General features: G+C 38.7%; 3 protein-coding genes and 1 pseudogene across 6 annotated transcripts; 2 read left to right on the forward strand and 2 right to left on the reverse strand.

The window, feature by feature from the left end:
* Positions 1–7,111: 7,111 nt before the first annotated feature.
* On the forward strand, positions 7,112–123,064 carry FAM184A (family with sequence similarity 184 member A). 3 transcript variants are annotated; one of them, XM_068551410.1, is made up of 18 exons: positions 7,113–7,358; positions 59,699–60,553; positions 61,262–61,397; positions 62,824–63,005; positions 67,032–67,229; positions 70,860–70,982; positions 79,126–79,287; positions 81,496–81,617; positions 82,082–82,232; positions 101,068–101,280; positions 103,317–103,470; positions 107,007–107,134; positions 108,908–109,092; positions 109,531–109,677; positions 116,288–116,405; positions 118,386–118,490; positions 120,963–121,165; positions 122,767–123,064. In XM_068551410.1, the coding sequence occupies exons 1-18, from the start codon at positions 7,191–7,193 to the stop codon at positions 122,846–122,848; spliced, it is 3,432 nt and encodes a 1,143-aa protein (XP_068407511.1). In that variant the 5' UTR covers positions 7,113–7,190; the 3' UTR covers positions 122,849–123,064. The 3 variants fall into 3 exon arrangements, with proteins under 3 accessions (XP_068407513.1, XP_068407514.1, XP_068407511.1); XM_068551412.1 differs by lacking the exon at positions 109,531–109,677 and having other exon boundaries at positions 7,112–7,358; XM_068551413.1 differs by lacking the exons at positions 120,963–121,165; positions 122,767–123,064 and adding an exon at positions 120,522–120,937 and having other exon boundaries at positions 7,112–7,358.
* LOC137769291 (spindlin-1 pseudogene) lies at positions 47,176–48,245 on the reverse strand (annotated as a pseudogene).
* A 56,436-nt stretch (positions 123,065–179,500) lies between the features above and the next one.
* On the forward strand, positions 179,501–264,467 carry MCM9 (minichromosome maintenance 9 homologous recombination repair factor). Of its 2 annotated transcripts, none has more exons than XM_068551143.1 (13): positions 179,501–179,632; positions 181,971–182,289; positions 191,430–191,746; positions 192,215–192,296; positions 195,780–195,980; positions 202,257–202,382; positions 203,825–203,944; positions 233,016–233,190; positions 254,233–254,435; positions 255,061–255,264; positions 256,369–256,451; positions 256,942–257,087; positions 262,709–264,467. In XM_068551143.1, exons 2-13 carry the CDS (start codon positions 181,986–181,988, stop codon positions 264,180–264,182), a joined length of 3,435 nt encoding a protein of 1,144 aa, XP_068407244.1. In that variant the 5' UTR covers positions 179,501–179,632; positions 181,971–181,985; the 3' UTR covers positions 264,183–264,467. The 2 variants fall into 2 exon arrangements, with proteins under 2 accessions (XP_068407244.1, XP_068407245.1); XM_068551144.1 differs by having other exon boundaries at positions 255,061–255,156.
* ASF1A (anti-silencing function 1A histone chaperone) lies at positions 207,834–220,037 on the reverse strand. Its single transcript, XM_068551145.1, has 4 exons — positions 219,649–220,037; positions 213,699–213,814; positions 209,497–209,673; positions 207,834–208,213 (listed from the first exon to the last, which is right to left on the reverse strand). The coding sequence occupies exons 1-4, from the start codon at positions 219,755–219,757 to the stop codon at positions 208,001–208,003; spliced, it is 615 nt and encodes a 204-aa protein (XP_068407246.1). The 5' UTR covers positions 219,758–220,037; the 3' UTR covers positions 207,834–208,000.
* Positions 264,468–288,358: the final 23,891 nt, after the last annotated feature.

Here is a 288,358-nt window from a genome sequence, read left to right on the forward strand (position 1 = left end):
TATTCAATACTATTTTCAATTGATTGATGTTACAGAGATGAGTTTTCTGAGCTCATGGGGAAGGAACAAAAAAATAACAAAGAGGTTAAAAAGAGAAGGAAGCACATAGCAAGACACCAATGAAAGACAAACTCATTTATGGTGATGTCTACCAGCTTGTAGCCATCTGGATTTATCTGGACAGATTTGAAACCTGACTTAGGATTATACTGTGTACCATGCTTTGGGTGTGTTAAAAGGTGAAAGTGAAGGTTGGGACATGATTGATTTGTGGTATATCCAAATAAATGTAACAAAATTATATTCTAAAAATACGAGATAATTCACCATGTAATATGTGAGAAATATAAGAAACCCTCAAGATCATTTGGGCAATGTCTTTGCTTTAAAGATGAAAAAAAACAGGTAGCTTAGTGGCACAATCAGGCCTGGACTATCAGGATTCTGATACTCTTTCCAATTATACTTGGAGCCTTGCATTAAGAAAATAGTGGTCATTTGAAAAATGTTTAACGCAAAATATTTTCTGTATTTGTGTGAAGTCTTACACAGATCCACTGTGTTTATTGATTCCACTGGAGTTCAGTTGATGGTAGACAGTCTCTATTGATTCTGAGTCCATTATGCAACTAAGCCTTGTTGCATGACCTTAGATTAAGTCCCATTCAAGTACTGAATGTTCCTAAGAGGCTTAACAATGTGATGCAGATGAGAACAAAAGGTTCCTTGGAGATCACCTGGCCATCCCCACTTGTCATGCATTTTTGTAGATATTTAATACCATTCTTAATTGACTGGCTGACTTGATCTCTATGACTCTTCTGGCACAAGTGGGATGGAGGAGAAAAGAAAAAAGAAGAACATTTCCTCACTTCTTCCTTCTTTCAAACCTCAAATCCAGATGTTCCCTATAGTTAACGACGACGACCTGGGGTAGAAAATGACGGTTTCACCTCCACAAAGGAAGCATTCAAAAAATGCTTGTTGGTTGATGGAACAGCATTCTCTCCTTGTTCTCTAAAATGGATTTCCCATAGGTAGCAAGGATGTCTTTCACTGAAGAAATCAGTGTCCACTTTTTTTTCTATTGTGGTAAAACATGCATAACATAAAATTCACCATTTTAATCATTCTTAAGAGTACAATTCAGTGCATTAAGTTATTTACATTGCTGTGCAATCATCACCACCATCCACCTCTGGAACTTTTTCAACTTCCCAACCTGAAACTCCATGCCCATGAAATAATAACTCCTCATTCTAACCTCCTCCCAGTCCTGGCAACCACCATCCTACTTTCTTTTTTTAAAATTGAGATATAATTGATATATAACTTTTTTATAGGAATATAAAAAAGTAGGAGATATCCTACTTCCTGTATCTATGAATTTGACTACTCTAGGTACCTCATATAAATGGAATCATACAGTATTTGTCATTTTGTGACTGGTTTATTTCACTTAGTATACCGTCTTCAAGGTTCATCCATATTGTAGCATGTAGAATTTTCTTCCTTTTTAAGGCTGAATAATATGCCTTTGTATATATATACCACATTTTATTTATTCATTCATCTGTTGATGGACACTTGGGTGGCTTCCACGTTTTGGCTACTGTTAATAATGCTCCTGTGAATATTGGTGTACAAATATTTACAAATATGTCTTTGAGTCTTTGCTTTCAATTATTTTTGATACATACTCAGAAGTGGAATTGCTGGATCATATGTTAATTCTAAGTTTAATTTCTTGAGGAGCTGCTATACTGTTTTCCACAGTAGCTGCACCATTTTACATTCATACCAGTGACGTACAAGGGTCCCAAATTTCTTCATATAACACTTGTTACTTTGTTTTGTTTGTTTTTATAATAACCATTCTAATGAGTGTAAAGCAGTATCTCACTGTGGTTTTGATTTGCATTTCCCTAGCGGTAAGTAGTCTTGAGCATCTTTTCATGTGCTTAGTGACCATTTGTATATATTCTTTGGAGAAATGTCTATTCAAGTCCTCTGCCTATTTTGCAGTTGCGTTGTTTTGTTATTGTTACTGTTGAGTTATAGGAGTTCTTCATAAGTTCTGGATATTAATCCCTTACCAGATATATAATTTGCAAATATTTTCTCTATGGGTTGCCTTTTCACCCTGTTGGTAAAGTCCTTTCATGCACAAAAGTTTTTAATTTTGATGAAGTCCAATTTACCTGTTCTTTCTTTTGTTGCCTGGGCTTTTGGTCCACTAGCTTTTGAGTACGCATCTTGATCCTCATTTTTAAAAAAATTTTGTTTACCATTTTAAAAATTTGAAGTATATCTAATTTACAATGTTGTGTTAGTTTCAGGTATACAGCAAAGTGATTCAGTTATACATATATATAAAATACATATGAAATTCTTCTGAAAAATAATATATATATATTTAGATTCTTTTCCATTTTGTAATTCCATAGGTTATTACAAAATATTGAAGATAGTTCCTTGCACTATACAGTAGGTCCTTGTTGTTTACCTATTTTATATATAGTAGTGTGCATATGTTAATCCGAAACTCCTAATTTATCCCTCCCCCCCACTATCCCCTTTGGGAACCATAAATTTGTTTTCTATGTCTGTGAGTATGTTTCTGTTTCATAAATAAGTTCATTTGTATCATTGTTTTAGATTCCACATACAAGTGATATCATATGATATTTGTCTTTCTCTGTCTTACTTCACATAATGTGATAATTTCTAGGTCCGTCCATGCTGCTGCAAATGGCATTATTTCATTCTTTTTTATGGTTGAGTAATAGTCCATTGTATGAAATATTCCATTCCAGTCCTCATTTTAATTCTTAACTTTAGGTACTGCTGCCTGGGGTTAATCTAGGTTTTCTGGAGCCTGAAGTATACACAATTTGGGAAGTTTAATGGAGAAATACAAAAAATGTTATCTTTATAAACTTTTACTAAATTTTATAATCATGTTATCACTCGTGAGGACATCTCCTGGAAGGAATCACATGAGCCTCATTAGCTTCATCATTAATTCATCTTTACAGTGACCACTACCACTTTCTTCTTCCCTCCTCCCACCATTTCTAACAATTCAGAAAGTGTGTAGGGGATTTGCAAGCCTGTGCGACATCATTGCAAATATAAATCATAATTGAAAGATCAGTGTATGGAAATATTAGCATAAGAAATGTCTAGTTAAAGAATACCAGAGCAGAGATTCTCTGATAAACAGCTTTAAACTATTGTTTGGTAAACCAGAGAGAACTGGGGTTTAAAATATCTAGGTCATAATTCTAGCCCTAACTGGTTTTTAAAATCTGTGCAACTCAACCTTTCTAATCTTTAATATGTGTAAAATAAGAGACTTGAAGTTCTGTTCTAGCTCTAATCCTCACAATTATTTTTACTTCCAGCTCATTCCTCTACTTGCTTTCAGTGACTATACCCCTGCATCAGCCTCTACTCCTGCTGTGCCCAAATTCTGCATTAAAAGCCCACTTCTCAGGTATCATGCCCTTGGGCCTGATGCTTCCATCTATGGATTACAACTACTTCTCAAGGATAAGTTCTATCATGTCATAGATGACAACCCACCTAGACAGATGCTTCTTTTCACATACCGATGGCTTCTGGTCTTCTCATGTAAGCAATACTTACCTTCTCTTGTTGTATTCAAATTTGATTACTCTTTTTTTTCTTTTTTTTTTAACATCTTTATTGGAGTATAATTGCTTTACACTGGTGTGTTAGTTTCTGCTTTATAACAAAGTGAATCAGCTATACATATACATATATCCCCATATCTCCTCCCTCTTGCGGCTCCCTCCCACCCTCCCTATCCCACTCCTCTAGGTGGTCACAAAGCACCGAGCTGATCTCCCTGTGCTAAATTTGATTACTCTTATTACCTCTCCTATTCTATATTCATTTGCAACTGAATATCTCCACTTAGGTGTCCCACAGGAATCTCAAAGATAACACATTCTACCTTGAATTTATCACCTTCCCCCACCTCTTCCTCCTTCTCCAGTCCCTGTCTCAGGGGGAGCCCCTGACTACTCTCTCCTCCTCAGCCCCAGTGTCCTTTCTATTTTAACTTATGGTTGTTTCAGATCCATCCATTTCTTTTGTTCTCACTGCCATATTTTAGGTCACTGGTCCATCCTCTCTTACCTGAGTAAGTGCAATAGCCTCCCAACTAACTAGTCTCCATGTCTACAAAGTTGTCCATGTAACCCATTTTCCACAGTCACAAGAGTTACGTTACTAAACTGCGAATGTGATTATTTCAGTCACCTGCTTAGAGCCCTTCAGTGGCTCTTTATTGCCTTTAGAATAAAGTCCCAACCTCTTTATCAAGGCAAATAAGTTCACCCTCCCGAATAATCTTGCTACATACTCTGCCTCGTATTTTGACACCCCATCAAACCCTTTGCTTCAGCCATATCACACCACTTGCTGTTCCCTAAATGGGTTGTTATGCTCTCTCTCATCCCCAGGGCTTTGCCCTTGCTGTCCTCAGAGCCAGCAGTCCACATCTACTATCTCTCTTAATCCAAAGAACTCATCCTTCAGGAGTCCATTCAGACATGACCTTTTCACATGTGTGAAGCCTTCTCAACACTCCAAGGCTGGGTTAAGGGCCCCTCTTGTGAGTTCCTTTAATTAACACCACATTGTATTGCGCCTTATTACTTGTCTGTCTTTCCCACTAGGCTGCTAACAGAGACTGATTCTTAGTCATCACTGCAGCCTCAGCACCTGGCACACAATAGGCTTTTGAGAAATATTTCTGCATAAACCATCTCACGGGAGATACAGGTGCTAAACAAAGATTTCTTACCTAACTAGCTTTTCCTCTTTTCTCTTATTGCACAACTTCTTCACTGAATCTTTTAAAAGTGTGGTTCTGAGTGATGGGATTATGAGTGTATTATATTAGACTTTATATTTCTATGTATCATTCATAATTAAATAGAATTCTGTATCAGATGACCTGTTTTATCCCACTGTGGTCAGGTAAAACTATTTAATTCATGGAATGACACTGGGTGTCTATTGAGCATTTAGGAAAAGGCTCCTCCTGGGCTATGCTGTATAGCGATGGCAGGAACTCTTGTGATGGGGTTCAGAGTGAACTACTAGTGGACCAGAGTTGCAACCTTTAACTCCCAAGTTAGACCGGGAAGGGGCTGATAACAGTCTTCAGAGGACGCACTTGAGGGATGAACAAGATTGGTGACTCAGTTGAGGCTACACGTTGGTCTTATTTCCAGTCCTATATTCTTTCCACTATATCATAGAGACAAAAACAAAAAACACCTTCTTTGCCCTAGCAAAAGTTAGCTATAAAAATTTAGGGAAACTTAGGAGCATTTGGAGCACACACTCCTGCATAGAATATAAAGGACATGAGGGTTCTAAAATGATTGTGAATCTTCCATGCCTAGAATTTGATGAAATAACCCACCTTCTAATTCTCTTTAATTTCATTTAATCATTAGAGCTTAAGAAGGGAGCAAAATTTGCATGATATTTGTTTCTGGCCATCTGCTCCATTCAGGACCTTGGAACTAGACAACTTATTTTCTGAAAGTTCTGTTAGAGGGAAGGCTGAGTACTTAGCATCCGGGAAAAGAGGTAGCCAATTTCAAAATTCCTTTCTGGAATTCCAACAGTTCCAGAAGTATTTCAAGATCCTATTCGACCTTCACCTTGTAGGTTTAGATTTTGTCACAAATACCTTAATATGGCCCCCAGTCGGATTTGTTAATAATATCAGATTTATATGGTGGTTAGTTGCATGCTAAAGAGAAATTACATATTATAACAGGAGAGGATTCAGTCCTGCAAAACTGCATGAGAACATATTTTTTTTAAATAGACACGATTCTATATTTTTAAAGTTTGTGTTAAGAATGCTCTAAAATGACTGATTTACTTCAACACAGGACACTACGTTGAAAAAAAAAATTATTTGACCTGCAGGAGTAGAGATGTTAGGAGAAAATTAGTAGGAAATAACACATTTAGTAAGGTGAAAATGCACAAGTAATGACACATTTTAGCCCAGCTCCAAATCCTTAAGGACATCTTGTTCAGCTTCTGTTTTCCCCTTTACTTGCAGCTAAGTAGATTTCATATATAATTGTCTGGGGCTCCATTAGACTGGGAAGAAGTAGTGGTGCAATGCTATACCAATTGACTGATGAAGTGTGTCCTCTCCACATAGACACTTGGTGTTGAATGAGGGACAGTGCCTGGCACGTAGTCCGTCAGCCTAAGACAGTAACAATCATGTTTGTGTGAGTTTGGAAGGAAGGGTCTGGGTAGGGGGTATCGGATTCCCCGCGACTTCATTACGCACGTCTCCGGTGCTGAGGCCATCGTTGGGAGGGAGCGGGATGTGAGTTTGCCGCTTTTCTTGGGGAAGAGCCACTTGGGCCCAGCGCACGCGATGATGCACGTGCAAAGGCTCGGTAAATCGGCATGCGCTCTACACACCGAAGGTGACCACGGGCCCGTCTTTTCTGGCACGCGCGGCACACGGGGCTTACCACCGGCCGGCCGGAGCTCGGGGCTCCCCGCCGCAAGGGTAGGCACTGGCGGCGAGCCCCGCAAGAGGCGCCCGCGCTGGCCGCGGGGCTGCGGGGAAGGCGGCGGCGCGGGGCGGAGCTTGGCTGCGGGGAAATGACGTCGCCACCCCGCGCGCTCCGCGGGCCGCGCACCCTGGTAACGGCGGCTCAGCGGCTCCCGCGCCCTCCTCCAGGTCCCCGCCTCCCCCCGCAGCAGCCCGCCCAGTCTCCTCCTCCCTCCGCAACCCCCTAGGCGGCTGTCCCGCTGGGTGTCGGGTGGGAGCGGGACCTGCGGGGCCACGCCGCCCACGTCTTCCCCGCCAGGCGCGAGCCGAAGAGCGGGCGAGAGCGGATCGGGCCCCGGGCCGCCGCCGCCGCCGCCCCCCGGGCATCTGCCCCGCGCCGGTGTCGCCCGTGGCTTCGGGCCGGCGGGGCCGCCCCGTCCCTGGACGGCGGTGACTCGGGGTTTGCGGGCGGGGGGGCGCGGGCGGCCGCAACTGGCAGGCGCCGGGTGTCGGGTCCGGAAGCGGCCGCCCCGGCTCCTGCGTCCCCGTCGCCGTTGCTCGGCGGGCCGCCCCCCGAGCGCGGGCACCGGTGCCCCGGCCGGGGTCTGCCGGGAAGATGGCGACCCCGGGCATGAGCTGGCAGCAGCACTATTACGGCGGCTCGGCGGCCGGGGCGGCCAAATTCACGCCCTCGCCGGCCGCGGCGCAGCAGGCGGGGCACTGCATGGACTACAGCCAGGACTTGCACCTGAAAATGAGCAAGAAAATCGCCCAGCTCACCAAGGTAAGGGAGCGGCTGCGGGGTGGGCACTGCGGAGACGAGAGACCCCGTGCGGGCCGCGCGGGGCCCACCTGCCCGGTTGGGAGGCTGCGCGCCCTGCGCCCGGGGCGAGTTGAAAGGGGGCTGTTTTGGGAAAGCAACAGCCAGAGACTTACCTCCTGGAACCGTTCAAACTTCGGTGCAACGCCGGTGACGTTAATTTAAACTAAATTAAACCCGACAGCAAAGCTGGGTTTATGGGACTTGCCCCCCGCTACCCTTTTGGGGTAAGCCAGCACAGAACAAATTAGGATCTACTTCTTTTACGGCACAATAATAAATCACTTTAGTTTTGCTCTCGTGCATCTGCCAAGGCTCCACGAGGCTTTACTGTAACTGTATAAAGTACAGTACCGTATTTACCCAACATGATCCGGAGTCTTCGAATTCATCAGTATCTTTCATTGGTTACGTAGTTAAGGGGAGAATAAATCCTGCTGAGCGATGTAGGAGGATAAAACATACCTAGCGTGCCATTTTCAGGATTTAATGAGTCATTCCTTATACTGACAAAATGTCAAACAAGGCTTTTTAGATGAATCATGTGTCTGCATTTAGTTAAATGCTTCAATGTATCAGAAGATAATTTTCAAGGGGCAAATACGCCCGCAGATTTGGCCAATTGTAGTTTAGAATCGTCTGTGGATGGTGAGCTTTTTTTTCTGCTTAAGGAAATGTTGGTAATGAGAAACAGTTGGTATCTGTGGATCAGGAGCAACTTAGATCAATTACATTGCTCTCTTTAGAGCTCAGGCGCAATCTTTCAATACCCATTACGTGAGAAGAAGTGATTGGTGGTTTCTGAAAGCTAGTAGAAGTGATAGACCTTAGTTTAGCGTTTAAGTGGAGTCGGCTAACCACTTGTTAGGGGTGTTGGTATGTGAAGAGAGGCTGGCATTGTGGGGTTTGCTACTAGATAACCTCTGAAGTCTGACTCTTTAAACTCCAGGCAATTTTGCTTGTTGGTGTTTGGTTTTTGTTTTATGTCAGCACCATCTCAGAGGTTGCTACGTGTCCAGTTTTTACTGTTTTCTCTTTTGACTTGAGGGTCCCCAAATTCAGAGAAGGGAAGGCCCAAGAAGGAACAGTAGTATACCATCAGAGCATTTACACATTTGGGAGCATTTACACATTTTGGGAGCCAGGCTTTCTGAAATCATGTTTGGTCTTTAGAATACTGATGTCCAGAATGAAGCACATGTATATTTATTTATTCTGATTTTCTCTTATAGTGTGTCCAAAACATTCATTATTTTTGTTTTACGTTGTAACCCTTTAGGGCCCTGCTGTAAGTCATAGAAACACTCAGTAAGCTGGTAGTGGAACTGTCTACAGTTTAACAAATGAAGTTTCTTTTCTCTCCAGCAAACTACTCTTCTTTTTACTTATACTTTTTCAATTTCCTGTTCTTTTATCAAAAAAAAAAAAAAAAAAATCAGCACAATTGTGAAATGTTGGAGTACTACTAGAAGTTGCGATCACTTTCTTTACACTACCCGCCTCAAACCTAACAAAGCAGGAGGCTGCCCTCTTGCCAGTGCTCTCATCACGGCTTGAGTGCTATGTCTAATCTTTCCTGAGTGTTACTGGACTCTGATTTAGTGTTTATAGTTACAGTCTCTAAACACTCACGCCACCCTCTCTGCTAAGTACCTCAGATATTTAATCTCACACTAGAGTTTCTCAGCCTCGACACTGCTGACATTTTAGACTGAATAATTCCTTGTTGGGAGTGGGCAGGGCTGCCCTGTGCACTGTAGGATGTTTAGCACCATCTACTTGTAGTCCCCACATGCACACACAGTAGTGACAATACACATGTCTCCAGGCCAATTCATGTTGCCAGATGTTCCCCGGGGAGGGATGGGCAGGTGGAGAACCACTGATTAACACTGAAATATCCCACCCCATCTCTTACCTCTGTTACTAAGATAATGCAGGAGAATGGAACAATCTGATAATAGGGCTCTGTTTCAGCCAACACCCTTCAGTTTCTGAAACATACAATAAGACCTGCTTGCTTTAGGTACCAACTTGGAAACTGTCAGTTTTATAGTCACATATACTTATTGTAAATACCATAAGAATGATATCATGAGTAATATATTGACTGATAGAAATTTTACTGCTATCTGCTTTATAGAGTTTTCACTCATGAAGAGTTTATTAATAAATTCACACCAGTAGAGGTTTGTTAATAGAACTATGTTTGGAACTTGGCAATAGCTTGTATTTCAAAATTAGACATTATAGAGGTAACCATTAAAATAAGATTTTATTTCTTTTGGAAATGAGTCAACAGAACTCACCTCTTCAGTGTTATTGTTAGCATGGCTTGGGAAGCTGACACACTGTCTTGAGTTAAAACTCCTGCTCTACCATTTACTAGTAGTATGACCTTGGGCAAGTCATTAACCTCTGAGCCTCAATTTCCTAATCTTTTTTTTTATATAAATTTATTTATTTTAATTATTTTTGGCTGCGTTGGGTCTTCATTGCTGTGCGCAGGCTTCCTCCAGTTGTGGCGAGCAGGGGCTACTACCTTCGTTGTGGTGCACGGGCTTCTCATTGAGGTGGCTTCTCTTGTTGCAGAGCACGGGCTCTAGGCTGCGGGCTTCAGTAGTTGTGGCTCGCGGGCTCTAGAGCACAGGCTCAGTAGTTGTGACTCACGGGCTTAGTTGCGCCGCGGCATGTGGGATCTTCCCGGACCAGGGCTGGAATCCATGTCCCCTGCATCTGCAGGCGGATTCTTAACCACTGTGCCACCAGAGGAGCCCTCCTAATCTTTTAAAGAAAGATGATGATACTATAACTCTCTAAGATAGTAGGCTTTTAATTCAGGCTGTCACTGAAAAGACATATATGCCAACAAAGTATTAGTAAAATACTGGATAATATACTTTTAAAATGCTACTTTCTTTTTAAAATAAACCATCCTGCATTAATAACATTATGTGATACTGTATTTCTTGTGGGTTTTCTGCTAAATCTTTAAAAATGTGTATACTGATAGTAATTTCTCTTGTATTTGAATATCAGGGTTTAAAATTTTCACAGTTGCTCTCTGTTTTTATAGTACAGTATTAAAAATACAATATGCACATTTCCGAGATTTGGCTGACAATGAAAGGAGAAGGATGAAAGTAATCTACATTATAACTTTACACATACTGACATATTTTTAACTAACTAAAAAGCAGTCTCAGCTGCAGGCATATTTGTTCAGGTTCTGTTTTCTAAGAACCTAACCTAGCAGCCATCGCATGGAAAGGACGCAGCTGTTCTTTAAGCATCTTTTATGTAAGGGGTGCTTTGTTAAGTGTTAGAGATACAGCAGGGAGCAAGACAGTCTTTGCCTTTTAAAGTGAATTTGTTAGGGACTTCCCTGATGGCGCAGTGGATAAGACTCTGCCTTTCCAATACAGGGGGCCCAGGTTCGATCCCTGGTCAGGGAACTAGAGACCACATGCATGCCACAACTAAGACCCGGCACAACCAAAGAAGTAAAGTGAGTCTATCATACTTTGTTGCTCATGTCAAATTTTAAGAATTACTATTAGATTCCTGAGTTATGTTGTGGCAGATTTCTGGAATTGTTAATGACTGAGCCATCTCAAGATAGAGAAGCTGGATGGGTAGTTATGTTTTTTTTGGTTTGTTTTTTGTTTTTATACATTTATTTATTTATTTATTTTTGGCTGTGTTGGGTCTTCGTTTCTGTGCGAGGGCTTTCTCTAGTTGCGGCAAGCGGGGTCCACTCTTCACTGCGGTGCGCGGGCCTCTCACTATCGTGGCCTCTCTTGTTGCGGAGCACAGGCTCCAGACGCGCAGGCTCAGTAGTTGTGGCTCACGGGCCCAGTTGCTCCGCGGCATGTGGGATCTTCCCAGACCAGGGCTCGAACCCATGTCCCCTGCATTAGCAGGCAGATTCTCAACCACTGTGCCACCAGGGAAGCCCGGTAGTTATGTTTTATAAGATCATATTTGTGTACTTCTCTGCTCTCCACTGTGTTGACTTTTTAGTGCATTCGATTGAGAAGCAGGACTTATGGGATGAAATTATAAAACAGCTTTATTTTTGTCATTCACTGTTCCTTTCAATTTACGCTGTGAGGCTGGCACATTCCCTGCCCATGGATAAACTTGACTTTCCTGGTTGCTTTTAGATACTGCAAATTGTCCTTCAGTAATTAAGTCACAAAAGTCTCAATTTGATTATTAAAATGTCTAGTACTAACAAATAAAAACCCCAAACCAAACCTGAGTTAAAGATGAAGCTTCTCCCCCATGCCCAGTTCCTAGCTCTGCCCATTGCAAGGGGGAAGCCAGTAATCGGGGACTGTTTTTGTTTCTTCTGACTGGGCTTTTCTACTGCTCCTTCTTTGTCTTGTCAGTGCGAGTTTCTGACTTCTCCCAAGTTGGACAAGGAAGAAGGGAAGAGAGGAAAGAAGAGTGGCAACTAGCTAACTAACACTCGATTAGTGCCTGGTGATCTAGCTTCGGTGCTGCTGTAGACTTGGCAGATGTTTCAAGTTCTTTCTTTCACCTGTGGATCCTGCACCTCCCACCTCAATTGCCCACCTCACATTGCTTGACAGTGAGAATGCATCTGTAATTCTGGCTGGGTTTTTATGTCTTCCTCAGCTTCTTGGATCTGGCAGGACCTCATGTTCATTTTGCTGAGGTCTGTTCAAGCTTCAGGTGACCCTCTTGGCTGGACCCAGATGCCATCACCCCAGCTCTCTCTGTCTCTCTCATTGGACCCACATTGGTCCATATAGAGCACTCATTCTTTGTCCAGACAAACTCTGGAAGTGGTCCCAATGAAGCTGTCTCTCTTCTGCTCTCACATGCCTCTTCATCTAGCTTCTTATCCTTTGGAATTTCCAGGGGTGAATCAGGTGCCAGTTCAGTGTGTTCTTCAGAGTGCTCGAGACACATATCAAGCTCTTCAAGTGGTCCCATCAAAGCCTTCTCCTCTAGGCTTTAGGTTAGAGGCAGGCATCCATCCCCTCCCTCCCCGCTGGAAGGCAAGAGCACTTGTTCCTGTAGCTCTCCCCGAGGAACTCTTCTCCAGAACCCTGCTCTGTGTTCTCCTTGAAGCTTCTCTCACTAGTGTTGAGGGTAGGAGGTAACACATGTCAACACTTTAGACTGCCTCCTTTGGAAATTTTGAGAATGTTCTGGCACCTGCTTTGGAATGTCAGTTGTCTTTGGTTCTCAGTAGAAACTTCCCTTTTAACATCCTGTCATGTTAGCTGCCCATCCAACACTGTTTTAGTTGATTGCACTTTTGATATAGTTTAGTCCAGTTATCACTTACGGACGTAACTAGTATAAGGTTGGGTATAAGGTTGCAAAGAGCAGGAACAGTTGCTTTGCGTTCTCTGTGTTTAGCATCAAACCCTTCTTGAAAGTCTTCCTTTAATACCCAACTTATGCGTCTCCTCCCAAGAACTGCCCTGACCAACCTGGGCCTTTTTGGGTTTACCTTACTCTGAATTACTGTAACATTTATTGTCTGTACTTCTTATTTGATACTTAATAATACACATTTGCACACCGTTTATTGTGTTTATAAATATACTTTGTTTCTCTAATTTGGCTGTAAGTTCCTCAGCTGTAGGGACTATATATTTCATGTAACCTTAATATGAATGTTTTGCACATAGTGTTATAAAAGCTTAATAAATATTTATTGAAGATAATGATGTACCACGTAATTTTGTTATATAGTAGACAAAGTCAGTAAATATTTTTGAGGGATTGTGTCTGCTGCTCTTCTGGATTAATGCTAGATCATTTCAGCTGAGTTAAATTACTCGTAAGTATTTAAATATTTGGCTTCCCCTTAAACTGCTTCAAAAAGCTATATATTATTTTATTATTTTTGATGCAAAAAAAAACATAAAGCACTTTGTCTAAAATATAAGTATTATTTATCATTTCAAAAGGAAGGTAATTGATATACCAGATTCTTAGCAAATATGGAAAAATAGTCTTTTGATCAGTCATTTAATACTAACTCTGCTTTTACTCTGTTCAAAACCTGAATGTGTTTATATAATACCAAAACCAGTGAAATTTTCAAACAATTCTGTTTTCTCTCTGTTAACTTCAACTGATTTCTCACTAGTTGGTTTGTTTGAATTACCTAAATACTGTTTCATAATAATATTTCGTTTTGGTTATGACTTGGATTGTTTCAGCTTGGCACATGCCAAACGTAGCATCTTTTTTTCCCCTCCTTTGTTACATTGCAGCTTTGACATTCTATTATGCAGCAGCTTAGGTGTAATCTTTTAGTCATAGCTGAGAGGTTTGAATTAATTTCCTGTATTTTACTAATGGGCACAAAAGCATGATATGCTATTAATCAATTGTCTAAAAACTTATAAATCGACTGCCTTTAGAGTTAAAAGGTTTAGAGCTGGAAGAAACCATAGATTCTTACCGGCCTAACCCTCTCATTTTACAGGTATGGAAGTTGAGGGTGTAAAGTCATTTGAAGACTATATAGCTTGTCACTGGCAGATCTTGGATTCGAACCCAGGTCTCTGGAATGGTCTAGGAGAGGGGTAGCCATACTAGCAGGTCTCTTTTTGCTGTGTATGCCTTCCTTCTAACTAATATTACCCACTCAGCTCCTAAGAGGCCACGGAGTTGTTTTTCCCCATGTTGGAACTATGTTTTGCTTACCATTTGAATCACAGACCTGATGAGAGTGAAACCCACCTGCCTCTCCCGTACACTGCACAATTTCTGGATATGTGGGTTGTACAGTTTGTGACTGTGGCTTTGGTAGATTTGTAAAAGCTATTTTTTTATATTCTCAGATAAATGTCATAATATTTTCATGTTTTTATTAACAGCTTTAGTCATTCCAGACTTTAAAAATGCTTTAATTAGGTTGATTTAGATACTGTTATACTTGGCGTCAAAGTTACTACTATGTGGTTATTTTAATTATTTTTCTTTTGACTGCTGGCTTTCTTAATTGGATTGTTGCTTAGGTCCCATTTCTGAGGGCAGTACATTGGAAGTTTTCCAATTTTTCTCCCCCCGACCCCTCTCTCTCTTTTTTGTTTATGAAAATCTTGTGCTGTCTTCTAATTGTCAACCTCTTAAAAAGTAGTGTGAAGGATAAGGGTTCATCAAAATTTGATTGAAACAATTTGTTTATTTTAATTAATAAGTAAATTTCTATGCTTTCTTAAAATTATGAGTATTTCTGAAATTTTCATATCTTAAATTTGAGATGAGAATGGAGTAACATGGGTCTGTAAAGCCAGTTAACTTCCAAATGACAATAGGAGGCAATGGGGGTGGGGTGAGGAGTGGTAAAGTACTGTTATTCTGCCCTTTCAATTTATGTTATGAGATTGAAAACCTCTTTTATCTGTGAGCAAATAAACTTGAATATTATGCCATGAAAATGGGATTGATGTGAATAATAGAAATTCTTAATTCCATACTTGTTTTTCATCGGAGAAAGTTTCTATCCTTCAGGCTACTTTTGAATGAAAACAACAGTGAGTCTATTGGAATTGGTGTCCCCCAGCCCTTTTGGGAGACAAACACCTGAGGAGAGATGGGAGAAAATTGCTAACTGAATTCAGGGTTGTTTGTTTTGTTTTTTTTTTAAAATAAAAACAGTTTTATAAATATGTGGGGAAAATACTACTTTCAGGTGTGCTCTGAGCCATAAAGATTTTTTTTTTTTTTTTTACTTTAACTTCATAACTTAATGGTCCTTTAAAATATTTTGGAAAATAGTCTCTGACTGTCAATCAATTAATATATAGAAATGAATTTTGGAAACACCAATCTTTGCAGGTTGAGGATCACCAGTTACAGTCAGTTAAGTTTGGTATACTTAACATTTGAGACCAGAGCAAATATTTTAGAAAATAAACCTTCTATTTTTAGCTTTCTATTAAACTACAGCAGTGAGTACTGTCATTTGTAGGCCTCAAACTTATTTCATTAATAAGTACATCTTTCTTTCCTACCAAAATTTTAACAAGAATGTATAAAAAGTAGTGAAGTTGAATATGTGAAAGATTTTTGTCCTATATCTCTTATTACTGTCATTTTGAGATATAAAGGGAGGCTGAGACTACCAAAGGACCTATAGTGGATGGAAAAACAAGACGATTAACCATAATACTTGGTATTTGGATAATAGACTCAGCTACGCGGTAACACCTTATTTATTATAAGGGAGATAGTATTTTAATGACTTTTAAAAATTATTAATCTGTATTTCTTTATATGTACATCTCTGTTTTGAGGTTTAAGAAGGTTTGAAAATAAAATGTTGGTTCATAAAGTACATTACTAATATTTAAATTATCAATAAAATTGCTAATTTTAGTAAAATATAAAGATAAATCCCTATTCAAAATTGTTGGAGAATGAATTAGTTAACTAGAAGTTAACCATAGGGATTAATGATTTTCTACCTTCCAAAATAATATACTTACATTCAAGTCATACCATTCATAAATTATGTAGAGTCCTTTATCACTTCCAGATCCTTGTTGATAATCAGTATATTTACAGATTAGGCCAGACCTATACTAATCCTTTGCCAAATGCTGAAACTTTATTTCTGAATAAATTGTTACTTTCATTTTTTATTTGCCGTGTCTCTCTTCCTTATAAAATGAAGTGCGGAGTTTGGATAGTTACATACTCTAGGTATTGGGCTTTCTGGTTGGAAAGATTTTGTTTATTCTGCTAAATGTGTGTCTGAGTCTTCACAGGTATTTGCATTTTTCATCCTGTTTCTCCTTAAGCACAGTCTTAACAGAATCTCATTTCTTTCAGAAAACATTTCATAACCAAAACACTAAATAGTATTCTATTCATTTTTTTTTTCTTTTTTAAATTTTTATTGGAGTATAGTTGATTTACAATGTTGCGTTAGTTTCAGGTGTGGTGTACAGCAAAGTGAATCTGTTATACATATATATATATCTCCACTCTTTTTTAGATTCTTTTCCTTTATAGGCCATTACAGAGTATCAAGTAGAGTTCCCTGTGCTATTCAGTAGGTTCTTATTAGTTATCAATTTTATATATAGTACTATGTATATGTCAATCCCAGTCTCCCAGTTTATCCCTACTCCCCCCTTGCCCCGTCTATTCTTAAATCTTTTGCCTAGTGACGCACTATGCAAACAAAGTACAAGTAATTTTGAGAGGAAGTTGTGTATTCGTGTGTGTTTAATATAATGGTCTACTCAGAGCAACAAGAGAAGATATACTTAAATATGACTGAAATAGAGCATGTAGATCTAAAAGGTTGGTAAACTTTTGTTGACTGTCTAGTCCTTGAAAGATACTGTGCTGGGCACTATTAATTAATACTATCAATTTATAGTACCGTTTTTAGCCTATATATTTTTCTCATTTTTTTCTATAGATTTTTTTTTTTTAACAGCAGGTTCTTATTAGTCATCAACTTTATACACATCAGTGTATACATGTCAGTCCCAATCGCCCAATTCATCACACCACCATCCCCACCCCACCGCGGCTTTCCCCCCTTGGTGTACATACGTATTTTCTCTACTTCTGTGTCTCAATTTCTGCTCTGCAAACTGGTTCATCTGTACCATTTGTCTAGGTTCCACATATGTGAGTTAATATACGATATTTGTTTTTCTCTTTCTGATTTATGTCACTCTGTATGACAGTCTCTAGATCCATCCACGTCTCAACAATTGACCCAATTTCGTTCCTTTTTATGGCTGAGTAATATTCCATTGTATGTATGTACCACATCTTCTTTATCCATTCGTCTGTCAGTGGGCATTTAGGTTGCTTCCATGACCTGGCTATTGTAAATAGTGCTGCAATGAACATTGGGATGCATGTGTCTTTTTGAATTATGGTTTTCTCTGGTTATATGCCCAGTAGTGGGATTGCTGGATCATATGGTAATTCTATTTTTAGTTTTTTAAGGAACCTCCATACTGTTCTGCATAGTGGCTGTATCAATTTACATTCCCACCAACAGTGCAAGAGGGTTCCCTTTTCTCCACACCCTCTCCAGCATTTGTTGTCTGTAGATTTTCTGATGATGCCCATTCTAACTGGTGTGAGGTGATACCTCATTGTAGTTTTGATTTGCATTTCTCTAATAATTTGTGATGTTGAGCAGCTTTTCTTGTGCTTCTTGGCCATCTGTATGTCTTCTTTGGAGAAATGTCTATTTAGGTCTTCTGCCCATTTTTGGATTGGGTTGTTTGTTTTTTTAATATTGAGCTGCATGGGCTGTTTATATATTTTGGAGATTAATCCTTTGTCCATTGATTCGTTTGCAAATATTTTCTCCCATTCTGAGGGTTGCCTTTTCGTCTTGTTTATGGTTTCCTTTGCTGTGCAAAAGCTTTGAAGTTTCATTAGGTCCCATTTGTTTATTTTTGTTTTTATTTCCATTACTCTAGGAGGTGGATCAAAAAAGATCTTGCTGTGATTTATGTCAAAGAGTGTTCTTCCTATGTTTTCCTCTAAGAGTTTTATAGTGTCCAGTCTTACATTTAGGTCTCAAATCCATTTTGAGTTTATTTTTGTGTATGGTGTTAGGGAGTGTTCTAATTTCATTCTTTTACATGTAGCTGTCCAGTTTTCCCAGTACCACATATTGAAGAGACTGTCTTTTCTCCACTGTATATCCTTGCCTCCTTTGTCATAGATTAGTTGACCATATGTGCATGGGTTTATCTCTGGGCTTTCTGTCTTGTTCCATTGATCTATATGTCTGTTTTTGTGCCAGTACCATATTGTCTTGATGACTGTAGCTTTGTAGTATAGTCTGAAGTCAGGGAGTCTGATTCCTCCAGCTCCGTTTTTTCCCCTCAAGACTGCTTTGGCTATTCGGGGTCTTTTGTGTCTCCATACAAATTTTAAGATTTTTTGTTCTAGTTCTGTAAAAACTGCCATTGGTAAGTTGATAGGGATTGCACTGAACCTGTAGATCGCTTTGGGTAGTATAGTCATTTTCACAATATTGATTCTTCCAATCCAGGAACATGGTATATCTCTCCATCTGTTGGTATCATCTTTAATTTCTTTCATCAGTATCTTATAGTTTTCTGCATACAGGTCTTTTGTCTCCCTAGGTAGGTTTATTCCTAGGTATTTTATTCTTTTTGTTGCAGTGGTAAATGAGAGTGTTTCCTTAATTTCTCTTTCAGATTTTTCACCATTAGTATATAGGAATGCAAGAGATTTCTGTGCATTAATTTTGTATCCTGCAGCTTTACCAAATTCATTGATTAGCTCTAGTAGTTTTCTGGTGGCATTTTTAGGACTCTATGTATAGTATCATGTCATCTGCAAACAGTGACAGTTTTACTTCTTCTTTTCCAATTTGTATTCCTTTTATTTCTTTTTCTTCTCTGATTGCTGTGACTAGGACTTCCAAAACTATGTTGAATAATAGTGGAGAGAGTGGACATCCTTGTCTTGTTCCTGATCTTAGAGGAAATGCTTTCAGGTTTTCACCATTGACAGTGATGTTTGCTGTGGATTTGTCATATATGGCCTTTATTATGTTGAGATAGGTTCCCTCTATGCCCACTTTCTGGAGAGTTTTTATCATAAATGGGTGTTGAATTTTCTCAAAAGCTTTTTCTGCATCGATTGAGATGATCGTGTGGCTTTTATTCTTCAATTTGTTAATATGGTTTATCACATTGATTAATTTGCGTATATTGAGGAATCCTTGCATCCCTGGGAGAAATCCCACTTGATCATGGTGTACGATCCTTTTAATGTGTTGTTGGATTCTGTTTGCTAGTATTTTGTTGAGGATTTCTGCATTTATATTCATCAGTGAAATTGGTCTGTCATTTTCTTTTTTTGTAGTGTCTTTGTCTGGTTTTGGTATCAGGGTGGTGGTGGCCTTATAGAATGAGTTTGGAGTGTTCCTTCCTCTGCAATTTTTTGGAAGAGTTTGAGAAAGATGGGTGTTAGCTCTTCTCTAAATGTTTGATAGAATTCACCTGTGAAGCCATCTGGTCCTGGACTTCTGTTTGTTGGAAGATTTTTAATCACAGTTTCAATTTCATTACTTGTGATTGGTCTGTTCATATTTTCTGTTTTTTCCTGGTTCAGTATTGGAAGGTTATACCTTTCTAAGAATTTGTCCATTTCTTCCAGGTTGTCCATTTTATTGGCATAGAGTTGCTTGTAGTAGTCTCTTAGGATGCTTTGTATTTCTGTGGTGTCTGTTGTAACTTCTCCTTTTTCATTTCTAATTTTATTGATTTGAGTCCTCTTCCTCTTTTTTTTTTTAAAGGAATTCCTTTATTTTTATTATTTATTTATTTTTAGCTGTGTTGGGTCCTCGTCTCTGTGCAAGGGCTTTCTCCAGTTGCGGCAAGCGGGGGCCACTCTTCATCGCGGTGCGCGGACCTCTCACTATTGCAGCCTCTCTTGTTGCAGAGCACAGACTCCAGACGCGCAGGCTCAGTAGTTGTGGCTCACGGGCCCAGTTGCTCCGCGGCATGTGGGATCTTCCCAGACCAGGGCTCGAACCCGCGTCCCCTGCATCGGCAGGCAGACTCTCAACCACTGCACCACCAGGGAAGCACCCTCTTTTTCTTGATGAGTCTGGCTAATGGTTTATCAATTTTGTTTATCTTCTCAAAGAAGCAGCTTTTAGTTTTATTGATCTTTGCTATTGTTTTCTGTTTCTATTTCATTTATTTCTGCTCTGATCTTTATGATTTCTTTCCTTCTGCTAACTTTGGGTTTTGTTTGTTCTTCTTTCTCTAGTTCCTTTAGGTGTAAGTTTAGATTGTTTTTTGAGATTTTTCTTGTTTCTTGAGGTAGGCTTGTAGAGCTATAAACTTCCCTCTTAGAACTGCTTTTGCTGCATCCCATAGGTTTTGGATGGTCGTGTTTTCATTGTCATTTGTCTCTAGGTATTTTTTGATTTCCTCTTTGACTTCTTCAGTGATCTCTTGGTTATTTAGTAACGTATTGTTTAGCCTCCATGTGTTTGTGTTTTTTACGTTTTTTCCCAGTAATTCATTTCTAATTTCATAGTGTTGTAGTCAGAAAAGATGCTTGATATGATTTCAATTTTCTTAAATTTACTGAGGCTTAATTTGTGACCCAAGATGTGATCTATCCTGGAGAATGTTCCATGCGCACTTGAGAAGAAAGTATAATCTGCTGTTTTTTGGATGGAATGTCCTATAAATATCAATTAAATCTATCTGGTCTATTGTGTCATTTAAAGCTTCTGTTTCCTTATTTATTTTCATTTTGGATGATCTGTCCACTGGTGTAAGTGAGGTGTTAAAAGTCCCCCACTAGTATTGCGTTTCTGTTGACTTCCTCTTTTATAGCTGTTAGCCTCTTTTATAGCTGTTGCCTTATGTATTGAGGTGCTCCTGTGTTGGGTGCATATATATTTATAATTGCTATGTCTTCTTGGATTGATGCCTTGATCATTATGTAGTGTCCTTCCTTGTCTCTTGTAACATTCTTTATTTTAAAGTCTATTTTATCTGATATGAGTCTAGCTACTCCAGCTTTCTTTTGATTTCCATTTGCATGGAATATCTTTTTCCATCCCCTCACTTTCAGTCTGTATGTGTCCCTAGGTCTGAAATGGGTCTCTTGTAGACAGCATATATATGGGTCTTGTTTTTGTATCCATTCAGCAAGCCTGTGTCTTTTGGTTGGAGCATTTAATCCATTCACGTTTAAGGTAATTATCGATATGTATGTTCCTATGACCATTTTCTTAATTGTTTTGGGTTTGTTTTTGTAAGTCCTTTTCTTCTCTTGTGTTTTCTCCCACTTAGAGAAGTTCCTTTAGCATTTGTTTTAGAGCTGGTTTGGTGGTGCTGAATTCTCTTAGCTTTTGCTTGTCTATAAAGCTTTTGATTTCTCCATTGAATCTGAATGAGATCCTTGCTGGGTAGAGTAATCTTGGTTGTAGGTTCTTCCCTTTCATCACTTTAAGTATATCCTGCCACTCCCTTCTGGCTTGTAGAGTTTCTGCTGAGAAATCAGCTGTTAACCTTATGGGAGTTCCCTTGTATGTTACTTGTCATTTTTCCCTTGGTGCTTTCAGTAATTTTTCTTTGTCTTTAGTTTTTGCCAATTTGATTACTATCTGTCTCGGCATGTTTCTCCTTGGATGTATCCTGTATGGGACTCTCTGCACTTCCTGGACTTGGGTGGCTATTTCCTTTCCCATGTTAGGGAAGTTTTCGACTATAATCTCTTCAGATATTTTCTCGGGTCCTTCCTCTCTCTCTTCTCCTTCTGGGACCCCTATAATGCAAATGTTGTTGCGTTTAATGTTGTCCCAGAGGTCTCTTAGGCTGTCTTCATTTCTTTTCATTCTTTTTTCTTTAGTCTGTTCCGCAGCAGTGAATTCCACCATTCTGTCTTCCAGGTCACTTATCCGTTCTTCTGCCTCAGTTATTCTGCTATTGATTCCTTCTAGTGTAATTTTCATTTCAATTATTATATTGTTTATCTCTGTTTGTTTGTTCTTTAATTCTTCTAGGTCTTTGTTAAACATTTCTTGCATCTTCTCGATCTTTGCCCTCATTCTTTTTCCGAGATCCTGGATCATCTTCACTATCATTATTCTGAATTCTTTTTCTGGAAGGTTGCCTATCTCCACTTCATTTAGTTATTTTTCTGGGGTTTTATCTTCTTCCTTCATCTGGTACATAGGCTTCTGCCTTTTCCTCTTGTCTATCTTTCTGTGAATGTGGTTTTTGTTCCACAGGCTGCAGGATTGTAGTTCTTCTTGCTTCTGCTGTCTGCCCTCTGGTGGATGAGGCTATCTAACTTCTATAGACTTTTGAGAAAATGTGACCAGAATAAAGTAGGTGAACATTTTAATCAAGAGATTAATATGACAAATTTTAAATGTTTAATTATTGGCACATTTTTCTGTTTGGTTGGTTTGTTTTGGGTAGAATGTATATATCTAGTTTTCTTAGATAAAGAAACTATGCTAGTACCTTCCAACTTCTTCTTTAATACAGCTTTTAAGAATAATTTAAAGAATAAGGTTGACACATTCTCTGGTTACAAATCTCTGTAATGACCCAGGGGTAAAGGGGATGAGGGAAATTTCGGTTTTTTTGAGTCCCAGGAGTTAACGGGTATGTTTTGAGTTTTGGTGTCTCGGTTGTGGGCCAGAGAGTGACGTTCCCAGAGCCACTGGCCCAGTAAGGCAGCAGTGCCTGCCATACGGGTCAGAGGTGTGGTTCAGTGGGTTAGACAGACCCCAGTTTGAATTTCTGTTTCACCACTTACTAGGCTGTGACCTTTAGTAAGTGTTTTAACTTCTCAGAGCCTCAGCCTCCTCATCTGTAAAATAAGAATAACAAAGCCTGTCTCATAGAATTACTGTAAAGATGAAACAAGGTAATTTGTGTAGGAGAGGAGGTCAATAAATGTCAATTTGTACCCACTCTCCAGGCCTCTCCCACTTGGTTCAGCCTGTGCTGACATTGTCTCTAACGTATTTGTTTTTGTATATATTTTCTCCTCTGATGGAGATATAGTCTACATTATTAGGGACCACAGCTATCAAAAGTAAAGGTTGAACGGATAATAAAATACATTTGATTCTCATTATTTGAGGTAGTTATGTTCTATGAAGTTATATAGGGGAAATACGGGGTTATGGTCCTGACACCCTCTGGTCACATTTTCATCAAGCCATCAATACATAACCTTGTTTTAGGTGTATTTCTGTTTAATGACACTTTATTTAATACATACTGTTGATTCATTAACAGAGTACTCACAGCAAACAGCACTATAATTCATGCCTGAATGAAGCTTGTCTAACATACTGTGTTAGATTTTGAGGTTACATGTAAATTTTAGCAAGTAGACGAATTTGGAAATATGGAATCCATGAATAATGAGGATCTAGTGTATCTAAAAATGGATGTAGAACTTTGCATCTGCTGTTTACTTAGTCCTGCTCTGGTTTGTCAGATGTTGTCATGGGCCTGTATGACTATGACTCTTATTACACCCTAAACACCCTCATGTGAGTGTGAATTTGACGTATTATTTCCCTAAATACCCTCAGATGAGAGGGCTGGAAGGGATGGTGGGGACGGCAATACTCATCTTTTGTGTGAGTTGCCAATCACCTAGCAGCCACCCTGCAATCATAAGCATGGGATAAAATTACAATCAGATTCTCTCCTTGTATGTAAATTATAATCTACATAATCTGAACTTGGATCTACCATATTGCCCTAGGTCAGAAAAAGGAAATGTATAAATTATTTCATGGCATGGAGTGAACCCGTTAAAAATATAATGTTGACTTATTTTAATTTAAGTAAAACAGAGTCTTATTTTTTATAGTCATCATTTGCTTAAAATGTTTGCAGTTGCAGTTACTTTCTTCCCAGCACAAACTGTCAGTGTGGGAGTTGGTTTTGTTAAAAGCCTTTGTCTAGGCACCGAAAGATAACTAGAAATCTTTTACTCACTGAGACTACAGCACAATTGGTTGGATGTTTCTGGGTTGACTTCATGCAACATACAGAAAACTCTTAAAAACTATTTATTCAAATATAGAATGTCTTTGGCAGATAATCAGTCTTACTGGTTTTTAGTCTGACATATATCTTCCTTAAATGACCTAGAAGAATGTGCACTTTCAATGTTGTTAATTGTAAGGTATGTTCAGATCGGTACAGGCTTTCTTGTCCCAACCTCCTGGTGATAATCAGAAAATACTGGTGAAAAAAGGAGCCCAGATAAGACTACTCTGTGGTCATGAAGGAATTAGCAAAGTTAACTGCTGTAGAAAAAAATAAGAATTTGATCTGAAGCCAAGCCTGTCACTTTAATATAGGTCTTTAGGACTCTGCATATTTTTAACCTTCAATCCTGCGTCACACTTGCTATTTGTTTTCTCTGTTTCTATTTCTGGATTGTGGAACATCGCTAGAGCAAATTCTGGGACTAGACCATGGCAGAATACTGCCACCCTCCCCCCACCTCCAAGATGTCCCCGTCCTAATCCCTGGAACCTGTGAATATGTTACATTACATTTACAGGTATCGTTAAGTTGAGGATCTTGAAATGGAGATTATCCTTGGTTATTTGGATGGGGCAGTGTAATCACAAGTATTCTCCTGAGCAAAAGAGGGAGGCAGGAGAGTCAGTGTGAGAGTGATGGGGTGTGAGAAAGACTTGACAGCCATTGCTGGCACTGAAGATGGAAGGGGACCACGAGCCAAGGAATGCATGACCTCTAGAAGTTGGAAACAGCAGGGAAACAGATACTCCCCAAGAGCCTCTTTTCAGACTTCTGACCTTCATAGTTATAAGATTAATAAATTTGTGTTGCTTGAAGTCACTAACTTTGTCATAAATTGTTACAGTGACAACAGGGAACCAGTGCATGGACTTATATTGCTTTACAACATCATGTAACCCAGTGTTATCTAATCAACATCATGTAACTCAGTATGGCTGCGCTGTGTCATGTTGCTGTCTCTGAATTGTCCACAGTTGTATCCTTTCCTCTTTCTGTATACACATTGAGTAGGTAAGCTACTTTCTATTTTACTAAAACTATGAAGACTATCAAGCCTAAGTTACTTGTGTACAAAGACTACAGAGTCATCTGTTCCTTGAGAGAACTTTCTCCTTGTCCTGCCACCTTAACTCTTGTGTATGTGCTGTTTCTCTGTGTCTTAAATAGATCACACTTGACAGGGACAGATGAGAATCAAGGAAACTAATTTGGAGTCTATTGTAATATAGTATTGGTGAGAATTGTGAGGGCCTGAATTCGGACTATGGTGAGAGAGGGAAAGAGGTGATTTGGGAAATCTCAAATATGAGGGGCAGATTGGAGAAACGTTTTGGAGATAAACTTGTAAAGATTTTATGACAATTTATTGTAGGGAAGATTGAGGATAACAGGTCTCTGTCACATAGTAAGTACTCAAATAATGGTTAAATGAATGAATGAGCGACTAGATAGATGTTGATTGATGTCACCTGAGATAAGAATATAGGAAGGACATCTATTGTTGTGTAACATATTACCTCCACATTTAGCGTCTTAAGACAACAAACGTTTATTATCTCCCAGTTTCTGAGGTCCAGGAATCCAGGTGTCACTTAGCTGGGTGGCTCTGGCTCGGGGCTTCTCATGTGGTTGCAGTCACGCTGAAGACTTGACTGGGTCTGGAGGCTCCAGCTTCAAGTTGACTCGTGGCTGTTAGTGTGGGACTTTAGTGCTTCACCAAGTGAGATTCTCTGTAGCAGGTGTTGCGAGGGAGTTGAGGAGAGATTACTAAATATGAGGGGAGGTGTAGTAATCTCCCCTCATATAGGTGATTGTTAAAATCATGAGTGATTGGGGCCTTAAGCAGAATAGAAAACATTTAGAATAGCTGCGGTGGGAAGAAGGAGAAAATAGCCAATCAGATTCAAGTGAAAGGATCAGTGAGATGTGTGGTTGTCCCAGGAGGAATTTAGACGTGATATTTGGTATCAGTTTGAATGCTGCGCAGTTTTCTGCAAAGTCCTGCCGTACTGTGGAGAGGACCATTGTTCACCAAATGTAGGAGAAAAGGCATGTTATTAAAGGATTAATCCAGAGTCTGAGTTTTGCCTGAGAGGTGTAGCAGAACTGGGATTTAAGAGACTTAAAGAGCTTTGATAGAGAATAGTTCAGTTAATCTACCCTGGTGTGCTGCACAGGGAAGGAAGTGAGGTTTAGGATGGAGCTAATAGATAAAGGAAAATTTAGGAATTGAGAGGACCATCGCTATGTAATGTAGATAATGGCCAGTGGTTGAGGGATAACACAAGGAGTTGTAGCATGAGAGGGAGCTATATGAAGATTTCTAAGATGAAATAAGTTATAACAAGATCCAGGGCACAGTCTTGAGAATGTTTATAGGTGAGTGAGGTTCTTAGAGTTAGGAATCCCAAAGAACTTTAAGTCTGGTCTTTTGGATTCTACATGCATTTTTGAAATCTCCAAAGATAATGGCAGAGTTGGGATAGGAGGAAGATTTGCGAGTCCCATGGCTGAATTTATTCTGAATGTGGCAGTGACTGGGAGCCTGGTTTGTTACTCTGATGAGGCAGGTGGAGTGATAAAGCTAAGTAATAGGATGAGTCTTAAAGCAAGAGACAGTTTTCATCATGGGGGAAGAATAATGATTTGGAATGGTTAACAGTAAGTACCATTTTTAAGCAACCATTTCGTGTTATTTTCTTATGATATTTAATTCAATTCTTACCATACCCTGTGAGGTTATTAGACTTTATGAGGAAGTTGAGCATTAGAGAGTTTAAGTGACTTGCCCTGGGCCCTGCTGCTAGAAGAGGTAGGAGTTGAACCTCGGTTGTCTGACTTTTTAGAAAGCAGCATTAAGCAGCTAGGTGAATGCCTGCATCAATTCCAGACCCCGTGATGTACTAGGTACAACGTAAAGTCCAGCTTCTGTTGGAAGAGAATCTGTGTCTTTGGCTGAGAGAGACAGAGATGGATGAAGGAACCAGGGAATGAGGATGGATACTGGAATTTAATTTGCAGCCGTTCTGCATTCACATGTCTAACTAAGCTGGAATATATGGTCTTAAAATGCAGAATCTTATTTTGCTTAAGCGTTTTTTTTTAGTATCAACGAGAAAATTATAGGTATTCAACAAATGTAAAACAAGAGGCTAGATTTTTTGAGAAAAATGTGATGCTTTTAAGTGAATTATTTGCTCAAATTGTCTTTTCAACTTGATTATTAACTTGTTTATACAACATTTCTGGATAGTTTGTCCTCCTAAAAATAGTGAATAACGTAAATAAAAATGCCTATTTACTAAATATCTGGGATTGTTTTTAGATTGTCATCTTTTTGTTGATTGATACTTAATCTTTTTTTTTTTAAACGAACATTTATTTATTTATTTATTTTAAACACTTTTATTATTTATTTATTTATTTATTTTTTGGCTGTGTTGGGTCTTCGTTTCTGTGCAAGGGCTTTCTCTAGTTGTGGCAAGCGGGGGCCACTCTTCATCGCGACGCGCGGGCCTCTCACCATCGCGGCCTCTCTTGTTGCGGAGCACAGGCTCCAGTCGCGCAGGCTCAGTAGTTGTGGCCCACGGGCCTAGTTGCTCCGCGGCCTGTGGGATCTTCCCAGACCAGGGCTCGAACCCGTGTCCCCTGCATTGGCAGGCAGACTCTGAACCACTGTGTCACCAGGGAAGCCCGATACTTAATCTTAAATCTGAAAATGACAGTTTATAAAATCTAAGCATCTTTTAGAAAACTAGCATAGAAGTTATTTAACAAAAGAAGAGATTTTGTGCAAAATATAGCCTCTGGAGTGAACATCTCTGAGGTGTGGGACTTTGCCTGTTTTACTTTATCCCTGTATGGATAGTCATTCAGCAGCCATTCAGAGTGTCTGACAAATACTAGACCCTGTGGGGGACACGAGTAAGTCAGGAGCACGTCCTCCAAGAGCCTGCAGTCTAGCAGAGGTACGAGACAGAAGTTACCTGAGGCAAAGCGGTATTTGTATTCAGTAAACCGCTTAATAGTCAGTGTTATCTGAGTGGAACTCTGGTCAGATCAGCAAGAACGTTCTGGGTGCTTTCATTCTCTACTGAGCACAGCTGCCTTCACCACAGATGGGAGGCAGTGGGACTGACCAGTCTTGCCCCCCACATACCTGGTTACACTTTCTTGGGAGGACCACATCAAGAACAAAAGCCATTAAACCAAAAAGCGTATTGCGCACTAAAGTGTATCAGGCCCTGTATTAAGCAGTTTACTTGTGTTGTTTCGTCATCATATGTTTATGAAGTTGGCAGTATTCTCTTCACTTTAAAGAAAAAAACTCGAGGCTTGGAGACGTTTAAAGTAACTTTCTCACAGTTGTACAGTGGAAGTAAGAAGGCTGGCCTTGGTCACTTTTCTCTGACATATCTGGGATACTGTGTAAAACCCACAGACTGCTGTGTTCAAAATGGTAAGACCAGAGCCCATCTTGGAAGCTTCAAGCCAGTTCTTTCTATCTTATGTCATGTCTCTGTCCCTGGACCCGGCTCCACATATAGCCCCCTGGGTCATCTGGCTTACCCTCAGGCATTTGTGCTTTCTTCTCCCGGACACTTCTTGGATTTTTATATTTGCTCTCTGGGACTGTTATTCCATGCTCAGCAAACTTCTCTGCAGCCACATCTCTTCAGAAAATATGCCGTCTTCTTACTTTAATTGAAAACCTGGCTCCCTCCCCAGGATACTGCCTTTCCCTGCTGCTTTTGCAGGTGACTACTACTCATTTTCACACATTTCATCAACCAAATACTCATAAAGAAAATGAAGTTCCATTAGGAAAATGAAGAATTTGATTTTTTTTATGCTGTGATTTGTGAGTGACCAATTTATACTTATTAAATATAGTAGCAAGTTATAAAATAGGCTATACTTACAAAGATGCAATGGTTTGAAGACTTTATATTAAGATTATATCTCAAATAAGAAGTCTTTTTGTTGAAAATAGTAAAATGTGCTTTTCTGCCAAGATAATTCTTATGGGTAAGAGTAGATAAAATTCAGTATAGCCACTTCTTATTAACACAGCATTTATAATGATAAATGCCTGAAGTACTGCTATAGTGTATTGTTATGATAAGTACTGAATAATTCTTATGCCTGACAGAATATTTACTTATCATGGTATAGTTGGGTGCACAGCATTTGCTTCAAGTAACTATGCCTTTAGTCATGACCTAATTCAAACACAGATTGGAATAAAAGGGTGAAAAAAACTGAAATAATTCCAATAAGTAAAGAGGGATGTTAGAAAGAAGCTTTTAAAACAAATAAGCTGGGAATTCCCTGGTGGCGCAGTGGTTAAGAATCCTCCTGCCAATGCAGGGGACACAGGTTCAATCCCTGGCCCGGGAAGATCCCACATGCCACGGAGCAACTAAGCCCATGTGCCACAATTACTGAGCCTGCGCTCTAGAGCCCGCGAGCCACAACTACTGAGCCCGTGTGCCACAACTACTGAAGCCCATGCACTTAGAGCCCGTGCTCCACAGCAAGAGAAGCCACTGCAATGAGAAGCCTGTGCACTGCAACAAAGAGTAGCCCCCGCTCGCCGCAACTAGAGAAAGCCCATGCACAGCAACGAAGACCCAATGCAGCTAAAAATAAGTAAATAGATAAATTTATAAAACAAATAAGCTGAAGACCAAACCCTAGGAAATAGTTTTATTGGATATGTTGGTTTCTGAAGTTGAACTGTCAAAATAAATTGCAGAAATTGACAGGGACATCTAAAAAAAAATATTGGAAATGAAAGTTTCAGTAACGTAAATGGGAAGAAAAATGTGGACTCTGGTCATTAAAGTGAGGAGATGGCCATGTTACCTAACATGCCTTCCAGTTACCTATTGCTGCCTTTCACACTACCCAAAAACTTGTATAAAACAACCACCATTTTATTCTCATACATTGTTGGGTTGGGAATTCAGAGAAGAAACAGTGGGGATGGTTTGCTCCACAATGTCTGGATTTTCAGATGGGAAGACTAGAATAGCTGGGTGTGACTTGATCAGGGGGAGTTGAAACAACTGGGGCTGGAGAATCCACTTCAAGGATGACTTCTTTACTCATGTGGTGCCTGGACTGAGACGACTTGAAGGCTGGGCTCAGCTGGAGCAGTTGACTAGAGGAACTACATGTCCTCTCCAGGTAGCTGGAGCTTTTCGCAGTTTGCCGGCTTCTGGAGACTGGGTCCTCCAGAGACGAAAGAAAGCTGCAAGGCTTCTACTGATGTAGGCTTGGACATCTCAGTATCACTTTTGCCACATTCTGTTGCTTACAAGTGAATCATTAAAGCCAGTGTAGATTTGAGAGGAGGAGAGTCAGACTCTACTTCTTGATGGGGGAGTGGCAAGGTCCCACTGCGGAAGAGCATGTGGGATGGGAAATGTTGTGATCGTTTTTGGAAAATACAGTCTGCCAAAACATACACTTTCTGGGAAGAGAGGAAAAAATTTAACTCACATTAACAGCTTTTTCAGTGATTAGCCACAAACTTTTAAGGGATTACAAAAAAGAGAGATGGTAACCTAATATACATTATTAGGAAATAGCTCTTACTGCCATTTTAAACACAAATATAGAATCTCCAGATTAGCAGAGACGCTTTCCCTCAACATTTAATGAAGGCATTATTAGATATATGGTAATATATGGTAAGAAGAAAACTTTTTATTATAAGTGTAGCAGAAAGTTAGAAAATATACTGGTGTGCATTTTGGATATTGTCACTGCTTAGCCACTTGCCAGTCTTACTTACCTATTGGGACAATAAGCAAGAAGACAATAATTTCAAGGCTTTTGGAGATTGCTTCCAAGATTTTGGATCTTTGGTAATGGTGTATGTGTGTATTTGGGCAACAACCTTTATTGGCTTCAAGTTACAGTACATTAATTTTTAACCATATTGTGGAAGAAAATTTTCAATCTGATTAAGCTCTTATTTCTATCCTCTTTGAGAAGGGGGCAGATGGTAGTATTTACATAAGTAGTGTGTCAGGAAGGAAGAGAACCAAATCTTTAGCACACTGGTGAGTTCCCACCAAGCCAGGATTATCTAGGACATAGTTCCATCTAAGGGGATTTAAGGAGGTTAGTGATATTGTGGTTCGAATACTGAATATTTATGACAGCTCTTTCCTTTGTATTTGTCCTTGGCTTCATTTTATCACAGTGTAAATGCTCAGCATGTGTGAGTGCCCAAATTTACATCACTTTGGAAAGCGATAAAATACTTGGTATATTATATGAATAATTTTAGTTTGGGAGGTATTTGAAGATTTTAGTGACAGAGCTGAAACTAAGTGCGTGCTGGAACTGTGATTCAGTAGCCAGTTACTTTGATGCCCAATGCCAAGTGATGCCCTTGAATAAGACGAGAGAGATATTCTGGTGAGCATAGAATGTTGCTGTGGGATGGTAGAACCCTAAATTAATTTTAGGAAGCTTCTGTCCATTTAATTTTTAAGACTGTTGTCTGTACCTGGATGTGTGCCATCACCTCAAATACCACATGTCCAAAATTGAATTAATCATCTTCTCCATCAGACATCTCCCACATGCCAAAGAATAAAGAAATAGGCCAAAAAAAAATCTAGTTTCCTTTCTCTACTCTAGCATTTCTGTCTGACCCTACCTTCCTTTGAGAGTGGAATTTTGGGATTAAATTTTTCTTTTTAAGTATTTTTGGTTTTTTCTTTGGTATTTCTATTAGATTTTCCTTTTCATTTGCATTCCTCCAGGTAGGAATCAGCGTAGACCTTGTTTTTGTAGTCTCCTGACTTTCGTGCTCTCCCTATTTCAATTTATCTTGCTTCTTAGTGCTATGGTACTATTAATAAATGTAATCCCCTGCATGAGTATTCATTTTCTCTTCTTTGTTCACTAGACCAAATCTAAACTCCTCTGCATGTTTTTTGCTTATTTACCCATTCGTGGGACAAGGGGCTTCCAGGGCTTAAGTATTAGTCAGATTTCTCCAGAGAAACAGAGCCAGTAGGATATTGTTAAATTAATTAAACAAGGTGGCTCTTAGAGTAAGGGGGCTGTAATGCCATGGTGGCCTAGGTAAGCCAACCAAAATCTAAACCTGTAAATGCCTCAAGATTATGAAATCTAAACCTAAGGAGAACCCATCACAAAGAGCCAACTAGGCTTTAAGCTGTAGCCAATCAAATAACTTCCTTGCTTTGCTTCCACCTCTTCTCTATTAAAGCCCTTCCCTGAGTTCCTGTTGGTGGAGTGTTCCTAATCACTTCCGGTTTGGTACTGCCCAATGCGACTCAATTTTTTCTCAAATAAACTCTTAAAATTTTAAATATCCCTCAGTTTATCTTTTAGCAATATATAATAGGATATATAAATATGATTCATTATTAGGTATTGGCTCACATGATTATGGAGGCTGAAATGTCCCAACATCTATAGTCGGCGAGCTGGAGACTCAGGTGAGCCCAGTCCAAGGGCAGGAGAGGACAAATGTGCCAACTCAAATGGGACAAAGAAGTTCCCTCTTACTCGGCCTTTTTTATTCTATTTAGGTCTTCACTTGATTGGGTGAGGCCACCCACGTTAGGGAGGGCACTCTGCTTTACTCAGTCTACCAATTCAAATGTTAATCTCATGCAGAAACACCTCACAGACACACTCAGAATAATGTTTGACCAGATGTCTGGGTACCCCATGGCCTAGTCAGGTTGACACAAAATTAACCATCACACCACTTCGATTGGAAAAGGTTTTCTTCCATTATTGCTTTTAGTCACTTACAACTCAAATGGCAGACAGACTCCAGGCTATAGTGAGAAGTGGGGAGTAGAGAACAAGAGTGGGATAACATTTCATAGTGCCTAGGAGAGAGGGTCAGTGAAGGGCTAGGTGTAGCGCTTGTGGTGTGAGGCGTATCAGGAGGGGGAGACATGGAGAGGACCAGAGGGGCACAGAGGAGGCTGGAGTCAAAGGGAGAGGTGGTTTGGAATGTGGAGAAATTAGGAAGGACTTTGGAAATGTGGAATGTCAGACTGGGAAATGGAAGAGGGAGTTGAAAGAATGGGAAGAACTGAAGTCTGCAGAGTTAGGACTGACAGAGGCTACTGGTGTGAGGGCAGGGCTCTCTGAGGTAAAGCTGAGTATGTGTCGTTGGGTGGGAGCAGGAAAATGATAAAGACCAGGCTTCTCTTCAGAGAAGAAGTGGGCACTGCAGGCCTTGTAGGAGGGAGAAGAGAGCAGGTGTGTTAGACAAAGGGCATGGCTTTTCGGGAGGCAGTCAGGACAAGGGCTGAAAGAGTGGAAGAAGCCCGCAATAAACCACATCCACCGCAGAGAGTAGTAGAGGCTAAAAGAGCTTGTTGTAATGCCGAAAGAAACGTAGACTATGAGATTGGACACCAGAGAGATGTATTATCTGTACCACGTGTACTTTCAAGGAGTTAGGTTGCCATCACTAGTCATTAGGGAACTGCAAGTCAAAACCACAGTGAGATACCACTTCACACCCACTGGGGAGGCCATAATTTTAAAAGTGGCCAGTAAGTTGTTGGCAAAGGTATGGAGAAATTGGAGCCTCATGCCTTGCTGGTGGGATTGTAAAATGATATTGTCACCTTGGAAAATAGCTTTTCAGTTTCTCAGTAGGTTAACATACGTGAAGTTATCACGTGACCCCTCAATTCTAGTCTTAGGTATATACTCAAGAAAATTGAAAAGACGTCCCCACAAAAACTTGTACACGAATGTTCAGAGCAGCATTACTTGTAATAGCTAAAAAGTGGGAACAACCCAAATGTCCGTCAACTGATGAATGGGTAACAAAATGTGGTATGTAGTAGAATTTTACTTGGCCGTAAGAAAAAAAAGGAATGAAGTACTGATACATGCTAAAACACAGATGAACCTTGAAAACATCAAAAGTGAAAGAAACCTGACACAAAAAGGCACATATTATATGACTCCATTCTCTGAAATGTTCAGAATAGGCCAGTCCGTTGAGACAAAGGGTGGATAGCTGTCACCAGGGGCTGTGGGGGAGCGGGAAGTGGGAGTAACTACTAATGGTCATGGGTTTCTTTTTAGGCAAAGATACTCTGGAATTAGGTAGCAGTAACGGTTATACAACCTTGTGAATATACTCAGAACCACTGAGTTGTACACTTTAAAAGGGTGAATCTTATGGTATGTGAGTTATATCTCGTCGTTATCTCTTTTTAAAAGGGATTGTCACACTGTTCAGTTACTCAGGCTCAGAGCAAGAGCATTCCTGAGTATAGGACCTGTAAGACAAGATGTCTGTGTGAATTCCTCTGCCTGCTTTAATCTTATCTTAAGCAATAATATATGACTTCACAGATTTGATGCACTACTACTGTGTTATTTCTAGGGACCATTAACATAAATATATTGAATACTTAAAGTCATCTCCTGTGCCACACTTTGGAAAAATCTAGATTATTGTATCTAATTACTAAGCCAACCTGCTTTATTTTATTGTAATTCACTCATTTATCTTAGCTTTCCTTTCAGGGTTACATACAGTATTTTCTTTAAAATTTGCTGATAAAAAAAGCAGAGACAGGATGGTAAAAGAGGAATATGTGGGTTTTTTTGTTTTGGTCATTAATATGAATTTTTTCTCTAAAGAATTTGAATATTGACAACTTTCAAGCTCTTTTCTAGAATTTCATTAGCTTTCTTCAGATCCTTTCAGAGTGGCACTGAGGTTTTCTCAGGAGGCAGAGCATCATAATGTTCGTTTCATTAAACTCTATGTAGTTCCTGCTGAGAAATAAATTGAGACCTGAAAATGTTTGTCATCGTAAAAAACAACAGAAAAAAATATTTCAAAAACACAGAGTAACTTCTCTTGGAACTCAGTGTAGGATACTATTGTTATGTTTCATAATTCTTATTCTTATAGAATAGGTTGGCATAGTGTTTCTTCTTTTTAATTACTGAATTAATTTTATAGGCCCTTATCTTTGCATTTAGGAAAGCAGCAGGTAGTTCTCAATCTTTCCAATCAGGGACTTCCCTGGTGGCGTGGTGGTTAAGAATCCGCCTGCCAATGCAGGGGACACGGGTTCGAGCCCTGGTCCGGGAAGATCCCACATGCCGCGGAGCAACTAAGCCCGTGTGCCACAACTGCTGAGCCTGCGTGCCACAACTACTGAAGCCTGTGCGCCTAGAGGCCGTGCTCCGCAACAAGAGAAGCCACCGCAATGAGAAGCCCGCACACCACAACGAAGAGTAGCCCCCGCTCACCGCAACTAGAGAAAGCCCGCGCGCAGCGACCAAGACCCAATGCAGCCAAAACTAAATAAATAAATATTTTAAAAATTAAAAAAAAAAATCTTTCCAATCAGTCACTCCCCTTGGTGGGTGTGTGGATAGCCATCTGAAAGGGGAGGGGAATGAGTGTGTAGTTTTTTAAAAGGGCACTTGCTGATTCTTATACTGTGTCCTACCCCTACATCAGGTTGAGAATGACCACCGTAGTGATCAAAAGTTATTAATGGGAGTGTAACAGCCCTCTGGTTGTTGGGTAGAAAATAGTTCAGCACAGCGAGCCGTAGCGAAGGCTAGAGAAATTTGGGTGGTGTGTTTTTAGAAGTGCCCACTCTGCTGGGAAGACAGACGCTCAGAATGGAACAGTGGACCTGGAGTCAGAGGCTCCTGCGTTACATCCCAGCCCAGCCCAGAGATCGCCAATGGGGCGGGGAGCATGTGAGTAGTCTCAGTTAGGGGTGCCATACAAGTCCCTGTAACTTGTCAGATGTGAGCCCTGCTTGAAGCTAGAATAAAATTTGTAGAGGTCCATAACCTCCTTGACAGACTGAACAACTCGGAGAGGGTATCTCTCCTTCCACCTTGAATCAACCACCAGATTCTCTTGCTATGTATGACCTCCTAAATAGCTCTTCAGTCAGGTCTCATCCCTCCCCATCAAGATTTGTGTAGGAACCTCAGGCTGTTTCCTGAGTTATTTTGATGCATTTTGACTATTCTTTAGTCTCCTCCCATTGCATGTATCCTCCACAAGGCAACCAGAATTTCAGTTTCTAAAATGCAAGTCAGATCAAGTTATTTCTCTGCTTAAAATCCTTCACTGGTTCTCCATTACGTACAAAGAAAGGCATGTTTATTGAATTCTGTAAAGTGTTGGTACCTTGACTTTTGATTGATTCATTATATTGGGGTACTTCCTTTAAGAAAACTCAGTATATAGAAATTCAGATGCCCCATGAGTTTTACACAAAACCTCTCAACACAGCTGCACAGTTGGTCTCTCTCAGCTACTGCTGCTTCCTGACCTGTCTCTGGTGGTATGTTTGTTGATTCCTTTGGTGAAAGTGGCTTTAGGCTTAGGTCAGGAGTGGGGACCAGATCAAGTACAACTTTGAAGGCCACAGAAAAGGATTTTGGCTTTTTTCCCCCTGTATGTGTGTGATGGAAAACTCTTAGAGGGTTGAAAGCAAGGGTTAGTTATGATTTGTATTTTGAGAGGACCACTTTGGCTGTTGAGTGAGGAATGCATTGCAGCACAGCGTAAATGGGAGCCGGGAGGTCATTGAAGAGACCACTGCAGTGGTCCTTGCTCTGGAGCCAGAGGTGATGGTGGCTTGCACTAGGGTGGTTGCAGTGGAGATGGAGAACGCTGCAGAGATTCATGATATGTTTTGGAAGTATAACTGATAGGACTTAACAACGACTTCATGTGGGAGGTGAGGAAAAGAGAAGGAAGAACTCTTAGGTGACACATTTGTATATTTTCATTCTAAATAGCATATTGAGGTGTAAAACGAGGAAATGAGAAAAATATAATATAGCTGTCTACATCCAAAACAGATAATGAATATTATTTTAAGTCCTTGAATTATGCTTGAGCAAGGGAATACGTGACTTAGAGGACATAAGGGCTAGTCAAGGGCTGATATAGTGGAGGGCCCAGTCTGAGAGACTGATTGTACCTCAGGAGCTATTCAGGAGCCCACACCCCAGCTCAGGACCTGAGTCTTCAACACTGGTGTCTGGGGACCTGGGCCTCTGTATAGGGCCACTGGCTCTGAAGGCTCTGACTTTTCAAGGAGGGTATCTCCCCAAATTCAACCAGGTTCTAAAGAGCTTAGTGTATGTTGTATGGAATAATATTATTCCAGTCTTACATGACTCACCTTATTGAATTTTGCTGACATCCAAGCCCTTATTCAAAAGCCTATTTATTTGAGTCCTGTGACCAGACAAGATAACACACTATAGCCCTCCCATTCTAACTCCACCTCTCCATCCAGTGGCAGAATGTTCTTACCAATAAAGATTCTACAGTCTTGTGGATCCTGTGATGTACCAGGTAATTGTTGTAGTGACATTCGCTCTTCTTAATATCTTAATATCTTTTCTGCATTCCTGGCCATTCAGAGGCACATTATTGGAGTATGTAAGAGTAGGGCTGGGGCAAAAAAAAAGTAGGGTTGGGGTCCGACATGGCTTCTCCCAAATACTGGAGACATGCCAGTCATAACGGCTTCACTCTCTTGATATGTGGCACAGGGAATTCATACTTTTGATGTACTGCTTCTTGAAGTAATAAGCAGGAAAATTGTAGAAGAATCAGCTTTCTGCCTGGGCCTCCTGAAAAGAAGGTACTTGTCAGCTGCTGGAATGTTACATTGGCTTCATCTTCCTTCTTCCTGGCTGATGACACTTTACTCTTCATCCTGTTTCCACAGCACAGGATCTTTGGAATATTATTATTATCCTGTTTTGTATATCTGATACAAAACCTTCTAGAACATGAGTTAAAATGTTGGTTAACAATTCACTAATACTGCCCAATACACATTTACATATGATACCTTATATATCCAGTTATTGCAAAGGCTCTAAATATAGGAAAAAAAATAGATTTTTATGGGGATGGGATATATTATATCATGTTAAATAAGTACCATGGTAGAGGTATGTTCAAAATATTATAGGAACCTACATATTGTAGGTCTCCCTAGGATTCATACGCTGGTTGGAATAGAGGTGATATTATGGTAGATTTAAAAGTACTTTTACATAGACTTACCAATTCAGTTTTGACAATATTGATTAGTGTATTATATATAATGCATGTCTCTGACTGAAATTCCTTTGAGAAGAAAAGTAGAAATGGAGAAGAGCAATAATACAGGAAATTGGATGGGTATCATAAAAACTATGGTGCATAGTTATGGTGTATTTCGGTAATTTTTTATTTGGTGGGCATAACAATTACTACAAAATTGTCTGTTCATCTGAGGATCAACTTGGTACAATTAACTTTACAAAGTATACCTTTTCCATCATAGACACAACTCTTTTTCTGACTCCTCAGGTTACAAATATTGGTGTGATTTTTATTCTTCTTTGTACTTTGTTCCCTATATCCAATCTCTTATAAAATTCTGTTATAAGGAGAGAGGTGCAAAAAAAAAAAAAAGTAACAATTGTAATAGGATAAAGGGTGACAAATATTTTTTCCTTTTTTTTTTGTTGTTGTTGTTGTTTTTATCTATTCTATTGGGTTGGCTTAAATGTTCGTTTGGGTTCAGTCAGGTTTTTCCATGACATCTTATGGAAAAGCCCGAACAAACTTTTTGGCCAATCCAATACTTTTCAAGTTTTCTACATGGCACAAAGATTACTTTAGTAATCAGGAAATAAATAGAACATACAACTTTTTAAAAAGATAGTTTTTGATAATTGGACATAACAAGAGGAAGACATTCCAGGGAGAACACGAGTATTGGCAAAGGTTCAGAGAAACACATAATTAGTTATGAAATACTTATCTACTTCCCTAATCCAGCTTTTTGCAGTATAAATGTTTTTTTAAAAAAACAATTGTTCTTCATTGTATTTGAGAAGATAGTTTGAGTTGAACTTGAAAATATAGGAAATCTTTTTTGTTGCAGCTTTGTTATTTGCCATTCTCATTACTAAATTCATTGTGGTGCCTTACGCATCGTCTGTCTGTGAATGAGGATGGCAGGCACTCTGGTCTCCTTTGCCGTTTTTGTAGCCTACTCCACATTCCCTCTCCACTACTATTCTGACTCCTCCAAGTCCAAGCTGCAGAATGCAGTGTGTGGGCTTCTCATTGTGATGGCTTCTCTTGTTGCGGAGCTTCTCTAGGCGCACGGGCTTCAGTAGTTGTGGCACAAGGGCTCAGTAGTTGTGGCTCATGGGCTTAGTTGCTCCGCGGCATGTGGGATCTTCCCGGACCAGGGCTCGAACCCGTGTCCCCTGCATTGGGAGGCGGATTCTTAACCACTGCGCCACCAGGGAAATCCCTTTGGGTGATTTTTCTACTGGAGAAATAGGATTTGGTAGGGAAGGGAGTAATGCCAGAGTGGCTTTTTGAGGAGACCTGAGCAAGAGCCAGCCCTATGAGATGATCATGTAAGCTGCTCAGCAGCTAGGAGGAGGAGAAACAACTAGAAGCCAGTAAGTGGTTTAAAAAAAAGGCTAGTTTCCATTAGGGTCTCTCTTCTTGATCTAATTAGAAGAATAAAACAAAAAAAGCAGAGGTTTTGAGAGACTCATGGACAGTAATAGCATTTTGTGTTGGTGAGTGAAAGAGAGGAACAAGCCTTCCTTTACTCTTGATTTATTTTTATCAATATAGCAAGGGTTTCCTAGCTTCTTTGTAATTAGGAGCTAATTTTCTTTTCCATGGGTCTTTGAGATGGTTCTTTGACCACAGAGCCATGGAAGATGAGTAGATGAAGGAAAGAATGTCACTTATGGTTTCACTTCCCTTAAGCCCGTGCACTGCAACGAAAGAGTAGCCCCCGCTCGCCGCAACTAGAGAAAGCCCACGCACAGCAACGGAAGGCCCAACGCAGCCAAAAATAAATAAATACATAAATAAATTTATAAAAAACAAGCTGCAGTTTGCCAATCCATTTCAGCTGCATCTCAGAAGTTTTGATATGTTTTGTTTTCATTTTCACCCTTGCCCAAAAGGTTTTACTCTTTTTCCCCAGACTCAGTTGGTTATCACCTGTGCCCTGGGGGGAGGGGGGAGGTAGGGCCAATGGGGAAACAAGGTTTGTTGCTCTTACCCGGGTAGCTTATGGCTCTTGTTCCTTAGATGATAAGGATCTGGGTGGGGTTCTGTGCTTTTTCAGCTGAGGCTGGCTGGCCTGTTGCATGGAGGGAGGCTTTCTCTTGTCTTCTGCCCTGTCTCCAGTCTTTCTTGTGGTCACCCACTGAAGTCATGGCTAAGAGCTTGTGAGTGTGCGCAATCCCGTGTGCCTGTGGCATTCATGGGTTCTATGTTCTCACACTTGCCCATTGTAACTTTGTTAAACTAACATTTGTAACTTTGTTAAATTAACATTTGTTAACATTTGTGATGGATGGTTCAATAAAAGACCACAAGAGAATTGAAATCGAGTTTATTACTTTACAGGTCCTGGAGGAGGTACACGGCACACCTTAAGGGGCCATGAGGGAGGTTAAGGCAGGGTGTAGGCAGCGTTCGGGGTGGATCCTGGGGGAGTACTTTGGGGGGGTCCCAGGCTAAGGCCAGATTGGTCAATTCAAACCAAAAAGGAGGGGGAGGTGGTTGGTAAGCTTCTCAGGGGCCTGTTTTTATCTAAGGGGCACAAGAGGAAAACCATGGGAGGTGGGGGAGACTGATGATCACCAGGGCAGCTGGGGGAGTCACATCAGGAACTTACATTTACTTATGAGCCTGTGGGCTGTTTTCTAGGGCATGCATGCTAGATGGAGAGGATAGTATCAGTTCAAGGCCCTGCAGGCCGATTGGCCACACAGAATGGGTGCTGAGGCAGCAATGTTGTGGAGTAGTTTAGCTAAACCCATGCTCTGCCTTTAACAGCTTGTTATAAATTTTAGCTGAATTCTTCTTACTCACTTGTATGAGATCCTCATCTTACGTCTGTGCTCTGCCGCAAGTTTGTGTCCTGTGTGTCCTGGGAGGCTTGTCTTAGATTTAAAGCCAGGAGGTTGTGTTGTGATTTCAGCTGTTTGGTAGGTTCAAGAAAACTTATGATTTTGCAGGTTGTTTGGTATTTTTAGTTGTTACTGGGAAGCATTGCTCTTTACATCTTTCTACATCCTGCATAGAAACTGGAAGCCCCTCAGATGATTTTTTTTTTAATTGAGCACACACACCCAAATGTCATTATGATTAGGTTTTTTTCTTTGAGTGGTTCACTTCCTCCAGAGGGTTCTTCAGTCTGCTGCCAGGGACCTGTTATAAGCCTGACTCCTGGCATTTGGAATCTAGGGAGGGGAGGGGAATGGGGACTCACTGTTCAGGATGCAGTTTTTATTAATAGACTTTATATTTTAGAGCAATTATAGAGTCACAGAAAAATTGAGCAGAAAGTACAGAATTTCCACATACCCTTCTCCCCTAATGGACACAGCCTTCCCCACTATCAACATCCTGCGCTAGATGGCTATATTTGTTAACTGATGAACCTACACTGACACATAATCACCCCAAATACATAGTTTACATTAAGGTTCACTCTTAGTGCTGTATATTCTATAGATTTTGACAACTGTGTAGTGACATGTATCTACTATTCTAGTATCATACAGAACACTTTCACTGACTTAAAGATCCTCTGTGCCCTGCCTTTTCATCCCTCCCTCCTCTTTGGCAACCACTGATCTTTTTACTGTCTCCATAGCTTTGTCTTTTCCGGAATGTCATATACATACAGTATGTATCCTTTTCAATTGGCTTCTTTTACTTAATAATATGCATTTAAATTTCTTCCATGTCTTTTCATCGTTTGATAGCTCATTTCCTTTTAGTGCTGAATAATATCCCATTGTCTGGAGAGACCACAGTTTATTTATCCATTCATCTACTGAAGAATAACTTGGTTGTTTCCAAGTTTTGGCAATTATGAATAAAGCTCCTATAAAACATACATGTGCTAGTTTTTATGTGGACATAAGTTTTCAACTTATTTGGGTAAATACCAAATAGGAAGGTTGCTAGATCATATGGTAAGAGAGCATTTAGTTTTGTCAGAAACTGCTAAACTGCAAAATGGTGCAGCCACTTTAAAAGGCATTCCTACCAGCAATGAATGAGCATTCCTGTTGCTCCACTTCCTCACCAGCATTTGATGTTGCCAGTGTTCTGGATTGTGGCCATTCTAACAGGTGTATAGTGGTAACTCATTGTTTAATTTCCAATTCCCTCATGACACGTGATGTTGAGCATCTTTTCATATGCTTATTTACTACTGCATATCTTCTTTGGTGAGGTGTCTGTTCAGATCTTTTGCCCATTTTTTAATGAGGTTATTCATTTTCTTATTGTTGAGTTTTAAGAGTTCTTTGTATATTTTGGATAGCAATTCTTTATCAGATGTCTTTTGCAAATATCATCTCCCAGTCCGTGGCTCATTAGATTTTCACTGAATTCTCTGCTCTTAGTTTCATGCCTTATCACCTGCCCTCCTCTGGTTCCCCAGGCTGGAACTGCTCCAGCTCATTTTCCCAGTTCACTTCTCTTCTGTTTTTTTACCAGCATAGAGGAGGGTTAACTGTCTGCTTGGTACAAGTGATGACCTGAGGGCTTAACTGCTCTTGACAAACTTGGAAACAACCTCTTTATCATCAGCCCCTGGTTTTACCCCGTGTTTTCTAGCACTCTGCTGGACAATTCAGCTTGCTTTTCAATGGCATTTCTCTCTCTCAGCTCTTAGGTTTTACAGCTTGTACTCTGACGAATAATTTACTGTTTCTGCATTTGCTTTATATCCTCTGGTCTTTCTGGCTTGGACTCAATCTTCACTTTCTGTAAGGACTCAATTTAGACTTGTTCCTGCGCCTTCCTACTGTAGACCCTCAGGTTTCTTCTGTTCCTTGTGAGCAAGAGGTTCAGACAATTTTTCGTAGAATTGAGAATTGATTATGTTCTACTTTAAACATAAAAGACTTTACTCATTCGTTTTTCCTAATGGCTTCATAGCACTCTTGATTCGTGGTGGTGTTTGATTTTTAAGATGCATCATTATTTTATGTACCACTTAGAGGGAAAAAATGCTGTCCATCTGTGATACACAATTGATTATAAGATTCTTCTCAACTTATGAGATGTTTAAATGTGGGGGAAAAGAAATGTATGTCTTAGAATCATTGTCCAGCACCACTGTGAGCAAACAGACAGAAAAATATGTATAGATTCTAAATCTCCTAAAATTCTTAGAGAGACTCATTTCCCAGTTAAACTGCAGGGACAAAACTCATCACCAGGAACTCTTTGACTCTATCTGGCTTTCCCTGGCACTCATGCGTCTCTCTCTTCAGGATTATCTGACCACACCAGCCACCCACCAAAACCATTCCTGTCTTGTGCCTTAACTCAGGTTGCTTTCTTCACAGTTCTCTCCACCGGCCTTTGTCCTTTCAAGCCTTTCTGTTTACTGCAGTCTTCATCCAGTTCCTCTACTGAAAACCTCTCATGCTATGTATACAGTATTCTGTACTCAACAGCTTGGCACTTTACGTGTATTATCTAAAATTGTCTGCCGTTAGTTTGTGTGTGTGTTAAGCAGTTCTATTTAAGTAAGATTAAGTACGAACATTTATACTTTTCTTTATCATAATGCATATAAAAAAGTGCTGAGAACATAGTAAGGCATTCACTCAAAATTTGTTGATTGATTTTTTTTGTTGTTGTTGTTGTTTTTTTGGTTAAGATTTGGTAGCACAGATCCCATTGCATAGACCTTAAATAATAAGCCTTATAATAAGACTTCTGTTTGCTATTTCAAAAGTCAAGTTAAATTTTTCTTGGAGAAACAGATGTATTCTCTATTACCATCAAGGAAAATACCTCCAAATGTTATTAGACTTTATACTTTTAAAAAGACTTTTCTAACAATCAATATAGAAATGCATAGAGCAAACATATCTTTAAAGGTAATTCTTTCCCAAAGCAATTGGATTTCAAAGGTCTTTTTATTTTATTTTTTTAATTTTTATTTATTTATTTTTGCACATAAAGGGTTTGTTTTAAATGTTTTAAGGATAGGATAGAGTTACATCATAATTATAAAAATTACAGAATTAACAGATTTATATTGTTTATACTTCTAAATGCAGAGAACAGGGAACTGTCTACGCATTGTATAAAATAAAATTAAAATTAAAAATGAATTCAAGCTTGAAAGATGAGGTCATTTACCTAATTTTAAAATGCGAACACGAAGACCTCTGAACTATACACATTTGTTAAAACTGCACTAATGATGGAAAATAGAAAAAGCGCAGCATTTCCAAGGAACCACAGACATTTCGACCATAGTTATTTTGTTACAGTAATTTCTGTTTTGTCTTTGGAGAACTTTCTTTTTTTTTTTTTTTTTTTTAAGACAATCAGCTTCAAGAATGTTTTCAGGCACTGCAATTTGTGACAATCAAAACAGTCTTCTAATGGGTCCACAGCGTTCAGAGATTCAAGACCAATGCACTTCGGGGTTTGGCACGTAAAACAATAATAGAAAGGAAATCTGGTTTAGAAGCAACCGTGATTGTTTTAAGAATGCACAGTCCCTTCAAATGCTGCCTGACATACACAACTGGAAAATCACCTTCTGTTGGCACTGCATTTGCTTCACCGGTGCATCTTTATCCTACAGCCAGTAAAACAGCAGAATTAAGCAAATATACAGAAACTGAAAACAAATAAAAACAGATAGAAAAGAAAAAAACCGAAATATATTTAACATGCAATTTTAGTTAGTTACATTGAACATTCTACTTAGAATAGAGCATGCAAAAAAAGGATGGTCTGCTTTTAAGGTTTTCCTTTGAAGCTTTACATGGCATCCAGACATCACGCACGCACACACACACAATGATACTGTAGCAGGTCAGTGAGAAAGGCCAATACATTTTATACAGAGTTTCATGTCTTGTGTTGTCACAAGTCCCATTATAATTTTAGAAATTAATGTTGTATTCCTAGAACAAGGAACCAACATTCCGATACCAGGAAAATGCAAGCAGTGCATGCAGATCTGAAACATGAGCCTAGACGAAGGCTGAAATACTCAGCTGGGGAGCAGAGTTAGTCACGGCGTCAGGAAGTGTGGTTTAAGCCACCAAAAGAAAAAAGGATGGGAAAAAAAAAGGAAAAACAACAACCAAAAAACCCTTCCCCTTCCTTCAACCCTAAAGGCGATAAATGGAACAATGATTAAAATAATGATGATAGTAAATCACACGTCACATTCATCTAGAGAGATCACATGGTATTAAAAGTTGCTAAAGGTACTTGCAGAAAAACTACAATGCAAGTCATTAAGTAATGCCAGAAATGTTTCAACTGACCCAACCCTCAGGATACCTCCAAAGGACTTTGTTTTTCAGTCTGAAGTCACTGTGTCCTGTTCATGCAGTGCACACTGGACAACTCCCTCTCTGGGCCACACGTGTCCACTTGGGCACGGGGAGCTCAGCTCAGCCTTGAGATTCACATGCAGGAACTCTTACAAGAGCCACCGGGAGAACAGATGACAGATCTGTAGCATGACACTTGTTTCAAGCACAGGAGGAACATCTAAGACCTGGGTACCCACTGCATGGAGAAGCTCACCCCTGGCTGCCCTCAGTGAGGCACTGGGCACGCTGGAGAGAACTGGGGTGCTGTGTTTACATGGTGCGCGAGGTTACCACCCACCAGCACAACAAGGCACAGCCTTCCTGAAGGCGAAAATGGGCATCACACAAACCTCGCATAGCGCGGCCTTGAAACTACAGGATCTCTTAACATCAAGAACAGCCATGACAGACGTCACACAGACCTGGTGTTTGGCTGAGATTCATATGCATTTAAGCTTTCTGCCCAAATCTTAGGTAAGATTTTCAATCTCCACAAGACTGGTTTCACAAACCATCTTTCTCCTAGCTTTCAAACTGCCAGGGATCATCCAAAACAAAGTGATAAACTGACGTTTTGCTTCTAAACGAACCACTTTTGCAGTTCTATTTTAGTTAAGGACAACTTGCAGGAAAGGATTCAATGGCTAAGGGCTGCTATCAGTCACACACACAAGCCAGTGCAGGTGACTGACCCTGATGTGGCAAGATCCACCAAATGGAATGAATCTACATCAACAGCACACCATGAGCAAGAACATACAGCACCACAAAACATGTCAGGAATTTAAGCTGTTATTTGTCTAGGCATTCTTTGAGGGGAAAAGCCGAGGGGGAAAAAGCCTTCTGACCATAATCATATATCAGTAATAATAGTAATAAAAACAAAGGTATCCCAGAGAACTTGTTAAAAGGCAACACCGCCATTCTTAAACTTACATTTCTAATATAAAAGCACTGTGTTCTTCCAGGAACTTACCAAATACACAGAAACCACTGATATACTGTTGCCTTTTAAATCCATGTACTAAAATCCAGATTACTAATTTGTGCAAATAATGGACCAAATGTGCCATCCAAAATAGACCTGCATTACACTATGTGGACCAAGTACCTGGGCTTTGCTTAAAAAACAGTATTTATGATAAAAAATGTAAACAAATAATGTACAAAGCTTAGAATTAAAGGCAGCCTTTTACCCAGATTTCTGTTTCGTAAAATTCTAATGTGTGTCATTAAATGTTCACAGGTGATTCATATTTGAATTTACCGTTTAAAGCCTCCAGACTGAAATGGTGCTCTGAACTTGACTTTCAAAACAAGCTGAATGTCCCGATGCGCTTCCTGTGCCCGAATTTAATTTTGAATAAACAGCAGTAATACACTAAATACACTGAATACAAATGGCTTGGATCAGCACTCCTGTTAAACTGGAGAAAATTATGTAAGCCCCACTCCAACCCACAAAGAAAGGACTGCCCATGAAGTGTGTGTGTGTATATATACAGATCTGTGTGTATGTATATATACATTATGTATGTATACACACAGATATAGATAGGTAGGTAGATATAGATACGTATATATTTCAAAAAAAGGAATAACAAAAATATCAAACTATGCTTGCACTGTGGCAGCAGAATAAGAGTGTTAAGAATGAAGGGGAAAGTGGATAAGATCTACTGCAGTTTTAAATGACTGTGATACTAGCTTAACTTTTACCAGACTTGCCTGTAACTCCCTTCCAAACAGACAGACTTCTTTTAAGAGGAAGGAGTTCCTTACGCAAAATGCTTTGTGTTCACATAAATCTGTACTATTCAGAACAAAAACAGTTCTGCTGGCAGAGATTGTGGGTTCACAGGGACATTTAAGCTTTCATTAAACTGGAAAGCAATCAAGTCTTTATGTCTACAAATTATACATTTAATAGTTCCACAAATTTGGCAAAGTTCGTGATGACATCTAGGATGTTTTCACCAAATTGTAGACATAAATATGGAAATCATCATCAAACTTGCTGCAATAGATGGTTTGGCTTCTACTTGATGAATGACCATGCCAGTCCTTTTAGCATCATCATCTTTGGCATATTCCACTTGTTTGCCTACCAGGCTGTCCACAACTTCTCCCGGTTCCCTTTCTGCTGGAGGTGAATCATTAGAATCGGGCATAATGCGAAGGTCACCTTCTTTATAATCATCTAAGAGCTGGTACATGTACAAGACAGGATCTTTTTCATAGGTGATGTAAAACCATGTGTTCATTATAGGGGCGCGTGCTAAGACCATTCCCCTCCACTTGTCTTTAGAGCCATCCTCCGTCTCAAACATGTGCTCCACTGCTTTGCCAATCATCGTGTCGGCTAGGTGTGCATCACTGATTCGAGATGTTGCAACTCTATTAGGGAGGACTTCAAGTGCAGAAACTCACCTTTATTAAGTTCTAGTCCATAAATACAGTCAAATCCATCGTATTTTATAAGATACAAAGGATTTACAGGCACCTGGTCCAGAATGGTTCCTTTCCACTGGGTGATGGGGCCATTCCCCTCTTTCCACCCATGCTGAATCCTGCAGCCTACGATGTTCCTCCGGGGCTGGGAAACAGGTTCGCTCGGCCGCACACTGGTCCGGTGATTTTTGTGGGATGTTCGTTTCTTCATCATGCTTGCAGATACACCAGCATGGCCTGCATCAGCTCTGGACCGCTGGCCACGTGTCTTCCCGAATGGGGTCTTCATTCATCTGTATTTAAGTGAGCAGCAGAGCTGCTGGACTAGGATGAAAATTCAGTGTGCTCCAATTTGAAACTTTTCACAGGATTTCAATGTTCTTGTTAATCCATCATCCCAGCGCCCTTTTTTTTTTTTTTTTTAATAAGTTCAGCAAAAATACGTGAAATCCTAAGTACTCTGCCGGCCACCTAGGCCACCGTCGGCAGCCCGCTGGCCCTGCGGTCCCGCGCCGAGCTCCCGCCCGCCCCTGCCCGACCGAGCCAGACGGCGCTGCCCTGCCCCGCCCCCGGCCGCACGGCGCATGCGCCCTGCGCCCTCCGACTGCACCGGCCCAGCCTCCCGGGCCGGCCCTGGGCCGGCCCCAGCCGGACGGGCCGTACTACCCAAAGGTCTTTTTAATCTAGGGTTTTATAGTGCCTTTGGCTTAAATAAATCCAGATGAGCTTTTTATTTTGTTAACTGCTTCGTAAATGTTTTATTTGGACATAAGTCTGTTGTTGGGATTAATTTGATTACATAATGAATGAAGAACAGCCTTTGTTTTTAAATTTTTTTTTTCTGACTTATAACAAAAGAAACTGGACCAAGAATATAAAAACGTGGAAGTAATTCATTGCCAGGAGTAAACTACTGTATATGGGTAGCAACTGTTCCCCTTCCACTCACCTTGAACTACAGATACTCTGTGAATCTTCCTGGTAGATCCAGTTCCATACTTATTAATGGCAAATGAATATGTGGCTTAATATTTTGTGAGAATATGGGTTAAAAGGACTGTTAAAATTCTCTCTAAATACCTAGTCTGCCAGTTGCCTTGTTTCTTCACCGTTCTCTCAGCCTCTTTAAAAAATCCCCTCAAAGTTATGAGCAGTTCAAGCTTGGCCTTTGGACAGGTAGCCCACAGGGGGAGCTCTTACTCTTCAGGCAGCCCCTTTGGAGGGCTTGTCACATATAGGTAGGATGGGTTTTCATAGGGACTAAACCTTTTTAAACAAAATTAAATTCGTTTTGTCATTTTTTTCTCTTTTCTTTAAACTGAGTAGGACATCATGAAAAAGGAACAGTGGGTTGGAAGAAGGTTGGGGAAGTAATATTTGAAAAGAAGACTGATAAATGTGCCCTCATAATGTGGTATTAAGTACTCTAATCACCAATAGGATGGATTGAGAAAGCACAACATAAAATTTCCACAAAGAGGAACTTGACATAATTCTATGAGTCTGTATCATACGTATTCTACAAGACAGCCAGCCCGGTCTCTTAAAAAATGTCAGTGTTCAGATTAAAGGAGACTGAAGACTCAGTACAATGTGGGATCCTTGATTGGATCTGCATTGATAGAGAAAAGCTGCTATAAATTTTATTATTGGAATAATTTGGTAAACTTGAATGTAGGCTGTATATTAGTTAATATTCCATTAGGCTGAACTTCTTGGGTGTAATAGTGCTATTGTCTTTGATCTTAGGAAATATATACTGAAGTATTTAGGGGTGACAAGTACCTGGAACTTATGTTCAGATGGTTCAGAAAAAAGAAAGTGAGTGTGTGTGTGTGCACGCATGCACGTGTGTGCACGCACGTGTGCGCACGCATGCACATGCTTAGTGCTGTATGATTTTGGGATTTTTTTCTTTCAGACACTTATTTTACACTAAATGATGTTCTGTGGGTTTTGCTTCTTGTTTTTTTTTCTTCAGGATGAATGGTCATTTGTGACCTTCTCATTTTATTTTTTTCCTTTTGTCCACCTCATTTGGCTAGCATGGAGCTGCTTGGGGCTAGTTCTTGAATTCAGTTCTATAAACTTTTCTTACATTGCAATGATTAATCCTATAACCTAGGTAGCATAAATACATGCTATTATTGATCATCAGTAGAATAGGAAGAAAATATGAATGGATTTGTGCAATTTCATCACCTCTAAAACACATTTTAAATGCATTTCATTAACATGCCCTTAAGGATGCTAATAATTATCAGGTTCCAAAAAGTGAACCATTTTATAGAAACGTTAGATTCTCTGAGTTAGCTACTTAGAGCTCATCAGTTACATTTAATAATTTGTGAAACATTTACTTGTAAGGCTGGTCTGGGAGTGCCATTGAATGTAAGTTGAGGTGCAGAGTTCTCTGGTCTGTGCTATTGCTCTAGAACAGATAGAACAGACCCTATATGGCAGAGGTCAATAACCCACTGTTGTTGAGAAGTTTGAGAGACTCTTTTCAATATTCTTTAACTTTGGTGGCTTAAGGACCAAGTAACCTTTTGCTAATTGTATCTGAGGGTTTAATAATAAAAACAGAATTATAGAAACATATTCTTCCTGTGTTTAGGGCTGCTTTTTTTTTTAATATTTATTTATTTGGTCACGCTGGGTCTTAGTTGCGGCTCATGGTCTCCTTAGTTGTGGCTCATGGTCTCCTTAGTTGTGGCATGTGAACTGTTAGTTGTGGCATGTGTGATCTAGTTCCCTGACTAGGGATTGAACCCCGGGCCCCTTGCATTGGGAGCGCAGAGTCTTAACCACTGCGCCACCAGGGAAGTTCTTCCTTTGTTTTAAATGTATGAGATCTGTTTTTTTAATCGAAGTATAACTGACCTACAACACTACATTAGTTCCAGGTGCACAACATAGTGATTTGGTATTTCTGTATGTTACAAAATGATGTCTGTTACCATCTGACATAATACAAAGTTATTACAATATTTTCTATATTCCCCATGATGTACATTTCATGCCCACGACTTGTTTATTTTGTAACTGGGAGTTTGTACCTCTTAACCTCCCTCACCTATTTCACTCACCCCCCCCACCCCACCCCGCCCCGCCCTGCCCTGCAACCACTTGCTTGTTCTCTGTATCTGTGAGTCTGTTTCTGTTTTGTTATTTGTTCTTTGTTTTGTTTTTTTAGATGCTACATATATGAAATGATATGGTATTTGTCTTTCTCTGTCTGGTTTATTTCATTTAGTATGATACTCTTTAGGTCCATCCATGTTGTCTCAAATGGCAAGGTTTCATTTTGTAAATAAGTTTCAAATGAACTTATTTACAAAACAGAAACACAGACTTAGAGAACGAACTTATGGTTACCAGAGGGAAAATGCAGGAGGGGAGGGATAGATTGGGGGTTTTGGATTGACATGTACACACTACTATATTTAAAATAGATAACCAACAAGGCGCTACTGTATAGCACAAGGAACTTGGCTCAATATTCTGTAATAACATAAATGGGAAAAGAATTTGAAAAGGAATGGATACTTGTATGGGTATAACTGAATCACTTTGCTGTACACCTGTAACTAACACATCATTGTTAATCAACTATACTCCAATATAAAATAAAATTGTTTTTAATTTCATTTTTTAGGGCTGAGTGACATTCCATTGTGTATGTGTGGGTGGGTGGGTATGTGGGTGTACCACATCTTCTTTATCCAGTCACATATTGATGGGCGCTTAGGTGGCTTCCATATCTTGGCTGCTGTAAACAATGCTGCAGTGAACATAGGGGTGCATATATCTTTTTGAATTAGTGTTTTTGTTTTCTTTGGAAAAATACCCAGGAATAGAATTGCTGCATTGCATGGTAGTTCAATTTTTAATTCTTTGAGGAACCTTCTTACTGCTTTCACTGTGCGTCGGTACATAGTGGCTGCACCAATTTGCATTTCCACCAACAGTGCACAAGGGTTCCTTTTTCTTCACATTCTCATCAGCACTTGTTATTTGTTGTCTTTTTGATAATAGCCATTCTGACAGGTGTTAGGTAATATCTCATTGCGGTTTTGATTTGCCTTTTCCTGATGATTAGTGATGTTGAGTATCTTCTCATATGTCTCTTGGCCATCTGTATGTCTTCTTTGGAAAAATGTCCATTCAAGTCTTCTTTCCATTTTTTAATCGGGTTGTTTGTTTGATGTTGAGTTGTATGAGTTATTTGTACATTTTGAATATTAACCCCTTATCAGATAGATTGTTTGCAAATATCTTCTCCCATTCAGTAGTCTGCCTTTTTGTTTGGTTGAGTTTCCTTCACTGTGCAAAAAGCTTTTTAGTTTGATGTAGTCCCATTTGTTTGTTTTCGTTTTTATTTCCTTTGGCTGAGGAGACATATCCAAAAAAATATTGTTAAAACTGATCTCAAAAAGCATACTACCTACATTTTATTCTAGGAGTTTTGTGGTTTCACATCTTACATTTTAGTCTTAAATCCACTTGGAGTTTATTTTTGTATACGGTGTGAGAAAGTAGTCCAGTTTGATTATTTTTTTTTGCATGTAGCTGTCCAGTTTTCCCAACACCATTTCTTGAAGAGGCTATTTTCCATTATATATTGTTTATCATAGATTAATTGTACTAGAACTTTAAAAAAAATTGTCGAATCTGAGATTGCTCCTTTTTTCTTTGTTAAGTAGTCTTGTGACTCATGTAGTGCTTATATACTCTGAGGGTGAGTTTCTCTCTCTCTCTCTCTCTCTCTCTCTCTCTTCTGTTGGTCTGTCTGACTGTCTCTGGCATTGATCAGAAAAGGAAAGTGAACAATATCCAGAATTTTCGAATAAGCAAGAGATAAGGAAAAACATCACCCTGAGGAGCAGTGATGACAGGGTCTGCTCATGGTTGCTGAGTGGCTGAGCCTGTCGTGAGACAGACACACTGGGAAGACTGCCTGATGCTGGCCTCACCACAGTGAAGAGCATCATCTGTGGCCAGTGGAGAGAAGCTGCTGATGGCCTCTGCGCTCTAAGAACCTGATCTCATCCCCCTGTTACGGAGGAGCATGCAGCAATCAGACAGGAGTTGCCCATCTTCCCTCTCCACCTCAAATCCCAGTCTTTTTTTTTTTTTTTAATTTATTTATTTATGGCTGTCTTGGGTCTTCGTTTCTGTGTGAGGGCTTTCTCTAGCTGTGGTGAGTGGGGGCCACTCTTCATCGCAGTGCGCAGGCCTCTCACTATCGCGGCCTCTCTTGTTGCGGAGCACAGGCTCCAAAGGCGCAGGCTCAGTAATTGTGGCTCACGGGCCCAGCTGCTCTGCAGCATGTGGGATCTTCCCAGACCAGGGCTCGAACCTGTGTCCCCTGCATTGGCAGGCAGATTCTCAACCGCTGCGCCACCAGGGAAGCCCTCAAATCCCGCTCTTTAACCTTGCTCTCTTGGGAGGAGTTCTTCCCTACTGTCAGTCAGTGCCAGTCTCTCCACCTGTGTCAGGCAATCCTAGCCTCAAACTTTCTCCATGACCTTGGTGCAACAATTAGCCCTTCCCTAGGATACATTTTCAATTCCTCTTTAAAAAAAAAAAACAAACAAAAAACTCTCCCTGGACTGGACGCTGCTGCCCCCTAAGCCATCATCCTAGTTGTCCCTAGTTATTTCCTTCCTTTGACCAACTATTTCTTGGAGTTTTTTTCTCTGCTAGCTAAGTGCCTCCATTTACTCAGTATCCACGTGTCCACTCGCTCTGCCCTCACCACTCTACTGAATGTGCTCTCTCAAAGATTGTTTCTGAGATTCTGAATGCAGGGGCTTCAGGTGTTCATTTTTCTGGATTTTTGTGCAGCTTTTGACAAGACGCCCTGCCCGTCCCTCGCACCTTGGACTGTGGCGCCCTGCTTCCACTCTTGCTCATCCCTCTCAGCACGTTGCCTCTGTCAGTGGGCCCTCATCCTCCTCCCGCTGAACCCCGCCCAAGGCCTGGTCCTCAGTCTTCTTCATTCTTCCTCAGTAGTCTCTCCTTCTTGATCTTGTCCAGCTCAGCCGCTATCAGTATCTCTGCAGTGTGGACCATGTCCACTCTTCTAGCTGCAGAGCCCATCTTTCCCTTCACAGAGTCCTGTGCTTACCCATCGATGTGTCTTTTGCTCATACTGTTCCTTCAGCCTGTAATTCCATCTCTATAGCTTTCCCCTTAACATTTTGACTAAAAGAGATTCTGGTTAAAATATCCTGTGATAAACCATAATGGAAAAGAATATGAAAAAGAATATATATATATATGTATAACTGAATCACTTTGCTATACAGCAGAAATTAACACAACATTGTAAATCAACTATACATCAGTAAAATTTTTTTTAAAAAGAGATTCTGGTTAAGATAAAGTAAGCATTTTACTCAGAATAAGGGAAAACTCATACATTACCACCCTCACTCCCACCCCAGCAAAGACTCATTTTGTATTTCTCCTCGTAAGACTTATCAATATTTCACTTTGACAAATTGAGTAAATATTTCTTTAAGGATAGTCTCCTCTAAGCTGCAAGAGAATAGACACCACACATACGCATCCAGTTCACCGTTGTGCCGATTATAGGTCTTGGCACGTAGCAGGTGTGCAGTAAATTTTTGTTGAAGGGAAGAATGAATGAAGTAGGAATTGACCGTTAAAGATTTGCTAGTAAGCTATCAAACTTTATCTAGGTAATTAGATTTTTTTTACATTTCCAAAATGCATGTTCTTTTTTTATAAGTGAAATGATTAAAGTTCAGTATTCTTGAAAAAGTTTAAGGATGATTTCTATAAATCAGTTTTATTTCAGTCAATGATTTTTAAGGAAACTTGAAGGGTATCTGTTGGAATTAATGTTCCTTTAACTTTCTGTTTTCATTTTCATTGTCATGTTTTTCTACAGCTAAGGCCTTTCGAGTATTGATTCATTCTTTTAGCACTGTTGATGTTAATCTTTTAAAATGGTTTATTGTTTTCTGATTATAGTAGTAACATGCATTCATTACAGAAGGCTTAGAAATACTGAATATCCTCAGTTAAAATTTGGTTAACTTCTTAATACACCTTTAAATATGCATCTGCACACACATGCGCACTCATTGTTTTCTCTGTGTGCGATTGGATCTTATTGTATATAGTAGCATGTGTATTTGCCTTATACTACAAGCTTTCTCTTTGAAATATCCTCCTAAATGAGATGTGCTTTTTAATGGTTTCATGGTTTTACATTGTGGGAATGTACCATCATTTATTGAACGATTCCCTTACCTTAGCAGGGTTAAACCTGTTGGTATAATATGCAACAATTGAGGTCCGCTTAAAATATTTTAAACTAATATAACATACTTTTCAATGAACATGCTTTATTACTAATGAGTTAGCTTTTAGTGGGAACATTTATATTGCCAATGTATTTGCTCCGTCGACCATAGCAGAATACTGTAGAACTTCTTGCTGTGTCCTCACATGGCGGAGAAAGAGAGAGGAAGCAAGAGCTCCGGTGTCTCTTCTTATAAAGGCACTAAGTCCTATCATGGGGACCCCATTCTCATGACCTGTCTAAACTTAATTACCTCCTGTTGTCTCCATATAACATCATGTTGGGGGTTAGGGCTTCAACATATGAATTTTCTGGGGTTGGGGGGAGACACAATTCAGTTCATAGCAGTCAACAGTGACTATTTCAGAACTATTTCAGACACTTTTTACCTAAGTAGCATTTTTAAAATTAGGATCTAGACTTGTTCTCATTTTATCTGTGGGTAAGAGTATCTGAAAATCTTCATAGAAAAAATAAAAATTACTCACAATTGCTTACTCATCATGGGTCATATAGTTAAATTATACATCATTGGCATAAAATGGAACTGTGAAATTGCATGAAATTGCTGAAATGATTGTACTGTCCCATTCCATGAATGTTCATAGTTCCAGAAAAATTGCGAATGGCTCTTAATGTCTTTTAAAATAGTTTATGAAAAGAGACGTTAGAGAATTTCCTTTTCCTATGTGGAAAATCATAGCCAATTTTATGGATGATTATGATTACTTACTGAAGTTTCTTTTAAAATTAGTCTCGTTCTCTCCATAAATAAATGATACAACTAACAAGGAAGGCTTAGTATCTTATAGTGCTTTATATTTTAAAAAATCTTTATATAACATCATTTTAAAATGTCAATGATAAGTTGATCTTATAACAACAATGTCACTAGGGTAGAATAAATACGATCTCCATTTAATATTGAGAAACTTGAAGCTTGGAGAAATTATTTTACCTAGGGTCAAAAATTCAGTTTGGGTCCATTCTGTTACTTCAAGTCATATATCTTCTGTGTGTTCAGAGAACATAGAACCATCTGTATTACCTTTGTCTGAGAAATAATAATTAATCAGAGAAAGATACTAATAAATGGTTGCCTTTGTAGTTATGTAGAAAAGTGAATAGCTAGAAGATACTATGTATAGTTAAGGTACTTGAAAATTCATATATAGCATTGTCATTTAAAAATAGTATAATTAAATAGTGGTATATTTTAAATGGTCATTTCTAAGAGCACTGCTAATTTGTTATTGTACTTGCCATCTTTTTATTGTTCTTTTTTAAGGTTTTAGAAATTTATTTTAACATTGCTGTCCTGGAAGATACAAATTATGGTCAGTATGATACTGTATTTATTTTATGTAATATACTTTCAGAATCACATAATTGGTGTTCTCAGTGTATGAGTTGTAGTGGTACAAAGCCTAGACTGTTTAGTAGAGAGTTAACAAAGCTAGTGCAAAATCACACTTTTTTATTTTTGGCTGCCAGTTTTGGCTGGTAAGATAGCTATGTATAGATTAGGACAGGAGTTGGTAATAAGGTCTTTTCCACAACTCAACTCTGCTGGTGTAGTGGGAAAGCATCCGTAGGCAATACGTAAAGGAATGGACCTAGCTGTGCTCCAATAAAACTTTATTTACAAAGACAAGCAGCAGCCATATTTGGCCTGTAGGCTCTAGTTTGCTGATCCCTGGGTTAGAATATAAAATGAAATAGTACTTCTCACCATAATATTTCCCTATTATTTATCAGATGTTTTGTTTACTTTTCTTAAATTCTGTTTTAACTTCTCACCATAATATTTCCCTATTATTTATCAGATGTTTACTTTTCTTAAATTCTGTTTTAATTTAATGCTTTAATTCATAACCTCGATCCCCTTTAATTTCACCTTTTTATTCACATTTTTGTGTGCTCCTGAGCTTCTGTACCTTCAGCTACTTTTCTAGGCTAACATCATCACACAGCTTTCCAGCCTTGTTGTCAGGACACCCCAAATTAAACCAATCTAACATCAGGAATGAGTGGTGGTAAGGAAATGGTGATGTTGGATATAAAGAAAAGATAGAATCCCATGGATGTGGGTAGCTTCGGAAAGCTTATTAAAAGAGGCAGAACTTGAGCTGACTCTTGAAGACTGAGGGAAATTAAATTAGAAAAAAGAAGAGTATTTCAATAAATAGTTGATAAGGGGTGGCTCACATGTTGCTTCCCTCTCCCTTTTCATCACCAGTTATATAGAATCCCACCATGGACTGGTCCTTTTCATGATCATTTCCTGGAGCAAAGTGCTAACAGTGTGACTTATTTTCTTTGGAGATCCCATCTCTTTGGATTATCTCTTTTCCTTCCACGTGCTTAGTAAGATGAAGAGGGAATGCATGCAGACATGCTCTGGGAAGGTCTGCAACCTGTGGGCTAGACCAGCTCTGTTCCAGGCACTCTGGCAAATGGACTTCTCTCCAGCTGGTTGGTGTCTTTTTCCATAGTGCCCCTTCCAGTCTTTTCTGGCATCAGTGTGGTAGACAGGTATGACCCTGAGGGAAAGGAATAGGAAGCCACCCAACTTTCTTGGTTTATAGGCTACCTTTAAGATTAAATGTGTAAATAAAAGGAGTCCTCCATGGGGATGTGTGTTAGCCCATTTAGGGACATAACGTGGAATTTGGAATTAGGTTTATTAAAAAAGAGAGAGACACCGTGAATAAGTATTTATTTTCCTCTGTGCACATGTTTTCCTGTGGCCCTTGTAGGAGAAGGGTAGTTGTGGCAAGACAGGTGGAATCTTGCCATCTCTCAACCTTTTTTCTTTTGGTATGACCACATCTCAGTCATGCTGAAGAAAATAGATACAGCAGACCTAGCCGAGTGTATGGACAGGGGACTGGGTGTGGAAGACAAAGCCCTGTATGGAGGGAGTGAAGCCCCTGCAGTGGGGTAGCTCCAGTGTGTATTCTGCCTTCTGCCAGTGTAGCTGCAGGCTTGGCAGGCGACAGCCTAGATTTAGCAGCAGGATTTGGAGTTACCAGGATCTGTGGAGAGCCAGGTAGTTTGTCTCAGTTGCCTCAGTCTGCATAAAGAAGTTCTCTACAAAAAGGGCAACACTTCTGCATCTTAATTGCAAAAGTATTTGGTGCTGGGACTTCCCTGGTGGCGCGGTGGTTGGGAATCCGCCTGCCAATGCAGGGGACGCGGGTTCGAGCCCTGGTCCGGGAAGATCCCACATGCCGCGGAGCAGCTAAGCCCGTGCACCACAACTACTGAGCCTGCGCTCTAGAGCCCGCAAGCCACAACTACTGAGCCCGTGCTCCGCAACAAGAGAAGCCCCCGCCCTCCGCAACTAGAGAAAGCCCGCACGCAGCAATGAAGACCCAACGCAACCATAAATAGGTAGATAGATAGATAGATAGATAGATAGATAGATAGATAGATAGATAGATAGATAGATAGATAGATGATAGATAGGTAGTATTTGGTGCTGGACTTCATTTCTGAAGCCAAAGTAAGATCATATTAAAATAAGCGAAGTTCCAGGACACTGATTTTTAGCCTCTGGATTTTTGCTGGAGTGTATAGTATTTACTTTTTTTTAACTTCAGAAGAAAGTAGGCACATCTCTAAGCCTTAAGTAACAGTTGTGAATATTACTGTTGGACCGCAGGGCTATGTGGAGGACATCAAGGAACATACGGGAGTGGGAGTGTTACTATAAAAGGAGTATGTTGTCATTGGAATTAAGGTGGGGAAATCTCAATGGAATCATTAAAACCCAAGGACGAAAATGAAAATAAAGAGCTGTACTCAGAACACTCTGGCTCTAGGAATCTGGCTTGCTTGGAGGCAGAGGGAAAATTAGGCAATGAGTAAAACTACAACATATGATAGGTGAGCACAAAAGTACTAACTGGATTTTGTAAGGAGACCACTTGGGAGTGAAAAGGATCAGCTTTAAAAACAGACCATAATGGAATTAGAAAAGGAAATTTCTAAATTTAAAATACACCAGACTTTAGGCAGTTGAAAGAGGCCTTTGGGAAGACGTAGGGCCTAGAACTTCCACTCATGCAAAGCCTCCTTCATCTCTAGGCCTCCAGTGTAGGGCAGAGACTTACCATGAGGCTTTTCTCCTGATCCCACCACAGTCCCCAGGAAGCTAGACTGGGCCGTAGGAAAACTCCATTCTCATAGACCAGGTAGCCTCCTTTGTCTCTTTCCTCCTCACTGTTTATTTCTAGGAAAACATTCTTAATTTTGAATGCTTTAAAATCCTAATCAAAAAGTCTTCAAGTGCAGATTTTAAGACTGGGCTACGTAAATTTGCTAAATAAATCTGTGAGTACAAAAACAATGCATGAAGTTTTAGTATTTAATATTTACCATAGCCAATATTATCTGCATAGAAAATAATGTCAATCCAAGTGAAAGAATTAACTTCAATTAGAAAATAATATGGTTTACTGAATTCTTCTCCCTTTTTCTTTAAAACCATGCAGGTAATATATGCTTTGAACACTAAAAATGATGAGCACGAATCTGCAATTCAAGCCCTCAAAGATGCTCATGAAGAAGAAGTCCAACAAATTCTTGCAGAAACAAGAGAAAAAATATTGCAGTATAAAAGCAGAGTATCAGAGGAGTTAGACCTTAAGAGAAAGATTCAAGTTTTAGAAGCATCATTAGAAGATCACATAAAAATGAAGCAGCAGGCTTTGACAGAATTTGAGGCTTATAAGCACAGAGTTGAGGACATGCAACTTTGTGCAGAAGCCCAGCATGTCCAACGCATAGTAACCATGTCTAGAGAGGTTGAAGAGATTAGAAGGAAATTTGAGGAAAGATTACGGAGTTTTGGACAAGTCCAAGTACAGTTTGAAAAAGACAAACGGTTGGCATTGGAAGATTTGCGAACTGCTCACAGACGGGAGATCCAAGAGCTGCTGAAGTCACAGCAGGATCACAGTGCCTCAGTTAGTAAAGGACAGGAGAAAGCGGAGGAGCTGCACAGAATGGAGGTGGAGGCCTTAAACAAGACACTGGAAGAGCTAAGGCTTGAGCGGAAAAAGCTAATTGAGGATTATGAAGGCAAGTTGCGTAAAGCTCAGTCCTTTTATGAACATGAGCTAGATACTTTGAAAAGGTCACAGCTTTTTACAGCAGAAAGCCTCCAGGCTAGCAAAGAAAAGGAAGCAGATCTTAGAAAAGAATTTCAGGGACAAGAAGCAATTTTACGAAAAACCATAGGAAAATTAAAGACAGAGTTACAGATGGTACAGGATGAAGCTGGAAGTCTCCATGACAAATGCCAGAAGCTTCAGGTAGCACTTGTTACAGCAGAGAACAGTGTTCAGGTGAGTAAAGAATATTACATTCAACACATGGATTTTTTTCCCCACTTTTCTCTTTTTCTTTTCGATTAGACCACTTCAACTTTTTTTTTCCATTTTGCTTTTTTTCTACTTTTGTGAGAAAATCAGTGAAAAGATAACCTTTATTACCCTGTAGCTGTTATTTCCTACAACAATTTCAGATATGAAAGGCCCAAAAAGATAAGCTTAAAACCTTGTTGATTGTTTATGAAAGGATTTTTTAATAACACGTTAATATTTTCCCAGTGATTTGGGAAATTTAAAATATTGGTCTTTAATTATGTTTTTTTCCTTTCTTTCCATTAATGATGGGGTCTGCACATCAGTTGATATCCAGACACTGAGCAAAAAATTAAGATTGCTTTATAAATAGGGGTATGGCACAAGTCTTAAAAAAAAAAGCCAAAAAGTCTGTCTGGCAAGTTTCTTTGTTTCTTGGCATAGAAAATTTCATAGGTGTGTTTTTAATATCTGTGCAGCATTTAAATATATTAGAAAGGGTCAAATAGCCTTTCATGATTGGGTCATTTGACTTATGAAGATAACAAGTTATGTGTCACTGATACAGATTCAAAACTAGGTATTGTTAAGTCTGACTTTTGAATAAGAGAAAGTTGCTGCTGGTAGTTTAAATGAATTTTTTAGCTTAGCATTCTTGCATATTAATAATGGCTATTTGATTTTTCTTAGGTTCTTCAAAAACAGCTTGATGATGCCAAGGAGGGAGAAATGGCCTTATTAAGCAGGCACAAGGAAGTGGAAAGTGAGCTAGCAGCAGCCAGAGAACATTTACAGCAGCAAGCTTCAGATCTTGTCCTCAAAGCTAGTATGTCTGACCACAGTTCTTGGTGTATTCCTCAGCTAAAACCAACACTTAAATGTTAATTCGAGACGGAATTAGCCTTTCTTCTCATATTTTAAAATTATTTAGATTCTAACCATGTTAAAGGGTTCTGTTATCTTGTTAATCATAAGATAAGCAAATGATAACTTATTTTTAGGAATATATTTCTATAAAAACGTTAAGAATTATAGGTTTTAGCACCAATAAGTCAGTCACTAAAAGAAAAACACTCTAAGAGGCTTTGTCCTTTAAAAACATGTCCTTTTAAAACATAAATATTTTAAAATACTTAAATTAGTGGAACTATATTTAAATTACAGCAGCCTCATTTCATTTGGCTTATTAATAAGGATCATTTTACATACTAAAGCTGGGTTGCCCATCCTGACGTGGCTGACGGGCTCATTTCGAAGCCCTCACTAGAGGAGGGGGTGACCTGTATCAATCTGAAGTGACATTTCGCTGGGGTGTTTGGTGAGCCAGGGGAGGCCTTTGAACGAATTCTTTGAGGATGTCATCTGATTGACTGGCTCGTTGGTGAATCCCAGATTACCCTCCCCCTGAAGCAGAAGCTTTTCGACTTCAGTGTGTATGAAAATCACCTGGACGGCTCGTGCAGCCACAGATGCTAGGCCCCATCCCCAGAGTTTCTGACGCAGTAGGTCTGGGGCGAGCCTCGCTTGTGACCGGTGCTCCCAGGCGCTGCTGGTCCGGGGCGCTTTGAGAACCGCTGTCCTAACGCACATGCCTTCTGAGCATATTTTCTCATATTCACTTTCCATCTCTCTGTCTCTGCTCATACCACCCCCCATACTTTTGTTTTTTTGCTGTTGTCGTTTTAGGTTTTCATAGCCTTGCTGTCCTTATCTGTTCTTGCTCTGCCTCAGTTCTTTATCAGGTCTGTTGTCTACAGCAAATTTAGTTTCAACCAAACTGCTGCCCGCCATCTTTCCTTGCTGCATACAGATTTCTTCCTCTTTATGTTAGAATTTGAAGAAAAAGAGATTAAAAAAGAATAAATTACTCATTTTAGTGCCATTGTGCTACTCAGTGCATCTTCTCTTACTTTGTTTTACTCCCAGGACTTTTATATGTACCCTGAGGAGTTGTTTCTACCTCAACTTGTAGAGCTTGAAATCTTCAGAAATGATTGGACTGGTCCTAGGTGCAGCGAGCAGTGTCAGTGGTTTGAAAATGGACTGCTTTCTAATCTAAGTAGTTCTACTTGGATAATAAGTATTCCCGTGGTAAACATTTCTGTCGTATACAGTGAGGAAACCAAAGAGCTATTTGTACATGCAGGCCATTTATTTTACTTCCATATTAAGTACCTTGTGTCATTAACTATAAACTGCTTTATACGACAATGCAACAGATTTTAAATTGGGGCTTTCTTTTGGGGGGGTAGGTCATATTGGAATGCTTCAAGCAACTCAAATGACCCAGGAGGTTACAATTAAAGATCTAGAATCAGAAAAATCAAGGGCCAATGAGAGGTTATCTCAGCTTGAAGAAGAAAGAGCTTTCTTGCAAAGCAAAACCCAGAGTCTGAATGCAGAGCAGAAGCAGCAGATTTTGGAACTGGAGAAGGTAAAGAATGATGGAGAGCTCCACATCCCACCCCCACCCCCACCACCGCCATGAAAGACAAGAAAGAAAAGTTCAGTTTTCCTCTTTTTCAGATTTGATTTAGAGTGTTTACTTCTATTTCATAGTAACAGTCTATGTCTTAACTCTAGTAATTTTTTGTTTTTATTTTGAGGAGAAAAGGTATTGATATAAAGCTGGGCTATCCCATATTGTGTATATGTTCAAAATATTGCTGATAACAATTTATAACGTAAAAACTTAGGACACTTCAACCTATTTCAAGCCAGAAGCTGAATGAACTCTTATTTCAGTGGGATGTACATTACGGTTAATCGTATTTATTTTTCTGTTGATGAAACGTATTATTGTGTATACACCTAGGAAATGTCTGTTAAACTGAAAAGGATGACCAAAATCAAGCCCTGAAAATTCATATACCAACATACTTAATTTCTAAATGAAATAAATAAGACATAGGATGTGTAGAGTAATTGCTGAATATTTATTCCAGTTTTTCACATATCTACAATACCAGGTGAGGGTTTGGGACACTCTTCCTCCTTCTCTCAGCAGCCAAGTGTATTGAAAAGTGTCTGTTCTCCTCGCCCTTGTTCGCCTCCCACTCACTCCTTACCTCGTGTGGGCTGGGTTCTCCTGCCACCACCCCACAGGCTCGGCATTGGCCTCAGCCTCCAGTGACGTCCTGGCTGCTGGACTTGGGGGATCTTGTCTTCCTGGGATACTGACTCCTCTGATTTACAGCATCTGTCTTTGGTTCTCTCACACTTTCCTCCTGTCTCCCAGGCCCTGCAGTCTTGTCTGTGAGCTTCCCTCTTCTCTCTGTGGCCTTACCTTTTTTTTTTTTAATTTTTATTTAATTTTTTTATTTTTTAATTAAATTTTTATTTAATTTTTTTAATTTTAATTTTTAAAAAAAATTTTTATTGGGGTATAGTTGATTTACAATGCTGTGTTAGTTTCAGGTGTACAGCACAGTGAATCTGTTATACATACACATATATCACTCTTTTTTAGTCTTTTCTGTGTCCTTACCTTTGATGTTCCTCTTGCATTCCCATCTCATTCCACAAGCTCATCCATTCCAGTAACATCAGCTGTCACTTGGTCAGTGATAGCTCCCAAAGCCGTTCGTCTAGGCCAGATCTTTTCCCTGAACTTGAGTCCTGTGTATCTAACTCCCACTAGATATCTGTTTCTCACAGATGTGTCAAATCAACCTGCCTAGAACTTCCTCCCCTCAAAATACTATATTTCATTTACTCCTTTTTTCAACCAGTAGCACTATAGTCTGTCTAGTTCGGTAAATCAGAAACCTGGGAGTCGTTCTTGATTACTGTTTCCTTAACCCCCTTATCGGTTTCCAAGTCCTCTCAGCTCTGCACTCTCCCTGCCTTCTATCAGCTCACTAGCCTACTGCCAAGATGATTGTTTTTTTTTAAAATGTCAGTCACTGAAGACATTCTGCCTGTGGACAGCAGCTTTAGCCCATGCCCAAGAGTTCCTGCCCACCCTTCCTGATGACCTCTCTCTTCCTCAGCACCCCTCCGCTTCTTTCTTCTTCCTGCTTCTCTGGTTGAGCCCTGGCTGGTACAGTTTTATAGGTAAAAGCTATGATCTATGATGAGGGGGACTTCATGTCTGAGCTGTGAAACAAAAAGACCTGGGGGTGATGGTGGTAAAAGAACCTTAAACATGTTGTATTCAAGTATTCAAGTAGGGGCTCTGGTTTCTGGTGACCCCAAGTCAGGGAGAGCTAGCAGAGGGATTGGGATCCAGTTCTAGGGATTGGGATCAGAGGGATTGGGATCCAGTGTTCTCAGAACATTGCTCTGAGCCCTGAGCCCCCAGTACCCCCATCCCTGTAGGGGAGGCTGGAAGGGAAGAGCTGACACCCAGTCTGGCCCAGACAAGAAAGAAGAAGCTGGGAGTTTCTGTTTCCTCTGTCTACACCTTCTGGCTTTGAAAGGAAAGGAAGTCCAGTGCCTTACATTCAAGAATCTTCCCTAGGGCTTTTCCCCCTCACTGGGCCTTGGGAATAATTATAATCTCTTTATTATGTAAAATAATTGCTAACAACTATAAAATATTTACAGTAGGCTGGGTATATTGCTAAACATTTGGGGGCACATTATCTCATCTTCAGCAACCCTGTAAAATAGGTTCTACCGTATCGTTCCCATTTCACAGATGGAGAAACTGAGGCTTATTGACGTTATGCACGCGTGGTACCCCCAGTCACATGGCTAATAAGTGGCAGAGCTGGAACTTGAACCCAGGTCTGTGAGACTCCAAAACCCATGTTCTCCATCTCTGCATTGTGCTGCCTCCTATGACGTGAGGACCTTTTATTTCCACCTAGGTAGTTCTAGGGACCTGCAGACTGAGCCAGGCAGGCAGGTGCTGTAGAGGCCAGACAGCGGGATCGCTCTGCCCATCCAGGAGGAATTAATGATCCAGAGGAGGTGTGTCTGTCTTCCGAGAGTCTTACAGAGCATCAAGGAGGGGATCTGCCCCAGCCCCTAAGAGAATTAAAGCATCTTTCAACCTCATTTTCTTGAAGTTTTACTTTCTCATCTTCCTCTTTCATAACACCACATAAGTTCTTCAAAGAGTAGCCTTCATCCAGTACCTCCATTTCCTCCTTTCGGCCTGGCTTCCCCTCTCCTGCTCCGTTGTACTGGGTCCTAAGGCATCAGTGGGGACAGAGCCAGCACACCCAAAAACTGTACCCATTTTCTCAGCAGCACTCACACCTCTTGGTCACCCCCTGCCCACCCTTTGTCTCTCTGACGCTCTCCTCCTTCCCTAATGACTCATGTCTCCTTCACTGGCTCCTCTTTCTCCTCCTGCTCCCTAAATTCAGATACTTCCCAAAGTTCTTCCTTTCTTTGTTTCCTTTCTACTTCCTCCCCTTGACAAGTTGTCTCGGTTTGCTGGGGCTGCTATAACGAAACGCCACAGCCTGGGTGGCTTAAACAACAAACATTAAAAATAAGTAACTAAAAATTAAAAAAAAAAATTTTTTTTTAAATGTCAGTTTCAGTGATTTCTCATTCCCATCAGAATAGAATCCAGAGGCCTTAGCATAGCAGGCCCCTCCCTGGTCATCATTTGACCCTGCCTGCTTCTGAGCCTCATCCCTCTCTGCTCCCAGCCTTGAATCCTGTGTTCTCGCCACACTGCTCAGCTGCATGGGTTTCTATCTCCCTAACTTCACCGCCTGGTAAACTGCTTCTCAGCTTTCAAAATGCTGGAAATGGTTATGAATGCAGGCTTTTGACATCAGATCTAGGTTTGAAATTTTCTCATCTCTTGTTTCCTGATGGGCTTGTGAAAATTAAATGAGAGAATATGTCATCATCGGCTCAGATGTTTTCTCTTCTGGAAAGCCTTCCCTGATCGGTCAGTCTCTCTCTGTCTCTCTTTCTTTCTCTTTCTCTCTCTCTTTCTTTCTCTCTCTCTCTCTCTTTCTTTGTCTCTCACACACATCACATCATTTCCCACCCCATCCAGGTTAGGTTCCTTTCCTGTATACTCTCACAACATACGATGCATGCTCCTTTCATAGAACTTAAAAAATTATATTGCCACACTCTTTTGACTTTTTTTCATCATTAGACTGTTCATGCTTCAAAGGCATATAATTGGCATGCAGTAAAATTGTATTGAATAGTATCATTTGAGTGGGTAAATTGGTAAGCCATTTTGTGTACAACTTTGACATATAGGAAGCCTTTTTCTCTTAAGCCTGCAGATGTGCTGACTCACACTTGGTTCTAACCTAATAATAGTGTATTTTATCATTTGCTTTAAAATTACTCATTTTGCCTGTGCCACCCTGTCATTTTCTGAGAACACCCAATGGTGTATTCTCATGTACCATATCTGAATCCTGTAGCACTCAGTTCATCCAAGTTTATCTATTTACTGAGTATTCAAAATACTAATAGCAGTAATGAAAAAAGCAGATGCCAATTATTGATCTTTATTTTTGTTCAATTTTAGAAAGTAAATGAGGCAAAGAAAACTCAGCAAGAATATTATGAGATGGAGCTAAACAACCTGCAAAATAGACTGGAAGGAGAGGTGGCTCAATTAAATGAGGCCCATTCTAAGACTTTGGAAGAATTAGCTTGGAAGCACCATATGGCAATTGAGGCTGTCCACAGTAATGCGATGAGGGATAAGAAAAAACTGCAAATGGTGAGTAAAAATTCAGCTTAGCATTGCTTTGTAAATTGGTGGGCTTTCTATAATGATCTAGCCGCTGTCTTGTAATCACTCTGTAAATCTCGGTTCAAAGAGTAACATACATAAAAGTTGTTATAGGGGGTGTAGTTTGTTAAATCGACATGAGGCTCTTCTACTTGGTGTTAAGCCGTAATAGAAACACTCCCTTGATCTTGAGACAGCAGCATTGGTGTCCTCCTCAGGAAGCCTCACTAGTTGAAGCCCTTATTCTCCTGTAGCCAGTTTCCTTCCCTGGGAAAATGATCTGTTTTGTTTTGGTTTTGCCCTCAAATAAGTAATCAGCTCGCTAATAGTCATACATGAGAGACAGGAATTATATAGTAGAAAAAGCCAGGTATCTGACAGATTGGGGCCTTACACTGAGCTCTTTGCTTTCTAGCTGCTTATTCTTGGGTCCCAAAAGCTATGCCTGAGGCTCCTCATTTGACAGACGAAGATAAGATCCATCTTGTAATATCCCTGTGAGGGTTAAGTGAGGCAAAATATTAAAAACCCAGACATGTCTGAGCATATAGTGATAAATAAGTGTTAGTACTTCTTACTGTGTGTAGCAGACACTGCCATGATGTTTTACGTTTATTTTTTCATTTAATCCTTATAACACTGCTTTTGGTTTCATTGCTATACCCAGTTTACTGAAGAGGAGGTGGAGGCACAGAGGGGTTAAACACTTGCTCAAGCACGTGCAACTAGTAAGGATCAGTCAGACCTTGAATTCAGGTCTCAGGTATCCAACCCTAAGGCATTTAGCCACCACATTATGTAGGCATGTATTAATGATGGTTATGTGTTTATATAATAGCACTTTACAGTTTACTGAAAGCTTTCTTATATATTCCTTATTATTTGTGTCTTGGAGATTAATGACATTTTTATTCTGTGGGTGGTGAAATGGGTTTAATAAACCTAAATGATTTACTCAGACCCACAAACCTAGTAAATAGAAGAGGTTAGCATGTGAATTGAGATCTTCTGCCTCTACATTTCTTCCTTTTCTGACAACCAGTTGGAAAAAATAACACCTAAAGTTAATTAAAAATTCAAAATAAAACTTCCGTTTAGAATATTTCTACCTAAATATACTGTTATGTGTTTATATAACTAAAGACAAAACTTAATGATATGTTATTTCTCAAAGTTGTAGTTGTCCTTTTTTCTGTGCCAGCTCACTATTCCAGGACCAGTCAGTACAGCTTTAATTGATTAGTTAATTAATTAAGCATGTGCATGCTTACCGACTCTGGGTGTATGTATGAAGTGTTCGAGGTTTTATAGTAAAGGATTTAGCAGTAACTGTGGCTGCAGTAATCTTTCCCATAGCTATTTTTTGTTATTCTTTTTCATTTCTACATCCTATTTTCTCCTTAACCTCCATCTCTCTTACTGGAATATTTAAATTGCAGGTGCCTTTTGCCTCTCTTTATTCCTCTGTATTAAGTTCTAAGTGCTAGAATCAAGGCATCTTTCATCAATATAATTTTTACCTCATTACTACTCTTCTAATCATCCCTTCACCCATTAAATTTCAATTTCTGAGCTACCTGAAAATCTACTTTCATCCATTTGCATTTCTTACAAACTTTCATTAAAGCATGGTTGCCATAAGGCAGATGACATGAATTTCCTGTATGTGAACATAGTCAAAACCTCTTAGGATAGCCTCATCTTTACCCTTGTCTTTTCGCAGAATAACTTATCACTTGCTGCTTCATTCCTTTCTTGCCCGGCTAGTTCATGTCTGAGCCTAAGCTGAAACCAACCTCCTTCCAAATAGTCTTTCTCCTATGTCAAATTATCTTTTAAAGAACATTTAGCTAAAAGTGACTTCACCATTCCTTATTACTTAGCTACCAAATAGGATGTGAATATACAGAGAATCCATGCAGAAAAGAGATAACATAGCAGGCCTGAAACTGCCATCCTTAGAAAACATGGTGCAAGGTTGGCCCTTGGCTGGTGTCTAGAACTTGAATTTCAGGAGGGTTCCCACCATTCCCTGATAAGAATGGCTCCCTGTGCCTAAACTGTTTATGCAAACAATATGGTTTATCCTGAACATGTACTTTCCTTCCTGGAGTCTCGAATTTTGGAACATGCTAAACTGGCCAGCCCCCAGTAAGAAACCTGGCACTAAGTCCCTCATGAGCTTTCCTTCCCCCCCACCACCCCCCGAGTATGTTTATTTGGGAAATGAAGTTAATGATCATGAAAGTAGATACCTAACCACCTTGGCTGAACTGACAAAGTTCTGTACCATTTTTATAGACACAAAGGCAATTTTACAAATCCATCCTAAGTGTAAGGATATTATTTAGGGTTAAGGTAAATTTATAAAATAATAATTATAATAATGTATTTGTTATATTTCTCATATTTAGTTATTTACCAATATCTGATTCTATGAAAGTTTTTTTTTTTTTTTTTTTTTTTTAATTTTCATTGGAGTATAGTTACTTTACAGTGTTGTGTTAGTTCCCTCATGAGCTTTCCTAGTGGACATTTCACACGTGTTGCCCCAACTTGCAGGAGAGTTCTGTGTGAGAGGACTCTTAGAAGCTTGAGGCTGGTTTCCTGCAGACTTTGCCCCATGTGCCTTTTCTCTTTGCTGATTGTGCTTTGTATCCTTTCGCTGTAATACAAATAGCTGTGAGTACAACTAAATGCTGAGTCCTGTGAGACATCCCAGCAAATCATCAAACCTGGAGTTTGTCTTGGGGACACCCAACATAGAACCCTATGTATTACTGTTCTCACCTTACACTGTAGAAATACTGAACACCTGTAACATACCTTGTTCTTTGCTACCTCCATGGTTTTTGCACATGCTTTTTCTTCTGCTTAGAATGTTATATCTCCCTCTTGCTTCACCACCTTTTCTTACTGGTACACTCCAAACTATGCTTAGGAATTGCTTTCTCTGTGAAAGTTTCACACCAAGCCAGCACTTATCAGTTCCCTATTCATATACTCCGGTACTCCCCATTACATCTAATTTTAATCACATATTCTTTAATGAGCCTATTAAGGGCAGGGACCATGTCTTATTGCCTTTGTATCCCAAGTAGTAAGTAGCATGTCTGGCAAATAGTAGATGTTCTTCAGTAAGTATCAATTTTAGTAATATTGCTCTTTAGATACCTTAATTTCTTACTGGTTAATCCTTGACTACATTCCAGTGCTAGACCACTGAGTTCCAGAAGTGTTACTAGATTTTGTATTTTTATGTAAATATAAAAGAATTATGAACCCAAGAGATAGTTAGAATTTTTTCTCATCTCACCAAGTTATCATTTATATCACACATTTCTTTTTTTTGACTTCAGGTTGATCTAGACTAGTCAGATATTCTTACCATTTAAAAAAATGACTTAACCACTGCATCATAAGTGATTCAGAATGATAGAATCTAAGCCCCTAGGATTAATTAGATTCACTGTTAACTCTGATATTAATAATTAAGTATAAGACTAATTTGAAGAGCAAGGCATCAAAATATAAAACAGAGTAGTCTTTTTCTTGGAGTCTTCGAAGTATACAATATTTGCAATTTTGTTAATTTCTAAAAAAATTTCTTTTTCTAAGGAATTGGAGGCACAACATAAAAAGGAAAAGCTAAACCTGGAAGAGGATAAAAATCAGCTTCAACAAGAGCTAGAAAACCTGAAGGAAGAACTGGAAGACAAGCTGAATTCAGCCCATCAAGAGGCAAGGATTCTTTAGGCCAATCAATCACCTATGTTACATCTCATTGATAGTACCTTATTTGGGAACATTGTATAAGTAGATGAGCCTCAATGAAGGTAACATATCTGGAGTAAAAATAATCAAAAACTTTCTTTAATGCTGAATTTTTCATAGTGACAGTGATTATATCTCACCAGGTAAAAATTTACTACAAAAAATATTGGACCAAGATGCTTTTGTGGGGAAAAGCAAAACAAAGGAGAATAGCCCGTTACAGGAAAGAAAACAAAAGAGTTTTTTCTACCCTTTTGCAAAACATTGACTTCGTATTCTCTACCCTGAATCTTTAGATAGTGACATCTAAAATAATTTTAAAATTCTATATGAAAATAGTATTGTTTAGCTTGGAAAAGAAAAGACTAAGAATAGAATAGAATAAAATGTTATAAATCAGAAAGTTGTGAATAAAAGAAATGGAAAGACAGTTGAAAAGCTATAATATTGCTTGTTCCATCCCTTTCTCTCCTGTGTCCTGGTTCATCTGCGTCCTAGAACAGCCCCCCTACTGTCCTCTTTTCCTTCCTTTCCAGCTCATCCTTCATGGGGCTCGTAGACTGGTCTTCCTAAAACAAGTTCTTGTCTTGATGTGTCTCATCTTGTCAGCTGTTCCTACCTCACTAGCCTCATCTTTCCCAACAGTCTTTAAGTCCTGCTTTCTCATCACTCTGTTTCTGCTCACAGAAACCACACCAAAACACATGAGTGCCCCTGGGCAGGCTAATGATTTGCACTCAGTATTCTTTAATTATCTTTAAATATTTATCCAGAGAAGGTACCAAGCACGACATTTGGATATAATAGAGAATTAATGTTGTTACTGGTATTAGCTCAGTCTCTCTTCGATTGTCCAGGATCATCCACTGCATACCTCTCTCGCGGTCTGTGATCCTTGTGGTTATGGTGTCCTGCTGTCATTAGAAGGTGGTTTAGTGACCATCTGTGTTTCTCATGCAGGTGCCCTGGAGTTCTACTCTCAATTCCAAGTGGTTTCAGCATTCCTCCAACCTACATATTGTAATCTCACTGAGAAGAGTTCTAATTAATATGTAATTGATTTTGCTTCTGGATACATTCTCAATTATGTTTTAGCACCTTGATAATATTTTGGTGCCACTTTAGAGTGGCTCCCAGGAATCTGCCTGACTCATCCCTCTGTATGTATCTGCCTTCCCTTCACGCTGGGACATTTTCTTTCTTGTCCTACTTTGCTGGCTAGGATCTCCAGAGACAGTAAGCATTCTTGTTTTGTTTCTTGCTCTTAAAGTGAAGGACATCAACATTTCACAGTTAATTATGATGCTTCTCTGAAGCTTTATTTTGTAAATGCTGTTTATCAGGTTTAGAAAATTCTCTTATAATTCTAGTTTCCTAATTTAAAAAAAATTACAAATTGATGTTGATTTTTCTGCATCTATTGGGAACATACTCATTTTTCTTTAACTTGTTAATGCGGTACCTTACATTAATCAATTTTATAATTTTAAATCAACCTTGGAGTTCTAGAATAAGTCCTAGTTAGTCATGACAGATTATATATATCTTTTTTATATAATACTAGATTCAGTTTTGTAATATTCATTTTAGGATTTTTAAGCCTAGGCTTAAATAAGATGGCTTCGTACTTTTCCTTCTTTATACCATCCTTTTCTGGTTTTGGAATCAAGGCTATATCAAGCCTCATAAAATGAAGTAGGACTTGTATGCTTTTCTGTTCTCTGGAAAAGCTGTGTGAGATTGAAATGCTTTTGTAACCTTAATTGCATTGTGCTTCATATGAAAACAATTTTTGAAACTTGTTAAGGCCTAGCATTGTGACCTCACACATAAAAGAAGTTTAATGTTCTGAGTGCATCCGCTCGTTTAATGCAATGTAGTCTGTATTCCGGTTCATTAAATCAAGATTTTAAGCTATTTTCTTCAAATATTCTGTATTCTTTTCCATTTTTATCTTCTTGATCTATCAGTTTCTAAACATTGATACTATGATGGTGTATTTGCTTATTTCTTCTTACATTCTATCAATTTTTGCTTTGTATATTTAGAGGCTTTGTTATATGCATACAAATATAAAATTGTTTTAGCTACTTAACAAATCATACTTTTTGGCTTAGTCTGTGTTATTTGGTATTGTATAAGCTGTCTGGTGTATCTTTTTTCATCCACTGACTCTCTGTTTTTCTGCATCCTATGTTTACGTGTGCCTCTTGCCCAACACATATAGCTGCATTTTTAAAAATACCTAGTCAGAAGTTTTGCCTTTTAAATAAAGATTTTATTCCACTTACATTTATTGGATGGAAAATAGATACATCTGTGGAAAGACAGGAGGAAAGAATTAGGGGAGTAGTTCATAAAAACTGAAAGTGATTGTTTTAGAAAAAATTAAGGAATGTACTGTCTTCATAAGTTGGTAGATCTTGATACCCTTCCAAGTGAAATAGCCTCAAAATGTTAAGTAGTTCAACTGTGGATCTAGATGACAAATTCATGAATGCCAGAATCATAATAGTATATTAAGGGATGCTAGTGAGTTTAAAATCTCAGGTGAAGGATAACCCTGTTATCCTATGAAATGTTATTTTGGGATCACCTTTGAAGACAAAATAGTAGGCTGAATCATCAATAATTCTGACCATTATGGTCTTTTAAAATGTTCTTATAACATTTACGTTGTAGATTTTCTTCTGGAAATAAGCTTTTTAAGTGGATATATATTTTTTCAATATTTTGTTAAAATGAAAAGCATTTGGATTTGTGTATTATAAGATGTTCTATCACAGTTGTTACGCTGCCTGACACATGGTAGGAGATCAGTAAATATTTGACATCAATTGTAGTAATATTTTTTGGATCTGTCTCCTAAGGTAAAAGAAATAAAATCAAAAATAAACAAATGGGACCTAATTAAATGTAAAAGCTTTTGCACAGCAAAGGAAACCGTCAACAAAAGAAAAGACAACCTCCTGAATGAGAGAAAATATTTGCAAAAGATATGACCAATAACGGGTTAATATCCAAAATATATAATCAGCTTATACAACTCAATATTGAAAAATAAATAACCCAATCAAAAAATGAGCAGAAGACCTAAGTAGTCATCCATATGTCTACTTTGGAAAAATGTCTAACAGGCACATGAAAAGATGCGCAACATCACTAATTATTAGACAATGCAAATCAAAAACAACAATGCCATATCACCTCTTACCTGTCAGAATGGCTACTATCAAAAAGTCTACAAATAACAAATGTGGAGAAAAGGGATGTGGAGAAAAGGGAACCCTCTTACACTGTTGGTGGGTATGTAAATTGGTGCAGCCAATATGGAAAACAGTATGGAGGTTCATCAAAAGACTAAAAATAGAACTACCATGATTCAGCAATTCCACTCCTGGGTAAATATCCAAAGAGAACAAAAACATTAATTCAAAAAGATACATGCACCCCTCTGTTCATAGCAGCATTATTTACTATAGCCAAGATATGGAAGCAACCTACGTGCCCATCAACAGATGAATGGATAAAGAAGATGTGGTATATATTGGATTGGCCAAAAGGTTCATTCGGTTTTTTCCGCAAGATGGCTCTAGTAGCCCTTAGTTGTCTTTAACTTCATTTGAAACAATTTTGTTAGATTGTATGTGACAGCTGTCATATCAACGTGCATTTAAAAAAAGACTTACCAAAATTAGCTAGTTTTTGTATAGCCATCTTAATAATTGAAGATGGAAGAAAAAACAACATTTTCAGCATATTACGCTTTATTATTTCAAGAAAGGTAAAAATGCAACCAAAACACAAAATAAGATTTGTGGGACTTCCCTGGTGGTGCAGTGGTTAAGAATCCGCCTGCCAATGCAGGAGACAAGGCAGGTTCAATCCCTGGTCCAGGATGATCCCACATGCCGCGGAGCAACTAAGCCCGTGCACCACAACTACTGAGCCTGTGCTCTGGAGCCTGTGGGACGCAACTACTGAGCCCATGCGCCACAACTACTGAAGCCTGTGCGCCTAGATCCCATGCTTCGCAACAAGTGAAGCCACCGCAATGAGAAGCTTGTGCACCACAACGAAGAGTAAGCCCCCGCTCACCACAACTAGAGAAAGCCCGCACGCAGCAACGAAGACCCAGTGCGGCCAAAAAAAGAAAAAAAAGAAAAAAGATTTGTGCAGTGTATGGAGAAGGTGCTGTGACGGACTGAACGGGTCAAAAGTGGTTTGCGAAGTTTCGTGCTGGAGATTTCTCGCTGGATGATGCTCCACGGTTGGGTAGACCAGTTGAAGCTGATAGCGATCAAATGGAGACATTAACTGAGAACAATCAACGTTACACCACGTGGGAGATAGCCCACGTACTCAAAGTATCCAAATCAAGCGCTGAAAATCATTTGCACCAGCTTGGTTATGTTCATTACTTTGACGTTTGGGTTCCACGTAAGTTAAGCAAAAAAAAAAAAAAAACCTTCTTGACCATATTTCCGCGTGCTATTCTCTACTTAAACGTAATGAAAATGTTCCGTTTTTTAAAACAAATTGTGACAGGCGATGAAAAGTGGATACTGTACAATAATGTGGAACGGAAGAGATCATGAGGCAAGTGAAATGAACCACCACCAACCACACCAAAGGGCCGTCTTCATCCAAAGAAGGTGATGTTGTGTATATGGTGGGATTGGAAGGGAGTCCTATATTATGAGCTCTGTCCGGAAAGCCAAACGATTAATTCCAACAAATACTGCTCCCAATTTGACCAACTGAATGCAGCACTCGACGAAAAGCATCCAGAATTAGTCAACAGAAGACACATAATCTTCCATCAGGGTAACACAAGACCACGTGTTTGTTTGAGGACCAGGCAAAAACTGTTACACAGCTTGGCTGGGAAGTTCTGATTCATCTGCTGTATTCACCAGACGTTGCACCTTTGGATTTCCATTCATTTCAGTCTTTACAAAATTCTCTGAATGGAAAAAATTTCAATTCCTTGGAAGACTGTAAAAGGCACCTGGAACAGTTCTTTGCTCAAAAAGATAAAAAGGTTCGGGAAGATGGAATTATGAAGTTGCCTGAAAAATGGCAGAAGGTAGTGGAACAAAAGGGTGAATACATTGTTCAATAAAGTTCTTGGTGAAAATGAAAAATGTGTCTTTTATTTTTACTTAAAAGCCGAAGGCACTTTTTGGCCAACCCAATATGTATATAATGGAATATTACTCAGCCATAAAAAAGAATGAAATTTTGCCATTTGCAACAAGGGACACAGAGAGTATTGTGCTTAGTGAAGTAAGTCAGATAGAGAAAGACAAATACTCTTTATGTTAATGCTTATATGTGAAATCTAAAAAAGGAAAACAAACAAATGTATATAAGAAAACAGAAACAGACTCACAGATATAGAGAACAAACTAGTGGTTACCAGTAGGGACGGGGTGGGGGGAGGGGTTAGATGGGGTATGGGATTAAGAGGTACACTCTACTGTGTATAAAATAAGCTACAAGGACATATTGTACAGCATGGAGAAATATAGCCATTATTTTGTAATAACTTTAAAATGGAGTACGACCTATAAAAATATTGAATCACTATGCTGTGTACCTGAAACTAATATAATATTGGAAATCAACTATATGTCAATAAAATACAAAAATAAAAAAATTTTAAAATAAAATAAAATTTATAGGGCTTGCTATGGTGAGTGGTAGAAAGTGACTCGGGTATCTAGCTTAGGTATTTGGACAGATAATAATGCCACTGTTGGAAGATAGGAATCTGTACTTCCTGTAGAGGAAAAATACATTGGATGGCAAGACATCGAGTTGTTTGGCTATGCTGACTTTGCGGTGATTGTGAGACATCTAGGCTGGAACTAAGTAGAGTGTGCAGGCTTGGAGCTAAAGATCAGGCAGTTCTGGAAGCCATTTAAGTAGAAGAGCTTACCCAAGGGTAGCTAATGAGAAGATTGCTGGTAACAAGAGGTGCACCAATATTGAATTAACAGAGCCAGGAAAAGCGATTGAAAAGGAGAAATCAAAAGCATGAGAACAAGGAGTAATGGATATCAGAAAAGCATGAAAGCAGATACTTGCAAGAGGGTGGAAGTGTCAGTGTCAGACAGTGATTAGGCTCAGACTATGAGGCCTGAAAATGTTATGCAATCAAGAGTTCTCTGAGGACTTGCCTGTAATGTCAGTAGAATAATAGGATAGAGGCCAGAGTTAATAGGTTTAATCTGAATCATAGTGGATGACAATGCTTTTTTAAGACTGTATGTAAATGGAAGAGAAGAGGAAAATGAAGTTAGATTCTTTCTTCAACCTTGTACCGAAAAAGTTCCAGGTGGGCTAAGCATTGAAATGTAATATTAAATCATGAATATAAATATAAATAAAATACAAAACTCAAGTGACAAAAATACAAGGACAGAGAAGGCTTTTTGAAATATGATGGCAGTGTCATGAATTAAAAACACAGACTATTTGTACAGATATCAAAACACACCGTAAGCAAAATTATGAGAGAGGAGAAACTGGGAGGGGTGGAATAGGTGATTGGCAAATTGTATGAGTATTGATTGGTACCTAATATTTGTATGTTGCTTTCTAGTTAAAGAAACTTTTTCCATATATCCTTGAATTTAATTATCACAGTAACTCTGTGAGGTAGGTATTTTTACTGCTATTTTATACTGGCAGACCCAGAACTTGAAACTAGATTTTCTCCTAAATTCAGTACTCTTTAACTCTGTTAACAGTCACTTGTCTTCCATTCATTCATTCACTGCTGCAGAACACATTCTGCAAGCCAGATCAACACAAAAAGTAGAGAAGATACAAGTAAGCTATGTAGACTAGGGAAATGTGACATAAATGTAGTGACAGAGAAAATTTTACAACATTGTAAATGAATATTATTTACAAATATGCTAGTTAGTTTTCAAATTTAAGGAAAACTGATGTCTTCGTATGAGAATTTAAATTTCTAAAATGACTCAAAGTAGTTGAACAACCTGGCCAAACCAATTATAGCCATGAAAGAAACTAAATAGTCCAACATATATCTAGAGAGGCACTAGACCCAGAGGATTTTAATGGATGAATTATACTAAATTTTCAAAAAACAAGTAAATCTTAGCTATGAAAATATTTCAGAGCCCAGAAAAAAATGGAAGCTCCCAGCTCATTTTATGAGGTTGGCATCCCTTTAAAGATACTAACAAGATAAAATGCTACCATCACTGGAATTGTTCAGCATGTGCATATATCTGCATGGAAAGGAGACAGGAGGTCGGGGGCAGGGGATTTCAGGTCAGAGAGGGGATTAAAGAAGGATTTTCAGTTTTCTTTGTGATGTCTGTATTTACAGTGAGAAATATTCAGGTATTATTTTTTAATTACCAGTTGTCATTTCTGTAGAGTTTTGATAAGCGTGGCTGTTTTATAAAAATGAGATTTTTACTTCGTAATATTTTCCTAGATAATTTAAAGTATTTCATTTACTGATTTTATAATAGTTCTCATTACTTGAGGTCTGCTTAATCAACAAATTGTCTATTAGCTCCTAATTTCAAGAGTGTGTAAATTCAACTCTTAACAATTTCAAGACACACATTTTTTATGGAAACATAGAGATCACAACATATCCTAATTGAAGCTACATTTACCAGCTTATCAATATTGACCTAAATCTATCACTTCTATAAATAGATGGAGAACAGGGCTCGAATGAAATATAAGTGATTCAATTTTAAAGAGCAGTTTAAAAAATATTTTTATCTAAAAGATCCTTTTTTCTCAATCTTGGGTATGATCTTTATCTTCAATTCTTTTTTATAGGTATTTGATTATATGATAGAACCAGGAATTCACAGGAGCTTGAGGTATCCATGTATTTACATGGTTGCCATGACAAAGGGAAATCATAAATATGGAGGTCTTTTCAAAAAACAACAGATGAAGACTATCATGGTTGAGTGCTTCTTCCAAATTCATCAACAAAGATCCATCAGTAAAATTACATCTAAAGAAAAGACTTCAAGAAAACAAACGTGACTGTTTGCTAGTCGATTACACTGAGGTGTATTAAAAGTACTGTATTTACTTGCAGATTGGCCACCTCCAAGAAATGGTAAGCAAAAGTGAACAAGGTCTTGGCTCTGCAGAAGGACTCATTGCTAGTCTTCAGGACTCCCAGGAAAGACTTCAAAATGAGTTGGACTTGACTAAAGGCAGGCTGAAGGAGACCAAGGATGCTCTATTAAATGCTGAGGTAATGTCATTATCCTGTTATAATCTAAATATCAGCAAGGTAAAAATATAATTTAGTTACTTTGCTTAAAGTTTATTACAAACATCACATTTATATATAATTATTATTAGTTTCCTAGGACTGCCATAACAAAGTACTACAAACAAGGTGGCTTAAAACAACAGAAATTTATTCTCTCACAGTTCTGAAGATTGGAAGTTCAAAATCAAGGTGTTATCAGGGCCATTCTCCCTTTTAAACCTCTAAGGGAGGATCCTTCCTTGCCTTTTCCAGCTCCTGGTAGCCCCAGGCCTTCCTTGGCTTGTGGCAGCACAACTTCAATCTTTTCTCTGTCTTTGCATGGTATTCTTCCTGTGTCCTCACATCTTCTTGTAAGGACACCAGTCATACTGGATTACGGGCTTACCCTATTTCAGTGTGGCCCCATCTTACCTAATTACATCTTCACTGACCCTGTTTCCAAATAGCATCACGTTCTGAGGAACTGGGGTGTTAGGACTTCTACATATCTTTTTGGAAACACAATTCAATCCGTAACAGTTAGTATGCACAGTTCTTTTACTGGTAAGAGTTGAACTCTCATCTATAGCAACTAAGTAATTCTCTGTGACCTACAGATTTTGGAAAAGATTTGTCTTTCCCCTTCAGGGTCATGAAGCAGAGCAAATATTTAGACTGCCTTAGAAGGTAGAGAAGTGAACCATACAACTAGGGGGACAGTAGCTAGAGATTTATTATTTTTTCTTTCAGAGAGATGGTTTAAGGTGTGGGCTCTGAAGTCAGATTGGTTGGGTATGAATTCTGGATCTATCACTTAGTGTGTAACTTTGGGCAAGTTACTTATTCTCAATCTTAATTTCCTCATCCACACAATGCAGGAGAGGCGGGGGAGAATACTGCACGTCACACTGCTATTGTCATAATTGACTGAGGTAAACCATTACAGCACAGTGCTTAGCAAGATAGTAAGCACTCAGTAAATGTTGCCTTCAAATTTTATATTTTTAGCTTAGAATTGGATTCAGTTCCATTTCTTTAAGGTCCTTGCTCATATTTACATTGTTCTCCTGTCAAATAGTAGAACATAATAAAAACACTTAAGCAAAACCTTATCAACTGTTCATTTTCTGTTCTGCTGGGCAAATTTAATTGAGAAAATATAGGTGCTGCCTCACAGTTTACCATAACTTTGAGTAAGCTTCTTAAGAGCAAGTGTTTTCTTTACTTCTTTTCCCACCCCAATAATGTCTGATAAAGTGCTTTGCATTCAGTAAAAGACATACTCTTTGAGAAATTCTACTCCATTCAACACTGCCTTTGGTGGAAAAAAATAATTCTTAGAGGCAGAGTACTTAGTGAAAATGACAGTTGGCTAAGATGGCTGAATTCAGGTTTCAATACTTACTGCTTACTAGCCAGGTCAACAATTTCAGCACTGACTTGCTACTTTCCCATCAATCTGGATATGCCCCTCAACAATGCCGCAATGTGCTACTAGCAAGTGGGTGATCCAGGAAGGGTCGTTGTGTTAACAGAAGGATGGACCATCATCTCTTCCTTTTCCATTGTACCCTAAGAGCAGCTACACTGCTGGCAGGGATCGATGGTTGCCAGTGTTGTCCAAACAGGTCATATCCAGCCCCAAGCTCCAGAAAACCACTTGATTTATGCTACTCTACAGAGATTTCATGTTACCATGATAACACTAAACCCATGGACCACTGGTTTCAAGTTACAGGATAAACATAGAAGCCTAAATGTCTCACGATTATTTTAATCATGTCAGTGAGATACAACTATAATGCTTAAGCTTTGTAGATAGCATACTTTTTATATGAATGGGAATGAATTCTAACAGCGTATCTGCCTATGTAATGTGTGTACAGGTGAAGATAATTGAATCCTTAGATACCTATGATATGGAAAATTTAGTTCAGATTATTAATTTAATGCTGACTTTAAACTATTAAAATAATTCGCAAACTTATAAGCCTTAATAAAATATAGTTTGCACAAGGACATTTAAAATATTAAACGGGTACCATGATTTTATTGTCAGAAAATCTCAAATAATTGTCACAGATAGCACTATCAATTATTGTGCTGTAGAATTTAAAAGTTATAATGCAAGCACTCTGTTATTTGAAATAAGCAACAGTGACTTTGCTTTTGAAGACTAGTCTTCATTGAAAAGTTTTTATTCTTCAGAGTGAGCTAGAACAAGAAAGGCAACAGCATGAAGAAACACTTGCTGCCATGAAAGAAGAGGAGAAACTGAGAGTGGACAAAATGGCCCATGACTTAGAGATAAAATGGACTGAAAACCTTAGGTACATTCTTTACTCAGTAACGTAATCTTATCTATACAGACGTGCAGAAAATGGTTTTCTGTTATATGGCTTATATTGTCTCATTGTTGAAGCTGTAGTAGCAGCATTTTTAATGAATTTTTCCCATGATTAATTGCAGAGAAATTGGAATTCTCTTTTTCTGCTTAAATATAGATTACTTTTTATTTCATTTCCTGGACTATAACATAGGCAGAGTACTCACCGGAAGTCAAAGGACTTTTTGCTCTAGTACCTATTCTGCTGTTGATAATTTGATAAATCAATGACCTTGGATAAGTTACCAATTTACTTTATGGTCTTTAACTATGAAATGATCACCTCTTATTCTGAGTTGGCTTTTGAGGAGGATTAATTGAATGCTTAGAAAACCTGCAAACAACTATACTGCAGTTATTGAGAGGAATAATTCTCTTCACAAATTAAGTGCATTTGTTCTATTTTAGACAAGAGTGTTCTAAGCTTCGCGAAGAGTTAAGGCTTCAACATGAAGAGGATAAAAAGTCAGCAATGTCTCAACTTTTGCAGTTAAAAGAGCGAGAGAAAAATGCAGCCAGAGATTCATGGCAGAAAAAAGTAGAAGATCTCTTAAACCAGGTAATTAATAGTCTGTAGATTATGGAGGTTCATTTTCCTTGACATTCTCTAGCTACAGAAATATAAAACATTGTGTGTTAATTCACTGTATTTTGTCATTTTTCATAGGGCAAACTTAAAATTTTTTAAATGTATAAAATCAAGGAGACATATTCTTAAACTTATGAAACCGTGTGCTAAGTAATTATGTTACATCTGCAGTCCTAAATACTGAGAAGCACTTACAGTTTTTTGGTTTAATATTTGAAATGAATGCATTAAAGATTTTAAATGGAAAAGTTTTTTTTTTGGAAGTATAACATCTTTTTCCAAGCCATTAGATACCATTTGGGCAGTGGAAGGTAAAATTTATTAGATGTTATTCTGATTTCCTAAAACCACTTACCAGAAGTGAGTAATTTACTTTCTCACCAACAGGAAGTTGCCTCTTATGCTTCAAAATGACATAAATGAAAGGTGGTTTTCTAAATCTATCTTCTTATGTCAGGCTCATTATTTGCAGAGCATTTATAACTATAATGAAAAGAATTTGCACATTTTCACTCATTTACACAACTTCTAAATTTATGAATTCTTAACAGTCTCCTGCAAAGCCAATAATTAAATAGGACTGACTGCATGAGTCACCAGTTGATAAGCAAGTGCAGAACTTGGACCAGAAGCAGCTCAGCAATTTAGTGCCAGAAATACACTATTATCTTTCTATTTGTGATCATGATGAATTCCAAAATAAACAGGGCAGGCTTTTTGTAAGATTATTTATTACACAGGTACATACGTGCAGTGTCTTTCAAGAGTACTTTGAGCCTGCCAATTTGTGACTGGTATTTCATAATAACTTACAATGTTACTCTGGAAAGGGAGTATACCTACATGAATATTTATGAGCTTTTGTGAATAAATGAATCTGAAACCTTTGAAACAAAAATAAGAAAACAACAACTCTCATTAGAAGCTGGTCACCATGTTAGCATTGCTTATACCTTCTGTATACTTATTTTACATTTCTACTTCGGGATCTAGAAGGACAAGTTTTACTGGGTAGAGTGGTACTACTCCTCTATGATGTTCTGTACTTTGGAAGATTTAATTTTATCATATAATTCAACTACATGATAAAAATGGAAAACATCCTTAAAAGTCCGCCTTGTTTTTCAATCAGGAAGTATTGACATAGACATTTTCTGGCTAGATTTGGCACTGTAAAGAGGGCCCACCACTTCTCCCACCTGTTTTCTATCAAATTATTTTATTCATTATTCATTTACTCTTCCTTATATTAAATTGTCAGATTTCATCCATGCTTCTCTGATATTCTTTTCTTGTCTTGTCTTTTTTTTTTTTTTTTTTTTTTTTTTTTTGGATACCTAGTCTACATTGTTCATTCCCGAGAGGACATAATGCTTTGCATCTTGTTCGAGGTCTATGTATTATAAAATACTTTATTACATGTGGCTCCAATTTTTGCTAGCTTGATAGAAAGAATTTCTTAATCAGTTTTCAAAGCAGATTAACCATAAATTAATTGCCTCCAAAGGTAAAACTGTTCTGTGCTGCTTCAGGCCATCAGGCCATTTTCAAAATTACAGTATCTTCCTTTCTCGCCACTTCTAGAATATGTAGGGCACACACATTACCGTAGATAAGCTGGCAAATAGCTGTTGCATCCAGGATTGTCTACCTGAAGAAAGTTAAGAAAACAACTAAACAAAGGATTTCACGTTAAAGTAAAAGTGGGTATTATGTTAGAGGTTTCACTCTTTGTAGACGTATGAGATGACAACAGTTCTAGCAAGCCAGCAATTTTTTAATGGAACTTTGTTTTGGAAAGAAGACCCTTCCTGGCCCTTTGGATCTTGTTCTCTTGATTCTTTGATAGTTTCCTAGAGGCTGTGCTCTGACACCTGCTCCACCACTTTCCACTTGCCTGACTCCTGCTCGGCCCAGCTCCTCAAACCTTCCACCCCCAACCCTGACCCCTACAGCCATTCCTCTCTGTTCACCCAGCACAGCCTGCACCCCTCTGCACTTAGGGAAAACAGACCTGGCTTGGGGTTCGTGACATTAAGGAAGTAAGAGTGGAGAATAGAATGGGAAACAGCCAGGGCCTAGGCAGAAGCTTCTGTGTATGTTATGAAAGGTATCAGAAGATATGCATTTTCGTGTATTTTAATTATTTCTGAGTGAACTGAACACAAGTCTAACTTTTGTGTCTTAGCTTACATGTATTTCATCCTACTCAGAGCAAAGAAGAAGTAAAGTAATTTGTCTTTCACATGAATTTAAACTCTTGAGAGTTAAATTTGATTTAAACTAACCCTCATAGCCGACGTATCAGAAAAATGGGCATAGAAAAGCATAAGAATTTCATTTTTCCTTAATCAGATGCTTTTTTACTTTATGAAAAGTTCCAAAAGCTATTATTTTCATTCTGTGCTCCAATCAGAGTCTAATTTTATATCTTTAAGTTTACTTTTAATATTTCATTGTGTTCTTTTTTTTCTATTCAATGATTACACTTTAGTGCAAAACTAATTATTCTTCCTGGGCTGATCAGTGCGTACATTTGAATTCCTTGAAAGCAAGAGAACTACATTGTTATTTTTCAACTCTGTCTAAAGAAAAGCGATTATATAGATTCCCCTGTGATCGTATTTTCTATCTGTGATCCTAAACTGTCATCATTTATTTCTTTATTTCACCTGTTTCAAGGCAGATTTAATTTTGGGTCCAATATGACTTCATATTCCAGTGCCCTCATTCAGATCAGTGGACTGAGAAATTTGAGAAACACACGGATCATTCAGGCATAAAATTATGGAATTTTGTAGTTTATGTGTGACTCTCCATTTTGAACTTTGAGGCCCCAAGGTCATTTAGCTGGTTATAGCGATGTATATGACACAATTTTTACTCTCCACATATTTACAGTATAATAGGGGAAAGATTTGTATACAGATACCTACAGTAAAAGTCACTGTGTAGTGAGTGACTTTATAGATGGTCTGGACAGTTTGTACTGCAGGAGCAATAGTGCAGCAGCTCTGCCGGCTCACCAAGCTGGTTGTGCACATACCTTCTCAACTTCACATTCAGGGTCATCACGGCGGTGGCTTGCAATCATCCATGGTGGGAGTGTTTACCTCACAGATACAGCAAATGCTACAAATGAGGGCTTTGTTTTTCAGAGAGCTGTTAAACATTTACCAACATACTGCTGGGTAAGAGAATAGAGTAGAGAAAGAGTAGTATAACCAGTGTGATTGAGAAAGAGTTCATTGAGGAGGTCAGCTTTAGTGTGACTCTTGAATAAGGTGAAGGACGAACACAAATATTTTTATTCATTTACCAAACATTTAATTGAATATCTCCCAGGCACTGTGAGGAATACAGAAAAATAAGAGGACAGTTGGGTAGAGAGGTCATTGTGAAAAACTTTGACTTCTAGGCTTGGGAGTTCAAAGTTCGCTCAATAAGCTGTGAGATTCTATCAAAGGTTTGTGGACAGAGGAATCACATGCTGAAATTTTTATGTTAGACAGCTTAATATGGCTGTGATGTTGAAGTGAGGATGAAATGGAGACATCTCGATATAAATACCTAAGTTAGTGTCTGCAGCAGAACTCTTGAATGCGTGCCGTGCACCCCTCTGCCGTGCCAGCCTAAGGCAGCCCGCCCCTCCTAGACCCCCCCATCCCTTACTGCTCAGCCTCCCCTCTCTCCCTGAACAGCCAGCCTGTCAGCACTTCCTGCTCTCTACCTTCACAGTAAGTGAGCCCGCATCTGCCCGTCTCTCACCGCTTCCTGCACTACCAGCCCAGTCCAAGCCATTTGCAGTTCTCTTCTGTACCACACCTGGAACCTACATTTGGTCTCCCTGCTTCTCCTCTTACCTACCTACAAATTGCTTTCCAACCGGCCAAAGTGGTGCTCTTAAAATATTAAGTTGGATGAAGTTATTCTTCTGCTTCAAACCCACCAGTGGCTTCCCATCACGTTTAGAACACAATCCACACTCTTACTATGGCCTGCCGTAGCCTCGTGATTCGGACCTTGTGATTTGGCCTCTGGCTGCATTGCCCGTGTCATCTTCTGCCACTTTCTCCCTTCCTTTTTGACAGTCATACTGGACTACGTGGAGTTTCTGGATCACACACACCAAGCTTAATCCATCTCAGGGCCTCTGCATCTGCCACTCCCTCCAAACGGAATCCTCTTTCCCCAGATCTACATGGCTTGTTCCTCAATTTGTTCAATCTCTGCTCAGATCCTAACTCCTCAAAAAGATCTTCCTTGACCACTTTAAATAGCACCCTCTGTCACTCTCTGTCTTCTTATCCTGCTTCGTGTTTCTTCAGAACATTTGTTACTACATAGCATCATATTGATTCTCTTACCTATTAGAATGTGGTTCCATGAGAGCTGGATCTTTATCTGTATTGTTCACTGCTGCATCCCTGACAGCGTAAACTGTGCCTGGCATGTAGTAAGCCCTCAGTAGTTGTTGAATAAAGAAAAACTGAGGCACGGCATCCAAAGCGAAAGTTGTCAAATATATGAAGTACAAATAATTCTACCCAAATAGGACCTGAGTTAAGTTTATTTCACTGAGAATTACCAGAGAACTTGTAAAGGAACAAATCATGTAATTTGATGGAATACTTTGGTAAAGGAGAAGGAAATGTTAAAACTGACCCAGGATTTGAAACCAGGATAATGAAAAGAAGATCATCATCTGAGACAGGGAGGTCACGACAAACTACTTCATTGAAGGGGGGTGAGGTGGTAAGTTTGGTTTTAGACGTATTGATTCTACAATCCCAGGATATTTTGGCATTTGTCACACTCAGTAGGAAAGAACAATGACATGAATAAGAAACAGAGCATTAAAATCAATGCTCTTGATCAAGAGTGACTGAAAAGCCAGTTTCTTAAGGCTGTTGCAGACCGCTTTCTGATTTCTAGACTAGTGCTGTCTAAAATGGTAGTGACAGGCCACCTATGACTGTTCAGCACTTGAAATGAACTTCATCCAAGTTGAGATGTCAGTGTAATATTTATACCGGGTTTCAAAATTTTAGTATAAAAAAGGAATATGGAATGTCTCACTAGTACTTTTTATATAATCTCATGTTGAGATGCTAGTGTTTGGGATATATTGGGTTACATACATGCCTAAAAATAATTTTACTTTTTCTTTAATATGGCTACTAAAAAATTAAAATTACATATGTGGCTCTGAATTATAATTCTATTAGCACTGGTCTAGACTATTTAGAACACAAAATTTTGAGTAAATTTGGCACTATAAGCTCAGGACTCATTCTGCTGGCTCTCCCTCTTAACTCTTTAAGAAGTTTTATGTTAGGAAGAAAGGAATTCTCTCTCTTTAGAAATCATATTTCTGTCTATTGAAAAAAGATTATATTTTCATCAGTTTCATGCCCATTTTAAATGAGTAACAATACTACCTTTTAATGGAAGAATAGCTGCAAGCAGATTCTGAGGTAGAAGGAATAGAAAAGGACTTGGAATAATCATCTCTTCTCAGCTAATTCGAACCATGACCTTGACGGAAGCCCTCAGCAGTGCCAGGAGGTCAGTGAAGCTGACCCTGAAGGTTCAGAATCCTCTCCCTAGAAATTAGGAGGGCAGGAACTATGTAAAAGAAACATCAGAGATCCAGCCTGAACCCTGGGAAAAGAGAGGACTTGGGTAAGGAAGAGGGAAGTCAAAGGAAGAAGAAGCAGGAAGACGAAGGGAAATAACATGGAGAAAAGAGAAAAGCCAGCTAGAACAGAGAGTGGGAATAGCAGGCATGGCTCAATTTTGCTTTCTCAGAAAATGTGGAATGGAATTAAAGTCTACCAAAAACCAACCAACATCCATTATACTTCATTCTTCCTACTTCAGTTCCTGGATTCAAAGTTAATTTGCAATATTTTCCTTAGTAAATATGGAAGTTTTAAATTTTTCTTCAGTCAAAAAAATTAATGACATTCTTACTTCAACTATGTTATATCCTCTTTTATCAGACCTATGTTATTTTTCTGCTTGAGTTATTTTTTTCTAAAATAAATAGTACTAAATTGCTTTCTGAATTAATTTGCAAATCTAAAAATATTTAATTTTCTTTTCCTTGCCAAAAACTGCCTTTTGAAAATTTAAGTCTATCCAGTTTTTATAGTGACATCTTTAGGAGAAGAGAGTGAAGAGATGAAACTATGATATCTATACCTAACTTTAAAAGAGATGTTAAAATACTGGGTAGTTTTAATGTGTACTGAGTGTGTGTGTATCTGTTCTGCAAAATACTATAGTAGGACTGTGATGAAATGCAGAACAGTGTGTGCCTTCAGGGGTACTAGGGCCCAGACACACCTGAAAAATACTTAAGAACTTCTAGATGGCATTGTAGTAATAAATCAATTTAATCTATTTCTATTTCCTATGGCAAGATACTAAAAAGAATTAAAATATTTTGGATATGAAAGCGTTCAATGGATGTATGATTATAAAGTTATTTAAAGACGTAGTCTCTGAGAAGTGTTAAGATTACCTAACATATTAGCTTTTCTCTACCTTAATTTCATTTAAAAGCCAGTTATTACTAATTTAGTTAAAATATTAAACAATTGTTCATGACTTTTTCTTCTATTTTTTGCTTCAGGAGAATTATTAAAGTTGTGATTCCTACTTCTAATCTTAGGTTTATTGGTTGCTTTTCTCTAGATATTAGTATATTTGAAATTAATATTAGAAAAAGCTTTACATAATTCAAGAAATTACAGTATTGTATATTAAATATTTAATTTTGGAACATTCTATTAAGATCTAACATATTTTACTTGAATTGCAACATAAGATTAGTGTAGATATTCCTTCAAGGAATTTAGAAATTTAACAAATTACATTTCTTTTGTTAGTAATGAAAATTTTATTCTGTCTATTGGCATTTGATGACATTTTGACATATGTCAAAAATTCAGTGCTTCTGATATGCCAGGCACTGTGTCAGACCAGTGATGGGGTTGTAATGATCTCTGCCTTCTCATTGCTTATAATCTAGAAAAGAAGGCAAATAGAAATAACAGTGTGACACATTAATTCATTACAACCATGGGACACAAGTGTATGTACCATGAGGACCTAACATAGTCTGGGAACTTGGGGAAGGCTTCTCTGAGTGGGGGATCCTTTACCTGAGACCTGGAAGAGAAGCAGTAGTCAGGCCAAGAGGAGAAGGAGAACAGCAATGTGGGGAGAGGGGGAGGTATGTGCAGAGGCCCTCAGCCTGCCCCCAAATACCTTTGTTCTGGGGAATAGAGAGCTAGGAAGGTGGTAGAGGTAGGCAGGGTCGGATCTTGTTTGCCTTGTTGAGACTTTAAAGTGCAATGAGGAGCTACTGAAAGGTTTTAATCAGGAGTGTGACGCATTCAAATATTGAAATTTCAAAACTCTGACTGCGGTATGGAGAACAGAATAGAGTAGGGCAAGATAGGTGCCATTCAGCGTATGTTGCTTCCCTCTTGGCAGTCTATCTTTGTTCAGATTAATATTTTCTGAACAAATATTTAGTATACTCATTAGTTCATTTCTCTGAAGGGTTACGTTTCTAAGTCTTAGATTCTGTTGGCTTTTGTCAACAGGATTTATGCAAGATATACATTTTTTTCTAAATAATTTCTTTCTTTTTCATTATCTAGAAATTTCTCATTACTGCTTATGTTACTGTGGGGAAAGGGAAAAGGTAGAGAGTAGTAAGAACTAACTCAATAGTAAAAGTCCATGTCATTCATTTAGTCTTTTAGTAAACATTTATTGACCACTTACTCTTTGCCAGGTACCAAGTTTGGCAATTTGGATACAAAATATGAACAAGGCAGGGTCCTCTAAAAGCTTGTAATTCAGTGGATTTCAATAGTTATATACCAATATGTTTGCAAACTACAAACATGTAAAAAACCTTGTGCTATTTTCTAAATGAATAAACTGAGGTTTAGAACAATGAGATTACTCCTAAGAGTATAGCTTCCTATGTACAAAGCTGTAAATTTCTAATTAAGTGCAGCAATTTTTAGTTATTTTCAGTTTTCTTCCTCACTTAGCTGAAAGTCTTATTATATTCATCCTTCAAGACTAGAAATGCTGAAACACACTCTATGTAAGCCTTACACTCTGTGTAAGCCTTACACTCTATGTAAGCCTTCTATGCTGAAGTATCTAAGTGCTCTCAGTGAGCTGAAGAGGACCTCTTGAGGCCCTTTTCACTCATCTCAAAAACTAACAAGTAGCTTAAGATGCTTTAAAACAAATTGACTATTATATAGGGCATCGATTTTTATTAGCATGGATCTTGCTCATATAGAATATTGCCAAATAATATTTTTGCATACAGATTTTTAGTTCATCCGATATTCTTTCAAGCAAACATTTACTTGGGGGAATCTCATCCAGTTTTGTGGTTTAAACGCCATCTGTATGTCAGTGACTTCCAAAGTTAAATCTCCAGCCTTGATGTCTTCACCTAAATTCAGTCATTTGGTTGTCTAATAGGCATCTCAGGCTTAGCATGTCTGACTCAAAAGTATTGATTCTCAACCCCATCCCATCATCTTCGCTTCTTGGCGCTGCTTTTTGCTCAAAGGATGAGGAGTCATCCTTGCTTTCTCTCTTTCCTTTATCTCTCCTGTAATGTCAATCCTGTTCATTCCACCTCCAAAGCATATCCCAGCGCCACCTGCTTCCACCTCCCTTAGAAAACACTAGTCCAGGACACCATGTAACAGCCTTCTATCTAGTCTCCCCAATTTCACTTTTTTCCACAAACTTGAAGTAATCTTTTATGATGTAAATCGGATCATGCCATTTTAAATGTCACGTTTTTCAAAAGATCTTTCCTTACCATCAACCCAGTATCACCTCTAGTCATTTCCTGTCACATCAACCTTTTTTGTCATAATATTTACCATGAACTTTTTCTTATTTTTTGTGTATGTTTGTTTTACTCTCTTATTCAGTTCTCTATATCACTCTGTACTTCCTGGAATATAATAGTACTCTAATAAAAAATTTTTTAACAAAAGAATAAATCTTACTTCGTTTATGTACTCATCAATAAGGGTATTGTGACCCAGCACCACTGTTGTGCCTTTCCTAATTGCTGTTGCCAGGTCTATGGTGTAAGTCACCCCAGGGCACAGCTTAGCGACCATGCCTTTGGTTTAGATATTTCCATGGCCTGCCAACAGTATGTTGACAGAGTTAGTGACCATATGAGTTTAGGTTCCAAATGTTCAAATATACTCTTAAATAAAATCTAAAATCTAGAATTCCTACAGAAGAACCTCTGATCTTTCATACTGGTCTAATTTATCAGTTAGTTCAGGAATCCTAAATAACGTATATATTTTTGTCTGATGATACCTTAAAGAGGGAAAAAATCTACTTCATAAGTAAATGCCATACATTTTACATTAACTTCTAATGCCAGAACATCAGTTCAGAGAAATACAAAGAGGTAAAAAAAAGAAACTACAACTAAAAATCCCTCAGATTTTCTTAAGTTTTGTGAAGTCTGGAGAAGTGTCTCATTAGTATATAAAGCATATTATGAGTATGAGAAAGCATAAAGAAAAAAAATAAAATTAACAGACTCTCTAAAGTATGAGAGTTTAAACTAAGAAGTTATGGTATAATCAAATAGAAAGTTAAGCATTTTTCTCAACTTATTTTTTCAACTCTGTGAACTATATCCTAAACTAAATTTTGTATTAGTCTTAAGTTATTGGTAAAAAATAGTTTACCAAATAAAAGCTAGCTTTAGTTTATGACACACCAAGGGATATTCACATTATGAGGAAAAACAGAAAATTATGTTTTGTCTGAAAATTTGATTAGTGTCCAAAGTAAAAACCATTTTACAGGAACTTTTCTAGTTATATTAATAATATAAATTTAAAATACTATTTTGTATCCTTGGAAGGCAAAAAAAGTGAGGCAATTGAAAATGAAATCACATTTTCCCTACATTTGGGGGAGGGAGAGTGTATGTTTTTTCAATGGTTTATCACTCAGAATTCCAATGAACTTCTAAAAAATGAACCTAGATCATACATAATTTTACCAAATATATCCTAGAAAACAGGGTTGAAAAGATATGAAGGCATCTCTTCTTCCTTTCCCCTGAGTATAAAACCAGATTATTATCAAATCTTTATATTTTCAATGATTATCCGTATTTATTTCTGGCCCCCAAATTATGTAGTCAATCAAGTTAGTGTTTCAGTTCTCATCTGCTCATTTCTCGTAAGAGAAATCCTTCTAAAACCTACTCCAGTGCTGAGTGGAATGCTTTGAAGCATTATATTGCAGATTTCTGGGAGGCATTTAGAACACTAATATTCCTTCTAGGTGCTTCAGTAACCATTATCTTTTAAACTGACCTCTGGTTTACATGTACTAGCCTTTGGTCTCTTGCATAGGTAAGTCTGCCAGCCCACAAGCATCAGACACTGTTCTAAGGGACTATAAATAATTTAGACTCTATGTTGCAAATGTCTTTTTGTCTGATTTCTTTCTCAGAACTGTCTTCAACTTACTTTTTTCTTGAGCATATTGTAATTAATGTTCTGTGTGTTACTCTCCCTTTTTATTCTTCTTTCTTTCACTTAGTTGATTTCTGAATGTTTCCCTTTATTCCTGTGATCTTTTTCATAGAGGCACTCTCTGGGTGAAGCTTTGCATAAATCTATCAACAATGTAAGTGAGCGGCACTTACAATTTGTACACAAGGGCATGTTGCACTTTTGGTTTTGCATAAGCATCATCACTGCTTTAAAGCTTTAACTTATGATTTAAAAAAATACACTTTTTGGCATTCAGTGAGATATGTTTTGTATATGGGTAACAGAAGCTTCTAACTTTCAGGCATGCATTTGTGTATGTGCATACATCCACCACATTGTATTGATAAGCATGTACTTTATTTTAAAGCCAAGCAAGATTTTACCTCTCACACGTAAACTTCATTATTTTAATGTTTACTTTGAAAGATATAGTAATATTTTTGAAAAACTATTAAGTTGTTGACTCTCATAAAAATGGAAATAAATGTATTTCTTCTTTTGTTAAACTAGTTTATGTTTTGAAAAAGTAGTATCAATTGACTTCTTAAGAGTATTAGATAGTTGTGCAGGTTCATAGATTCAGAACATATTTTACATTTTAACGTTAAAATTACTAAAAGATTTAAAGCAAAATGGAGTAAATCCCTTTCCTAAGAATTGGCAAAGCTATTCTTCTACTTATGTACACTAAAATGTGCAGAAATTAAGCTTCAAAGTTATATACCATTTAAACACTCATTAAAATTTTTTTTCTTTGCACGTGAAGAGAGAAAATGAGATTTATTTTCTCATCAAACCCATACCCAACTTGTTTTTTTTTAAAATAAGTTAACAGACAGCTAAGCATCTTTGAATATTTTTCTTGATATCCTAGGCCAGAGGTCAGCCAGCTTCTTCTGCAAAGGGCCAGACGGTAAATATTTCTGGCTCTGTGGGTCATGCAGTTTCTGTGGCAGCTACCGGACTCTGCTATTGTGTGAAAGTAGCCACAGGCAATACGTGAATGAATCCGTTAATCTACAGAAACAGACTGTAATGTGCCAATTCCTGACCTAGAGGAACCAGGTCTTGAGTCTAGAGATAGCCTGTGAAATTTTGATAACTTCAAAACTATGTTCTCATACCTTTCTAATTTTTTTCTACTATGCAAGAAAATTCTTATCTACTCTTTATATTCAACTTTACTGTCTATGTAAAAATTAGAAATACATGAATACATTTAATGCCAGCTTCTTTAATATATTTTAAAGTAAGCAATAAAGATATTTATCTCAATGTTGGTGAAATAAGGCTACATTTAGAAATTTTTTTAAACAGTCACATAGAACATAGTAAGAATTTGGCCATGATTGCTATATTAATCCAGACTTTTTGACATATGTGCTAATTGGGATAGAAATAAGAACCCAAATAAGATATGAGTATTGTCAAAAATTAGTTGAATTGTACTTCAGAATACTTGCAACGACACAGTCACTTCTTTCTAAATAGTTATAAATGAAAAGGTGTTCATTAAAATAAAAACCTTACTGAAGTTGAATCTATTAGTAATTGAAATGAGAATGCGTTGACTCATCTCCTACAAAATAAGTAAAAGGGGTTTGTAACACACTGAAATCCCCATTCATTAATTCTCTTTTGTAATATCGTAGTCATTGAGGATGAGCTCGTCACTCAGTCATCATCCAAACAAGATGTGACCTTGTCAGTGTCATTCAGCAGGGTGAGATCTACCCACCCGCTCCACACACTGTCTTCAGCCAGCCTTCCATGCAAGAAGCTTCCCACTATATGCTGTCTTGTTCTAAAAAAACAAGTGATTGTTGATTCCTCTGTTCTTTATAAAAGCTTTGTAATTTTTTCCAACTAAGAATGAGAGGATGATTAGAAACATATTCCAGAAATATCTTAAGGACATTAATTAGGCATTACTGTGGTTCTTAATCAATAAACTCAGTTTATAGGTCTTAGAAAATACCAAACAAATTATGAACAATTCAGAATTTTTCAGGATGGTCATAATTTCAGAAGCTTAAGTTTACTTTTCTTAGCTAGACTCTCCAAAAATAGCAAATTAGAGGTTAAAAAAGGAAAAAGCATAGAAAGAATTAAAATATTCAGACACCTTCAAACATTTTACATGAGCATTTATGTAAGTTGTTGACATAGTAGTAAATTATCCTTACTGTCCTCTACTAAGCCTATGGTAGCAGTTTTTAATGTTGCTTTATATATTTGAAAGTATTGAACTGAATATTAATATCATGTGGTTTAGACTTTCTAGTAATTTGTGTTGGCCTTTCTTGTCAAAATAAATAAGTGTTCTGGCTCAACACAACTCCATACCTATAACTTATTGAAAAACGAAATTATATTTACACATCCTATTTTTCAAATTGCTTTTTCTTGCTAATTTTCTTGTTTTCACAAAAATGAATGAACCCTCTCACACAAAACCTCTACCCTAAAAAGCAAATCATTTTTGAAAAATCATGATTTATAGAACAGCCGTCTTCAAAAACACACAGAAGCACAAGATAAACAGTTCACCAATATCTTGATAAATTGATCAAAACTACAGGAAGAAAAAACCACAGGTATTATTACTTGAGGAAAATATTTTGTTTTCCTCCTTGGTCTCATAAAATGAACAGAGAGCAGAGGACAAGTAAAAGGCCAGGGCTTCAAAGACTTCTCTAGACATTGCTTTAAGATTATTATTAAAGAACCAGCCAGAGTCTTTCGTTTTATGAATTCTGGGGCAGTGGTTCTCAACTGTGACTGTGCATTAAAGTCATCTATGAAACTTAAAAAAGAGAGGTATGTACAGCCTTCTGATAGACTCATATGTGTGTGCATTTAGACCATTTGTTTTTTTGGGGGGGTGGGGGTTGGTGCAGTGTTTATAATAGCTAAACCAGGTGAGATGATCTGAATTTCCGTCAGGAAGAATTAAAGTAATTATAGTGTATTTATATTTTGGAATGATGTCTATTAGGATACATTTGGCTATAAGCAGCAGAATACCCGGGTAACAGTGGCTCAAGCTGTCAAGATAATAAAGTGCTCAGGTACTTTCTGTACTTCTGCTTTGCCATGTTCAATGTGTTAACTTTTGGACCTCAAGTTTATCATGTCATAGTTGCAACATGGCTGCTACAGCTCCAGCTGTCATGTTCTTGAACAACTGTGCTAATGCAAGAGACTCTCCTTAAGCATTTTTTACTTTTATCAGGAAATAAAGTCTTTCCCCTCCCCCCAGATTCCCCACATACTTCCTTTTAGCTTATTAACTAAAACAGGGTGATACGACCTTAGAGATAGATTACCGTGACTTTCTTATCCCAGTCATAATTCACTCCTTGGTGCTGGGAGAGGGGCATACCATCTTGAAGACAGGGATTTCCATTCAGTCTGTGAACAAACTCAAGAGTTCAGCTAACTGGGAAGAAAAGAAACTGGGGAGATGGGCATTTGGGGAGGCAAGAAACAGTGCCTGCCATTCGCATTATATGTAGTCATTGAAAAGAATGGGGCATGCCTACATGTCATGGATTGTGTACCCTAGAAATGTCACCGTGCAAGGAAAAACAAACCTCTAAAACCAAACTTGTTGGCCTCCCTAATGGAGAAATCATTGACCGTCATTGAGCAAATCCATGAGTATACTCATCTTGAAGGGAGCTACATAGACTTGAGTGTTTGAAAATCCACTCCATCACATAGCAACACCTGCAGGTCTGGACACCCTCCCTCATGGTTTCGCAAATGAAGTAGTGTTTCTTTCTCTGTGTAAGACATAGGGAATGTCTGTCCCAATCAGCAGCCCCATGGGTCTCTGTTCCAGCTACTTTGGACATTAAGCACTGGTCTCTTGAGGTGTGCCCTGGGGCCCCCAAGTAACTTTTGTGTGTAAGACATAGCCAATATTTTGTCATATCATGGCAGCTGTACTCTCTACATGGTGAAATGCATCCACCCGTTTACACACAATGTAGTTAAAAAAAAACAAAAGAAAGCAAAACAGGAAATTATATCAAAAGAGAAATAAATAAGAGTCTGGGGAGATACCAAAGTGGTAAAACTGGTTACCCTTAGGGATTGGAATTTGGCAAGGAAAAGGGAAGGAAGGAGACTTTCACTTTCATTTTATAAACTACTTTATTTAAAAAAATTATTTTTCACAATGAACACATTACTTTGGTAGTTAGGAATAAAAATATGTTAGGTAGCCTGAGCTCAATTCCAGATCTATTTAATCAGAATATCCAGGGATCAGGGCCTGGGCAAGTACATTTATTAACATCTACAGAGATAAATCTGATATACAGCCAGGTTTGAGAACCACAGATTACATTTACTATCTCAAGAAATACTTTGTTTCGAGGATAAACTATTTGTATACTTTATGTATTCTTTCATTTCTGTAATAAGAGTGATTTTTTTTAAAGGGGGAAAAAAAAATCCCAACAGTGCATCAAAAACGTAGGATGTACATAATTAATGACATATCTCATGTTGACATCCTATCGTATCCAGTACCTCAGATTTGATGTTTCAGTTTCTATTTTGAGGGATTTCTGCAAGCGCCATTGTAGAGGTACAGAATCTTTGTGAAACTGCCCTGTAGGAAGTAGGTAAAGCTTTCCCTTCTTCAGAAAAATGTATCCATATGTTTTTAATTTTGTCTTTTTGAAATTTTTACAACACTTTATTTTCAAAAAGACAGTATTTTAAGTGGTAGAGATCAGAAGGTAGCAATCACTATCAGCAAAGTTTGGCTTTTAAAATTGTTTGAAAGTATCTGGTACCTCCTTGATCAGTAGAATATATTATATAATTCATATCTAAACTGCTGTGGTTAGAATTTTTTAATTAGGATTAAAATTTTTACTGAAATAAATATTCTCTTTGGTTTATTTAAGATCAGCAAAATAAAAAGCCTTAAGATTTAAAATTATAACAAATGTGTAGAAAGTAGTACCATATGCTTCATAATTTGAAAATATAATTTGAAGTAACTACTGCTTCTCATTTATTCAACACATGCCTTTCTATAATACTGTAATAAAAGTATTGATCAAGGTTACCAAAAGTATTTAATGCAAAATCTATCGTTCTCTTTTATTTTGAATTAATGAAATTTTATATGTATTTCCGTAAAGTATACTAAACTCTGCTGTTTTAAGTTATAGCTATAAAACATTAGTTCATTTTACGTTGCTTTGCTCATTTCTGTCTTTAAAGTGCCGTGTAATTTTCATGCTGAATAAAGGCTGACAATATGATGCAATCTACTAATTTATTAATTTGTAAAAAGAACAAAATAAGTAAGTTTTGATGCTGCATTGCATGATAAAGGCTTCCTGCTTATAATTCATGTTACTGTCTTGAGCATGAATCCAAAGATTTTTAGATAGCCTTAATATTATTTTGGTGTGCTTTCAAAATTAAGAGTATAAAATATATAAACTATACTTGAACACTAAATTGCATGATAATGTCTTTTTGCATATACTTTATGTTTTCTTGAGTATAGATAATAAAGATTAAACATATATCCTAAAATGAAAAATATTACTTTGGAGTTCTATCAAGGTAAAGTATATTATGATATAAAATATGTAAGTGTATTTTATTAAAGCTTGAGAGGTTTGAAAGTGTGCTTAGATTTTAAATGTATAACTGTTACATTACTGTGGTACTTCATTATATGTTATAATTCTTGATAAATTTCATCCTTAAGTGGTTCAAGTGTGAGTCAAATTATAGTCAAATTAACACGTGGGAGCTCTTTTTGACACAGTGAACTTTTGAAGTAGGTATTTCAGAAAATAAGCTACACTGCTGTGAACTGATTGGCTTCTTATTAACCTGAGTGCACACTTCATTGGAGGACAGAATCCAGGGCCACTGCTAGCCCGTATAGTGTACAAATCAGAAAATCATGCCCGTTTTCTTTGAGTGGACACGGATGCGTACCAGGCCAGATGGCTTGGTGAGCAGTTCATTCACTGGGTAGATTAGTCCTCACGTGGCCAGTGGCCAGATAATAGCTTTGACAATATGAGTCATTATTCTACATGTAACAGTAGTCTTTTCCTCATGTTCTCATATGTGTTCTAACAAGTTGTCACCAGAGACAAGGTAGTCATGTGGGTCCCTGTGCTGGGTCTGGGACTAGGGTTGAGCTTGGGAAGAGACTGGCTAGGTGCCTTCTCTATTTCAAGAACCACCTAGCTGGGAAGAAAATGGCTCTGTCACTTTACACATCAGGGTTCACAAACATTTTTATTGCCTTTTACCCTTTTATGATTTGTTTTTTCTTTCTGGGTTGTGTTTAATATTCATTTCATCCTGATTTTCTTTGCATAAAATGGTAAGAAATCACATAGTATAATTTGTTTTGGTCCTCCTTCTCCACAAATAAGGCTTAGCTGTTGCTGTGACTTTCTCCTGCAGTTTTCACACTTGCAGGGTTTATTTGAGCTGTAAATCATGAGTGCCACTGCCATTTAGAGGTGTAGGGAGTTGCATTGCCTGGGGTCAGAGTGTTGCGGTTCACCATGACTCCAAACATATGAAATAACCTCTGAAATCTTAGGCTTATGTAGAAATTAATAAGTAGAATTCATATAACTTTCAATAGGTAAACTCACTTCTTTGGAAATACGTTAAAACAGATTGCACATATGTCAGTTGTATCATTTCTCACCGGTGCTTGACCCTTTCCGCAAAGGCACGTGCTAATCTTTACAACTAATCCTGATTTATAACATTGCTCAAAACCCTTCCAGAGAGCTGTTATCCACCCTAAGCTCACTACAGTCTGTGACTGTTTCCAGCCGCTGACCTCTGACCTCTCCTCTCTTCCAGTTCCTTCTTTCTTTTCTTTCTTATTTTGCATCTCTGGTGATTCTCCACCCTTTCTCTTTCTTTCCCAGGTACCTGCCTTGGTGAGACATGTGAGGCAGACTATATCTGCCTTCCATCAATCGAAAGAAAGTCTTTTCTCATTTACAAAAACTCACTTTAAAGTTCTCTCTTTCCATTAGCTTTCTTGGCCACAGAAACGGTTTTACTTGTGTATAAACACAGCATCTTAAGTTATTTAATGGAACACATTTGACAACTTTTTATCTGGTTCCCTTAAGTTCCCCTTAGCCTCAGACTTCTAGAATATGATTGAGTTATCTAGTTTCAAGTTTATAGTTTCCTGTATATGAGAAGAGAAATAAGTCAAATAAAAATTTGGTTTCAACAAATGTGTAAATGAACACACACACACATATACAGATGCATATATTTTGTGCTTTTAGTTTTTAAAATGGACTTAAATTTAAGTATTTTAAAACACATAGAAGCAGTGTGGACATATTAAGGGTGATTTGTCTGTTTTCAAAAGGAGAGACAAATCAGTTTTCCATAGTGAATGAAAAGCACCTGTCATTATTAGAAGGCTGTAACTGGAGGATTGTGAGGGGTTTGTGATTTTTAAAAAGCTTGAAAGTTTGAAATCCTTTGAACTAAATCAAAATTCAAAAATAAAAACCTTTTTTTTACATAAGAATTCTAAATTATAAACTAATCTTTTAAAGAGTAGTTTTTTAATCCTCAAATAATCTTAGCTAGCTTTCATTGAGCACTTACTACGTTGCAGGGGCCGTTCTGAGTGAACTGTGTGTAGTAACACTCTCCCCTGACACAGCCCAGTGAGGTGCTGACAGTGACAAGTGGCAGAGCCACAATTTTAACTCAGAGCCCACAGTCTTAACTACTCAACTTTGCTGCCTCAAAAATAAGCAGTTTAACTTCTCATACTAGATAGTGTGATTCCGTAAAGTGACCATAACCTAGTAAATACGTTAGCTATCTTTGTTTTTATTTCACATCATGAATTTTTGTTGCAGTGCAGCATAGGTATTTGTTATATTTTTAAATGTGGGCTGCAGTGTTCTTTAGAGAGTCTACAAGCGTAATACCACTAAAACAGTCTATTTTTAAGGTAATTACTGAAAACAGAATAAAAGTGGTAATACCTAAAGATTAGTTATCTATGATATATTATAAAACATTGAAAGTGGACACTTTGTTAAGGCAATTATTTTGCTTTTCTTAGTATCTTTGAAATGCTTTTTTCCTTAGATAGGCAATATGTGAAACATGCCTTGTATTTATTCTTCTTTGTGTACCATTCTGTGGCATAGATTTCCTTGCTGAAACAGAATCTGGAGATGCAGCTTTCCCAGTCTCAGACCTCTTTGCAGCAACTGCAAGCCCAGTTTACACAAGAACGACAACGACTTACACAAGAGCTTGAAGAATTAGAGGAACAGCATCAACAAAGACATAAATCTTTACAAGAAGCACATGTCCTTGCATTTCAAACTATGGAAGAAGAAAAGGAAAAGGAACAAAGAGTAAGTTTAAAGTGACATATGTTCAAATGTAATCAACAGCCTAATAATTGTTAGCCTTCGAATTTTAAAGAGTTCATTTTTTGCCCCCCAAAATTATATATTGCTTTATTTGTGTTTTCTAGGCTATGACTTCTTGTAGGTGGTCACAGTAATTAAACACAGACACTAATTATACACTATAGCAGACAAATTTTATTTCTGTTTCCCAAGATATTGCCAAGTTCATGATGAAACTCATACACCGTCTGGCTTGTCATATGTTAGCAGTGATTAAATAAATTTAGTTGTAACCACTGTGATCACTTAATACTATCTTGAACTTACAATAGTCTTTCATCAAATTTAAAATTTTTCTCTTTCAGTCTGGATCTACAAAAGACACATGTACCCAAGGAATTTATATTTTTTAATCTCACATTTTTGTCCCTCATACTTTTTCTTATGTACAGAATTCACAATGAATTGAAATGGGAGACATTTTAAAATAGTATAGTTCCCTATATACAGCCCTAACAGCTATATGAAAAGTAGTGATACAAATAAATCACTAAAAAAAGACGTAAACAGATACATTATTTATTTAATTATATGCCAGAATCGCCCCATATCCATTATTTAGTTCTGTGTTAAAATGTTAGTTTGACATAGCCTTAGTGTGATTAATTTTGGTTTAGTTCACTTCTTAACAGTGTATTTTTCAATTTCTTCTAGGGACCTTATGGATAAAGATTTGATAGAAAAAGTGTTACTAACAGTAATTTTCACCATGTATAGTTATTACAGATACACATTTTTAATCCTTTATTTGGGTATAGATACTATTTTAAGAAATGGTATGTTATTTAAAGATTGTTAAAACAAAAAAGTCATATTCTTTTAAAAACAACTCATTTGCCTATACAATAAGTTGTAGTCTATTGATCTTGTCCAGAAAATCAAGGAAGTTCCTTTGGTTAAAAATTCGTCCTGTTCGCATTACTAAATAATCTATTCATTGGATTCCATTTGTGAACTGTGATAACCTGTAAGCTTTCATATCAGTGCTTTAATTTTACACATTCAGTCTTTTCAAAACTGTAATCATTTTTCAAAAGAAATCAGAACTGGCAGTTTTATTGTCTGTCATTAGGTAGCCAAGCTTACCTGAGTCATGTTGTCTATACGAGAAGTCCTTTATTTTACCTGTATCCAAAGGAACTTACGCTGTACGTTTCAGAAAGAACAATAAGTAGTCAAATAATAATTTTTAAAAGCAGCATTTTAGAGTAGTGATTGAAGAAACACAGCCCTAGTTATAATGTGGTATCTTTCTCAGAAACCTTTCATGTTATAGATTATAGGTAAGGAAAACCCTTCCTGGCTGAGTGCTACAGTTCACTCTAAACTTGAAGTACCCTGAGCTCTGTTTTTTTTTTTCTCTTGTGGCCATATATCTTCTCTGCGTCTTGGCCACGTGTAGTCTGTTCTCTCTGGCTAGGCTTTTAAAACTAATCACATGAAGGGCTTTAGTTCACTTTTCCAGCTACCTCCTCTCAGCTTTTGCTTCTGTTCACAAATGCAGGAGCAAAGAATGACTACAGAAAATAGCTACAAAAGTTTTGTTAAGGTTGGAGTAGGAAAAGCCCTCATCTCTCTTTTCCTGATCAGGAGATCTTTTCTGATCTGCCCTCCCCCACCTCTTTCCTGAGTCTAAGTCTGTGCACACAGAGGAATTATTCTTTAATTTTAGGTGGTTTATGTCCCTTAGCAGCTTCAGGAAACAGCTTTATTTGAAAACTGCCTTAGGTAAAGGGTCTGTATCCCAATTCAAACACTATATATTGACTCAACCTGATTTCATGATGATTATTCTACTGAAGTGAACCTACTAATTTATTTTCTAATGATGATCATCTTATATCTAATTTTCTTGAAAATGAATTAAAAAGACTTGTTTTCCTTGAATAATAACTGAGTTTTAGTAATTTTTCTATTTTGTTTCCATTTCCTTTCCTATATTCTAGCATAATAATTTGAACATGTTTCTCTTATTCTAGGCTCTTGAAAATCATTTACAACAGAAACATTCTGCAGAGCTTCAATCATTAAAAGATGCACACAGAGAGTCAATGGAGGGCTTCCGGATAGAAATGGAACAGGAACTTCAGACGCTTCGGTTTGAATTAGAAGATGAAGGAAAGGCTATGCTTGGTATTTTGAAAAGATTATAATCCTGTCATATTTATTTTTACATCTTTCTAACTTAAAATTCAACAAGAAATCACAAAGTTTTATTCTTAATTTTTGAAACATCAAAATGAATATCTAAGTGTTGTTCATATTTTATTTGAAGTTACTGGATGAAGGAGCAAGTATGGCAGAGTAGAACGGATAGAACACAAACAGTAAAGTGAGGTCCCCTCAACGTTCTCCATACTCTGGCTGTGTAAGCAACACCCAATGGTGCTTGCATTTATCATTAAGGGACTAAACGGAGTCAGAACATTCAGGCTTCCCACTATCCAGTGACTGAAAGGAATAGATAAGGATGGAGCCACATGTCTTTAGACTAGATCATCATATTGGGTTTTTTTCCACTTCAGGATTTTGTTTTAATGAGAATAGTCATGTCTAGGTCTGACTTTCTGTTTGGATATTTTCCAGATTTTTTATTAAATAGGACTTTTTATCTTTGAGGTATTAAAATCACTGTAGTTTTTATAGGAGATCAACTGAGTTTGGAAGAAAAACTGAATATGTATTTAAAGGATTTTTTGTTTGTTTTTTAGTGTCATTCAATGACTTTTTATTCCTGTCATCTCATTTTCCTTCTGTTTGTGTTTTTTCCAAATTCTCCTAACGTTTTTGACGTCTTTTGTCACACCTCAGTGGCACACTCTTTTCCAAGTAAGAATTGAGAACAAAGAAGACCAAAGTGTTCTGAATATTTGGGGCCTCAAAGGGAAAACCAACTGACCCAGTTCATCATCTCTACTATTGCTGGGAGTTCTAGGCCAAGTTGTTATAGCTCTCTCCTCTTCCGGAGGAGAGGTAAAAATGGGCGAAGTGTTGGAACTTGTATCCACTGAAACATGATTTAAATACATTTGTCTTTGTAGACAAAAGACTTTTTGTGGTTTCTTAAACTTTTTATTTTGAGATAATTGTAGATGCATGTGAGATTGTAAGAAATAGCACAGAGAGAGCCTCTGAACCTTTTACCCAGTTTCCTTCAATGGTAACATTTTCAAGACTAAAGTGCATGTCACAGCCAGGATGTTGACCTTGATACTGTCAAGACACAGAACATTCCCATCACCATGGTATCCCTGCTGCCCGTTTATAGCCACATGTACTTCACTCCCTCCGCCACCATTAATCTCTTCTCCATTTCTATAATGTTGTCATTTTAAGAATGTTGTAAACGGAATTGTACAATATGTAGCCTTTTGAGATTGGCTTTTTTCACTCAGCATAATTCTCTGGAGGTTCATGCAGGTTTTTGTATGTATCAATAGTTTGTCCCTTTTTATTGCTAAGTAGTACTCCATGGTATTGACCTACCACATTTGTTGTCCTTTACCCACTGAAGGACATCTGTGTGTTTTCAGTTTTGTGCAAATTTAAGTTTTTATTTCTTTGGGATAAATGCCCAGGAGTTGAGTTGCTGGGTCATATGATAATTGTATGTTTAGTTTTTTAAGAAACTGCCACTGTTTTCCAGAGTGATTATACCATTTTACATCCCCACCAGCAATGTATGAATGATCCAGTTTCTTCACATCCTCACCAGCATTTGATGTCATTATTTTGTTATTTTAGCCATTCTGGTAGGAGTGTAGTGATATCTCATTGTGAATTTTACTTTGCATTTCCCTAATGGCTAATGGTGTTGAACATTCTTCCATGTGTTCATTTGCCATTTGTGTATCTTCTTTTCCAATTGGATTGTTTCTATTTTTACACACACATCTATGGCTTCAACGGCCATCTGTTGTGCTTGTGACTCCAAATATGTATTTCTAGACCAATCTGCTTTCCTTGTGAATTAGATTTATATTTTTTACTGCTTATTAGACTGTTAGATATTCTAACTCACACTCTGTTTTAAAATATTAGCTCACCATCTCCCTCAGGTCTAAAATATATTTCCATTCCCATACCTCCCACTTGAATTTATGGTATCACTATTTACTGAGTTGCCAAAACCATGAATCTGGGAGATGCATTCAACCTTTTTTCTTTCGCTTGCATATCGTGTTATTTCCTCCTCTTAAATATTCTCTGTATCTGTTTCCTCTTCTTTCATCCTTTTACCACCCTTAATTCATGGTCGTTATCATTTCTCACCTGGATTATTACTGCAACCTTCTTGCTGATCTTCCTTCCCACAGTCCATTCTCCAAACTCCAGTTGGGTTAATTTTTGCAAGACTCAAATCTCACCATGTGACTTCCCCACTTTAAATCCTTCAGTGATTCCTCGTATCCTTCCCCAGGTCCTGTCAATTTTTCCACTGAAGCAGCCCTTAACACCAGGGGAAACTGAACTTACGCCCTACATGAGGGTCTCGGGAGGAGCCTAAATTGACTTGCTACAAGCACAGCATTTCTTTGAAGTCTCATGTTTTAGCTTTGAAATTTGTAACTTGTATTTTACTCATATATTCAGTATTAACATTAAAAACAGTGGCTTTTGTAAAAATCTTCATGTAAAATTCATGTTTTGGAAGATGATCATGTGTACTCTAAAAGTCCCTCAGGCACACTGCTACACACATCTTAGTTTGAGGACCATGAATCTAAACATGGAGTGAAAATCATTTTGTACTGAAACTTTCTCAGGCTGGGCTCCATTTTCTTTCCAATATGACCACTTGCTCTGTGGGCGCCTGCCATACCAAACTTCTTATAGCTTGTCTGACAGAGCGGGTTCTTTCTGCTTTTGCATATGTTACTCCTTCTTCCTGAATGCTTTTATCTTTCTCCACTTGGAGAACCCCAGCTCAGGCTTTTAGACTGTGTTACCGTGACAATTCCTTTGTTGATAGCATCCCCAGTTTCCCTCTCCTAGGAAATCTGGGTTCTTACACCACCCTGCTTTTATTATAACTGAAACACTGTATTTCATTATAATGTTCATCTCTGATATCCCACCTAATTCCTTGATGCCCTTCCCTCTAGCCTGTGCAGTTATAAGAACAGGGTCATATTTTATTCTCCCATAATATAGTACCTGGCATTCAGGAAGTGTGGACTGTATGAAATAATCTCAAATTCAGATAAAAATAATGACTTCCAAATCACTAAGAACACTCAGCAGACAGTGCTTAACATCTTTGAAGGATATCGTGGAAGAAGTCTTACTTGGGTGGGAAGTTGCCTCCTAAATATACGTTATAATACCATTCAACTCTAAAATGCGTTATTCTACTAGTGAGTGAGAAGAGTTAAAAATTTCCTCTCCTTTAGCACCTTACTTGCAAACTGAAAACATGTATAGAAACACCTTGATCCATTTGAGCAGCTGAAAATTTTCTTATCCTCTTCAAAGCCAGATGACCTCTAAATTTATATTTTATGATAGTGTTTTAGTATGTAGTATTTTAAGAGGCATAGACAATCCTATGATATTTTAATGGGAATATGTGTCCTAATTTTAAAAAATAATACTCTAACTTTTATGATTTTTATCTAAAACACTAATATTTTAAAAATACACTAAATCTTTTTTTCCTTGGATTCCAGCTTCTTTACGCTCAGAACTAAACCATCAACATGCAGCTGAAATTGATTTGTTACGGCATAATCATCAACAAGAATTGTCAGCCGCTAAAATGGAATTAGAGAGAAGCATAGATATCAGCAGAAGACAGGTAAAGAACATTCTGTTCTGTGATGACTTCTTAAATAAATGTGAATAGATTTGAATGTTCACAATTTTCTGAAAATTATTTTGTAATAACTAGTATTTTCACTAGTAATTATTTACTATCTATATTAAAGAGTTTTATTTTTAAAGGGAATTAGGTATTTCGACTTTAGTGTAATGGTCAGTTTATTTTATGACCTTTTAATTGAATATTTTGAATTTTATTTGCATCTTGAGTGAACAATGTAATATAAATAATACAAAGAGTGAAAACAGAATACTATAAAACAGCAGTGTCTGTCCAGTAGAACTTTCCATGATGAGGGACCTCTTCTATATCTGTGCTATCCACTGTGATAGTCACGAGCCAAATATGTCTAGTGTGACCAAGGACCTGAATTTTTAATTAATTTTTATTAATTTATTTAATTAATTTCAGTTAATTTAAACAGCCATATCAGATAGCACAGCTATCGAAGTAGCAGGTTCTCAGGAAGAAAAAAGATAATTTATATTTCCATATCACTAGCACAGCTACTATTCACACTTTTTAAATTTTGCTCATTAGCCAAGTGTACTTTCTTTAGATAGTTTGTGATCCCGAATGTATGTCTGGATGAATGGATTTCTAGTCATAGTACAATGAAGGCTATTCTCTGTTTATTAGTTTATTACTTATGACTTTCACTTTGTTAGTCTTCAGATATGTTAAATGATCAGCTCAAATTTTTCTTCATTACTAGAAAGTTTTAAATGAGTCACCGTATAACCACGGAGGGAACTTATATTCTCTCCAACTAGGCTGCTGCTGAAATTGACACTGCTGAAATTGACACTGTCTAGGCCTGCAGAATTTGCAGAAAACAGTGACTTGTAGGAAAATGGAAGGGAGCTTATCTGTCAGACAGGATAACTGCTAGACCAGCATGAAGCAGACAAAGTCTTCTAAGCAATGGGATGTGTATATATTGGGATGGCCTCCATAGATGCAGGTCCTTTTTAAATTAAAGGACGATGGCACCAGCATTTTTTTTTTTTTTCGTGGTATATAACACATACTTAGTACATATTTATTGAATGAAGAAACTCTTTTTCCCCATTAGCTTCATGAAAGCTATGTCATCACTCCCTGGTCTGAGTCTTCTATGACTATTTCTTTTTTTTTTTTTTTTTTTCATACACACACACTGTATTTTATTTTTACAAGAGATAAATAGACTGGCACCAAGCATTGTACATGGATGACCACAACAAAAGCAATAATGATTGCAATTACCAGACATGAAACACACTCATACTATGTCATAATATTGACATTCAGTCCAGTAATCCTCCACTGTAACAGCTCCTTTACTTTGCAGTGAAAATTGATTTGTATATTCTTTGGATGGCACCAGCATTTTACTGCAAGACCATGTAACTTATTGAGTACTTAAGAGCCCTGTATTCTAATATCAGCTCTGCCATTGATTATAGATCATCCTTGGACAAATTATCTCTTGGGTATTGGTTTCTTCATCAGTAAAATGAGGGAGATGTGCTTATATGGTCTTTTGGGTCCCCTGTGGCCCTGAAGCTATTTAAGCTGCATCCATATAAACACTTCTTAGATATTGATATATGAAAATAGAGGAGGCCTCGAGGTTTCCTTATTTCAGCAGTTTGCTTTTGAAGCAACGTCAGATTTACATTTGACATTCCAGTATGTCATTTTCTTTCCCTGAAACACAGAAAGTAAATATGCAGAAAACTTTTAAGAACTATTTGTATTTTTCAGAGTAAGGAGCACATGTGTAGAATAACAGATCTACAAGATGAAGTAAGGCACAGAGAGCATCACATCTCAGACTTGGATAAGGAAGTACAGCACCTTCATGAAAATATAAATGCCCTAACCAAAGAATTGGAATTTAAGGGAAAAGAAATTCTCAGAATAAGAAGTGAATCCAACCAACAGATGAGGTATGCCATCAGTCACCACAGAAAGAATTTGCAGTGTTACCTGAAAGACTATTGCAATGGTATTTAGCAATACATGCCTATTTTTACGACTAGATAGCCTTCTAGTAAGATATTGAAGACCACTTTTTACTTTATTTGTTGACTATGTTATAATTTGAATGTAGAAGAAATGTTTATATTTTGAAAGATGTATATACATTCACTAACTTTGGAAATTGTATGTAATTAACTAAAATCTTTTAAAAATGTTATTTTAAAAAGCATTAAAGGAGACAACTTTAACAAGCTAGAAGATTAGAGCAAAGTAAGTACTTTACTTTAGGCTGTTTCCACTAATTTTCTGTATATTATACCTAAAACCATTTCAAATCTGTTAGAGTATAGAAAGTTTTGAAAGCTCGACTTCAGAATAACGTTTTCCTAACTAAAAATAAACAGGTTGCATGAACAAGATTTAAACAAGAGACTTGAAAAAGAGCTGGATGTCATGACAGCAGACCACCTCAGAGAGAAAAATATCATGCGGGCAGATTTTAATAAGACTAACGAGCTACTCAAGGAAATAAATGCAGCTTTACAAGTGTCGTAAGTCACATTATATTAAAGAAAATTCATGTGTGGAGAATAAACTGAGGAGCACTGTGTCTAACCTCAGATTAGCTAGTCTTTTGAATCTAATTAAATGATACTTTAAAAAGAAAACTTAAGTGCTGTATTTACAGATGGTAACTGCAATATGATATATTCTTTAATTACAAGAAGGCAGTTGAACAATTATGTTTTATCAGCTGCTACTGCTATGGTTCTACTAGGACAATATTTGTACAAAGACTGTCCCTCAGGATCATGAACTATCATGCCATGGTGAAAACTCAAAAGATACCCATTATATAATGTTAAGTAAAAAAAGCATATTGAGACCAATGGGGTTATTATGATCCTATATATACACTAATAACACATATTTTACAAAAATATCAAAAGATGTTAAAGAGACAAATACAAATTTTAATGGTAGTGATTCCGTCTATGGACTGGATTAGGAGGTATTGGAGATGATGGGGAAGAGCAGAAACTTCCTTTTTATATACTCTACTTACACATTGTTTGAATTCCTACAACAAGCATTTGAGTGTTTTATGATTTTAAAAATCAATAAATGTAAAACATCACAAAGTTACTGCTCATAGAAAGTAGCTCCAGCATCATTAAAACCTAAAGTTCTAATTATTGCTTTATGTTTTAAAAAATATTTAATAGCCTCTCTCTTTCCTGCACACTTACTTATAAACTCCTATAGCTAATGCACCTGGCATTCACTCCATCTCTGTGGCCTAAACTGTGGTCCAGTTTAAGTTATCTCAGAAATAATTTACTCTAAGCTGCTGCAATGGTTTATTCACTTTCAGTCTCCTCTTCCAATCAATTAAAAAGCCTTCATAAAAAATATAAATATCTCCATATACTTCAATAAAGTCAAAATAGTGACTTAATCCCATTACCCTCAGTGTCAAAGTCAAACTTAAACTCTTAGCTCCAGCGTGCCATCTCCTGCCTCATCCTACAGCCACCCGTATTCCCTGTCTGCTACCTTTGTGTCAGCCACACTGACCCTCACAGTTTCCTTCTAAGAGTCTCCTGTGTTATCCTCTACAGTCTAGAATAACCTTCTATGTCATTCCTGCCTATTACCTTCCTCCAATCTAAAAATCATCTCGCATTTCATCCATTTAACCAGCTAAGCCTCCAGTAAGTCTTGTTAAATTTGTACCACATATGCCCACATTCACTTCAGCTGAAACAGAAAACAGACCCCCAGTCACTGGCATTTACTTCAGAGGCCTCTGAGGTGAGGTGCTCTTTCTAATGGACACATACAGAATTTTCACATCAGTAGGCACTCAATGAATATTTCACAAATAAAATCTTTGAGGATTCCCTATAATATTTACCACTTCATAAAGTTACCCTTGAAATGGTAGAGACTCATGAGGTCATTTCCCCAGTCACAGTGATTCTGGGTGTTTGCAGTTATTGGGGGTAATTTTTAAATCTTTTGGGCTGCAATAAGAGCTTGCACACCTGCCGTGTCGAAAAGCTCATAATCTCAGGCATTTTGCAGAGATGAGTTACAATGAACCCCAGTGACCACAGTGTTGTTTATCAGGCAGAGGCTAAAATCCTGGTATTCCCTCTCTTCATACTCTGAGAAAACATGCTCACAGAAAGGATAACCTCTGTCTGTCCATGTGTCCAGTCTCCTTAGGAATGTTACGTTACAAAGTAGTAAGGGTTATATCTTTGTTTTTACTTTATTCCGCTTTTTATGGTTTTGTGCATTATGAACTTTCAGTAGATAGAAAATAATTTAGTATTTTAATATTCATTTTTAATCAAAGAATTAGTGTTACTCATAAGTCAAATATTTTTTCTGCTTTTCTAGATCTACCATTTGTTTTCTACTTCAACTAGGTCTGTGCTAACCAATCATATTTCTTTTTTCACCTGCTGTCGTTATGTAATTAACCTCTAGTTTTAGGTATCTACTCATTTAGTTAAAAACAAACACATATACAACTGTATTTAGGCTAGCAATGTCTAGTAGATTTTTCTGTAATAACAAAAATGTGCTGTATCTGCTCTGTCCGGTATAGTAGCTGCTAGCCACAAAGGCTGTTGAGCACTTGAACAGTGGCTGGTGCAACCAAGGAACTGAATTTTTAACTTCCTTTAATTTTAATTAATTTAAATGTAAATGGCCACATATGGGCTAGTGGCCTCCATATTGAAAAGCACAGTTGTAGACAGTTGGATATTTCTGGCCCATATCCTCAAATGCAGCCTGCTGGGATCTGCTGAATGGTTTGGATTTAAACAGATGGAAAGCAGGGAGGGTCCATTCCAGTTTAAGGAACTGGGGAGAACAACTTTCGAACTATTCTCAGCCTGTTTCAGAGAACTAAGGGTACCCTACTGAAGTTCCTAATCAACTGCATGCTGACTTTAAAACTTCAAAATCAGCAAAGCCCTGTGGATTCTTGGCAGTGGGTATGGTGGAGGATGGGTCAGGCTGCCACTTGAAGCCTGGAGCTGAGGGGCCTCTGGAGCAGCTGGACATTTCTTGCTTCTGTCCCTGCCCCAAACCTTGTTGGACTCCAGGGAAATGAAATGGGGACAAAAGTTTAAAGGAGGGACTGTACCCTCTAAACATCGTTGAAATGGTGGTAAGAGTTCTGTGTCTCTTACGGAATTATTACTAGAAGTCCTCTTCTCTAGTGCTGGGTATTAAAGTCTACTTAGGTTTTCAGATATGCTATAGAAATTGTTTTATTTTCTTGAGTGGTATAGTATCTTAGTAAAAACATTGTATCTAAGAAATATGTCGTGGTTTTTGTTTTAGAAACAAATGAGAATTTAAAGAACTTTGTTTAAGCTAAATGTAAATATACACAGAACTTGGAGTCATGGCAGATCTTTATTATGCAAAAAAGGTAGTTTGGTTCAGAGATTATTATTGTTTAGGGTTATTTTACCTTAACTTCTCACTGTACTGAAGCCAAAAGGTAATTTCTTCTTGGGGGAAACATTTGAGTTTCTGTACTTGGACTTTAAGTAGGTCAGTAATACCTAATTAAAAAGAAGCTCTCCACCACACCAGAATTACTTATTCCTTAAAAGTTGTTTGAGTTTTTTTTTTTATCTACAATACCCTAATAGTTTTTTGTTGTTGTTATTTGATTTTTAAGTTGCCATACAGCTTATTTTCATAATCTTGTGAGGTAAGGATGAAGTCATTCTATTGTCACAAGTCTGAACCTGTGCCTGTAATTTATGGGAAAGAGAAGTTTGACGTTAAGCTGCTTGAATTACTATATTTCCTTTCCTTAAGGCTGTAGGAGACAGTATAATAGAGTTCTTTCATCTTATACAATTAAAATTCTAAAACAGATATGACTATTTTAGAATCTAGTCATATTTTAGAAATTAGTCATTAGTGACTAATAATACTGTTGTTTGGCTCTAAAATCTCAACTTACTGATTTTTTTTGTCAATTATTTATTTTAAAAGTGTGGAAGGAGTATCAACTGGGAAACTTTTTTATACAGCTTTTTATGCATTCATATTTTTGGTTTATGTTATCCATGAGCCATAGACACTGACCTATATATTCTCAGAGCCAAAAAAAAAAAAAAAAAAAATCAGGGCGTGCGTGCCTGGGGAGAATCCAGCAGTGACCCTAATTAGTAATTTTATATGTTCTACTTCTGTCTGTTCTCTCTTTGTATTACTTCTAATGGGAATCTGTATTTTGAGTAAAAGTCTGTATGTATTTGTGTGGTTCCCTCAAGGCAGTGTTTCCCAGGCTTTAATCCTTCCTATACAGCCTTTGGGAATTTGGTCATTTCTGGCTACCTATGATATTATTTTCTTAATATTTTTAATTGACTTGTTTTAACTTAATCAACTTTTCCTGTTAAATTTTTAACTCTGCAGTAAAACCATTATAGCTACTGAAAAATTTCATCCATTATTCCAAATAGAAGTTAAGCCATAACTATATAAATGTGACTTCTGTGAAAATACAACAGTGTTATTAGATCCTGGCTAGCATTGATGCTTGAGGCCTGCCTGAGTGCTGTGAAACAGCGTAATAAACATATATGCTATGAAGACCAGTCAAGATACACAGAACCAAACAGACTTTTCTCCTCGTGGTCAGAAAGATTAAAGGAGAACAAACTAAACTGTCTCCTGTATCACTAGTCGTTCACACCTAGTCTTTGGGAAGCAGCTGGCTTAGAGAGAGAGTTGCGTGGGGCAACTGAAAGGGAAAACATTGACTGCCCGGTGTTGGCGTGAATGGGCATCAGAAGAGGACGAAGCGTGCTTCCCCCATCAGGATTTTGAAAGACTCATAATTCTTGAAATATGTTTGCAGGTTAAATCTACATCATATTACTTGTTCTCTCCTTTAATGCTTTCCCATTTGTGTCTATGTGGATGTTTCTTCAGTTTAATCAATTATTTATTTCCCTTTACTATCCAGGTATCTTTTTAAAAAAATTTTGGTGCTGTAAAGATAGTTTGTGGAGAAGATTTAACTGATAATAATTTTGTAGGTAAAGAATGTTGAAACTAAGCAAAAACATACACTGGAATTTAAGTTCAGAGACCTTTATTATGCAAAAAGGTGGTTCAGGGATAGTAACTGACTATTTTAGACTCACTTTACCTTAACTTCTCATTGTACTGGAACAAAAAGACATAATAGTTATTGGGTTTTTTTTTTTAACTTTACAAATGAAGTACATGTATTTATTTACACCTCAAGAAGATGCTTTCTGAATTTTCCATACTTAAAAGCAACATTCAAAATTATTCCAAGACGTAATAGTTTTAAATAAGGCTTTAAATTGAGGGTTTTTAAAAATTTATTTATTTATTTATTTTTGGCTGTGTTGGGTCTTCGTTTCTGTGCGAGGGCTTTCTCTAATTGCGGCGAGCGGGGGCCACTCTTCATTGCGGTGCGCGGGCCTCTCACTGTCGCGGCCTCTCTTGTTGCGGAGCACAGGCTCCAGACGCGCAGGCTCAGTAGTTGTGGCTCACGGGCCTAGTTGCTTGCTCCGCGGCATGTGGGATCCTCCCAGACCAGGGCTCGAACCCGTGTTCCCTGCATTGGCAGGCAGATTCTCAACCACTGCGCCACCAGGGAAGCCGTAAATTGAGTTTTTTAGTGACCATTTACTACCAGGTATTTTTGTTCAGCTTCAGGAAACAGTTCAAAAATCTTGTACCTTGTTTTTACTGATAAAGAAAGAAAGTACTCCAGTGACATCTTGTGGCTACTCTGGTATGAAACGCAAATGCCTTTTTCCATGTTTCTCAAGCTTCTCAAAACCGTTGCCCATAAAATATAAACCTTTGCCCATATAATGCCACATCATGATAAAATGCAAGGTTACTTTATATGAGCTCAGTGAATTGTCACAGAACAAAAGTGAAGATAATGAAACTAGCCTCACAGTGAACTGACGAAGTCCCAGCTGATCCTGAGACAGTCACTCCCTAACCCCACACTTCCTCTCCCTCATACCTCCCTACTTCCCAGATTAGAACTTCAGCCATGGCGCTGGGGAGGGAGCCAAAAATGTTATCTCCAAGTCTTTGGCTTGAGCTGAGTTAGTGGAATTTACTAAAAGTACTAAAATGCACAGATTCTGGTACCCCTCTGGAACTGGAGGGTGGGAGTGGATCACTGATACCCAGAGGATAGATCATCTAGAAGTTACTCAATATTTGTTGACTGAAAGTTTTCTGTGAATCTTCATTAACCATAATTTTGTTGAGCTTAGTTTATTCTTCATATTTTGAAAACAAGTTTTAAAACTGTTCTAATTATTTGAATTTTCTAAAATTGAGAGTGCTTTTTTTCAAACTACACTAGCAGTTTCCATTTGCATCCTCTTCATTCTGCCCTGTGCTATATTCTTAGACTCTGCAGGGTCCATGGCACCTCTGCTCATAAAAAATGGCCTCTATTCTAGAGTCTTCAGTGGCATTTAGTTCTATTACCTTCTCATTTCATTCAGGGCAGAACAGGCCTAGAAGGAAATATAATTCTTCTTTTATCCAAGGAACCGTTTTTTTTTTTTTTTCCAGTTTATATATTCAGTGTATTAACTGATATGCAGAATTTGTAAACTGCATTTCCCATAAACCGGGAAAGAATGATGTCATATGTGTGTGTCCTTTGTACCCCTTTCCTCTGTATCTTCTGTCCTTTTTATATATGTTAACAAACTTTATGTCATCACACAATATCGTATGTGTGGTAAGTTCTCCTAATAGTAAGCCTACATTTCCAGCATCAAGCCTGCATTGCTAGGTTAGTATTATTCAGTATATTATTTCTTCTACAGAGCATACCTCACCTCATTCCCATATACACTTAAATGACTTAAAAATGAGTGAATTCTTCCAAAAGTAATCTGCAAAGCCTTTAATAACCTCATCTACACTTGGAGAGCCTTTCATAACACTACCTCTTGAGGCAATCATGTCATTACACTTACAAGTTTTAACGGAAAAAGTTTGATTTTAAATTTTTGTGTGTTCAACTGAACCAATTTGAAAAATAGAGGCATTGCAAAAGAATGTCTGCATCATATCAATGAAAGGTTTTCTTGTTTTTAGACTAGAAGAGATGGAAGAAAAATATCTAATGAGAGAATCAAAACCAGAAGATTTACAGATAATTGCAGAATTAAAAGCCATGCTTACAGAAAGAGATCAGGTCATAACGAAACTAATGGTAAGTTGTTTTGGTTTGGGGGGTAGGGGGTTGTGGTGTAACCATGTTAGTCATCTGTAAACTGCTGATTGGGAAAACATGAGAAAATATTTTTAAGTAATGCTAAACAAAAGTTGAAAGTACAAAATATATGTATTGTGATTGAATGTTTATTAAAATGTTTATGAATGAGGATAAGAAATACAAAGTAATTTAAAATTTTATATTTGGTATTATGGTAAGAAGATTGTGTCTTTTTTCAGTAATTTTTAAAAAGAAATACTTTTTAATACATATTGAATGTTTAATAATATGTTATTGCCAGTGTACAGTTAATATACTATTGAAGTGTGTGTGTGTGTGTGCTGTACATGTACAATTAGAATTGGATGGGAAAGAACAGTCAACACATACATGCACAAGCCTGCATTGCACACTTCCAGTTAGTCTTGTTAACTTCCTAAAGTGTGTCCCACTAAAACCTGATCCAAAGACATACTTCATGGAAAAAGGATTCTATTTTCTTAGGGTTCTAGCCTAAGAAAAGCTACAGGCTCTGTCTTGAGAGTCTCAGTGCACACTGAGATGTTAGCGGCTCTGAGACGTCCATCAGGGAAGAAAATACAGACTTAACAATAAATACACTGCCTTCATTAAAGTCATTATTCCTCAAGAATAAAAAAAAAAACACGTTTTAAAATGCATAAAACATTTCAGAGTCTTCTAAAATTATACGACCTGATCAATAATTAAAATATTGCTTTTTACTGCCACTAACAAATAAAAATCAGAGTAAAACTAGAAATAGAATGCTAATCATTCCGTTTACTCATTGATCTCTTCATAAAAACTTTGGACATTAGCATGCAAAGAGAGCCTAAGAGCATTTATTTCTGAAGTCCTTTTTCCTTACCGTATTTCTCTTAGCATTTAGGAAAGCCATCCTGTTATATGGGACTAGAAGTTCCTGCCAAAAAGCAACAGGTAGTTGATTGGGGTTCATAGATGGAGCCCAGGAGCAGGCATTGGAAAGACAGAATATGTGCTACTTCATCCCAATAACCACCCAGTTTTCCGAGCTTTGTGAACATGAGCACAGGCATCATAGCTTGCTCTGTCTCTATCTGATAGCAGTAGATTCATGAAAAATTACCTTATATTCTAACATATGAAATTAGCAAATGTATTACTATGTTTCATCTATGGTAGAAATAGCTGTTGATTTTCCAGTTCTAGCCAGGGAATGGTCTACACTCTTTTCACCACACCCCGATTCTGTGGACTGTGAGGCACGTGGGCTGAGATTAATGATGCAAATGATGGTCAGTGGTAACTAGGAGGGGGTTGAGAATCTAGTTCTCCTAGAGCACACAACCCTGCCTTTCACACACACAGTGATCCATTCACTTATGTGTTTACTTCCTACAGTCTGGTTGTTCAATTAGCACCTGTTGGTGAAGCCAAAGGCAAAGGGTTTATCTCTGCATGGGCCATTCACTTTTTCTCTGTTCTGTGGTTACCATTGCTGTAATACATTGATGTCTCAGAGACGAGATTAGGCAAGATCAAATACTTTTCCAGTACTCAAGAATAATGATATACCATAGTGCCATCTTCATGTCTGGAAACAACTCAGCCATGCACTGAGCAGCTCCGTGAATGCAGGTTAAGCCTGCTCAAAATGCACAGTCAGCCCTCTGGAAAAGAGATGGGCCAAATAAAGCATTTAGCTCCAGCCTTGGAGGGAAAAGGTATGAAAGGGTAGAGAAGAATCCCGGAGCACAGGGTTTGAAATGTGTTGAAGAAAACTCACCCACCAGCAGACTTTAAGATTCCTAAGATTTCTAGACCTGACAATCAGGTCTAGAAATCTTTGAATAAGTTATATAAATTTTCATTCAGGTTTTATATTAAATTTTGAATGAAATGGCATTTATACAATTAAGTTTTTAAATATTCAATAGAAAATGTTTAAGAAATGTTTGTAATTCTTTTGCATAGGAGGATAATAAATTTTATCAGCTGGAATTAGTCAATCGAGAAACTAACTTCAACAAAGTGTTTAACTCAAGTCCTACTGTTGGTGTTATTAATCCACTGACTAAGGTATGTGCTGTAAACATTGTAAAATAGGAATATGGTTTAAAACTTGATTAAAATTTTTATAAAATATTCAGAGCAGCAGAAGATAAAACTTCCAAAAAATGTTTTCTTAAATTTAATAATCTAGGACTAAAATCTATGAATTCTTTATGTACTCATTTTCAAATGAGATGCTAATAATATTCATTTATTTGTTGAGAATTCATATTCCTTAAAACAGTATTTTATTAATATTATAAAACCTTGGTTATACCATTTTGGTTTTTTATATCTCTTAAAAAAAAGAAAACTCACTTCTGAGTCTCCTCAGGATAACTTCTTGTCATTTCCTTAGTGTTCACTGTCCTCTATGGGGTCTTGAAAAGTACTCCAAGCCCTGTATACCCAACAGCTCTCCCTGACTTAAGGCCTGCCATCTTAATGGGCCTTGGGTTGGACATGTATTTTGTTGCCCACTAATCTTCAGAGAAGGGCCTTACTTCTTACAGTCTTAATCACCTTTCTTGACAATTAAAATTGAACATGACCTATTCTTACATTTTGTTGCTGTCTTAGGACAGATAGAAGAGCCTTGCAGATAAATGAAATGGGCATGGCTAAGTCTTATACATCTTTGTACCCGAGCTTCCTATGACTCCCATCATAGTGCTATAGGTATAGTGGGTACTCAGTAAATATTTGTTCAGTTGCAAAATTTCATCATGTTTTCTATAAGCTACTACAAATTATTCTAGTGAATAAAGGAAGTAATAAAGAATAAAGAATTATGTATATGGGCTTTATAGGGATTACATATCTTTTAGCAGAAATCAGTAGTAGAAATAAAAATGCCCGTGCTAAAGCTATGTTTTGGATTCAGATTTAATTAATTTGCACATCATATCTAATTTCTCTTAGGCCCTTAGCCAGAAAAATTTCTGCTTTCAAAGCTCATAAAACTTCTCTATTAAGAAGATGGAATCTATCCTTTCTTCACAACTTAAAGTGCTCCAAACTTTAAACTTAAATGTTTATTAAAACAGAATGACTTGAATGATTTGCAAAATGGAATGACTAAAGTCAGGAAACCTATAGCTGTTATCTCCGGAGTCCAAAACAGTGTCTGGCACATAAAGGCCTCTCAAAAAAATAATTGGTGAATGAATGAATATAGTTAGTTTCAGTTTTTAAATTATTTAGGGTGAAATAAGCTTTTAATTAAGATTAGAAATATTTCCTTTTTACCTATTTTATTGGAATTACATTTTTAGCCACAAAACCATTACTGTAGAACTTTACCAATGATACTTCTGATTTCTTAAAATAGAAACCTTAAGTAGGTTTAATTATGCCCTCTCATGACTAGAACAAGAAAATGCTAAAGATACATCTTTGTAAATTTTGACTCCTAATAGGGACTCAATTTTCACAAATAATTCTGAAGAAGATATTATTCTTCCTTTCTTTTTGCAGTTATGCTAAAATAGGCTTCTTTTCAGAGACTTTGTGTTTCACAGAAAATGACAAAGGACAATGTCTAGATAGTTGAGATCATTATAAGTAAAGGAAAAGGACCATCTTGTCTATTAATTGCATTTTTTTCAAACTCGAATCATGTTGCAAAAAATTATTTCATAAATTAGCACACACTTATGTTAATTTTTATTACACAAAGCAAGATGATGTTCATTGAATCTACAGATGAATAGAGACTAAAGTTAATGATTTGAAAGCTGATAGATTTTAATAATCTGAAATTGTATTGCTCTTTTCATCCACCAATTTTAAAGACCAATTAAAAGGTAAAAAAAGATTGATCGCTTTTGTTTTATAACCTTTAAATTTTTTTCAAAGATTGTGAGCTAATGGTAATACTACCAATTAATTGGTAATTGAGACTTAAGTATACAGATTTCATCTTCCCTCTTCAGAGAGATGGTGCAGTGAATTTAAAACCAAATTATTTCTCTAGGTCAGCTCTAAGTCTTAGGTAGAAATGTGAGATTTGATTCAAACTACATTGCCAAGCATTTTCTCATTCCTTTTATTTTCCAGGCAAGGACTGCCTCCCTTTGACAGATGGCTAAAGTTCACAGACCTCTCTTTTAAAATTATGTTAACTTTTCACCTTCTCCTAATTTTAGCCTAAACCCATTTAACCTCATGGTATCCGCGAGGTCTACTGTTTCCCCCTTTCCCTTTTCCTCCCAGTATTCTTTATCCCGTGGCCTTCTTTCCACCCCCTCCTCTCCTCCCCATGAACCATTCCTAAACATTTCTTCCTCATTCTTTCTGTCCTAGCAGCATGTCTGTCTGTGAGGATTCCATGTAAAGAGCACCTCCAAGGATCCCCAGACCACACTTTGGGTAACACTGGTTCATCTTAACATCCAGCTTCCAAAATTTTCCCATGCCAAATTTGTATCTTCTGTTGTTCCTATTTTCTCATTCGTCCTTATGCAGGGACTGTCCTCACATGTATTATTTTTAATGCAGCAAAAGAAGAAGAACAATAAATCACCAACAAACAGGTTTGTGAGTGTTCCCAATCTAAGTGCTCTGGAATCTGGTGGAGTGGGCAATGGACATCCTAACCGCCTGGATCCCATTCCTAATTCTCCAGTCCACGAGACTGAGTTCAACAGCAGCAAACCACTTCCACAGCCAGTGCCACCCAAAGAGCCCAAGACATTTTTGAGGTGAGCCCCGTCTCACCAGTGATTTCTTTTCTTTTTTAACTTGAGAAATTTACTTTCTTACATTGCAGAAATCTACTCCTTTAAGAACAGCCTAGGAAAAGAAAGTTTACTGTGAAATAGTTTCAAAATATATTCACCACCTCTCTAGCGAACTCCTTTTTAACTCTGTTAAAAAGATTTTTTCTATTTTCTTGTCAATTTTCTAAATGCTTAAAGAGGTACTAATGTAATTCATATGCTTAGAATTTTAATATTTATGGACCGGTGCTTCATTTTTAGAATTATCACCAGTTTTTCATTAATAATCCATCCCCCTTATTACAGAAATTCAAGATATTTTTTATTTATTAAGTGGCTTTTGTTTCTTATCTGTTTATTTTTCCCTTGCTTATTTATAAATATATATGCGCTTATTGCCAAAATAAAAAATATATAAGCTCTGGGAACTTAATGATAAAAGTAGGAAATTTAGGAAAAAAAATTTATAATTAATATTCCAATTTTATCTCAGAGTCCTTGAGTAGATGTATTAACAAGTAAAATTTGAATGAAATCCAATTGTTTATCCATTAAATAATTAGTCAGAAAGTGCTGTCATTTTGTGCTTACCTTACTATTACTGATCTTCTGCTATTTTAAAATTTATTGTTTGTTTGACTTATTCTTACTAAGTCTCAGTGTCACTAGTAATAATCATACAGGTAGACTACTTTTTTTTTTCTAGGCTCAGTGATTAATGACTAGTTAATGACATTATTTTAAATAGAAAAAAATAGCAAGAATGAAAAATAGTCAAATACACCTTTGAATGTGTCTCCTGCTAAATATTTTGTGTTGCTTATTTTCCCTTGTGCATGGGTATGTTCAGGTATCAGTAAGATGCATGTGCATGGGCTCAAGGAACATGACTACTGGAGTTTCCATTACACATTGTTGCGTGCCTTGTAATTTCCCCCAAAGACGGTAGGGATTCTTTTATTTTCTTAACTAGCCCAAAGAATCTTTAGTTAGAGTTAAGATAAGTATAAATTATATAACTTTGAAGATGGAGGGGAAATTGGCGTTTTAATGTACTCCTTTCCCCTAGAGTATTTGCTTATGGAATTATGAAAGTTTAATATAAACATACATATATAAAAAATATTATACCATGGTTTAGTTACTTAATTTAGTTATAGTTAAGGACACATCTGTAAGAAATGCTTGTGTCAGATTCTAAAATTTTTTTTTAACTAACTAACTAAAAGAGAAAAGGTGCTGAAGAAGAAGAATGTTATCTGGTTCTCTCTTATTTCCTACAGTTCCTCCTGAACTCTTTTATTCCAAGAAGGTCACCTGACTTTTCTCAACTGTTTGATATTTTTGTTTCTTGTAATTGTTGTAATGTGGCTCCTCCTTCACGGACTTCATCTGAGCTGCTGCTGCACTCTCATGGAGTGGAGAACACAGTCCAGTGTAGAGGAAGTAGCAGATCTTTAAAATGCATCTCCTAACGTAGGGAACCAGTTGTGGTCATCTGCACTGATGTTTTATGTGCTTTTCCCTTCATTTTGCACAACAGCGTAATGCTGGGTTACATGTCTCTCTTTTTATGAATTCAGTCCTCCTCAGAGTGAAGCTTCCCCGGTGGCTTCTCCAGATCCCCAGCGCCAGGAGTGGTTTGCCCGGTACTTCACATTCTGAAAGAATTGTTTTGGCACAGTTCTAGGTGGACTGTTACTAAAAGCATGACCTTATGCAGATCGTTATGTGAACAGGGTTTCCTGTGTCAAACACTGTGAAAGTATTTGTCTCTCCAATTGAAAATGCCCTGTATGTCCTGTGATATTTATTGGAATCACTCTATAAGGTACTATATTATGTGTGTAATTATAACAGTTATTTTTATTTGAGATGGGAGAGGCTTTAATCTTTGTAATTACTGCATAATAAATTTTGTTAGAACAAACAGTGTTTCTTTTTTTCTAGTAAGTTTGTTTTAACTTTTAAATACTTTTTAATTCCAGGTAAGACTTGCCAGAAAAAGTTTTACTACATAATAATCATAAAATGTCAAATTACTTCAATAACAAAATCAGGATAGGGAAGTATAACCTGTTAATTTGTTTCATTTCCGTGTATAACTGTAACTGTGTTCTCTAAGTTTACAAGGCTAGAATGAAAACACATGTGGAAATTATGGACTTTCAAGTACATAAAATACTGCCAACTTATTTATATTGTTTTTTAAAATTATTCTGATAGTTGAGGACCTAGGATTTCTAGTACAGCATCTATGCTCAGTGTTACGAAGCCAGCTTGTTAGTTTTCTAAATAGGCAATTTGGTACTGACACATGAACATGGACCCAACTAACCGCTATCATCACATGTTAATGAGACCTTTTCTTCCTTTAAGTTTTCAGTCCACCTTGGCAGGCTACTGTATTGTATCCTGTGGCCTCAAAGAGTGCATCCATTTCTAAGACTGCCAAATATAGTTGACTCAGTAATGTAGATTTTAGAAGAACCTGGGTGAACATGATCTATGAATGATAATAATAATGTTAAAGACCAACTTTTTAAATGATTGTTATGTGTCAGGCACTGTGCTGAGGGGCCAGTAGAAAGATTATCTCATTTAATCCTCACAAAATCTTCAAGGAATAAACCACTGCATATGCGTATGCATGGCTGGTAGTGTGTTCTTTAAATTATCCTGAAAAAAAGTTCTTATAAAATGCTTGCTTTGAATTTTTTCTTCAACTAACTAAGAGATTGAATTTTCCAACAAAAAATGGTTAATGCTTATTTCAGAAAACACAGTTATAAGCTCATTTTCTTGCCCCTAGTTTATACATATCTTATAATTTGGACGTTTATTTACCAAAGAAAGATTTGATGATTAGAACTCCTGCAGGTGACTATGGGCATACAAAGATGAACACCTGGCCTCAAGGAGCTAATCATATACTCGCTGAAATAGTTCAGTACCAAACTGTTTTTTACAGCAGTATCAGAAGGGCCCCAATCAGCTCTATGGAGGGTACATTGGGAGTGGAGACGAGGAAGGGATTGATTGCTACCTAAGTGGTGGCTACTTGCCTACGGTGTCAAGCTACCTAAGCTGCATATGGAAGTGGTACTCAAGTATAATACTATATATATAATATATATAATATTGAAGGATGAGTAGGAATTAAACAGCCCCACCTTTGGTCTGTCTGGTTAAGGCACAAGCTGAAACAACAGTCAGGAAGAAGCAGGCCAGCTGCATCCAAAGAACTCAGTGTAATCCTGTAGGACCACGGGGCATAATAAGAGAGCAGCCATGTCTTGAGCACCTACCTTGTATTAGACAGTATAATTTTAACATTTTTAACCCTTCAACCACCCAGATGAAAAACCTGAACTCCCCCTCTTTGTCATCCCCCCACTATACAGACATACATACACACACACAACTCGTAAAGGTTGAAACCTGTACTCTTTATGCTACAAACGGCCTGGAATGCTTAGTAAGGAATTCAACTTGATCCTCTAGAATTTGGAGCAGGTAATAAATAGCATGGTTAGGTTTTAAACTGTTTAGTCAGCATATTGGCCGCAATTTGTTCAGAAAAGATGGGGACCTGACTAATAGCAAGACCAATTCAAGATTTATTGAATTGGTTCAGATGAGGACTGAAAGGAAGAATTGTTCATGGGAACGGAAATGAAGGAATAAAGAGTGAAAATGTAGAATTGCTGGGAGTTGGTGACAGATATGTGTGGAATATGAAAGAAAATGAAGTGTGGGCAAAAGATGCAGTGTGATTTCAGGTATGTTGACATTAAAGCTTCTCTGGAATAACAGAAGCAGTTAAACACAAGGGTCTGGAGTGGAATATGGCATATATGAGATCAATAAAGCCAAAGGTGTGTGGATGAAACAACAAGGAATAGAGTTGTGAGCAGAACTTTGGGGGGGCACCAACACTTAAAGGGCAGGCAGACCTTGGATGAGAATGAGAAGTAGAGTTATAGATCCCCAAAAGCATGATGTTGTGGAAGAAGAATGCTTCAAGGAGAGAGCAGCCAACCAACAGTGTCAAGTGCTGTAGAGATCAGGAAAGGGAAATAATGAAAAGTGTCTGTTGGCTTTGACAACTAGAAAATGGTCTTAGCAAAAGCAGAGTCAGGGTAAATGGCAGGAGCAAAAGCTAGATTCCGGAGAAGTGAGGTGAAAGGGAGTTGAGAGAGTGAGTGAAAACCCCTCTTTGAGGACATTTAGCTATACAGGTAAGGGGAAGGAGGCAGAGAAGGTAATAGTGAGACTGAGATGGGGGGTCAGATGGGTTTTGTTTGTGTTTTATCATATTTTGCTACTGGGGAGGGAGAGAAGGAGAAAGAAAAGACAAGCAACAATTTTATAACCTTCAACTCTATCACTGGGTTACATGTAATAACATTAAAGAGATGGTCAAAGAAGTCCCGTAACACTGTTAACACTGTGATTGAAGAAGAAGTTTCAGCAAGACATTTATTTTGATAGAATATAAGAAGCAACATGGAATCCTAGGATCTTAAAGGCCATCTCTTCTAATCTCCCACAGAATGCTTGAATCTCCTCTATAACATCCCTGAGTGAACTTTAATACTTCAGTGATAGGAAGCTCACCTCCTCTGAGGCGCCCTCCCTGCCTACTGGCTCTGCCACCAAAAAGTATCTTAACCTCTGTGACTCAGTCTCCTGGGCTTGTAGTAAGATGGATACTCTTAACCCTACCTTCCTACAAAGATAATGAGAGAGTTTGAGAAAGGTATAAATTACTATAGGTGAGTAAATAGTTGTCTTGGAAAGTAGAGCAAATATACTGGAGAAGTGTACAAGGATTGTCAGGCAGTGGTTGAGCTCAGAGGCTATATGTTTATATTGACACCCAGCAGCATGATTTTGCTCTTTGACCATGTTCAGCTACTTGGATGCAGGATTATAGGAATGGATAATAATGGACGCTTAACCAGGATTAGGATTTTGTTAGGTAAGTACAACAAAAGGAATAAAGTCAGAGGAGCAAGAGTGTTTGCAGAGAACTGATTATTATTTTTTTTATACTAGAATTTTAGAAGTAAAACCACAGTGGAAAAATACTATCAATTGCTTTTCCAAAGGGTCTGGTCACCAATTTCCAATGTGTGTCGGGGGCATTTCCCCACACATCCAATTCTCTGACACCAGCTGGGTGTCCTACAATTCAGCTGAATTCTGACACTAATTACCCAGAGATGACATCAGATCCCACAAGTTAAGGACCCAGTCCTATAAGACTACCCTCTGCTTCAGATGCCAATAAGCCCAGGCTATTACTGGCTATAAACCAGAGGTTCTCATGACCCCCTCCTTGGGTTGATTAATTTCCTAGAGTGGCTCACAGAACTCAGGAAACCCATTTACTCGCTAGATTATTGGTTTATTATAAAGGATATTAAAGGACATGAATCAACAGCCAGATGAAAATATATAGTGTGAGGTCCCAAATAAAGGAGCTTCTGTCCTACTGGAGTTTGGGGCCCGGCATGATGGCACATGAAAGTGTACTGGTTCCCCAACCTGGAAGCTCCCCGAACCCAGTCCTTTGGGTTTTTATGGAGGCTTCATTACATAGGCATTATCAGTGTAATCCACTGATTAAATTCATTGGCCATTGGTGATTGAACTCAGTCTGCAGCCCCTCTTTTCTCCCCTTCCCTGAGAACCAAGGAGCTCTAACCCTTTAATCACATGGTTGGTTTTTCTGGCAACTATCCTTAGGTGGGGTCCAAAAATCACCTTATTAACATAAAAAAAGACACCTTTTTACTCCTCTCATCACTTAGGAAATGCCAGTGGTTTTTTAGGAGCTCTGTGCCAGAAACTGGGACAAAGACCAAATATATAAACACAATATCATTCTTACCTTAGAAGTTGTCAAATTAATCTTTGTATTTAGGTCAAGATGTTTAGTTCTTAGTTTTTATCTCATTCTGTCACCTCCTTCATAACCAGTCATATGTAGGTATGATTAAAATTATTTTTATCTTAACATCATATCTTGAAATATTTACCTAAGGCTTTTCATTATCATCAAACAGTAAGTTTCTATCATCAAACAGTAAGTTTCTAACTCATAGCTTTTTCCCAAATACTGATTTTAAATCTGGAGTGAAGAGATAGGTCCTAATGGGACAATCATAAGGAATATTTTCTTCCTATATATGGCACTCCATACTACAGCTACAGCAGAAAAAGTGCTTCTTGAAGAGCTGAACCACGATTGGGTTTTTTTGCTGTGTCCCTCTTTATGTTGTAGGGAATGTTAATGTGGATTAGGGAGTGGAGAAGGAAAAATGTATAACATGGTAGGAAATGCTTCATTCATGTACACAGGAAACATATGCAAAAGTTTGTCCAAAAACAATACAAATTAGATGTTTAGAAATATGTCTAAAACAAGTTTTAGTTATGCATTCAGACTCTAAAAAATGTATTAATGATCAAAGCATATGAAAATATTTTGAGAGCAGTATCATGCTTTGGACCCAGCTAAAATTTATCCATAGGAAGTCTCATAACTTTTCATTTATTTTCATATATGAAAGGAGAACACATTTTATCTTTCCAACAAAACAAGATCAACAACATTATTTGGAATAGACATATTCTTTGACAATAATGGTGTGCATTTTTCTTTTCATGTTGTTACAAATATTCCAAATTCTCTGTCACATGACACCACTGTGATAATGGATTATACCATATTAATTTCAGTTTGGAAGATTACTACACATTAACCACCTCTGGTAATACCAGGAATATAATATCTTTGTAATTTTCTGAATGTAGCTATATTTAATTTTAACAACTTAATTTACTCTTATTAATAGTCAGAATCTCTTTGAAATAGAATAGATACCCCAGACATGAACTCACATATGTGGCCAAATGATTTTTGACAAGGGTGCCAAGATCATTCAATTAAGAAAGGACAGTCTTCAACAAATGGTGTTGGGAAAACTGGATATCCACATACAAAAGAATGAACATGGACCCTTACACCTTACACCATATACAAAAAAAAAAAACTAACTCAAAGTGAATCAAAGACCCAAACATAGGAACTAAAACTATAAAACTCTTAGAAGAAAACATAGGGTAAAGCTTCATGATATTGGATTTGGCAAAGATTTCTCTGACATGACACCAAAAGTACAGGTAACAAAAGCACAAAGATAAATTGGACTTCATCAGAATTAAAAACGTGTGCACCAAAGGACAGTACTAACAGTGAAAAGGCAACTCCCCCAAATAGGAGAAAATATTTATAAAGCATATACTTGGTAAGGGATTAATATCCAGACTATATAAAGAACTACTAAAACTCAACCAAAAAACAATTAAAAAATGGGCAATAGACATTTCTCCAGGGCTTCCCAGGTGGCACAGTGGTTAAGAATCCACCTGCCAATGCAGGGGACATGGGTTTGAGCCCTGGTCTGGGAAGATCCCACATGCCACAGGGCAAATAAGCCCGTGCGCCACAACTACTGGGCCTGCGTGCCACAACTACTGAAGCCCACGTGCCTACAGCCTATGCTCTGCAACAAGAGAAACCACCACAATGAGAAGCCTGTGCACTGCAACCCAATGCAGCCAAAAATAAATAAATAAAATAAATTTTAAAAAATAGACATTTCTCCAAAGAAGATACACAAATGACCAATAAGCACTTGAAAAGATGCTCAATGTCACTAGCCACTAGAAAAATGTAAGTCAAAACGACAATGAGATACCACTTCACACCCATTAGGATAGCTTTTATTTATTTTTTAAAAAAGAAAAAAATATGAAACAAGGATGTGGAAAAATTGGGGCCCTTTTGCACAGCTAGTGGGAATGTAAAACCGAACAGCTGCTGTGGAAAATAGTCTAGCAGTTCCTCAAAAAGTTAAACAGAGAATTACCATATGATCCAGCAATTACACTTCTAGGTATAGTCCCAAAAGCAGAATTGAAAGCAGGAATTCAAACATTTACTTGTACACCAATGGCTGTAGCAGCATTATTCACAGTGGCCAAAAAGTGGAAACAATCCAAATGTCCATCAACAGATGAATGGATAACTAAAATAAACACAGTCTTTCCCTCCTGTTGTAGGGAAAATCCTTAGTTCAGTCTATCTCCTGTGGGTCTTCTTTACTCCCTATACAAAACACCTTATTTCTGGTCACCAAACGTGTGGGTGGGTTTTGGGTTTTCTCCACAACAACATGCAAGTCTCCGCCACCAGACAGGCATTCTACAATTTAACTCAATTCCAACACTATCAGGAGATAACATCAGATCCCACAGATTTAGGGCTCAGTCCCACAGGACTGCACAGACCACACACACACACACACACACACACACACACACACACACACACTTCAGATGTCAGTCCCAAGCCCAAGCCCAGGTAATCACTTGTGCTTCCAACCAACCAGCTACAGATCAGAGGTTCCAATGACCCCCCCTTCTTGGATTTGATTACTTTGCTAGACTGGCTCACTGAACTCAGAAAAATACATTTACCAGTTTATTAAAGGATATGATAAAGGATACAGATGAACAGCCAGATGAAGAGAAACACAGGGCAAGGTCTGAGAGGGCCCTGAGGGCAATAGCTTCTGTCCCCATGGAATTGGGGTGTGTCACCCTCCCAGTATGGATGTGTTCACCAACCTGGAAACTCTCTGAATTCCATACTATTGGGATTTTATGGAGGATTCCTTACGTAGGCATGATCAATTATTAACTCTGTTCCCAGCCCCTCTCCCCACTCTGGAGAAATGGGGGAGACAGGGCTGAAAAATTCTAAGCTTCTAATCAAGGTTTAGTTTTTCTGGTGACTAGCCCCATCTGGAAGCCATCCAGCAGCCCACTCAGAGCCACTTCAATAGAACAAAAGATGCTCTTATCACTTAGGAATTTATAAGGGTTTTTGGAGCACTGCGTCAGAGACAGGGTTAAAGACAATATTAGAACAAGAGATGCTCCTAATTTTTTATCATTTTAGGAAAGGATTTCAGGAGCTCTGTGCCAGGGACCAACAGCAGAGACCAATACTTATTTCCCATTCTCTCACACGTATGCTTTGGATTTGCTGAATTCCTTGGATCTGTGGGTTCAGTTTTCATGAAATTTGTAAAATATTTTGGCTTTTATTTCTTCTGATATTTTTTCTGCTTCCCTCACTCCTGGCCTTTGAGGACTCCAATTATACATATATTATGCCACTTGACATTGTCCTACAAAACTCACCAATACCCTGTTGAATTCTGGGAGCTTTTTTCTCAGTTTCATTTTGGATAGTTTCTATTGCTATGTCTATAAATTCACTAATCTTTTCTTCTGCAATGTCTAATCTGCTGTTAATCCTGTTCAATGTATGCTACATCTCGGCCATTGTACTTTTCATCTCCAGAAGTTAAGTTTGGGTCTTAAAAATCTCTATCTAACATGTTCCTCTAATACTTAATCTTTCATATTGTTAATTATGTAGTTTTAAAAGATGTATCTTGTTTTATTTTTGTAAATTTTTAGTTGTGTAGATTAAAATGATTATACTGTGTTACAAGAATGCTTAATTTCTATTTTTGTCCTACTATTTTGTATTCTTTTATTCTATTTTACTTCACAATTTACATTCTGCTAAAATGTGAGCAGGAATTTTTGTTGGTTTTGTTGGTTTGGAAGCTCCTAAATTAGTGCCACTGAATACTGCTTGTTGAATTGAATTTTTGTCATATCACTAAAATGTTTGTTTTTGTATAACCTTGTTTTAGACCAATGTATGTATTATCTATTATCTCACAATAACAGAATTTGGTATATACATAGAATGGAATATTATTCAAACTTTAAAAGGAATGAAATTCTGATACATGCTAAAACATAGATGAACCCTGAAAACATGCTAAGTGAAATAAGCCAGACTAAAGAACAAATATTGTATATTATGTGAGGTACCTAGAATAGACAAATTCATAAAGACAGAGAGAACAGAGGTTGCCAGAAACTGAGGGAAGGAGATAAAGGGGAGTTACTATTTAATGGGTACAGAGTTTCTGTTTGAGACAATGACAAATTTCTGGAGATGGCTAGTGGTGATGATTACACAGCATTGTGAATGTACTTAATGCCACTGAATTGTACACTTAAAAATGGGTAAAATGATAAATTTTGTGTTATATATGTTTAATCCCAATTTTAAAAAGCAACAGAAGCAAAAATAAACAAGTGGGACAACATGAAACTAAAAGTTTCTATACAGCAAAGGAAACTATAACAAGATGAAAAGGCAACCTACTGAATGGCAGTAGAAATAGAAGTAGAAAAGAAATAGAAAATATGAACAAACCAATCACAAGTAATGAAATTGAAACTGTGATTAAAAATCTTCCAACAAACAAAAGTCCAGGACCAGATGGCTTCACAGGTGAATTCTATCAAACATTTAGAGAAGAGCTAACACCAATCCTTCTCAAACTCTTCCAAAAAACTGCAGAGGAAGGAACACTCCCAAACTCATTCTATGAGGCCACCATCACCCTGATACCAAAACCAGACAAAGACACTACAAAAAAAGAAAATTACAGACCAATATCACTGATGAATATAGATGCAAAAATCCTCAACAAAATACTAGCAAACAGAATCCAACAACACATTAAAAGGATCATACACCATGATTAAGTGGGATTTATCCCAGGGATGCAAGGATTCTTCAATATACGCAAATCAATCAATGTGATACACCATATTAACAAACTGAAGAATAAAAGCCACACGATCATCTCAATCGATGCAGAAAAAGCTTTTGACAAAATTCAACACCCATTTATGATAAAAACTCTCCAGAAAGTGGGCATAGAGGGAACCTACCTCAACATAATCAAGGCCATATACGACAAACCCACAGCAAACATCATTCTCAACGGTGAAAAAGCATTTCCTCTAAGATCAGGAACGAGACAAGGATGTCCACTATCACCACTATCATTCAACATAGTTTTGAAAGTCCTAGCCACGGCAATCAGAGAAGAAAAAGAAATAAAAGGAATACAAGTTGGAAAAGAAGAAGTAAAACTGTCACTGTTTGCAGATGACATGATACTATACATAGAGAATCCTAAAAATGCCACCAGAAAACTACTAGAGCTAATCAATGAATTTGGTAAAGTTGCAGGATACAAAATTAATGCACAGAAATCTCTTGCATTCCTATACACTAATGATGAAAAATCTGAAAAAGAAATTAAGAAAACACTCCCATTTACCATTGCAACAAAAATAATAAAATACCTAGGAATAAACCTACCTAGGGAGACAAGAGACCTGTATGCAGAAAACTATAAGACACCGATGAAAGAAATTAAAGATGATACCAAGAGATGGAGAGATATACCATGTTCTTGGATTGGAAGATTCAATATTGTGAAAATGACTATACTACCCAAAGCAATCTACAGATTCAATGCAATCCCTATCAAATTACCAATGGCATTTTTTACGGAACTAGAACAAATCATCTTAAAATTTGTATGGAGACACAAAAGACCCCGAATAGCCAAAGCAGTCTTGAGGGAAAAAAACGGAGCTGGAGGAATCAGACTCCCTGACTTCAGACTATACTACAAAGCTACAGTAATCAAGACAATATGGTACTGGCACAAAAACAGAAATATAGGATCAATAGAACAGGATAGAAAGCCCAGAGATAAACCCACGCACCTATGGTCAACTAATCTATGACAAAGGAGGCAAGGATATACAGTGGAGAAAAGACAGTCTCTTCAATAAGTGGTGCTGGGAAAATGGGACAGCTACATGTAAAAGAATGAAATTAGAACACTCCCTAACACCATACACAAAAATAAACTCAAAATGGATTAGAGACCTAAATGTAAAACCGCATACTATAAAAGTGTTAGAGGAAAACATAGGAAGAACACTCTGACATAAATCACAGCAAGATCTTTTTTGATCCACCTCCTAGACTAATGGAAATAAAAACGAAAATAAACAAATGGGACCTAATGAAACTTAAAAGTTTTTGCACAGCAAAGGAAACTACAAACAAGATGAAAAGACAACCCTCAGAATGGGAGAAAATATTTGCAAACGAATCAAACGAGCTCATGCAGCTCAGTATTAAAAAAACAACCCAATCCAGAAATGGGCAGAAGACCTAAATAGACATTTCTCCAAAGAAGACATACAGATGGCCAAGAAGCACATGAAAAGATGCTCAACATCACTAATTATTAGAGAAATGCAAATCAAAACTACAATGAGGTATGACCTCACACCAGTTAGAATGGGCATCATTAGAAAATCTACAAACAACAAATGCTGGGGAGGGTGTGGAGAAAAGGGAACCCTCTTGCACTGTTGGTGGCAATGTAAATTGATACAGCCACTATGGAGAACAGTATGGAGGTTCCTTAAAAAACTAAAAATAGAATTACCATATGACCCAGCAATCCCACTACTGGGCATATACCCAGAGAAAACCATAATTCAAAAAGACACGTGGGGGCTTCCCTGGTGGCGCAGTGGTTGAGAGTCTGCCTGCCAATGCAGGGGACACAGGTTCAAGCCCTGGTCTGGGAGGATCCCACATGCCGCGGAGCAACTGGGCCCGTGAGCCACAACTACTGAGCCTGCGCGTCTGGAGCCTGTGCTCTGCAACGAGAGGCTGCAACAGTGAGATGCCCGCGCACTGCGATGAAGAGTGGCCCCCACTCGCCGCAACTGGAGAAAGCCCTTGCACAGAAACGAAGACCCAACACAGCCAAAAATAAATTAAAAAAAAAAAAAGACACACGCACCCCAACGTTCACTGCAGCACTATTTACAATAGCCAGGACATGGAAGCAACCTAAATGCCCATTGACAGATTAATGGATAAAGAAGATGTGGTACATATATACAATGGAATATTAGTCAGCCATAAAAAGGAACGAAACTGGGTCATTTGTAGAGACGTGGGTGGATCTAGAGACTGTCATACAGAGTGAAGTAAGTCAGAAAGAGAAAAACCAATATCGTATATTAACGCATATATGTGGAACCTAGAAAAATGGTACAGATGAACCAGTTTTCAGGGCAGAAATTGAGACACAGATGCAGAGAACAAATATATGGACACCAAGGGGGGAAAGTGGCAGGGGTGGTGGTGGTGGTTTGATGAATTGGGAGATTGGGATTGACATACATACACTAATATGTATAAAATGGATAACTAATAAGAACCTGCTATATAAAAAAATAAAAATTCAAAAAAAAAAGAAAATATTTTCAAATCATATCTGATAAGGGGTTAATACCCAAAATATATAAAGAATTCATACAACTCAATAGCAAAAAAACAAACAATACAATTTAAAATGGGCAGATAATCTGAATAAATTTTTTCCAAAGAAGACATAAAGATGGCCAACAATTATATGAAAAGATGCTCTACATAATTAATCATCAGGGAAATGTGAATCAAGGCCACAATGAGATATCACCTCACACTGGTTAGAAAGGCTATTATCAAAAAGACAAGAAACAAGTGTCAGCAAGAATGTGGAGAAAAGGGGACCCTCGGGCACTATTAGTGGGAATGTAAATTGGTGCAGCCACTCTGGAAAACAGTATGAAGATTCCTGAAAAAAATAAAAGCAGAACTACCATACGATCCGGCAATTCTACTGCTAGGTATTTATCCAAAAAAACAAAAACATTAACTCCAAAGATATATGCACCCCCATGTTCTTTGCACCTTTACAATAGCCAAGACATGGAAACAACCTAAATGTCCATCAGTGAATGAATGGATAAAGAAAATGCGTCATGCATGTATATATATTATATTTATACATAACAATATTATTCAACCATAAAAAAAGAATGATATAAGTCAGAGAAAGAATAATACCATATGATCTCACTTATATGTGAATCTAAAAATACAAAAACAAGCTCATAGATACACAGAACAGATTGGTGGTTGCCAGAGGTTGGGGTGGGGGGTAGCAAGGGTATGAGAAATGAGTGAAGGGGGTCAAAAGGTACATACTTCCAGTTAGGAAATCAATAAGCCATAGGGATGAAATGTACAGCATGGTGACTAGTTAATAATATTGTATTGCATATTTGAAAGTTGCTAAGAGAGTAGATCTTAATGTTCTTATCACAAAAATAATAAATTTTGTATAACTATGTAATGTGATAGATGTTAACTAGACTTATTGTGGTGGTCATTTCACAATGTATACAAATATCAAATCATGTTGTACACCTAAAACTAATAATGTTATGTCAATTACACCTAAATTAAAACTTTTTTTAAAAAAGAAGGCTAAGTAGTAGAATACTATCCCAGTGATTCTTCATTGCTTTCTGAATAAAAATAATTATAAGGTGCTATATTTGCAAATTATTCAAGGTGACGTCTCTTCTGTTTACTAAGATCCATTCCTTTTGCTTTTTTTCTACATGCCATTTGCTACACAAATGAAAGTTCTGCTCTTGGTACCTCGGTATGTTTAAGTTATGTTATCTGAACAGAAAGTGCTTGGAATGTACAGTCAGAGAGATGGAGAAGGATGACTGAAGATTACCCTCAGATGCTGGGGGGATGTCATGTACAGACCAATGCATGTTCTACGCAGAGTATTACCAAGGCATTTACCCTTCTTATTTCTGAGTAATCTGGGCTTGTGTCTGAAATATCTTTCTGTTGACACCTAGTGAACTCTCTTGTCACCTCCTCTGTGAAAGCTTTTTCCACACCCTCACACTGAATTAGACATTCTTTTCTAGGTGCACCTATAGCATTTATATTACATTTATTCAATCATTCAACAAATATTTGTTAAGTGCCTACTATATGCCAGGTATTACTTAAGGTGGTTGGGATGAATATATCATTGAAAAAGGCAAATATCCCTGTCCTCATAGAACTTAGATTAGAAGCAGGGGATGTAGACAATAAACATCATGAATACATTTAATGTTAGAAAGCGATAAGTGCCATAGACAAAAGGGAAAGATGTGTAAGAGTGCAGAGGGTGAGAAGGGATGGACATGATGCAGTATTAAACAGAATGGTCCGGGTTAGCCTTATAAAAAAGTGATACAGGAGGAAAGACTTGTTTCCTGTCTCCCCAAAATGTCAAAGTCAATTACCATGTAATTTATCTTTTGCCTTTCCCTTCTAGTACAATGCCCAACACTTAGTAGGTTACTGGAAGAATAGAATAAAATATGTCTGTATCTTCAAGAGAAAATGACTGGGACTTCCTTGGTGGTGCAGTGGTTAAGACTCCATGCTCCCAATGCAGGGGGCCTGGGTTCAATTCCTGGTCAGGGAACTAGATCCCACATGCATGCTGCAACGAAGAGTTCACATACCACAACTAAGGAGCCCATGTGCCACAACTAAGGAGCTGGTGAGCCACAGCTAAGGAGCCTGCCTGCTGCAACTAAGACCCAGTGCAACCAAATAAATAAAATAAAATAAATAATAAAAATGACTCTGTGTGTTCCATATGTTCATGTACATATGTGTGTGGTAATACATATACACAAATCCTTTTACATTCTAAATTCACTGTCATTTTATATATGTAGATATATGTTAATTTAACATATATGTAGATATACATTAAAAATATAGACACACACTGCTCCATTCAAAAAGGATTAGAAGTGACTACATGGATGATATACAATAAAAATATATATTCTTCGGCTTCCCTGGTGGCGCAGTGGTTAAGAACCCGCCTGCCAATGCAGGGGACAAGGGTTCCAGCCCTGGTCCGGGAAGATCCCACATGTCACAGAGCAACTAAGCCCGTGCACCACAACTACTGAGCCTGCACTCTAGAGCCTGTGAGCCACAACTACTGAAGCCCACATGCCTAGAGACAGTGTTCCACAACAAGAGAAGCCACTGCAATGAGAAGCCCACGCACCGCAATGAAGAGTAGCCCCCACTCGCCACAACTAGAGAAAGCCCACGTGCAGCAACAAAGACCCAACTCAGCCAAAAATAAATAAATAAATAAATAAATTTTTTTAAGTATATATATTCTTTATCAAAGCAACTAACTAAATGGTAGCGGAAAATCAGGACTAACTGAAAGGAGAATACAAACACGCAGTTGAAGGCTAACATAACCAGGCTTAAATTAAACCTCAGTGTTTGCCTGATGTGTCTTTGAGCTAGGGTGAAAAGATGTATGGTTATATAATTCTTATTATCAGAAAAGAGGAACGGTTCTCATGAGGATAAAAAGATTTCTGAGCCCTGAATTCTAGAAGTAATTCCTCATAGAACTTCATTATAGGAGACAATCAATTCTCAACTGATGATACTGAATGGTATTCTCAATTATTTTTACAACAAAACATGTGAATTTTAAAGCCGTTATCTTGAATAACCTTATATAAAAAGGGAAATTGTAGCATTAAAAAACAACTCAATTTAAGAAATTCTGTAAAAAATGCCAGACTACTAAGCAGTAACTGTCTAATGTCTAACTTGATCCTAGGATAGAACTGTAAATAGAGGGATGAAAAGCCCCTTGGACAAGTTTCCTTAAATATCATTTCTCTTAGCTAGACTCTTGGATAGTAGAAAGAGGTTGTAATCAGACAAGCTACTGATGACAATACCTGGAATGCTGTTATTTTGTATTTCTAACCAATGGTAGAACAATATGCTTTGGAAATGGTAAATCTGAAATCAAATTATGAAATCTGAAATTACCTATGTTATGACTATCTCCTCTGACTTTTATTTCAAGCAAAATGAAAAATTTCCTCAGAAATCTGCTTTTAATTGGATCTATTTTACTTTTTAAAATCACTCTACTTGAATTCCAGACTTCCATGTCGTAAAGCATAGCCAAAATAATTTTGGCTGGAACACTTTCAAAGCAATTATTGACATCTCCCACCATGGCTAAAGAATAGCTTCAGTCATGCATCCCTGTAGCATCTGTTTAGAGCTGCATGACTTCCTGGTATATAATGTAGCTGAAAAATGTCCTTCCAGAGAAGTGGCCAATATGGTAGAGTAGGAAGACCCTAAGTTCATCTCCTCCCACAGACACACCAAAATTGCAACTATTGATGAGAATGACCTAGAGACTAGCAGACAAGATTTTCCACAACTAAAGATACAAAGAAGGAACCACAAAGAGATGAGTAACAGGAGTGGAGACTTGGTACAATCAAGACCCATATCCCCAGGGTAGGCAACCCACAAACAGGAGGGTTGCAGAGGTTCTCCCCAAGGAACAAGGTGTTCAAGTCCCATAGTGGGTTCCCCAGCCTGGGGTTTCTGCACTGGGAAGAAGTGCCCCTAGACATCTGGCTTTAAAGGCCCACAGGGCTTGCATACAGGAGAGCTGGAGGGCTGTAGGAAACAGAGACTCCACTCTTAAAGGGTCCACCAAAATCTCACATGCTCCAGTTACAATGCAGAAGCAGGAATTTGAACGGAGCCTGGGTTAAACCCACCTGCTGATCTTGGAGTGCCTTCCAGAGAGGTAGGAGGCAACTGCGACTCCTCCTAGGGACAAAGATGTTGGCAGCAGCCTTTTTTTGGAAGTTTGTCCTACTATGAGGACAGTGGTGCTGGCAAGCACCATTCTGGAGTCCTCCCTCTTTTCCTATTAGTGCTAGAACCTGGCTCCAAGCACCAGCAGCCAGGACACCCCAGATCACGCACCCAGTCACACCATGACCCAGTCCCACCAGTGGCTGGCAGCCTCCACACGAGGCAGGGTGTGGCAGTCAAACAAGCAGTGAACCAGCCCTGCCTACTAGTGTGCCCACAGTAGTCCACCCCAACACAACAGAAGGACCCATGAAGCCCACATAGGGATCACCCTGAGATCATATAGCCCTGGTGACCAAAAAGGAGTGTGTTACTGGGCTCCATAGGACATATCCCACATAAGGACAGTCCTCCAAGATTGGGAAATGTAGCAAACCTACTTAATACACACATAAACACAGAAAATTAGGCAAAATGAAGTGACAAAGGAATATGTTCCAAACAAAGGAACAAGATAAAACCCCAGAAGAACACTAAGCAAACTGGAGATAAGCAATCCACTCAAAAAAATAGTTCAAGGTAATGATTACAAATATGTTCAATGAACTCAGGAGAAGAATGGATAAACACAGTGAGAAGTTTAACAAAGAGATAGAAAATATAAAGTAGAACCAAACAGAACTGAGGAATATAATAACTGAAATTAAAAATACACTAGAAGGAATCAAGAGTAGGTAAGACGATACAGAGGAACAGAGCAGCAACTGGAAGACAATAATGAAAACACACAAGCTGAACAAAAAGAAAAAAGATTTTTAAAAAATGAGGATAGTCTAAGAGACCTCTGGCACAGCATCAAGCATACTAACATTTGCATTAGAGGGATCCCAGAAGGAGAAGAGAGAAAAGGGCAGAGAACTTATTGAAGAAATAATAGCTGAAAACTTCTCTAATGTGGGGAAGGAAACTGATATCCAGGTCCAGGAAGCACAGAGAGTCCGATAGAAGATTAACCCAAAGAGGTCCACACAAAGACACATTGTAATTAAAATGGCAAAAATTAAAGATAATAAAAGAATATTAAAAGCAGCAAGGAAAAAGCAACTAGTTACGTGTAAGGCAACTCCCATAAGAATGTCAGCTGACTCTTCAGCAGAAACTCTGCAGGCCAGAAGGGAGTGGCACAATATATTTAAAGTGATGAAAGGAAAAAACCTACAACCAAGAATACTCTACCCAGCAATGCTAACATTCAGATTTGACACAGAGACAAAGAGTTTTACAGACAAGCAAAGGCTAAAATAGTTTATCACCACTAAACCAGATTAAAAAAAAAATGTTAAAAGGACTTCTCTAAATGAAAAAGACAGACCTAAACTAGAAATATGAAAATTACAAAAGGAAAATCTCATTTGTAATGACAAGTACACAGTAAAGGTAGTAGATCAACCACTTATAAAGCTAGTAGGAAGGTTAAAAGACAAAAGTAGTAAATTCATCTACCCTCAATAAGTAGTTAAGGGATACACAAAGCAAAAAGATGTAAAATATGATGTCAAAAACATTCAACATGAGGAGGGGGGAGTGAAAATGCAGGGTATAAGAATGCATTTGAAGTTAAGAAATTCATCAACCTAAAATAATCACAAATAGAGAAAAACAGAGATAGATAGAGATAGAACTCTCAGTAGCCACAAAACAAAAATCTATGATTGATAAACACACACAAAAGAGAAAGGAACCCAAACATAACGCTGAAGTTCATCATCAAATCACAAAAGAGGGCAAAAGAAGAAAGAAAAAGAACTGCAAAAATAACCCAGAAACAATTAACAAAATGACACTAAGTAAATACCTATCAATAATAACTTTAAATTTAAATGGACTAAATTTTCCAATCAAAAGACAGAGTGGCTAAATGGATTGAAAAAACATGACCAATGTATATGTTGCCTACAAGAAATTCACTTCAGAAATAAAGACATACACAGACTGAAAGAGAAGGGATGGAAAAAGGTATTCTTTGCAAATGGAAACCAAAAAGAAAAGAAAACCTGGAGTAGCAATACTTATATCAGAAAAAATAAACTTTAAAACAAAGACTGTGGGCTTCCCTGGTGGCACAGTGGTTGAGAGTCTGCCTGCCAATGCAGGGAACACGGGTTCGAGCCCTGGTCTGGGAAGATCTCACATGCCGCGGAGCAACTGGGCCCATGAGCCACAATTACTGAGCCTGCGTGTCTGGAGCCTGTGCTCCGCAACAAGAGAGGCCGCGATAGTGAGAGGCCTGCGCACCGCGATGAAGAGTGGCCCCCGCTTGCCACAACTAGAGAAAGCCCTCACACAGAAACAAAGACCCAACACAGCCATAAATAAATTAATTAATTAAAAAAAAAACAAAGACTGTAACAAGAGATAAGAAAGGATATTATATAATGATCAAGGAATCAATCCAAAAATAAATAAATATATATACACCTAACACAGGAGCACCTAGATACATAAAGCAAATATTAACAAACAGAAAGAGAGAAACTGATAACACAATAATAGCAGGAGACTTTAAACTCCACTTCCATTAATGGACAGATAATCCAGACTGAAAAATAATAAGGAAACACTGACCTTAAATGACTTACTAGACCAGATGGACTTAACAGACACATATGGAACATTCCATCCAAAAGCAGCAGAATACATAATTTTTTCAAGGGCAAATGGAACATTCTCCAGGATAGATCATATGCAAGGCCACAAAACAAGTCTCAATAAAATAAGAAGATTTAAATTATATCAAGAATTTTTTTCTGACAACACTATGAGACTAGAAAACAACTACAAGAAAAAGACTACAAAAAACACAAATGTAGTGGTTAAAATATGCTACCATAAAAATACCATAAATATGCTACTAAGTGATCAATGCGTCACTGAAGAACTCAAGAGGAAATTTAAAAAGTACCTGGAGATAGGTGAAAATGGAAACACACAATCCAAGATCTATGGGACACAGAAAAAGCAGTTCTAAGAGGGAAGTTTATAGCAATACAAGCCTATTTCAGGAAACAAGAAAAATCTCAAATAAACAACATAACCGTACACATAAAGGAGCTAGAAAAAGAACAAACAAAACCCAAAGTTAGTAGAAGGGAAAAAATCGTAAAGATCAGAGCAGAAAAAAATAAAACAAGACAAAAAATTAGAAAAAATCAATGAAACTAAGAGCTGGTTCTTTGAGATGATAAAACTGATAAACCCAGAAAAAAAGAGAGAGGACCCAAAAGAATCAAACCAGAAATGTAAAAGGAAAAGTCACAAGTGAGACCACAGAAATACCAGGATCATAAGAGATTACTATGAACAATTATACAACAATAAAATGGATAACTGAGAAGAAATGGACAAATTTCCAGAAATGTACAATCTCCCAAGACTGAACCAGAAAGAAATAGAAAATATGAACAGACCAATTACCGGTAATGAAATTGAATCAATAATAATTTTAAAACTCCCAACAAACAAAATCCCAGGGCCAGATGGTTTCACATGTGAATTCTATGAAAGAATTAGATGAGAGATAACACCAATACTCTCCAAAAACATTGCAGAAGAAGGAACACTTCTGAACTAGTTCTATAAGAGCAGCATTACCCTTATACCAAAATCATACATGATAACAACAACAACAAAAATGACAGACCAATAACACTGATGAACATAGATGCAAAAATCCTCAACAAAATATTAGCAAACAGAATCCAACAATACAGTGAAAGGCTCAAACGCCACAATCAATTAGGATTTATCCTAGGGACACAAGCATTTTTCAATATCTACAAATCAATTGATGTTATACACCACATTAACAATTTGAAGAATAAAAAAAAATATGATCATCTCAAATGACGCAGAAAAAGCTTTTGACAAAATTCAACATCCATTTTATTTATGATAAAAACTCTCTACAAGGTGAGCATAGAGGGAACATACCTCAAACATAATAAAGGCCATATATGACAAGCTCACAGCTAACATCATACTCAGTGGTGAAAAGCAGAAAGCATTTCTTCTAATATCAGGAACAAGACAACAATACTCACACTTACCACTTTTATTCAACAAAATTGGAGGCCCTAGCCACAGCAATCAGAAAAGAAAAGGAAATAAAAAGAACTTAAATTGTAAAGAAAGAAATAAAACTGTCACTGTTTGCAGATGTCATGATACTATACAAGAAAATCCTAAAGACACCTCCAGAAAGCCACTAGTGCTCATCAGTGAACTTGGTAAAGTTGCAGGTTACAAAATTAATATACAGAAATTCGTTGCATTTCTATACACTAACAACAAAATATCAGAAAGAGAAATTAAGGAAACAATCCATTTGCAATCACATCAAAAAGAATAAAATACCTAGGAATAAACCTACCTAAGGAGATAAAAGACATATACTCGAAAAACTGACACTGATGAAAGAAACTAAAGAGGACACAAACAGATGGAAAGATATACCATGTTCATGAATTGGAAGAATTTTGTTACAATGACTGTACTACCCAAGGCAATCTACAGATTCAATGCAACCCCCATCAAAATACCGTGGGCATTTTTCACAGAACTAGAATAATTAAAAAATTTATATAGAAACACAAAAGACCCCGAATAGCCCAAACAATTTTGAGAAAGAACAATAGAGCTAGAGGAATCATTCCCCTTGACATCATGCTATTATACTACAAATCTACAGTCATCAAAACAGCATGGCACTGGCACAAAACCAGACACATAGGTCAATGGAACAGAATAGAAAGCCCGGAAATAAACCCATGCACCTATGGTCAGTTAATCTATGACAAAGGAGGCAAGAATATACAAGGAAGAAAAGACAGTCTCTTCAATAAGAAGTATTGGGAAAACTGGACAGCTATGTGTAAAATAATGAAATTAGAACACTCTCTAACACTGTATACAAAAATAAACTCAAAATCCATTAAAGACCTAAATGTAAGACCATAAATACTAAAACTGCAAGAAGAGAACATAGGCAGTATACTCTTTGATATAAATTGTAGCAATATTTCTTTAGATCTGTCTCCTAACGCATAGAACATAAAAGGAAAAATAAACAAATTGGACCTAATCAAACTTTAAAACTTTTGCACAAGAAAGGAAACCACTGTCAAAATGTAAAGGTAACCTACAGAATGGTAAAAAGTATTTGCAAATATGACCAATAAGAGGTTAATATACTATATATATATATATATATATGTATATATATATATATATATATATATATATATGGCTCATACAGCTCAACATCAAAAATACAACCTGATTAAAAATGGGCAGAAGAACTAAAAAGACATTTTTCCAAAGAAGACATATAGATGGGTAATGGGCACATGAAAAGATGTTCAACATCATTAATCATCAGCGAAATGCAAATTAAAACCACAATGAGATATCATCTCCCATCTTTCAGAATGCCTATCTTCAAAAAGAACACAAATAACAAATGTTGGCAAGGATATGGAGAAAGGTGAACCTTCATGCACTGTTGGTGGGAATGTAAATATGGAAAGCAGTATGGAGGTTTCTCAGAAAACTAAAACTAGAAACACCATATGACCCAGCAATTCCACTCCTGGGTAAATATCCGAAAAAAACAAACAAAAAAACCACTAATTCAAAAGGATAAATGCACCCCGATGTTCATAGCAGCATTATTTATGATTCCCAAGAGTGGAAGAAACGTAAGTGTCCATCCACAGATGAATGAATAAATAAGATGTGGTATGTATGTGTATATTATATATACACATACATATATACACACACATAAATACACACACACACACACACACACACACACACACACAATGGAATACTACCCAGCTCTAAAAAAGAATGAAATTTTGCCATTTGCAACAAGGATGGACTTGGAGGGTATTACACTTAGTGAAATAAGTCAGACAGAGAAAGACAAAAACGTTATGATATGACTCTTATGTGGAATCTAAAAAATATATTAGTGAATGTAACAAAATAGAAATAGACTCACATATAGAGAACAAACTAGTAGTTACCAGTGGGTGAGGTAAGAGGGGAAGAGAAAGATAGGAGTAGGGGACTAAGAGGTAAAAACTATTATGTATAAAATAAGCTACAAAGATATACTGTAGAACAAAGGAATATAGCCAATAGTATATAGTAACTATAAATGGAATATAATATTTAAAAACTGTGAATCTCTATGTTGTACACCTGAAACTTACATCATATTGTACATCAATTATCTCAATGAAAAAAAAAATCACAGGTTTTCCTGACAAGACAGTGGAGTAGAAGGACCTGAGCACGTCTCCTCTCACAAAAACACCAAAATCACACGTAACTGCTGAACAACCATTGACAAAAAAGGACTGGAACCTACCAAAAGAGATTTTCTACTTCCAAAGACAAAGAAGAATCCACAATGAGATGGTAGGAGGGGAGCATTCGCGATACAATCAAATCCCATACCGGGCAAGTGGGCGACAAACAAACTGAAAAATAATTATATCAAGGAGGTTCTCCCATAGGAGTGAGAGTTCTCAGCCCCACGTCAGGATCCCCAGTATGGGGGTCTGGCATCAGGAGGAGGAGCTCCCAGGGCAATTGCCTTTGAAGGCCAGTAGGGCATGATCGTAGGAACTCCACAGGACTGGGGGAAAACAGAAACACCACTCTTGAAGAATACACATAAGGTCTCCTGTGCACCAGGATCCAGGGGAAAAAGCAGTGACTTCAAAGGAGCCTGAGCCATACCTACCTGCGGGTCTTGGAGAGTCTCCTGGGGAGGCAGGGGTGGCTGTGGCTCACTTCAGGGACAAGGACACTGGTGGTGGAGGTACTGGAAAGTACTCATTGGCATGAGCTGTGCTTCAGGCTGCCATTCTGATGCCAAGACCTGGTCCCAACCAACAGCCCTTAGGCTCCAGGGCTTGGATGCCTCACGCCAGCCAACCAACCAAGGTGGGAACACGGCCCCATTGATCAGCAGACAGGCTGCTTAAAGTCTTCCTGAGCCCGCAGCTGCCTCTAAACACATCCCTTGACATGAACCTGCCCACCAGAGGAACAAGATCCAGCTCCACCCACCACTGGGCAGGCACCAGTTCATCCCACCAGGAGGCCTGCACAAGCCCCTTAGACTAGCCTCACCCATGAGGGGGCAGACACCAGAAGCAAGAGGAACTACAGTCCTGTAGCCTGTGAGACCACAAACCCAGAAAGTTAAAATGAAACAGCAGAAAAATATGTTCCAGTTGAAGGAACAAGATAAAACCCCAGAAGAACAACTGAGTGAAGTGGAAATAGGCAATCTACCTTAAAAAGAATTCAGAGAAATGATAGTAAGGATGATCAAAATTCTCGGAAAAAGAATGGAGGCACAGACAGAGAAGATACAAGAAATGTTTAAGAAAGAGCTAGAAGATTTAAATAACAAATGAACACTGCTGAACAATACAATAAGTGAAATGAAAAATACACTAGAAGAAATCAATAGCAAAATATATGAGGCAGATGAATGGGTAACTGATCTGGAAAACAGAATGGTGGAATAACTGCTGAGGAATAGAATTTTAAATAAAGAAAAGAATGAAAAGGAATGAGGACAATTTAGGAGACCACTTGGACAACATTAAATGCACCAACATTCACATTACAGGGGTATCAGAAGGAGAAGAGAGAAACAGCCTGAGAAAATATGTGAAGACATAATAGCTGAAAACTTCTCTAACACAGGAAACAAACAGTCACGCAAGGACAGGAAGCACACAGAGTCTGATACTGGATAAACCTAAGGAGGAACATGACAAGACACATATTAAGCAAATGGACAAAAATTAAAGACAAGGAGAAAATATTAAAAGCAACAAGGGAAAACCAACAAATAACATACAAGGGAATCCCCATAAGGTTATCTGCTGATTTTTCAGCAGAAACTCTGCAGGCCAGAGGGGAATGGCATGAAATATTTAAAGTGATGAAAGGAGAGGCCTGAACCAAGACGGCGGAGTAGAAGGACGTGCTCTCACTCCCTTTTGGGAGAACACCAGATTCACAACTAGCTACTGGACAATCATTGACAGGAAGACACTGGAACTCACCAAAAAAGATACCCCACATCCAAAGACAAAGGAGAAGCCACAATGAGATGGTAGGAGGGGCACAATCAGAGTAAAATCAAATGCCATAACTGGTGGGTGGGTGACTCACAGACTGGCGAACACTTACACCACAGAAGTCCACCCACTGGAGTGAAGGTTCTGAGCCCCACGTCAGGCTTCCCAACCTGGGGGTCCGGCAACAGGAGGAGGAATTCATAGAGAATCAGACTTTGAAGCCTAGTGGGAATTGATTGCAGGACTTCGACAGGACTGGGGGAAACAGAGACCCCACTCTTGGAGGGCGCACACAAAATAGTGTGCGCATCAGGACGCAGGGGAAGGAGCAGTGACCCCGGGGGAGACTGAACCAGACCTACCTGCTGGTGTTGGAAGGTCTCCTGGAGAGGCGGGGGGGGGGGTGGCTCTGTATCACTGTGGGGACAAGGACACTGGCAGCAGAAGTTCTGGGAAGTGCTCCTTGGCGTGAGCCCTCCCAGAGTCTGTCATTAAGCCACACCAAAGAGCCCAGGTAGGCTCCAGTGTTGGGTTGCCTCAGGCAAAACAACCAACAGGGAGGGAACCCAGCCCCACCCATCAACAGTCAAGTGGATTAAAGTTTTACTGAGCTCTGACCACCACAGCAACAGTCAGCTCTACCCACCACCAGAGCCTCCCATCAAGCCTCTTAGATAGCCTCAACCACCAGAGGGCAGACAGCAGAAGAAAAACTAAAATCCTGCAGCCTGTGGAACAAAAACCACATTCACAGAAAGATAGGCAGGATGAAAAGGCAGAGGGCTATACACCAGATGAAGGAAGAAGATAAAACCCCTGAAAAACAACTAAATGAAGTGGAGATAGGCAACCTTCCAGAAAAAGAATTCAGAATAATGACAGTGAAGATGATCCAGGACCTCGGAATAAGAATGGAGGCAAAGATTGAGAAGATGCAAGAAATGTTTAACAAAGACCTAGAAGAATTAAAGAACAAACAAACAGAGATGACCAATACAATAACTGAAATGAAAACTACACTAGAAGGAATCAATAGCAGAATAACTGAGGCAGAAGAACAGATAAGTGACCTGGAAGACAGAATGGTGGAATTCACTGCTGCGGAACAGACTAAAGAAAAAAGAATGAAAAGAAATGAAGACAGCCTAAGAGACCTCTGGGACAACATTAAACGCAACAACATTTGCATTATAGGGGTCCCAGAAGGAGAAGAGAGAGAGAAAGGACCAGAGAAAATATTTGAAGAGATTACAGTCGAAAACTTCCCTAACATGGGAAAGGAAATAGCCACACAAGTCCAGGAAGGGCAGAGAGTCCCATACAGGATAAACCCAAGGAGAACCATGCCGAGACACATAGTAATCAAATTGGCAAAAATTAAAAACTAAGAAAAATTATTGAAAGCAGCAAGGGAAAAACAACAAATAACATACAAGGGAACTCCCATAAGGTTAACAGCTGATTTCTCAGCAGAAACTCTACAAGCCAGAAGGGAGTGGCATGATATACTTAAAGTGATGAAAGGGAAGAACCTACAACCAAGATTACTCTACCCGGCAAGGATCTCATTCAGATTTGATGGAGAAATCAAAAGCTTTAGAGACAAGCAAAAGCTAAGAGAATTCAGCACCACCAAACCAGCTCTACAACAAATGCTAAAGGAACTTCTCTAAGTGGGAGAAAACACAAGAGAAGAAAAGGACTTACAAAAACAAACCCAAAACAATTAAGAAAATGGTCATAGGAACATACATATCGATAATTACCTTAAACGTGAATGGATTAAATGCTCCAACCAAAAGACACAGGCTTGCTGAATGGATACAAAAACAAGACCCATATATATGCTGTCTACAAGAGACCCATTTCAGACCTAGGGACACATACAGACTGAAAGTGAGGAGATGGAAAAAGATATTTCATGCAAATGGAAATCAAAAGAAAGCTGGAGTAGCTATACTCATATCAGATAAAATAGACTTTAAAATAAAGAATGATACAAGAGACAAGGAAGGACACTACATAATGATCAAGGGATCAATCCAAGAAGAAGATATAACAATTACAAATATATATGCACTCAACATAGGAGCACCTCAATACATAAGGCAACTGCTAACAGCTATCAAAGAGGAAATCGACAGTAACACAACAATAGTGGGGGACTTTAACACCTCACTTACACCAATGGACATATCATCCAGAATGAAAATAAATAAGGAAACACAAGCTTTAAATGACACAACAGACCAGATAGATTTAATTGATATTTATAGGACATCCCATCCAAAAACAACAGAATACACTTTCTTCTCAAGTGCCATGGAACATTCTCCAGGATAGATCACATCTTGGGTCACAAATCAAGCCTCAGTAAATTTAAGAAAATTGAAATCATATCAAGCATCTTTTCTGACCACAACACTATGAGATTAGAAATGAATTACAGGGAAAAAAACGTGACAAGCACAAACACATGGAGGCTAAACAATACGTTACTAAATAACCAAGAGATCACTGAATAAATCAAAGAGGAAATCAAAAAATACGTAGAGACAAATGACAATGAAAACATGACCACCCAAAACCTATGGGATGCAGCAAAAGCAGTTCTAAGAGGGAAGTTCATAGCTATACAAGCTTACCTAAAGAAACAAGAAAAATCTCAAGTAAACAATCTAACCTTACACCTAAAGGAACTAGAGAAAGAAGAACAAACAAAACCCAAAGTTAGCAGATGGAAATTAATCATAAAGATCAGAGTGGAAAAAAATGAAATAGAAACAAAGAAAACAATAGCAAGGATCAATAAAACTAAAAGCTGATTCTTTGAGAAGATAAACAAAATTGATAAATCATTAGCCAGACTCATCAAGAAAAAGAGGGAGAGGACTCAAATCAATAAAATTAGAAATGAAAAAGGAGAAGTTACAACAGACACTGCAGAAATACAAAGCATCCTAAGAGACTACTACAAGCAACTCTATGGCAATAAAACAGACAACCTGGAAGAAATGGACAAATTCTTAGAAAGGTATAACCTTCCAAGACTGAACCAAAAAAAAAAACAGAAAATATGAACAGACCAATCACAAGTAATGAAATTGAAACTGTGATTAAAAATCTTCCAACAAACAAAAGTCCAGGACCAGATGGCTTCACAGGTGAATTCTATCAAACATTTAGAGAAGAGCTAACACCAATCCTTCTCAAACTCTTCCAAAAAACTGCAGAGGAAGGAACACTCCCAAACTCATTCTATCAGGCCACCATCACCCTGATACCAAAACCAGACAAAGACACTACAAAAAAAGAAAATTACAGACCAATATCACTGATGAATATAAATGCAAAAATCCTCAACAAAATACTAGCAAACAGAATCCAACAACACATTAAAAGGATCATAAACCACGATCAAGTGGGATTTATCCCAGGGATGCAAGGATTCCTCAATATACTCAAATCAATCAATATGATACATCATATTAACAAATCGAAGAATAAAAGCCACACGATCATCTCAATCGATGCAGAAAAAGCTTTTGACAAAATTCAACACCCATTTATGATAAAAACTCTCCAGAAAGTGGGCATAGAGGGAACCTAACACAACATAATAAAGGCCATATATGACAAACCCACAGCAAACATCATTCTCAATGGTGAAAAACTGAAAGCATTTCCTCTAAGATCAGGAACGAGACAAGGATGTCCACTATCACCACTATTATTCAACATAGTTTTGAAAGTCCTAGCCACGACAATCAGAGAAGAAAAAGAAATAAAAGGAATACAAATTGGAAAAGAAGAAGTAAAACTGTCACTGTTTGTAGATGACATGATCCTAAAAATCCTAAAAATGCCACCAGAAAATGCCACCAGAAAACTACTAGAGCTAATCAATGAATTTGGTAAAGTTGCAGGATACAAAATTAATGCACAGAAATCTCTTGCATTCCTATACACTAATGATGAAAAATCTGAAAGAGAAATTAAGGAAACACTCCCATTTACCATTGCAACAAAAATAATAAAAATAATAACAAAAATAATAAAATACTTAGGAATAAACCTACGTAGGGGGACAAAAGACCTGTATGCAGAAAAGTATAAGACACTGATGAAAGAAATTAAAGACGATACCAACAGATGGAGAAATATACCATGTTCTTGGATTGAAAGATTCAATATTGTGAAAATGACTATACTACCCAAAGCAATCTACAGATTCAATGCAATCCCTATCAAATTACCAATGGCATTTTTTACGGAACTAGAACAAATCATCTTAAAATTTGTATGGAGACACAAAAGACCCCGAATAGCCAAAGCAGTCTTGAGGGAAAAAAACGGAGCTGGAGGAATCAGACTCCCTGACTTCAGACTATACTACAAAGCTACAGTAATCAAGACAATATGGTACTGGCACAAAAACAGAAATATAGATCAATAGAACAGGATAGAAAGCCCAGAGATAAACCCATGCACCTATGGTCAACTAATCTATGACAAAGGGGGCAAAGATATACAATGGCGAAAAGACAGTCTCTTCAATAAGTGGTGCTGGGAAAACGGGACAGCTACATGTAAAAGAATGAAATTAGAACACTCCCTAACACCATACACAAAAATAAACTCAAAATGGATTAGAGACCTAAATGTAAAACCGCATACTATAAAAGTGTTAGAGGAAAACATAGGAAGAACACTCTGACATAAATCACAGCAAGATCTTTTTTGATCCACCTCCTAGACTAATGGAAATAAAAACAAAAATAAACAAATGGGAACTAATGAAACTTCAAAGCTTTTGCACAGCAAAGGAAACCATGAACAAGACAAAAAGACAACCCTCAGAATGGGAGAAAATATTTGCAAACGAGTCAACGGACAAAGGATTAATCTCCAAAATATATAAACAGCTCACTCAGCTCAATATTAAAGAAACAAACAACCCAATCCAGAAATGGGCAGAAGACCTAAATAGACATTTCTCCAAAGAAGACATACAGATGGCCAAGAAGCACATGAAAAGATGCTCAACATCACTAATTATTAGAGAAATGCAAATCAAAACTGCAATGAGGTATCACCTCACACCAGTTAGAATGGGCATCATCAGAAAATCTACAGACAACAAATGCTGGAGAGGGTGTGGAGAAAAGGGCACCCTCTTCCACTGTTGGTGGGAATGTAAATTGATACAGCCACTATGGAGAACAATATGGAGGTTCCTTAAAAAACTAAAAATAGAATTACCATATGATCCAGCAATCCCACTATTGGGCATATACCCAGAGAAAACCGTAATTCAAAAAGACACATGCACCCCAATGTTCACTGCAGCACTATTTACAATAGCCAGGTCATGGAAGCAACCTAAATGCCCATCGACAGACGAATGGATAAAGAAGATGTGGTACATATATACAATGGAATATTACTCAGCCATAAAAAGGAAAAAATTGGGTCATTTGTTGGGATGTGGATGGATCTACAGACTGTCATACAGAGTGAAGTAAGTCAGAAAGAGAAAAACAAATATCGTATATTAACTCATGTATGTGGAACCTAGAAAAATGGTACAGATGAACCAGTTTGTAGGGCAGAAGTTGAGACACAGATGTAGAGAACAAATGTGTGGACACCAAGGGGGGAAAGCGGCAGGTGGGGTGGGGATGGTGGTGTGTTGAATTGGGCGATTGGGATTGGCATGTATACACTGATGTGTATAAAACTGATGACTAATAAGAACATGCTGTATAAAAAAATAAACAAAATTCAAAAATTCAAAAAAAAATAAATAAATAAAGTGATGTAAGGGAAATACCTACAACCAAGAACACTCTACCCAGCAAGGCTCTCGTTTAGATTCAGTGGAGAAATCAAAAATTTTACAGACAAGCAAAAGCTAAGGGAATTCATCATCACCATACCAGCTTCACAACAATTGATAAAGGAACTTCTCCAGGAGGAAAAGAAAAGGTCACAACTAGAAACAAGAAAATAACAAATGGGAAAGCTCACCGGTAAAGGCAAACATAGAGTAAAGGTAGAAAATTATTCACACACAAATATGATATCAAAACCAGTAATCGTGAGAAGAGGAGAGTACAAATGTAGGTTATTGGAAATGCATTTGAAATTAAGAGACCAGCAACTTAAAACAATCTCGTATACAGATAGACTGCTATGTCAAAACCTCATGGTAACCACTAACCAAAAATTTACAATAGATATATACACAAAAAAGAAAAAGGAATCCAAACACAACAGTAAAGATAATCATCAAATCACAAGAGAACAAAAGAGGAAGGGAAGAAAAAACACCTACAAAAACAAACCCAAAACAATTAGCAAAATGGCAATAAGAACTTACATATCAGTAATTACCGTAAATGTAAATGGATTAAATGCTCCAAACAAAAGACAAAGACTGGCTGAATGGATACAAAAAGAAGACCCATGCATATGCTGTCTACAAAAGACCCACTTCAGATCTAGGGACACATACAGACTGAAAGCCAGTGGATGCAAAAAGGTATTCCATGGAAATGGAAAGCAAAAGGATGCTGAGTTGCAATACTCTTATCGGACAAAATAGACTTTAAAATAAAGACTGTTACAAAAGACAAAGAAGAACACTACACAATGATCAAGGGATAAACCAAGAAGAAGATATAACAATAGTAAATATATATGCATCCAACATAGGAGTACCCCAATATATAAGGCAAATGCTAACAGTCATAAAAGGAGAAATCGACAGTAACCCAATAATAGTGGGGGTCTTTAACACTCCACTTATATCAATGGACAGATCATCCAGACAGAAAATTAATAATGAAACACAGGTCTTAAATGACAAATCAGACCAGATGGATTTAATTGATATTTATAGAGCATTCCATCCAAAAGCAGCAGAATACACATTCTTTCCAACTGCACATGAACATTCTCCAGGATATATCACATGCTGGGACATAAAGCAAGCCTCCAAAAATTTAAGAAAGTCGAAATCATATCAAGCATCTTTTCTGACCACAACGCTATGAGATTAGAAATCAACTGAAAGAAAAAAACTGCAAAAAAACACACAAACAGGTGGAGGCTAAAAAAATATGGTATGAAAAAAACCAACGGATCACTGAAGAAATCACAGAGGAAGTCAAAAAATACCTAGAGACAAATGACAACTGAAGGATGATGATCCAAAACTTACGACACACAATAAAAGCAGTTCTAAGAAGGAAGTTAATAGCAATACAATCTTACCTCAGGAAATAAGAAAAATCTCAAATATACAATGTAACCATACACCTAAAGGAACTAGAGAAAGAAAAACAAACAAAACCCAAAGTGAGTAGAAGGAAAGAAATCATAAAAGTCATACCAAAAATAAATGAAATAGAGACAAGGAAAACAATAGAAAAGATCAATGAAACTAAAAGATGGTTCTTTGAAAAGATAAACAAAATTGATAAAGCTTTAGCCAGACTCAACAAGAAAAAAGAGAGAGGGCTCAAATCAATAAAATTAGAAATGAAAAAGGAGAAGTTACAGCAGGCACCACAGAAATACAAAGGCTCATAAAAGACTACTACAAGCAAGTATATGCCAATAAAATGGACAACCTAGAAGATGTGGACAAATTCTTAGAAAGGTAAAATCTTCCAAGACTGAACCAGGAAGAAGTAGAAAATATGAACAGGCCTATCAGAAGCACTGAAATTGAAACTGTGATTTTAAAACTCCCAACAAAAGTCCAGGATCAGGTGAATTCTATCAAACAATTAGAGAAGAGTTAACACCTATCCTTCTGAAACTCTTCCAAAAAATTACAGAGGAAAGAACACTCTCAAACTCATTCTATGAGGCCACCATCACCCTGATACCAAAACCAGACAAAGGTACCACAAATAAAAGAAAATTACAGACCAATATCACTGATGAACATAGATGCAAAAATCCTCAACAAAATACTAGCAACCTGAATCCAACAATACATTAAAAGGATCGCACACCACAATCAAGTGGGATTTATCACAGGGATGCAAGTATTTTTCAATATCCATAAGTCAATCACTGTGATACACCACATTAACAAAATGAAGAATAAAAAAACAACATTATCATCTCAACAGATGCAGAAAAAGCTTTTGACAAAATTCAACACCCATTTATGATAAAAACTCTCCAGAAAGTGGGCACAGAGGGAACATACCTCAACATAATAAAGGCCATATATGAAAAGCCTACAGCTAACATCATAATCAACAGTGAAAACCTGAAACCATTTCCACTAAGATCAGGAACAAGACAAGGTTGTCCACTCTCACGACTATTTTTCAACATAGTTTTGGAAGTTTTAGCCACAGCAATCAGAGAAGAAAAAGAAATAAAAGGAATCCAAATTGGAAAAGAAGAAGTAAAACTGTCACTGTTTGCAGATGACATGATACTATACATCGAAAATCCTAAAGATGCTACCAGAAAACTACTAGAGCTCATCAATGAATTCAGTAAAGTTTCAGGATACAAAATTAACACACAGAAATCTGTTGCATTTCTAACAATGAAAGATCAGAAAGAGAAATTAAAGAAACAATCCCATTCACCATTGTATCAAAAAGAATAAAATACCTAGGAATAAACCTACCTAAGGAGGCAAAAGACCTGTATTCCAAAAATTATAAGATGCTGATGAAAGGAAAGACGCTGATGAAAGAAATTGAAGATAACACAAGCATGGAAAGATATACAGTGTTCTTGAATTGGAAGAATCAATACTGTTAAAATAACTATACTGCCCAAGGCAATCTACAGATTCAGTGCAATCCCTATCAAATTACCAATGGCATTTTTCACAGATCCAGAACAAAATATTTTTAAATTTGTATGGAGACACAAAAGACCCCAAATAGCCAAAGCAATCCTGAGAAAGAAAAAGCTGGAGCTGGAGGAATCAGGCTCTCTGACTTCAGGCTATACTACAAAGCTACAGTCATCAAAACAGTATGGTACTGGCACAAAAACAAAAACACAGATCAATGAAAAAGGACAGAAAGCCCAGAAATAAACCCATGCACTTATGGTCAACTAATCTATGACAAAAGAGCCAAGAACATACAGTGGAGAAAAGACAGTCTCTTCAATAAATGGTTCTGGGAAAACTGGACAGCTTAACACCATACACAAAAATAAACTCAAAATGGATTAAAGGGCTTCCCTGGTGGCGCAGTGGTTGAGAATCTGCCTGCCAATGCAGGGGACACGGGTTTGAGCCCTGGTCTGGGAGGATCCCACATGCCGCGGAGCAACTGGGCCCGTGAGCCACAATTACTGAGCCTGCGCGTCTGGATCCTGTGCTCCGCAACAAGAGAGGCCGCGATAGTGAGAGGCCCGCGCACCGCGATGAAGAGTGGCCCCCGCTTGCCGCAACTAGAGAAAGCCCTCGCACAGAAACAAAGACCCAACACAGCCATAAATTAAAAAAAAAAAAAAAATGGATTAAAGACCTAAATGTAAGACCAGATACTATGAAACTCTTAGAGGAAAACAGGCAGAACACTCTGTAACCTAAATTGCAGCAATATCTTTTTTGATCCACCTTTTAGAATAATGAAAATAAAAATAAACAAATGGGACCTAACTAAACTTAAAAGCTTTTGCACAGTAAAGAAAACCATAAACAAAACAAAAAGAGAACCCACGGAATGGGAGAAAATATTTGCAAACAATGTAACCGACAAGGGATTTATCTCCAAAATTTGCAAACAGCTCAATATCAAACAAATGACCCAATCAAAAAATTGGCAGAAGATCTAAATAGACATCTCTCCAAAGAAGACATACAGATGGTGGAGAGGCACATGAAAAGATACTTAACATCACTAATTATTAGAGAACTGCAAATCAAAAACTACAATGAGGTACCACCTCACACCAGTCAGAATGGCCATTATCAAAAAATCTACAAACAATTAATGCTGGAGAAGGTGTGGAGAAAAGCAAACCCTCTTACACTGTTGGTGGGAATGAAAATTGGTATAGCCACTATGGAGAACAGTATGGAGGTTCCTTAAAAAACTAAAAACAGAACTACCATATGACACAGCAATACCACCCCTGCACATATATCCAGAGAAAACCACAGTTCAAAAGGATACACGCAACCCAATGTTCACTGCAGTGCTGTTTGCTATAGCCAAGACATGGAAGCAACCTAAATGTCCATCAACAGATGCATGGATAAAGAAGATGTGGTACATATATACAATGGAATACTACTCAACCATTAAACAGAATAAAATAATGCCATTTGCAGCAACATGGATGGACCTGGAGATTACCATAGGAAGTGAAGTCAGTCAGACAGAGAAGGACAATATATGATACTGCTTATATTTGGAATCTAAAAAAAATTGATACAAATGAACTTATTCACAAAACAGAAACAGACTCACAGACTTAAAAAACAAATTTATGGTTACCAAAGTGCAAAGGCGAGGGTTGGGGAGGCATAAATTAGGAGGTTGGGATGAACAGATATATATATAACATAAATAACATATATATATAACTATATATATAATATAGATATATATATAACATAGATAATCAACAAGGCCCTACTGTATAGCACAGGGAATTCTACTCAATAATCTGTAATAATCTATATGGGAAAAGAATCTGAAAAAGAATGTATATATGTATATGTATAACTGAATCACTTTGCTGTAGACGTGAAACTAACATATCACCTATATTCCAATATAAAAAATTTTTTAAAAAGAGCAAGGGAAAACCCCTGAAAAAAAATAATAGAAATAAGTAATTTACCAGATAAAGAATTGAACATATTGGTCATAAAAATATTAAATGAATTAGGAAAAGGATTTATGCATGTAGTGAACACTTTAACAAGGAACTAGAAAATATAACAGATACCCAAACAAATATTGAAATGAATTCAATAGATGAAATATAATTATAAAAAACACTAGAAGGAATGGATAACAGACTGAGCGATACAGAAGAATGTATAAGTGATCTAGAAGATACAGTAATGGAAATCACCCAATTAGAAAACAAAAAAATTTTAATGAAAACAATTTTAGAGATCTTGGGATAACATTAAGCTTATGAGGATTCACATTTTAGGGGTACCAAGAGGAGAAGAAAGAGAGAAGAGGATCAAAAATGTACTTGAGAGGGCTTCCCTGGTGGCGCAGTGGTTAAGAATCCACCTGCCAATGCAAGGGACACGGGTTCGAGCCCTGGTCCGGGAAGATCCCACATGCCACAGAGCAACTAAGCCCGTGCACTACAACTACTGAGCCTGCACTCTAGAGCCTGTGATCCACAACTACTGAGCTCTGTGGCACAACTACTGAAGCCCATGTGCCTAGAGCCCGTGCTCCGCAACAAGAGAAGCCACCACAATGAGAAGCCTGCGCACCACAACGAAGAGCAGCCCCCACTAGCCGCAACTAGAGAAAGCCTGCACACAGCAACGAAGACCCAATGCAGCCAAAAATAAAATAAATAAAATAAAATAAATAAATTTATTTAAAATAATGTACTTGAGGAAATTATGGCAGAAAACATCCCTAACTTGAAGAAAAAACATATATCCAGGTACAGGAAGCACAGAGGGTTCCAAACAAAATGAACCCAAACAGATCCAAACCAAGACATATAATTAAAATGGCAAAAGTTAAAGAGAGAATTTAAAGGTAGCAAGAGAAAAACAGAGTCATATACAAAGGAATCCCCATAAGGCTATCACCTAATTTCCTTGCAGAAACTTTGCAGGCCAAAAGGGGCATGATATATTCAAAGTCCTAAAAGGGAAAATCCTGCAACGTAGTGCACTTTACCCAATAAGATTATCCTTTAGCATAGAAGGAGAGAAAAAGAACTTCTCAGATGAGTAAAAACTTAAAAGAGTCCATCATTACTAAATCTACCAAAAGAAATGTTAAAAATTCTTCCCCAAGTCAAAAAGAAGAATCTATAGGAAAGGGAATATCCCACTAGGACAGGCAAATATATAGTAAGGACTAAAGATCAACCACTTAAGACAGTATGAAGATTAAAAGATAAAAAGTTTACAAAGCAACTATAACTATAATAAACAGTTAAAGGATAAGCATGATGGTATAAAATATGACATCAGAACCACAGAATGTGGGGGAGGGAAGTGAAAATGTAGATCTTTTAGAATGTGTTTCAACTTGAATGACTACCAGTAGATATAGTTACAGGCCAACATATATGAACCCCATGGTAACCAAAAATCAAAAACCTACTATAGATGCAAAAAACTGAAAAGAATGGAACACAAGCATGCTATGAAAGAAAATCATCAAGCCAAAAGAGAAGAAACAGAAAGAAGAACAGAGAAGAACTACAAAGCAACTGGAAAACAAATAACAAAATGGCAGTAAGTACATAACTATCAATAATTACTTTAAATGCTAGTGGACTAAATACTCTGATCAAAAGACATAGGGTAGATAGACCCTTTTATACACTGTAAACAAGAGACTTACTTCAGAGCTAAAGGCACACAGACTGAAAGTGAGGGGATGGAAAAATATACTTCATGCAAATGGAAACAACAAGAAAGTAAGGGTAGCAATCCTCATATCAGATAAAAAAGACTTTAAAACAAAGGCTATAACAAAAGACAAAGAAGGGTATTATATAACGATAAAGGGAGCAATAAAAGAAGAGGTTATTATTACACTTGTTAACATATAAGCACCCAATACAGGAGCACCTAAATACCTAGAGCAAATACTAACAGACATAAAAAGGAGAAATTGACAATTATATAATAATAGTAGGGAACTTTAATTCCCCACTTACATCAATGTATAAATCATCCAGACAGAAAATCAATAAAGCAACTTGGTCTTAAATGACACAATGGACTAGTTGGAGTAAATAGACATCTACAGGACATTCCATCCAAAAACAGCATAATATATATTCTTTTCAATTGCACATGGAATATCACCCAGATTAGATCACATTCTACCTAGGCCACCAAACGAGTCTCAGATTTTTAAGAGGATAAAAATTATATCAAATATATATATATATATATATATATATATATATATTTTAAATTTATTTATGGCTGTGTTGGGTCTTTGTTTCTGTGCGAGGGCTTTCTCTAGTTGTGGCAAGCGGGGGCCACTCTTCATCGCGGTGCACGTGGGCCTCTATCGCGGCCTCTCTTGTTGCAGAGCACAGGATCCAGACGCGCAGGCTCAGTAATTGTGGCTCACGGGCCCAGTTGCTCCGCGGCATGTGGGATCTTCCCAGACCAGGGCTCGAACCCGTGTCCCCTGCATTGGCAGGCAGATTCTCAAGCACTGCGCCACCTGGGAAGCCCATCAAATATATTTTGACCACAACAGTATGAAACTAGAAATCAATCACAAAAAGAAAAATGGGAAAACAATAAACATTTTGAGACTAAACAACATGTGACTAAAAAACCAATGGGTTAATGAAGAAATCAAAGAGAAAATGAGGGACTTCCCTGGTGGCGCAGTGGTTGAGAATCTGCCTGCCAATGCAGGGGACATGGGCTCAAGCCCTGGTCCGGGAAGATCCCACAGGTCGCGGAGCAACTAAGCCCATGTGCCACAACCACTGAGCCTGTGTTCTAGAGCCCGTGAGCCACAACTACTGAAGCCCATGTGCCTAGAGTCTGTGCTCTGCAACAAGAGAAGCCACCACAGTGAGAAGCCCGTGCACTGCAACAAAGAGTAGCCCCCAGTCGCCGCAACTAGAGAAAGCCTGTGCGCAGAAACGAAGACCCAATGCAGCCAAAAACAAATAAATAAAATAAATAAATTTTTTTAAAAAGGAGAGAAAATGAAAAAATACCTTGAGGCAAATGAAAATGGAAACACAACACTCCAAAATCTATGGGATACAGGAAGAAGAGTTTAGGATGGTAGTTTATAGTGATACAGACCTTCCTCAAGAAATAAGAAAATCTCAGGACTTCCCTGGAGGTCCAGTGGTTAAGACTTCATGATTCCACTGTAGGAGGTGCAGGTTTGATTCCTGGTCAGGAGAACTAAGAGCCCACATGCTACATAGCGTGGCAATAAAAAAAAAAAAAGAAGACACAAGAAAATCTCAAACAACCTAAGCTACCACCTAAAAGAATTAGAAAAAGAAGAACAAACAAAGCCCAAAGTCAACAGAGGAAGGAAATAAGAATAATCAGAGAGGAAATAAAATAGAGAACAAAAAAAAGAAAAGATGAAGCCAAGAGCTGGGTTGCTTTAAAAGTAAATAAAATTGATAAACCTTTAGCCAGGCTCATGAAAAAAAGAGAGAGGACCCAAATAAATAATCAGTGAAAGAGGAGAACTAACAACCGATACCACAGAGATACAGAAAATCATAAAAAAGACTATGAACAGTTATATGCCAACAGACTGGACAACCTAGAAAAATGGACTAATTTCTAGAAACACACAACTGGCAAAAATGAATCAGGAAGAAACAGACAATTTGAACAGACCAATCACTAGTAGTGAAATTGAATTTGTAACAAAAAATTCCAGCAAACAAAAGTCCAGGACCAGACAGCTTCATAGGGAAAATCTACCAGATATATAAAGAAGAAAAAATACCTTTCTTCCCAAACTACTTCAAAAAATTGAAGAGGATGGAACACTCCCAAATTCATTCTACAAGGCCACAATTACCCTCTTATAATAACCAGACAAAGACACTACAGAAAGAAAATAACAGGCCAATATCTTTGATTAATATAAATGCAAAAATCCTCAATAAAATATTAGCAAACCAAATCCAAGAATATGTAAAAAGGATCATACACCATGATTAAGTTGGATTCATTCCAGGGACACAAGGATGGTTCAATATTTGCAAATCAATTGGTGTGATACACCACATTAACAAAAGGAGGGATAAATCACACGATCATCTCAATAGACCAGAAAAGGCATTTGACAAAATTCAACACCCATTCATGATAAAAATCTCATGCAAGTGGATTATATCTCAACATTATAAAGGCCATTTGTGAGAAACCCACAGCTAACATCCCATTCAATGGTGAAAAGCTGAAAGACTTTCCTCTAAATTCAGGAACAGGACAAGGATGCCCACTGTTGCCACTTCTATTTAACACTGTATTGCAGTCCTAGCCACAGCAATCAGACAAGAAAAAAAAAAAGAAAAGGCATGCAAATTGGAAGGGAAGAAGTAAAACTGTCACTATTTGCAGATGACATGATACTTTATATAGAAAACCCTAAAGTCTCCACCCAAAAACTACTAGAACTAACCAATGAACTCAAAAAGTTTCAGGATACAAGATTAATATACAGAAATCTGTTGCTTTTCTATGCACTAATAATGAACTATCATAAAGTTTTAAAACTCCCATTTAAAATCACATCAAAAAGAATAAAATACCTAGGAATAAACTTAACCAAGGAAGTGAAAGACCTATATACTGAAAATTATAAAACACTGATAAAGGAAATGATCCAAAGAAATGGAAAGTTATCCTGAGCCCTTGGATTGGAAGAATATTGTTAAAATGGCCATACTACCCAGAACAATCTACAGATTTAATGCAATCACTATCAAAATACCTGGGACATTTTTCACCCAGCTATAAGAAATAATCCTAAAATATGGAACCACAAATGACCCCGAATTGCCCAAAACAATCTTGAGAAAAATTAAAAAATCTGGAGGTATCACCCTCCCAGACTTCAGATTATACTACAAAACTACAGTAATCAGAACAGCATGGTACTGGCACACAGACACATAGGTTCATTGGAACAGAATAGAGAGCACAGAAGTAAACTTATGCACCTATGGTCAATTAATCTATGACAAAGGAGGCAAGAATATACAATGGAGATAAGACATTTTCTTCAATAAATGCTGCTGGGAAAACTGGATAACTACATATAAAACAATGAGATTAGAACATTTCCCCACAGCATATACAAAAATAAATGTAAAATGGATTAAATGCCTAAATGTAAGACTTGAAACCCTACAACCCCTAAAAGCAAACATAGGCAGAACACTCTGACATAAGGTGTAGTAATTTTTTGGATCTGTCTCCTAAGGTAAAGGAAATAAAAGTAAAAAATAAATTGGACCCAATTAAACTTAAAATCTTTTACACAGCAAAGGAAATCACTGACAAAATGAAAAGACAAAGACAACCTACACAATGGGATAAAATGTTGGCAAATGATGACTGACAAGGGGTTAATATCCAAAATATATAAACAGCTCATACAACTCAGTATCAAAAAACAACCCAATCGAAAATGAGCAGAAGACCTGAATAGACATTTTTACAAAGAAGACATGCAGATGGCCAACAGGCACATGAAAAGATATTCAACATCACTAATCATCAGGGAAAAGCAAATCAAAACCATGAAATACCACCTCATATCTTTCAGAATGGCTATTATCAAAAAGATCACACAAAAAAAGTGTTGGTGAGGAACCCCTGTGCACTGTTGGTGGGAATGTAAATTGGTGCAACTGCTATGAAAAACAGTATGGAACAACACTGTAAATAAACTATTCCTCAATTTTTAAAAATTACAAAATAAAAAACAAAACAGTATGGAGGTTCCTCAAAAAGTAAAAAAATAAGTTCTATAAAATCCAGCAATTCCACCCCTGGATATTTATCTGAAGAAAACAAAAATACTAATTCGAAAACACACATTCATCCCTATGTTCATTACAGCAGTATTTACAATAGTCAAGATATGGAAGCAAACTTCATACCCATCAATAGATGAAAGGATAAGAAGATATGATATATAATAATGGAATGTTACTCATCCATAAAAAAGAATGTAATTTTGCCATTTGCAACAACATGGTTGGACCTACAGGGTATTATGCCAAGTGAATACTGTATATACTGTATGATTTCACTTACATGTGAAATCTAAAAAACAAAACAAATGAATAAACATAAGAAAACAGAGGCATAGATATAGAGAACAAACAGCTGGTTGCCAGAGGGGAGGAGACAAATAGGTGAGGGAGGTTAAGAGGTACAAACTTCCAGTTACAAAATAAATGAGTCACAGGTATGAAATGTACCGAGTGGGGAATATAGTCAATAATAATGTATTATCTTTGTATGGTGACAGACGTTAACTAACTTATTGTGATAATTTTGTAATGTATAGAAAGATGGAATCACTATGTTGTGCACCAGGAACTAACAGAGTGTTGTAAATCAGTTACACTTCAAAAACAAACAAACTTATAATAAAAGAAAGAGATCAGATTTATGGTTACCAGAGGTGGGGGTTAAGGGGAGGGGAACTGGATGAAGGTGGTCAAAAGGTACAAACATTCAGGGATAAGAAAGTAAGTACTAGGGATTCAATGTACAACATGATTAATATAACTAACACCACTGTATGTTACATATGAAAGTTGTAAAGAGAGTAAATCCTAAGAGTTATCTTTTTATTTTATTAATTAATTTATTTATTCATTTATTTATTTTTGGCTGTGTTGGGTCTTCGTTGCTGCGCACGGGCTTTCTCTAGTTGTGGGGTGAGCGGGGGCTACTCTTTGTTGTGGTGCACGGGCTTCTCATTGCAGTGGCTTCTCTTGTTGCAGAGCATGGGCTCCAGGCACACAGGCTTCAGTAGTTGTGGCATGTGGGCTCAGTAGTTGTGGCCCACGGGCTTAGTTGCTCCATGGCATGTGGGATCCTCCCGGCCCAGGGCTCGAACCCATGTGCCCTGCATTGGCAGGCAGATTCTTAACCACTGCGCCACCAGGGAAGTCCCCTTATCTTTTAATTTGTATCTATATTAGATAATGGATGTTCACTAAACTTACTGTGGTAATCATTTCATGATGTATGTAAGTCAAATCATTATGCTATAAACCTTATACAGTGCTGTATGTCAATTATATCTTGAAAAAACTGAATAAAAAAAAAGTCCTTCCAGACTAAAATTCAATTTTCTGTGTAGCAATGTCATAAACAAATAACATATTGTGGAAAAGTCAGATTTTATTTTTCATTTAATAACTTTGTTGCATAATCATTATGTGCCAGTTAGTGTTCAAAATGCATTTGTAGTTGCTGTTGAACCACTTTTTTCTAATAATTTAAAAATAGGCCACAATTCATGTTTCTTGAAAACGTTTTAAGTGGGGAAATTTGTCCTATTGACTATGACAGCAGGCACGCATCAGTGATATCCATCCCCCAAAATAATCTAGAAACCAGAATAGGCTTTAAAGTGTTCTAGTAATGAGAGATCATTACTCTAATTTACTCAACTTAGATATTTAATAAAATGATTTATGGCGAGAGGAGTTCTGGATCCCAGCATTGGGTGGGTATTTGGGTTCCACAAAAATACAGGCATTTGGAGGCTCCTGAGAATCAGTGGGGATCTATGCCCAGCTAATGAATCATCAATTCTTGTTTTCTCTGTGTACTTCCCCTAAAAACACTCCTTGATCCACAGGGCTGGCCCCTGGCAGTCACATTTAACTATATGACCTGGCCGGCCTCGCTGTAGCTAATTGAACCAAAGATCAGTATAGAGCTCTAACTGGGAAAATCTGATTCTCTCACCAAGAATGTGGAATTCAGCACAAAGCAAGTTCAGTTAATTTTATCATATAGCTGCATCTGTAACACCTAAGACTTGGAGCTGCAAGGCCACCAAGTTCAACTAAACTGAGGAGTAGGAAACAGCAACCAACAAAAAGAAACCATGGAGCAAAGAAGTGTGAAAGAGACTGAAGATTCAGAGATTCCTGAGGGCTTTCACTTCTTGGTTAAGTCCTTCCCTGAGGTGTGCCTGAATTCCTCCTCTTTGGTTCTTTAAGGTACTTAGTATCTTTATAGGAATTTTACTGAAGCTATTTTGAGTTAGTTTCCGTTATTTGCAGCCAAGAATTCCTTAAAAACACATACACTTGGAAATAATATCCATAGATTTATCCTTAATAATCTGGCCAAGTCTGTGCCCTCTTAATGGCATTTATCTCACTTGTTACTTTGAAGCTAAGAAGTTTGCATTAAGATTTAAACTTACCTTCATGAACAGTCTCTATCAAATGCAGTTTTGCATATTGTTTTGCTGCCTTAGCCAGGTGTCTTTTCACTTCCCTGCAGTCTTAGGTTAACCAGACGCTAAAACAATTATCTTTGTATGGTGACAGATGTTGTGTGTTGATACTCTCATTTGCACAAACGTGACAAAACGATTGATCTCTTTCTGTCATTAGCGTTTTAGTAGATGAAGAGGGAAACTTTTTCATAGGAAATTAGGAGTGTTCAAAAGATCTTCAGATAGCTGCCTTCATTTTAGTTTTTATAATACTCTAATTTCAACAATATAGTAACCAATGGGCTCAGAAATTGTTATTTTGAAAATTAAGATTGAGGGGAAATATTTAAACATCATCTAACACAGTGGTTCTTACATTTTGGTATGCATGAGTCACTTGGTTACTTGTTTAAAATACTGACTTCAGGGCCCCACCTCCAGAGATTCTTATTCCATGAGTCTCAGGTGAGTCAAGGTATCAGCCTTTAATAAGAATTTGAGTCACATGGTGAGCTACAAAGATGGTAAAAAAAAAAAAGGAGAGGCTAACTTTTTCATAAACTTTCACCATAACCCTAAAGCAATGTTTGTTTATTATATACCCATAGTAAAATGTTTGTGAGCACACAACCCCAAAGAACTAATTTATGTAGATGCACATATTATTGTACTGATATACACATTATATAGAAAAAACCCCATCACTATGGTGATGGCATTTATATTTCAAGGCCTCTTCAGGCATAGTTCATGGCTAATGATAGTAGATGATATAATCTAAGTTTTTTCTATGTTAATTTAGTTAAATTTAGAGACATATAATCTGTAGGGTGACAACATATATCTAAATAATATATCATTGTTATATACTAATGTAATACATCAATGTCATATTAATTGTATTATAATAAATATATGATATAACCTGAACAATATATAATCTGTAGATCTATACACAAACTGCAACATAGTCACAACAGAAAACAAAGAAATTGCGGTACAGTGTTACAGTCCAAGCCTGCAATTTTAGACCTCCCCCTCTCCCCTGAAAACCCAAGAACTTTACCTGAAAATCATCTGACATAAACATAAGGGTCCAGTTGCAATTTTTACAATACTTTTTCTAAAATTTAAAAATGTTTAAATTTTTGGCTGCATTGGGTCTTCCTTGCTGCGTGCGGGCTTTCTCTAGTTGCGAGTGGGGGCTACTCTTCGTTGCGGTGCGTGGGCTTCTCATTGTGGTGGCTTCTCTTGTTTCAGAGCATGGACTCTAGGCGTGCGGGCTTCAGTAGTTGCAGCACGTGGGCTCAGTAGCGTGGCAGGCGGGCCCTAGAGCACCTGGGCTTCAGTAGTTGCGGCACGTGGGCTCAGTAGTTGTGGCTTGCGGGCTTAGTTGCTCCACGGCATGTGGGATCTTACCAGAGCAGGGATCGAACCCGTGTCCCCTGCACTGGCAGGCAGATTCTTAACCACTGTGCCACCAGGGAAGTCCAACAATAAATAAATATATTATTTTTAGACTCAAAAATAAATATAAAATATATAAATAGAAGTTCCAATAAATGTCTCTTCATCACAGTGGTTCGTCTTGCACACCCCCTGAGGTTGAATACTGCTTCCTCAGATCACAGATAAAGGTTTCTCTATGAAAACTTTCTCCTATAACTTGCCCTTCCAAATAATACATTATAAATTATTGGAGCTTGAAATTTTCTCTTTGATTCATTGAGGAGTGATCCATGGGAAAATATTCTTCCAATCCATATTCTCTCCATAAAGGATTTAGCAACACCATCACCTACAGTGGCACTGAGATGGTCAGAGACAAATATGTGCTTCATTGGTTGAATTGAGAGCAGGCAGCAAAACAATAAATGTGCCCTCTCAAACGAGGGGTGTAAAAAATAGGCATATTAAGGGCTTCCCTAGTGGCGCAGTGGTTAAGAATCCGCCTGCCAATGCAGGGGACATGGGTTCGAGCCCTGGTCCGGGAGGATCCCACATGCCATGGAGCAACTAAGCCCATGCTCCACAACTGAGCCTGTGCTCTAGAGCCTGCGAGCCACAACTACTGAGCCCATGCACCATGACTACTGAAGCCCGTGCGCCTAGAGCCTGTGCTCCGCAACAAGAGAAGCCACCACAATGAGAAGCTTGCGCACAGCAACGAAGAGTAGCTCCTGCTCACCACAGCTAGAGAAAGCCCGAGGGCAGCAATGAAGACGCAACACAGCCAAAAATAAATAAATAAAATAAATTTATATTAAAAAAGCAGGCATATTAAATATCCTTGTTAGGAAGCCAAATCTAGACAGAATGAATCTATGTGTTCAAACTGAGTTTAAAGAGGCCTGTCCTTTTCTAAGGAGGGGGCTGGAATCTATTAGGGACCATGGTTTGAATTCACAGAGCAGGAAACATTGAAAAAGACATCCTGTGAACCTTGTGAACTAGTCTCACCAAAAACAAAAACAAAACTGCAAAAAGTCAAAGGTTGAAGTAAATTTTTAAAAAATTAGTCATGTAAAAATAATATTTCCTACATTTGTTGCACACCTTCAATATGCCGAGAACTGTTTTAGGACTAGGGATACGCCAATGAGGGGAAAAATGCAAAAAACCTGCTTTGTGTGCTCTGTGGAGCTTATATTGTTGTGGGAGTGTGTGTGTGTATCTGTATACATATATACATATGACAGATTAAAAAAATCAGTAAAAAGCACAACTGTGTATTATCAGATGGTAATGATAAATAAAATGGAGAAGAACAAGGGAGGGAAGACATGGAGTATGAGGCAGGGAGTGGGGATGTGGGGACTGAACCAGGTAGGTAACTGGGGGGTGAGCATTCCAGGCGGGAGTAACAGCAAATGCAAAGTGCTAGGAAAAGCAGGAATGCCTAAGCAGCAGCGCTGTTGCTGTACTGCAGTGAGCAAAGGAAGAAAGTAGTGGATGTGCAATAAATTGATGAAAATTTTAAAAACTGAAAAACATATTTTAAGACTAGAACCAAGTCATAATAACAAACATTTCAGTAATATGACAAGAATTCAATTCAACAAACAGTATTCAGAATCTACTATGTGAAAGGCCCTGTTTTACGAGCTTCAAAACCAACAAAAATTCCTGCTTGCATTTCAGCAGAATGTAAATTGTGAGGAAGCAGAATAAAAGAAAATACAAAACAGTAGGACAAAAATAGAAATTAAGAATTCTTGTAATACAGTATAATAATTTTAAACTATACAACTAAAAATTTACAGAAATAAAACAAGATTAAAGATTCAAAACTACATAATTAACAATATGAACAATAAGTGGTAGAGGATCATGTTAGGTAGAGACATGACAGAAAATACTTTTTAAATGACCCAAATCTAACTTCTGGAGATGAAAATTACAATGGCTGAGATGTAACATACATTGAATGGATTAACAGCAGATTAGACATTGTCCAAGAAAAGATTAGTGAATTTACAGACATAGCAATAGAAATTATCCAAAATGAAACAGAGTCCAAAAAAATTCAACAGGGTATCAGTGAGTTCTGTAGGACAAAGTCAAGTAGCATAATATATGTATAATTGGAGTCCCCAAAGGACAGGAGTAAGGGAAGCACAAAAATATCAAAAGAAGTAAAAACCAAAATATTTTCCAAATTTGATGAAAACTATAAGCCCACAGATCCAAGAAACTCAAGAAATCCAAAACACAAGTGTGTGAGATAATAGAAGATATATACATTTGACCCTTGAACAACACAGGTTTGAATGGTGCAGGTCCACTCATATGTGGATTTTTTTCAATAAATACACACCACGGTACTACATCATCTGAGGTTGGCTGAATCCTTGGATGTGGAACTGCAGGTATGGAGGGCCGATTGTAAAGTTATATTCTAATTTTCGACAATGCAGGTGGTCAATACCCCTAAATCCCCACATTTTTCAAGAATCAACTATACTGGGCTTTGCCTCTGGTTTCTGGCACAGAACTCCTGAAATCCTTGTAATTTCCTAAGTGATAAGAACACTGGAGCATCCCTAATATTTATCTTTGACGCTGTTCCTGACATAGTGCTCTGAAAACCCTTGTAAACTCCTAAGTGATAAGAGCAGTGGGAGCATCTTTTGTTCTATCGAGGAGACTCCAAAGGGCTCCTGGATGGCTCCTGAATGGGGCTGGTCACCAGAAAGACTAAGCCATGATTAGAAGCTTGGAATTTTCAGTCAGTCTCCCCCATTTCTCCAGAGAGGGGAGAGGGGCTGGAAACAGTTAATAACAGACCATGCCTATGTGAGGAAGCCTCTGTAAAATCCCAGTGGTATGGAGTTTGGAGAGCTTCCAGGTTGGCCAGCACTTCCACACCAGGACAATGATGCACCCCAACTCCATGGGACAGAAGCTACTCAGGGGCTTTCCCAGACATGATCCTATTGTAGTTCTTTATCTGGTGTTCATCTGTATCCTTTATCATATCCTTATAAATGTAAACATAAGTATTTCTCTGAGTTCTGTAAGCTGCTCTAGCAAACTGACCGAACCCAAGGAGGGGGTCGTTGGAACCTCTGATCTACAGCAGATTGGTCAGAAGCACAGGTGATAACCTGGGCTTGCAACTGGCGTCTGAAGTATGTGTGTGTGGGGAGGAGGGGTTCAATCTTGTGGGACTGAGCCCTTAACCTACGGGATCTGATGCTAGCTCTGGGTAGATAATATCAGAACAGAATTAAATTGTAAGACACCCCACTGGTGTCAGACGTGCATGTTTTTGTGGGGTAAAACCCCCACACATTTGGTGTTCAGAAGTGAAGTGTTTTTTGTGAGGACTAAAAGAGACTCAGAGAAAAAACACATAGTAGGAAAAAACTTTTTTTTTTGCTTACACAGAAAGGAACACAGAAAAAACTGAGTTTTTCATTTTCAACGAGAAATTGAAGAAAAATAAATCCAGGCAAATCACAAACTGCTGAACCCAGTGATAAATAGAAAATGTGCAAAGGAGCCAAAGGGAAGAGGTACAGAAAATACTTGAAGAAATAATGGAAGAGGACTGGAAATCATAACTGCATGCATAAATATATACAATTATTTTCTTGTTATTTAAATTTCTTTAAAAGATGATTGAGATGTCTGATTTCTTGTCCAGCATGTAAGAAACCTGAAAATTGCCACTCAGTTCTAACAAGTAAAAACCTGAAACACTGAAAAATCAACTCTTCCTAAATCCATGAGAGTGAGGTCACAGGGCAAATTATTGCCCTCCAAACTGAAGAGACAACAGAGAGTCACAACTTACCAGAGTAGAAACTCATGAGCTGAAAACCTCTACAGGAACTGGTGCTGGGGTAGGGAAACTTGAACTGTAATTGACAAATCACTGGAGGCTCGGTGCGGGCAAGTCTGAAAAGTTAAAAACTCCAGAGGGACCCACTCACACTTTCGTGGGTTTTACCTCCAGGAGTTCATCAGGTCCTCACAGTAAATACTGGAGAAAAATCCCTTCATGCTTCTGGCAGGAGCTGGGGAAAGAGAGCCATCTTGAAATACACCAGAGCATTCTGTTCTTCTTAATAAGCTCTGCCCTCAGCTGAAACTATTTAACCAGAGCCTAACCTGCTGGGGTCTATCAGAGACTAATTGACCTTGGGAAAGGGAAATATCCATCTTCAGCTGGCTCTAGCCCTCCACATGAAGGAAGGAAAATACACAACTCCAGCCTCCTTTAGCCTTCCACATGGGAGAAGGAAAATACCCAGTTCTAGCCCATTCTAACCATCCTGTCCCACATAAGGGGGGAAGGGACTGAGAAGAACATGCAAACTTCATACTCCAGTGGCAAAGATAATTCAGTCACTAAAAGATTGAGACCTAATCACAGGACTACAGAACACTTCTTCCCACTCCACACCGTACCACCACATTACTAAAGGCATATTTACAGCAATTTATCCAGTACATCATCTCCATCTTTCAACAAAAAATTATAAGATATACTAAAAGGAAAAAAAAAAAAAAACCATACAGTTTGAAGAAACAGAGCAAGCAACAAAACCAGGCTCCAATATGGCAGGGATGTTGGAATCATCACACTGAAAATTTAAAACAACTATGATTAATATGCTAAGGGCTCTAATGGATAAAACAGACAGCATGCAAGAATAGATGGGTGATGTATGCAGAGAGATGGAAATTCTAAGAAGGAAGCAAAAAGAAATATTACAGATTAAAAACACTGTAACTGAGTAAGGAATGTGTTTGATGGGCTCATTAGTAGACTGCACACAGCTGAGGAAAGAACCTCTGGGCTTGAGGATATGTCAGTAGAAACCTCCAAAACTGAAAAGCAAAGAGAAAAAAGACTGAAAAAAAAAACAAACCCACTGGAATATCCAAGAACTGTGGGACAATTACAAAAGGTATAACATACAAATAATGGGAATACCAAAACTAGTAAGAGAAAGGAACACAAGAAATATTTAAAGTAATAATGACTGAGGACTTCCTCCAAATTAACCTCAAATTAATGATAAAGATAAAAAATCCTGAAAGATGTCAGGGGGAAAAAAAAAAAAAAAACGCTTGTAGAGGAACAAAGATAAAATTTATATTCAACTCACCTTCAGAAACTATGCAAGCAAGAAGAAAGTAGAGTAAAATATTTAGTGTTGAGAGAAAAATCCCACCAACGTAGAATTCTGTACCCTGCAAAATTACCCTTCAAAAGTGAAGTAGAAATAAAGATTTTTCTCAGACAAACAAAAATTGAGGGAGTTTGCTGCCAGCAGACCTGCCTAGCAAGAAACGTTAAAAGTCCTTTGAAGAGAAGGACAATAATATGTCAGAAACTCAGATCTACATAAAGTAAGGAAGAGTATTAAAGGAGGACTAAATGAAAATAAAATAAAAACTTCTATTTTTCCTATTCGTAATTGCTCTAGCAGACAACAATTTGTTCAACATAATAATAGCAACAATGTAGTCATTATGCATATCTAAGTCTTATAAGCTTATATAAACAAAATGGATGAGTGCAATGATACAAGGGATGGGAGGGAAGATTCAGGATTACTTTGCTACTATAAAATACTTGCACTACCCTTCAAGTGGTATAATGTTATTTGAAAGTGGACTTAGATAGTTATAATGTAAATTCTAGTAGGCAACCAATTAAAAAGAAAAAAAAAGAAGCAACTGAATGCTAAGAAAGGAGAGAACATGGAATCATATAAAACGCTCAATTAAAACCACAAAGGGCAGAAAAAGTATGGAAGGCAAATATAGGGAAAAAGAACAAAGGTAACAAGTAGAAAAGACTAACAAATATAGTAGCTATTAATCCAGCTATGTCAATAATCACTTTGTATGTCTAATGGTCTTAATTCACCAATTAAAAGTCAGATATTGTCAGAGTGGATTAAAAAAATAAGACCCAACTATATGTTTTCTATAAGAAACTCACTTTAAAGATAAAAACCTATAGATTAAAACTAAAGGGATAAAGAAAGATATACCATACTAACACTAGTCAAAAGAAAGCAGTAGTTATATTAATTTCAGACAGAGTGGACTTCAAAGCAGGAATAGTTGTCAGGGAGAGAGAGGGGCATTACATAATGATAAAGGAATCAACACACCAAGAACACATAACACATAACATAACACATATCCTTAATATGCATGGGCCTCAGAATATGTGAGCCAAAAACTGATGGAACTCAAAGGAGAAACAGATGAATCTAAATTATAGTTGGAGACTTAAACACCCCTCTATAGAAATGTACAGATCCAGCTGGCAGAAAATCAGTAAGGCCATAGTTGAACTCAACAACACTATCAATCAACTGGATATAATGGACATCTATAGACTACTTAATCCAGTAACAGCAGATTACATTCATCTCAAACTAACATAGAACATTCACCAAGATAGACCACATTCTGGGCCATAAAACACACCTTAACAAATTTAAATGAACAGAAATCATACAATGTCTGCTCTCAGACCATGGTGGAAGTAAACTAGAAATCAATAACAGAAGGAACAACGGAAAAACACAAAATACTTGAAGATTAAGCAACACACTTCTAAATAACAAAGGGGTCAAAGAAAAAAACTCAAAAGAAAATCTTAAAATATTTTGAACTAAATGAAAATGAAAACACAATTTATCAAAATTTGTGAGATGCAGTGAAAGCAGTGCCTAGAGAGAAATTTATAGCATAGAATACATATATTAGAAAAAAGGAAAAATCCAAAATCAATCATCTAAGCTGCCACCTTAGGTAACTAGGAAAAGAAGAGCAAATTAAATCCAAAGTAGGCAAAAGAAAAGAAATAATAAAAATCACAACAGAAATCAGTGCAACTGAAGAGGCAATCAATAGAGAAAATCTTTGAAAAGACCAATAAAGTTGATAAGCCTCTAGCCTAAGAAAAAGAGAGAGAAAATACAAATTACTAATATCAGAAATGAGAGAGGGGATATTATTAAAGATCTCACAGCCATTAAAAGGATCATAATGAAATATTACAAACAACTCTATGCCCACAAATTTGATAACCTAGATGAAATGGACCAATTCTTTGAAAGACACAGTCTGCCAAAAGAACAAATAGAGTCTGAATAGGCTTATATATGTATATATATAAGGCTTATATATATAATAGGCTTATATATGTATATATATAAAATTAATACAGAAAGCACCAGGTTCATGGGTTTAATGGTGAATTCCTATCAAACATTTAGGGACAAAATTATACAAATTCTCTACAATCTCTTCCAGAACACGACAGCAGACAGAATACTTCCTAATTCATTCTTTCAGGCCAGCATTACACTAATACCAAAATCTTACAAAGACATTACAAGAAAACCACAGACCAATATCTCTCATGAACATAAATGCAAAAATCCTTAAAAAAAATTAGCAAATTGAATCCAACATTGTATAAAAAGAATTAGGCACCACACCCAAGTTGGTTTTATCATGATATGTAAGGCTGGTTCCAATCTAAAAATCCATTAATGTAATCCCTCACATGGTTAGGATAATGAAAGAAAATCACAGGATCATATCAAGAGATGCAGAAAAAGCATTTGACAAAATCCAGCACCATTCATGATAAAAACTCTCAGCAAACTAGAAATAGAGGGGAACTTCCTCAAGTTGATAAAGAACATCTACAAGAAACCTACAGCTAAGATCATACTTAATGGTGAGAAACTTGAAGCTTTCCTACTAAGATCAGGAACAAGGCAAGGATGTCCCCTCTCATCACTGCTTTTCAATATCATACTGGAAGTCCTAGTTTATGAAATAAGAAAAGGAAATAAAAAGCATACAGATTGGGAAGGAAGAAATAAGCTGTCCTTTTTTGCATATGACATGTCTGTTTATATAGAAAATATGGAAAAAATTTACCAAAAATACTTCTAGAACTAATAAGTGATTATAGCAAGATTGCAGGATATAAGGTTAATATGCAAAGTCAGTTGCTTTCTTATGTACCAGCAATGCACAGGTGGAATTTGAAATTAAAAACGTATTACCATTTACATTAACACCCCCCCCAAAGGAATAGTTTGGTGTAACTCTAAGAAAATATATACAAGATCTATATGACAGAAACTATAAAAATCTGATAAAGTATATCAAAGAAGAACTAGATAAGTGAAGAGATAGATATTCCATGTTCATGGATAGAAGATTCAATATTGTCAAAATGTCAGCTCTTTCCAACTTGATCTATAGAGTCATCTCATCACAATCAAAATCCCAGCAAGTTATTTTGTGAATGTTGACAAACTGATTCTAAAGTTTATGTGAAAGGGAAAAAGACCCAGAATAGCAAACTCAATATTGAAGGAGAAGAACGAAGTTGGAGGACTAACAATACCTGAGTTCAAGACTCACTATAAAACCACAGTAATCAAGACAGTGTGGTATTTGTGAAAGAATAGACAAATAGATCTGTGGAACAGAATAGAGAGCCCAGAAATAGACCCACATAAATATAGCCAACTGATCTTTGACAAAGGAGCAAAGGCAATACAAATCGCTGACAGATGGAGCAAAGATAGTCTTTTCAACAAATGGTACTATTACTGAGTCCAAGCTCTTACTGCTTGCCTCACAACAGGCCAATAAATCGAGAGACGAGTGGTTAGGGCAAGGAATAGCGACTTTATTCAGAAAGCCAGCAGACTGAGAAGGTGGTGTCCCAAAGAACCATCTTGCCTCAGTTAAGACTCAGGCTTCTTTTGTGCTAAAAGGGGAGAGGGGTGTGGCTGGTTGTTGTAAACTTCTTGGTGCTGGAATCCTTTGTTCTTGCAGCTGTCCAGGTAGGTCTGGTCACAATATTCCTATAAACCTCCAACAAGACAAATGTTATTCTCTGTTCCGCAACTTTTTATCTCTATATGAATGGAAGTGTTACAGCTTTAAAGGTCAGAGCCTTGAGAATGGGCTATCCCGTATATTTCAGGCTATAGGCAACATTCTTTTATAAAAGGTGCACAGCCAGCATGACTAAGCACAGGCAAGAGAGCACAAGGGTTAGAGCTAAAGGAATAGATTCAACATGGAGTCAAGTTTGTTCTTCTCTGTTATAGTACTGGAACAACTGGATGCCCACAGGCACATGTGCACACTCACACACACACACACATCTAGACACAGACGTTACATTCTTCACAAAAATTAACTCAAGATGGATCATAGACCTAAGTGTACAACACAAAACTATAAGAGTCCTAGAACAGAGGAGAAAATCTAGGTACTCTGGGGTGATGACTTATTAAATATAACACCAAAAGCACAATCCATGAGAGAAACAATTGATAAGCTGGACTTAATTAAAATTAAAAATCTGCTCTGTGAATGAAAATGTCAAGAAAATGAGAAGACAAGCCACAGACTGGGATGAAATACTTGCAAGACACATTTGATAAAGGATCCTTAAAACTCAACAATAAGAAAATAAGCAATGTTATTTAAAAATGGGCAAAAGACCTGAAGATGCCTCACCAAAGAAGATGTATAGATGAAAATTAAGCAGGTGAAAAGATATTCAACATCATATGTCATCAGGGAAATGCAAAGCAAAATAACAATGAGAGACTACACATGTATTAGAATGGCTAAAATCCAAAACACTGAAAACACCAAATGCTGGAGAGGATATGGAGCAATAGGAACTCTCATTCATGGCTGATGGGAATGCAACATGGTACAGCTGCTTTGGAAGACATTTTAATGGTTTCTTACAAAACTACTCTTACCATATGATACAGCAATCATGCTCCTTGGTATTTACCCAGAGGAGCTGAAAACTTATGGCAAAACCTGCACGTGGATGTTTATAGCAGCTTTAGCCATAATTGGCAAAACTTGGAAGCAACCAAAACGTCCTTCCGTAGGTGAGTGGATAAAGTGTGGTACGTCCAGATAATGGACTATTATTCAGCATCAGAAAGAAATGAGCTGCCAAGCCTTGAAAAGACATGAAGGAACCTTAAGTGTATATTACTAAGTGAAAAAGTCAATCTGAAAAGGCAACATACTGTATGATTTCAACTATATGATATCCTGGAAAACTATAGAGAGAGTAAAAAGATAAGTTGTTGCTAGGGGTTAGGTGGGAGGGAGGGATGAATAGCCAGAGTTCAGAAGATTTTTAGGGCAGTGAAACTATTCTGTATGATACTACAGGGGTGGATGCATGTTATTATACATCTGTCAAAACGGACAGAATGTGCAACATAGAGTGAACCCTACTATAAGCCGTGGACTTTGAGTGATGATGATGTGTTAATGCAGGTTCATCAGTTGTAATAAATCCACCACTCTGGTAAAGGGATATTGATAGGGAGGCTGTGGGTGTGTGGGGACAAGGATCATAAAGGAAATCTTTGTACTTCCTGCTCAATTTTGCTATGAACCTGATACTGCTCTAAAAAAATATTACTAATTTAAAAATTTTAATAATAAAATTTTAAAAATCAATTGTATTTCTACATGCTAGAACAGAACCAGAAATTCAAATTGAAAATATCATTTACATAGCATCAAAAAGGATGGTTCCTTGGACTTCCCTGGTGGCTCAGTGGTTGAGAATCCGCCTGCCAATGCAAGGGACACGGGTTCAAGCCCTGGTCCACGAAGATCCCACATGCCGTGGAGCAACTAAGCCCGTGTACCACATCTACTGAAGCCCACGCGCCTAGAGCCCACGTGCCACAACTACTAAGCCCATGTGCTGCAACTACTGAAGCCAGCGCGCCTAGAGCCCGTGCTCCGCAACAAGAAGCCACCGCAATGAGGAGCCCGCGCACCACAACGAGAGAAAACCCACGTGCAGTAAAAAAAGACCCAACTGCAGCCAAAAGTAAATAAATTTTTAAAAAGGTATGGTTCCTCCTTCCCCATGATTTTAGGGGTAAATTTGAGACATAAATTTGACAAAAGATCAAACATTTTTGAAATTATATAACACCTAAATAAATGGTGAGGTTTACTTTGTTCAAGGGTCATATGATTCAATATTATTAACACATAAATTCTTCCCACATTGACCTATAGATTCCATGCAACTCCAACAAAAATCCCAGCTTTTTAATAGAAAATGACAAGCTGGCTTTAAAATTCATATTCAAAGAGAAGAGCCCAAACAACTTTGAAAGAAAACAAAATTGGAGGCCAAACACTACCCGCTTTCAAGACTCATTAGAGTAATTAAGACAACGTCGTGTTTTTATAGTTAGACAAATAGATTGGGGGACAGAAATATTAAGTGTTAGACCCACACATATAAGGACAACTGATTTTTGATTGACACAGGTGCAAAGGTTATTCCGTGGAAAAAATACAGCTCTTTCAACAAATAGTGGTAGATACCCATATGACAAAAAGTTACCTAAGAGCCACACGTCGCATCATATCCAAAAATTAGCTCAAAATGAATCATAGACTTAAACATAAAACCTTCATTCTAAAACTTCTAGAAGCAGAGAGAGAATCGTTGTGGCCTTAGCTCTGGCGGAGTTCTGAGCCGGAAAGCCCGGGCCGTACACTCTCTCACAGCCACCGCACAGCCCGGCACTCCTCCCCACTACCGAGCGGCGGCTCCGCCCAGCCCCGCCCGGGACCCTACTCGCCCCTCCCAGCCAGCCCCGCCCCGCCCCGCCTCTCTCGTCCCGCGGCGCCTGGCGGAGCGCGCGCCCGCCCGCTTCTCCACCCGGAAGAGCCACCTGAGCCGCCAAGTTGAGGCAGTGCACGGCCCGGCGCCCCTCGGGAGCGCGGGCCCTGCCGAGCCGCCCGCGTGGCGCCTATCTCGTCCGGGCGCGAGGCGGGCCCGCTGGAGCCTGCGCGCCCCCGCGGCCGACGGCGCCTCGCGCGGCCCCACGCGCGCGCCCCGCCCCGTCCCCACCCGGGGCCTCCTCCCGCCTCTTTGGACCCCGCCGATCGGCTTGAGCTCTCCGCGCCCTTCGGCCTCGGGAGCACTGCGCCCCCGGTGACTTCTGACACCACGTATCCGCCAGTAAGTGACAGCCGCTGCCTTGTTGCACCATTATTTATTTTTCCCACAGTGCGTCCCAAGTCTCGCCCACACCTGGTTAGTTCCAAAACTATTCAACTCTGGGACCAGACCGGCGACGGAGCTGCCCGCAGCCGAGCCTGGGAAGTGTCAGAGACCTGCCGAGTTGTTGTAGGGTATGGGCTACGTCCAGAGACGGAAGTGTGGAAAGCAGTTCTCCGGGCACAAGTCGGCTCCACGTTTGCCGAGCGCCCGCGGCTAGCCAGGCATGGAGGAGGCGCCGACCTGAAGCGGGGGGGCAGGGGCGGTGCCAGCGGGGCGGGTCTTAGGACGCGGAGGGGCGTGGCTACCGGAGGGGCGGCGCGGCGGGTGGCGGGCTGCGGTTACCAGGGATCCAGCTTGATTGCCGCTGGTGCATCCTCCCGGATTTTTCTTGTTGGCACTTTAGTCAAGAGGATAAGGTGGCACAACTTGGCTTTATTTATTTTGTCTTCAAATGTTGCATAAGAAAAAGGAAAAGGAGCTTGAAAGTTGTAAAACACTGCCACCAGTCAATCTGGGTGAGCATGTTTCTAGCGTTTGCAAACTGCTAAGAAATATTTGATTAGTCAGTTGTGCCCAGGTATTGAAAGTGAATGCTGTTTATTTTAGTGATGCTATTTCAAAAAGACTAGGCGAAATTTAATCTGATCTTAATCTGAACCATGAATTCTGCGGCTGTCCCCTTCCTGCCCTATGTGGAGCTGCCTTTTAAATTGCTAAATTTGTGGCTCCAAATTTAATATGCATTTATAGAATCTTAGAGATTATCTTATAGCCACTCTTGGGATTCCAGATTTTTTTTTTTTTAGCAAAGGCCACATCGTGAATATACTGTATGATTAGTTGTTCCTTCCCAAGTGCTTTTTCTGCTTTATGCTTAGGTGAATTTATATTACCTAACCCAAACTAAATACTTACCAATGTAGTGGCCTACACATTTCTTAATCTCACATTGTTATCCTGTAGGTGTCAGGATTCTTGACCTAACTGTGGTATACCGTGCCCCCCCCTCCTTTCACACCTTCTAGTAGATTCCCAGAGAAGGCAAATATTGCTAATAGCACGTGTAATGCATATTTAGGATGCTAAACTGTGAATGTCATAATCTTCTTTAATCTTTCTGTTTCTAAAGCCTAGTACAATAAATGTTGGTTGAACGAAATTAGTCAAAGGACACTTATCCTTTGACTAATAAGAATTTCTTAAATGATCCATTTGGACAGTTTATTTGTAACTGTCCATTGCCACATCTGGGATTGTCACTCCATTTAAATTTAATCCTTCTCTCCTTTGTGCTCCTATTTGTATTGCATTTTTACCACTGTTACAGCACCGTTTCATTTGATCTGTTCCTTGGTTCTTTGAGGGCATAGAGGACCTTTTATTGTGCTTTTTTCATTTCCCAGAATAGTGCCTTGTACATGGTAGATATCTACGTGTATACATGAAAATAGAATGGGGATAGGCCCTTTTAATCTGTAGGTGCAAATTAAAAAATATATACATATAGCCAGGAATGTAATATACTGTATTTACTTTCAATCGTAGTGATTTATTATTTAGAGACCAATTTCCTTTCCTCAGTTTAATGATCTAGTTTTTTTTAGACTCTTGACAGCTGTTTTTGCTGAAGCCAATAGTTTTCCTAGGTTAGAAAAAGAAAATAGGAAAAAGTTCACCTCCAAATGTAAATTTCTAAAGCCAATTTGTTAACTATTTAAGTCAGAATTGGCTACCAATCTGAATAGTAGCGTGTGTTCCGTTTAAGTAGCAGAATACAAATGAAAGTGTGCGTGTGCGCGTGTGTGTAACTAGGTTGTGGGGAGACAGAGAGAAAGATACGTTTTTTATGTGAATAAAATGTAGAACCAGGATGCTTGCAAAGAACTCTACTGGGAGTAACTTAAACCAAAAGACTGGCATTTAAGATTTTATACTTGAGAGCAAACGCATATATGGAATCTGATTAAAGAAAAGGCAAAGGCCTTTTACATGACGTATTATAGGGTTAAGAGGAGGAAGTTTGGGGAAAAGATATAGGAAAGACATTGGACCATTTTGGATTTCGGTTATCAGTACTAACATAATTCTTTGACTTAAAATTAACTTCACTCACTGAAAAAAATAAATTTGATAAGTGACTGTGACTCTGTCAGATCTAATTAAGATTTGAATTCAGATAGTATTTTGAGATTAGAGTGTGACCCAAAGTCAGAATGATTTATAACCAATCTTTTTGTAAACTAGTGTATAAGTCTAGAAAATCAAAGGTATAATACAGTCCTTTGTCTTTCTTTAGTTACCTAGGTCCAAGATGAATAGCGATCAAGTTACACTGGTTGGTCAAGTGTTTGAGTCATATGTTTCGGAATACCATAAGAACGATATTCTTCTCATCTTGAAGGAAAGAGATGAAGATGCTCATTACCCAGTTGTGGTTAATGCCATGACCCTTTTTGAGACCAACATGGAAATCGGGGAATATTTCAACGTGTTCCCTAATGAAGTGCTAACTATTTTTGATAGTGCACTTCGAAGATCAGCCTTGACAATTCTCCAGTCCCTTTCTCAGCCTGAAGGTGTCTCCATGAAGCAGAATCTTCACGCCAGGATATCAGGTGAATCACTTAAGGATTTTACTGCCATGTTATTGTTGAGAAAGATTTTGAGAAATCCCAACATATATTGAATTTAAGCACTAAGAATTGACATTTATACTTAAAAATATATCCATTATGTAGTTGATGGTCACTTTTGGAAAAGAATCATGATTTTATACTGTTTTCTCTGGACATTTGGGAGGCTGGGGTACTAGCCATGCCAACTGAGAGGAGGGAGAATGTGTGGAGGCAGTATATTTGTGTGCATATTATACATATATGTATGTGTGTACAGAACTAGTTCAGCTTTCTGAGCTTTTATGACTCCTGACAATGAAAAATTGATAATCCAAAGAATTAGCAACATGGTAGATGCTACCTAGTGATCTTCAAAACTATTTTAGGAAATTCATTATTTTTATATATCAGGTTTAACATTGTGCTGGCCACCTATTAGGCACTCAATAACTTTTTTTGAATGAACGACAGATAAAGCCTCTTAACTTTAAAGAAATTGCAGTGGAGCAATCAGCAACTTGTGGTGTCAAAGCTGTGTCTTTGAAATCCTGCACTCTTTGATTAAGTTGGAGAACACATGTACCATTTTGTTTAAAAATAAATATTTACTTTATAGTACATTTCAGAAAGGTGGGAATTTATAATCAACAAAAATGATTACTGTGATTCCAAAAAAGGTTAGGAGTCACTATAGAATTCCTTGGAGATAAATTAAGATTCCAAAAAATTCCAGACATTTAAGTGAAAAAATAGTATCTGCGATTGCACTTCTGGAATAAAATTATGAGGATTATTAATCTTCATGCATCAGACATTAGGTAATCTCTTGCTAGGATCAAGAAGAAATGTCCTCTTCTGATAATGTTGCAGAAGGATTGTTAAAAGAGGCTTTAGTTAATGTTATTGAAATGGTATTTAGCAAATGGTTTTAGGCTGTCCTTATGTTTAGACACTTTTCCATGCTCAGTTTAAATACTAAAGTTCTGTCTGCCTAAGTGACCCTATTGGTTTCAGGTGAATTTAGCCTAGTTCTTCATTATTCTCTGAGAAAGTGAGTTGCAAATTATCTTACTACCATAGTAACATTCATTCTACAAACATATCCCTTGTAGGCAGGCATTTGCTAGACCCCTGGGAAACCAAAACGAATATGGTATAGTCCCTCATCTAAGGGAGTTCAAGGCTGTAGGGGAGACAGCTGTATATTCAAATATTTACCATATCGTGTATGTATGCCCACAGGTACATGCATATGTACATATTAAACATAATTGTAAAGGAGCTTACTGGCAGCTTTTACTTATGCGATGCATGCATCACTCAAGGTATGTGCGAGATATATTAGCTCACAGGGCAGGGAGTGAATTGTCCTAGGGGATTCACCCAAAGATTCAAGACTAGATGGTGAGATCAGGGAGGGATGCAGGTGTCCCAGGCAGAATGAACCTGGGATGGGAAAAGTCTGGTTTTAGGTATATTGCTCCTCCATCTTGGACTCCAGACAAGGCACTGAATTATTAAAACCCAGGATGCCTCTGTGGTTCAGTCTCCTTAGGAACATTGCATTGCCCTTTGTCTTCTGGGATTTTTATTGGTCTAAAGTTCACTTGCTATTCCCAGTAGTTTTGATGAAAGGTATTCAAATACGCAGTTAGCATCAAAGTATTGAATAAATGAGGAAGAAAAAAAAGCCCTCACCTGTTATTTAAAGTAGTGTTTCTCAAACATTAATGGGCATCAGAATCACCTGTAGGGCTTATTAAAGCGCCGATTGCTGGGCCCCACCCCCAGAGTTTCTCACTGAAGAGGTCTGGCCTAGGGTCCAAGAATTTGCACTTCTCAAAGCTCTGAGGCTGATGCCGATTTCCAGGGACTGCACGCTGGAAACCATGGACCTGAAGTAATTGATCTGGACATATCTCTAACACAGATGTGGACATGTCTCTGTTTTAAATAAAAATTTATTTATTTATTTTTATCAGTGAATGAGTCAGATAATGACAAAGGTTTTTGTTGTTTAGCACTAATGGTGGCTTAGTGCCTGATGTACCCTGCTTCACTGGGATAGTTGAAGAACACACTTAGTAGCATATAGTAAGACAGAAAGATTAAAATGAATTGACATTTCTATCAAAACACTGTCCCTTACCCTTTTTTAGTTCTAGGGTTTTGATTTTTGTGGTCAGTTCTGCTTAACATTATGTTACTTTTATCTCTGTCTTTATATTATAAATTTACTTAAAACATTGTAATATGAAAGTAAAGAATCTGAAGATCCAAAAATGTACTCACCTCTACTATCCTTTTCTTAAAATAATATAGTTACTATACAAAATAAACCACTTAATGGTAATGATATCATGTTTTAGGCTAATTTGCTTGATTCTAAAAAAAAAAAAAAATGTTTATCCTAACAGGTACCATATACATGATTCCATTCAGTAAGATAAGAACATTAAGGATGGCATATTGCCCCCTATTATAAAAGTACAGAAGATAATGAAAAGCTAATCTTAGAAAAATTGGTTGTAAATGTTTACATAGTTTTTTCTTTAGAGGTGCTGTAATTGGGTTTAGACACAGGCCCCTTGTTGGAGGTGGGCAGCAGGGAATTCACTCTTGCTGGCCACACTTCAGGAGGGACACAGAGAGGGTTGGTGAGCATATGAGGGACCCTTGTGGCTGAGCCTGACGCCCTCCACCTGTCACCTGCCTTCTTCCTGAGTGTGTAATATCTCTCCAGCACATCTCCTTATGCTGATTGAAATAAAATCAGTATTGCATAGACTTGTCATGACCCAGCATGCACAGGCCTGAGTTATCATGTGCAAGGAAAGGGAAGGTGTCTCTGGACCTAAGGAGTATCTTCTTTTTCACTCTTCCTGGCAGAAGTTTCCTCCAGATATAAGAAGCATCTTTTATGCAGTGATGCATTCATTTGACCATTTTGCTTAGCTGTTCCATTTGTGTCTGTGTGAGGGTGCTAGCCTGGACTTAGGGAAGTTTTCTTGCAAAAGGATAAACTTGAGTATACTCTTCCTGGCTGAGTGAACTGGGGAGAGTTCTCCAGACAAAGTAGCATGCCTGAGGAAAGCTACAGAGGTACCATGAAATGCACAGAAAAATTCATGCACTTTGTCTGGACTAGGAGGTTGGAGGCCAGATGTGATAAAGGGAAGGCTAGAGAGAGAGGGAAAGCCCATTTCCCCTTCTCTTATTCACTAATTTTCTCCTTATCTAGAAGTGCTTAATAAAGCACTGGGCTGGGTACAGAGTAGCATGAAAAGGATCTCAAGAAGTGACGCTACCCTCCAGATACAAAATGGTTAAGGAGCAGTGCAAAGCAATACGTGACTAAGGTCCTAAGTGACTGGTCCAGGCAGTAAGTGATTATGAATGTCCCTGTCATGTTGTCATAGCATTTGGGGCAGGTCGTGTAGGATGTGATCTAAACAGGAGCTGAGTAGGCAATAAGAGACGTTAGGGCATTACTATTAAATGAAAGGAGGGGAGGGAGGTTTAGCGACTGTTCCCACAACGTAAGCCCCTTTTTCTGTTCTTAGAGGTAATGATATGCAAGTCAATAGATCTATGGGACTGAGGACTTAAATAAGAGGTTCTTCAGGGTTTTATGTTGAGAAAGTTACAAATCCTCTTCAGAAAATGCAGGTGTATATATATTTAAATTTCTGCCTGAATTTCAAGAGGTTCAGGGCTTTCCTAAAGCCCAACCATGGCCTCTACTCAAGAATCTGGATTTAGATGAGACGTGCATCCTGGTAAGTTACCATCTTAGGGAGATGGGTAAGCCAGGTGCTAGAAGTCAGTCACCGACTCATACCAGCACCCCGGGGGGAAGCCTGGAGCCTATGGGGGTGTGGTGGGTGGTGGCCAGGATGACCAGGAATCCTTTCTGTCTCCCTTTCAGGAGAGAGGCCCCTCTTTCAACTCTGTGTCCCCTCTACCCTCCATCCACTCTCCTTTCATAACAGTGTTTTGACAGAGTTCATGCCTTCTTTAGCATAACCTTCCCCCATTCACCCTTTCACCTCCACCACACTGAACGCACCCTCCCCCGCCTTCCCAGTGACTGCCTCATGGCCAGACTGAGGGACAAGTGTTGGGATTTCTCTTCCTTTATTTCCCTGCTGGATTTGTTACTGTTGCCTCCTCCCCCTTTATGAAACTCCAGCCTTGGCCCCGCTGACAGCACTGTCTTGCCCTTTCCTCCCTCTCTAGTGGTGGCTTTTCTCCCTGCTCTGGGAGCCTCTTCCTTTACTGGTCCTGTAGGTGGTAGGTTCTCAGGGTTCAGATGTGGCCATCTGCTCCTGAATCCTGCATTCTCTTCCTGATGAGGTGGCCTCCATTCTGAAGCTAGGCTTCAGCTGCCACTTGTAGAGCAACAGGTGCCAACTTGATTGATTGATTGCTTGATTGCCAGAATCTGTCTCTTAAGCTCTGTATTCAGATATCCTCTTGTCTGTCAGATGTTTCAAACTAGAGATATCTTCTTGCAAACTCAGTGTATCAAAAAGTGTAGTCATGATTTTCCTCCCCTCTCTGTGCCCCCCTCCATCTGAAAATCGTATTTCCATATTTATTCTTTCAATAGATATTTACTGATTGACTACCATGTGCCTTCCAGAATTCCCTGACTTGGTTAATGGAACCAGAGAACTAGGAGTCACTCTAAATTTCACCCTCTTCCTTATACCTTATCTCTAATTGGTTTCAAAGCTCATGTAGTATCTTTAACATCTATTCCTCCCCTCTTCCTTGCCTTCCTTTCATCTATTTTTCTTTCAAGTTATTTCTTTTTTAATGCTTACTATTTATAAAGCGATGATAATATAGTAGCGAATAAAATTTACCTCTGCCCTGCCCCCATGGAGTTTATATTCTAGTGTGGAAACATAATAATTATGTATTCTTTTTATTTAAATTGTGGTAAGTGGTATGAAGGAGAAGAACAGTGTGTTAAGGCACATAAAAAAAAAAAAAAAGAGGAATTGAAACCTGAAAAGGGAAAAATTAACTGAATGGGTTAAAGAAGATTTCATTAAGAAAATTATGTTTAAGCCAACCTTTTAAGGGGGAAAATGATAAGATTACATATAAGAACTAAGGTTTAAATAGTGCTTGCTATGTGCAAGTTACTTTTCCAAGAAACTTTATATGAATTATTTTAATCTTCTTGTGATCCTATGAGGTAGGTTTTGTTGTTATTGCCATATTACAGGAGGGAAATCTGAGAGGTTATAATTTGGCCACGGTCACACAGCTAGTGCATGATAGAGCTGTGACTCAACTCATTCATTCTGGCTCCACAGTATGTATTCTGAACCCTTATGTTGCTTCTTAGTGTGGCCATTTTTGAGGGACAGAGTAGGGAGGAGAGTGTCAGGCAAAGTGGACACTGTATGAGAGCATTTGAGTGCCCAGAGGGCTTGGTGTGAGAAGAATCTCATCACAAAACGTCCTGTGGTCCAGTCCCACATTTGGTTCCTTATTCTTAGATCTGGGGGCAGCATGGAAGGGTTTAAGTGGAGGAGATTAAAAGTTAGGCCTTCGTTATTTCTTGCCTGGATTACTATAGAAGCACCAGGGAATATGGTGTTTTACTCTTCCATTTGAAGATGCTATTCAGAGTAAGACAAAATCAATTTAAAAGTAGCTTTTTAGGTGGGATAGGGAGGGTGGGAGGGAGGGAGACACAAGAGGGAAGAGATATGGGAACATATGTATATTTATAACTGATTCACTTTGTTATAAAGCAGAAACTAACACACCATTGTAAAGCAATTATACTCAAAGATGTTAAAAAAAAAGAAATAAAAAGAAGTAGCTTTTTAGGAAAAAACTACAATAAAATTATACATAGCTTCATTTTTAAACTGAAGTTTGTTTTTAGGACGAAAGTAGCAAGCATCTAACTAAATAATTATGTTAAGACCTCATTCGTTACGTGTATGACTTCATCATATTGAACATCCAGAGTCTGCTGAATTGCACTGGGCAGTCTGTGGTTTCACTGGGCATTCTGCTGTATGCATGGCATCGGAGTAACATAGCACTCTCCATAACCCAGTTCTTGTGATCTTAGTTTTTCTTAAGTTTTAATATATTGACAGTAGAATTTAAACTGAACAGTCAATTTGCATCTGAAGCAGAGCTAGGAATGAGAGTAGTAGAAATGGGATGAAAAATGGTATTTCTTAAGGAGCCAAGAAAGAGAGAATGGATGTTTAAAAAATCTAAGTGTTTTCAAAAATATAATTGTTGTGAAGTTCTCTAACCCATCACTTTTTTTTCCTATTCTCCTCCTCACTTTGCTCATCTTTCTCAGAAGTAATTTTTTTAAAATTAATTAATTAATTTATTTATGGCTGTGTTGGGTCTTCGTTTCTGTGCGAGGGCTTTCTCTAGTTGTGGCAAGCGGGGGCCACTCTTCATCGCGGTGCGCGGGCCTCTCACTATTGCGGCCTCTCTTGTTGCGGAGCACAGGCTCCAGACGCGCAGGCTCAGTAATTGTGGCTCACGGGCCCAGTTGCTCCGCGGCATGTGGGATCCTCCCAGACCAGGGCTCGAACCCGTGTCCCCTGCATTGGCAGGCAGATTCTCAACCACTGCGCCACCAGGGAAGCCCTCAGAAATAATTTTGATAGATTTTGTTTATACTTTAAGAAGCAAATTGGGTTAATAATCCTGTTTCCCACTTGAGTATCCTTTTATATACTTACAATAGAGAACGCTTAGTGATTCTTTGAAAACTTAAAAATTAAAATTATTATAAAAAGTATATTCAACCCAGTAATCCTACTCCTAGGTGTATGCCCAAGGTAATTGAAAACAGGTATTCAAACAAAAACTTGCACATAAATGTTTGTAGTAACATTATTCATAATAGGAGAAAAATGTAAACAACCCAAATGTCCATCAGTTGATGAATGTATAAACAAAATGTGGTATATCCATACAGTGGAATATTCAGCCATAAAAAGGAACGAAGAACTGATACATGTTACAACATGAATGAATCTTGAAAATGTATGCTAAGTAGAAGAAGCCAGACACAAAAGGGTGCATATTTTATGATTCCATTTACATGAAATGTCCAAAATAGGTAAATCCGTAGAGACATAAAGTAGCTTAGTGGTTGCCAGAGGCTCAGAGGAGGGGGTATAGAGACTGTCTACTACTGCGAACAGGGTTTCTTTTTGAAGCAGTGAAAATATTCTGGAATTAGATAGTGGTGATGATTGTATAACCTTGTGAATGTACTAATAACCACTGAATTATATACTTTAAAAAGGCAAATTTATGGTACCTAAATTATATCCTAATTTTTTAAAAGCATTCATGTGGGGAGGAAGGAAAAGGTAATTGAGAATCTGCAAGCATTGTGAAGATGTGTTGCCATAATGTACATCTCATTAAGGCCAAGTAAGAAGAGACATCTCCACTTGGTGGTTTTTTGTTTCTTAACATTCTAGGATGGGAACTAAAAGAGGACACTACCCCTGAAACATAAGCAATGAGGATATGAGGACTAGACCTGTTCTTAACGAAGAGCTTTTGGTTGTTAGTTTGGCTTTTACTTGGTTGTAACTAGAAATATTGGTGTGTTCTCAATATTTAGCTACATGCAGATGAATTAACAGATGCCTGAGATGAGCACTGAGAAGTGAATACAGTGGATATTTTAATGGATAAAACCTGCTTTATTCCTGCCCCAACCTCTCTGTCTATTCCTGCACGTATGATGTAGCACTGGTGAGCCCCAGGGTGTTTCAATGAAGCATTCCCTAGGAATTTGGAAATAGGAAAATAAGTTTGTTTTCTGATAGTTAAACTGTAAAGTTGACACAGAACAGAGCAGAGATGCACAAAATCATCATAAGCAAAAGTATGGCTCCCTTACTGGCAAAGTGTGATACAATCCAAGTTAATATAAATAAAGAGTATTTCCATGAGAAAGCAGGCAAGTCAGCCTCGGAAGCATAGAAAAAGGAGTCATAGTGGCAAATGTTGCAGTGCCCACCCTGTTTATACAGTATAGGATATATGGAGAGAGAGTCTCAGCCAGCAGAAGAGAAAATTCAAGTCTGTCTGTAGACGTCTAAGCTGTATCACCAGATTAATGTAGCCTGGCGCCTTAAGCATTCAGTTCATCTAAGCAATCTGCTGCTTTTTTTTTTTTTTTTCCTTAAATTCCTTGCATCCCAAACTGCCTTCTGATGACAATGATGATGACAGTGATGATAATGATTTGGCTTTCGGAATAGATCTATAAACGGAGAAAATGTTCTGACCATAGAAACTTAAAGTGTAATCATGCCTATTATGGTTATTTCTTATGAGCTTGGCAAATCCAGTAGATGTCTTCAGTGTTCATGCTTACCAGGTTTCAGGGCTAAGTTCAAGGACAAGACCATAGACCACGGGACATGAACCAGTGTAACAAATGCTCCCTTGATAAACCTGTTAGGAGGCAGCCTTTGACCATCACAGGCAGCATCTCTCTACTCCAGTGGTGCCTTGTAGCCAAATATGAGCAAGAGGGCATTTCCACATAAGAATTTTCTTTGGCATTTTGCACCTTTTAAGTTGCCTGTTTATTAATGATGAGAAACACAAGGTTTTTAAAGGATGAAGTGGTGCTGTAGGTAAACCTCTAGGTAATTCAAGACTTGAAAACACTATCCGATTTATGTATTAATAAATCCTGAACCTAACTAGAAAAAGCACTAGCCTTTGTTCATTCCACTACCATCTCTTTATCACTCAGCTTTGATTTTACTGCATGTGGCAGTATATTCTTCATTGAATGAGGTTAAAATTATATACTGTGTTTACATCCTACTGAGATAGCCCTCTTAAGAGAATCAATTCTTTTTTTAATCCAGGTTATTATCAATATATCATCTAGATACGTACTTTTAAAGAGAGTCTATTGATAATTGTTATTTGAAATAATTCTTTTATATTTTCTTGAGTTGATCTTTTTTCTTAAGTAGAACACAAAGATTTCTTTTTCCCTGAAATTATACTTTCTCCCTCAGGAAATATGAGGAAAATATATTGCATGGAGTCAAATCCCAAGTAGAAGTTGATGTGTTTTTGTTTTGTTTCTCCATCAGGATTGCCTGTTTGTCCTGAGCTGGTGAGGGAGCACATACCTAGAACCAAGGATGTGGGACACTTTTTATCTGTCACTGGGACAGTGATTCGAACGAGTCTGGTGAAGATCCTGGAGTTTGAGCGGGATTACATGTGTAACAAATGCAAGCATGTATTTGTGGTCAGGGCCGACTTTGAGCAGTATTATACCTTCTGTCGGCCATCCTCATGTCCCAGCTTGGAGACCTGTGATTCTGCAAAATTCACTTGCCTCTCAGACTTGTCTTCATCTCCAACTAGGTGTAGAGATTATCAGGAAATCAAAATTCAGGAACAGGTAAGTGATCAAATAAATGCGAAAAATAACAAATTAGAAGAAGTGTTTTTCAGCTATGGGCAAATTGCCAGGACTAGGGAACACGTTTGTAATCTGTTATTAAGAAATAATCAGAGGAACCGAGTGATTTGCCTTATGACTAGATATAGGAAAGAACTGCCTCTCTTTTCTAGTTAAGTAAATGTTATTGTGTTTAGTAGTTGGAGCATGTGTTTATTTTGACCATCCACAAGGTAGATTATATTTTGAGATATTTTCCATATGGATGTTTTTATTTTATTGTAGTTTTAGTGAATTCTTAAACTGATAGTAGGCACAAGTTTCAAGAAAATTCCATAAATCCCCATCGTAATTAAATTGTGTGATAATACCAGAGAAATAGAAACAGTAACTTGAAGAACTGCTAGGCTTCTGAATACTTAGTATGTATCTGAGCATACTCAGTGTCTGCTTTCTTTTCCTTGCTAGGTTCAAAGGCTATCTGTTGGAAGTATCCCACGAACAATGAAGGTTATCCTGGAAGATGACTTAGTAGACAGTTGCAAATCTGGTGAGAATGTTAGCTTATAGAGTAGGTCCTAAAGTATTGACTAGGAAAAGCCACTTTTTATTTTCCCAAGATCACTGGCAAGTGAGTGTGGGGAACTTGAGAACAGAGACTGGCATGAGGAGGTAGGTAATAGCAGGAAAGAAGCTGGGCTGGAGTTCAGCGATCTAGTCTAGCTGCTTGTTTTGTAGATGAAGAACCTGAGTTGCCCATGAGAGCTTATCCTTTGTGTTTCCTCCTCGTATTCCAAACAACTTAAAAACTGTTGCTTTTACTGTTTGCCTAGCAATTTCCACTGGCTGTTTAACATTTAATTTAAATTGAAGGTGGGTCAGAAAATGCAAATGATAGCTGTCAACGATTGCCTTTCAACTAACTTCAACATTTCCTGCTTTAAATATTTCCCATCTTAAGAACCCCTTAATCTCTACTAAAAAAAAAAAAATAGCACCAATGTGTCCCCTGGGCAGTAACAGGTATGTCTGACCTCTTATTTCATATCCCAGTGCTCCCCTACTGGCCAAGTCGAAAATGCTTTATGTCTCTAAATTCCATCATTTCCTTTTCTTAACCCTAAGCTTCTCCAAATGCCTCATTTTTACTGAGCTGCCGTTTCATTAAAATGATGAGGCAAAGGCTCTATGGAAACAAAGAGTTCAGTATCTAGAGTCAAGAATAATTCCTTGTCAAAATATTCTCCCCTTCCACCAAGAATCACCAACCCATAGTTTGAAATTTATGTCAAATATATTAACAGTTCATACTTGTGTAAACAGTATTCTAAGTAAATAACAGCTTTGATCATGGTTTGCCTGATAAATGGACAAGGCTGTGTCAAAGTACCTTGTTCATATAAGACTCTAGATTTTAACCAGAATCTGTAATGTCTGGATCAGCAAAGCAGTGCTCGTATGAGCTTAGCCAGAACATGAAAATGTCCTTTGATAGAGATTAAGATGTTTTCATGCAGTTCATCTAAACTGAATTCTTTCTGCACTTAAAAAAAAAAAAAAATCTTAAGCTATTTTTCTTTCACATGTCACTAACAATAGAGAAGGGATGGAAGCAGTCTGTCATCAGCTATCTTTCATTTATCCATTGCTACAAACCTCTGTGAGAATCAGAAGACATAAATGGCATAATCCTTGCCCTTCAGGAATTTAGTCTAGTTAGGAAGCCCAATCTGACGTTGCAGAGTAATAAAGTTGGAGGTTGTGTACTGATAACTTGTAAGTGCTGCAGGAGATTAAAGATGGCTCTGACCAGGGTGGTTGCAGTGGTAAATATGCTGCAGAAGACAGAGGGGACAAAGAGATTGGATTGTAAAAGTAAGAATTTTAGCTTTCTGAAAATAACATTTTTTCCAGTAACATTTACTATGGAAAAACATGCATGTTTCAAACTAGTATCTATTGCCTTAGACTATCATGTATACCTCACAATTGTTCTGATGATCATATGAATCTGTCTCTCAAATATCTGAGTAAATGAAAACATGTATATATTAAAGGGTGTTTAATGGTATTAGTTGCTTTACAAATGTAAAGTAGGTTTACTATAATAACAGCTAATATTTATTGAGCATGTATTCTAGATATTGCATTAAGTACTTTATATACATTATCTGACCCAATTCTCACTATAGTTCTATGATGTAAGTATAATTATTCCATTTTGTAGGTCAAGAAATAAGCTCAGTTTATTAGGTAGCTTGCCACACAGCCGGTGAGTGGTGGAGCTGGGATTTGAATCCACATCTGATGAGGCAGTGCTCTTGTCCATTCTTGAGTACTTCACATTTTCCACATTACTGCTGCTTAGTAAAGTCAGGTTATTACTAGTGGGTGCAATACCTGAAAGTTAAATTTCTCATTTGACTTAATGTAGAAACAACCTATATATAACCCATTAAAATGACCATAGTAGAGAATTCTTTGAAGTGCTCATATAAAGTTGCCCTGGCCATTTTCATCTAAAAAATTGGGGGCAGACAATATAGTAAATGATCACTATTCCTGATTGGATTTGAAAACCATCCAGCAATGGTTGAGGAAGTATCTTGAAAATGTGTGAAGAACCGATTTAATGTGTTCGTCACCATTTACTATGAAGTTGCCTTTAGCTAGAAATATGCCTTCTATTTGGTGAATTGCTACCACCAGTTCCATGCATTTAGCATTCACAGAACACTTTTCTCCAGGAAATCAAAAGCCCTGCAGATTACACATTACTCATTGACATTTAGAGAGTGAAAGGCATTTTTTATCAGCAGATATCATATATTTGACATAGGCTTGGAAATGAAGACTTGCCTGTTAGTTCAGAATATAAATACCAGGATTGGATTTAAGGTATGTCCAACATCCTGTGTTCAACAAGATTGAAATCTGGGGGACTAGGATTATATTTCCTTTTTTTGCCCCCTTTTCTCCAGTACCAAAATATCAAATGCCAAGCACTCACCTATACTCATTAATTGAATTGTATGTAATAATAAAAACAGTTGTCATTGTGCCTATAAGTTACCCAAGGCCTCTTAGGAAAATCTGTAAAAGTTTAATATTCTACCCATCAATTAGGAATGGGAGAGTTTCCTTAGATGGGAAGGAACCAACCAAGAAAGAACAAGCAGGGTTGTATCTTGTGCTTTCATAGCTTATGGAAAGGAGCTTTGAAGTAGAACAAGTATTCATTCATTTCTTAGTGCACTCATTGTTTTGTTCATTAAAAAAAAAAGGCAGCGAGTGAATGTTAACAAATGCAGTTAAGTAAAAAAATGAAATATACAAGAAACTAAAACTAGTATAGTATCCATTATCACGAGATTGTCTCCTTTCCTGACACCAAATTGATTATGCAGTTGACCCTTGAACAACATGGGTTTGAACTTTGTGGGTCCGCTTATACACGGATTTTTTTCTATAGTAAATACTACAGTACTACACGATCCATGGTTGCTTGAATCTGCAGATGCGGAACCTCAGATTCAGAGGGCTGACTGTGGACTTGAGCATCCGTGGATTTTGGCATCTGAGGTGGGTTCTGGAACCAATCCCCTGCAGATACTGAGGGACAGACTGCACTTTAACCTTTTGGCTGCAATTCCCACCTCTTCTTTAAGTGAGAACTATATGGTTAGAGATTCTGAGGATGAACATTTCACCCAATATAATCACGATGAATAAATCATCCAGTAAACTATTTTCCCAGGGAAAATTTAGAATTTGGTGTGATTATCATGTGGCAGATTAAGAAAAATTAAAATGCTGGCTTTAGCTTTTAGCCGTGCAAATATAAGTGCCTGTTTAAAAAAAAAAAAAATCAGGACTCTGTGGTGTTCTTTTGTCCCAGATGGTTTCTGGAAGAATGTGTACTACTCTAAACCATGGTGGGGTGGTGGTTTATTTCTTGGTTCTGGTCCTTTGTCGAGTTTGTGCCCAAGCAGGCAGGATGCTACTGCTGGACTCACTCGGTGCTTTGTCCCAGGTGATGACCTCACTATTTATGGGGTTGTAATGCAACGGTGGAAGCCCTTTCAGCAAGATGTGCGCTGTGAAGTGGAGATAGTCCTGAAAGCCAATTACGTCCAAGTAAATAATGAGCAGTCTGCAGGGATCAACATGGATGAGGAGGTCCGAAAAGAATTTGAAGATTTTTGGGCATACTATAAGAGCGATCCTTTTGCAGGTTTGTGTTAAGGGTATAGAGCTGATAATTATTAACGGCATTTCATTCATTAGTTAAATATAATGTTTGTGGTTTACGTGCTATGTATCAGTGACTGTGTTCAAAGGGAGTAGCATTAGTCAGTACCTCTAGCTGTAGTCTCCCTTTGCAGCCCTTTTCTGGCATAATCTTTTCTATTTAGAGATCTTACTGGAAATTCCAAGAGATTTTCCATTTCCAACTATTATTTTAACATCTCTTATATTGCCAAAATAGTTTCAGAGCTTTCTACCTTCTTTACCAATTAAATACATAGTTCTGCCTTAAATAGGCAAAACTCATTCTATTAAGAAACTTCATCCTATTAAAGCCATTTCTTTTCTGATGTATCTTATACAGTTAAGACAGCTTCACACTGTTTTAGCTGAAGATTTAAAAATATGAAGTAGGAAAGAGATGCAAAAAATAAGCTTTGTCATCACAGCAAAAAATTTTGACTGTGACGCTAAGATGTAATTACACAGATTAAAACATAGCCATTGGGTTTGTAGAGTATTTTTTATTTAAAAATCCCAAATGTATAAAACACCAATTAAATCTTCAAATGTCTATTTTCTTTCTTCCTTGGAGGCATCTTCTGAGAAAAATAAACGGAAGCCAGTAAAAGACTATTTCTGATAAACCTCACCTCAAATCTAATACACGGTGATTACTTTATTCTTAAATCACATGGTGAACTGGACAGATATCATTTCACAAAAAGACTTTCAGGGACTTTACTGGTGGTCCAGCGGTTAAGACTCCATGCTTCCAGTGCGGGGGACGTGGGTTCGACCCCTGATCGGGGAACTAAGATCCCACATGCCGCGTGGCTCAATGAAATAAAAATTAATTAATTAATTAATTTAAGAAAAGGCTTTCACTTGCCTAAATATAGGCAGTTTGCTTTTATTTTGTGGGATGATTTTTTTTTTTTTTGCTTATGTGTGTAACACGTGTATGGTGGTTACGGATCATTCTTTTATTTGATCCATACAGAAAGAACCAAAGGTCTCTATGTCGTGGCTTTATTAAGCAAACATTTTAAGAATTATATGTATTTTTGTTTCCTTATTTATTTTCATTTTGGATGATCTGTCCATTGGTGTAAGTGAGGAGTTAAAGTCCCCCACTATGATTGTGTTACTGTCGATTTCCTCTTTTATAGCTGTTAGCAGTTGCCTTATGTATTGAGGTGCTCCTATGTTGGGTGCATATATATTTATAATTGTTATATCTTCTTCTTGGATTGATCCCTGGATCATTATGTAGTGTCCTTCCTTGTCTCTTGTAACATTCTTTATTTTAAAGTCTATTTTATCTGATATGAGTATAGCTACTCCAGCTTTCTTTTGATTTCCATTTGCATGAAATATCTTTTTCCATCCCCTCACTTTCAGTCTGTATGTGTCCCTAGGTCTAAAGTGGGTCTCTTGTAGACAGCATATATATGGGTCTTGTTTTTGTATCCATTCAGCCAGTCTATGTCTTTTGGTTGGGGCATTTAATCCATTCACGTTTAAGGTAATTATCGATATGTATGTTCCTATGACCATTTTCTTAATTGTTTTGGGTTTGTTTTTGTAGGTCCTTTTCTTCTCTTGTGTTTCCCACTTAGAGAAGTTCCTTTAGCATTTGTTGTAGAGCTGGTTTGGTGGTGCTGAATTCTCTTAGCTTTTGCTTGTCTGTAAAGCTTTTGATTTCTCCATCAAATCTGAATGAGATCCTTGCCGGGTAGAGTAATCTTGGTTGTAGGTTCTTCCCTTTCATCACTTTAAGTATATCATGCCACTCCCTTCTGGCTTGCAGAGTTTCTGCTGAGAAATCAGCTGTTAACCTTATGGGAGTTCCCTTGTATGTTATTTGTCGTTTTTCCCTTGCTGCTTTCAATAATTTTTCTTTGTCTTTAATTTTTGCCACTTTGATTACTATGTGTCTCGGAGTGTTTCTCCTTGGGTTTATTCTGTATGGGACTCTCTGCGCTTCCTGGACTTGGGTGGCTATTTCCTTTCCCATGTTAGGGAAGTTTTCGACTATAATCTCTTCAAATATTTTCTCTGGACCTTTCTCTCTCTCTTCTCCTTCTGGGACCCCTATAATGCGAATGTTGTTGCATTTAATGTTGTCCCAGAGGTCTCTTAGGCTGTCTTCATTTCTTTTCATTCCTTTTTCTTTAGTCTGTTCCGCAGCAGTGAATTCCACCATTCTGTCTTCCAGGTCACTTATCCGTTCTTCTGCCTCAGTTATTCTGCTATTGATTCCTTCTAGTGTAGTTTTCATTTCAGTTATTGTATTGGTCATCTCTGTTTGTTTGTTCTTTAATTCTTCTAGGTCTTTGTTAATCACTTCTTGCATCTTCTCAATCTTTGCCTCCATTCTTATTCCGAGGTCCTGGATCATCTTCACTATCATTATTCTGAATTCTTTTTCTGGAAGGTTGCCTATCTCCACTTCATTTAGTTGTTTTTCTGGGGTTTTTTCTTGTTCCTGCATCTGGTACATAGCCCTCTGCCTTTTCATCTTCTCTATCTTTCTGTAACTGTGGTTTTTGGTCCACAGGCTGCAGGATTGTAGTTTTTCTTGCTTCTGTTGTCTGCCCTCTGGTGGTTGAGGCTATCTAAGAGGCTTGATGGGAGGCTCTGGTGGTGGGTAGAGCTGACTGTTGCTGTGGCGGTCAGAGCTCAGTAAAACCTTAATCCACTTGACTGTTGATGGGTGGGGCTGGGTTCCCTCCCTGTTGCTGTGGCGGTCAGAGCTCAGTAAAACCTTAATCCACTTGACTGTTGATGGGTGGGGCTGGGTTCCCTCCCTGTTGGTTGTTTTGCCTGAGGCAACCCAACACTGGAGCCTACCCGTGCTCTTTGGTGGGGTTAATGGCAGACTCTGGGAGGGCTCACGCCAAGGAGAACTTCCCAGAACCTCTGCTGCCAGTGTCCTTATCGCCACGGTGAAAGAGAGCCACCACTCGCCTCTGCAGGAGACCCCCCAACACCAGCAGGTAGGTCTGGTTCAGTCTCCCCCAGGGTCACTGCTCCTTCCCCTGGGTCCCGATGTACACATTACTTTGTGTGTGCCCTCCAAGAGTGGGGTCTCTGTTTCCCCCAGTCCTGTCAAAGTCCTGCAATCAATTCCCACTAGGCTTCAAAGTCTGATTCTCTAGGAATTCCTCGTCCCGTAGCCGGACCCCCAGGTTGGGAAGCCTGACGTGGGGCTCAGAACCTTCACTCCAGTGGGTGGACTTCTGTGGTATAAGTGCTCGCCAGTCTGTGAGCCACCCACCCAGCAGTTATGGGATTTGATTTTACTCTGATTGCACCCCTCCTACTGTCTCACTGTGGCTTCTCCTCTGTCCTTGGACGTGGGGTATCCTGCTTGGTGAAGTCCAGGGTCTTCCTGTCAATGATTGTCCAGCAGCCAGTTGCGATTCTGGTGCTCTCGCAAGAGGGAGTGAGAGCACGTCCTTCTACTCCGCCATCTTGGTTAATCCAAAATCAAGAATTATATGTATTTTTAAATAAGTTTTTTTTACTTAAAATTGTTTCTTAGGCTCAAATCCTCACAAAAATCTGTAACTCTTCCTTGGACCATAATCATTCCTTATTAATTCCAGTGCCACAGCTACACTCCACCTAGTAACAGTGAAGGAAGGGCATCATACAGTGTTCCAACTAGGCCATCAGAAGTTCTTTGTGCTGGTGATTAGTCTATCTTGTTTTAATTAGAAGGCTATAGCTATACATCTCAGTTACTGGATGAAAAGAAGAAATAAATATAATATTTTGTGAGAAGACAGGGAGAAAACGAGGCAACTGTTTTCTTTTTAGTATGAACAGATTCTGCTTTCTTCATTTCCTAAGTACCAATTATCAGCCCACTATATTTTACCACTTCAAAGTGTATGTGTGTGTGTTGGGGGTGTGGGGAGGAGGGTGGAGGTGGGGAGCTGCATCCAAAAGTGTGTCTTCATTTTGCTGGTCTAAAGCCAGAGATTACTTCACTGCTCAGCTCTGGGAGGTTGGCCTGCTTCATTAAGCTCTGATGCTGTGAGTATTGACGAGGAGCTAAAGATTTTCTTCTCATCTACACTGATCTCAGGGATCCCCTGACCCTGATGCATAGAGGCTGGATAGAAACCCAAACGTAGGGGTTGGGGTCTTTTGGGCCATCTCAACCCACTCCAGGGTGACTCATTTATCTTAAATCTAAGAAGCTCTCTTCCTTGGGGTAACTGAAGGCCATGCCACAAGAGTAGATTACATGGGCACACTATTAACATGGTCTAGAACCAGAAATTTGAGAGGGAGGGAGGGAAGGAATGGGGTGGTATTCACCCTAATGCATTCTCTTCCATGATACAGTCATGGGAGCTTCTACTGCCATGACCCAAGGAATCAAGTTTTTCAACTTTAGGTGATAACAAATTTAGGGAATGGACCTTCCCCTTTGCTTTTCTCTGGTACCTCAGACCTGACTTCAGAGTGTATCTTTTGTGTTGACCACAGTGTGAGGAAACCTTGAGATGAGAAATAAGCACAAGTAGTACAGGTAATATAATAGTTAACAAGTAAGTAGCTCCTACTATGTGCCAGATACTATTCTGTGTGCCGTGCACCTATTAGCTCCTTAACAACCCTACGAGATACCATCATTATCTCCATTTCACAGATCAGGAAATGGAGGTGGAGAGAGTAAGAAACCTGCCCAAGGTCAGACAGCTAGTAAATAGCAGCACTGGGCTCTGCCACCAGAGCCTGTGGGATGTGCTTCCTGTCAGCGCATTAGTCACTGAATCCACCTTTACTGAAAAAGCTGGCTCTTTAACAGCTCCGGCTTGAGTGTCTTCCAGGTCAGTTTGCCTACTTGTTCCCTGCTTGTTGAGGCTAGTCTTTCTTTGTATGTGTAATCTCCAGATTCTGGTCAGAATTTACATACCTGCTGTCGGGTCTTAACTATGTAGATCTCAGACCTTTCATCTTTTTTCTCTCGACTTTCTACCTCAGGAAAGGAGGGATTCCCTCCAGCAGTTAATGAACTTCCAGGATTTACTAATTCTTCTTTTTGGTTCCCTTTTTACTAAAATGTTTTCTTTCTTAACCATTTCTGCCATCCCAGGTCACATCACCATAGCTTAATTGCCGCTGAGTCAATTTCGATTCGTTATGAAAAGTAGCCTTTGTGCGTAGGGACACAAATTATGGAGGAAGGCCCTTTCCTTTATCTTGATGGAAAAGCTTCTGGAACTGGAAGCATCAGCTAAAGGAGTACTTGTATGATTATTTTCCTCCTCAAAAGAGCTATCATTGAAACATGAGTACAAGCTCAGAGTTAAATATAAAAGCCCTCAAACGTGCAGATTAGTTACCAGCATGTGGACATTAATTTCTGGTAACATGAATGCAGACATACAGAGTACCATCACAGTAGTGAATTCCGTATAAGGCAGACTCCGTAGGGGCTTGTTAGAATCTCATAAATTCTATGGGCCTCACTGGTTGATTGGCCAATGACAGAATGAAATACCTACTTTATTCATTGATGGCATAGGCAGATCTCAGATTTGGTGTTTGATATGTCTGAAAACAGAACCTAAAACAGTGGTAATCACTTATTTAAAGCATGTTATCAGAAGAATCCTAAGACCTCCAGCTTGGATTGCTAGAGTTGTCGTTTATAATGATCTTCTAAATATCCTGATACATTGATGCTTAGTCTAGATAAAACAATTTACCAAACTGCTCAGAGCAAATGCTGAATTGACTTTCAGGATGGGTTGATTTTACCTCTCTTATACCTCTGGAGAAGCTCCATGAGCTCCAAGTACCTTTTGTATTTAAAGATAACAGGCTTCTACAATCTGTCTCATTGTTTCTGAGATCGAACACCTTCCTTTTATTTAGGCAGTGGAGTAAGTTTACTGAAATTATTGCACAAGAAGTGCAGCTGGTATTATTTTTAAGGGATAATGTTGGTCCAATGCGGGAGAAAAGAGATTTCTTTCTGTCCCTTGTAAAGTATGCTAAATTTATAGAAACAAACAGGTAGCACCCAGGAATAAAAAGAATTTTCATCTCATGGCCTTATAATAAGAAAAGGACTTTTAGGACCAAAACAAAGTTATTCACCCCTTTTAGTCATTTGGAAATGGTACCCTTGATCATTTTAGAGCATAGAGTGTTTCTAAGAAGATAGGATAGAAAGGGAAATTTCAGCTAGGATTTCTTGAAAATTATTGGTAACTCATCTTTCTGCCTTTCCCAGGAAGGAATGAAATATTGGCTAGCTTGTGCCCTCAAGTTTTTGGAATGTACCTAGTAAAGCTTGCTGTGGCCATGGTGCTGGCTGGTGGGATTCAAAGGACCGATGCTACAGGAACACGGGTCAGAGGTTAGTACCCATTTAAAATTTTTGAGAAATATTAACACACAGAGTAAGAAGAGAAGCTAGAATTTTTCTTTCCTGAATAAAAATTGCTTGTTGAGCTTTATTTTCCAAATGTAATCTTTTAAAACTGACAGTTGTTCACTATGTAATACTCAGTCCAACATCAGGAACTACTGTGTAGGATAACAGTCTTTCCAAAGACTTTCAATAAGTATATATTCTTGCTCCAGCCTATCAGGGTGCCACAAAATAAAATCTTTACATTTCTTTTACTGTCTGTGTTTTTCATTGGATCCCCAGTCTCTCTCCAAGAGGAAAAGATTAGAAATAGTGCTTTTTAATGTCTCCAAGTCAGTGTCTCTCCATCTGTCAGTGTGTTTGTCTCAGACTGCTGCTCTCAGTCATCTGCCTGCTGGTTCCCCTTCTGCTGGTGGGTAGCAAATGTGCCATCTGCCAAGAGGTGCTGCCATAGGTCATGCATTCAAGCAAAAATTACTCTAAGTGTGTAATTACATCCAAATGGCAGAAAGCTCTTTTGTGGTTAACACACTTAACTGACCTGAATCTGGCATAAACTAGGTTTATTATGGCCCTCATACAGGCAATATGAGGGTCATAATAACCAAAGGCTTAACCGAAAGACTAAAAGGACATTATTGTAAATCAGACTGTTAGTAGGGACTCAAAAACCATACTGTACAGTATAGAATAGTAAGTGTAAGGTTTATGTGTACTGTATGTTTTGATTACCTACTGTTTGCAAGGCCTTCTGCTAAATGTTGAGCTTACGTAGTATTTCCCTATTAATGTATTCAGAAAATACTTGAATATTACTGAATAAATTTGCTTGATCAGTGAGATAACATATGCTGCAGGATGTTCATGTGTTCACTATGTTATGTTTGAAAAATAAGAGTACTTTAAGATAGATATTTCATTAAACTACTAAAATTTTCACAGAATGAAAAGGTTTTCACTTAACTGTTAGAATCATAAGTGATTTGGTATTTATAAAGCACTTATAAAGTCCCAGACACTTAAAAATACTTAAATAAAAATAGAATAAAATACTTATATGGCGGGATGGAAAGCTTTAATCACAGTACTTTGATATTTCAAATAGATTAAATAAAATCAGAAACTTTATAAGGCAAAATTTTTTTAAATGTTAAACAGTCTTAAACATCTGGCAATAGCACAAAAATCTGTTAAAAAATTTAGATTTTAAATGGTATTCAGAAATCAATTAAAAGATTGTTATTTACCTTGAAAGTTAACTTTTCTAAGATATTCTGGTTAAATCCTTCCTTGAATGACCTTAAGCAAAAGCACCATATAAAATATAAATTGTGTGGGCATCCCAAGTGGACCATTTTCTTTTTGATTAATTACACTTACGAGTCTTTTCATAGAAATTTAAAACTACATTATTTACGTTTTTCTAGGTGAATCTCATCTTTTATTGGTTGGGGATCCTGGCACAGGGAAATCTCAATTCCTCAAATATGCAGCAAAAATTACACCAAGGTCTGTGCTCACGACAGGAATTGGATCTACTAGTGCAGGTATTTTATGTGACAATTTCAATTAATTTAATGTTACTACAGAAGCTAACACAATGGTTGCTTTCTTGTGAAAAAGTACCTATAACAGGATACATGTCAAGATTTTTGAGTTACTGCCAAAAACCTAAGTAAATATGTAGCATTACTTTTGTAGCTCCAAGAAAATATTTTAAAACCTCCACCTTCACTTATTTTCCAAAAGCTTATTCCATGTATCTTTTTGTATCTTAGTTTTGAATGATCCTATTCAGTTTTCTCATTCTCTAATGATTACTTTCAAACATGTTTATGCAGCATCTGTTATTCTGTGAAGACCCAGCAAACAGTGTTGAAATTAATTAAATAGGGGGAAAAATCTCACTTCATAAAAGTACATAGCTGGCGTACGCTTACGGCATTTTCATGCTCATGGATCTTACGGGCAACAGTAATTCCTACTGAAAATTCTTAGGTAGAAAATTTGTCTTAGTATGTGGAAAGTGTACTTTCATCATTGCAACGTGTAGCTTCATTCATACATTGTAATGATTCTTCAACAAGTATATTTAAAGCCTTTGCTGATATAATGTCAAGATTTGGTTATAAAGTGACTTCAGGAAAAAATTATTTTAAAAAACATGTTTTGATGCCACTTTGAATTGTTACACTGTTTTGATTGGGGAAATATTTCTCCTATTCTCCTATAATAGGCCTTTGGTTTCACACATTTTAAAAATGTTATTTGTTATTTGTTAGGGATGCCTACTGTCCGTGGCTTTTGCTCAAATTTCTTATGAGAAGCTTATAGTCTAAAACTTACCATAAAACAGCAAATGCTCCATCAATGGTCCTATGTAACAAGAGCCCCATTTTAAGGGACTCTCAGGTTTTGAAATATAACTAGACAGTATATTAAGCACTGATAAGAAGGGATTTATGGATTGAGAGGCGTAGACAAGCTTTAGGATACTGGAGGCAAGAATATATGAAGAACACTTCACGTGCATTTTAAAATTGTTATGACCCAGTGTTCTAGAGTTCTGTATTAAATGATATTAACAACAAACAAATAAAGGTGTTTCCCGAGTAACAATGTGGAATGTTTCCTAAGTTAATTATATGGAGTGGCAAGAAATGAGTCCAATTTGTGGACTATTAGTAACTTCAGAGTATTTGGACAGTTTTAAAGTGAATGGCTGATGAATTCACTGTATTAGCCCTTTTCCTTCTTTTTCTTATTGCCAAATTCATAATCCGAATATGAAAGAAATGACAGGTAGAGGGAATATAAATTTTAGAACTGTAGAAAAGTTATTGCTACTTCTCATCTACCCAAAGGGCCAGACTAGCCTTTCTTTAAACTGTATCACAACCCATTAGAGGGTCATAAAAAGTTATTTCAGTGGGTCAAAACCAGCACTTTCAAAACAAAATACAATAAAAGATACTAGAATATACTAGGGCACACAGTAAAGGTGCACTATTAAGGGCACATTTTCATGAAAATTGTTAATATAAATACATATTTGTGTTATCAGGTCATATACTTAAATTTTTTTTTTTTACCATGGGTTACATAAAAACTTTTGAAAACTGCTGCCACAGGCTTTCTTGGTAAAACTAGAAACCCCAAACCTGAGGATAAGACCACATGGAAGCCTGCGGTTGTATAAGGTTATAAATGAACGAATGCATGCACGTTTCTCAGACTTCTGCTTGTTTTCTCAGCTCAAATGATATCCTCATTCCCTCCAGCCTACACGCCTATCTCTTTTGTGGCATAACTAATTTGTTCATGTTTATCTTCTCAGGACATTGCTATTTACTATGATCAGAAAGGGAAAAAACAGTTCTAAACTTTCTAGCTATAATTCAAGCAGCATCTAGCTAAACAGGAAAAATAAAAAACAACCTATGCATTACAGTTTCTTAGTTCCTAATGTCTGAATACTAAATCTTTATTTTAATTTTTAAAATTATTTTATAGAACCATAAAAATTTTAAACAAGAGATAATAGTTTTTTGGGTTTTTAAAAAATATTTATTTATTTTTGGCTGTGTTGGGTCTTCGTTTCTGTGCGAGGGCTTTCTCTAGTTGCGGCAAGCGGGGGCCACTCTTCATCGCGGTGCGCGGGCCTCTCACTATCGTGGCCTCTCTTGTTGCAGAGCACAAGCTCCAAACGCGCAGGCTCAGTAGTTGTGGCTCACGGGCCTAGTTGCTCCGCGGCATGTGGGATCTTCCCAGACCAGGGCTCAAACCCGTGTCCCCTGCATTGGCAGGCAGATTCTCAACCACTGCACCACCAGGGAAGCCCCAAGAGATAATAGTTTTTAAGTCTCAAACTTTTGTGAAAATTGGCTGTCGGTTTACAAATTGATATAAAAACCTAACCCTTTGATGTCAGTACAAACCAATCATAATTAATCAGAATAAAAACTCAGCAGTGAACTGATTTGGAAATTTGGCTTATATATGCTTTATTCCTAATAAGCACGTATTGTGTTCTTGTTATATTAATCACTGAGCTCTTGGTTGGAAAGTATTACTTTTATTTTCATTTTAATATTTTAACATTTTCTTTTAATTGCAATTAGACAAAAATGAAATTTTCTTCATATTGTTTTAACAGCCAGATGTATTTTACTTTTAAAGTCTATGAACTAGTTAGTGGACAGTATTTTAATTATCTGGTATATTAAATTTCAAAGTTTAACATTTAGCAAAATTTTGCTTCACAAAGTCCCTTTTTAGAATGACAGGAAATATATACAACTTAGAATCCATATTCAGACAAATGCCCCTTTCCCTTCCTCAAAATAAAAGCTTTAAAAAGTGCAGTATAAAAGTTTTAGATATGAAGGCACTGCATAACTGCATTATATGGCTAATGTCTTGCTTAGCAGCAAGAGTAATGAGAATATTCTACATTTAATTTACTGGAGCATAAGAAACTTTTTGAGGAAGGACCTAGCTCTCATCAAGGAAAAAGAACTTTTTGGCCCATTTAGTTAATGCATTCCTTTCCAAGACTGCTTTTAAAAAACTTACCTGGAAAAGCTATCTAAAATATGTCCACCACAAATATGCCTAATCTTATTGTGCATGAGTGTCAGGGGATATGGAGAAGAGTACTACATGTGAAAATATATATAGTTCCAAAATAGTAACTTATCTATTATGATAAAGCTAAATATATCTTTCCAAATCCACTGTTTTTATATAAATGCTGCCAACAACAGATGACCTAGCAAAACAGATTTAAAGAGTTAAGTTCACAGTATTATAAATCTAACGAACGGAACGAAGTCATTGTACTCTCCTGTTCTTAAACTTAGGGAGTTTGTATCTGCTCTTGACCTGCTGAATTCACTGGGTAATAATGATGTATGATTCAAGGAGTGTTCTGATGTCCTGAACTGTTATAAAAACAAAAATCATAGCCAGAGGACCTTATAAACAATTAACCACATTTGTTGTCTTAGAAACCAAACTGAATGCTGTCTGACATTATATGAACTGAACAGTAGCCATAAGAGGCTTCAAGGTGGCCTGGAAAATCAGATCCTAGAGTTCTTGGTAGCATACAGTTGACTTCAAATCCCTTCTTTAAGGGCATGCCGTAAAAAGAATGAAAACTTGCCCCTTAAATCAAACCAAATTATGTGTTATGACAGGAAGACACATTTTAGTTGAAGTTAACTTTGTTCTTTCAAAGATTAGTAAAATAGTGGTCCAAAGATTATTGTCCAAGAGGCTAAGACATCTTTACAACCTGGTCTAATGATTCATTTTTTTTTTATAAGTGCTTTAATTACATATAGAGGAAAAGAAAATAATATATATGTTTTAATCAGATTAGTTTCAGAACAAATAACACATTAGAGAAAAAATTACTTAAAAATAGTTGTATTTATATTCCACAATTTGCTCAAATACTGGTTTTCTTATAAACTTTCTACAGGATGTTTTTTAAACAAATTCTTCACATTGTATCTTGACTATGTACTTACGGAATTTCAGGGAAATAGTTCTGTGTGTTTTTATAGCTTAATTTGTACTATAGGGATGGCAGGTGGTCACATGCAGTCCATGTGGGATTCTAACATGACATTTAGTGAGTTTTCTGATGTGGACCATCCCTTTGATGCTGAAGGTAATGCATCTGTTGAAAGAAGTGATTGTAGGTTTGGATTACTGCTCTCTGCATCTTCCAGTTTTTCTGTGTTATCTTCCCAGTTAATGTGGAATCTTGTGACTCTGGGATTGGATGCCAAAATGTTCCTTTGAAGCTAGAGGAAGAAGGAAATATATAAATGGTAAACACTAAGAAAGTTAGATTACCATACACAAATAGACCTTAATAGAATGGTTCTTTATATTAGTACTCCTAAAGGGCTAATTCATATACAAAGGTGTAAGTCAAATAAAGCACATTAAACATAACTAATAAACAAGAAATAGGGCCGAAGCAAAGAAATTATTTTAGCCTAATGGAAGCAAGATGTGGAGAACCTGAGGGAATTATCCAGCTCTTTTACTATCCAACAAAATATTCTAACTCTGTACTTGTTTCCTAAAGGGGAGAGAATCTCTTGAATGCTTCAGAGGATGCTTTAACAAATTAACATGCTTTCTAGATTAATGTGGTGTTTCTTCACTAATACTTTCAAGGAAAATGAAAAATATTCCCACATATGACCTCTCATTATTACCTATCTTTTAATTATTATGGCTCATTCTTAGAAACAATATTCTAGTTTCTTCTCTTTTTGCTATACAAGGAACCATACAGGTAACTAATAAATTAGAAATGGAACGTTCCACATCAGAATAAAAAACATTCCAGCCTTATTATCAGAAAGGACAACATTCCATTCTACTCCCATGTAATTTTTCTTGCATGGTCTGGCAGATAGAGTGGTATGTTCAATCTCACAAAAATCACCAGTTACTAAACTATTACAGCTCCCAATGGAAAATCATAAAGTACTTAGTATTTTTGAGAATACCGAGTCACAGATTTTCAGCTTCTCATTCAGAAGCTAAGCTGTTTTCACCACCAGATAATATTTAAGACCTTTAGTTTAACCTCTGAGAATAGCACATAAAGCAAGGTGTATAGGAGTTTTGAGATAACAATGTTCCTATGAAAAACAAACACAAATCTACCCCCCACAATTTTGGGAAGAGTTACAGACAAAAATATTGAATAATCAGTACAACAAACATGAATTTGAATGTCTAAAGACTGAAATGGATAGAATCATGATGTATGGGGAATGCCATACAGGGAGCCATTAATAGAGACCTGTTTCTTATAGGAGGCACTTTCAATTTTCTAAATCATCAGAGACTCTCAAGGTGCCGAAGCAACAGTAATTACTAATGACTAATCTGGAGGTAGGGTTTGAGGTCATCCATGGTAATGGGACAAAGATTAGTTTGCTCAGTTGGCACAAGGACCTCAAATTTATTTTGTCTCAAAGCCATTTTCATAGTGTACCATGAAATGGCAATTGCTTAAAAAAACTGTATAGTAAAATTAATGAAAAAGGAATAATCAGAGCATTACCTTAGAAAAGTCTGGTTTTACTGGCGGATTTTCCCTTAATTCTGTCTCAGTATATTCATTATTTACATAATAACCAACTCTAATAAATTCTTGACCTCGATAGGTGCATGTAATTAGCACAACTGTTACACCTACTGCATCTGCATCTGGAATGAGTCCCGGATTAGGTGCATCAGCCTAGAATAATTTAAAAAGAAAAGAAACACACATCACAAAAGGTTGTTAACCATAAGCAAAACTGGAGTTTTGGTTACACTGAGCACCTTTGGTTAAGGGTGCAGCAACCAAAACGTGGAAATCATACTGGGAAGGCAAATGCTCACTTTTTTTTTTTTTTTTTTTTGAAACTGACTTACAGCTAGAAAATATAATTCACATGTTTCTCCACAGTATACCTAAGTACCCTGGGCACTTGAAAGCATCATTACGTCTAGAGAAAAATAATTCTGGCTACAGTGTGTGGTTGTTCATGAGGGATTATGCAATATTCAATTATAGAACCTTTTATAAAATATAGTAAGCAAATCAATAGTCTTATTAATTCCAACCTTTCCCAGTCATAATTTTCAGACCTAAATTAGTAAATATTCAGTTTTCCCAGTCATAATTTTCAGACTTAAAGTAGTAAATATTCAGTTATCTCCATATAGCCTTTTGGCAGCAAATGTTTGTTATCCAGTTTCCCAGGACACATATTCTCATATCCACTCATCCACCCTTCACAGATATTCTAATAGTAAATTAATATAAAACTGAAAATGGAATGGAAATAGTTATATAGCAGATTTTCAAAAAATACAAATAGTCCCACATATGGAAATTCAATGAAGGTAAAGATTGTTTGAGGCAGATGTAATCAATGACCTCGTTTTGAATCAAAGTGCTGTAAGCTGAACCTTGAGGAATGCAGAAGGTGGGGCAAGTGAGCTAGAGGTGGCTGAGAACATGAGTGAAGGCTAGCGCCCTGTCCACAGCCATGTGGAAGACAGTAAGGACACTGGTTGGAAGGAATCACAGACTGGGGACAGGCAGTGATGGTGAGGCATTGAGCATGACCTGAAGCAGCTATTCTAAGTGGTAAGTGCATGAAGTCCCAGCAGATTGGCTTACTCTTGCTACGACACTTAAGGACCACCCCTGGGGCTCGGTGAACACTTCATCCAGTGCCTTAGCTTGGGAACACTTCTGACTGGTGTTCTCAATCAGGCCATTATCATAAAAGACTCATGATTACAGTATACCTACCACATGTAGGTGACACAGAAAGGCATAAAACACTCACCTAGTTACCCAGACTAAAACTTCCCTACTGGTCTCCCCCAGCAGTAGCCTATTTGCACTGCGGCCAGCATTAGCTATCTAAGCACAGATCCATTCCTATCCCTTTACCAGGTTTTAAAACCTCAGATGATTACCCTCATTTCTGAGATAAAAATCTCAGTTTTTAACTTCATTTATAAGGCCCTTCACAGCTGGTCTCCAACCAACATCACAACCCCTTTAACTCCACATCTCTTGGTCTAGAAATGTAGATTCTTTAAAATGTAATAAGCTTTCATGCCTCTGTGCCTTGCATATACTCCTTCCCTAACATTCTGAAAAATTCATCTCTGAAGCTTGCATCAATTTGAAGCTTGCATCAAATGTATCCTTTTTAGTGAAACGCTTTCTAATTCAAAGGTGTAATTAATAGCACTCTTTATGCACTCATATTATTCAACACAAATTCTCTATTAATGTATGTCCAATGATCTAAATATGTTTCCCCTTCAGTCTTCTCTGCGATTCTAAGTTTTATCTCTGGCAGGCATCCCATCCAGCTCATCTTTGTGATCTCGAGTCTGGCATAGCTCTAGGCACACAGTATATACTTAGTATTTTGAAATTCATTCATAACTCAGTTCCTGCCCTGACGTGGTTTATGATCTCTCTTGGAAAGATACCAGAATGGGGACAGAGGGCCTGTCCTGAGAATATGCTGTTTGCCTTTGTGTGGAGATGGGAAATAGAGGTAGTTCAGTACTATGGGAACTTTCCCCTCTATTGCTTCCCATCCCCTCAGCAAATTGGTTCTAGGCATGTTTGTGTTTTAAATTTTGTTTGCTGAAGGATTCAGCTTGAGCAAATTCAAGGAGAGAAGCCTGCAGGCCTCTCAGATCATTTAGGATGGAGAAGTGATCAGCAGAGATCTTTGACTCCAACAAGCAATACTAGGCAGACGTCCGGGCACCTTCCTGCTAGCCTTATTCTGAGGCAAAATCCTGGCAGACCAGGAGAATGCTATGGTAGTTTGTTTAAAACATAAAATAAAAACTGTTTTAAGTTCCTTTCTGCTGATAATGGTGAATTCTGAAAAATGCATAGGCTGAACATATGATCTAAAATCACTGTACTTCCTTTGTACTTTTGGCAACATGTGCACAGAATACTAAGGTAAAAATCACTAGAGGGAAATAGTTTTGAGTAATTTTTTTCCTATGATACTTCAAGCCAAAAGCTAAGGAGTATTCTTAACCAACATAAACACATAGAAAAGATTTTTAAAAGTTTGTTTCAAAAACACGGCATTTATTTGCAAGTTGTTTTTTGTTTTGTTTTGTTTTGGTTTTAGCAGCATAGAAAGGTATATTACTACCTCTCAAATCAAGTTTCTTGCATCATAAATTATCATCTGTGAAGTACAGGTTCTCCAGGCTTGTGGGTCAGAGCAAATACTGCTTCTTTGTATAACAATTTCAAGAAGCTAAGAGAATAAAAGCTTAGTTCCAATTATAGAAATAGGCACTGTCTGTCAGTGATTATACTAAACTGCTTTATTCCTCATTTAATCCTCGTAACGTTCTTATGAGGTAGGCTAGTATCCACGTTTTAGGGATGACTGGAGTGACGAGGGGAGGCTGGGAGCCTGTCTGAAGTCACACGTGGCTAATAAACAGCAGAGTGGGATCTGAACCAGGTCTACAACTGCAGTGCATCCCCACACAGTCACACAACTCAGCTTAACAGCACTCTTAATGTATTTGAGCCTTTTAGTCAATATATTTAAGCTTTTCTTAACCGTTTATTTAAAATATAGTATTTGTTGCTTTTTATTTAATAAAAAGCACTAGGGCTAGGAGAACAAGATTCTGAATTCTATATTTAGGAGAGGGGAGGGAGCAGTAGCAGCGCTAGAGATACCATATGTTTGAGAGATTCTTAGCTCATATCTGGTGGGATTATTTGACCAACAGTATTTATTTAAATTGGTCCCATCTGTGAAGTGAGCGAAGTGAGAGGTCAGGGAGAGAAGAGTTAGATTTTCAGTGGGTTCTGCTTAACTAATGAGACTCTGTTGGGTAGAAATACTTGTAACAAAATTAAGAATAATAGTTTTTTAAAAAGCAATGGCTAGTTACTCTTTGAATTATTATAAATTTCTCCCTCTAATAAACACTGGTAATTGAGGAGTGACTGAATAGTTTTATACAACAATTTGACATGGATTAAAAGAAGTAATATTTTTGAATGCAGAAGACAATGTCTGAAGACTTGGCACAGACCTAAATACTGTCAGTGGTATCTGAGAACATAATTATGTTAGTAGAATTTCTCCTCACAAATGATAAATAGAGTTGTGGATTTGTAACAGTAATCCTCTATAAGAAGTGTAGAGTAGATGCTTTAGTAGACCACTGGACTTCATTTAGTTCCAGTGACCCAAGATCTCGTAGAGCTCTATCTTCTAACATACCTGATAACCTAGCTGAGTTACTGATTATGCTGAAATAAAGTTGTTGTTTTGTTATATCATCATCATTCCCAGTGGCTGAAACTATAATCTGAAAATGCATATTACTAATGATCCCCAGTTAGTAGTAAGCATTTTGAATCCCTGTTTTGGGCTGCTGGACAGCCGCCCTGAAGGTCTCATACTAAGGGACTATTCACAGGAAGAGCCCAAAATTAACCACCACGTGGCCCTGAAGAGTATAAGGTTTACTGCATGCTGTGCAAACCCTGAAGTAAAACATCACAGTAACATCTCTCAGCACACAAAATCAGGAAGTGGCATTCCTTCATGACACAGAGACTTCTTAAAACATGATAGAAGCAGACAAAAAGTGAATGCAGCAGAACCAGAGTGATTTAACCCAAAAGGAAAGGGTTAAGGACCATTTAGAAATGTATCTGGCATACATATTTACCAAGAATAATCTTACCTGAAATACAAACATATGCCTTCCTGCAGGTACAGGGCCCACTAAAACAGAGTCTAAAACTTGATCGTATTCTTCACTTTCTGCGGAGCCCACATAGATAATTTTCCATTCCAGGTCTAGGGTTAAAAACCAAAACATTATTTCATATTCATTAATTACATTATGAGATGACATCAAAGACCCTCTGAATGTCCACTTACACCATTTATTGGCTGCTAAAATTGGCTTTTCATAGCAGAAAATCCAGAAAGGCACTGAAGTGCTCCTTATAAATTTAGGGTGTGAAATTCTTACATTTCATACCACAGTTTCTCAAAATGCTGTTTTGTGAAATACTGGTCCCTGGGCAGGGCTCCTCACGAACAAAACAACATGGCCAAAAACTTGGGAAATGCTACAACCTTCTCTTGAGGATTCATAAAGCACACTGGCAGAGCAAGGGGTCTGAAAAATCCTTCAGTAAGGAACACCAGTACCATGAATCCAGTGTTTCCCAAATTTATTTGGCTAAGGAATCCCTCCCCCCCCTTTTCTGTATGTCATCTTTTAACAACCTGCTAAACACACTTTGGAAGGGCTCCCCCATGCTATGTTGCACAGATCCAAATCATCGAAGAGCTCCAAAGTGGAAAAATCATTACTTGCAAACTGCTCTTGTGGATCAGAGGCCCCTTAGGGCTTCAACTCATCAACTGTTAAAGGTCCACAGCGGGGTTTTTCCCTCATGGCACCCCTTCATGGCATACATTCTTTACACTGGGAAGAGGAAACCAAGGATCCTTATACCACTTGATACATCAGAATATTTACAGTGGGAACAGGCACGAGTAACAAGACAGAATAAAGTGCAACCTAAGACGTTCCGTGTAATTCAGACTTTATTGAGCACCCTTTACAGTGTGCTCTGTGAGAAGAACCCAGAGATGAGTCAAATGATTGTTCTTTGAAAGAGGCCTCCTCTTTAGTGGGGGGAGAAAGACCACTCTACAAATACAAATTCTCTGAGACCTCCCAGTCCTCTTAGGGTGTTTGGCACTGTGTGGCCTGCCTCTTGGATTCACTCCACAGAGTCTACACCAGCAATCCCAGAGGGTGTTTCTGGGTCACCTGTGGAGAATCCACTTAATGCCACCATGTGTTGTCATTTTTGTGTAACTTTGTAGATATTTTTGTTCCCTAAATAGATAACAGAAGTAGTATAGGTAATACTTATTCATACTGTATTACAAACTGCAAGTTACTGAACTAAAAGATCCTTTAGGTTTATACTTTCTCTTATTATGTCATGGTTCTGTCCCAGACCTAGACCACTTTATCTCCAGTTTCTAGCACATTTCCAGATGCAGGGTCCTTCATCTGACATCTCATGAGATCATCTGTTTGTTGATGAAGATTAAGAGAGGGAACAAGCAGTATGAATATCTAGTCAGAAGGAACAGCAAGTACAAAGGCCACGCAGTAGGCACATGCTTGACATGCTCAAGAAAAAGCAAAGCCGCCAGCGCAGGAGCGGAACGAGCAAAGGGGAAAACAGCCAACCATGAGATTGGGGGCGAAAGGCGTGGCCAGATGAGGCAAGATTTTGAAGGCCATCATAAAGATTTTTGGCTTTTACACTGAGTGGCATGGGAAGCCACTGGAGAGTTTTGAGTAGAGGAGTGACATGAGCTGACTTTCATTTTAGGAGGATCATTTTGGCTGCTGTGTTCAGTATAGGCTAAGAGGGCAAGGGAAGAAACAGGAGAATAGTTCAGTTGAGGCAAGAAATTATGGTGGCTTGGACCACATGTAGCCCTGGGGGCGAGAAGGAGTAATATTCTGGATAAATCCCGAAGATAGAGCCAGCAAGAGCCACTTATTTTTACAGGGGGCAGGGGAGGGAAACAATCAGGAGTTCTAGAGATAATGAGTAAGTGGAGATAATGAATAGGTCTGGTAAAAATTTAGAAACTGTCCATATGTAAAGCCTTGAAAATAGGTGGGATCCCTAGGGAGTGAGCCTGGGCGCTCTCCAAAGTTAAGAGGTTCGGGAGATAAGATCAATAAAGTAAGTTACAAAACTAGTGGCTAGTGAGGTAGGTAACCCAAAAGTCAATTGGAGAAAGGGTTTTAAGAAGAAAGGGGTGTGGAAGCTACTAAACTAGCTGAGTAGAGATAAGACTGGGAATTGTCACATAGAGGTTTTCATAATGCTTTGTTCATTTCATATGTATTTGTACTACTATGTATCGTGCTCTTAGCTTAATTGGTATAAATTGGCATTTGTGGTCTGGCATAGGAACATGGTTATGACTTAAAGACCTACTTTCATAAAATACCTACTGTGTGCTGGGCATTGGTGTTGCCACTTCACACCTGTTGTTTAAAACCTCAACAGCTTTTTATCATATGGATTTAATTATACCTATTATACAAATAAGAAAGTTGAGACTCTGAGAGGCTAAGTAACATACCCAAATTCATACAGCTAGTAAATCGAATAATCAGAATCCAAGCTGTCTCTGCTTGGACATAAACTCCAAAGCCTGGACCCAACTTGGACCCAACTCCAAAGCCTGGGCTCTTTCCAAAAATCTAAGGAAGATAAATTCTTCCCTTTTTAGCTCTCAAATGAATAGTGAAATAAAGGAACTTAATTGTGGGAGGTGGGAAGGAATGGGTGAGGGCAGAGGCCATGAGGAGATAATCTAGCCTTAAGGAGTATAGGCTGTAACTCAGGGAACACCTGTACCTTAATTTTTATGCTTATGGATGCTTGCTGTAGCTACTGAGTTTAAAATGCTCAGTACTTATTTATAAATTAGCATCAGTTGTTTTGTCCTTTTTTTTTTTTGGAACCCAGCTTTCATTCCCTTGTCTCCTATATTTGAAACAAGAAGGGATATGGTCAGATGCTTTGCACAGATTATCACTTGAAGGAGTTTACTCATTTATTTAAAAAGTTAACTGTTTCATTTAATCATGGTAATCCCAGCCTGCAAATTATCTCCTTTTGTAGTGGGAGTGAGGGAAGTCACCAAGGGAATTTCAAACTAATTACACTACTTGGGAAGACCTGTGATCTAGGGGGAAGTATGTAGTCTTTGTGAATTAGTACAAGCCTGAGGTTTTAAAGTAGGAAGCACCATTCAGTTCTGGTACATTATAAGTATTCAACTGACAGTAGTTATAATTATTGATATTGATCAACTTAAAAAAAAAAAAAAAGGCTCCATTCAGTAAAGAAGCAGAGAGTCCGCAATCCACAAGGCATAACAAAGAGAGAAATAAAGTCAATCAAAACTTGTACAGGTTTGGTGACCATCAGATCAAACACATCCACGGTCTCCTATCTCCCAGATTTACAGAAGAGCCTCTGCTTAAATCTGTGGATTGCTGTCCTACCCCTGTATAGGTCTTACAGTAGAAACAACTAAATTCTCTTAAGAGTAAGTACTCCTCAAGGCTTTTTCTGAAGCAAAGCTACAGGGCAGCTTTTAAAGGAAAGTGAAAACATTTGGGGGCCATTGACAACTTAAAGTATGGAAAATGGCGGCCAACCTCTGGCTTGGGACTTGAGACAAAATTATAAAGTGAAAATTTCTCTTCAGAATATTCTGTAGTTCAATTTCAAGAACAAATTTTTTTAAAGAACTGCAGTATAAAAGATGGGACCTATAAGAAACCTTTGCTAAGTAAACTCAATTTCCTTAATCCACACAGCCTCTAGGTGGAGTACATAAGCATGGCACCTTTTTTGAAAGATTCCTTTGCAGCTTTAGTATGACTCAGCTTAAACTCTTAAACAATACTAAATAAACGCCCAGTATAGGTGCCCTGGGAAGTGAGGTATACAAGTCGAAGTAGGTATATTCCTGACATTAGTAAAAACTTTGATGTGATTCAGCTGGGTTCTGAACGGATCCTAGTTAACAAACAGAACACATCAATGGCAGGTCTCAACCATCCAATGTCAAAGCCCTGTAACAACACCCTGAATCATCTAACTTCCTTGTTCAGAACTGGCTCCTAAAATGGAAGGTATCACTTAGAAATACCCGTAATTTCAATAAGTTCTAACGCCTAAAACACTGTAGTGTAAGTTGGAAAGGACTCAGTAGTTGTTCATGCATTTGCCCATTTTTATATGCAATTGGTAATAAAAAAGGGAAAATTAGTTTAATGGGCATGAAAATGGGCCTGGTGGCTGAAGTGCTTATGGTAGTACTATGGGAAAGTAACCAAATAATTTCAAAGTACCGTAATAAGAAAAATCCCCTTTAATTTTATTATCAATGGCCTATTTAGGAATTAGTTTAATAAATGAATCGTCTTTCAAAATGTGCCCTACTTATATATGTGCATTTGTGCTTTATATATGTAGTAAAACTATATGGAAGAGCACAGACTAAAGTGTTAATTATGGTTACTTAGAGTGAGATGGGGGAAGGTATTGAGTATAGAGGACTGTTAACTTTATATATGTATGTACAACTTTTAAAAAGTCTATTACAATGAGCATATATTGTTTTTGTAATTTAAAAATTAGCAAGTTAACACCCTACATAAAATACATTATACAGAGATTAAGAACTAATTTTTAAAGTGAAAGTGCTTTACATGCCTTGATTAGCATATAAAGTGCATTTTGCTAAACATACTTGTAAGTTCAAAGAAGTATGTCCCCTATTTAATTGTTAAATTGCCATTGATGAAGTTAAAATTTTCCCCCTCAAATTTTGAAAATGGAGCACTGGATTGTTTTAATAAAATCGCAAAGACCTTGGCAAATTTTAACTTTCTAAATTTATTACTGCAAATATTAAATATTTACCTTTTTGAAGACCTTAAGACGTACTTAGAAAAAAATAGTAAAAAATTTTGCATTGCCATCAGGACTTTACCTTTTATTTCCTAGCCCACTTTTGTGTTTTATGTTCAGGGTATTTGGATGTGGAGTTACTGTATTTAGATTTCAACGCGTTCTTGAAGAAAGTCTTCTTTCAGACTACTTAGAAGCCAGTGATTAAGTCCTGGAAATTATTTAAGTATTTTACTTATTTCTGTTCTCGGGTTAAATGTAACTTCCTAGCTTAGCAATATTTTTCTTCCTGAGAGAGAGGAGAGAAGATTTCGGTCATTAAGGATGAGGAGTCCACGTTGGTCTGGACGAGCCTGAGCGCCAGCATCCCCAGGCGCCCCGAGCATCCCGGGCGCCGGCCGGGGAGCGCCGGCCCGCGAGCACCCGCGGCCCCGGGGAGTACCGGCCCGCGGCGCCGAGGGGCCGAGCCTGCGCCCGCCTCCCCCGCTGGTTGGTCCAGGGAGCCAGAAATCAGCGCGAGGACAGCCTCGCTCTCCTCCCCGAGGCGGCCGGGCATGGCCACCCAGGAGAGTACGGCAACTCCAGCGTAAGCCCTAAAAATGGATCTGCCTCTTGCTCGGGGGCAGGAAGGTGGGCAGGCGGGGCGCCGCGTTCGTCACCCGCGGAGAGGAGGCGTCGTGACGCCGGGGTCGGTGGCCCAGTTCTCTACTCTCGGTAAGATGGCTCCGCTGCGAACTCGCCGGCGCGACCACACACACGCCTCTCCTTCCCACCTCCTCACTGGGGCCGTGGGGGCCGCGGAGGCCGTTAGCTGCCGGGGGCCAGCCCGGCGCGACCCCCGGCCGGCGCCACGGGCGCGAGTGCGGGTCTCGCGAACCGTCCGCCCGCCAGACAAAGCTGACAACATGGCTACCTCCGCTCGAACAAGTTCCTCGCAAGTTGAGCCGCGGCAGGCGCCCCGGCTGCGGCCGAACGCCGCGCGCGCCTCGCCGGCCGTCGTCCATCAACTTCAAGTTTCCCTCCGCAGAGCCGAGCCCGCAGCCCGCCCGGCGCCGAGCACCGGCCGCCCGCGCGAGGCCGGGCCCGGGAAACTTTCAACGTCTGCAGCCCGCAACTGACAGACCGGCGGCGGGCGGGCGTCCGACTCACCTTCAGACAGGTCCTCGATGCACTCGAAGGTGATCTCGAACTGGAATGGGTTGTAGAAAGGAGAAGGGTTATCCAGCACCACTACATTGTTCACCTGAACCTTTGCCATATTTTGAAAAAAACACAAACAATGGGAACGGGGGCTTGTTGCGGCACAATAAAGTCCAGCGCGCGGCCGTTCGGGAGAGCGCAGACCCCCGCCCCGGCGCCGGCCCGACGTCGTGCAGCGGTGACTTGAGAAACTTTTTTTTCCTCTTTTTATTTACACGGGAACACTCCACAGTGTTTTGCAGCTTTCCTATTTCACTAAACTACAGCCCATTCTGCTCTGATAACTAGCAGCGTTGCCCACGATTGGCTGCACCCGAGCTCTGACCCTCCTCCTACAGCGAGGGCCTCCGCGGCGAGCAAGATGGGCTCCCGCTCTCGGAATGGACTTGGAAACTTTAACTGCGGCTCCACCTGCTGGTGTGGATTAGGACAAAGGCGGAGAACAAAGTGAGTGGAATACGGGCTGTGAGGCCCGCGCGGAGGCCGCCGGCGGCGGCGGGAGGAGGGGCGGCTCAGGCCCCGCCTCCGGCCCGGCGGCTCCCGCGCCACACGTCGGGCGTGGCCTCGGCGGGGCGGGGTCGGAGGAGGAGGCGTGGCCACGGCGAGGCGGAGAGAGGCGTGGCCGCGGCGGGAAGGCTTGCTCGCCGTCGGCACGGCGGCGGGAGGGCGTGGTCTCCGGCGAAGCCCGCCCCTCGGGTTTGCTTAGTGTGGTTTTTTGTTTTTTTTTTTCGTTTAACGCTTTCTTTACACAAGTCCAACGGCTATGCCGGCTCTCTACTGAATTTAGCAGATGTGAATCCGCTGTCTACACTAGGTTAGGTTCAGTTGTCTGTGTATTGGGTAGTATTTGAGGTAGAGGGAAGGGTTGGTTGCAGTGGAAGTAAATTGCATTTTATAGACTGATGCCAGCTCGAAAGGAGCAAAGCCATTTTGGAAATCTAGTTCTTGGCCAGTATGCGTTTGGGCACGACAGCGCCGTTAGTTAAATAGATACAAAATGAAGGGCGAGGAGACGCTTTTCCACCCACACTTTGTGGAATAGGTAGAATTTGGGCTGCACCTGGGTCTTTTTCCTCCCATTCCAACCTGAAAAGTCTGGAATAAGAAAAAGATGATTAAAGGTGGGATCGGTTACGCCCAGGTTTCTCCCGTGCGGTGGGCACAGCAGGAACATAAAAGGAGAAAATGGAAGTGTCAGGAGACCAAAGGGCAACAGATATAACAGAGAAGGGAAAAGCAGAGGAGAAACCACAAAAACATACCAAGACATGCAATTTTCAAAAAATTCATGACCTAAACTGTTAGTAAAAATTTGTGACAGACACCACAAGTTCAGAGGAACCTTTGCTTGATTATTCCCCATTCAGTGTCAGTGTATTTATGCTGCTTGACTACCTCTGTAGGAAAAGGGAGAGCTTGTAACACATTTGTAAGGTTGTTGAACTGTTTCTATTTACTAAGTAAGAGGGGTATAAAGGGATTTTTTTTTTTTTTTGGCTGCTGCATAAACCATCATTTTTTTCCTTAAGTATTTTGAATGAAACCATTAAACTTGGCTAATTAAATACAGAGAGAGAAAATTATTTCTTAAGTATCATCTATGCTGGAAGTTTTCTCTTAGTATGGTGCTGAGAATTTTTCCGTTATCATTCTTTGGGCATTGTTCATACCTAAGTAGGTTGTTTTTGATGACTTCTTCATCTGATGGTCCTTTGAAAATTAATATGGGAGAGCTAATACCAGGCCTCCCCGCATTTAGGGAAAGTACTTAGAGTGGGGATCCCATTTTATCGTGAGTGGATTAGCAGTCAAATATGACCTACCAGAAAAGGTTGCCTCAAGCTCAGTTGCTTGTGTGCATTAGACTATAAGAGTGATACTGTGGTGATAGATGCAGATTACGTTGAGTGAGAAACTGTATTTTCTGTTCGCTGTTATTAGTGCTGGGCCTAATACCACCTCAGATAAAGTATAAATTGCTGTATGCTGTAAGACACACTGGACATATAAGATAAATAACCATTTGGAGTATAAAACATGACTCCCTTGAGAATGGTGTATGCAGTTTCCTGATTACTGCAGGCACACTTAAGAGGAGATTCTAATCCACTTGCTTTATAAAAATGACCTTGTAAGCTTGGTAAAATCAAGTGCATTTTGAATCTGACCATAGGTGTGTCATAATAAGGTGCGTCTTATCACAAGATTCGCTTCTGGTGGGTATGCAGCATGAAGAATGAGAAGATTTACTGGATTCTACTAGTTTGGCTTATTTTCTTTGAAATCTTTTAACATGTCGTATATAACAGTATTTAAGGGGAAAAAAACCCCTCCCTAATAGTTCACTGGAAGCCACAGAATTGGCTCCAGGCCTTTCATACTGCCTTTCCCATCTTAACTCTTTGTTAGTGCCCCTCAGAAATATTAAAGAGCCTTTGGATAAGCTCTCCAATAGTTTCCTCACCATTGACAGTGCTTTCCAGGAAAGGCCAAAGGGATTCTCAGACGTACCCTCGCATATCTCTAAATTAACTGGCATGCCATAGGGGTAAAGATTATGAAAGCATTTTTCTGGTTTCAGAGGCAGTCTATAAGATCTGTTGCTGAACAACTTTTTGGTGACCCTCAAACAGTTAACCATATTGCAACAGATGGGTCACCATGAATGCTGTCATGTCTTAGGTACCCAAGGGGACCCACATGATGCTTGGAGGTCTACACGGAATGTAATCCCCAAATCACTTCTCTCTGTACAGACTGCTTGGGGGAAGGATGGTTGAAAAAGGATGTTTTGGCTCTTAAATGAACAAAGCCTAAATTAATGCCTAGGACAGAGATAAATGAACCTAGTTAGCTATTGTTATGGGCCGAATTGTGCCCTCCACCCCCAAATTCATATGTTGAAGCACTACTATGCCCCCAGTACCTCAGACTGTGACTGTATTTGGTGACAGGGCCTTTAAAGAGGTGGTTAAGTTAAAGTGAGTCCCTTAGGTTGGGCCCTAATCCATTCTAACTGGCATCTGTATACGAGGAGGAAATTTGGACATAAAAAGAGACACCAAGGGCACTCATGCACAGAAGAAAGACCAGGTGAGGACACAGCAAGAAGGCAGCCATTTGTAAGTCAAATGAAACCAACCTTGCTGACACCTGATCTTTCATGTCTAACCTCCAGAACTGTGAGAAAATAGATTTCTGTTGTTTAAGCCACCCAGTCTGGTGTTTTGTTATGGCAGCCCTAGCCAACTAATGCAGGTATAATTTTTCCTCCCAGAATTAAGTTTATTTGGTACTCTAAGTGTGTTTAATCCACGTACTGTCCATCTATCAAGTGTGGAGGGGAATGAGGTGGTCATTTAGGCATGCCAGCAGGTCGTGGGCTGGGGTGGGGTGGGGTGCTGTAGCTGTCCTCAGAGGAAGTGCCTACTGTAGGGCATGCACACCTTAAATTCTGAGCAGACCAGATGCAACTCGTGTCTGTGTTCCAAAGTTCATCTACAGAGGGCTCCTAAGTATCTTAAACTTGAAGTTAAATTGAGGTCACACACAAAACTAGATGAAGGAGTGAGTTAAAATGTACTAGAATTAAATTGGATTAAGTTAAAATATACTGTATTAAAATGTATTAGAACTAAGAATTAAATCAAGTCTCAGACCCTGCCTGCTGCAGAAGTTATCGTAGGTATGGAAATGCTGACCTCTTGCCTTTGTTCAAATCCTAAATTTCACCTGGGGTAATTATATTATCACTGTGTTGAATTCTCTTTGAGAAGACATTTGCGTTATTGTCCCCATCTCTTAACAAAATTCTCATGTAAGGCTTGTTGTAATATGATCTTTAGTTAGTTTAAAGGGCTCCCTATTATTATTAGTTATAGGATGTCAAAATTTCACGATATTTTTAAATGAAAATTTCTGTATGAATGTAGAACGTAGAGATTTGCTGCAGTTTACAGACATTTCTAGAAGGAATAACTCCTAGAGTAATGATTTTAATAATAATAACTCATTTTATATATATATAGAGAGAGAGTATTTATTATGTGAATTATTGTGCTAGGCTCTGTGGAATATTCAAAGACAAAAACGTATGTGGACATCATCCTCAAAGACCTTATAGTCCAGTAGGAAAGATAACTATGTAATCAAGTCAGTATGGTACAGAATAGAAAGTGTTAGACGCAACTTTAACAGTAGTGGTTAAAGTTCTATGGGAGGCAAAATACGGTATCATAATAAAGGCTGTGTGTGTGTATATATATACAGTATACATACAGATATATGGTATATATGTATATACCTATGATGTTTTCTTTACTATTTGTAAAAAATTTTTAAATAACCTGTTTTTGAGCCTTGCAGCACGCTGGTATGGTAGGAAGGTAAGATATCATCTCCAGATAACAAATGAGGACAGTGGTGCTCAGAAACCTGCTCCTTTAATTGCTGACTTAGTGCTTCTCTGTTTTCTGTCCACTGTGTTGGATAATATTTAAAGTGGACTTTACGTGCAGAAAAGCAATTGGTATAATTTCCTGGAAGAACCCACGGGCTGGCAGACACTGTAGTAATGACTTGATGAATGAACTCTTGAGGAACAAAGCTCCATGAATGAGGTTTGCCCCGGTATATACTGGGAGTGAGAGGAGGCTGCAGCCAAGGCAGAGCTGTGGGAGCCTCCCCATTGAGGCTACAGATGCCAAGTCTCCTGTTGCGGGAGGAGTGATTGGGAGGTGGGGGAGGATAGATCCTGGAATGCATCATTACAATTTTAATAAGGTTTTTATGTTTGTTACATAAAGTATGTCCCCCTCCTCCATTCTCTGTAACAGTTTCACTGTTTTGTGTTCATTGCTACCCACCATTAGGTTACAGATTTGTTGAAGAGATAAGCTGTGTTTGGCCCCTTATCCATAGCTGGACTATACTGTTAAACACCTTTTGGATTGCTATCAATATTAGTCAGCTTTCTGAAGCACCATAATCATGTTTCTTGTGGACAATCTGCTGATATCAACATCATGGTATTGTTTCTGACCAGAAGAATATGGATGGAAATGCTTGATAATTACATTCTGTTTCTTGTATCTAGTTTTTAACCATGTGTTCTTAGTCCTCTTATAAATGAAGCTCCTTCTAAACTCGTTTCCTTTTGAACTCAGTCTCTACTTGTAGTCCACTGTCCTTCATGTTTTACATTCTGTCCTTTTCTCTTTCACCCTCCACCTCTCCTGTTTGTCAGAGGCTCTCTCCTTTTCCTAGTACCAGGAAGAATTCTGTGGTAAGTAGAGAGGGGACTCAAGTCTTTAAAACATCTCTAGTCTGGACCACTGCTTGCACAAAGCCTCTGCTAAGCACAGCAGCTTTTTTAGTCGGTTACTATAGAGACAAATGACGTTAGATGGAGTCACGCTTGACGGAAGCTAGGCAAGTCAGCTTCCTGAGATTGGAGGCCTTATATGCAAGGTTATTTAGAAAAGGTAGAAAACTAGAAAGGATAGGAAGTGGAAAGATTTCACAATGAACTAATAGCTAATTAATTGGTAGATCTTGTTGGTAGAATTTGTGCCTGTTAAGGCCTTGAATCCAGCATGCAAAGAATCTATCTCCAAATACCCCTGGTATGATTACACAGTGATTTTTTTTAAATAACAGACATATTGCTATCAACATTTGTATACAAATTTTTGTGGGGGACATATGTTTTCATTTTTCTGGGTATATGCTTAAGAGTGGAGTTGTTGGATCATGTGGTAACAAGAAGCTACTAGACTGTTTTCCAGAGTGGCTGCACCATTTCACATTCCCACCAACAGTGTATAAGCTTTCCAATTTCTCCACATCCTCACCAACACTTGTTACTTTGTCTTTCTGATTATACCTATGGGTGCTGTGAGAAGTGGTTCTCACTGTGGTTTTGATTTACATTTCCCTGGTGGCTAAAGATGTTGAGCATTTTTCATTTGCTTATCGGCCATTTGTATATCTTCTGTAGAGAAATGTCTTTTCAGCTCCTTTAGCCATCTAAAAAATTGGGTTGTTTGTCTTTTTTATGATTAGATTGTGAGTTCTTTATATATTCTAAATATATATAGAATATATAGTCTCTGATAAGAGACTTGTATTTACCAGGTTTGCAAAATTTTTCTCCTGTAGTGTAGGTTATCTTTTCATTTTCTTGGGGGTGTCTTTTGCATCACAAAAGCTTTTAATTTTGATGAAGTCCAATATGGTAATGGCATAACGATATAGACCAATAGGACAGAGTTGATTGTCCAGAAGTAAACGCATACATTTATGGTCAATTCATTTTTGATAAGGGTTCCAAGACAATTCATTAGGGAAAGAATCGTCTTTTCAAAAGTTACTGCTGGGAAATTGGACATCCGCATGCAAAAATATAAATTTGGATCCCTATTCACACCATATGCAAAAAATAATTCAAACTGGATCAAAGACATCAACGTAAGGTGCTAAAAGTATAAAACTCTTAGAAGAAAACACAGGAATCAATCTTCTGGCCCTTGATTAGGCAGTATTTTTGAGAGATGATAAAAAGCACAAGCAAAAAAAGTCAGTGAATATGGGGTGTTTTTCATTTACGTCATTTTAAATTTCTTTCAACAACGTTCTGTACTTTTCACAGTATAAGTTTTATATACTTCTTTTGTTAAATTCATTCCTAAGTATTTTATTCTTTTTGATGCTTTGTAAATGGAATTACTTTCTTAATTATATTTTCGTATTCTTCACTGCAAGTATATAGAGATACAATGGATTTTTAAAAATTGATTTTGTATCCTTCAACCTTGATGAACTCATTTGTTGTGGTTTTTAGTGGTTTCCTTAGGATTTTCTATATGTAAGATCATGTCATCTGCAAACAGGGATAGTTTTACTTCTCCCTTTCCCTCTGGATGTCTGTTATTTCATTTTTTTGCCTAATTGCCCTTCCTAGAACCTCCAGGACAGTGTTGAATAGAAGCAGTGAGAGTGAACGTCCCTGTCTTGTTTCTGATCTTAACAGGGAAGCATTCAGTCTTATTACATCAAGAATGATGTTAGTTCTGGGTTTTTTGTAGATGTCCTTTATCAGGTTGAAGAAGTTCTCTTCTGTTCCTGGTTTGAGTGTTTTTTCATGAAGCGTGGTTGAATTTTGTCAAGTGCTTTTCCTGCCTCTATTGAGATGATCATATACCTTTTGTCCCTAATTCTATTAATATGAGGATATTACATTAATTGATTTCCAGGTGTTATACCACCAATCTTGGATTCCTGAGATAAATCTCACTGGGTTATGGTTATATAGTCCTTTTTATATATTGCTGGATTTGGTTTGCTAGTATTTTGTTGAGGATTTTTGTATATGTAGTCATAAGAGATATTGGTCTTTACTTTGATTTTTGGTGTATGGGTAATACTGTTCTCATAGAGAACGAGTTAGGAAGTATTTCCTCCTTTTCTACTTCTAAAGAAGGGTTTGTGAAGGATTCATATTTGATTCTTTTAATGTTTGGTAGAATTCACCAGTGAAGCCATCTGTGTATGGTTTTCTCTTTGTGGGTAGTTTTTAAATTACTAATTCAGTCCCTACTTATTATAGGTCTGTTCAGATTTTCTTTTCCTTCTTGAGTCAGTTTTGGTAGTGTCTTTTTAGAGTTTTGTCCATTTCATCTAAATTATCTAATTAGTTGATATACAGTTATTTGTTGTGTCCCTTTGTAATACTTTTTATTTCTGTAAAGTCATTAATAATGTCCCGTCTTTTTGATTCCTGATTTTAGTAATTTTATTCTTCTCTCTTTTTGGCTTGGTCAGTCTAGCTAAAATTTGTCAATTTTTGGATTCATTAATTTTCTCTATTGTTTTTATATTCTCTGTTTCAGTAGTTTCTGTTATATATTATTTCCTTTCTTCTGCTTGCTTTGGGTTTAGTTTGCTCTGCTTTTTTTCCAGTGGCAGCATAGATTGTTGATTTGAGATCTATCTTCTTTTTTAATGTAGACGTTTATAGCTATAAGTTACTCTCTAAGCACTGCTTTAGCTGCATCCCATTAGTTGTGGTATGTTGTATCTTCATTTTCTTTCATCTCGGTGTTTTCTAATTTCGTGTTGTTCAGCCACCTATTCATTGCATGAATACCTTTCTACACTATCTCTGATAAGTGGACTTTCCACTTTTACTTAAAGATTACTTTGACGAAAAGTTTATTACTTTGCAAGGTAGCTCATTCCTTTTTAAATACCTCGAGGTTTCCAGTAGTTCCCTGTAAAATTCTGCACGTTGGTCTCAGTTATTTCTTTTGAAGCCACCCCAAATTAGCCTAATTGCTCTTCCATAGGATAGTTCTCTAAATATGTAATAATTATTACTTTCTCTTCTCTAAATCTTTGTTTCAGGCTAATCATAGCCTATGCAGTAAACTATTTTTTAAGTGGCATTGTTTCCATGTCCTTCATTATTTGTTTACTTTCTTTTTTATTAGTATTTCTTTTAAAATTTGATGTCTCAATGTAGATATTAATACTGTACATCAGGAGTCAGCAACTTTTTTCTGTAAAGGGCCAGATATAAATATTTTAGATTTTTGAGGGCCATTCAATGTCTGTCACAGCTATTTGACTCTGCCACTGTAGTGTGAAAACAGCCGTAGACAATATGTAAATGATGAGCATGACTGTGTTCCAGAAAACGATTTTTTTTTTTTTTTTTTTTTCAGAAAACGATTTTTACAAAAACAGGTGGTTGGGCCAGATTTTGCCCACAGATCATAGTTTGCTGACTCCTGCTCTGGATGTTATCCAACCAGTGCAGAACTTAGTGTGATTTTATCTTCACTTCTGAATGCTAGTCTTGCCATAATGTATTTTTTAGATTGTATTGAAATATTCTGAGGGGAGGTTGGATATAATTCTCATTTATGCTCCTCTATAGGTAAGGTGGTTTTTCCCCCACTCTGGCTTTTTTCAAGACTTTTTTCTTTACCTTTGATTTTCTAAAGTTTAAATCATATGCATAGGTATGGTTTCTTTAGTGTTTTTCCTGCTTTATAGTCTCTGAGCTTTCTGGATCCATGGTTTGGTGTCTGTCATTAATTTTGGGAATTTCTCATTACTGCTTCAAATACTGCTTCTGTTCCGTCTCTCTTTCTTCTTCTGGTGTTCCCATTACATACACTGCATGTATGTTACACCTTTTGTAGTTGTTCCATAGTTCTTGGATATTCTGTTCTGTTATTTTCCATGTTTTTCTCTTTACTTTTCAGTTTTGGAAATTTCCACTGAGTATCCTCATTCTCAGAGATTCTTTCCTTAGCCATGTCCCCTCTACAAGTGAGCCCATCAAAGGCATTCTTCATCTCTAGTGATTTTGATCTCTAGAATTTCTTTTTGATTTTTTTTTAGACTTTTAATCTCTCTGTTTACAATGTCAAGAGACAAATTGTTGATATTCAATGTGAGAACCTGGTAGAGCTCTTGGAGGTAAAACTCACAAAAGTGTCTGTACCCACCCCCTCCATGACTGGGTTCCTAAGGAATTTTTCATTCTCAGAGTTGTCCACACGGAGGCTCCAGCAATTTGTCAGTTACAGTTCAGGGCTTCCTGTCCCAGTGCTGGTGCCCATAGAGGCTTCTGTTCTGGTGAGTTATAATTCTCTGTCTTTCCAATTTTGGGGGAGCAGTTTGCCCTGTGAGCTAATTTTTTTTGATGGATCTTAGAACAATTGTTGATTTTTCAGTTTGTTTAGGTTTTCACTTTTTAGGATGGATTAGCAACTTCTAAGCTCTTTAAGTGCTGCACCAGAAACCAGAGGAGCTCACATAGCTTTTTTCCTATGTTTTCTTCTGTAAGTTTTACATTTTTCATTTAGGTCTTTAATTCATTATGAGTTAATTTTTGTATTAAATGTGAGGTATGGAGAAATATTGGGGGTTTTTTTTTCTGTTTGCATAAGGATATCCAATTATTACAGCACCATTTGTGGAACAGAGTATCCTTCCTCCATCGAATTGCTTTTTCATTTTTATCAAAAATTACTTGACCATATATTTGTGGGCCTATTTTTGGACTCTTATTCTATTTCATTATTCTGTCTGTCTATATCTTTTCTCCAATACCACACAAAATTGATTACTTCAGCTTTGTAGTAAATCTGGAAATTGGGTCATGTGAGACCTCCTAGTTTCTTTTTCGGTTTGATTCTTCTATTTTCTTTGCTTCTCCATATAAATTTTAGAATCACCTTGTCAATTTCTATAACAAAAATCCCACTAGGATTTTGTTTGGACTTGCATTGAATCTATAGAGCAGTTTGGGGAAACATCTTAAAAGTATTGAGTTTTCAGTTCATTCCATGAACATGGAATATCTCTTGATTTGATTACATCATCTTTGATTTCCTTTATCAATGCTTTGTAGTTTTTACACACAGATCTTGCACATCTTTTTTAAGATTTATAACCAAGTATTCATATTTGGGGGTAATATTATAAATATATTATTTTTAAATTGCAATTTCTAATTGTTTTTTCCTAATATACAGAAAGATAGTTGATTTTTGTATATTGACTTGCACCCTGCAACATTGCTACACTTACTTATTAGTTTTAGAATTTTTTTTGTAGATTATCTGGTATTCTCTACGTAATCGTATTTTCTGCAAATATAAACAATTTTAATTTTTCCTTTTCAATCTGTACATTGTTTATTTCTCTTCCTTGTTTTATTTCGCTGGCTAGAACCTCCAGTATGATTTTGAATAAGTGATGAGAGCTGATCTCCATGCCATGTTCTGATCTTGGGGGTAAGCATTTAGTCTTTTATCATTAAGTATGTTAGCTGCAGGATTTTTGTAAATACCCTTTTTCAGATTGAAGAAGTTCCCTCTGTTCCCTAGCTTTCTGAGAGATTTTTTTTCTTTTCTTTTTAATCATGAATGATTGTTGAGTTTTATCAAGTGTTTTTTCTGTATCTGTTGAGGTTTGCTTTTTCTTCCTTAGTTTGTTGATATGATGAATTGCAGTGATTAATAGTTGAATGTTGAATTAGCCTTGCATTCTCAAGGTAAACTTCATTTAGTTATGATCTGTTATCATTTTATGTATTGTTTGATTTACTTTTATTTTTTCACGGTTTTTTGCATCTATATTAATGAGGGGTACTGGTGTGTAGTTTTAGTATATCTTTATCTGTTTTTGGTGTCATGATAATGCTGGCTTCATTAAATGAGTTAGGAAGTGTTCCTTGTTTCTCTATATTTTTGAAAGTTTTGGTATAATTGGTATTATTTCTTCCATAACTGTTTGGTAGGTTTCACCATGAAGTCATCTCAGCCTGTAGATTTCTGTTTTGCATCGTCTTTAACTATAGAATCAATTTTCAAAGTAGATGCAGGATTTTGCAAGTTATCTATTCCTTTTTAGATAAACTTTGGCAGTTTATATATTTCGAAGAAATTGACCATTTCATCTAAGCTAGGACATAGAGTCATTCATTGTATTTCCTTATTATTAGTTCAATGTCCTTAGGGCCTATAGTGATGGCCCCTCTTTCATTCCTGATATTTATAACTTGTGTCTCCTCCTTTTTTTTTCCTTGATCAGTCTAGCCAGAGGTTTATCAATTTTTATCAACAATAGTTAATATAATTACTCATTGTGCTCCTTTTAAAGAGCTTTATTTATATTCTATTTGAATATCTAAGAATCTGTTAAGTATTTTCTATAGTTATCCTTTTTTTATAGATAAATAAACTGAGGCCTGGATATACAGGCATACCTCAGAGATACTGCAGGTTCAGTTCCAGACCACTGCAGTAAAGCAAGTCACATGAATTTTTTGGTTTCCCAATGATATAAAAGTTATGTTTACACTATGCTGTAGTCCATTAGGTCTGCAATAGCATTATATCTAAAAAAAGTACATACCTTAATTAAAAAATATTTTATTGCTAAAAAATGCAAACCATCATCTGAGCCTTCAGTAAGTCATAATCTTTTTGCTGGTGGAGGGTCTTGTCTCGATGCTGATGCTGCTGACTGATGAGGGTGGTGGTTGCTGAAGGTTGGGGTGGCCGTGGCAGTTTCTTAAAATAAGACACCAGGGAAGTTTGCCGCATCAGTGGCTCTTCCTCTCACCAGTGATTTCTCTGTAGCGTGCGACGATATTTGGTAGCATTTTGCCCACAGTAGAACTTCCTTCAAAATTGGAGTCAGTTCTTTCAAATCCTGTTGCTGCTTTATCAGCTAAGTTTCTGTAATATTCTAAATCCTTTGCTGTCATTTCAGTCATCTGCATAGCATCTTCAGTAGCAGTAGATTCCATCTCGAGAAACCACTTTCTTTGCCCATTCATAAGAAGCAACTCCTCATAAAGCTTTATCATGAGATTGTAGCAATTCAGTCACGTCCTCAGGCTCCACCTCTAATTCTAGTTCTCTGACTATTCCCACCACACCTGCAGTTACAGTAGTAACAGCAAAGATCACCGATCACAGATCACCACGAGAAATGCAATAATCATGAAGAAGTTGGAAGTATTGCGAGAATTACCAAAATGTGACACAGAGACATGAAGTAAGCAAATGCTGTTGGAAAAATGGCACCAGTAGACTTGCTCTACTCAGGGTTACCACACACCTTCAATTTGTAAAAAACACAGTATCTGTGAAGTGCAGTGAAGCACAGCTCAATAAAACAAGGTATGCCTGTATTAGGAAACTTGTCTACAATATGACAGCCAGAATGACAGATCCAAGGTTCAAATCCAAGTCTAGGTGGCTCCAAAGCCTTTGCTTTTGACCAGCTCTGCTTTATTGACTGGTATAAAGGATGACTCAAAATCTGATAATACTTATGAAGGGAATCCTCTCCTTCACACTGTGACTGGCAGCAAACGTTTCGTTTTCATCATTGGACTGCAGTATCTACTGTTCTCTGTCTTTGGACTCTTCTCTGTAAACAGCATATAGTTCAGCACTTATTGTCATAAGATCTCTGGAGATCTGTTTGCTCCGTCTAAAAGTTTAGACTGCTCAGTGAGCGTACCTACCAAGGAGAGGCAGAAAATTTGGGGACTTCTGTCTGCCACAAAATACTCAATAACATATATTAGATTTTCAGAACATAGAATCTCCCGAGATCTTCCAGTGAATGGATACCTGAAGTAGCTGTCCTGATGCCATGTGTTGTTGGTAGAAATTAAAGCCTTGACTCTATCCCCTTCCCTTTAAAATATAGGAATTTATTTACCTTCATAGTTATAAGATACGCTTTCGAAAATAAAAGCTAACATAGCTGGCTTGTTTCCTTAGGTCTGACGGTAACTGCTGTAAAAGACTCAGGAGAATGGAATTTGGAGGCTGGGGCATTAGTCCTTGCAGATGCAGGCCTTTGCTGTATTGATGAGTTTAATAGCCTCAAAGAGCATGACAGAACCAGTATCCACGAAGCAATGGAGCAACAAACCATAAGTGTTGCTAAGGCTGGGTAAGAGTTTCTTTTCTTTAAAATGTATGGGAATAGTGAGTAATCATAGTAATAGAATAGTAATCATAATATATGATTATGGGAAAATGTGAACCATATTGAACTGCAAGATATGTTTGGTCCTCTAAGAGATTATCAGTTATCACCGTTCAACACACATTAGTCTTCCCATGGAGATACATGAAGAAGTAAAAATGAGGTGTTGAGAAGAAGTAAGGGAAGGCTAAAGTATAAATGTAAGTTGACTTAATTCTTGCAGGGAACTTATGAAGAGCTTTCAATGCAGCATTCAACTCATCCTTTCATTTAGTAATTGTGTGTCTACTCTGGGCATAGTACTATGTTAGGAATTTTGAAAGATTCGAAAAGAAAAAAAATGTAGTTTCTGCTTTCGATGGCATTCTCCTTATATATCCTAATGGAAGGTTTATCACTGCATATAGAAACCTAAATAATATATATTAGCATAAGATGAAGTACCTACTGTGACTCAAGGAGACTCAGAGGTTCAGGTATGTGAGTCTCTGGCTGCACGTGACCAATGAGGAGGAAACTTAGGTAGGTTCAGATAGAAATCCATTCACCCAGGCGCTGAGGTGGTTATGGGAAACTTACCTGGCTACAAAGGCTGACCATCAAGCAGGCTGCCAGGTCATCCAAGCAAAGAACAGAGCCAGAAGTATCTCAGTCCTAAGGCTCCTATTATAGATGTGAGGCCAGCTGATCAGGCAAAAAGGGCTGCCAGCAGAGTCTTCAAACAGTAGTGGGTACCTGGGAGCCAGGCAGACACTGGTAGATAGGGATTCTGTGAGATCTATATATACACTCACAAAAAAGGAAAGGGGAGAGGGCGGTAAGAGAAGGATATACCCCAGAGGAAGAAGATACATGAAAAAGCTAGGCAGAACCATTATCAAATCTATTCATTTCACTTAATGTATAATCATTCAGAGCCTGGAGTATGCCAGGCACTGGGCTAGACCCTGAGAAGTACAAAGATGGATACAACATCATCCTTGAGGTGTTCAGTATTTTGTTGGGAAAGACTGAAGAGCAGCAAAGGGATAAGTCCATAATGAAAGTGTTATAAGAGAATATACTTTAAAATAATGATTGCTTCTAAACTCTTTATCAGGGGAGATTAGAGATATAGTTTACTAAGTGTCTTCAAGGCTACTTTCTCTTCTCATTATGTCTCCATTTAATTAGCACCTTTGCTGGTTGGTAGAACCTATGGTTTATTTTGATGTGCCTTTTCCAGAGGCAATCTGAGACATTCTGAAAGATTCCTAAATAATTAACCCTTACATCAGGGAAAATTGGGACAAATGCTATGAACCTGTTTTAGAAAGGGAGAAAATTAGCAGCACTATATGATAGTCTACAGAAGAAATCTTTGGAAGTGAAAATATTTTATTAACCACTCCTACTGCCTTACCCTCTGCTAAATGTGAATTAGTATGAACCTCTTGTGCTATATCCATAAGTATGTCATAAGGTCCAAAAGAAATGTTCTTGTAGCTAAACAGTGTGCCCTCAGATTGGACAATCTTGTCATAACCATGACTACTTTATGCACTGGAACAGTGCTGCTTTTCGTACTATTTGTGGTGAAGGACCAGTTTTATTGTTGTTTTTCAATCCACCACAGAGCAATATTTTTATAACATAAAATTTAATTTTTAAATGAAATAAAAAAGCAAAGACATACAAAACATAAGCCTGAGTTCTTCTTCCACTTAGGATGTAGAAAGCTGTAAGAACATGTCACTCTCATCCTAATGAGAAAAATCCAGAGAGCCCACAAAAGTCATAACTTTCCGAATGTATCAGAGGGCTGAGTTTACAAGGAAATCAAGGGAGCTCAATTCCAAAGTGTGACAAGCCCCTCCTAGGAGAGATGAGCCACATAGACTGTTCACCTTTGACAGAGCATGAGAGGAAGTGGTGGCTGCCCTAGAAGCAAGTAAGAGGAAATAACTAAAAAATTTTAAATTCCTTGAAGTCCAAATATGGGATAGGGTATCAGTTTAGAATAACTGGGAGCCCCAAGCACAAGGGGAGTTCTTACTTGTAAGCCCTTCCTCCTTGGGTCTCCACAGATGCCTCGCCTGCCCTCATCAGTCATGCAGGCCTGAGGGGGGATTGCTGCTGGGTACTAGGCATGAAGCCCTGCTGCTTCTCCAGACACATCTTTCATATGAAGCAAAATTTTTAACTCACTGGGGACAGGGCCACAAACCCTCTCATCCCCGGGGCCTCTGGAGGAAGGCTAGAAGCAAAAAAAACCCTTCTGCCTCAGGAGGAGGTTAGAGAATCTTCCTTCCTTTCTTCCCAAAGGAGCCAGGCAAAAAGATGCTGCTTTTGGGAGGAGAGTAGAAACAAAAGCCATCATCTCCTAAGGGAAGGGCAGGAAAATCTCTCGGGTCCAGGATTCTGACCCAATACAAAGCAGAGGTTCGTGCTGCTGGGAAAGGGAGAGAAAGACCCTTCCTGCCTGAGACCCACCACAGATACATGGCAGGGTTCAGCTGCCACAGGTGGGAGGGACAGGAAGCCTTACAGCTCTCTGTTCTGTCCCCTCCAAGAGTAGGTACACAGCGCCTGCCTAAGACCAGGATACCAAGAACCAACCTGGCCCCAAAATAAACCTAACACCAGTAACACGCAGTAGCAGTCTGCCACTGGGGAAGGCACTGGCGTGCGGAATGAGACCCCGCTGGTGCGGGTATGCAGGAACTGCTGAAAGCTGAAGGTGGAGCAGAAACTCCGAGGCTAACGTTCCAGCTCTGCCCCACACCGCCACACGAAGCACAGGGTAATGACAGCTCAGCACAGAAAGAATTTGAAGTCTGTGCTGCACTAAGGGTAAAGATCACAACAGCAGTGCCAATCCCCAGACTAACTGTGATGGCCTTGCACTCTACCTGAAGTGGTATGGTATTATTTGAAGGTAGACTGTAATCAATTAAAGATGTAAATGCTAGAACAACCACTAGAAAATAGAAGAGACAAAACTAAAACTAATAAGTAAGTTGTGGAGGTAAAATGATATCATAAATAATCCAAAAGAAGGCAGGAAGAGAAGAAAAAGGGAACAAAGAATAGATGAGACAAAGAGAATATAATTAGCAAGATGATAGATTTATTTATGTATGTATTTATTTATTTGGACTACATCAACATTTAAAACTTCGGAGCATCAAAGGATGCAATGGAGTGAAAAATTAATATGTGGAATCAGAGAAAATATTTGCAAATAATGTATCTGAAAAGGAGTTAATAGCCAGAATATATAAAGAACTCCTACAGCTCAGCAACACAAAATAATCAAGTTAAAAACTGGGCAAAGAACTTGAATACACATTTATCCAAAGATGATACACAAATGGCCAGCAAGCACATGAAAAGATGCTCAGCGGGCTTCCCTGGTGGCGCAGTGGTTGAGAATCCGCCTGCCAATGCAGGGGACACGGGTTCGAGCCTTGGTCTGGGAAGATCCCACATGCCACGGAGCAACTAGGCCCGTGTGCCACAACTACTGAGCCTGCGCATCTGGAGCCTGTGCTCCGCAACAAGAGAGGCCGCAATAGTGAGAGGCCCGCGCACCGCGATGAAGAGTGGCCCCCGCTTGCCACAACTAGAGAAAGCCCTCGCACAGAAACGAAGACCCAACACAGCCAAAAAAAAAAAAAAAATGCTTAGCATCACTAATCACTAGGAAAATGCAAATCAAACACAATGAGACATCACCACACAAATGTTAGGAGGCTACCATAACAAACAAACAAAAAACCAGAAAAGAACAAGTGTTTGTGAGGGTGGGGAGCAATTGGAGCACCTGGAATCCTTGTGGATTATTGGAAATATAAAATATAAAATTATGCAGCCACCATGGAAAACAGTTTTGCAGTTCAGTTTCAGTTTTGCAAGATGAAGTGCTGGAGACTGGTCACACAACAATTTGAACACATTTAACACTATTGCATGTACACTTAGAAATGGTTAAGATGGTGAATTTTATGATATGCATTTTTTACCACAATAAAAAATAATATACAAATTTGAAAAAATATAACCCATTCACATTGTTGTACAACCATTTATGTACTTTTCAAAAGAGTTTTCTAGCCAATAGGAAAGTGAGGGTGAGAAGATACTTATGACTCTCCAAACTTACTTACTTCATTTGTATATGAAGGTGTTCACAGGGACTCCTTGTGTTTATGAACTCAGTTTATTCTCCAAAATAGTTTCAGAATTATTACCCCAACACCATTGCCAGTAACAGCAACCACAAAGAAACTAAGTAATATTTAAGCCTTCTTTGCAGTTCTTTTTGGGTTTAGAGTATATTCCACTAAGGTATATATGGTCAGAGTGCATGTTCAAAAGTTATTTGAATTAATTCTTTTCTTTGTGTGGTCATATTACTGATTTGGTATACAGTTAGGAAACAGGTCTTTAAACCTATGTTTGTGTACACTTTTAGAGTTTGCCTTTTGATTAATTTTGTTTTCTGAATTTGTAAAACATATTTCAAAAGTCAAAACTATTATACCAAAGAAGTTACACTCATATCCCTTCACCTTCCATTCTGTTTTCTCCTATCCCTTTCATAAACCTTGGTTTCTGATTTATCCTTCCTATGTTCCTCGTTTTAGCAAAAATAATCAAAAACATGTGTGGGTGTTTGTGCACACGTGCATGCACACCTCCCCTCTTTCTTATGCAAAAGATAGCATAATATATATGCTCTTTGGCACTGTTTTAATGGTATCCTGTAATTATTATATGTAGTGTTCTCATTATTTATATGTTTTTTATAAATTCTGCAGTTTTGGTTTGTACATCCCCTTTCTCTCAAGGTTTTAGAGAGTTTTTTAACCTCCAGGTAGAAGGACCTTTTGAAAATTATTTGTTTTTCAATGGTGCTATTCATTTCTGGTTTTACTGCATTGTGGTCAGAGAATGTTGTTTGTATTATTTCTACTTTAAGGAACTTCATGAGTTTTTTTTCTTTGTGGCCTCATGTTAGAACAATTTCATTACTGGCCCATCTTTGCTTGAGAAGTTATATTCTTTATAATCAGGATGTGATACACACACACACACAGATACACACACACACACAAACACACACACCTATAAACTATACCTTATAAGGTCTTCTATATCTTTATTTACCTTTTGTCTGTTTGATGTGTCTTTGGCTGAAAGTGGTTTGTTAAAGTATTATTATTGTGTGTCTGTTGCTTTCTCTTTGCATTTCTCACATCAGAAACTTTGCATAAAGTTTCTGCTTTATCAAGGTAGTTGCTGTGGCTTTAGCATTTGCAGTTTGTGTTAATGCTGTGTGGCCTGAATTTTACCTTGCCTGGTATCAAGGTCACAACTCCTGATTTCATATTATTTATATTTGCCTAATATATCTGCCTCTTCCTTTATGTTCAGCCTTTTGATTGCAATTTGTTCTCTTGTATACAGCATAAAGTTGTTTTTATTTTACTTTGCTTTGTCTTACAAGTAACCTGAAAATTTTTTCTTTTAATGTGAGTTAAGCACATTTACGTTTATTGGTATTACCAATATGCTTGGTGTCAAGTGTTTCTTTTTTTTTTTTTTTTTAAGTGTTTCATTTTTTAAAAAACTTCGTTTCTTTTTCTGTTTGTTTGCCATTTAGGAAGGTTTGCGTTCTTGTTATACATTAGGGGTTGGCAAATTTTTTGTATAAAGGTCCAGATAGTAAATATTTTAGGCTTTTGTGGGCTATATAGTCTCTGTTGCAACTACTCACCTCTGCTAATGTAGACAATATGACTGCATCAATATGTCTATGATGTGGACAGAATAAAGAAGCCATAGACAATATGTAAAAGAATAGGTGTAGCTGTTTCCCAGTGAAGCTTTACTTAAAAAATAGGTAGTGAGCTGGATTTGATCTGCTGGCTGTAGTTTGATGACGCCTGTTCTGGGGCTTACCTATAAATACCTTTTATAATGCCTGCAGCCCCCTTTATCTTCCCTTGGGAGCTTTAAATAATATCCTTTGACTGTACTTCATTACCCATTTGGTAACCAATGAGCATATGCTACTTTCCCTTTTCTCCCTTCTCTTTACTATTAAAAAATTGTTATATTATTTATACTTTGTCAGGACAAATAACACTTACATTTATATACTCTTCTTCTACTTTTATACCTTCCTTTGTTTTGGTCTTAGACCTAAAATTAAATATATTCAGGGCTCACCATCAGTCCTTTTGCCAGAGTATCACTGTCATCTCTTGGTTGAATGAAGGTCTCCTCTAACAGATTCCTTGGGAGGGGTTCCTGAGTACTGTACTGAGTTTGTGCAGGTTTAAAGCTATTAATATTTTTCATAGCTTTGATACTTGAAGAACAGCGTGACTGGATATAAAGACCTAGCCTTATACTTTCTTTCCTGTCATCTTGCTTTGCATGTTGCTGTTGACAAATCTAATGCCATCCTGATATCCTTTGCTTTGTAGGTGATTTGATTTTCTTGCCTGAAGGCCCAGAAGGATTTTTCGCTTTGTGGTTTAAGTGTAATACTTTTACTAGGCTATATCTTAGTTGATTATCCTTGGTCATTTTTTTTAGATGTTAGTGAGCTCTTTGAAATGTATCAATAGAAGACTTCATTTCTCTCTGGAAATGTTTCTTGAATTATAGTTTCACATATTCTGTTCTTTGTTTTGTTTTTATTTTTCAGAAATTCCAATTACATGTATGTTAGGTCTTCTTTGCCTAGATTCTATAGCAACCAATTTTTTTCTGAGACTTTTTAGCTCTTTTGTGTTTTGTTCTTATTCTCTTGGCATTTTTATTCCTCCCCTTAGTACCCTTTATTATATTTTCATTCCTGTCTGTCCTCTCTTCGGGCCCCCAGATTTAAATGTTCATTTCTGAAATTATTTTGTCTCCCTCCCTTCCCCTATTTTCTTCCCTGAGTCATCTCTGGATGTTCATCTTCCTCTTTTTTATATTTTTCTGTTCTGAGTTTTTGAATTCTGATTTGGAATGGTTCTTCATACGTACAAATGTTTGTTTAAGAATATTTAATTTAAGTGAGCGTATTAAATACAGATTTCTTCTGCTTTGTGGGCTTTTTTAGGGGGAGGTGGGGTGGGGGTTTTATCAACTAAGGTATTTTGATTCTTGTGGTAGTTTTGTACTAATAATGCATATTATTTCCATTCATTCTGAAATGTCTTATCTTTTCCTGAATCAGTAGTAGTTATTCTATTAAGGTGGTGGTCAGAGGTTTGGATGGTGTACTAGTTTTTAGTTCAGAGTAATCTCAGCTCAGTGCATTTTACTTAATAGAGTATTTTCCTAAGGTTTAAGGGGGGCAGGTGATGTGTTCTGATTTTGTGTTTCTCATTTGTGCTGTAGGATCTTTAATATACTGCTTGCCTCCTTCTCCTGATTGCCAACGCTCCAAGGGACTCTTGCCCCTTGTAAGTCACCTCCATCCACTCCAGGACCCTTCCCAAGCCTGCCGTCTCTGGTCCCAGAAACTTTCAGGTTCCTCTTCCTATTCCCCAGTAGTCACTGCTTTGATGAGGTCTCAAGGCTGTTCTCAATATTTCCCCGCTCCATGTGGGATTCCCTCCTTGTAAGGGTGGTTTTATCTGTGTTCCTCCGTCATGAGGAACCCATTGCCCTCTCCTCCTTTTCACTCAGTCTCCACTGATCTTCCTGTTCCAGTATGGGCTCTAGATTAGCTGTGCTGGTTTCTAATGTCTGTTTACGTGGAAATTGAAGTTTGTAGTATTCTGTCTTTCTCTTAGCTAGCTTTCAGTTTTGTTTTACAGGTTTATTTGCTCTTCTTGTTTATCTCTAAGGTCTCTGGAGCATGTGTTGAGAGATTTGGATATAAGCAGCTGCCATTATCGTATGGAAGCCTGGAAGTCAACATTTTGTTTTTTAAGCTATTCTTTCTTGTTGTTTAAATAACATCAACTTTTGCTGTATATTTTTAAAACATTGCCTGTGTTTTCCTTGAACCATTTCCAGAAGAAGTAATTAGAGAGAGATTGTTATCTGCAATCATTTTGAAGGGCTCAATTATAGATATGGAATTAGACTTGTTCTATATTCTTTAGAATCAATGGATTGAAGGTTCAGGGAAGCATATTTAGAATCAGTACAAGTAAGACTTCTTAGTGGCTAGAGCTGCCTAGAGATAAGTAGGCTGCCTATAGGCTTTAGAGGTCTTCAAGTTCATCTAGAAAAAAATTATATAAGGAATTCAAGCATCTAATGAGTAAATGGATAACCTTTCAGGTACCACCTGTGAGATGCTGCAAATTATGGGCTGGCCCACAAACTCAGCCATGATGAACGAATTTAGCTGCTGGCTGGTTTATTGTAGAATATGTACATACATAAAATACGGTTTCACATTATATCATGAAATATGGAACATATTTCCATATTTCCATGTGCTAGACATGGAACAAGTTCAGGAAAATGCATCAAGAGCTCTACCTTTTTAAAATGACCACAAGAATGTATTGGGTATTGAATGAATTATCATAATGATGAAGAGCAAGAGTCCCTGAGCTAGTCTGGCTGGGTTGAGGTTCCATCTCCACTTCCTACTAGCCAGGCATATTACCCGACTCCTCTGTGCCTTGGCTTCCTCATGGTACGATGGTGAGAATTATTCTATCTGTTTCATATGGCTGTTGTGAAAATTAAATGAGTTAATCCAGTAAAGTGCTTAGGATAGAACCCGGCACATAATAAATGCCGTTTAAGTGTTAACTATTATAGGTCTATAATTCCTTTCAGAAACTCTTGGGGCCCAAATGCATGTTGGAATTCAGATTTTTTTGTTTCAATTTTAAGAAAGTACTACAATGCATGTGTCGTATATTATGAAACCCACTAGCAGTGTCTGAGACAGTACTCTGTAGTCAAACGCTTTAATTATTTAATTATTTTGTGAAACTTATAAAACTTCACACTAAATGGGATAAAGACTCACATCAATTTAGGTCAGAGTCTGCTGCCAGATTACCTATGAAAACCTTGCCTTTTTAAAGAGCTTTTTGGATTTTGAAATTGTTATAAGTGAATATGGGCCATTATCATCATCATCATCAGGTTCCTGCATTTGTCTAGGATCCTTGAGCTATCAGCCAAAACACGGTTCTGCTCCAGGATGAAGCAGTGAATGCTACAAGGTGGATGACAACTGTAAAGGTTTTTTAAAGTTATAATGAGACTCGCTCAAGTTACCTGAAAGAGACCTTAAGCCAGGCCTGCTAGGGTATGTGGGAGAGTAAAAGCTGCATTTTGGTGTGACTGGAACATAATTTGGGGGATAGGAGTTTGTAGATATAAAATAGCAGCTATATTATCTCATTGCTTCGTAGCATCAGAAGTATATTCATTTTCAGACCTGCTCTCCCATTGTTGTGACTCAGATATTTTCTCTGTCTTTGATTTATTTGTGTGTTTGTGTGTCTTTGAGGCTTGTTCACCTCTCTTTAGTAGTTCAGCTCTCCCTCTTGTGTCCATTTCAAATACCCTCAAGAGAGGCCCAGTTAGATATTGTCATCCCTATTAGAAGATTTATGCAAGACCAGCTCAGAGACCTCTGGCCAGTTTATGGGCTGACTGCTCTTGGGTCAGGTTCCAATATCTGGCCCAGCCAGTCGTCCGTGTACAGCAGTTTACGTACAAGGGATTGCGGAGTTATGTGCTTGGTGGGCATTCCAGTGGTTGGCCTGTCCAGGACTATAATGAGGACAAAGAATCGCTTAAGAAATATACCAAAGAACAAGTCATATGTCAGTTGTAAGTACTAGTAGATTTGTCGGTGCTGGGAAATAATAGTTTGTTTACACAGGCAGACAGAGTACCCTGGTGAATCGATCTAAATAGGAGGTAGCTCTTTATGAGAAAAGTCTTGAGCTCAGTGGATTTCAAAGAGATGGACAAAAAGGATGGCAGGGTTTTAAAAGACAGTACTTAGTCACATGTACCTAGTGAGTTGTAAACTCTTGGTCAAGCTCTATAGTTTGTAGAAGCTCTTACAATTTCTCCCCAGTTCATAGCTCCCACCAATTATGTGATCTTTATTCCTCCATTCAAGTTGTCCTTTTACGTTGTTTTTTTTTTTAACTTTTATTTTGACGTCGCTGTAATAGCTGTAATACCACTTACAGAAAAGTGCAAGAATATGGTACATGTTGGTTTTGCTCTTGGGCTGGCAGTTAAGTGTGCCCTCAGTTACCACTGTCCATCTATCATCTCCTTGGTGGTGGGAACCAAAGCAAACACTCTTCAGGTTCCACTTAGCTCATGTGTTCATTTTTCATAGCGCTTACTCTGGGTCACTCTACAATTTAAGAAAAAGTTGGATCTGCTTCAAGCAGTTGCTCATCTAATTTTGTGGCCAACAGTTTTCAGAATCTTAAGTTCACTCTCCCTAATTAGAAGCCTGTTAATCTTCCTGATGGAAAGTATACAGTTAATTGCCAAATGCAGAACTCTTTCAGAAAATGTCTCTAGATACATAAAGCATGTCAGGTTCTTCATTAGTAAGCAGGTAAGAAGGGTTACGTATGACAAGGGAATACTTAATCGTGTATTCAACTAAAATAAAATAAGGATACTCTGAATTTTCCTCTGGAAACACCTTACCTACTCCTCACTCCCCAGTTCAGACTTTTCTTCCTTTGGCTTTTGTCCCCTAGAATAGGAGTCCTTCAGTGAGCCGTCATCATCCAGATGTTCTGGGCCCATTCTCTAGGACCATGTCAAGATTGTCTTTGAGATGTTTGATACCTTGCAGCATCATTTTTAGGAACTCTCTGATATGTCTGCTTTTGTTTTCTCTGTCTCGTTGTCTCTCTCATGTCTCAAGTGACTAAAGTCTGATTGACTTGTGAAGGAATTTTTCTTTGAATTATAATCTCCCTTAAGGGTATCAATGTGAACTGCTGGATCAGAATGGCTGGCCACCAAGGCTGCAGGGAATCTCGCAGAGAGGGGCGTGTGTGTGTGTGTGTGTGTGTGTGTGTGTGTGACTTTACATACATTGCATAGAAGTAGAGAATTCTTTTAAAAAATAAGGCCCACACACTTAATTGTTCCATGTAGCTGTGCCAGTTCCACAAACTGTTTTTTAAGTTGAGGTTAAAGTTTATCCATGTGGTGAGCATATACCTGCGAGGGCATATCATAAGCCATATACCCACCATTCAAATGCACAAGGGGCTGGGAGAGAACCAGTCAATATGATTTCTGTGGTGTAAAAGCTTGTTATGGGCAGTCAGAATAGAAAAAAATGCTAAAACACTCAGGATGTCTACTACGGATGTCTACAGTCTACTAAAATGTAACTTACAGTGTTAGTACCAAAATATAGGTCTTATTGAATCCATATTTGTTGGAAAAGACCAGTAGTTTTATTGTTCTCTGCTTATGTTACTTAAATCTGAAAACATTTTTAAAGTTTGGGAGTTTAACACTTTACATTTGTCCTGGCTGCTTAATGAAATAGAAGAAGAAACCAAGAAGCAAAGGATGCAGTATAAGCTTAAAAGGGGGTATCAGTATTTGAATGTACCTGTTTAAGCTGTGCAAATCAGTCCTTGCAACTGGCAAATGGCAGCACAATGCCACATGACTGTGTGAAGTCATTTGAGAGAGCTTTATGTGGTGATGATCTTTAAGGCTGTAGAATGCTAAACTAAATAATGATTTGGGAAAGATAATGTTTCATGTATTTTCCAGGTTGTTTTCAATCTTAACTAGGATAGATTCTCATAAAAGGCAGGGTATCAGATTCTTAAATAATAGAGGATACCCTCACTATTTGCTGAGGACACATTTTAGGAGAAAATCTGACATTGCAATTATATATTTGCTGCTACTAAATTATACTCATATGCCTAGGTAGAAGTACAGTCTAAAATTTAAAAACAGCAAGATGGCAATTTCTTGTTTTGCTCAGTAAACATGTCTTGAACACTCAGCAACATCATGGTCTCTGCTAGCTACTAACACCACAAAGATGAAAAGACAAGGCCTTTGTTCTCAAGATGCTGACAACCTTGTAACGAGACAGACAAGAAAACATTTATTGTACACCTCGATTCTAATAGCCATGGAAGAGCCACAGCACCAGTCCCCACTGGGCACTTCAGTTTTCTAGCCCACACCAGGCCTACCAGTCAGAATCTCGGAGGTGGGACCTGGGAACGTGTAGTGTTAAAACCCACCTGGGTTCTCACTGACAAGCCAGGCTTGGGAACCATGGCTCCAGGAGAAGATGGCTCCACACCTGGCACCCAGCTTGCCTCCTCCTTCCAGGATCTTGAGAAGCTGCTTCTCTGGTAGCATCCTTCACAGACTAGCCTCAGGTTAAGAGGGGGAAACAGGGAGAGGAGGGAACAGATTGAGAAGTGTTCCTTAGAGGCATCCAAGCATGCCACCAAGATGTGAAAATCTAAGTGCAAATCAGGTACTTGGAGAGTGTCCTCTTCTTTCTAGACGATACGTACGAGCAGTACTTTCACCCCTTTCCTCTTTCCTATTCCCATTGCCTGTGCATCTCTTGTTACCACTCATTGGGTCAATCTAGACGTGAAAGGTAACTTGTCAACTTTATCGACCTTGTTAGAAAGCAGGGGAGGGTGTGTGTACCTCAGCGTTTAAGATTGCCAAAAAGAATGTAATGGATTGTGAGAATATCATTATTATGTTTTTGTTTTGTATAGTTTTGCGGGGTTTTTCATCCCATTTTTGGGGGTGCTAAACATTTTTATTTTTAAATTGAGGCCCTATTCATCTAGAAAAGTTGGATAATCTGGAAACTGATATGTGAATGTTGCATCCAGGCTGTTTTCTGGCCTGATTCTTTAGGTTAGGAGGAGATCACTTAAACACTGGGATGGTTATTGTCATAGCCAGTGGATCTGGAGCTCAGTAGAGAGATGTGCTGTATATTAGTCAGGTCAGGCTACGCTAACCATTATAGCAAACCGTGGCTTAACACAACCTAAGAATTAACCCTCAACTACTGAGGGATCGTCATTCAGTAATCTTTGCTTCCCCATCCCTGGGTGGCACAGTTCTAATGTACGTTCCTCGAGGTTCCCTGGCAGGACTGAGCCCCAATTTCCTGCCGTAGTAACTTGCTCATCATTGTACTCTTTATTGGCTTTTCTCTTTTTCTGGTCTGACTTTCCCCACTCCTAGGGTTGCCTCCCAAATAAACTCCCTGTTCCTAAATCCTTATCTCAGAAGTCAGCTTTTGAGGGAACCCAGCAACGCACTGTCGAACTGAGAAAGACAAGTATGTTCCCACCCCACACAGTATATACCACAGTGGACCAGACTGGTTGATCACAGTAACAGCCTCTGCTTAGAAAGGGGGAAAATGGAAAATACATGGCAGGCACTGGATTGTAGAAATTCTGGGGTCCTGCTGAGCGGGCACTATGAAGGGAGGTTTTGTGATTAAACCCCGGTTCTAATTCTAAGATAACTCCTTTTGCACTGTTCTTTGGCCCCTGGCTCGGCTCAGCTCACACAGGGTTCTTCTTGTCCGTTATCCTCCTTGGCCACATCTGAAGGCGGCGCCTGAGCTTCCCAGCCTGCGTCCTCCTGGAGCAAGCTTAGGGGACCAAGATTGTTATTTTTGTTTGTTTGTTTTTTACAAACGTACCATTTTATTTTGATCCTTTCCTCTGACTTTTTCTCTTAACAGCTTTGAGGTATAATTCACATACTACATAAAGTCCACCCTTCTGAAGTATACAATTCTGTGCTTTTTAGTATATTCATAGAGTTGTGCAGCTATTACCACTGGTTCCTGAGCATTTTAATCACCCCAAAGAGAAATCCCATATCCTGTAGCTCTCACTCCCCATTTTCCGTCTCTCCCAAGTCCTTGACAACTACTAATCTACTTTCTATCTCTGTGGATTTGCCTGTTCTGGACATTTCGTATAAATCGAATCATATAAGATGTGACTTTTTGTGTCTGGCAACTTTCACTTGTTTTTAAGGTTCATCCGGGTCATTACATGTATCAATAGTTTGTTTCTTTATATGGCTGAATAGTCTTTCTTTATATGAATATACCACATTTTGTTTATCCATTCATCAGTTGATAAAAATTTAGGCTGTTTCCAATTTTGGGCTATTATGAATAATGCTACTAAGAAGATTCAAGTACAAGTTTTTGTGGGGACATATGTTTTCATTACTCTTGAGTGTATACATAGGAGCAGATTGCTGGGTCAAATGGTAACTCCATATTTAACTTTTTGAGGAACTGCTAAACTGTTTTCCAAAGCCACTATACCATTTTACAATCTCTCGAGCTGTGTATGAAGAGTCCAATTTCTCTACATTCTTGCTAACACTTGTTATTGTCTTTGTGATCATAACAGTACTAGTGTATCTAAAGTCGTATCTCACTGTGTTGTTTTTTTTTTTTTTAACTGAAGTGTAGTTGATTAACAGTGATCCAGATATATATACAGTTATGTATCTATATATCTATATTCTTTTTCAGGTTCTTTTCCCTTATAGGTTATTACAGAATATTGAGTATAGTTCCCTGTGCTATATACAGTAGGTCCTTGTTGGTTATCTATTTTATATACAGTAGTGTGGATGTGTTAATCCCAAACTCCTAATTTATTCCTCCTACCCCCCCTTTCCCCTTTGGTAACCATAAGTTTGTTTTCTATGTCTTTGGGTCTATTTCTGTTGTTTAAATAAGTTCATTTGTATCTTTTTTTTTTTTCAGATTCCACGTATAAGCAATATTATATGTTTGTCTTTCTCTGTCTGGCTTACTTCACTTAGTATGATAATCTCTAGGTCTATCCATGTTGCTGCAGATGGCATTATGTCATTCTTTTTACAGCTGAGTAATGTTCCATTGTATAAATATACCACATCTTCTTTTTCCATTCATCTGTCGATGGACATTTAGGTTGTTTCTGTGTCTTGGCTATTGTAAATAGTGCTGCCATGAACATTGGGGTGCATGTATCTTTTCAAATTATAGTTTTCTCCAGATATATGCCCAGGAGTGGGATTGCAGGATCATATGGTAACTCTATTTTTAGTTTTTTAAAAAACCTCCACACTGTTCTCCATAGTGGCTGTACCATTTTACATTCCTACCAACAGTGTAGGAGGGTTCCTTTTTCTCCACAACCTCTCTAGCATTTATTATTTGTAGACTTTTTGAAGATAGCCAGTCTGACCAGAGTGAGGTGATACCTCCTTGTAGTTTTGATTTGCATTTCTCTCATAATTAGCAGTGTTGAGCATTTTTTCATGTGCCTGTTGGCCATCTGTATGTCTTTGGAGAAATGTCTGTTTAGGTTTTCTGCCCATTTTTTGATTGGGTTGTTTGTTTTTTTTGATATTGAGCTATATGAACTGTTTGTGTGTTTTGGAAATTAATCCCTTGTCAGTAGCATTGTTTGCAAATATTTTCTCTGATTCTGTAGGTTGTCTTTTCTATTTTGTTTATGGTTTCCTCACTGAGGTTTTGATTTGCATTTTCCTAATGACTAAAGACATTGAGCATCTTTTCATATGTTTATTGGCCATTTGTATACCTTCTTTGGAGAAATGTCTATTCCAATCCTTTGCCCATTTTTAACTGGGTTATTTATCATTTTATTGTTGAGTTCTAAGAGTTCTTTGTATGTTCTGAATATAAGTCCTTTATCAGATATATGATGTGCAAATAATAATTTCTTCCATTCTGTGTGTGGGTTTTTTCACCTCCTTGATGGCATCCTTTGAAGCATAAAAGTTGCAAATTTTGATACCGTTCATTTTACCTATTTTGTCTTTTTTTTACTTGTGCTTTTGGTGTCGTATGTGCAAAAGGTTGTTTTTACAACTTGAAAGCAATTGTCAATGAAAAAAATTAACCAATAGTCGATCTAAGAAAGAAATGGAAAATTTTATTTGAGCCAACCTGAGGTTATAACCTGGGTGACAGTCTTTCAGGAAGCTCTGAGGACTGTTCTGAGGTCAAAGCACAGTTATGTAAGTTTTTGAGATGAAGGGTTATATGTCAAATGATGATTATTGACAGTTTACACAATCCAGCTCTACACGTACAAAGTGAGTTGTGGGTCATGGGTCATCAGGGCCCCTTACAAGATTAAGAAGGAAGGTCATCTCCTAAGGAGGTCTGGTTAATGCAGATACACAATACACAGTAAAGGGGAGGGAGGAGGCCCAAATAGGCAGAGAAGAATTTTATGTTTAAATTTTCTTGTCTTGCCATAAAGTATGAATTTTATTGCATCACAACAAAGGCTTCTTCAGACTGAGTTTGTGGTTTCTTTGGCAGTGCAGATCCCATAGTAATTGAGGTCTCTGATCCCTTTGCTTCTAGTCAGCTGCATATGCCAGTGTCCAGAATTCCTTTCTTGACATATTTCTCAAGCTCAGTTTGTTGGGTTTTGGGGATTTTTTTCTTCTTTGTCTTGGGCTACTATAACAAAATACTGTCGACTGATTGGCTTAAACAACAGACATTTATTTCTCATAGTTCCAGAGGCTGGGGAGTCCAAGGTCAAGGTGCTGGCGGATTCGATTCCTAGTGAGGACCCACTTCCTTGCTCTTAACCAGCTGCATTCTCGCTGTGTGCTCACATGGCCTCCCCTCCATGTGCGACCCGGAGGAGAGAGCTCTTGTCTCTCATCCTCTTCTTTCAGGATGTGAATCCCATTATGAGGGCTGTGCACTCATAACCCCATCTAAACCTGGTTACCTTCCTGAGCTCCCCAACTCATAATATCACCACTTTGGGTGTTAGGGCTTCAAAATAGGAATTTTCGGGGGACACAAACATTCAGTTCAGAACGCTCTCCATTCCATTTTTTAAAATTGTGGTTAAAAACAAAAAACAAAACACGTAAAAATTTCCATCCTAATTATTTCTAAGTATACAGTTCAGTAGTGTTAAGTACATTCACATTGTTATGTAACCAATCTTCAGAACTCTTCTTCTTGCAAAACTGAAACTCTACACCCATTAAACAACAACTCCCCATTTTACCCTCTCCCTAGTCCCTGGCAACCACCATTTTACTTTCTGTTTCTATGAATGTGACTACTCTAGAAACCCCATATAAATGGTATTATATGGTATTTGTCTTTTGTGACTGACTTAATTCCCGTACCATAATGTTCTCAAAGTTCATCCATGTTGTATTTTGTGGCAGGATTTCCTTTCTTTCAGGCTGAATAACATTTCATTGTGTGAGTGTGTGTATTGTTTATCCATTTATTCATCCATGGGCACTTGTACTGCTTCCTCCTCTTGGCTGTTGTGCATAGCTGCTGTGAACACGGGTGGGCCTTTGTTCCATTTTTCTTCAACTTAATGATGGCTACCCTAAGGCCATCTAAGCTGAAGGCTTCACTCTTAATCTGGGTCACTTTATACTACTGAGAAAACTGACTGGGCCTTTGTCGTTCAAAGCCTGTTTCAGTCTTTCCCCTTACTGTCTGGGGTCTAGAGGCAACTGTCTTTTCCAGCCCTTCAAAGCCTCAAATTCCGGAGCTGTCTATTCTCTTTCGTTACTCCTTGAAAAGTGGTCACTTCTCTCCTGTGCTCATCTCGTCCTGCTGTGTTTTGCCAGAGGGAGTTTTTCTGGCTTGAGTCACAGTCTGATGTGGGTGGAGGGTGAGGTGCTGCTCTCCACACAGCCCCTCAGGTGGCTGTCTGACTCCAGGGCCTTATCCTCGTCTGTACCAGCAAAGAGAGAGAGAGGCGGGGAGGGTTGCACAGGAAGGCTTTTAGGAGCCTGGCCTGGAAGTAGCATATGTTCTCCTACCCCCATTCCATTGGCAAGACTTGTTATTACAGCTCTCCTTAACTGGAAAGGAGGAGGGGAAATTTAATCTTGCTCTGTCCCCAGGGAGAAAGGAAAACAAGGTTTGGTGAACACAGAGCAGCCACTGCCACAGGCTTAGAGCTAAATTTGGAAGTGCCAGCCTATAGGTAGTGATTAAACCCATGAGCAAAGATGGGGATCACCGGTAAAGATGTAAAGAGAGTAATGGGGGACCATCACAAAAATAAGGGCACTATCCGGAGGGCCTGTCATGGTAAAAATAATTTATGTAACTTAACTTTACGATGTTTAGAAAAAGTACTCCCATGTATATAGGAAGTTTTAAACATGTGGATTAAAAATGGAAAAGTAGCTTTTTCAGAAACTGGAATGTTTTCACTCCTTGAAGTTAATGCAGAAAACAAAATATATTAGCGTGATTATTTTATGACTGATGAAGCCTGAGAGTATAAAATGACTCTGAATTTTAGAAATACTGTACTAAGTAAAGATGCATTTTTGTTTATCACTTATTCAGTACTTGTTTATTGAGCATCTAATATGTGACAGACAGTGTGAGCATTATAACAGTAAGTCACAGGTCCTCAAGGGGGTTCAAATTAAGTAGGAAAAAAATAAGGCAAGGAAATGAATACCTAAAACATGAGGCAGAATCTTCAAGACCACAGGAAGTGTTTAAAATGTGACACCACCAGGGTGGCAGTCTGGAGATGAAAGAGCATTGGTTTTGGAGTTAAGCAGATCTGGGTTTGAATCACAGCTCTGTGGCTCTCCACGTAACCTTGGGGAAGTTATTAACATCTTGGGACTTCTAGTTTCCTTATTTCCAAGTTGGTGATAATAATAGCTACCTTTCAGGTTGTTGTGAAGATTAGGGGTGATATGTATACATAAAGCCTAACACAGTGCTTGGTATTACAAATATGGTAGTTATCTTCTTATTACTGAGGAAGGTAGAACTTGTATTGGATTGGGAAAATGACCCTTACCTTCCACTAATTCATGAGTTCCTCATTCAGTAGTATTTAGCGAAGCATTACTGTACACACAGTACTTAGGGTTAGACTGTGTGAGCATCTTTGTTCGCTAAAGCCCCATTCAGTTTGTAATGCGGTCACGTTTGTACACAGGTCTGCAGCCACCAGGTTTATATGCTGTTTATATGCTGTCTTCCCCTCTTTCAAGTGATCGAGACCACTCTGTCCCTTCTGACGCCGTCCCCATCCTCCTCTTTGCTACTGGCAACTGCCTGACTTCCTATCCCACACAGTCTCCTCTTCTCCTGCCCACCGCTCTACCTTCATTGCTTGAATTTCCACAAGCTGCCCCTCAGGAAACCTGTTTTCTTCACGTATAAATCTTCCTTAGCCCCCTTCCCTAAGCTTCTCCTTTCATTTTTTCCCCCAGTTACCTCAGGAATAACTCACCACCCTTTTTCTATCTTGGCTTGCTCATTTTCCTTCTCACGTCATGGATATCGTTAAGATTCTATGTCTTACACGTATCCAGGCATCTCCGCAGAAGTCTCTCTTTGCGGACACTAACGCTGACGCTGCCGCCAGCTTCTGCTGCACACGTCCTGTCTGGCCGGCGCTGTGCTGAGCCTCCTCATCCTCCAGCAGTTCTGTTGTAAACTAACTGAAGGCCGGGACCAGCTATATACCCTTCTCAATTCTCAGTACAGTCCTTTGCATACAGGAAATGGCTTGTAAATAGCTCTTGATCAGAGAGAGGAAGAACAATCGATTTTACCTCTCAGAAAATAATTTTTGAGAAATTAATTCATATGCAGTTGTATTTTGTTTCATTGCCAGTATTGCAGCAATATTCCTTTTTTATGATAAATGCAAACAGCCTTGCTTCAGTATTGGATTAAACGTGCTTTTTGTGGGATTAGTTAGGGACCATTTATTACATTGGTTTTATGGCAAACTTGAATCTGGGTTCTAAACAGCTGCCTTTACAAAGTCATTTTGGTACATAAATGCTAAGATGTGGGCTCTCTGTTCAAAATTTTTCCCTATCAATAATTTTTTTAAAAAGAGGATTTAGTCTTCAGTGAAAGTGCCTTGTTTGTCTTTCTCTTCTGTGTCTTCTTGTGCCATTTACCACAAATAAAAATTCTCAAACTCTTTCAGTCTTCAGGCATGAGGTAATTGCTAGAGCCAGCTGGAAATAGATCAGGGATTAACAGACATAGCACATGTTTGCCGATGTCCCAGGGTTGTGACTGCTGAGAGAGGCAGACATGCTGCTGTAACTGAAAACAGTCATCACTAGAGAGCATACAACTGTACGGAGAAAGAATGCTATACTTGTTATTGTCAGTGAATGTGCCATATTATTTTGAGGGCTTGCCCATCATAAACAAGTTTAAAAACAACATCTTTATGTCACCTCCGTATCTATCCTGTCACTGCTCTGTGGAAGACTTGAGTGCCTCTTCCGGGGCCACTGCCCTTGTCTCTCCCATGTGTCCCGTCTGTGGTCCTCCCCCATCTGACCAGCCCTCCTCCACAGCCTTCCCTTCACTATTGCTCCTCAGAAACACTATGCTGATCAACCTTTCTTTTTCCTGATTTCTTCTTCTTTTATCCCTCCCTCCCTCCCTCCCTTTCCCTTCCGCCTGTTTCTTTCACTTTTAGAAAACCGAAACAAAGTAAGTGAACGCACAGAACAAGTCTAGATGTCATGAAAGGCCCAGTTCAAAAACTACTTTGTAATGTTTCTCTGAGTGTCTCTTCCATCCACATAGATGAATACACATCATCTTTATTTCCCCTGGGAAATTTATGTTTCTAGAACTTACCATATTCTGCCTTGTCTTACCGTTATAGCTAGTGGACTGCAAGCTCCTTAAGAGCAGTATCCATGTGTGGCTGAACTTTGTATACCTCTTCACACCCCTTAGCAGAGGGGTCTGCTCATAGTCAGGGCATAAGAAGTGTTTATTAAATACTTACTTCTCTTCAAGATAGGCTAGTGTAAATGTCCTTCATTTGAACTTGGTGTTTGTATCATTCACATTCTCTTTCACATGAGTGTAGATTTTCAAGGTGCAAGAGCAGTCCCTTTCTATTAACAAGTTTAATCTTGCTTTTCATTTGAATCTCAACAGTCAGTGAATTGTGCCTTCTCTTTTGGTAGCCTCGTGTGCAAGCTGAACACAAGGACCACCATCCTCGCAGCAACCAACCCCAAAGGCCAGTACGACCCCCATGAGTCTGTGTCAGTGAACATTGCCCTTGGCAGCCCACTCTTAAGTCGATTCGACCTGATCCTGGTTTTGCTTGATACCAAGAATGAAGACTGGGATCGTATAATTTCTGCCTTTATCTTAGAAAACAAAGGTACGTGGAGGCAAACAAATCATTCAAATTGACAAAGAGTAGACGTAACAAATGAAATTTTCCTTGAAGAAAATTAAATAAATATCCAAGGTACCGTACCTAATGGGCAGTAGAGAGAGGCTTAGATAGAAAGCAGTGAGACAAGTCAGTTAGTGAGCCCAGAATAATAAACAGAAGGAAAAGGGTCTTTCTCTGCTTGCCATTGATGAGATTAAAGTTGGTAAACGTGTCCTGTGTGGTGAAAGGGGGGAACCTTATGATATATAATTACCACGTGGTTCACCTCTTGCACACAAAAAAAATGGACTGAGTTTATGAAACAGAATTCTAAATGTGGGACTTCTGTCAAAAAATTAGGTTTACCAAGTACTATTTATTTCTGTATATGGCAGAACAGAATTATTCTGAATAATTTAAACCTCTGTAGGAAGCTTACCTTTATTAAGCTTAGAGCCTAAGACTGTTTATTATAGAACTATATGCAGAGACACATCTAGATTTCAATGGCCACAAAACCTGAAGGTTATCTTTTTAAAAGTGAGTACAAGAACTTTAGCAAAACCCTTAATATGAGATGTTTGCCTGTTCTTAGAAATTACTGACCCAATACCTGATATATATACAGGTTATCCAAGCAAATCAGAGAAGCTCTGGAGCATGGAGAAGATGAAAACCTATTTCTGCCTCATTAGGAATCTGCAGCCCACACTGTCTGATGAGGGTAATCAAGTTCTCCTCCGGTACTACCAGATGCAGAGGCAGAGCGATTCCCGGAACGCTGCCCGGACAACCATCCGCCTGCTGGAAAGCTTGATACGATTAGCAGAAGGTTTATTTCCTTCAGCAGATAATACTTTTATTGGGTATCCAATGTGAGCAAGGCATGGGGCTTGGCACCATGAATTCAGAGATGAGTGAGGATGATCTCTGAGGTGCTTGCTCATAGTCACTTAAAAAGTAAAAACTCGGAGCTATGAAACCACTCTTCTGGGGACGGATTATAGATGTTGAGTGGAACGAAGCGTTGTTAAGAAAGAGGAATCTTTGTGACATCTCAGAACCTCCCATAACTTAAGACATCATTCATTTAGAAAGTCTTATTTACGGATGTTTTGTTTCTCGATGGCTTCTATTAGCATTTGGGGTGGAATACTCCCTTACTGGGAAATGTTTCCTATATAGCATCCTGGGTTATTTCTCACCAGTTGCCACTCACAGCCCACCACTAACACAATAATGCTGAATTAACAGTGCCATGCTCTATCCCATCCCTAAGGTATGAGACTTACGTGCATACTTGCAGCTAATATGCGTCTCCAGACTTTTTTTTTTTTTTTTTAATACTGGCTTTTACATTTAGCCCTTATTAAACAATCCTAAATTTTTTTCACATGAGCTGACTGTATCATATGATGATATAATATAGGCTTACCAAAAAGTTCTATAAAACAAAAGTGCCTCACTTTTTCAAGGATTTATAACTAATATTAAGGCAAGAAATACCCAAGATTCAGGCTTGCAAATTTGGCAGTTTTGAAAAGCTCACAGATAAAGAGATGTACCAGAGATGAGAAATGAATATTAATTTTAATTTTGTATGATTTATAATAGATTAGAAAGTAAGGATTGAAAGTTACTGAATATTAAATATATGCCACATAGCACCTTTCTTTGCTGGAGCCCAGAGTACCTTTTCATGTAAATACACAGAATTGCCATGGGCTGTGCAGAAGGATTAGGCCCATTATTAGAGAAACAAACTTAAAGCTAGTTGAAGTTAGACTTATGTGCTTGTTCTAGTAAAATTTATTTGTTGTTAGTAGCTCATTTATAAAATACAGTTTTGGAATGGGGGGATCAAGGAGAGTGTTACATTTATCACCTCAAAAATTCATAAAAATAATTCTTCATACTTTCAAATGCACCTTATTAGCTCATGCTCGCCTGATGTTCCGTGACACGGTGACTCTGGAAGATGCTATTACAGTGGTGTCAGTAATGGAGTCCTCCATGCAGGTAAGGATATTTTGTACCTAATATTTGAACCCTAGTTATAAGCATTGTTTAAAAAAGACAATTTATAGCCTATCAGGAGTTATAAAACTGATCCTATTCTAGACCTAGTAATTCCTGGAAATATATCCAAAGGAAACTATTTAAAAGAAGGGGAAAAAATTGTCATAGAAACAGTCTCTGCATCAGTAGCATTGCTTTACCCACTGGTATAAACCAGTGGGTCTCAATCCTTTTTCTCCTCAACACGCCTGGGAGATGCTTATCGTCCCACTAGAGACAGTGTGGCTTCCCAGAGCAATGCACGCCACCAGGAATTGAGGGAGAGGACCACTGAAATTTGAAAAAGGCTCCCAGGTGATTCTGATACCGTGATGGGGGTGTAGAGGGCTGGTCTTAGCCATCTGGGATCAGTGGTCCCTAGTGTGTACTTCCTGTATGCAGGCTAGCCTGGTGACTCTCGCTGGTATTTTCCATTTTCTCACCCTTTCAGGGAGGTGCACTGCTAGGAGGTGTGAATGCACTCCACACATCCTTTCCTGATAACCCTCTGGAGCAGTACCAGAAGCAGTGTGAACTTATTCTGGAAAAGCTGGAGCTGCACAGCCTCTTAAGTGAAGAGCTAAGAAGACTTGAAAGGTGAGAAAAGAAAACCAAGAAAAGCATATAATGGAAAATGCTTGTTTGGCATTTAGTGAAATGAAAGAAGTATAAAGTAAGTGGAAAATCTGTCTGTACTCTCAGTAGGGGATTTCAGTTATCTAGTACTGTATAATCTACTACCTCAAAGCTCAGTAGCTTAAAAACAAAACAACAACAACAAAAAACCCACCACAACTCTTTAGTGCTCACTTTTCTGGGAGTCAGAAAGTCAGAAGCGCTCCGTGGGGATGGCTTATCTCCATTCCACATAGTGCCAGCTGGGGTCACTCATACACCTGCATTTATTTAGCTGGGAGCTCAACTGGAATTGGAACATCCAAGATAGCTTCCATCACGTGGTGCCTTCACAGGGGTGGCTTAAATGACCGGGGGCTAGCTGGGCTCTCTCTACTGTAAGGTAGTAAGAATTCTGAGATGGTAGCTTAGGACTCAAGTAGCTTAGCAAAAGTGGAAGCTGCAGGCCTCTTATGGGCTGGGCCAGAGCTGACTCAGCATCACTTCTACCACATTTTGTAGGTGAGAGCAAGTCACAAGGTCAACCCACATGCAAGGTAAAGGGAAATGGACACCACCTCTTGATGGGAGAAGTGGCATAGACATATAGGAATGAGGGAATTGATGGCTGCCTCTTTGGAGACCACCTTCCACAGCTGCATTTCCTTGGCTTACTGGTTTGGTGAGCCTCATGGAGAACACTGACTGGTCCTTTACTATATGTAATAAACTGGGTCCTGATTATATGAGAAGCACCAAGGTGTGCCACCTACAGTTTACACCCAATATGACACACAGTTTCCATCAAGAAACCTTGGTGAATGGGCTGTATCCTGTTTACTGCCACCACTTTTTCTTCTTCTCTTTCTTTGGCTCAGTATAAGAAGTAGAGCAGTGCGATCCAGAGAGGTGGCTGGGACTGCTGTTGAGGAAGAGGAAGTTGGCCTCTAAAGCAGTGATCTATCCCATCCTGGGCCAGACCCAGACAGAAAATATTTTATAACTTGGCTGTATCGTTTTTCATCACCAGGAGAGGACATGTGCAATGGCCTTTACATAAAGAATCTTAGTGCTTATTAATATTTTAATTATTTTCTTATTGTTTGTAAAGCTTTCTTCCAAGCATAATAAATATTTGATCATTAGTCATTATATAACTCTGGTAGAAGAAAATCGCAGGAAGAGACCCAGACTGCTTTCAGGCCAGCCTGTGCTGGAACACTGGGAAGGTTACGGAAGTAGAGATAGAAGTACTGACTCTCACCCAGGAAAGGCCTTCCTGGTCCATTAGCAGCAGCACTGACTTTCCCTTCAGCATCATGATTTCCTTCCTTACATGCCCAGATCCATGACTTTTAAAAATTTACAATTTAACACTCAGACTAAAAAAACTCCCCAGTGAGAATGAGGTATTTTATGTTAAAGAAGGAACTGTTCTTCTTTTTTTTAAATAAATTTATTTATTTATTTTTTGGCTGCATTGGGTCTTCGTTGCTGCGTGCAGGCTTTTCTCTGGTTGTGGCGATCAGGGGCTACTCTTCATTGTGGTGCACAGGCTTCTCATCGCGGTGGCTTCTCTTGTTGCGGAGCATGGGCTCTAGGCACATGGGCTTCAGTAGTTGTGGCACGCGGGCTCAGTAGTTGTGGCTCTCGGTCTCTAGAGCGCAGGCTCAGTAGTTGTGGCGCACGGGCTTAGTTGCTCCACGGCATGTGGGATCTTCCCGGACCAGGGCTCAAACCCGTGTCCCCTTCAATGGGAGGTGGATTCTTAATCTCTGTGCCACCAGAGAAGTCCCGACAGTTATTTTAAATATTCTGTTTTAGTATCAGGACTCAGCACAGTGCCTCACATGGAATACTGAATAAATGACTGATTTTATGGCCTTATTCACACTGGGATTTTGCCACCAGGGAAGCCCATGAAGGAACTGTTTTTCATCCTACAGGGGAACAACTCAGGAATGACAACAGCAGTGTTTCAAAACTCCCCTTTCTAGTGACTTGTTAAAATGTGGACATGTGGGAAGGAACGTGTCACACACATTACCTAAAGAGTTTTTGTCTGAACTTTCACGTTTGCATGCACCCTAAATACGTGAGCTTCTAAAAAGCCTGACTTTGAGTCTGTGCCTGTGAAGCAGGAGTGAGGAATGGCAAGTGTGTCCATCGGGCCTCTTCCTCCTTCGTGTGAGTGGGTTAATGACTGACCTGAATCTGGTTACCGGTGTTGATCTCAAAGCTGGGGGCTGGTGAATGGAGGGCATGTGGGAGCAGAGCAGCTGCACAGGGAGAATTTGGGAGCACGCTGGGATTACTGACTGTTTAAGGAAAACCTTGAGAATTCTTTTCCTGGCGTTTCTCTCCTACTTGCTCACTCTCTTCATCCAGCAGTGTTCTTGTTCTGTTTATAAAACCTCAGCACAGCCTTTTGGGGAAGTGTGGGGACTGGTTTTGTCCCACTGATACCCAGGTGCCAGCCTGCAGTAAACTTGCACTTTGTCTAAAATCAGACTCTTCTTTTTTTTTGGTCTCCTGGCTTTTTCACGATCCAGAGCATGGTGTTAAGATCAAAGCTCTTCCTCTGGTTCTTTTTTAGTTTGATGTAGCTGATCCTTTTCAGGCCTGTCCTGGGTTTGGCTTTGCTTTTGGAAAGGATGCTCATTTTGAGTGACCAGAAACTGGTCATTTTGACTACCCTAAACTGACATGCTGGATTCAGGAAAGAAGGAATGTGAGGCTCAGAAGCAGTGTTGTGTGATAGAAAAATAGCAATTGGACTTACCAAATTCAAAATGACCCTCCTGGAGGGAAAGAAGGAAAACAAAAAAAGAGTAGGTGATGGTCTAAAAAACAGACCTTAAAATGGCCTTTAAAATGTTTTTTTTCTTCTGGTATTTCTCTGTAATGCAAGGGCATGTTCCGGAGCTGATCCTCACAGCAGCAAAGCCAGGTGCCCCGCAAAGGAAGTGAATTACCTCCAAGACACACTCTAAAGCTAAGCTTAGCAAGAGGGAAAACCCCCAGTAGCACGTGGGTTTATCCCCTTGGGAAAGAGTTTTCTATTTCTTTTTTTTAATTTATTTTTTTATTTTTCACACACACACACTGTATTTTATTTTTACAAGAGATAAATAGACTGACACCAAGCATTGTACATGGATGACCACAACAAAAGCAACAATGATTGCAATTACCAAACATGAAACACACTCATACTATGTCATAATATTGACATTCAGTCCAGTAATCCTCCACTGTAACAGCTCCTTTACTTTGCAGTGAAAATTGATTTGTATATTCTTTGCCTCTGAGTCCTTGTGGAAGAGTTTTCTATTTCTTAAGGAGAGCACGTGTTAATAATAAAGCTGTTTGTATTTTTATCACTTTTCTTTGGGAAAATGCTTTACTAGTGACAGCCAGCCTCAAATGGTGGCTGTTCTACCCATCTCAAAATGACCGAGCAATCCCACTACTGGGCATATACCCTGAGAAAACCATAATTCAAAGAGTCATGTACCACAGTGTTCACTGCAGCTCTATTTACAATAGCCAGGACATGGAAGCAACCTAAGTGTCCAACGACGGATGAATGGATAAAGAAGATGTGGCACATATATACAATGGAATATTACTCAGCCATAAAGAGAAACGAAATTGAGTTATTTGTAGTGAGGTGGATGGACCTAGAGTTTGTCATACAGAGTGAATTAAGTCAGAAAGAGAAAAACAAATACCGTATGCTAACACATATATATGGAATCCAAAAAAAAAAAAAAAATGGTCATGAAGAACCTAAGGGCAGGACAGGAATAAAGATGCAGATGTAGAGAATGGACTTGAGGACACTGGGAGGGGGAAGGGTAAGCTGAGACGAAGTGAGAGAGTGGCATGGACATATATACAGTACCAAATGTAAAATAGATAGCTAGTGGGAAGCAGCCGCATAGCACAGGGAGATCAGCTCGGTGCTTTGTGACCATGTAGAGGGGTGGGATAGGGAGGGTGGGAGGGAGATGCAAGAGGGAGGAGATATGGGGGTATATGTATATGTATAGCTGATTCACTTTGTTATAAAGCAGAAACTAACACACCATTGTAAAGCAATTATACTCCAATAAAGATGTTAAAAAAACAAAAACAGCGTGCAAAGATGTCTTAGGAGGTATAGTAAAATGCAGAATTTAAACAGTGGAGAAATTAATTTCCCACATCAGAATCAGACTAAGATAGTAGGGCTAAATTATTCTACCCTTAAAATTCCCATAAATTTTTAAAGTTATAGAGTGTTAACAATTATGAGTATCCCTGACCTCAATTTGATACTGAAAGTGTACTGGATAGTAGTAATTTTGAAAGGTATTTGGGGTTTTTTTTTGTTTTTGTTTGTTTTTGCTTTTGTCTGGCTGTGACTACAGTGAACCTAGATTTTCCTGTATTGATGTTCCCAAGTCTACCAGTGACTATAGCCCAAAATAATTTTCAGGTATTTTTTTTTCCCAATTGTAAGCAATAATGCATTTTCTTTATAGAGTATTTTGAAAGTAACAATAATAAATTAATAAGGAAAAAATCAGACATAATCTTATTTCCCAGAGACAGCTATCATTAACATGTTAATGTATTTAAATATATTTAAGTTTAAAATCCATTTAATTTTAACGTATTTTCTTCTGTTCCTTTTTCTATGATTACTCATGACCTTTAGAATAATTTACTCATCTGCTTTTTGGTGTAGTTTCTGTTTGGATTTAGTGCATGGAAGCAGAGTCATATCGCCCCTTATACTGAGAATGCATTTCTAGGTTGTTAGGAAGGGCTTTCTAAGGGACCTCCTTTTGAGAAGCCACAATCCCTGTTAGAAATTGGTCCTCTGGCATTATTCCAGTTTAAAACGAATATCACAAGATGAGCTTCACCTTCTGGGCAGGTCAGTAGGTTTCAACTCTGTATCAGTCTAATGGAGAGTGGCTGCCCAGAGCACATGCTGCAACGTGGCTGGGCTATGCAGGGAAGAGGTCACAGCTGCCTGGAGGAGGTCTGCCATGCAGGTGGCTGCCGGAGGGGCGGGGGCCACAGCGCGGAGGAGTCACAGTCTGTTTACTCCTGAGGAAGGTGATTTTTCAGATGCACGAAAATTCAGTACCTCAGTTAAGTCAAGAGTTGTGAGGAGCTCGTAAACTATAGTCTTTCACTTTGGTTCAGATCTGCAGACTGGCTACCAAACAACTCGAGCCACTTCTCTTGGTCCGTAATCAGCGACTCTGCACATAGCCACCCGTCTGTCTTGTAGGAGAACATTTAACACGAGAGAGAAGACTGAGCATTCTAAAATGAATGAAATGGACTTTCAGAGAGATCTGAAAATATGTACACAAACCTGCTACTTCATTTTCTTTATTTTACTACCATTTTAGGTCAAATTAGAATGATTATCAGAACACTTGAATTCTATCCTGATGAACGTATAATTTCCTCCTGCTGCTCTAAGGGACTGTATGTGGTATCAACCCGGAATTATATTGGACTTAAAGCCTTAGATGGCATCTCAGAGAATAAAGAAATGAAAAGATTAAAGCAGTACACATTTTCCTTATCTTCTACAGGTTACAGAATCAGAGTGTGTGTCAACACCAGCCACGGGCAATGGAAGCAGAGACGACTTCAGGGTCCCTGAGAGATGATCCAGGGGAAGAATCAAAGCTCAGACCATCAGCTCAGCAGGAAGTGAACTGTAGCACACATCTGTCCTCTACTGGAGGCAGGCCCGGGGGAAGCCCACTTCTCAATCCCCCATCCCATCTGGGGCCCGATAGACTGACAAGTAGAAGGCATTCAGCTGAGCACAGAAATAGCCAAGATGACAGTTTGGACTGGTTTGACTCCATAGCAACTCATCCGATGGAACCTAAAAACACTGTTCCTGTGTCTCCTAGTCCCAAAACAAGTGGGGGGGAAATGGCTTTGAAAATCTCCCACAACAAATCTCAGGGTAAGGAAAAAAGGGAGCCAGGCCAAGGGAGCAAATTGGAAACTGGACCGCTTCCAACACCAGCAGAGACAGAAGCTCCATTGAGGCCAGACAGCCTTGAGGGTGAAAAGGCAAAAAAGGCAGCAATGGTTTCTGAAGCAGCAGTATCTGCTGATGAGCCAGACTCAGTACTGATCCATCACGTCCCCAGGAAACTGCACAAGCTGCGCAAGGAGAGGGCCCAGGAGTTGTGCAGGAAACCCGCCAGGCCGCCCTCGCAGCCCACAAGCCCTCCTCATCCTCGGCCTACTCCTGTACAGAGCCCAGAGAGAGTGCTTGGAACTCCCAAAAGAAAGAGACAGAAATCCCTTGCTCGGGTGCAAGAGCCCCACCTTGAAAGTGTTGAGAGTCCGGGTCCCCCTGTGGCCAAACTGGCAAAATTTACTTTCAAACAGAAGTCAAAACTGACCCACTCTCCTGAAGATTGCAGCCATGTGTCTCTTGGCACAAGTAAAACAGCAGTTCAGAGTCCTGAAATTCCCCAACGTAGAGCAAGAGGAAAAGCAGCTCTGCCTGGGAAGGGTCCAGAAAAGCTGGCCTCTACCTCAGAAATCAGAAGCCCAGCTCAGCTGCAAGATAAGACAAAGGAGGTGTCACGGCAGCCACCGGACAAAGATGGACCAAGAGAGAAGAGGGAACGTGCCCCTGCAAAGGGAGCTGTCCAGCCTGAATTAGAGCTTGGGAGCAACAGTGGGCGTTTCCATCTTGCTTCTGAAAAAGACAGAAAGGAAGAGGTTTTGTGCCATAGTAAAAGTGGCAAGGTTCATGCTTGCACTTTAGCAAGATTGGCAGACTTCTCCTTTACTTCCCCCTCTGAATCCAAATCAGAATCCCTTCCTCCTCCTGAAAGTAAGAACCCGGGTGAGGGAGGCTCCAGCCCTCTTCTTGTGACCGCAGCTACAGTGCTTGGCAGGAAAAGGAAAACTTTTCAGCTGGGGGGATCCACCGAGAGACTGAGTCTTTCCAAAACATCTCTCTTTACTTTACCGGAACTAGACGATGAACCATTAGATTTTGATTGGGATGAAGAAATGAGAAAAAAGCCATAGTCATGAAAAGCTTTCTGGTCAAGTTTCACCCTCGTCCACTCAAGCCAGCACCTACAGGGTATCAACATGGTGTTTATGGATATATAGAAGTATTGACCATATTGGGCGCCATTCTGAACACCAGCCCCCCCATCAGGTTTTATAAATTCAGGTTTATCTTAATGACTTGAAAAGCTGTACACACAATCAATGAAGGTCAGTGTGATACCAGCACTTGAATCTAATTGAATCTAATTAATTAACAATTGTGCTTGATTTTGCAAACAGAGTACTTATATTCCCAAAGATGTTTCTGTTTGTTTTGTTTGGGTTTGGTTTGGTTTTTTTTAGGGGGTAGGTTTTCCTGAGATCCCTTCATTCACTCAGGAGCAAATGCCAGGAAGGTAACACTCACAATGCTAACAAGTCAGATGAACTCTTTTTCTGTTTGTTTTTTTCCTTTGTTGTTTTTTTTTTTTTCACCCACCCAAGATGTGCTGAGTGTGGTAAATATTTATTGATTTGCCAAAATCATGTGATTTTTTTCTAATTTTTTTGTATCTATTCTCATGTGTCAGATTAAATATGACTGAAGCTTTTGTTTCTTTGAGAGGTCTTCTCACAGTTCCATGATAGTCATAGAGATCTGGCCACTGGTCAAATAGTAGCTTTCTTGGGGTATTGACCTTTTGAATTTTCCTTTCTTTCTTGAGCCAACAGTTTGTGCTTCAGATTCTTTTTTATGTCTTGGGGACTTACCTTCAATACAATTTAAATCCTACAGTTGGAAGAAGAGAGTGTGCAGTAGTTTCAGTCATATATCATGGCATCCATCCAAGTGGTTAACATGGAAACATGATTCCTACTAAGTTACGATTCATTTGTCTTTAAAACCAAGCAATAACTGTGTTTGGTAGGAAAAGACCACTCAAGCTTTGTCTTTCTTAAATGCTTTTAGAGTAACTTCTTCTTTTAGATTCTAGCAAGGGTCGTTAGGATTTCATAATTATAGATGTTCTCTTCTGAAGTTTGAATTTGGAAAATGATAATAGATTCTTTCATTGTCTGAGGGACTTTAGACGAGGAATACCGAAAACTATATGTACTTTGTCTAATGATCACTTCATTAAATTCATACAGAAAAAAAATTAGGAATCTCAATTTTTCTTGAGCATTTAAACATTAATTCCAAAATTGACTAATTAAATTTTCTGAAAAATTTTAAACTATGAGTACAAATTTAGTATGGATGAGTCTTGAAATCCTCAGACACCTTAAGGAGCTGATGAACAACATATATAAGCAGTGATTATAAGTTATTATTGCACATTCACATAAACCTATCCTAAAACATCAAGGCTATGGTTTAGGTAATTTCTTCATTATTTCTGTACTTTACTAACTTCCCAGTGTCGTATGATTCTTGATGTGATGTATTCCTAATCTTTAAGTATTAGTACTTCCCTGAGTTTTGGCATTCTTACGAGAACTAAAGGAAAAGCAAAGGATCTGGGTTGTTGACTGGTGATTCTTGGCCTGGACATGGTCTGATTGTGAAGACTAGGGTAATTCAAACTTGAGCCACAGTGTTGAGCTGACTTTTTTTATGGTAAACTTTTAAGTTCCTTTCTTATAAATTTTTGTCTTTGAAACTTGGTATCTTTTGCAGTAATGATGTATTAAGCTGGGCGTGGCTGATAATTCCTAACCTATTGATTTGCCATTAGGGTATTTTGATCTGTTTTTATCATTTAATATGGTTGTATTCTAGAGCTTTCATTTTTCATTTCAATCTTGATTGTAGAGCACTTAGTTTCATGTAGTTAACTTGTCTCTTCAGGACACTGAGTAATTCATATTTTAAAATACAGTGTTGAATTGTCCGTCTTCCTTAGTTACTGTATATGACCGTCTATGCCATCTTCTACCTGGTATTATCTCACCATATGTCCTATTATTTGTGCTAATAAATCCACCCTACTTTTTTTAGTACCTTCTTCTGCCAGGATCATTTGGTCAAGTTACAAGTTCCAAGTGTTTATTCTTCAGTGCTTACCCAGAGAGCAATAACTATATATGTAAATAGTGTAAACAGACATAATTATTAGAAGAAATAAACTACTCAATATGAATGCTCCCCTACTTATTAAAAAAATTAAACTTCTGTCCCAGCTTACTTTCGTGTTATGACCACCTCTGTACTTGTTTTTGATGGGCAAATTCTTACAACTCGGTCAGTGGGGAGTCCCTTTATGTTCACACCAATGTCCTTTTAAGACTCTGATTTTCCCAAAAGCACCCATGCTATCTGAAAACAACAGCATGTTCCAGACTCATTTTATTTTTTTTTCCCAACTCAAGTCATAGAATCCACTACCCCTAAGGCACTTTATTCCTTTAGTGGCAGACGGTATTAATGGCTGAACTCAGGGCTTTGGGGATGCACGGGGAAGTCAGTACTACCACTACTGTGGGGTCCCTTAGTTTCAGAGCTGAAAATGTTTAGTGTCCTGAGGTCACATTTTATCCTGCTGTGTCCTACGTTTTTTTATACTGTGTGATTTCACAACCACTAAGACTTTCTCTTATATGGTATTTAATGTGTGTACCAAGGAAAAACACAGATGTCTCAGGGGAAATATGTACAGTCTCAAAAATCATATTTGTAGTCAATAAAGGAAAGTATAAAAATAACCTTTAATTCTGAATCAACATGTCAGGATATAGTTTTTTCAGGCCAGTGGACTCCTTGAAAACATTTTAATAATGTAAAATTATTTAAACACAATAAAAGCTGTACTTAATTTTCTTTGTGAGAGGACCAAACCAGGATCTTAATTCTATCATAACTACATAAAAGAGTTGAGTTTTCTGACATTGTTAAAGATATACTTTTCAGTGTATATGTGGTATTCTAAAATTTATAATAGGGATTTTCTTATTTTAATTTTTAGTGTTTCTTAGAAATACAGACAAAACAAGCATATTATTCTGATATCTTTAACTCTTTGGCTTAACTCAGCCAAACTTTAAACTTTTTTTTGAAGGTATACCAAAACTATAATAATAGAGATCTATTCTTGGTTGACAGGTTTTAATTCTTGCAAACCTACGTATTCTTTATGTGTGTATTGTATTTGATTTCTATGCCTTCCCCTAGTGCTAAAGCTGCCTAGCTGGTGGAATTACTGGAAGAACAATTCTAGAGAAAATCTTAGGTCAGCCACAAGGAAGATCCCTAGAGCTCACTTTCAGCCAATCCACAACACTTGGGTGTTCAGAACCTACCTACCCTGATGAATGTCTAAGTCTAGGGACTACCTGGGACCAGGTTAACCTTTCAGATGCAGCTTATCAGACACCCTAGTTCCAAATCTGACAAACTCAAAATGTGGAAGGCGAGGCCAGTGTGTATTCCTCAGTGTTCAGAATAACATTTTCCATGTCTGATTTCCATATTGTTAACATTCAGGAAAGGTAAAAGAAGGCTCCTGGCTCACATTGGTACTCTCTCCAGTAGAGGTTTTGCTGTCTATGTCCCATCTTGCAAGTGGCGAAGCAGCCCTCCACCCCAGGTATACAGGGGAGCATTACCCACACTCGTTCCCTTCACTGCCACTCAGAGGACACACACAGGAAGCTGTGGTAACTCTTCTGTTGTTCTTACATCAGTTCCACCGCCTTCCCTCTTAAAGGCTTAAAAATGCATCTGAAGGTAATATTTGTAAACATGAACTTGACAGAAATGTTAAACTCAAGTAAACTGTTCATGTGTCTACGTAAATACTCTGATGCAAGATACAGAACAACAAGGGAAATAGGATATGCACGCTGGGCCTGATCTCACTAAGGAGTAGGGTGTAAGTTATTTATCTTGTGAGTGTAAATGGTCTTTAGGCCACTCTTCTTTACGTTTCATTGGAACCTTAAGCCTTGGCTGAATCGAACCACCAGAAAGCAAGTATTTGCATCAGGCACACTTCTATGTGGGGACAAAATTGGTTTAATTTAGGGCTTCCGTAATAAACCAGTGTTGAAAGACTGCTTAATATTTCAGATCTAACTTTTTCAGTGCCTCCTGATACATCAAGGAGACTGGTAGCACAGCAAAATTGGGAATCGGACGAATTGGTTCCAGGACTGAATGATCACTGAGCAGCAGTTATCTTACTTGATTTGGTGTGGCTGACTCCTGTCCCCTCCCTGGGATCCTTTGTCACTTGGCTTCCAGGACATCACATGCCTGTGGATTTCCTTACTAACCTCTTCTGTTTTCCTCAGCTTTTCTTCTCCTTACCTAGTTTCTCCTCCTCTCCCAGACCTTTAATGTTTAAGTGACCCAGGGCTCTTCTCTATCTGCGCCCCACTTCCTGATATGCTCATTGAGTCTTAGGGCTCCCCAAACCTATTGGTCAGCTGATGATTCCTTTCCTGAACTCCAGACTCCTCTATCCAACTCCTAGTCAATATACCTCCACCTCAACATATTTCAAATAATACTCCTGATCTTGTCCCCATCAAACGGGTTCATTTCCCAGATTTATCCATCTTGGGAAATTAGAGACTCCATCCTTCCAATTGCTTAGGCCAAAAACTTGAGTCATCCTAGACCATTTACTTTCTCTTGTACCTCACACCCCATCTGTTAGCAAATCCTATGGAATCTCTATTTAAAATATATCCAGGGACTTCCCTCGTGGTGCAGTGGTTAAGAATCCGCCTGCCAATGCAGGGGACACGGGTTCGAGCCCTGGTCCGGGAACATCTCACATGCCGCGGAACAACTAAGCCCATGCGTCACAACTACTGAGCCTGTGCTCTAGAGCCCGGAAGCCACAACTACTGAGCCTGTGTGCAACAACTACTGAAGCCCTCACACCTAGAGCCCGTGCTCCACAACAAGAGAAGCCACTGCAATGAGAAGCCCACGCGCCGCAAGGAAGAGCAGCCCCCGCTCGCCACAACTAGAGAAAGCCTGCGTGCAGCAACGAAGACCCAACGCAGCCAAAAATAAATAAATAAATAATAATAATTTTTTAAAAATGGTCCAGGGGCTTCCCTGGTGGCGCAGTGGTTGAGACTCTGCCTGCCAATGCAGGAGACACAGGTTCGAGCCCTGGTCTGGGAAGATCCCACATGCCGCGGAGCAACTAAGCCCGTGTGCCACAACTACTGAGCCTGCGCGTCTGGAGCCTGTGCTCCGCAACAAGAGAGGCCGCGATAGTGAGAGGCCCGCGCACCGCGATGAAGAGTGGCCCCCACTTGCCGCAACTAGAGAAAGCCCTCGCACAGAAACGAAGACCCAACACAGCCATAAATTAATTAATTAATTAATTAATTTTTTAAAAAAGTCCACACCAAAAAAAATTCTTTAAAAAGAAAAAATATATATATCCAGAATCTGTACACTTCTCACCACATTTGCTGCTATCACACCAGTCCAAGCCACTATACTCTCTCACTGTGCTTCCCTACAGGCTATTCTCAGCACAGTAATCAGAGTGAACCTGTCAGGTAATATTACTTCTTACCTCAAACCCTCCAGCAGCTCCCATCTCATCCTGGGTAAAAGCCAAAGTCCGTATAATATTGATCTCTAAGGCCCTGCACATCTGGCCACATGCTACCTTTTTGACATCAAACACTGACCATACTGGTTCCTATAATTCTCCAGACATGAAGCAGCCCCAGGGCTTTTTCACTTACTCTTCTATCTGTGGAGTGCTTTTTCTCTGAAGGTAATCACTCCTCACTTCCTTCAGGATTTTGCTCAAATGTCACTTCAATGAAGCCTACCTACCTTCAAAATTGCAAAACATTCTTCCCCTTACTTAATTTTTCTGCAGCATTTTTATCATCTGACATACTATAACATTTACTCAGTTTATTGTCTGTCACAGGTGCTAACCAAGGGTGAGGGAAATCTAGAATGGATGGTAGAGGAGAGAGACCCTGAGTATCATTTGCTGCCTCCAGATCAGCTGCTGTGGGCAGGAGGTGGGGGGCTGAGGGGTAGGCGCATGGCTGTGGCTTATACCACATTTGGCACAACAGCTGCCGTTGGCGCTGCAGGTTGATGGAGCTTGGGGTACTCTGCTGACATTTTCCCCGATCTAATTCTTGTAGAGGCCAGACTGATGAATTAAATGGAAATTGATGGGGATCACCACTCTTCTTCCTTTAGGTCTTTAAGGGTGGCGCTAGTTTCTGCTAGTTGCCTCGGGATGTGTGTAATTTGCAGTCTTGCTCAGAGGGGGAGTAGAGGGGCAGCTTCGGAGGCTCCCACTTGTCCTTTCCCACTTTTATTCACAGGCTAAGGAACCAGTGTGGATATGTGAGTGTTCTGGCAACTTCCAAGTATTATCTATTTCAGCCTACTCTGAAGTAGACCTGGGTCCATCTATTACCTGGCCCACACACACATTCTTTCTACCGGGGGAACATGTTTGTATCATACTAGGTATCATTTTTCAACTCAGACCTTGTGTGCAATGGTTCTCAAAGTATTAAGTATTGGGCTATTTCCTTTCCCCAGGGTATAGTTACCCAGGTAAATACCTGCCAGTCCCTTTGTAGAAGGACTGGGGTAATCACTGTCATGTAGTCTTGCCAAGGTGTTGCAGGGTACTTCTACCTGAGGACCTGACCTTTGCTTCAGTCAGTGGGCTCCGAGTCCAAAAATTAATCCAGGTCCAAAAGCTGGCCAGAGAATTCTGACTTTATTGGCACAGCTGCCCTCAGCCTGTTCCAGATCCTTTCTCTTGACCAGTGCATCTGGAGTGCCTGGAGGCCGTGTTAAACTACAGATTGCTGGCCCCACCCCCCAGAGTTTCTAACTGAGTAGGTCTGGGCTGGGGCCTGAGAATTGGCTTCTGACAATTTTCCAGGCAATGCTGATGCTGCTGGTCAGAGACTACACTTTGAAAACACTGTGTATAGTTTGATCTCGGGACTCATCTCGGGGCTCCAGCCATTTCCACAGCTCTGTGTGAGTGTCTCCCTGCTGTTCTGACCCTGCTCTTCAGTGAGCCGTTTACTCCCACCTTGCTTCTGACAGTTAAGCATTGTCATCTGGCCTCTGGCGTTCTGGGATCTTCTCTCTCCGCGTGGATCAATCATGGGATGTAGGCTGCCCTGGGGAGAGGGCCTGTCCTTGGGCTAGGGTTCTGGGCTGAGGGTAATCTCCGGGGGCGGGGACTCAGCTGTGAGCTGTCAGCTGTCAACACTCTGGGCAGCTGGGGAAAATGGGTGCATCGGACTCAAAGGGGAGATGTGTGTGGTGCATTTCAGACCCTACCATGCGTCTACCAGCACCTGTCTCACAGCTGGGACTAGGATGAGGGGAGTGAGATTTGCCTTAGGTACAAAATTTAAGGGGACACCAAAAAATTAAATAATCAAGATAAATATTTTGATGCAATACTTTTAAAAGTCAAAGTGCAAAAAAAAAATATCCACGAGGAGCAAAATATCAAATTTTTAAATAACGGCAGGATCAATGTTACTGGTCTCTCTTTTTGCCTCAGCATGGCACCATCTGTCTGCCCTCACTAGAAAGTAAGCTCCTTGAGGGCAGGGGTTTCTGTTTGTTTTACTCACTGATGGACCAATTCTTAGAAGAGTTCCTGGCACATAGTTGATGCTCGATAAGTATTTGTTGAATGAGACATTTAAGACATTTGAGGGAAGAATGACCATTTGTCTACACTTCCCCATTTCTCTCTCTTCTTTTCCCAGTGTTTCTCAGTTAGTGTTGACTAGACACAAGAGGCTGCTTCTCCTTGGAGCCAGGAGGCTTGGAGGGAGCTTTGTGCCATGTAGGGAAAGCACCTGACAAAAATAGGACGTATCTTATTATTGACCTCAGTTTTGAGATGTGTGTGTTTGAAAGCCTTTTCTTCATTGATTTCATCTTCGGATTTAAGGGATAGATGTAGTGCATGTCATTGTGCTAACTAACCACAGCTAATTTGTTGTCAGGCTTGTATAATTACGAGAAACAGTTTTCAGAACTGCTCCTAAAAAGTTGCCCTGCCCCCAGGAATAGAGGGATTTAGGATTCCAGGACCAAAAGCAGAACAGCAAACCTTGATGCCAAGTGGAGAGTGTAAAGGTCAGCGGGCTGCTCTCCTTCCCTGCTTTTTATCTCCTTGAGACGTATGATAAGGTTGGTGTCAGCACGGGGAGGGAACGCCCTCCAGGTGTGGCCGAGATGAGAGCATATTTGCACGTGATGCTGTAAGAGGATGTGGTCAGAGCTGCCGGGAGCTGACTCTAGCGAGTCCCCTCCTTACTGGAGGGCCTGTTGTCACCACACCCTGCCCTCTTAGCGCCCACGACCAGTTCTAAGTTATTTTTTAGTCAGTGAAGGGAACTTGGGAGTCTCTGGGTCAGATGAGAATCTCAGGGGGTTAAAGGCAACTCCCACTCACTATAGAAAAATGAGATTGTTTGTGTCCTGCTAAGGCTGGAGTACAGAAGAAATCCCAAGCACCAGATCTCCAGTGTCATTTCAAAACAAGCCAAAACAAGCAAACAAAAAACAAGCCTGCCAAATAAAAATTTAGACCTGAGAAGTTTCAGAAGCAGATGAACCGAGTCTGGTTGTTCACCCGTCTCTGGAGCGAGAGCCATATATGCAGATGCTGGGGTGGTGATGGGGTCCTGCCTCGTGACATGTATGGACTGCTCTCCTCCCAGGCACAGAGGGATCTGAGAGTGGACGATTGTGACGATATGGGAAGATGAAGGAACTGACTGGTATTGAGCACCTGCTATGTGCTAGGCATCCTATTCGACACTTCATGTATGTGTGTGAGTCTATATGTATGAGATATAGATAGATGGATAGATGATAGATAGATATTTAGTTCTCGCAGCAATTCTGTAAGAAACGTATCATTAACCCTGTTTACAGATGGAAACATGATCAGAGGGACTGTGTTAATTTTTCAAGGTCACACAGCTAACAAATGGCTTCTGGAGGAGGCACCGTTTGATTTCAAAACCAGTGTCCCGTCAACTATATCACGACAGCTCCCAAAAGAAATGTGACTGTGTCAGGGCAAGGCCAAAGTCATAAGGGCCTTGGCTCATCTCCCATTTAGTCATCATGTGCTTTCAGAAAGAAATGTGTGGGCAGCCCTCTCCTGTGGGCACTAAGCCAGGGCAACAGTGCTGGGCTGAGCGCAGGTCCCTTTCCTCTACAAGCAGACCCGGCCAGCTGCTCCATATCCGAAGCAGGGGACTCGTCCACGCCTCAGCCCTGGCTCAGCACCTACGAAGATGCAGTAACACGCCAGGGCAGTTGTACTTCCCCACGCCAGGAGGGCCACCACCAGTGCCGGGCTCTGGGCACCGTCCACGTAGAACACACTGAGAAGGCTGCCGTGGAGGACGCGAGGTGCGGCCCAGCCGAAGGGCCCTTTTTATTTTCCATCAAATGTGTGCAAATACTTTTTGCCTGGAGGACTTTTCCTCATTAAAAAGCTTTCATGGGCTTCCCTGGTGGCGCAGTGGTTGAGAATCTGCCTGCCAATGCAGGGGACACGGGTTCGAGCCCTGGTCTGGGAAGATCCCACATGCCGCGGAGCAGCTGGGCCCGTGAGCCACAGCTACTGAGCCTGCGCGTCTGGAGCCTGTGCTCCGCAACAGGAGAGGCCGCCACAGTGAGAGGCCCGCGCACCGCGCTGAAGAGTGGCCCCCGCTCGCCGCACCTAGAGAGAGCCCTCGCACAGAAACGAAGACCCAACACACCCAAAAAAATTAATTAATTAATTAATTAATTTTAAAAAAAAAAAAGCTTTCATGTGTTTGTTGGTAATATGTATATCTTCTTTGGAGAAATGTCTATTTAGGTCTTCTGCCCACTTTTGGATTGGGTTGTTTGTTTTTTTGTTATTGAGCTGCATGAGCTGCTTGTAAATTTTGGAGATTAATCCTTTGTCAGCTGCTTCATTTGCAAATATTTTCTCCCATTCTGAGGGTTGTCTTTTGGTCTTGTTTATGGTTTCCTTTGCTGTGCAAAAGCTTTTAAGTTTCATTAGGTCCCATTTGTTTATTTTTGTTTTTATTTCCATTTCTCTAGGAGGTGGGTCAAAAAGGATCTTACTGTGATTTATGTCATAGAGTGTTCTGCCTATGTTTTCCTCTAAGAGTTTGATAGTGTCTGGCCTTACATTTAGGTCTTTAATCCATTTTGAGTTTATTTTTGTATACGGTGTTAGGGAGTGTTCTAATTTCATAGTTCTACATGTAGCTGTCCAGTTTTCCCAGCACCACGTATTGAAGAGGCTGTCTTTTCTCCACTGTATATTCTTGCCTCCTTTATCAAAGATAAGAAGATATACAGATTGCCAACAAACACATGAAAGAATGCTCAACATCATTAATCATTAGAGGAATGCAAATCAAAACTACAATGAGATATCATCTCACACTGGTCAGAATGGCCATCATCAAAAAATCTACAAACAATAAATGCTGGAGAGGGTGTGGAGAAAAGGGAACCCTCTTGCACTGTTGGTGGGAATGTAAATTGGTACAGCCACTATGGAGAACAGTATGGAGGTTCCTTAAAAAACTAAAAATAGAACTACCATACGACCCAGCAATCCCACTACTGGGCATATACCCTGAGAAAACCATAATTCAAAGAGTCATGTACCAAAATGTTCATTGCAGCTCTATTTACAATAGCCAGGACATGGAAGCAACCTAAGTGTCCATCAACAGATGAATGGATAAAGAAGATGTGGCACATATATACAATGGAATATTACTCAGCCATAAAGAGAAACGAAATTGAGTTATTTGTAGTGAGGTGCATGGACCTAGAGTCTGTCATACAGAATGAAGTAAGTCAGAAAGAGAAAAACAAATACCATATGCTAACACATATATATGGAATCTAAGGAAAAAAAAAAAAAAGGTCATGAAGAACCTAGCGGTAAGATGGGAATAAAGACACAGACCTACTAGAGAATGGACTTGAGGATATGGGGAAGGGAAGGGGTAAGCTGTGACAAAGTGAGAGAGTGGCATGGACATATATACACTATCAAACGTAAAATAGATGGCTAGTGGGAAGCAGCCACATAGCACAGGGAGATCAGCTCGGTGGTTTGTGACCACCTAGAGGGGTGGGATAGGGAGGGTGGGAGGGAGGGAGACGCAAAAGGGAAGAGACATGGGAACATATGTGTATGTATAACTGATTCACTTTGTTATAAAGCAGAAACTAACACACCATTGTAAAGCAATTGTACTCCAATAAAGATGTTATTAAAAAAAAAGCTTTCAGTCATGGGACCGTAGATAACCATCCGGAAGGGGTTTTTGTCTGTCCGTTTCCTGTGCTTACTTGCCTTGAACAAACGTGGCTCTGACGAGCGAAGTCCCTGGAAAGGGAATGTAGACCAGCCCGTTCTCTCTGCTGCTCACACCGCTAGGGGGCATGAAGGATCTCTGGCAGGGGAACTGAAAAGGCTGGAATGCCTAAACTCACCAGCAGAAGCTGAAGACCTGCCTGCATTCAGCTCTCATGATGAAAACATTTCTTCCACAATCAGCCTCCTCGGGCATTTCCAGCAGCAGACACACAGGCCAGCTGAGCGGTGGACCAGAGCGGGTGGGAGCACCTCAGGGGGCGCCCCATTCAATCACTGTGGGACAGGCTCCATCTTCTGAAGACTTTGATAATGTGTACCTGAAGAGCCGGCGGCAGCAGGGCTTTGAAACCCTCTGAGCCATGAGGTCAGAGTCCGTTTCATAGAAGCTATACTCTGAAAGAATATACATTCAATCATGCGATTCCTTTGGGAGATGGGGACAGAGAGTCAGACTCCAATCCACAGGGTCCTCAGATAGACTTTTGTTAATAAGAAGCTTAAAAAAACTGCCCAGAATCTCCCACAAGCAATAGCCTGCATTATTTTTTTGTCATTGAGGTATAATTGACATATAACATAGGGTAAGTTTAAGGTGTACAACAGTTGTTTTGATACATTTATATAGTGTATGATTACTGCTATGGAGCTAGCCAGTACCTCCATCATATCATATAATTATCATTTCTTTTTTGTGGTGAGAACAATTAAGATCTAATCTCTTAGCAACTTTCAAGTATCTAATACGGTATTATTAACTGTAATCACCGTGCTGTGCATTAGATTTCCAGAACTTATTCGCCTTCTAACTGTAAGTTTGTAGCCTTTGACCAACATCTCCCCACTTCCTCCACTCCCCAGCCCCTGGTAACTACCTTTCTACTCTTTGTTTTTATGAGTTCAGCTTTTTTAGATTCCACATATAAGTGATATCATTACAATATTTATTTGGTCTGGCTTATTTCATTTAGCATAATGCCCTCGAGGTTTATCCATGTTGTTGCAAAGGGCAGGATGTCCTTTCTCATGGATGAATAATATTCCATTGTTTATGTGTACATCTTCTTTATTCCTCTATTGATAAACTCTTAAGTGGTTTCCATATCTTAGCTACTGTGAATAATGCTGCATCGAACATGGTGGTGCAGATCCTGTTTTCATTTCCTTTGGCTATATACCCAGTAATGGAATTGCTGGATCATATGGTAATTCTATTTTTAATTTTTTGAGGAACCGCCATACTGTTTTCCATAGTGACTGCACCAATTTACATTCCCACCAACAGTGCACAAGGGTTCCCTTTTCTCCAAATCCTTATCAACACTTGTTATCTCTCTCTCTCTTTTTTTTTTTGATGACAGCCATTCTAATAGATGTGAAGTGATAGCTCATTGTGATTTTGATTTGCATTTTCCTGATGATTAGTGACATTGAGCATCTTTTCATGTACCTGTTGGCCATTTGTATGTCTTTGGAGAAATGTTTATTCAGCTTCTCCATTTTTAAATCGTTGTGGTTTTTTTTCTATTGAGTTATATGAATTTTTTATATATTTTGGATATTAACCCCTTACCAGGAATATGATTTGCAAGTATTTTTACCCATTTGGTAGGATGCCTTTTCATTTTGTTGATGGTTTCTTTTGCCGTGCAGAAGCTCTTTAGTTTGATGTGGTCCCACTTGCTTATTTTTGCTTTTGTTGCTTTTGCTTTTGGTGTCAGATCCAAAAAAATTGCAAAGGCCTATGTCAAGAAACTTACCCACTGTTTTTTTTTTTTCTTTTTTCCTATTTAAAAAAAATTTTTTTATTGGAGTATAGTTGATTTACAATGTTGTGTTAGTTTCTGCTGTACAGCAAAGTGAATCAGTTATACATATATCCACTCTTTTTTAGATTCTTTTCCCATATAGGTCATTACAGAAACCACTGTTTTCTTGTAGGAGTTTTACAGTAGGTGTGGGTTTGGCCCTCAGGGTGTTAGGGGTACCCACAAGCCAGTTGGGGGATCCTCTGGTGAGGTTTCCCCAGCAGTTCATAAGCAGGCTTCCTGCTGGAGTTTAGAACACAGTCAGCAGGAACCGTGTCCCTTTAATGCCCTCTGATATTCTTATCTGCCTCTTTCCCAACCTCCTCCCTCCCCCTAATCATGGAACTCTTGCTTCAATACTCTGGGTGCAGCTCTGGAGAGATGGTTTCTTTAGCAGCGTCCTGCACAGCTGGGACAGCCAGATGCTCACTCACCACTCCCCCAGCCCCCCACCAGAGGGATCCCTGGGCTCTTCCTTCTCTAAGCTGGGCTGCCTTGGAGGGGAGGAACTTGGCAAAGTTCCTCTTACCCACTCCAACACATCCAAACTTGTATTTTTTTATTTTTTATTTTTTTGCGCCAACAGAGTGCTGGAACTTCTCCTCTAGAAACTTGAACTTCTACTAAGGCGCTCTCATCCATGGGTATCTGCCCCAGTCAGCATTTTCCAGGTGCTCTCAGACTGTGGCCCAGAGGGGTTGGAGCTGGTTCACAGGCTCCTGCTGGCTGCACAGCCCATACCAGTGTCTGTCTGCCTGTTACCCAATGCACGGGTGGGTGAGATGCCTCTGGGTCCCTTGGCATATGGTGCTGGATCCCATAGCTCCCAGAGGCACTTTTGTTCATGGATAGAGGCCAAATCTTAGATGTTAAAGGGGGACAAAAATAAGGGACATCTTATTCTGCCATGATGCTAACATCACTCCTCCCAATAGCCTGCATTTTGGCAATCCAGATTTTAGCGTCCATGCAGGTGTGACAATAGAAAGAGCATGGCGTTGGGTGCCAGACAGAGCTGCTACTCACTAGCTTTGTACTGCCAGGGGTACTTGATCTGAACATCAACAAAACGGCACAGTTTCACCTTTGTAGGACTGTTCAACACCAACAAGTATTTATCAAGGACCTACTTACTGTGTGCCAGGCACCGTGCTAGGCACTGGGGATAGGATAAATGGTAAGACAGACGTGGTTGGTATCACTCTTGCACATTACAATCTAGCAAGGACTGTATCACTAGTAGGGATGTGTCTAAAGTGTCTGCACAGTGCCTGGCACATCCCAGACACTTAACACATATTAGTGTTTTTTTCTCCCATCCTTTCCCTCCCGTCTCCTTCTCCTCAAAAATATGGATTGTAGGGCCAGGTCGAGATTCCCCTTTGGCAAAGTGGGTTTCTGGAGCAAATGGCAGGATAGGCTCCTTTCTCATGGCTGAATAATATTTCATTGTATTTACTTGAGCACATTATGCTAAGTGAGACAAGTCAGACAGAGAAAGACAAATACTGTATTTCACTTATATGTGGAATCTAAAAAAGGTAACCTTGTAAAAAACAGAGAGTAAAATTGTTACCAGGAGATGGGACTGGGGTGGGGGGACAAGTTTGATGTTGTTTAAGGGTATAAACTTGCAACAAGTAGTGAATAAGCCATAGAGATCTAATGCACAGTATAATGAATATAGACAACAGTGTTGTACTATAATTATGTAGTGTGATGAATATCTCTACAATGGGAATCATATTGCAATATATAAATGTATCAAGGTAACACACTGTATACCTTAAATTTACACAATGTTATTATGTCAAATTTATTCAATAAAAAAAGTGGGTTTCTGGAAACACAATTAGAGGCGATTCATTCATACTTTACTTTTTAATCTGCGTTTACTTAGCACTTACCGTTTGCCAGACTGTGCTAAGCCTGAGGGATCTGTAATAGATATTTGTTATTGTCTGGCCACCATTATCTGAGCCACCCTCCTTATTTGAGGAATTACCTCACCATCTCTGACCAGGCTGAAAACATCAGCTATTCACCTTCATTCTGAGCATGGGCACTTTGACTGAGGCTTAGCCAATCAGGTGCATGCACCCTGGTGCACGTGGGAGCCAGAGAGGCCAGGAAGTAGGGGGGGTGGATAATCCACCAAGAGGGAGGCCTGTGGCAGATGCTGCAGCAGCCTGTCATTTCCAGGAACAGTCGGCAGTGCCAGTGGGAAGGCAGTGCATTCTGGACATCAGGTGGCCTGGTTTCGTGGTGTGATTTTGAGTGTGGTCCTGGCTGCTTTTAGTTTCCTTTTTTCATACCTACTTTCTGATTTTCCCACTGGTTCAGTGAGCTACCCAATTCCTTTTAGCAAAATCCTTGCATACTTAAATCAACACAGATGGGTTTTGTTCTTCACAGCTAAGAACCCTGATTGACAAAAGAAGAAAAACAGTTAAGTCTGACCCCTGTCCCTCAAGAGCTTAGCACGCAAGTGATTTCAATACAGCCTGTGTACTGGAGGAAAGACAGGACTCGTTTGGAACATCTACTGTGCTGGACAGTGAAATTCAGTAATGAACACACAGGACTTCTGACTGCAAGGAGCTCAGTTTATTGGGAGAGATGGATACATCAACAGATAAATTGTATAGCAGTGTCATAGGAACAGTGCTGGAGACGTGTGCAGGGAGTGACGGAAGCACTGGGAGGAGCGCCACCCAGCTCGGGTGAGGCAGGGTTGCTGATGGACGAGGGCTTAAGAGAGGAGGATGCGATGTTGGGGGCAAGTCTTAACACTGAAAGGAAGTCAGACAAAGGCAGAGGAGCCTGGTGGAAAGGAAGGCATTTTCTGTGCAAGAGCAAAGGCCCAGAGGAGAGTCAACGTGGTGTGTGTGGAATTAAGCAGTTTGGTGTTGCTAGAACCACTGTGCTCCTGGTGAAGAGCAAAAAAGTTATCAGGGGCCAAGAGAGAGGTGCGCTTTGAGTACAAGACTCAGATGCAGAGGTAAGAGTGGGGAATAGCTCCCTAGGGGAATGGGAGATGATGAGGACCTGGGATCAGGAAAAGATGCAGCAGTGCAGAAGGCCCAGGAGAGGCTGGAGATCATGATATTTTAGTAGAACTTACCCATGCGGTCAGACATTTTCTCCAGAAATACTTAGCTACCAGTGTATAGCAGTAAAGAAGGATATTGGTCCAGAATTAGGGTTTTGCTGTAAAAATGAAGGCATCTGAATTTGGACCAGGTTTGCTCAGGTAGAACAAGCCACACACTTGAAACCTGCTTTTGGTTTGGATGGAGGAGAAGATATAGGACTGGGGTGAAGACGGTGGGAGGGTATAGTCTTGACTGAAATCTGCCACATATGGCCCAAATCCATTTCATGCCCTAACACAAGAGTCATTATATATTTTGAGTGTAAAAGAAATTTTGAGTATAAAAGAATGTAAAAGAAATTTTTAAAATAATTGTCTCAATTCGTGACACCGTGGGGAATCAAGATGTTCTTCACATTTTTATAGTACATTTACACAGCATTCATTTCCCTTATGAGGAAAATGTACAAGCCCTCTTTAAGCATTTTGAGGAAAAAGCTTGAAATAATTGTAGCAAACATTTATAGAGGGCTTTCTATGTATAAAGCACTTATTTACTCTTCATAAAAACCCCCTGAGGGAGGCATCATTATTAACCCATTTTACAGATGGAGGAACTAAAGGGCAGAAAACTTAAGTGACTTGCCCAAAGTCACACAGGGGGAAGTGGGAAAGCTGAGATCTGAACCCAGACGGTCTGGCTCTGGAAGCAGTGCCCTTAACCATATACTCTACTGCCTCTCCCTGGAAATGTCACCACATCCTCACAGTTAGGGGCTGAATTGTGTTCCCTCAAATTTTATATGTTGAAGTCCTAACCCCTAGTACCTCAGAATGTGACTATATTTGGAGAAATGGCCTTTAAAGAGGTGATTTTGCTAAAATGAGTCCATTAGGATGAGCCCCAATCCAATCTGACCGGTGTCCTCATAACAAGGGGAAATTTGGACACAGACACATACAAAGGTCAGATGATGTGAAGACACAGGGAGAAGATGGCCATCAAAAAGCCGAGGAGAGAAAAAAAAAAAAAGCCGAGGAGAGAGGTCTCAGAAGACACCAATCCTGCCAACACTTTGATCTCAAACTTCTAGCCTCCAGAACTTTGAGAAAATAAATTTCTGGGGTTTCAGCCACCCAGTCTGTGGCACTTTGTTACAGCAGCCCTAGCAAACTAATACCCTCTTAGACCATGAGTTAAGAAGGAGAGGGAAAAGGGGGAGGCAAAAAAGAAATTAATCTTGCAAGTGAATTCCCCTTCTCATTTAAAATAAAAAAATATATGCATTTCATTAGATAATAAAAGCTTTAACTGGATCGTGTTTTAAAAGAATTAACTTGGAATTCAGTTCTGTAATGGGAGTAAAATAAAGCATCAACCGTCTCCATTGATATTGAGGTAGTATCACAGACAGGAAAAAGCAGCTTAATTAAGGCCAAAGTGTGCTTGTTAATTGGCTGTCATCCTCTCCAGGGAGTCTACCAAGGGATGCTGTTTACAATTAGAGAGCATGGATTTATTGATGGAAGATGAGGTAAGCTGGGCGTTAAGTGCACTGTGTTTCCTTAGAGGGCGGCAGTCCTACATTAATAATGAATTCAGTCTTTCCTCATGTCTTCTGAGTTTCCCACTAATACTGGAATTATTGGTGTGAAACATGAGGCCTTCCAGCAATTATAGGCAATCGAGAGATTCTTAGAAAGTGCAGTAGTATATTCCAGGGTAAAACTAATTTCCAGCATACTTATTTTTTCTCTAATGAATTTCAACCCGCGTGTATTCAGTACTGACTACCTGCGAGGTGGTGCCGGCTGGCTCTGAAGATTTCACTGGTGTTCAGGATTCTGGAAGCTTTGTAGCCTGAGGCCCTTCGGAGGTCTGTTTTCTGAGAAACAAATTAGGGAACGTCCCAGTCACAGGTCTGAATCGTTTTAAGATCAAAAAACCGTGTTTGTAGATTTGGAAAAATTCAAACTTTGACCAGGTTGTCACATTTTCAGTTCCTGCTCCATGCTTTATAGAGCTATGCGTTTCATGTTTCAAAGTTTAAAATCAGGGAGTATAATTAAATGTCTCATTTTTACATGTCTTTTCATTTTTACATTGTCTCGTTCCTCTCTGCACCTGAGAGTCCGGGTTCTCCTTTTACTGACTTATTTCTCACTAGCCTTGAAAGGCATCAGCATTCTGTGTATATCAATAGAGGGTTGACATGACGGACGTTTCTGGAAAACTCCATCCCGGGTCAGGGAAACAGTCAACATTTTTTTTCTCAAGGGCACTGAACTTTCAAAGATCAACTGAAGTACCTGCATGAAAAAGCTACTTGATTCAGAGTTGGGGGGAAGAGGAATTTGATAATTCTTAGAAACAATATACAGTGGTTGCCATTTAATGTAACTTTGAATAAATGAATGGGAAAAAAGAAAATTGTGGGAAAAAGAGGCAAAAACAGAGGAGACAGATGGAAATAGACAAATAGAGACAGTTTAAAAGAAGTGATGCAGGAACAAAAGCAGAGCAAGATGTGCCCAGGCCCAGAGACATAGGCAGAAATACACGTATTAGAAAGAAATACACAGTCATATTCGAGTCATACCCAACTTTCATGACATCTCATACCTTGTCTTAAGATACTATTACTTTAAAAGCTGTGTCACATTTTTCACACCAAAACGAAAGCAAAAAACCCAAATTTAAAACATAAACAAGAAATAAACCTTGATCCTTCTACCTGCAGGCTTCTTAGGCCTGGTGTTCGGCCCAGGGTTCTGCTGCGCGAAGCGGCAGGACAACGGTCCTAACCCGAGGGCGAGGCGACGCGGAGACCGAAAGCACCCCGCTGCGGGTGGTGGTCGAGGAGGTGTCTGTCGCCCGCACTTGCTAGGGATCGGTAAATACCAAGTGGCTGACTTACCGCTGCAGTCAGTGCAGCGAGGTGAGAACCGTAAGGAAGTGGTCGGGGCTTGTGTGGGGCACGGGGGGGTGGGGTCCGGGGAGGGGGCAGGTGGGTCGGGGAAGGAGGGGGTTGGGCCAGGCTTCGGCTGAAGCGTGAAGGTTCCCCCACCGGAGCCTTGGCCGCGGGCGGCTATCGGCGCTTGAAACGTGCAGGTGAAATACACCCAGGACTTCAGTACCAAAGAAGGAATGATGACGCTGATTTTTATGTTGGGTACACGTTGAAGTAAAATATTTTGTGTATTGGATTCAATAAATGTATTGCTAAAATTAAAAAAAAAAAAAAAGAAATAAACCTTGTTCCACAAGCCAAAATAAAATAATACTGAAGGCCATATCTGACTGGGCTGGGGATTTCTCACTTCTATGTTTTGGCCACATGTGCACACACACACACACACACACACACACACACTCCTAATGATTTTGGACGATGAGAGAAGCTACTGCACCGCCGTCGTCTGGCTCGGCAGCGTCATTCAGAGTGAGGAGACGTACAGTGATGGTGATTTACGTCAAGCAGAACGATGGCCTGTGGTGGGTTTGACTGTGTGTAGAAGTGGCCATAGGCTATTGGTAAACAGACTCAAAGCTGCACTCATTCTTGCCTTTAGTTTTAGGAGCCGGCCTTGGGTGTCCCCTCCCAGGCCAAGCCTGTTCCCCGTCTTCCTTCTCATCATTGCTCTTTATTTTACTCCCTCACCAGTCAGAAAACCCAGGCTCTATGGCCTGAACAGAATGAGAACCGTTGAGTAAGAAGAAACATCCAAGTAGAAAGAAAAGAATTTTCAAATTTTTTGTCTGACACTGGGCCTTCTTGATTAGCCTCAGCGATTGGAATCAATCCAGTTATTCCCATGTAGCAATATTTTTCATTCCCCAGCATTTAGAAACCATCTCTCTATTCCTCTTATAGTCTCTGGTCTTTTGCATCTCTGTCTCTCCAGATGGCTTCTTTTTTTTTTTTTTTTTATAAATTTATTTATTTTATTTCTTTATTTTTGGCCGCGGTTGGGTCTTTGTTGCTGTGCGCAGGCTTCTCATTGCGGTGGCTTCTCTTGTTGCGGAGCACGGGCTCTAGGTGAGTGGGCTTCAGTAGTTGTGGCACGTGGGCTCAGTAGTTGTGGAGCACGGGCTGAGTTGCTCCGCGGCATGTGGGATCTTCCCGGACCAGGGCTCGAACCCGTGTCTCCTGCATTAGCAGACGGATTCCCAACCACTGCGCCACCAGGGAAGTCCCCTCGATATATTTTAGAGTGTGTTTGCCCTTGACACTATCCTGAAGGCAGCAGTGAATAAAAATTCTACTGGGAAAATACAGTAATATTACAACTGGTGGTGAGGGTGAATTTGTAAACACACGTTTGTTTTCAAATTTTCTGCGCCCCAAGGCATTCCCAGGGCTGAGAAGTTTGGTGAATTCGAGGAAAACAGAGGAGCTTGGAAATCTGGATGTTCCACCACCTGCTCACAGACCACAGGGAATTTTGCAGCCAGTACATTTGCAGAGGCTGGTGCCAGGGGGACTGAAAATGAAAGCGGGCTGTGGATTTTTCTATCTTTTCATTCAGCTTTTTTTCAAACATTCTTCCCCTTTCAAGAAACATTGATGTGCCTTTCCTTTAAAGTTAACACTGTAAGGAATCGAAGCCTCATTTCCTGGAAATACAGAGCTGGACGGCAGCCAACCCTCAAACGGGCCCCCACGGAGAAGACGTGGAGACGTGAGCTCCCAATTCAGGCTTCCAGCGGATGCGTATTGAACCCCTCGGACCGGAAGCTGAGATCATGGATTACTTTCTCATTGCTCTCAAGGGTCAGTTCAACTTATACTTCCTGTCATTGTTGTCTTAGACCACGCATAACTCAGTCTTTCTCAGCCCATTTCCACACACACAGATTTCTAAATCAGTTGTGAAAAAATACCATTAATATCTCTACATTCAAGAAGAGATGCTAATGGGAAAAGGGCGGAGGAACTGCTGTGGATTGGCAGTAATAGGCATCAAATAAAATAGGGCAGCAAATCAGGAAATGGGGTAGTGACAGTCACTTGAGGAGAGGAAGTTAAGCAAACTGGCCAACACAACCACTGCAACATTTTCCGTTTTCCCTGGAAACTTCATTTGCATAACTGGGCCGGCAGGGGCTTGTGGTGGGAGGAGTGTGAGCTTTGCTACCGGATAAATACAGGTAGGAATCCTGCCTCTATCGCTAGGTTCTGTGATATTGGACAAGTTTCTTTTTTTTTTTAAATTTCTACTTCTACTTTGTTCTTAAAAGAACACAGAAGCAAAATCTACTTTTCCTCATTAAGACATTTGAAACTAAAAACCACATTATTTTAAGTTCTATAGGTCACATTATTTTTTTTTCAGAGATCTTATAGCTTTTATTTTTATTTAAAAAAAATTTTTGAAGTATAGTTGATTTACAATGTTGTGTTAGTTTCTGGTATACAGCAAAGTGATTCAGTTATACATACAGGTCACATTATATTTTTATCTGACTCTTTAGGTAAAATGAGGTCGGAATCTAGAGAGAGAGAAAATGTAATTTTTATACTACACAATTCAAATTTCTTTCTATATGGATATATATATACTTTCTATAGATACTTTTAGTTTGCTGTACAAGTTTCTTAACCCTTCTCAGCCTCAGGTCAGGGATACTTCCTAACTTCCAAAACTGTTGTAAGAAACAGATCATGGATTGCCGAGTGGTTGGTATACAGAGGCACTCACTACACTGTAGAACTCAGGGTGTGCCCCGCAGTGCACTGGCCTGATGCTCACTTTGATGGGGGCAAGGAAAGAGTAAAGACAGCCAGGAGGCCAGCAGGACCCTGGCGAGAGCAACGTTAAACTCACATTAGCTACTTAATTTGCTTTTGTTGTCCTTATCACATCCTCACCAGCATTCCCCCCAACTTCAAGTCCAATGATGACCCAAAGAGATGACAAGACAAAGTAATGTCAATATCGTGAGGAGGCTGAAATTTTTACCCTCTTTGCAGGCTAACAAGTGAGCCAGTCACAGCTTCATTGATGCTGGCATTGACGTCCCCTGGTCAGAGGCAAAGGGCGTTATTACTCGCAGCACAGCAGGCAGCGTGAGCTTCACATTCTCGTGGCTTCCTCTTGAGCCCCGAGTCCCATGGGGGCGATGCCGAGGTGGGCACAGGCGGGTGCTATGCACACAGTGGATTTATGTCAAAGCTGAGGAACTGTGAGCTTAGAAAACCTCCGATCTTATAGTGGGCTCTTAGCAAACCTGCCCAACCTTTGTTCCAGAGACAGACATTACCTTTATTATCCTTGCCAGCGAACAAATCTGCCCTCAGCCCCTGAAAGAGACTCTATCTCTATCCTCCAAGGCTTTTTTGTGTACAATATCCTTGAAAAGACGGTCTGGGACAAGAGTTGTTACAACGCATGTAGAAACGACACAGAGAATTACCCTCCATCCCCCAACAAATAAGACACAGCCAGAGGCAGAACTCAAAAGACAGTGTGATTAGATGGGAGGTGTTTAAAAATGTATTAATTTAAGCAATACAATTGATAACTTCCCATGGAACCTTAAATAACATAGCTCTCAACTGCCTGAGAATATAGGGAGAGATGATTACTGCTCCCTTATATGCTAGCTTGGAAGCCGCTGCCTGCACCTGGTCATAGCACCTCAGCTGTGGGCACTCGGCACCTCCTGATCCCACCTTGGCTAAAAGGCCTGTACTGATGTTTTGTTCCATGCAATTTCCAATTAGCTTGGAAATGGGACTTCAGCCTATTGAAAGGAAATGCATTAGGGACTTTTTTTCCCTAGTTAATGAAAAGGAAAGAAATAAGATAGTCCTTTCTGAGTTTCTTTGGACTTTATGAGACTAAAAATGGTTTTGGAAAAAGAATTCCTTCAGAGGCCACATGTGGAGATTGTGGAATCCTGAGATTTATCCAGATAAATCGTCTTATCAACGTGCGTTTGTGAGGTCAGACATGGTTCTCGTAATGACTTGAGGACCTGGAACACACCCCACCAAAGAGCTTCCAGCATTTCAGGTCCTACCTTGGAGCACACCCTTGGAGTCCTAAAAACGGAACCATCTTGAGGGCCTTACACCCTTACTTGGAGGCATAGCCCTGCCTCCACTTTTAGACCACCCAGGGATCTGGTGTCCTACGTTTTAGTTCAAAAGTATTTTCAATATTTGCTGCAAAATGAAGTAATTGTCATAGTAAGGAATTCAGGGGCTGCCTTGTTTGAGAGTTTGATGACAGAGCAGCCAGGGCAGGTGGGGGGTGAGAGATGGGTGATTCAGGCAATGTCCTCCTTGCTTCTACTTCAGAGAGAAGGATGCAGGAGCCCCAGATCTTCGAGGCCAGAGATCTGGTTCTCGGCCCTAACACTTCCTTCTCTCTTGCTTTCCACCTCTAATCAGTCAAAAAGTACTGTTGGGGCTCCTAAATGTTTTTGCAGCTCTGCCCACAGTCTTTTTTTTTTTTTTTTTTTTACTGAGAAATTCTCTTATTTTATTCCTTTGTGGTCTTATTTGTTTACATATTAAAAAATCCATCTGAAATATTTCGTTTTTGTTGTTTCATCCTGTGAGGTAGAAATCTAATTGGATTTTTCTCAGGCTCCCAAGGAGAGCTGTCAGTGCTGCCTTCCTATCCCTAACACCGGCCCACCCCACCTAGAGCACACCCAAGACGCCCCAGAAGTGCACCCAGAGGGGAGACAACCCTTACTTTCATTCTACTCAAGTTCTTTCCAGTTACCCAGAATTCCGTTTCCTTCAGTCACCTCTAGGTGTCATCCGAGAGGAGCCTCTCCAGGCTGCATTTTCAGCACAGACACAGAGGTTTGGCTGGCCTAGGGAAACTGGGAAGCTCGGGGGTCCTGCCCCGCCGCCGGTGCCGAGCCTGAGCTCTGCCCCGGTGCCGGGC

This window comes from Eschrichtius robustus, chromosome 9 (genome assembly GCF_028021215.1).
Source record: "Eschrichtius robustus isolate mEscRob2 chromosome 9, mEscRob2.pri, whole genome shotgun sequence".
Classification (NCBI taxonomy): domain Eukaryota; kingdom Metazoa; phylum Chordata; class Mammalia; order Artiodactyla; family Eschrichtiidae; genus Eschrichtius; species Eschrichtius robustus.

Coding starts and splice junctions, on each gene's coding strand:
- MCM9 (XM_068551143.1), top strand. CDS start 181,986: ATGAATAGCGATCAAGTTACACTGGTTGGTCAAGTGTTTGAGTCATAT. Junction 202,383..203,824: donor TACAGGAACACGGGTCAGAG/GTTAGTACCCAT, acceptor ACGTTTTTCTAG/GTGAATCTCATCTTTTATTG. Junction 255,265..256,368: donor CTTGATACGATTAGCAGAAG/GTTTATTTCCTT, acceptor GCACCTTATTAG/CTCATGCTCGCCTGATGTTC.
- ASF1A (XM_068551145.1), bottom strand. CDS start 219,757: ATGGCAAAGGTTCAGGTGAACAATGTAGTGGTGCTGGATAACCCTTCT. Junction 213,815..219,648: donor CATCGAGGACCTGTCTGAAG/GTGAGTCGGACG, acceptor TTTTAACCCTAG/ACCTGGAATGGAAAATTATC. Junction 209,674..213,698: donor GGCATATGTTTGTATTTCAG/GTAAGATTATTC, acceptor AAATTATTCTAG/GCTGATGCACCTAATCCGGG.
- FAM184A (XM_068551410.1), top strand. CDS start 7,191: ATGGCGACCCCGGGCATGAGCTGGCAGCAGCACTATTACGGCGGCTCG. Junction 67,230..70,859: donor ATAAGAAAAAACTGCAAATG/GTGAGTAAAAAT, acceptor TCTTTTTCTAAG/GAATTGGAGGCACAACATAA. Junction 70,983..79,125: donor TGAATTCAGCCCATCAAGAG/GCAAGGATTCTT, acceptor ATTTACTTGCAG/ATTGGCCACCTCCAAGAAAT.